Source organism: Paramormyrops kingsleyae, chromosome 21 (assembly GCF_048594095.1).
Source record: "Paramormyrops kingsleyae isolate MSU_618 chromosome 21, PKINGS_0.4, whole genome shotgun sequence".
Taxonomy (NCBI): Eukaryota; Metazoa; Chordata; class Actinopteri; order Osteoglossiformes; family Mormyridae; genus Paramormyrops; species Paramormyrops kingsleyae.
Genome location: NC_132817.1, coordinates 18,442,016 through 18,668,264, shown reverse-complemented (window position 1 = coordinate 18,668,264; position 226,249 = coordinate 18,442,016). Strand labels below are relative to the sequence as shown.

At 46.5% G+C, this 226,249-nt stretch overlaps 13 protein-coding genes and 1 long non-coding RNA gene across 19 annotated transcripts; 6 read left to right on the top strand and 8 right to left on the bottom strand.

Annotated features, from left to right (window-relative positions):
• The first annotated feature begins 4,356 nt into the window (after positions 1-4,356).
• On the top strand, positions 4,357-5,794 carry ncbp2 (nuclear cap binding protein subunit 2). Its single transcript, XM_023840876.2, has 4 exons — positions 4,357-4,553; positions 4,697-4,878; positions 5,111-5,249; positions 5,438-5,794. The coding sequence occupies exons 1-4, from the start codon at positions 4,479-4,481 to the stop codon at positions 5,534-5,536; spliced, it is 495 nt and encodes a 164-aa protein (XP_023696644.1). The 5' UTR covers positions 4,357-4,478; the 3' UTR covers positions 5,537-5,794.
• Positions 5,795-6,667: 873 nt separating this feature from the next.
• LOC111840626 (uncharacterized) lies at positions 6,668-28,710 on the bottom strand. The gene is made up of 10 exons (XM_072704337.1): positions 28,601-28,710; positions 26,785-27,988; positions 26,589-26,694; positions 25,704-25,851; positions 25,505-25,552; positions 24,816-24,893; positions 24,441-24,578; positions 24,218-24,301; positions 23,917-23,967; positions 6,668-8,121 (listed from the first exon to the last, which is right to left on the bottom strand). Exons 1-10 carry the CDS (start codon positions 28,601-28,603, stop codon positions 8,011-8,013), a joined length of 1,971 nt encoding a protein of 656 aa, XP_072560438.1. The 5' UTR covers positions 28,604-28,710; the 3' UTR covers positions 6,668-8,010.
• Positions 28,711-29,342: 632 nt separating this feature from the next.
• LOC111840627 (anosmin-1-like) lies at positions 29,343-57,121 on the bottom strand. Its single transcript, XM_023805625.2, has 14 exons — positions 56,795-57,121; positions 50,913-50,960; positions 42,901-42,963; positions 40,995-41,202; positions 40,278-40,462; positions 39,110-39,239; positions 36,210-36,412; positions 35,442-35,577; positions 34,009-34,170; positions 32,945-33,039; positions 31,944-32,103; positions 31,074-31,300; positions 30,840-30,981; positions 29,343-30,178 (listed from the first exon to the last, which is right to left on the bottom strand). The coding sequence occupies exons 1-13, from the start codon at positions 56,963-56,965 to the stop codon at positions 30,841-30,843; spliced, it is 1,929 nt and encodes a 642-aa protein (XP_023661393.2). The 5' UTR covers positions 56,966-57,121; the 3' UTR covers positions 29,343-30,178; position 30,840.
• Positions 40,480-68,254, top strand: ahsg2 (alpha-2-HS-glycoprotein 2). 2 transcript variants are annotated; one of them, XM_023805628.2, is made up of 10 exons: positions 40,480-40,499; positions 40,874-41,023; positions 44,072-44,232; positions 63,198-63,379; positions 64,235-64,345; positions 66,349-66,433; positions 66,672-66,838; positions 67,052-67,159; positions 67,372-67,440; positions 67,868-68,254. In XM_023805628.2, exons 3-10 carry the CDS (start codon positions 44,208-44,210, stop codon positions 68,102-68,104), a joined length of 984 nt encoding a protein of 327 aa, XP_023661396.1. In that variant the 5' UTR covers positions 40,480-40,499; positions 40,874-41,023; positions 44,072-44,207; the 3' UTR covers positions 68,105-68,254. The 2 variants fall into 2 exon arrangements, with proteins under 2 accessions (XP_023661396.1, XP_072560520.1); XM_072704419.1 differs by lacking the exons at positions 40,480-40,499; positions 40,874-41,023; positions 44,072-44,232 and adding an exon at positions 62,362-62,454.
• Positions 68,255-69,433: 1,179 nt separating this feature from the next.
• tm4sf18 (transmembrane 4 L six family member 18) lies at positions 69,434-71,842 on the bottom strand. The gene is made up of 4 exons (XM_023805632.2): positions 71,608-71,842; positions 70,616-70,699; positions 70,053-70,195; positions 69,434-69,958 (listed from the first exon to the last, which is right to left on the bottom strand). Exons 1-4 carry the CDS (start codon positions 71,785-71,787, stop codon positions 69,760-69,762), a joined length of 606 nt encoding a protein of 201 aa, XP_023661400.1. The 5' UTR covers positions 71,788-71,842; the 3' UTR covers positions 69,434-69,759.
• Positions 71,843-78,187: 6,345 nt separating this feature from the next.
• Positions 78,188-81,176, top strand: tm4sf4 (transmembrane 4 L six family member 4). The gene is made up of 5 exons (XM_023805633.2): positions 78,188-78,418; positions 79,260-79,349; positions 79,505-79,641; positions 80,335-80,509; positions 80,938-81,176. Exons 1-5 carry the CDS (start codon positions 78,245-78,247, stop codon positions 80,947-80,949), a joined length of 588 nt encoding a protein of 195 aa, XP_023661401.1. The 5' UTR covers positions 78,188-78,244; the 3' UTR covers positions 80,950-81,176.
• A 1,538-nt stretch (positions 81,177-82,714) lies between these two features.
• LOC111840630 (uncharacterized) lies at positions 82,715-86,865 on the bottom strand. The gene is made up of 7 exons (XM_023805630.2): positions 85,551-86,865; positions 85,303-85,470; positions 85,084-85,202; positions 84,830-84,992; positions 84,466-84,581; positions 82,893-84,243; positions 82,715-82,816 (listed from the first exon to the last, which is right to left on the bottom strand). The coding sequence occupies exons 1-6, from the start codon at positions 85,924-85,926 to the stop codon at positions 82,915-82,917; spliced, it is 2,271 nt and encodes a 756-aa protein (XP_023661398.2). The 5' UTR covers positions 85,927-86,865; the 3' UTR covers positions 82,715-82,816; positions 82,893-82,914.
• Positions 86,866-87,028: 163 nt separating this feature from the next.
• wwtr1 (WW domain containing transcription regulator 1) lies at positions 87,029-118,313 on the bottom strand. The gene is made up of 6 exons (XM_072704051.1): positions 117,557-118,313; positions 98,852-99,000; positions 93,281-93,567; positions 91,024-91,151; positions 90,393-90,505; positions 87,029-89,859 (listed from the first exon to the last, which is right to left on the bottom strand). Exons 1-6 carry the CDS (start codon positions 117,961-117,963, stop codon positions 89,678-89,680), a joined length of 1,266 nt encoding a protein of 421 aa, XP_072560152.1. The 5' UTR covers positions 117,964-118,313; the 3' UTR covers positions 87,029-89,677.
• A 4,697-nt stretch (positions 118,314-123,010) lies between these two features.
• On the top strand, positions 123,011-146,443 carry LOC111853553 (E3 ubiquitin-protein ligase RNF13-like). The gene is made up of 10 exons (XM_023830556.2): positions 123,011-123,184; positions 126,060-126,224; positions 126,478-126,558; positions 132,825-132,950; positions 136,910-136,997; positions 137,480-137,570; positions 139,014-139,119; positions 139,216-139,309; positions 144,464-144,544; positions 145,140-146,443. The coding sequence occupies exons 2-10, from the start codon at positions 126,111-126,113 to the stop codon at positions 145,502-145,504; spliced, it is 1,146 nt and encodes a 381-aa protein (XP_023686324.1). The 5' UTR covers positions 123,011-123,184; positions 126,060-126,110; the 3' UTR covers positions 145,505-146,443.
• An 828-nt stretch (positions 146,444-147,271) lies between these two features.
• On the bottom strand, positions 147,272-153,569 carry pfn2a (profilin 2a). 2 transcript variants are annotated; one of them, XM_023830558.2, is made up of 3 exons: positions 153,177-153,569; positions 151,264-151,456; positions 147,272-149,534 (listed from the first exon to the last, which is right to left on the bottom strand). In XM_023830558.2, exons 1-3 carry the CDS (start codon positions 153,303-153,305, stop codon positions 149,437-149,439), a joined length of 420 nt encoding a protein of 139 aa, XP_023686326.1. In that variant the 5' UTR covers positions 153,306-153,569; the 3' UTR covers positions 147,272-149,436. The 2 variants fall into 2 exon arrangements, with proteins under 2 accessions (XP_023686326.1, XP_023686327.1); XM_023830559.2 differs by having other exon boundaries at positions 147,272-149,203; positions 153,177-153,566.
• Positions 153,570-175,511: 21,942 nt separating this feature from the next.
• LOC111853572 (uncharacterized) lies at positions 175,512-178,419 on the bottom strand. Of its 2 annotated transcripts, none has more exons than XR_011984519.1 (3): positions 178,161-178,419; positions 176,504-176,605; positions 175,512-175,875 (listed from the first exon to the last, which is right to left on the bottom strand). It is a non-coding gene; the product is annotated as an uncharacterized lncRNA (long non-coding RNA). The 2 variants fall into 2 exon arrangements; XR_002840484.2 differs by having other exon boundaries at positions 178,277-178,419.
• On the top strand, positions 177,434-200,742 carry LOC111853571 (TSC22 domain family protein 2-like). The gene is made up of 4 exons (XM_023830595.2): positions 177,434-177,488; positions 179,009-180,484; positions 198,399-198,450; positions 198,713-200,742. Exons 2-4 carry the CDS (start codon positions 179,049-179,051, stop codon positions 198,989-198,991), a joined length of 1,767 nt encoding a protein of 588 aa, XP_023686363.2. The 5' UTR covers positions 177,434-177,488; positions 179,009-179,048; the 3' UTR covers positions 198,992-200,742.
• Positions 200,743-203,426: 2,684 nt separating this feature from the next.
• On the bottom strand, positions 203,427-208,169 carry LOC111853555 (UAP56-interacting factor-like). The gene is made up of 9 exons (XM_023830560.2): positions 207,810-208,169; positions 207,225-207,353; positions 206,586-206,746; positions 205,460-205,593; positions 205,202-205,274; positions 205,032-205,087; positions 204,693-204,767; positions 204,425-204,563; positions 203,427-204,148 (listed from the first exon to the last, which is right to left on the bottom strand). Exons 1-9 carry the CDS (start codon positions 208,024-208,026, stop codon positions 204,053-204,055), a joined length of 1,080 nt encoding a protein of 359 aa, XP_023686328.1. The 5' UTR covers positions 208,027-208,169; the 3' UTR covers positions 203,427-204,052.
• Positions 208,170-208,734: 565 nt separating this feature from the next.
• rubcn (rubicon autophagy regulator) lies at positions 208,735-225,863 on the top strand. 3 transcript variants are annotated; one of them, XM_023830596.2, is made up of 22 exons: positions 208,735-209,079; positions 212,245-212,398; positions 213,052-213,135; positions 213,578-213,737; positions 214,004-214,110; positions 214,201-214,345; positions 215,192-215,599; positions 215,811-215,858; positions 218,681-218,782; positions 219,076-219,191; positions 219,365-219,566; positions 219,944-220,045; positions 221,106-221,180; positions 221,634-221,709; positions 222,365-222,497; positions 222,715-222,860; positions 222,941-223,005; positions 223,535-223,773; positions 224,793-224,854; positions 225,012-225,165; positions 225,251-225,344; positions 225,465-225,863. In XM_023830596.2, the coding sequence occupies exons 1-22, from the start codon at positions 208,841-208,843 to the stop codon at positions 225,596-225,598; spliced, it is 3,045 nt and encodes a 1,014-aa protein (XP_023686364.2). In that variant the 5' UTR covers positions 208,735-208,840; the 3' UTR covers positions 225,599-225,863. The 3 variants fall into 3 exon arrangements, with proteins under 3 accessions (XP_023686364.2, XP_023686366.2, XP_023686365.2); XM_023830598.2 differs by lacking the exon at positions 221,106-221,180; XM_023830597.2 differs by lacking the exon at positions 215,811-215,858 and having other exon boundaries at positions 208,736-209,079.
• The last annotated feature ends 386 nt before the right edge of the window (positions 225,864-226,249 follow it).

Sequence of the window (226,249 nt, the reverse complement as noted above, 5' to 3'; positions counted from 1 at the left end):
AAAGCATATTAAAATGGTGAACAGACAATGGAGTATAGATTACGTGGATTATGGATTCACGTGCACGTGTGATCCCTCTGCACCAATTAATAGGTGAGGATGTGAGAGTATATTGTGAAACGGGGATTAAACTGCAGGTGTGTGCACGGATGGGCCGCTGCCATGTTGGGGAGAACGAAGGGATTGATCAACCAGGGCAAGGAGGAAAACCCCGCTGTACTGAAAACGCATTGCTTTTTGCATCAGGAGGCTTTCATGGCTAAGACGTTACCAAAATAGCTGTCTGATGCGCTGCACGATGGGCTGCACACTGTCAACTTCATTATAGCAAGACCTTTGAAAAGCTACATGTTCGCTCTCTTATAGGAGGAGGTGGGCGCACCTTTAGTTCTCCCATGGCAAAGTTTTGTCTCGCGTCTATGAAATGATCGAGTAATCGCGACATTTCTTAGCCACGGAAAAGCCCAACTAGGCTTGTTTGATGATGGAGAGTGATGTGAAAAGCTGGCGTACATGGCCGACGTCTTCCAGCATCTGAATGAGTTAAACGTGCACATGCAAGGACTGAAACACCCTAACCAGCACAGACAAACTCCGAGAATTTCATTCCAAACTCGGCCTTTGCGCAGGGGACAGTGGAAATGTTTCCTCTCGTTCACACAGGACAAGCCACCAGTGGGCCTCCAGCTGGCATGTGTCATGTCATCTCAACATTTAAAAACACTTGAAGAGAAATTCGCCTTCTGTTTCCCCTCAGCCTTAACCGAAGACTTTGACTGGATCCGTGACCCGATTAAAGAATTTAACAGGAAACTTATCTTTGCAAATTTAACAACAGCTCGTTGAAATGAGGGAGGACCGTACTATGAAAATACTCTTAAATGACGGCCCCTTGGAAAGTGGTTGGTTAAGCGCAGCTAAGGCGTATCCATTAATCTCAGACGGAGATTGGAACAGACTGGGATGAGAATTCCTCCTACCTACTCGTGCGGGCTCAAATTTTCAGGCTTTCTGCTCATCAAAAGCAAAAAGAGAGAAATTGAGAGCCGTGGATGAGGAGCCCCGGGTTTGCCTCTCAGTACCAGAGAGAATCCCTTCATTGTGCAACCAAACAAGCCCACGTTTCACATTGAAGTAAGTAGCCTATAGGCAAATGCCCAATAAACAGCAAAACATGCTATTTTGGACTTGTGTATGGTTAATGACGTGTGCCGCGAGAGAAAAAAGTTTGCGAAACACTGTCTTAAAAAAAACATTTCTAAGACAGCAGCACAAGAATAAGGTGAAGCAGGAGACACTGGGAATGACCAGAAACCAGCCAGGTAAAGGGCGGAAGCGATATTCTAATGCCAGAGATGACCGTCAACTTATCCGACAGTTTCTCATGAATCGGATGATGACACCAAGTGACCTTAAAAAGGATTTCAAAATCAACTTTCCACTGTTACCATCTGAAATTTCTTTATAGACATTGCGGTTTTCTTTTATTGAATCTCCATTCCAAACCAGTACGAATTTTCTATTAAGTAACAATGTTTTAATAGCATCAACACTATTGTCCCTGAAATTATACACAAAAGGGAACGAGATTCATCTAAGTGTATTACAATTAAAAGTAATAATTCATCCTCATAACCAAACAAAAGCATACGTATTTAAATCATTTCTCCGTTTCTTCACTTTTTCGATATGGATTTTTTTAAGTGCAACATTTACTTTTCGCCACAAGGTGGCACTGTGCTTACACAGATAGCATGCCCTGCTATACATAATCAACATTTAGGCTAAAATTGCATTCAGTGAGTGTATTTATACTGTTCAAATTTGATATTTGTAAGGGGCAGTGTAAATTGACTAATTATTAAAATAATGAAAACTGTTTCTCTAGCATTCTACTACATAAAGAAAGTACGGATTAGAAAGGAAACTGTTTTAAACTGGTCCATGAATTGGCCTTTCACAATTCAAAAGATTGGGGGCTTATTTAAATTGTGCTAGCATAATGGAATGTACCTATAACAGCAGCAGGTTTTTAGCCTAATATCTCCCATGTCATCACTGTAATCATTGTATCGAGTCCACGATAAAGGTTATCTGCCAGTTTTGTAGATCAGACTAATGTGTCATTTCACTAACATTGCCCCATACCTATTCACATCTTTTATGCATTTTCTCGGGATGCAGGTAGATATATACACTCACCTAAAGGATTATTAGGAACACCTGTTCAATTTCTCATTAATGCAATTATCTAATCAACCAATCACATGGCAGTTGCTTCAATGCATTTAGGGGTGTGGTCCTGGTCAAGACAATCTCCTGAACTCCAAACTGAATGTCAGAATGGGAAAGAAAGGTGATTTAAGCAATTTTGAGTGTGGCATGGTTGTTGGTGCCAGACGGGCCGGTCTGAGTATTTCACAATCTGCTCAGTTACTGGGATTTTCACGCACAACCATTTCTAGGGTTTACAAAGAATGGTGTGCAAAGGGAAAAACATCCAGTATGCGGCAGTCCTGTGGGCGAAAATGCCTTGTTGATGCTAGAGGTCAGAGGAGAATGGGCCGACTGATTCAAGCTGATAGAAGAGCAACTTTGACTGAAATAACCACTCGTTACAACCGAGGTATGCAGCAAAGCATTTGTGAAGCCACAACACGCACAACCTTGAGGCGGATGGGCTACAACAGCAGAAGACCCCACCGGGTACCACTCATCTCCACTACAAATAGGAAAAAGAGGCTACAATTTGCACGAGCTCACCAAAATTGGACAGTTGAAGACTGGAAAAATGTTGCCTGGTCTGATGAGTCTCGATTTCTGTTGAGACATTCAAATGGTAGAGTCAGAATTTGGCATAAACAGAATGAGAACATGGATCCATCATGCCTTGTTACCACTGTGCAGGCTGGTGGTGGTGGTGTAATGGTGTGGGGGATGTTTTCTTGGCACACTTTAGGCCCCTTAGTGCCAATTGGGCATCGTTTAAATGCCACGGCCTACCTGAGCATTGTTTCTGACCATGTCCATCCCTTTATGACCACCATGTACCCATCCTCTGATGGCTACTTCCAGCAGGATAATGCACCATGTCACAAAGCTCGAATCATTTCAAATTGGTTTCTTGAACATGACAATGAGTTCACTGTACTAAAATGGCCCCCACAGTCACCAGATCTCAACCAAATAGAGCATCTTTGGGATGTGGTGGAACGGGAGCTTCGTGCCCTGGATATGCATCCCACAAATCTCCATCAACTGCAAGATGCTATCCTATCAATATGGGCCAACATTTCTGAAGAATGCTTTCAGCACCTTGTTGAATCAATGCCACGTAGAATTAAGGCAGTTCTGAAGGCGAAAGGGGGTCAAACACCGTATTAGTATGGTGTTCCTAATAATCCTTTAGGTGAGTGTATATATTCACCGCAATTCCTTGTAAAAAATCTTGTGCCGGGTTCTGCGCCAAGTGGCGCCCATCACTTCCGGCACGGAAAGATCCAACCCATACTAGCAAATTTATTTTATGTATTTTATTGCTGTTCACGAAACAGGCAGATGGGTACATATCCATGAAAGCACACACCTTGACAACTAGTATGTTTTATTAATATTGACTTTTCAGAGTGCATTTGGTATTATTTCTCCTTGTTTTTTATCTGCTTGGAGGCGTCCCTCATTCCTTCTTTAACCTCGTTCACGAAAGTCCTTCGAAGTCTTTCGACTCTCCGTCCCATCTCGCCCAGGTCTTTCGGTATATCCCCACTTGTCTCCTGGCGGATCCGGCGCAGCGTGTCCGATCGCAGGAGTTTTGCCGTCGCATCCTTGCCAGCGATACGTGCTTTTGTGACGGCAAAGACCGTAATCTGCGCCGCTCGTCTAATCGGACGTGACTCCGACAGTTTCTCGATCACTTGAGCGTTATTCAGCAAAGTAAACAGAAGGCGCTTTAATACCATGTTTAATCGATCTGTTGAGAGCATAAAAGTATCAGTAACCGGAACAAGAAGTAATATTTAAAATGTCCAACATATAATTCAGCACAACGCTAGTTACAAAATTACCTCTAATCCAATGTCCTCAGTCGAAGATTATGTTGCTGCCACAGCATATAACCACCGTCAGTGATTTTAAAGGAATACCAAATATTTACCCATATGATGCTTTCAGGACACCTGAGTCACATTGTATTTTGCGATACACTCATATAAATTACACATTCGTTAGTTTTATCAGTGTAAGTACAATTATGCATTAACCACCAATTTAAAGTGACCCCAAAAATTCCATTCGCTGCGTTGTTTGTTTCCCACCGGTCTCATTTACTGACCGGACTGCATATCCCCGGAAATAGTCATAACCATATCCGGTAATCAGGAATAAATGTTTATGCAGCGCATGCTTGGTCAACCCCGAGGGAAGTGTTTGGGTTTTATTTTGGATACGTTCATTTGGAATATCAGTGCTTGGTGAACAATATGTCTGCGCAGTTGAACGCTTTACACAGCGATTCTTACATCGACGTAAGTCAGTATAGAGATCAGCATTTTAAGGTGAGTGTGTTTTCTTAATGTCTTCGGAATACTGAATACAAGATCTGATTTCGGGGTAACGTGCATGTCAGTGTATATGTTTAGTGCTTCATGAAACAGATTAAGCGACGGCGGCAATTTTATCTGCTTCTTTTACTTGCCAGGGGAATCGCTACGAGCAGGAGAAACTGTTGAAGCAAAGCAGCACGTTGTACGTGGGAAATTTGTCCTTTTACACAACAGAAGAGCAGGTGTACGAGTTGTTCGCCAAAAGTGGTGATGTGAAAAGGATCATTATTGGTCTGGATAAAGTGAAGAAAACGGCATGTGGATTCTGCTTCGTTGAGTATCCTGAATGTGATCGCGCATAAATTATTGGTCAAAGCGAAGTATCGTACGTCTTTAAATGTGTTTTCACTCTTGGTTGTGAATTGTATGCAGTTTGGTTGAAAAAGACTCGATTCCCAAAACATTGTCCTTAGGGCCTTCGAGTTTTACGCTGATTTACTATCATATTAACGCGGTTCTGGAATGATCGCCGTTTCAATGTGCCCGACATGCCTTAACCCTGCGGAAAGATACTACACCAGGGTGGACGCGGAGAATGCCATGAGGTTCCTTAATGGCACCAGATTGGATGACAGGATCATCCGGACAGACTGGGACGCGGGTTTCAAAGAAGGGAGGCAGTATGGACGGGGCAAGTCAGGAGGGCAGGTAAGTTGACCTCGTTTGCAGGATGTCAGCCTTTATGCATCGTGACGCTGACAGGTCGTTGTTCTTCAGTTGATCAGTAATCACAAACTAAGAGCAGTAGCTGTTAGACTCTGGAGATAAATCGCATTAAGTTAATAAACCCATTCAGTCAAGTGTGCCGAAAACGAACAACTGCCTTTCTCCTTCAGGTCAGAGACGAATACAGGCAAGATTATGACCCTGCTCGGGGTGGATACGGGAAACTTACTCAGCTTCAAAGAGCACCAGAAGGAAGACACAAATTTTAATCTGGTTTACTTTCAGTTAGACTTATTTCCGTACCGTTTTGGCATCGCTTGCCTTTTTATCTGTATATCTGGTACCGAACTGTGGTCCAGTAGCCTGTTTTTTTTATCATTATTGTGATGTTGGACAGTAGGCCCATTGATCTTGAAGGCAGCTTTTCTCCAAACATTATTTACGAATTTGATATTTCCATTGATTGTGTTGCAACATTGTGCACCCCACCCCCACACCAAATAAACATTTTTAGTATTTTCCCAAAATCTTCTCTTTATTTAAAAAATTCATGTGGATCTAGGGTTTGTACCTGATCGTGATTCATGGGTCCAGGTTCAGGAGTCTGACCCAGCATTAGAACTGTGGCTGGCAGTCTGCTTTAATGATGGTGATACTTTATCGATCCCCATGGGGACGTTCCTTTCGCCTACCCCATCTTGCTCTCCATGACATACATGTAGGTGAAAGTAAGCTTTGAGGGGCAGCCACCTGCAGTGGTGTCCATGGATCTGGGGGTTAAGGGCCTCGCTCAAGGGCCCACAGATATGAGCCAGATATCCCACTTATGGCTAGATAAGGGTCGTCGTGGGCCTGTCATCCATGTGGTGTTCACAGTGAAATGCAGTAGCATAAAACTGTTGTTATACAGGTGTGTGATGAGAACAACTGGAAATACGCTGTTGGGAGGCAAATCGTTCTTATCTTGGGTCTTAGTAACGCCACAGCTCATTTAAAAACTGATCATAAAATATATAGATGTAGAATCTGTAGTGTGATTTTTGTCACCAAGTGAATTATTTAGAATTGGATAATCTGTGGTCGTTGTTGACACCACAGCATACAGTGGACAAATGTGTACTCTGCATTTAACACATATGTGACATAGCAGGGGGCAGCTAATTTGGCACGCGGGGAGCAGTGCTTGGGGGCGGTACCGTGCTCAGGGTACCTCAGTGGTGCCTCGCTGGTCGGGGATTCGAACCAGTATTTCGATTACAAGTGCGCTTCCCTTAAACATTAAGACACTACTGCCCACAGCCTATGGGACTGGCCCACCTGATTCCCCCCCCCCCCCCCCGCTATGATTTCTGCCCCCCACTATTGTTCAGCACTATTGCAGTCAAGTAATGCCAAGGGAGTCTGACTTGAGGACACTTTATTGTAATACAGCTAACGTTTGAAATGCTTGTACAAACTGATCACACACTGCAAACTGTTTTATTAGCTAACAGATGGAATGAAATGGTCAGTCACCTTAAATGGATGTTTGCCTTTTTCATACAGGGTGGGTGGGGTTACTTGGTCACTGCCTCCTTAACTGGGAAATAGGTTAATGAAGCCTAACAGACAGCACATTACAACTCCACCAACTCTGGGCTTCAGTGCAACACGCTGCATTGATTAAATATTTATGGCATCTTTTACCAGCCTTCATTCCTAAGGATCGGTCCTTCCAACGTGTTGCCTCACAGACCAAGCATGCTGGGATCATGGTGTTTGGTATAAGCTTGTGGAGAGATTCACTTTAGACACCAGGAAGTCTGTTAAGCCACAGTGGTATGCACTTAGGCAGACTGTGGAAGGGAAAACTGCAAAAGTCACATCTGAGGGTGCAACATTGCACTTTGTGTAATGCTTCACAAGGCAGGCAAGCATCTGACCTGAAACGGTTTAAGACGAGCTCAAGTAAAATATAAATTTAAATACAGATGTACTTAAAAATAGCTAGGAAAGGCTTATACATCAGCACAGTGGTCCATTTCTGAACTATCTTCTGGGGCGGTATATATTAACCGCTCACAGGATTTTTTTCAGTGTAAATTAATAAAATCTATGCCTTCCATGTCTAACACAGTTAATTTTGCCCACATTTAAGAAGTAGAACTTTCAAGTTTTTAATAAAGTAAGTAATGACCGTACTGTTAGCGATCTCCTACTTACCAGCGCGTAACTCCTGCCTAAACTCATGGAGACTCATCGCTGGGTGAGAACCGGCTGTGGATGTTTGAATGGAGTCAGAGGGGAGGCGACAGCGCTGATGCTGCTACACGGTTTGCTCTTGGGAAATCAGCACGACGGCTCCTAATGGCACCAATCTGACGACGTCGGCTGTCGCCATCAGGGATGTGATCATTGTAACGAGCAGCTGGCAGCAGGTTCTAACTTTCCCGTCAGCAGATTGGGGGGGGGGGGGCGCAGTGGTTAGCACTGGGCCTTGCACCTAAAGGACCAGCGTTCAAATCCCTGCCAAGGTCCTGTGTGGAGTTTGCATGTTCTCCCTGTGTCAGTGTGGGGTTTCCTCAAGGTATGCCAGTTCGTCAACCACCCCCCCATGTATGAGTGCAAAAAATATAAAATAAAAAAATAATAATAATGAAAAAAATTGTGGCAACCCTGCTTTCATCCCATGGACTCTGGACCCCCCCCCCCACAACAAATGATTTCAGGAGATAGATGGGTGGCTGTAGGCATCACTATACTCTCAGTCAATAAGTTTGCATTCACAGAGCTCCTTGTAGATCCGCTTGCGGATTCTGGGCATGTCTGCCTGCGAGAACTGCAGTGGCCTATCCAGGGCCAGACGCTTGCAGTACTGGGGGGGGAACAGAGCAAGTAAAGTGACATAAAATGAAAGTAGTTAGTGTCATTGTACTAACTAACTAGATGGAAAGTAGTTAATTAGTGTCATTGTAGATACATTGGATAGCACCAGGATCTTCACAGACCAACAACCCAACTCCAACCACTGGCCAGACACAGTCCTGCTTAGCTTCACACAGACTACCCATTCCAAACTACAGGCACCACAGTTACTGACAACTTAGAACACTGATCACTGAGAATATGAGCTGGAGCCTAAAGAAAGCAAATACATCAGTTACCGACAGGGGACAATAGGAGGGGGGTGGCTGGATAGCACAGAGATCAGCACTGCTGCCTCACAACCCAGGGACCCAGGTTCAAATCCCCCATAACTCCCTGTGTGTGGAGCCTGCACAGTCAGGTAGTCTGCACACTGCATGTGGACTCCCAGGCACCCTCGCCGCACACAGGGCCCCCCCCCCCCCCCCCCCCCAGTAGCCTAAGAAAACAGATGGCCACTACTTTTTCCAAAAGATACCAGCCAACACTTAATGAGACTTTACAGTAAAGCACCAGGATCATCACAGACCAACAACCCAACTGGGCTCCCATCCAACCACTGGCCAGACACAGTCCTGCTTAGCTTCACACAGACTACCCAGTCCAAACTGCAGGCACCACAGTTACTGACAACTTAGAACACTGATCACTGAGAATATGAGCTGGAGCCTAAAGAAAGCAAATACATCAGTTACCGACAGGGGACAATAGGAGTGGGGTGGCCGGATAGCACAGAGATCAGCACTGCTGCCTCACAACCCAGGGACCCAGGTTCAAATCCCCCATAGCTCCCTGTGTGTGGAGCCTGCACAGTCAGGTAGTCTGCACACTGCATGTGGACTCCCAGGCACCCTCACCGCACACAGGGCCCCCCCCCCAGTAGCCTAAGAAAACAGATGGCCACTACTTTTTCCAAAAGATACCAGCCAACACTTAATGAGACTTTACAGTAAAGCACCCGGATCATCACAGACCAACAACCCAACTGGGCTCCCATCCAACCACTGGCCAGACACAGTCCTGCTTAGCTTCACACAGACTACCCAGTCCAAACTGCAGGCACCACAGTTACTGACAACTTAGAACACTGATCACTGAGAATATGAGCTGGAGCCTAAAGAAAGCAAATACATCAGTTACCGACAGGGGACAATAGGAGGGGGGTGGCCGGATAGCACAGAGATCAGCACTGCTGCCTCACAACCCAGGGACCCAGGTTCAAATCCCCCATAGCTCCCTGTGTGTGGAGCCTGCACAGTCAGGTAGTCTGCACACTGCATGTGGACTCCCAGGCACCCTCACCGCACACAGGGCCCCCCCCCCAGTAGCCTAAGAAAACAGATGGCCACTACTTTTTCCAAAAGATACCAGCCAACACTTAATGAGACTTTACAGTAAAGCACCAGGATCATCACAGACCAACAACCCAACTGGGCTCCCATCCAACCACTGGCCAGACACAGTCCTGCTTAGCTTCACACAGACTACCCAGTCCAAACTACAGGCACCACAGTTACTGACAACTTAGAACACTGATCACTGAGAATATGAGCTGGAGCCTAAAGAAAGCAAATACATCAGTTACCGACAGGGGACAATAAGAGGGGGGTGGCTGGATAGCACAGAGATCAGCACTGCTGCCTCACAACCCAGGGACCCAGGTTCAAATCCCCCATAACTCCCTGTGTGTGGAGCCTGCACAGTCAGGTAGTCTGCACACTGCATGTGGACTCCCAGGCACCCTCACCGCACACAGGGCCCCCCCCCAGTAGCCTAAGAAAACAGATGGCTGCTACTTTTTCCAAAAGATACCAGCCAACACTTAATGAGACTTTACAGTAAAGCACCAGGATCATCACAGACCAACAACCCAACTGGGCTCCCATCCAACCACTGGCCAGACACAGTCCTGTTTAGCTTCACACAAACTACCCAGTCCAAACTGCAGGCACCACAGTTACTGACAACTTAGAACACTGATCACTGAGAATATGAGCTGGAGCCTAAAGAAAGCAAATACATCAGTTACCGACAGGGGACAATAGGAGGGGGGTGGCCGGATAGCACAGAGATCAGCACTGCTGCCTCACAACCCAGGGACCCAGGTTCAAATCCCCCATAGCTCCCTGTGTGTGGAGCCTGCACAGTCAGGTAGTCTGCAGTAGCCTGAGAAAACAGATGGCCACTACTTTTTCCAAAAGATACCAACCAACCCTTAATGAGACTTTACAGTAAAGCACCAGGATCATCACAGACCAACAACACAACTGGGCTCCCATCCAACCACTGGCCAGACACAGTCCTGCTTAGCTTCACACAGACTACCCAGTCCAAACTGCAGGCACCACAGTTACTGACAACTTAGAACACTGATCACTGAGAATATGAGCTGGAGCCTAAAGAAAGCGAATACATCAGTTACCGACAGGGGACAATAGGAGGGGGGTGGCCGGATAGTCTGTGTGTGGAGCCTGCACAGTCAGGTAGTCTGCACACTGCATGTGGACTCCCAGGCACCCTCGCCGCACACAGGGCCCCCCCCCCCAGTAGCCTAAGAAAACAGATGGCCACTACTTTTTCCAAAAGATACCAGCCAACACTTAATGAGACTTTACAGTAAAGCACCAGGATCATCACAGACCAACAACCCAACTGGGCTCCCATCCAACCACTGGCCAGACACAGTCCTGCTTAGCTTCACACAAACTACCCAGTCCAAACTGCAGGCACCACAGTTACTGACAACTTAGAACACTGATCACTGAGAATATGAGCTGGAGCCTAAAGAAAGCAAATACATCAGTTACCGACAGGGGACAATAGGAGGGGGGTGGCTGGATAGCACAGAGATCAGCACTGCTGCCTCACAACCCAGGGACCCAGGTTCAAATCTCCCATAGCTCCCTGTGTGTGGAGCCTGCACAGTCAGGTAGTCTGCACACTGCATGTGGACTCCCAGGCACCCTCACCACACACAGGGCCCCCCCCCCCACCCAGTAGCCTAAGAAAACAGATGGCCACTACTTTTTCCAAAAGATACCAGCCAACACTTAATGAGACTTTACAGTAAAGCACCAGGATCATCACAGACCAACAACACAACTGGGCTCCCATCCAACCACTGGCCAGACACAGTCCTGCTTAGCTTCACACAGACTACCCAGTCCAAACTGCAGGCACCACAGTTACTGACAACTTAGAACACTGATCACTGAGAATATGAGCTGGAGCCTAAAGAAAGCAAATACATCAGTTACCGACAGGGGACAATAGGATGGGGGTGGCCGGATAGCACAGAGATCAGCACTGCTGCCTCACAACCCAGGGACCCAGGTTCAAATCCCCCATAGCTCCCTGTGTGTGGAGCCTGCACAGTCAGGTAGTCTGCACACTGCATGTGGACTCCCAGGCACCCTCACCGCACACAGGGCCCCCCCCCCCCCCCAGTAGCCTAAGAAAACAGATGGCCACTACTTTTTCCAAAAGATACCAGCCAACACTTAATGAGACTTTACAGTAAAGCACCAGGATCATCACAGACCAACAACCCAACTAACCACTGGCCAGACACAGTCCTGCTTAGCTTCACACAGACTACCCAGTCCAAACTACAGGCACCACAGTTACTGACAACTTAGAACACTGATCACTGAGAATATGAGCTGGAGCCTAAAGAAAGCAAATACATCAGTTACCGACAGGGGACAATAGGAGGGGGGTGGCCGGATAGCACAGAGATCAGCACTGCTGCCTCACAACCCAGGGACCCAGGTTCAAATCCCCCATAGCTCCCTGTGTGTGGAGCCTGCACAGTCAGGTAGTCTGCACACTGCATGTGGACTCCCAGGCACCCTCGCCGCACACAGGGCCCCCCCCCAAGTAGCCTGAGAAAACAGATGGCCACTACTTTTTCCAAAAGATACCAACCAACCCTTAATGAGACTTTACAGTAAAGCACCAGGATCATCACAGACCAACAACACAACTGGGCTCCCATCCAACCACTGGCCAGACACAGTCCTGCTTAGCTTCACACAGACTACCCAGTCCAAACTGCAGGCACCACAGTTACTGACAACTTAGAACACTGATCACTGAGAATATGAGCTGGAGCCTAAAGAAAGCGAATACATCAGTTACCGACAGGGGACAATAGGAGGGGGGTGGCCGGATAGTCTGTGTGTGGAGCCTGCACAGTCAGGTAGTCTGCACACTGCATGTGGACTCCCAGGCACCCTCGCCGCACACAGGGCCCCCCCCCCCCAGTAGCCTAAGAAAACAGATGGCCACTACTTTTTCCAAAAGATACCAGCCAACACTTAATGAGACTTTACAGTAAAGCACCAGGATCATCACAGACCAACAACCCAACTGGGCTCCCATCCAACCACTGGCCAGACACAGTCCTGCTTAGCTTCACACAAACTACCCAGTCCAAACTACAGGCACCACAGTTACTGACAACTTAGAACACTGATCACTGAGAATATGAGCTGGAGCCTAAAGAAAGCAAATACATCAGTTACCGACAGGGGACAATAGGAGGGGGGTGGCTGGATAGCACAGAGATCAGCACTGCTGCCTCACAACCCAGGGACCCAGGTTCAAATCTCCCATAGCTCCCTGTGTGTGGAGCCTGCACAGTCAGGTAGTCTGCACACTGCATGTGGACTCCCAGGCACCCTCACCACACACAGGGCCCCCCCCCCCCCCCAGTAGCCTAAGAAAACAGATGGCCACTACTTTTTCCAAAAGATACCAGCCAACACTTAATGAGACTTTACAGTAAAGCACCAGGATCATCACAGACCAACAACCCAACTGGGCTCCCATCCAACCACTGGCCAGACACAGTCCTGTTTAGCTTCACACAAACTACCCAGTCCAAACTGCAGGCACCACAGTTACTGACAACTTAGAACACTGATCACTGAGAATATGAGCTGGAGCCTAAAGAAAGCAAATACATCAGTTACCGACAGGGGACAATAGGAGGGGGGTGGCCGGATAGCACAGAGATCAGCACTGCTGCCTCACAACCCAGGGACCCAGGTTCAAATCCCCCATAGCTCCCTGTGTGTGGAGCCTGCACAGTCAGGTAGTCTGCACACTGCATGTGGACTCCCAGGCACCCTCGCCGCACACAGGGCCCCCCCCCCCCCCCCCCCCAGTAGCCTAAGAAAACAGATGGCTGCTACTTTTTCCAAAAGATACCAACCAACACTTAATGAGACTTTACAGTAAAGCACCAGGATCATCACAGACCAACAACCCAACTGGGCTCCCATCCAACCACTGGCCAGACACAGTCCTGCTTAGCTTCACACAGACTACCCATTCCAAACTACAGGCACCACAGTTACTGACAACTTAGAACACTGATCACTGAGAATATGAGCTGGAGCCTAAAGAAAGCAAATACATCAGTTACCGACAGGGGACAATAGGAGGGGGGTGGCTGGATAGCACAGAGATCAGCACTGCTGCCTCACAACCCAGGGACCCAGGTTCAAATCCCCCATAACTCCCTGTGTGTGGAGCCTGCACAGTCAGGTAGTCTGCACACTGCATGTGGACTCCCAGGCACCCTCACCGCACACAGGGCCCCCCCCCCCAGTAGCCTAAGAAAACAGATGGCTGCTACTTTTTCCAAAAGATACCAACCAACCCTTAATGAGACTTTACAGTAAAGCACCAGGATCATCACAGACCAACAACCCAACTGGGCTCCCATCCAACCACTGGCCAGACACAGTCCTGTTTAGCTTCACACAAACTACCCAGTCCAAACTGCAGGCACCACAGTTACTGACAACTTAGAACACTGATCACTGAGAATATGAGCTGGAGCCTAAAGAAAGCAAATACATCAGTTACCGACAGGGGACAATAGGAGGGGGGTGGCCGGATAGCACAGAGATCAGCACTGCTGCCTCACAACCCAGGGACCCAGGTTCAAATCCCCCATAGCTCCCTGTGTGTGGAGCCTGCACAGTCAGGTAGTCTGCACACTGCATGTGGACTCCCAGGCACCCTCGCCGCACACAGGGCCCCCCCCCCCCCCCCCCCCCAGTAGCCTAAGAAAACAGATGGCTGCTACTTTTTCCAAAAGATACCAACCAACACTTAATGAGACTTTACAGTAAAGCACCAGGATCATCACAGACCAACAACCCAACTGGGCTCCCATCCAACCACTGGCCAGACACAGTCCTGCTTAGCTTCACACAGACTACCCATTCCAAACTACAGGCACCACAGTTACTGACAACTTAGAACACTGATCACTGAGAATATGAGCTGGAGCCTAAAGAAAGCAAATACATCAGTTACCGACAGGGGACAATAGGAGGGGGGTGGCTGGATAGCACAGAGATCAGCACTGCTGCCTCACAACCCAGGGACCCAGGTTCAAATCCCCCATAACTCCCTGTGTGTGGAGCCTGCACAGTCAGGTAGTCTGCACACTGCATGTGGACTCCCAGGCACCCTCACCGCACACAGGGCCCCCCCCCCCAGTAGCCTAAGAAAACAGATGGCTGCTACTTTTTCCAAAAGATACCAACCAACCCTTAATGAGACTTTACAGTAAAGCACCAGGATCATCACAGACCAACAACCCAACTGGGCTCCCATCCAACCACTGGCCAGACACAGTCCTGCTTAGCTTCACACAGACTACCCAGTCCAAACTGCAGGCACCACAGTTACTGACAACTTAGAACACTGATCACTGAGAATATGAGCTGGAGCCTAAAGAAAGCAAATACATCAGTTACCTACAGGGGACAATAGGAGGGGGGTGGCCGGATAGCACAGAGATCAGCACTGCTGCCTCACAACCCAGGGACCCAGGTTCAAATCCCCCATAGCTCCCTGTGTGTGGAGCCTGCACAGTCAGGTAGTCTGCACACTGCATGTGTACTCCCAGACACCCTCACCGCACACAGGGCCCCCCCCCCAGTAGCCTAAGAAAACAGATGGCCGCTACTTTTTCCAAAAGATACCAACCAACCCTTAATGAGACCCTACAGTAAAGCACCAGGATCTTCACTGACCAACAACCCTACTGTGCTCCCATCCAACCACTGGCCAGACACAGTCCTGCTTAGCTTCACACAGGCTACCCAGTCCAAACTGCAGGTACCACAGTTGCTCACAGCTTAAAAGACTGATCACTAAGAATATGAGCTGGAGCCTAAAGAACGCAAATACATCAGTTACCTACAGGGGACAATAGGAGGGGGGTGGCCGGATAGCACAGTTGCCTCACAACCCAGGGACCCGGGTTCAAATCCCTCATAGCTCCCTGTGTGTGGAGCCTGCACAGTCAGGTAGTCTGCACACTGCATGTGGACTCCCAGACACCCTCGCCACACACAGGGCCCCCCCCCCAGTAGCCTAAGAAAACAGATGGCCGCTACTTTTTCCAAAAGATACCAACCAACCATTAATGAGACCCTACAGTAAAGCACCAGGATCTTCACTGACCAACAACCCAACTGGGCTCCCATCCAACCACTGGCCAGGCACAGTCCTGCTTAGCTTCACACAGACTACCCAGTCCAAACTACATGCACCACAGTTGCTCACAGTTTAAAAGACTGATCATTAAGAATATGAGCTGGAGCCTAAAGAAAGCAAATACATCAGTTGCCAACAGGGGACAATAGGAGGGGGGTGGCCGGATAGCACAGTGATCAGCACTGCTGCCTCACAACCCAGGGACCCAGGTTCAAATCCCTCATAGCTCCCTGTGTGTGGAGCCTGCACAGTCAGGTAGTCTGCACACTGCATGTGGACTCCCAGACGCACACAGGGCCCCCCCCCCAGTAGCCTAAGAAAACAGATGGCTGCTACTTTTTCCAAAAGATACCAACCAACCCTTAATGAGACCTTACAGTAAAGCACCAGGATCTTCACTGACCAACAACCCACCTGGGCTCCCATCCAACCACTGGCCAGACACAGTCCTGCTTAGCTTCACACAGGCTACCCAGTCCAAACTGCAAGTACCACAGTTGTTCACAGCTTAAAAGACTGATCACTAAGAATATGAGCTGGAGCCTAAAGAAAGCAAATACATCAGTTGCCAACAGGGGACAACAGAAGGGGGGTGGCCGGATAGCACAGTGATCAGCACTGCTGCCTCACAACCCAGGGACCCGGGTTCAAATCCCTCATAGCTCCCTGTGTGTGGAGCCTGCACAGTCAGGTAGTCTGCACACTGCATGTGGACTCCCAGACACCCTCGCCGCACACAGGCCCCCCCCCCCCCCCCCAGTAGCCTAAGAAAACAGATGGCCGCTACTTTTTCCAAAAGATACCAACCAACCCTTAATGAGACCTTACAGTAAAGCACCAGGATCTTCACTGACCAACAACCCAACTGGGCTCCCATCCAACCACTGGCCAGACACAGTCCTGCTTAGCTTCACACAGACTACCCAGTCCAAACTGCAGGCACCACAGTTACTGACAACTTAGAACACTGATCACTGAGAATATGAGCTGGAGCCTAAAGAAAGCAAATACATCAGTTACCGACAGGGGACAATAGGATGGGGGTGGCCGGATAGCACAGAGATCAGCACTGCTGCCTCACAACCCAGGGACCCAGGTTCAAATCCCCCATAGCTCCCTGTGTGTGGAGCCTGCACAGTCAGGTAGTCTGCACACTGCATGTGGACTCCCAGGCACCCTCACCGCACACAGGGCCCCCCCCCCCCCCCCCCAGTAGCCTAAGAAAACAGATGGCCACTACTTTTTCCAAAAGATACCAACCAACCCTTAATGAGACTTTACAGTAAAGCACCAGGATCATCACAGACCAACAATCCAACTGGGCTCCCATCCAACCACTGGCCAGACACAGTCCTGCTTAGCTTCACACAGACTACCCAGTCCAAACTGCAGGCACCACAGTTACTGACAACTTAGAACACTGATCACTGAGAATATGAGCTGGAGCCTAAAGAAAGCAAATACATCAGTTACCTACAGGGGACAATAGGAGGGGGGTGGCCGGATAGCACAGAGATCAGCACTGCTGCCTCACAACCCAGGGACCCAGGTTCAAATCCCCCATAGCTCCCTGTGTGTGGAGCCTGCACAGTCAGGTAGTCTGCACACTGCATGTGGACTCCCAGGCACCCTCGCCACACACAGGGGGCCCCCCCCCCCCCCAGTAGCCTAAGAAAACAGATGGCTGCTACTTTTTCCAAAAGATACCAACCAACACTTAATGAGACTTTACAGTAAAGCACCAGGATCATCACAGACCAACAATCCAACTGGGCTCCCATCCAACCACTGGCCAGACACAGTCCTGCTTAGCTTCACACAGACTACCCAGTCCAAACTGCAGGCACCACAGTTACTGACAACTTAGAACACTGATCACTGAGAATATGAGCTGGAGCCTAAAGAAAGCAAATACATCAGTTACCTACAGGGGACAATAGGAGGGGGGTGGCCAGATAGCACAGAGATCAGCACTGCTGCCTCACAACCCAGGGACCCAGGTTCAAATCCCCCATAGCTCCCTGTGTGTGGAGCCTGCACAGTCAGGTAGTCTGCACACTGCATGTGGACTCCCAGGCACCCTCGCCGCACACAGGGGGGCCCCCCCCCCCCCAGTAGCCTAAGAAAACAGATGGCTGCTACTTTTTCCAAAAGATACCAACCAACACTTAATGAGACTTTACAGTAAAGCACCAGGATCATTACAGACCAACAACCCAACTGGGCTCCCATCCAACCACTGGCCAGACACAGTCCTGCTTAGCTTCACACAGACTACCCAGTCCAAACTGCAGGCACCACAGTTACTGACAACTTAGAACACTGATCACTGAGAATATGAGCTGGAGCCTAAAGAAAGCAAATACATCAGTTACCGACAGGGGACAATAGGATGGGGGTGGCCGGATAGCACAGAGATCAGCACTGCTGCCTCACAACCCAGGGACCCAGGTTCAAATCCCCCATAGCTCCCTGTGTGTGGAGCCTGCACAGTCAGGTAGTCTGCACACTGCATGTGGACTCCCAGGCACCCTCACCGCACACAGGGCCCCCCCCCCCCCCCCCAGTAGCCTAAGAAAACAGATGGCCACTACTTTTTCCAAAAGATACCAACCAACCCTTAATGAGACTTTACAGTAAAGCACCAGGATCATCACAGACCAACAATCCAACTGGGCTCCCATCCAACCACTGGCCAGACACAGTCCTGCTTAGCTTCACACAGACTACCCAGTCCAAACTGCAGGCACCACAGTTACTGACAACTTAGAACACTGATCACTGAGAATATGAGCTGGAGCCTAAAGAAAGCAAATACATCAGTTACCTACAGGGGACAATAGGAGGGGGGTGGCCGGATAGCACAGAGATCAGCACTGCTGCCTCACAACCCAGGGACCCAGGTTCAAATCCCCCATAGCTCCCTGTGTGTGGAGCCTGCACAGTCAGGTAGTCTGCACACTGCATGTGGACTCCCAGGCACCCTCGCCGCACACAGGGGGCCCCCCCCCCCCCCAGTAGCCTAAGAAAACAGATGGCTGCTACTTTTTCCAAAAGATACCAACCAACACTTAATGAGACTTTACAGTAAAGCACCAGGATCATTACAGACCAACAACCCAACTGGGCTCCCATCCAACCACTGGCCAGACACAGTCCTGCTTAGCTTCACACAGACTACCCAGTCCAAACTGCAGGCACCACAGTTACTGACAACTTAGAACACTGATCACTGAGAATATGAGCTGGAGCCTAAAGAAAGCAAATACATCAGTTACCGACAGGGGACAATAGGATGGGGGTGGCCGGATAGCACAGAGATCAGCACTGCTGCCTCACAACCCAGGGACCCAGGTTCAAATCCCCCATAGCTCCCTGTGTGTGGAGCCTGCACAGTCAGGTAGTCTGCACACTGCATGTGGACTCCCAGGCACCCTCGCCGCACACAGGGCCCCCCCCCAGTAGCCTGAGAAAACAGATGGCCACTACTTTTTCCAAAAGATACCAACCAACCCTTAATGAGACTTTACAGTAAAGCACCAGGATCATCACAGACCAACAACACAACTGGGCTCCCATCCAACCACTGGCCAGACACAGTCCTACTTAGCTTCACACAGACTACCCAGTCCAAACTGCAGGCACCACAGTTACTGACAACTTAGAACACTGATCACTGAGAATATGAGCTGGAGCCTAAAGAAAGCGAATACATCAGTTACCGACAGGGGACAATAGGAGGGGGGTGGCCGGATAGTCTGTGTGTGGAGCCTGCACAGTCAGGTAGTCTGCACACTGCATGTGGACTCCCAGGCACCCTCGCCGCACACAGGGCCCCCCCCCCCAGTAGCCTAAGAAAACAGATGGCCACTACTTTTTCCAAAAGATACCAGCCAACACTTAATGAGACTTTACAGTAAAGCACCAGGATCATCACAGACCAACAACCCAACTGGGCTCCCATCCAACCACTGGCCAGACACAGTCCTGCTTAGCTTCACACAAACTACCCAGTCCAAACTGCAGGCACCACAGTTACTGACAACTTAGAACACTGATCACTGAGAATATGAGCTGGAGCCTAAAGAAAGCAAATACATCAGTTACCGACAGGGGACAATAGGAGGGGGGTGGCCGGATAGCACAGAGATCAGCACTGCTGCCTCACAACCCAGGGACCCAGGTTCAAATCCCCCATAGCTCCCTGTGTGTGGAGCCTGCACAGTCAGGTAGTCTGCACACTGCATGTGGAGTCCCAGGCACCCTCGCCGCACACAGGGCCCCCCCCCAGTAGCCTGAGAAAACAGATGGCCACTACTTTTTCCAAAAGATACCAACCAACCCTTAATGAGACTTTACAGTAAAGCACCAGGATCATCACAGACCAACAACACAACTGGGCTCCCATCCAACCACTGGCCAGACACAGTCCTGCTTAGCTTCACACAGACTACCCAGTCCAAACTGCAGGCACCACAGTTACTGACAACTTAGAACACTGATCACTGAGAATATGAGCTGGAGCCTAAAGAAAGCGAATACATCAGTTACCGACAGGGGACAATAGGAGGGGGGTGGCCGGATAGTCTGTGTGTGGAGCCTGCACAGTCAGGTAGTCTGCACACTGCATGTGGACTCCCAGGCACCCTCGCCGCACACAGGGCCCCCCCCCCCAGTAGCCTAAGAAAACAGATGGCCACTACTTTTTCCAAAAGATACCAGCCAACACTTAATGAGACTTTACAGTAAAGCACCAGGATCATCACAGACCAACAACCCAACTGGGCTCCCATCCAACCACTGGCCAGACACAGTCCTGCTTAGCTTCACACAAACTACCCAGTCCAAACTGCAGGCACCACAGTTACTGACAACTTAGAACACTGATCACTGAGAATATGAGCTGGAGCCTAAAGAAAGCAAATACATCAGTTACCGACAGGGGACAATAGGAGGGGGGTGGCCGGATAGCACAGAGATCAGCACTGCTGCCTCACAACCCAGGGACCCAGGTTCAAATCCCCCATAGCTCCCTGTGTGTGGAGCCTGCACAGTCAGGTAGTCTGCACACTGCATGTGGACTCCCAGGCACCCTCACCACACACAGGGCCCCCCCCCCCCCCCCCCCCCCCCCCCCCCAGTAGCCTAAGAAAACAGATGGCCACTACTTTTTCCAAAAGATACCAGCCAACACTTAATGAGACTTTACAGTAAAGCACCAGGATCATCACAGACCAACAACCCAACTGGGCTCCCATCCAACCACTGGCCAGACACAGTCCTGCTTAGCTTCACACAGACTACCCAGTCCAAACTACAGGCACCACAGTTACTGACAACTTAGAACACTGATCACTGAGAATATGAGCTGGAGCCTAAAGAAAGCAAATACATCAGTTACCTACAGGGGACAATAGGAGGGGGGTGGCCGGATAGCACAGAGATCAGCACTGCTGCCTCACAACCCAGGGACCCAGGTTCAAATCCCCCATAGCTCCCTGTGTGTGGAGCCTGCACAGTCAGGTAGTCTGCACACTGCATGTGGACTCCCAGGCACCCTCGCCGCACACAGGGGGCCCCCCCCCCCAGTAGCCTAAGAAAACAGATGGCTGCTACTTTTTCCAAAAGATACCAACCAACACTTAATGAGACTTTACAGTAAAGCACCAGGATCATTACAGACCAACAATCCAACTGGGCTCCCATCCAACCACTGGCCAGACACAGTCCTGCTTAGCTTCACACAAACTACCCAGTCCAAACTGCAGGCACCACAGTTACTGACAACTTAGAACACTGATCACTGAGAATATGAGCTGGAGCCTAAAGAAAGCAAATACATCAGTTACCGACAGGGGACAATAGGAGGGGGGTGGCCGGATAGCACAGAGATCAGCACTGCTGCCTCACAACCCAGGGACCCAGGTTCAAATCCCCCATAGCTCCCTGTGTGTGGAGCCTGCACAGTCAGGTAGTCTGCACACTGCATGTGGACTCCCAGGCACCCTCACCGCACACAGGGCCCCCCCCCAGTAGCCTGAGAAAACAGATGGCCACTACTTTTTCCAAAAGATACCAACCAACCCTTAATGAGACTTTACAGTAAAGCACCAGGATCATCACAGACCAACAACACAACTGGGCTCCCATCCAACCACTGGCCAGACACAGTCCTGCTTAGCTTCACACAGACTACCCAGTCCAAACTGCAGGCACCACAGTTACTGACAACTTAGAACACTGATCACTGAGAATATGAGCTGGAGCCTAAAGAAAGCGAATACATCAGTTACCGACAGGGGACAATAGGAGGGGGGTGGCCGGATAGTCTGTGTGTGGAGCCTGCACAGTCAGGTAGTCTGCACACTGCATGTGGACTCCCAGGCACCCTCGCCGCACACAGGGCCCCCCCCCCCCCAGTAGCCTAAGAAAACAGATGGCCGCTACTTTTTCCAAAAGATACCAGCCAACACTTAATGAGACTTTACAGTAAAGCACCAGGATCATCACAGACCAACAACCCAACTGGGCTCCCATCCAACCACTGGCCAGACACAGTCCTGCTTAGCTTCACACAAACTACCCAGTCCAAACTGCAGGCACCACAGTTACTGACAACTTAGAACACTGATCACTGAGAATATGAGCTGGAGCCTAAAGAAAGCAAATACATCAGTTACCGACAGGGGACAATAGGAGGGGGGTGGCCGGATAGCACAGAGATCAGCACTGCTGCCTCACAACCCAGGGACCCAGGTTCAAATCCCCCATAGCTCCCTGTGTGTGGAGCCTGCACAGTCAGGTAGTCTGCACACTGCATGTGGACTCCCAGGCACCCTCACCACACACAGGGCCCCCCCCCCCCCAGTAGCCTAAGAAAACAGATGGCCACTACTTTTTCCAAAAGATACCAGCCAACACTTAATGAGACTTTACAGTAAAGCACCAGGATCATCACAGACCAACAACCCAACTGGGCTCCCATCCAACCACTGGCCAGACACAGTCCTGCTTAGCTTCACACAGACTACCCAGTCCAAACTACAGGCACCACAGTTACTGACAACTTAGAACACTGATCACTGAGAATATGAGCTGGAGCCTAAAGAAAGCAAATACATCAGTTACCTACAGGGGACAATAGGAGGGGGGTGGCCGGATAGCACAGAGATCAGCACTGCTGCCTCACAACCCAGGGACCCAGGTTCAAATCCCCCATAGCTCCCTGTGTGTGGAGCCTGCACAGTCAGGTAGTCTGCACACTGCATGTGGACTCCCAGGCACCCTCGCCGCACACAGGGGGCCCCCCCCCCCAGTAGCCTAAGAAAACAGATGGCTGCTACTTTTTCCAAAAGATACCAACCAACACTTAATGAGACTTTACAGTAAAGCACCAGGATCATTACAGACCAACAATCCAACTGGGCTCCCATCCAACCACTGGCCAGACACAGTCCTGCTTAGCTTCACACAGACTACCCAGTCCAAACTGCAGGCACCACAGTTACTGACAACTTAGAACACTGATCACTGAGAATATGAGCTGGAGCCTAAAGAAAGCAAATACATCAGTTACCGACAGGGGACAATAGGAGGGGGGTGGCTGGATAGCACAGAGATCAGCACTGCTGCCTCACAAACCAGGGACCCAGGTTCAAATCCCCCATAGCTCCCTGTGTGTGGAGCCTGCACAGTCAGGTAGTCTGCACACTGCATGTGGACTCCCAGGCACCCTCACCGCACACAGGGCCCCCCCCCCCCCCCCCCCCCCAGTAGCCTAAGAAAACAGATGGCCGCTACTTTTTCCAAAAGATACCAGCCAACACTTAATGAGACTTTACAGTAAAGCACCAGGATCATCACAGACCAACAACCCAACTGGGCTCCCATCCAACCACTGGCCAGACACAGTCCTGCTTAGCTTCACACAGACTACCCAGTCCAAACTACAGGTACCAGTTACTGACAACTTAAAACACTGATCACTACAATGACACTAATTAACTACTTTAACTATCTACTTTAAAAACTAATTAATTTAAACTGCGACATGGCACCTTGATCAGGATACTTCAGTGGTACCTTGTCAGCCAGGGACTAGAACTAGCAACCTTTCGGTCACAAGCTCACTTCCCTAACCATTAGACCACCACTGCCCCCGCGCAAGTGAGGATGGGATGAGGAAATGAAACCGAATGGACAGTGAAGAGACGATCCTTACCTCTAGAACGAAAACGCCACAGTCATTGTCATTCTTCTGTTGTGGAATCCGCTGTGAGAAAGATTAATGAGAGAGAGAAGCCTGGATGGTTTATGCACTTTTACCATGGTACATGGAGACACTAACCTGTACTTACACAGGGCCTTGTAGCTGCAGCTAATGTGTACAATTCCAGCTCCACATAAAGCTGTTCTTGGAGAAGCTTGTATGGTCTTTAATGCAAAAAGCTACATTTAGAACTGGCTGAGGTCACTCCCGCCCCCTTGTGTTGGGAGGGAATACTGCGCCTTGAGTGTCTCACCTTGTTCACCACCGTCTTCCAGCCCCTCTGGAAGGCTGTGCATTGCTTCTCTCTCGCTTCAGTAACTATGTATCTCAGGATGTTCTACAAAGAGACGGAGAAGCGGCATGTTTGGCCGGATCGGCTGGCAGGGGGGGGGGGGGTTCACGTGGGCCGCCAGGCTCCCGACGGAAAACAGACCATAAACCCAGACCGCCGGGACATTCCAGCATCTGCACGTTACCTCAATCACGTGCTTGAAGGTGATGCCTTGGGAGTCATAGAAACGGATGTTCTGTTCAGCCACTTCCACGGCGATCAGACTCCAGTGGATCTCCAGGTGGATGGGGACCAGAAGGAGGCACTTTGAAAAGAGATCCACCTGCAGACGCGCAGCCAATCAGATGCTTCATTCATGCAGAGCCAATCAGACGCTTCATTCATGCAGTTACTTACCCCTCTCATACCCTCTGTGCAATTTGGGAAGCATAAGGCTTTATAATGACACTAGCAGAGGGTGGGACTACTGTGTCGGCGATGTCAGACTCCCTATTGGGTAAATTGGACAGTGATTGACAGTAATTCCTCCCACTGAGAGTTAGAGTCTCACTTCCCTTACCTTTTTAGTCCAGCGTTTCACTCCTTCGTATCCTTTGGTTATCAGCTGTTTGTGAAAGAAGCTGTTGAAAAAATGAACCTGTGAAAAAGAATGTGAGCTCTGCTTATTTACGATGACGACGCCAGACATCCCTGCCGAGCAAAACGCTGCGTAGTGCAATTCTGTTCATGGCCATCACTGACCATTCTTTCTACAAAACACTGCATTTGTGACCAATTTCACTCAGCAAAAAAAAACAAAAAAACATGCATTTTTAAATTCGATGTCTAAATTATCAATGTCATAAAATAAGAACTACTGCTTACGTTGTCATGGAAACAGCACATAAATATGGCCTAGTGAGAAAGTGCATTTGAATTACTTTGCATGATTATCACCATCCCAGCATAATTAGCTCTGCTTCCCATAAAGATGACGGCCTTCCTCTGTGGACACTGGGACATCTGTTTATTGAGCATGTGCATTAAACCTCAGATCAGTCTTAGGGGGAACACAAGCTATATTTAATGACTTTAAATGTCCCATAATGATTGATTATTGGACTCTACTGAATTATTACCCCTCTCATACCTCCTGTGCAATTTGTGAAGCATAAGGCTTTATAATGGTAATACAGTGAATTTATAAAAACATCACAAAAAATACACTGTTGGCCAGTGCATCACCAAAGTACAGCGATACAAGCCTACCTTGTGTGGGGCAGCCTCCATAATCAATTCTCCATACATATTGATTACCTAATGGAACAAAGCACACACAGGGTTAGTTCCCGGGCATGTGAACAAAACCACGTCCACCAAAATTTTGGCCAATGGCTGCTTTTATGGGTCACAGGGGAGGCGGTGCTAACACTGAGAGAAGCAGCCAATCGAAACGCAGAGATCGCACCTGGTCGTTGACCCAGTTCTGGTTGTCCAGCGTAGACAGGTCCTCCAGGGTCAGTGTGTGCCTGTTGTGGGCCACTTTGAAGAAGTGCATGGGGGCGGCGGCCAAGCCGGCCTGGTATCGGGCCACCTCACTGTAGATGAAAGACTTCCTGAGAGGAGAGAAGCGGCCGGCGTGAGGACCGTGACAGGAACAGGCGGTTCACGGAAGAATCACAGGGCGAACCTCAGCTGATCCCACCATGAACGACTAGCTGAGACTGACGTGTTAGCCACAGGCTACATTATAACTCCGCAACCAATCAACTGCAATCATGCATAATTATATGACAAATAGGTGGATACCAAAAAAACCATGATGCTAACAGTCAAGTGCCATCACATTTGGGCAGCGTGTGGCTCGGCATCTAGGCCTCCGTACCTGTTATTGTTCTTAGGGATGCACCGATACTGCTCTCATATACTCATACTCGGACTCATAATGATTCTCAGATACCAAGAACTGATATCGCTCAACTGCAATATTACGTTAAAACTCAAACCCAGGACATTTTTGCTGCCCTACCAGATTTTGGCATCTAGCGAGAGATTTGTCAACCGTATTGGTCTGATTTGCCAGGATGAGTATTGGTCTGGTTAGACCATGTTAGGTCATTCTTTGTATTTTTGATGGTATTAATACTGCCTTAAGTACTTGTATTGGTACTCCGTATCGGCAAGTACACAAATGTAAGTACTCCTACTCGGTCTGAAAAACAAATGGTAACTGCAATAATTTATTTTCCTATTATTTTAGGTTGTACTGAATGAAATATCCCAAGCATGCAGGATGAAAACATTAACCCACAGTCTACCCCACTGATAAGTGTCAGGACAGGACCTAACTTACTTGTCAGTGAGATCAGCATTCAGCTTCTTGTTGAGGTGCTGGAGAACATCGCTTTTACTTAATGGAATGAAGCTTCCATATTTCTCATAGAAGGTTTCCAGGAATTCTTGGGGGGAGAGGAGCAGGGGGCAAATATCACATATTATTTCACACAAACACACACCACATGAACATATCAGTGTCTGCTGGTCCATACCATGGATGAGCTCAGTGATTCCTTCCCTGCCAGTCTGAGGGCTCAGCAGCTGGTCGTTTGCTCCCACGTTTCCCGTCTCGGGCACCATGTCACCGGTGCTCTTGCAGTACCGGTGGTCTCTCAGTGGATTTGTACAGCAGCCGGAGCAGGATGGAGGCTCCGCCCCTGTGTGGGCGTCACCCTCAGGGCCCTCAGTCTCACTGGCCATTAGCTCCGCCCCTATGTCACACCTTTCCCTGCCTTTATCTCCATCTCCTGCTCTGCTCGCTCCAGGGAGGCCCGGAGAGTCTCCCCGGTCCCAGAGGCCTTTCCCGAGGCTGGGGAATCTGGAGGCTTCCCCCGCGACCCGGCTAACCTGCACCAGTCCCTCCTCTGGCCAGCTGCATCCTGCCGGCCCCTTGCCATTTCGCCACTGCCAGCCATTCACCTCCCCTAAGGATGCGGCGATTTCCGTCCTCGGGGGGGACGGGCGGCTGATCACTGATCCCCTTCGGCTCCTGCCCCCATGTATAGGAACCCTGTAAGGACGCCTGCAGTACAGCAGGCGTCTCCTGGAGCGAGCCAGCTTGTAGAGATTAAACCTGGACAAGGTCCTGTATCGCACCAGCAAGTAAGGCGCCTTCTGCTGCTGGCTGACTGGCAGTTTCGCTCGCTTCCTTAGGGACTGCCTGACAGCGTGACTCGGTGGCCTCTGAACTCCCCCTGCCACTATGGGAGAGGCATCTGCCGGCAGTCTGGCAGCTTTTACCATAGTGAGGCTGGCCTGGGACGGAGCAGGCTGCACAGACCCATCGGAGCAGTCATCAGTGTCCAGGTGAGGGTCAGTAGGTCTGGGCAGATTGGCTCCTGAAGCAAAACTGATTCGTGACTCATCTTCTCCACTTTCTGTGCTTACACTGGCTGCCACAACCCGAGAGAGCCTTTGAGAATCAGACCCGGCGTCCTCACTGTCCGACCTGACATCCGATTTCTCCAGTAAGGGTCTGGGCCTTTTCCTCTTGACTGTGGGAGTCCGGCTGCCCTGCCTCCTTCTCTCGGGTGGCATGAATGTCCTCAGGAGCCACCAGCGCTTCTGCAGTGATATGGGGAGGTGGCCCCTCAGCCTGGCGCGGTGAAGCGTGCCCAGAATCCTGGGCCTCACATTCACAGATCGGAGAAGTTTCTGGTTCCGGAGTCTATTCAACATTATGATCCAGAGAAAGTGCTACAAGAAAGGGAGAAGATACTCACGCAAATATTCGGCAAATATAAACTATATTGCGGGAGTTACACTTCCCGTTTCCCTTATTAAATACACCTAATATAAATAAAGTTTGCGAGTGTGTCCAAGTTGTCTCTCATTAGTTTTGCCTAAATGTTATCTTCGTAGATAATGATCTGATATGAGGATTCTTAAGTGCGGAGATTAAATCTATCGACAGTGAGTAGGTATTTTAAATTTATATTTTATGGAAATATACTCACATGTGGCGATCGAATGCAAAATTAAGAGATTCTGCAAATGAAAATGTAAGACAAACGACCCCTGTACCCTATTATAGCAGATGCATGCTTCTTTTCTAAATGCAATTAAAGAAAAGGAGCAAGGTAAAAAGTGCAATACGTCAATTTTGCCCGTTCGATACATCTCGGTATAACAGTAACCCTGAGAGCCGGATGATCAACATTTCAATCTAAACGATTAGTTTCTACCCGTTTCTCATTTTCCTAAAGGTGCAGCTAGCTAACCGGAAAACATGAAAAATGCATGGAATTTCCGAATGCAAAACACTGACACGCCCTATTACAGTGCAGCAAATGAATAAATATACGTTACCATGAGACTGTCATAATTGAAAGGAAAAGTTCCATCACTATACTTAATAGGCTTTCGCCGAGACACGCTCCAGCTGACGACATGTATGCACCCACTTCGCTCGTCGTAAGCCCCGTCGCTCTCGAATGACGTTGCATGAATAGATCGATCAAGTAGCCAATCGCGACAAGGGCCTTGGGAAAGTGTCCCCGCCTACTGGTGAAAGAACGCAAGAGCGCTTTTATGTCACTTACAGAAACTTATAGAAAAAGAACATGAAAAAATAGTACCTAAAAACTGACTTTTTCTTAATAAACACAAAACTAAACTAGGCGATATAATATTGTCTGAGATTATTACTGTTTTGTATAATTCAGTCGTTTCTTAGTTAATTTTATTCCTTAGTGCTTTCTTTGATACTGTAGTTCTTAACAGCAGGATTTATGAAGATTAACAATACTGTGGTAATAATGCATGATATGCAGGTGATAGTAAAATACTAAATTTTATATATATAATATATATATATATATATATATACACACACACATACATACATACATACATACATACACACACGCACTACAATTCTAAATATGTCCTTTAAAATGACAACATGTACAATTTAGTTAATCAATCATTACTTATTTGTAGTCACATAACTGAAGGTATTATGGAAGTTGTATTCAGCACACTTATAATGCCAATCAACCGACATACATTAATTTTTATTTAGCAAAATTAGGCTCCATACACAGTTGAATATTGTTTGTTTGAGATTTTATTTCTGCTGATGCAGGTCAGTATAAAAAAGAATACAATATTCACATTAATGAAATTAACTGCTTGTCTACATCATACAGGGGGCACCATGAACAAGTAGTTAACAAGACAGTACTCTCGCAGTTCAGGAACTGGGCTTCTGACCATAGAGTTCCAGGCAGGAGCCCCGCTGTTTGTGGGCAGGTCAATCGTAAACTCGGTCATAAAATAATATCAATTCTACAAGGAAAACACTGACTGGCAGCAAAATTCTCTAAATAAGAAACATGTGTTTGGTTTTTTTGATAGCTGTCGCAATGGTAGTGAGGTGACCTGCAAGAATCCGAAAGCTAACAGTTTACGTATGCGTGCCGTGCGATTTTAACTAAAAACCACCAACCGTATGCTAATTGACAGGATAATAGCGATTAATAAATAGCTAACAGAGTTTACACCCTTATTAACATTAAATAATTTATAGGAAATATCTTGTTTAAAAAAGACAAAGATTGCATGAATGAGAAAAGGAAATTGACTTTGCCTACAAGAGCTCACAATTCCAGATGAACAATAGCAACACAAAAATACACAAAACACCGAAAGTGACTGCAGATTCTCTTGGGCAGCACAGTTACTTTATTCAATATTCAGCTACTGAAATGTACCTCTGCATATATACATGCTTGATTTCCTGCTATTTTGGCGCACTGTGAGATGCACATAAGCAGCCTTCATAAAAGTCACATGTGGGATCTTTGCTTCATAATAAAAGTCAGATGAGGCCTTTTGGGCTCAGACAGGGTGAATGGTGAGCACTGGAAGCAGCACTGGGAACATCTGGAATGGATGGAGGAAAGTGTTACAAATATTAACCATTTACATTTTATGCACTCAGCTTTGCTTGTCTCCAGAGTGATATGAAGGACCAGAATGACTATAAATGGATTAAACCGGTTAAGTAAACTTACATAAATAACAGCATAGCTACAGTTCACTTGGGTAACACTTTATCTTGCAGCATTTTTATTTCATCGGGCATAATGAACTTCCAAAAGTTCCAAAAATTGATTCACAAAGGTCTAGAAATATTGTAAAGCAGAACAGAATGGGCTTTGTATGTAATCTCTTTCATATATTTCCAGTTGTTCTGAATGAAGCAAAACAGACTTCCTCTGAAAATTTCACAACACGCCCATCCCAAAGCAGAACCAAAATGTCAATTCATTCATCTGGAGTGATATAGTTGTCTGCAAGCATGCAGATATGACTTTGAAGCAATGTGTGTCACCCAGCTGGTTTTCAGCACATGAAGAATCGGTTCATTACACTTCTGTGAAAATCACCACAGTTTAAAATCTCCAAGAATGCAGAAGTGAAGAAAAGATCAAAGGACCATTTCATCCTTTGTTGATCAAAACTGTACACCAGTATGCCTGGACACCTTCCCAGTGCGTGAGAGGACGTGTGTGTGTGTGTGTGTAGGAAGGAGCAGCTATACCTCATATGTGAATATTGTCTAGCTGGGGGGTGCGTATGGTCTTCACCAGGGATGGACCACTGCCCCCTGCTGAGCGCACCTGGATTTGCACCTTGTAAACACTCTCAGGCTTTAGGGACTCCACAGTTACGGAGTTCTGATCCTGAAACACAGAAACGCTCCAGAGATTCGCTGCCATGTATCTGAGAGCTTGTTTGTAGGTGGTGCTGGAGACAGGGTGGATGGGGGACTCACTGAGGCAAGGATCTGGGTTTGAGCATTCAGGGCACCAGGTATGGTGTCAGTATCAGCATCCGACAGCTGCACCAGAGAGAACTGGACTGCGGAGATGGGGCCCAGATCAGGGCCAGCCTGGGACCATCGCCAGCCGAACTCCCCCCGCAGTGAGCCGTTTACTGTCCAGAAGGTAGCAGCCAGCTTCTCTGGTCGCAGTAGCACCTTCTGGGCCAGCAGGTGGCACTCTGGGACAGGCCAGGCAGACATTGTTGGCATCCAGTGACAATTACTGAGAAAGTTTCATGGAAGAGGTCTAATATAGAACATGATGTATTACAGCGGACGGATAAACTGTCAATCTCTTATCATTTTTGCATGTAACAATGTGATGAATTTTAATGTCTTTGCAGACATTTACAGTATGTACCTTAACCAGGGATCGTCAACACGGATAAACTATGCAGGCAATGTTTTTAATACAATGTGCATGGTTAAAAACTATATTTTGCTCACAGTGTCCATCAGAATTTACCATGGTGTTGACTGTTGGCCTTAACTTATTCAAATCACTTTACATGTCTGCTAAGTTTGCAAAAATAGTTTGTGCATCTCTGCTCTTCTGAAAGCTTCAGAGATGTTTTTCGCTGTGATGGAAAATCTGGGCAGCACCTATCACACCCAGTCCCGCACTGTAACGTACTGGTTCCTGTAGGCTGTGTGTAGGAGGCCATGCTCAGATTAGATTAGATAAACATCATTGATCCCAGATGGAAATCCTTCTGCATGCATCAGCAAGGCACACAGGGCGAACATACATACAGTGCAAAACAAACAATGTGCAAAGACAGTTACACGCAGAACAAACAAGGAAACGCAGTGCAAACACACCCTGTCTAAGCTGCAAAGACCTCACCGCGTCGCCCGCCAGTGTACTGCATGGTGGTGTCATCACCGAGGTCACGGCCTCTGACCTCTGACCTGAGAGCTGTACTACTGCTACCTTGTACTTGCAGCCGAAGAGCAGGTCAGTGATGACATAATGCGTTCCCTGGTGGTTAAAAAAAACAGACAACAGACAGAAATGGTCATGGATGAAGCTAAGGATGACAAATGTGACATCATGTCCTCTGCATTTTATATCAAAAGTATAATGGAGGCAAATATAATCCATCCATCCCACCACTAATCCTGAGTAGGGTTTTGGGGGGGGGGGGGGGGAGTTAACCTTATCTCAGGCAGCATAGGGCACAAGGCTGAGGTACACCCAGGGAGGATGTCAGTCCATCAATGCAGAGATGCCACTTAGCCTAACTGCATGTGGGGGGGGGGGACTGGCCAAAAGTATTTAATTGTGTTATCAGTTAACTGATCAATATGGTAACACTTTACTTAAGGACATGTTTTTAGCAGTTTATAGACACGTTCATAATGCATTATCATGCATTCATAAAGCATTATAAACATGGCTAGAAATATCTAGAAAAAGGCATAATACATTATAGGCATGTTTATTATGCATTATGAATGCTTTATGAAACTCTCATCTATAATGCACTATGGATACCATTTTAATGCGGTTATAAATTATCCTTAACGCTTATACGGACCATCATAATGTATTTATAAATTCTTTATGATGTGTGAACAATGCTTTATGAATGAATTATAATGCATTATGACTGTGCTTATAAATTACAAGATACCCTTAAGTAAAGTGTTTCTATCAATATTTCCTCCATCAAGTTATATGAGTAAAAACAATCCAACATTGTCACTCTAAGGGACAGTTTTGACTAGCTTCCTTAATAAAGAAAATCCCTCTTCGTTAAATCAGGAAGGGTAATAAAGTAGCTGAAGGTGCGCGACAGCGCAGATGGATGAGGCGTTACCGACACCGTGGCTGCCTTCTCTGTCCGGGTGACGTTGTGGGAGCAGACGTCTGGGTGCCACCTCAGCAGGTGGGTAGCTGCTTCATTCCCACTTTCTATTTAGGACAAAATAGCTGGGAACCGTGGCACATTTACAGCCCGCAGACAGCCACACATTATATATACATATATCTGTGAAGCAGCATTACTTCACTGACTCATCTTCGGACCGATGTGAACGGTTATCAGCCTTAAAGCTGACACATGCCATATTCTGTAAAAACATCACACATGCTCTCCTCCACTCTGAGTCAAGGCTTGAAGACAGCTTTTTTTCCCCACCTGTCTGTACCTACACATAGATAAACATGTCTTTCACATGTTCCCATGTCACCGGCTGTTTTCATATTAATAAATCTGTCCTACTGCGTTGTGCCAAAAGCGCTCGCGGTTATTTACACAGCCTCTGTTCTCACCGGCTGTGTGTTTCTGCTAGTGTTTGGGCGGGCGAATGAGGGATCGCTGACAATAAAACTTTTTCAAAATACAACTCCTTGTTTCTCCGCAAGTCAATAAATTAATGTATGTATCAGAAATTATGCTTTATTCATAGTTTCTGTCACACTGAAGAATGACAGTGCAGAAGTGAGAATGGCAAAAGAACAGACTTGTGGGAAGTAGTGTCAGGAAAAAAGATGTTCTGATATCCGCGGAAGGGGGAATTACCACATCAATAAAGCACCCAATGGGAAGTGGAGTAATCCCAGATCCCATGAGGTGAGAGCTCATCGGAGTTTTGCTTACACAAAAATGTTCTGAGGGCAGAAGGAAAAATGATTGGTTCAGAGAGATAACCAATCAGATTGTGGAGGAGGTGGAACCAAAACATCTGATTGGTTGGTCCCGCCTCCTCTAGTAGCTTGGACCCACCTCCTCTACAATATGATTGGTCCTTGCTCTGAGCCAATCATTGTTCCTTCTGCCCTCAGAACATTTTTGTGTAAAAAAAAAAGAAATCCAGAGGTTCATATGAAGCCTTACTGAGACCTATCCTCCACCCCCACCTGTGCTCCCCAGGGACTTGCCTGAGGGGAGAGTCCTCCAGAAGACCTTGACCTGGAGCTGGTGACTGTGGTAGTGGGGGGCGGCGGCCTCCAGCCTGAGGGAGGGGCTGTGGGCGTGGTTGGAGGATGGTAGCTCATTGGTTGCCTGGCCAGTGGCCTTGTTGCCTTCAATAGGGGACTTTGCTGCAGGCAAGAACATAAACAACTTCCAGCTGGTTTATAGTTTAATAAGCAACATTTCTGCTTCAACAGCTACCTGAAGTGCGTAGGCTTTTATTTTTGATAAGTATATTTTTTTGGTGAGCTGGTACTGAAATAACTTTATGGGAACAATCATATACTAAGAATATTAATGCAGACTCTGAATATGTAGCTCAAGAAGGAGAGCATTGTGCTAACTAATGCAAACATCATGGGTTCAAATCCCAGGCAGCTCATGTAACATTGTAGCCCTTCCCTGTACTGGAAGCTGCTTCGGATCAATGTGTTAAATACATGAGTGCTACAATTTAAAGTTGTCACTAATTCTGGTTGCAACTAAATGGACATTCACCTGAATGCAGGAAAAGAATGCAAGGTCATTATGAAGGAGACAAAGCACAGAGCACGGTGTGACTTACTAGATACAGAGAAGCTGGAAAACAAAAAAAACGATACAATTCACAACAATCAGCACTAAATTTAGCTCAGTCTCTCCAAAATTCAGGGCACAGTCACAGCCCAGGGAGGTCCCTGGGCTGGAAAATATGTGCATGGCAGCAATTTTCATACATTTATTTAGCAATTTATTCTCTTTCCTTAATAAGAAACAGAACTGACAAGAGCCCAAAACCACCCCACGCATAAAAGATTCTGGCATGGCTTGGAATGAATCAGATAGGAAAGGTTAACGTAGAATGGATCAGGAATTTCATCAGGGATTCCGGTTCCTCAGTGTCTCCCTTTGGAGGTGGAAGCTTAACTGAAACCAGTCAGCAGCTGGTCACTGACTACATGTAGGAGACAAGAGGCAAGACTCTGGACAGAATATCCATTAACGTCTACCTGCAAAGAGAGACCACTCACTGCGTCACACAGCACATTACTGTCTATCTGCAAAGAGAGACCACTCACTGCGTCACACAGCACATTACTGTCTATCTGCAAAGAGAGACCACTCACTGCATCACATAACACATTACTGTCTATCTGCAAAGAGAGACAGCTCACTGTATAACTTCATATATTAACGTTTACTTGCAAAGAGAGACGGCTCACTGTATCACTTAGCATTGCTATGTCAAACATGCTGCATTTTCACAGTAGTTTTGATTTAAGACTTTTAACCTTGTTTTTATCACCTGTATAAATTAGGCACGTGCAGAAGGAGAGTGTGCTGTGGTTCCTCTGGCCCTGGACTGGCACAGGCCAGCCAGAGCCAAAGCTGAGAGATGGATGGAAGGCGAGAGCTTCACCTGCGGGCCCCGTGCTGAAGGTCAGCTGGGATCTGCCACTCCGCAGGCGCTTCTGTCCCCAGTAGGCGACGGCCTGCACCTGCGCTCGGTAGGCCGAGTTTGGCTGCAGGCCCTGCAGCTCCAGTTCCCGCATGGCCTGCCGGGCGGCGCAGTGAGCGCAAAGCTCCAGTTAGACATATTATGGGGGGTGTCCAGTGTCTACACCAGAGATGCCCAGTTCCAGTGCAGAAGGGCCAGATTTCCCTGCTCGCATACATCTAAATAATCTAACTACCAGGTTTACTAGGTGAGTTTGAGCAGGGAAATCTGGAAACTGTCTTGGATTTTGGGTAACACTGGTCACTACACACAATGTAAGTCACTAAATTAAGCCATTAAACTCAACTTGTTTCAGGATAAGGAGATGGAACAAAACATTTTACTATTTGACCATTTATCATCTTAGGTTGGTACTTCTTTTCTCATCTGGAGAGATTTCTTTCATCTGAATATTTTAATAACTGAAGAGCAAATTTCCAAAACTCATTGACCTAAAGTCAAGGTTCCTCAAGAACCTATACTAACTCTGTCCTTCATGTAAATCGATGAAGCACTTCTGTTAAATTGTCAAAACTCACTAAATCCTCAGAAATTTTCTTGAAAATGGTTCCCGTGGGCCGAGTTTTGGAAATTTGCTTCAATTGCTTGAAGCTTACTGAGGCGTAAGTGGTCAGTGTGACTCAGTGGAAAGGCCCATGTGTCTCTCTGTTGTGTGTGTCTGTCACATACCCCCTCGGTCACCCTCGTGCTCTCCCTCCTGTCCCGGCCCGTGGGGCGGACACCGGAGGCCCTCCATGACACTTTATAGTGGTGCACCTCCAGATCTTCTTCCTCGGGGGGGTCCCAGAGGAGCAGCACGCTCACGGTCCCGTCCGGTCGCTCCCTCACTGCCCCCTTCCGTAAGCTCCGGGGAGTCGCCGGGGGCAACGGCTCTGGAGCAAGATGGCAGGGGTGTCTCTATAGTACCGCCCAACTGGTACAGCGCTTACAGGGAAATGTTCATTTTAATACCGTGAGACCGTCATACCCAGGTCATAAGCGGGTCATAATATGTTATGACGCTTGTCATGACCTGGTATAACCATGAGGACTAGGTATAAGCTAAAAGCTACATGTGATATTCCGGTGACATGTTATAGATTATATTTCTATAATGTAACTACAGTGAAGATCCTGCAGAAATAATATGATCCAAGCCACATGTTTTATCTTCTGTGTATGTTGAAAACGATATATAAAACTCCCACTACTCCACTCAATTTTTTATTCCTTCGCATAACCACTAAAGTTTTCTCATTCAGCTGCATGTAACCACAACAATGTGCAGCATGTGACCTCCTAATGACATCAGCGTTGTATCTAATACGAGAGCCCCAAGATGAAGAGCTTTTCATACATCTGGTCAATATGTGTCTTTTCTGGCTGTTATTTTATAGGATCTGTGCTTTGAACAAAGAAAAATACAGAAAAACCAGGGGAGCGGAGAGCTTCCTGAAAGATGATACCCTCTCTGGACAGTGAGATCGCTCCACAGAACAGACGGGGAAACTGCGGCATGGGTCTGGGGGCCGTTCAGTCAAATCCGTTGGTGGAAATGAGAGCCAAGGGCCCAGACCAGCTGCCTGCCCCCTTATGCCCATTCCCTAAACCAGTGCTTTACAATCCGGTCCTTGGAGACAGTCCATGTTTTTGCTCCCTCCGGTAGGGAGCAAAAACGTGAACTGGCTGGGGGTCCCCGAGAACCAGACTGGGAAACACTGACCTGAGAAACTCCACGTTATATATTTGGAGCTGTCGACAAGTTAATGCTTCTTTCAGGGACGGTCACCTTTCCAAGGCCTGAGGGAAGAACCTTCTATGACTGGTCTCTTTGTAAATTCAACTTGCCAGGAGGCAGAAAGCAAAAGACCTGTTAAATAAACCATGTCTCTAATGTGCCACAGCAGTTAAACAGTTTATGACTATTGTGGATTTAAGGTCTCAGTGTTAATTCAAAATATTTTACAATGTTCCACATCCCAAACTTCCTAAGAGCTGCTAGCTGGAGTTATTCTGGTTGAAGTAGGTCAACCTTTTTCAATTCTTTTAAAACGAAAAAAGCTGTCGACAGCCAAATTAAGGAGTCGGCTGTCGACGTTTGAAAGGTTCACACTTCAGCAGTCGTGTGAGAATCCTCGCTGCCCTCATTTGTTGTACAAGATGAAAGAACCTGGGCTTGATTAGAGAGACGCGAAAGCCGGCGACTCCGTGGACGAATGGAAAGGGCAGCAGGGCGTTACAGGGGAGACGGGAACTAGCAAACCTGCTCCGCGGACATCTGACTCATCTCCACAAAAGGAAAAACCGCCAGATGCTGTCTTTCCACCTTTCCTTTGACGGATGTGGAGAAAAAAATCAGAACGCCCTGCTCTTATGAGTTTGAGAGCAACAAAACAAAGAATGAAAAGAAAAAATATCCTCGCAAATATGCTTTCCATTCCACTTCTGACCATGATGTCTATATTCATGCTGCCTGCAAATAATTATATTCTGTGTTCCTTTTGTGATGGTAGAGCGGGAAGTAGGGGCAGGAATGGCAGTAGGGGGGGGGACAACGTCTTTGTGGCCACAAGCTGCAAGAACCACGTCCTCCGATAACGTGGCGTGAACCGATCTAATTCAGTTGTCTTTGGTCCGTAAACCTAGGCGAACCAATCCAGCAAATTACAGCTCTCTGGGGGAGAGGCCGGGGGAGGGAGACAGGGGGCTGTGGTTGCATCCCGCACGTGTTTACTGGGATGGGGGGGGGGGCAGGGGGTGACCCTGAGTGGCGGCACACGCTGCGTTACATCTCACATTCACCACTGACGGGAGGCTGTGTAAAGCCCCCTAGGAACGTCAGTCACAGCACAAACTAGGCACCCATGCGTTTGAAAATCACAAAATGTATAATTATCTGTGATGGACTGGCGTCCCATCCAGAGCGTAGCCCTGTGCTCCATGAGGGGCTCCAGGACGTCCATCTACCGCCTAATCAGATAGAAGGCAAACCAATCGTCCAATTAAATAATTATACCTTCGTCACCATCCGCTAATTTATGCATTCTTTGCCAGGAAGATGTGGAAACACACACCAGTGTGTCACAGGAACAGATGGATTTCCCAAAGCAGTTTTAGTTCGAACACAAGAACTCGTGGCCATAGGTGGAGAACATTTTCAACTTGATTTGAGGAAGCACTTCTTTACATAGCGTGTAGTTAGAGTATGGAATAGTCTCCCTGTTAGAGCAATTAGGGCTAATTAATTTAGAGGGACAAGCTAAAACCCTGGGTTCCTTTAAATCAGAGCTAGATAAGATTTTAACAACTTTGAGCTATTAGTCGAGTTCTCCCCAAACGAGCTTGATGGGCCGAATGGCCTCCTCTCGTTCTTATGTTCTAGCAGACCCAGAAAAGACAAACCCTGCAGCTCAGAGTTACCCATGAATGACACTTTGAGGGTGTCGCAGTTTAGCCATCAGTTTGTGAGCAGAGCGGGGAAGTGAGGTCCCGGCCTGTCGGTGAGGCTGTTTTGACTGACAGCTGAATGAGCCAGTGAGAGCCAGGTGCAGCTGTGGCCCAGTCCGGGATTGTTGTGGGCGGGGCCTTACCTCGCGAGGACAGGAAGTGCCGACTGGGGGCGGTGAAGCCACGGGTGCCCTGGCTGTTGACCGCGCTCACCCTGAACTGGTACCATCTGTGGGGCCGCACGTCCTTCAGCGCCACCCGCTGGCCCATAGTCTGCAGGGTCAAGGAACAGGTGGCGGGGTAGCGGGGGGGGGGGGGGTTAGGAAAACAAACTCTAACATTCATTCACCTGCCCAGGGCACATAATGGCTGCCTGAACGACAAATCCTGCATGGGTCTGTGGAGGGTCAGCAAGACTCTGACCCTCCAGCCTCGATCCATCAACCTACGCTCCGGCAGGCGTCGATTTGGGAAATTTCCCGTGGGCTGGTCCAATGGGGGCCGGTCGGCAGTACAATGTACCGAGGGGGCAAATTATCAAATTGGGGCTGCAGATTCCCAAGCTGCTAGATTTTGCCAGTCTGCCCCCGGCTTTAGGTGTCCAACTACAGATTACCGTTCATTTACCTTTTATTATATATTTCACAGACGTCATTATGAAAAGTGATGTACAGTTGGGATAGCTAGTTCCCCGAGCAAACGGCGTCTCACTCAAGGTCCCAAAGGTGAAATATCTCAGCCAGCAACCTTCCGATCACAGCTGCCTATTCCCGAGCCACTCTGTCCCCATACAGTCAGCGGTCAGGATTAAATGAACCGCAGAACCACAGTGCTGAGTGGTGGGACCGCCTGGTGAATCACGACAGCAGACGACCCCCCCGCCCCCCCGCCCCCTTTACGGGAACCCCGCCATTTTCAGCCCGCCGGTCAGAAATAGGGGCTGCCATGATTCCGCAGCTGAGGAACCAGCTCTTGGCACAGAAAGCGAGTCGCGCAAGCGGCTGTAATTACGGGACTGCGGGTGATTGCTTCCAGACCCCGGCCAGTGCGAGCGGCAGGGCCAGCGATCAAGGGGAAAAGCGAAAAGGCCGAAAAGGGGAGCCCCTCTCCCCCCGAATTAGCTAGCAAATTACCTCCTTCATGTTTATTAAGTTTGTCTTAAGTCAGTCTCACTTAACCAACCACGGGCTATAGGTTACAGAAGTTAACGTTCCCACCGTAGCTTGTGAGGAGCGCGCACACGAATTTACACGAGTAATATCTCTTGGGAGAATCTTTATGCCATTACTGCGAGGGATCGGCCTCTCTCACCATGGCGACGGTCTGCCAGCGGGTGGCGTCATCCTCGCTGGGGTGGATGCCCTGATTCCAGCGCCTCTGCAGGACATAGAGCACCGGCTCCATGGAAACATTGAACCTGGACGTCCAGAGCACCTCCAGCCGGCCCCGCGAGTCTTCCAGAAAGGTCATGTCCTGCCGGGGACGCAGCGGAACACCTGGCAGCCAGGAGACGGCCGAAAGCAGAACCACACCGTAAGCCACTCATGTCCATCACAGACGCACCAATCCATCTGTAGAGGTTTTATGGCTTATTAACGGATATCGCAGATTTGGCTAGTATTAATACGCCAGTGCAAATATAACCTATCAGCACCGACTGAAAGGCCCTGGCTGTATTGACGGATATTCCATATCTGTCCATTTCATTTTCAGATTCCATTATTTTCACTGGAATTCCAGTGCTGTGAATGTAACATTTAGACTCATATTGGCAAACATGCATTGGCCATATGCATTTTAAAGACGGATGGATGGATGGATGGATAGATGGATGGATGATACATGATTTTTGCACGTCCTTGCCGTCTTTACAATCCCCCCCCCATCACGAGGTATTTAATGTGGAGAAACCAGAAGGAGCCGCACTGATGTTCAGGTTCAGTATCACGGCCTGGGGAGCTTCCGGCAGCAGCTGATTTGGGAGCGGAAGCTGAAGCGAAACGCCTCTCCGGCACACGGACGGCTCACCCTTGTAGAGGTCCGCCGGCGCCTGGCAGGTGTGTCCGCAGTCGTTGGGACAGCACTTCCTGTGGGCGGGGCAGTCGCGGTCCGCGCTGCAGCTCTCCACACATGCGGCGGCGAAGCCCGAGGCCCTCTGCGGGGCGGGGCAATCCCCTTGCTTGTGCGCCTGCAGGGACAGCAGGAACGCCCAGCTGGCTGCGCATTCGTGATGCTTCTGTTAGGGTGACCGCAAGGCATTATGGGTAACCAGGTACTGACTCCAATCAAAAGTTAACATTGACTCGTTCGCCCTTTTTTATTTTGAAAAATATTCTGAATCATTCACTTACTCAGGTATTTCTCAACCCCAGGCTTCATTTCATCATAACTACTTTTAAATTAGCTTTTAATGACTTATTGGAAGAATCAATTTATTCAAATCACACAGACTGCTGTAAATGAGCTCACTGTAATTTAAACTAAACTAGTGCTCATCACTGGTAAAAGTCTCTAACAACTGCTACTGGTGGGTTTGTGCAAACGAAACATTCTCTTTATTTGGCCAAACGAAATACATTCCATTTGAACTAATACTGAATTTAGATCATGCGCAAGCTAAATAATTCAGCTGTCAGTAATGATTTCTGGAAACAGGGTCCTGTGAATTTTAATAAGCGAAATTTTTTTGAAAGAGAAACATCCTGTTTACCGAACACTTACAGCGAGGCTCCAGATTATTCCTTGGCTGCGGCAAATCTGGGAATCAAATGACTGAAAATTACAGCGGGTCTTCATTTCCTGCATTTGGCACTGAGCGTTGAAGTGGATTCATTCAATCAACAGTTCAGTAAGGGCTAATTAATTTAGAGGGACAAAAACTACATCCAAGGAAGTCTCAGACTGAGAAACCTCTCGATGTAGCCTGAGCTTTTACCAGAGATCTTGCAAGATTTCGCTTACTTTTATCGGAGATCTCTGAGTCACACACCTTTCTCAGTGGTCCAGCATCAATGGCTGAGGTTCTGACTGACAACAGTTGGGTCTCAAACCAGACCTTTATCTTACAGCCAATCTGCTCCTTTGCCTCATTACAGAGCAGAATGGCAGTGATATTCCCCAGATAGCATCAACGGTTTATGGAAAAATAACAAAGTGTGGCTACAGGTTATGAGCAGAGTGGGTCTAGTTGGAGCTTCGAGAATCCCCTCGACTGTTAAACATCCCGATTCATTACTGCAGCCGGTGCCTTTCAGACTTTATGTAAACAAAAGGGTCCCTTCGTTTGAATAGCCACAAAGGAATAAACAGAACGACTTTCGTCCGCTGTTAGTAATGCTGACATGCTGTAATTACACATTAGCTTATTCATCATCCGAGTCAAAGACGATTCACGCTCCAGCATTACAGACTGCGAGTGGAGCCACTGAGGGTGTTTCGGTGACGTCGAACTCTAAGATGAGGGTAAAATTTCACCAGACCACCTATTTTCCATTTCTAATTAGACATAACCAAAAAAAAACATATGCTGACTTCATTTGATCATCCGAACAGGTTTACAATGAGATGACAAAATGCAGATATCTTTATCTGGGAGGGGGCTTTTCCCCACCTATTATTACAAGTGTGGCCATTTCCTGGATCAACTCTCCACACGCACCCCAAAAAATCTTTTTTCTTTAGTATTATTTTTGTTGGAAGAGCTCATTGCCTCTTTACATTAATATTTCAACATTTTTGATTGGGCTAAACTTCGCTGTAATAAAAATACTTGCAGCTATGTTTTCCTTGGTTCACAGCGGGTGTCTTAATTAGGATCAACAGCCTGATAGGATCTTTCTGTCCTTGGCTTTACAGCCTTCGACTGGTCCAGAATCAACCCAAAGTTAACTCCCCCCCCCTCCCCCATCACCACGGACCCCCAAGTTAAACTTACTTCACATCCTTTCGGAGATGGGCTTTCCTTGGCTTCCCACAATTCTTTGCATGGCTGCAAGCACTATGGGTAAAAAAAAACACACACACACTGGAACATAAGAAACACTTCGAAGATGACCCAAGATAATCAGAAGTTCTTGGAAGTTCCCGGAACATGTCAAACGTTAGAGGTGTTAATATGGATGCTGTCGGTCCTTTAGGCCCCTGGTCATCTCCCTGGACAGACCCCACACCCCAGTCAAACTCCAAAAGAGCTGGTTTCATGACAGCTTTAAGGCTGTACAGCCTGAACTGCACATGGCAGTAACCTATGGTTAAACTCATATCCTTTTTCGATATTAAAATAATTGGACCTGCGGTCAGCTCAGAAAAGGACACCAGCTCCACTCACACCAGGAAGCCTAGCAACTATCCTCACATGACACACCTACGGTACCTGATTATAATATGTTTGCTCGCTTTGCGTGACAAAAACAGAGAACTGTACTGGGCCGACGAGTCCGCCACATCTGCACGAGGTTCAAGGTCGTCCGGGTTTTACAGAAGCATGTTGTTTCAGTCGTGTTTTTTTTTTTCCTCTTCGTTTTCGTTAAATCAATTTTAAATTGCCCGTTGCCTTTCACAATGAGCTGGAAAATTAGGCAAAAGAAAACTCGAGAATTCACGCAAACAAGTTAAGGAGACGAAGACAGGAGAGTAGTTCTTATGGCGGGCTGATGACGCCGCTGAGAAAGCCTTGCTCCGAGGAACTGCTGGCACGGTGCCGTCTGATCGAGCTCAGAGCTGCACCGGGATTAAGCTGTCCGCAACATGGCAACCCGACACTGCACTTGGTCTGCAACATGGCAACCCGACACTGCACTCGGCCATGACCTTCAGCTGACAGCAACGTGTCAACATTTATCAAACGCGCCTCTCTCTCGGATCGCCTTTTTACTCCCCATGTGTAGGGGGGCGGCGTATATAAATTTCTCTCAAATGAGCCAGGAAACATCTGTTATGTCTTAATAGGAAGCATCTTTCCAACATCTGCCAACATCTATTACACTTACAGCCTCATATCTGAACGTCTTGGTGCCCCGTCTGTGACGGCAAAGTGACGGACTGCGGCTTTCTGTCGTTACGGAAACATAACGCGGCTCCTTTCGCTTGCTGCGTTTTGCCCGTAGATGCTTCATGAGGAAGACCGTGTCACAACAAACGAACGCTCAAGTTCCTCCTCCGCAGATGTACTGCAAACCTCGGTGGAGCCAAACTCCTGGTATATGCCTCCTTGCAAGACCAGCTGGAGAACATTCTTAGGCCATGCACCCTTGTTTCTACATAGAAGGTAGGTGACACGGTTGGATCCATCTATCCAATTTCAACAGCCACTTACCTAGTCTGGAAGACAGTTATCTAGGGTGTTAAGCATGAGGCAGGAGGCACTGTAAACGCCAGCCAGAACGACTCAGCCACCAATTAACCCATCATGTGGGAAAAAAACAATGGAGGAATTGTGGTGAAACTCCAAACTCAGAAGCTGTGACGTAACAATATTACTCAGTGAAACAATCTGCTGCCCTCTTTAAGGATATGATCAGGATACTGTATATACGAGGAACTGAACAAATGGAGGATGAAAATGTACAATTAAACCGGTTTCATGAAAGTGAACAGGGAGGTGGACTCTTTGAGTGAGTGTGTGTGTGCGTGGGTGTGTGTGTGTGTGTGTGTGCGCGTGTGTGTGTGTGCGAGTGGGTTTACCTATCCTTATGGATAATGTCCCCATAACGTGATAAATGTCCGTTTTTTTTCCCTTATGGGGACCGGTTTCCTGGACATGGAATGAATTTGACTTCAACTGTTGACATTTGTATACATGATTGCGTGAGGACATTTTCATCTTGAAATATGGGAACATCACGGAGTTTTCGCAGCACTGGGCATACCTGGTCCTGTAAAATGACCTCATTTTCCTTGGTCAGTATAGTTATTCAAACACATTATTGAACCTAATGACTGCCATAAAACTGCCGATATCATCATCATCATCATGCCAACAGACATTGTCAGTTTAGGCATCTCTTAGCTTTTCCCAAACACAGACCCTTCCAGATGCAGATAGAAGGTAAAACGTGACCACATAACTTTTTCCATTGTTCATAATCATTTTTCATTGTTGCCCAGCAATAAAATTCAACTTTGTGATGCTCAGATCAGACGCTGACTCACTGTCCATGTTGGTGAGCGTCTAGTTGTTACTGCTGCTCTTCTATGCTGGTGTAGTTTATCTATGCTTGATATACACTGTCATAATTTCTGAGTTGGATCCTCTGGACACATTAAATAATGTCGCACAGACTATCGGCATCTTTGGAGCTCTGTAATTTGCCTCATATTCCTGGTTGTTAAGTCTTATTTTATAGTGGCATTCAATCTAATACAACGCAGTTTTGTAGCTGTGCTGCTAATTGAAATTAAATTCCTTCTAAGGTAAAGTCCTTTCCCTCGCAATGTTCACCTTATTTTGTCCACCCCCTCTATATGTTTTACAGCTCAGATACGAAGTTCACTTCCAGTAAGACAGAAATAACATGCAAAGTGTTTTTAACCACGGAAACATGTGAAGTCTCTCTGGCAGCTTTGCAAGGTTGTACTGGCTCCTGTTCAATGTCAGAGGTCATGTGTTCTGTGGATTAATACAATCCGGTAACGTAAAACCATATTTGGCTCCGGTGAAGCTGGATCATCGCAACAACTTGCACTTCCTGTTTGGCTCCCATCGAGCTGCTCATAAACGGCCTATCTGGAATATTCTTCTTTGGGATAATGGGAACCATGACAATGACACGTCTGGGATGCCTGGCTTTGGGCTTAGAGGTTTGAGGAAGTGACCCCAAGAACTCAAAGAATTACATCAGGAATTACAGCACCGAAGGAACCAGGGTGCATTCCACAGCATTCTTATTAAAAATACCCTAGTGATCCTGCCATATCTCCCCACGAGCGTTTAAAATCAGCAGATCCTCCGAGATAACAAAACAGTATAACAGCAAAAATAGAGGCATTTTCACATTTAAAAATTTGTTTTTCAGCTCCCATGATCGTGGTAAACGATCCAAGAAGCACACAGAATGTAGGATGCATGAAGTCCCCCAGTAAGGACCTAATGTAGCCATTTAAGCACAGCCTGTATCCTCCTGCGTCTTTTCAGTATCCCAGTGCTCTTCCCAGTAATGCTCGATTCACAGAAATGCATTGTGGGGAGGCTTGTGCCAGCAGGCCTACCTTCAGAACCTCTGTATGTCTGTCCTCGCCTTCATGCCATTGGTACAAAAACAGGTGTTGGGGTGAATATGTTGGGGGGGGGGGCGGGGGGCACAGCACAAAGCAGAGGATTTCCCTATGCTCTTGTTGGTGGCTGTCTTTGGCAGCATTCAGTACTTGTATGTAAAATTCCAATCAGCCAATATAATTATATGGAATCTCGGGTATATTTTGTGTTTCATGCAGGCAGGAAACACCAAGACACACTATTGGAATTCAGTGCTTTCCGTAATGTATCCAATTCAGACAAGGAGTACAGCTGGAGATGAAGTCCTCTGAAAGGAGCTTCACTCATGAGGTCGACTTCACATTTCACTCTTATCAGCAGTGCACCATTTCGCTGAGGTGCTGAAGTGAAACTCCAAGCCCACAAGCTCCACAGACAGCCTGACCGAAGTCTGAACCCTTTGCTACGTGCAGCTGAATTTGTTTATCCCTCCCATGCTTGTTTAGCAGACATAAACATCCACCATTCTGTTTCTCTCCTTGTCTGGGACGCCTTCCTCCTTCTGTGAGACTTCAGATGCAACAGGCTGCTCCTGTGGCCAGGGACCAATGCAGCTTGCAGCTGCACATGCATGCAGAACGATCTCACAGGTGGCCATGCCTAAGACTCCAATACAGGGGAAAAGAATTACTGGAATTTGAATGTCGGATATCAATAGGAGAAAAGAAAATGGCTGGAAATTGAATGCTGGTTATCCAATAGGAGAAAAGAGAACGGCTGGAAATGGAATGTGGGTTATCCTATAGGAGAAAAGAGAACAGCTAGAAATGGAATGCAGGTTATCCAATAGGAGAAAAGAAAATGGCTAGAAATGGAATGCTGCTATCCAATAGGAGAAAAGAAATTGGCTGGAAATGGAATGCTGCTATCCAATAGGAGAAAAGAAAACGGCTAGAAATGGAATGTGGGTTATCCTATAGGAGAAAAGAGAACAGCTAGAAATGGAATGCTGGTTATCCAATAGGAGAAAAGAAAATGGCTAGAAATGGAATGCTGCTATCCAATAGGAGAAAAGAAATTGACTGGAAATGGAATGCTGCTATCCAATAGGAGAAAAGAAAACGGCTAGAAATGGAATGTGGGTTATCCTATAGGAGAAAAGAGAACAGCTAGAAATGGAATGCTGGTTATCCAACCAAGGCTAACAATATAACTGGAAGTGCAATTCCCGTTATCCAAAAAAGTAGTTTTCCATGCATATTCCACACAGCACACCGGTGTGTAACTGATCCTGATTCCATTTCATTAGCATGTTAGAGATTCTTCGTGTTGCACCAGACGCTCAGTGATAGAGAGGCGTTTATCGTAGCTGAGAGGATGACCTGGTGGATCAGGCCCAACAATGTGGGCCCACAGCACACGGACATGCGGAAGACACTCCTACTGCGGAGTTCTGCCAAAACGTCCATGGAATTCATTGTCAATAGGCTGCTGATTTATGCTCGGCATGTCCTCTACCGCCTTATGTGTTTATATCCTGTATCCGACTGGACAAATTGGCAGGACGGATTGGGCGCCCTGATTTACAGTGTCACACTGACTTTAGTGAATTCAAATCCAGGAAAGGAGCACAAGTACACGTTCATTTCCTTCAGTGTATCCTCTATTAGTGCTGCCTCTGAGAGCCAGTCAGTGTGGAGTCCTAATTCCCCATCATTTATGTGATATATGTCCATATGCTGGCCACACGAGCGCTTGGATGGACGCATGACTGTGTATATTTACAGATGTCAGCATGTGGTAGAATTACCTGTGTAATGAATGCTAAGAATGTGGTTCAAGTCAAGTACGACAAAAAAACCCCACCCAAATAAATCGCCGCCACTGAAACATACCAAAGGCTAAAAAGTTGATAAATCTTATTTAAAAAGAAGTAAAAGAATGACTCCTGCCATTATAGGAAAACACATAAAGTAGGTGCAGAGTAGGTGCTCATTTGCTTAGTATTTCAGGGTTTTTTTCCAGAATCCTGCTTTTCCACGATGTAATACTGGGTGCACAGAAAAAACACAATGATTTATGAAACTGTGAAAATGTAAAAAAAAAAATGCAGTAGCATTCATTAGCTACCTATGGTATGTAACAATAAAAGAATTTACCTCACAGAGATTAAACCTGATGCTTCTCAAAGCCTTAAACGGCTTCAAATGCCTCAAATGAATTTGTCACAATAAAGATTTTATAAGCTGCTAAAGGTTAAAGGCATTGGTTCATCCAACCAGAACTCAGAACCAGCACCAGAATCTTTACAGGATTCGCACCAAGCCGGGTACGATATCCGGGTACATTAATTCATGCATGATCTGACTCCAGCAACAACTGCTAAACCGTCTCTTTTAACAGTGACGAATTGCACTCTGTGGTGAGACACTAGCAATAAGAGTAAGAAATATTGAATGGGAAGGCTATAAAAACATTCTCTTTCATTTCGATGGGACCGTTTTTATAGCCTTCCCAAGGGGACCTTGGTGAATAGACTTGGAAACAACATTACGAGAAAAAAAGCTTGTTAAAAAGAAAAAGTGAATGAGTGGGAATGGCCCAAGTTTTCCATTATACAGAAACTTCCACTAAAATAAAATGTCCCTCGTTTTGCTGCGGCCAACTGCCCCTTGGGCTGATATCCCAGGTAGAAATGAAAACTGTGGTTTAACTCACAGATTTCTTCAATACCTTCCACACTTCCATTGTGCCAGTGTGTTAATGTTGAGGTCGACTAATATTGCTGCATGTAATTACTTATATCTCAGTTTGCTCTCTTTGTGCAGCTTGGCACTAGAGGAGGCCTAGTTAAGTAATAAAAAACCAAATGCAGCTTTTCTTGGGCATGGTGAAATGGGGGCAAATGTTGTATCAATAAAAGCTGAGCTAAGTTCCCTAATCCTAGTGGAGAGGCCTACTGTTAGAGGCCTACTATTAGGGCTGGGACAGCCTGAAGCCGCCAGTGCTTAACGCAGTGATCGCTCTACTCACTGGGGTACTCTGTTCTGCCATTAGCTCAATGGCCAGCCAGCAGATCAAAAGTCAAAGCCTGTCACTTCAAGGACAGAGAGCAGTTGGTATGGGCCAGGCAAAGGCAAAGCCAGTCAGCTCAATGGCTGGCCAGTGGGTCAAAGCCCATCGCTTGACGGACAGAGGGCAGCTGGTATGGCAAAGGCGAAGCCAATCAGGGCTTGTGAACGTCGAAGCGCCGAGCAGAATAGGGGCTAGACGAAAACCGTTCCTTCTTCAGGCACTACGAAGGAGCCGGCTGGAAAATCTCCTAAATCACCCTGAACAGGAAGAACACTAATGTCTTGTAAGAACATCAAGGTGCTCTTGTTGAGTCAGAATATCAGAGCCATACCGCAATGGTTGTGCTCCAGTTCCTCTTCAAGCAGGAGATTCAGGATAACTAAAGCCTCCAACTTCATCTCCCACGGGGAAGACCAGAGACCTGTCTCCTTCTGCTATACATCCCTGACCACGCCTAGTCACGCTGGAATAAGTATATGAGCTAAATGAGTATATGAGCACAGGGGATAAACTGCCCATCGACAACGGGATGTTAAAAGCAATTTTTCAGCATGGTGCCCAAAGAGGGCAGTATGACGGCGATAAAATTTAAACAATGAATTAACATGTGGTCAAAACAAACATTTTTTAATCTGCCTCTTGACGTGGCTTTTAAGGAGCGCTTGATTTCTGGAAGCTTTGAGGAATGTGCTTTCATTCAGGATGATGTTAAATGGCTGTTGTTATTTTTACGAGAAACACACTGTGTACTTTACCTGCTACTGAGGGGAGAGCAGGAGAACAGCGTCCATCTGAAAGCTGTTAGGCCAGCTGGTGAGGCCTTCACGCGGGGAAGCGGTACCTTTCGGAGATATGCTAACCCCCCCCCCCCATCACAGAAGCCAAGAAGGGAACAAGGCAGACTAAAAAAATTATTCTTAATCACCTTTTAAAGAGCCAACAGTGTTTTCTAGGATAATTAATGAGCTATTATTGTACTGTGTAGTGTGATTAGTCTTCTTGTGACAAATACCACCTGTGCTTCATAAGGTCTTGCAAACGGTGAAGGAGAAAAGAAGTGACAGAACAACCTCGTATGCCGTCCGGTCTGGACACCCACATCCTCGAGGTCCGCCTAAGCTGACCCAGTAATCCTGTGGTTCTGATCTCTCTCCGAAAGCACATTCACGGCCGATGGTTCAACACCACAGCGCCCTGTTGTGTTCGGCACGTCCGACCACTCGCTTCCCGAAATTCTGCTTTTATTGCCCCTTAAGATGACCAATTACAAAAAGCCCCGACCTGCATTTTCTCACGTGCCTCGTAAAAGTGCTCGAAGAGCAAACACACGGGGTCTAAGTTGCCCGTCGACGCTACGGCGATTTTAAAAGCTGTTTTTTTGGCGTGGTACCCAAAGAGTGTGAAGAGAAAAGAAACAATCCAGGTCCATTTATAAAAAGAATACTACATTACAAAAAAAAACCAAAAACATTTAAGATGTTAAATTTAATGGTGGCAGTAATTATGTTGCAAAACACATTACCATGGGACCATATTCACAGGGAAAACAAGGCCTAACAATGCAACAAAACTTTCCTAAAATTTGTCATGCTAACCAGGCAACTCGATACAAAATGAAAGCATTTCACGGAATGAATGGAAGACGAATGAGGAGAGATCAGGGGCGACGGCTGCCTCACCTGGAAGCACCTCCTGTGTTTCTCGCACCAGTCCAGGACATCATCAGTCTGCTGGAGAACAGACCAGAATGAGCAAAACAAGCCTAATTAAACTCATTCCCGTCGCCATTTCCACGGTTACTGCGGTCGTCCCCAGCAGAACAGCCAAGCGGACGTCCAAATAAAGCACACATCCATTTACACATATAATTACCAGGTTGATTTTAGGAATATTGCATATTATATACATTACAGAGCACATATACATGTTATATATACTGTGTTCTTCAGGCAGCTGGTCCAAAGAGGTAGAGGAGGTCGTACCGTCCCTAAGAAGAATAAATTATGAAACTTTGAAATAAGTAATTTTATTACTTAAAAATGCATTCTCTCTCTTCTTTGGAAAAATTTTCTATTATAATGTTGCAAAATGTATTATTTTCTTATCGCCTCAGATTTCTTTGTCACCAGCCTCCATTGCTGTGCACCTAAACATATGATCTATATCAGGGGTGGCCAATCTTCTTATTAGCCGCTGTTCTCACTGCAACTCCCTAATTAGATTATTAATTAGGGGACTGATTGGCTGAAGAGTCCTCGCACCTGGGTTTGAACAGCAGACCTAAAGGTTGTTCCATGAAACCTGCACACACACTGGCCCTTTGTGGAGAAGATCCCTGATCCATATGTACATATATGTACAGCTTTACACAAGGTTACAGTAGCTGCGCTATTGGCCGACACCTCCAGGGTTGAAGGTTCGAATCCAATCTCTGCTCTGTGTCTGTGATTTTGCATATTCTCCTGGTGTCATGACGCTTTCCAATCATTACACCAGATTCTTTCCACAGTCATACAAGTGCATGTATGTGCCCTGTGGTGGACTGGCATCCCATCCAGGGTGTACCCCAGCCCTGTGCCCTGTGGTGGACTGGCATCCCATCCAGGGTGTACCCCAGCCCTGTGCCCTGTGGTGGACTGGCATCCCATCCAGGGTGTACCCCAGCCCTGTGCCCTGTGGTGGACTGGCATCCCATCCAGGGTGTACCCCAGCCCTGTGCCCTGTGGTGGACTGGCATCCCATCCAGGGTGTAGCCCAGCCCTGTGCCCTGTGGTGGACTGGCATCCCATCCAGGGTGTACCCCAGCCCTGTGCCCTGTGGTGGACTGGCATCCCATCCAGGGTGTACCCCAGCCCTGTGCCCTGTGGTGGACTGGCATCCCATCCAGGGTGTACCCCAGCCCTGTGCCCTGTGGTGGACTGGCATCCCATCCAGGGTGTACCCCAGCCCTGTGCCCTGTGGTGGACTGGCATCCCATCCAGGGTGTACCCCAGCCCTGTGCCCTGTGGTGGACTGGCATCCCATCCATGGAGCCCCTCTGCTGACTGGGATGGGCTCCACGCCGCTCCAAGCCAGACCAAGATAAGTAGATTTAAGATGGATGGATTTACAACAATAGACAAAAGGAAAAGAACCGCTGAGACAGAAAAACTAAAATGCTCATAATGATAATTCTACAAGCCTGTGCCATACGATGAAAAACACCAATTAAAAAAATGACAGGGAATGGTTAGTGTATAAACTTTAAGCTGCCATAAGTGCGCCCAAACACACCCTTTTGTGAAGCCAATAGTTATGTGAAACATACTCATCTAATGCCACTGCCAGCCAAATGAGGTCTAAAGCAGCAGGGGCGGAGGTGGGGTCCTAGGGGACCCCAGACAGTCCATGTTTTTGCTCCCTCCCAGCTCCCTGCCAGACAGTCCATGTTTTTGCTCCCTCCCAGCTCCCTGCCAGACAGTCCGTGTTTTTGCTCCCTCCCAGCTCCCTGCCAGACAGTCCGTGTTTTTGCTCCCTCCCAGCTCCCTGCCAGACAGTCCGTGTTTTTGCTCCCTCCCAGCTCCCTGCCAGACAGTCCGTGTTTTTGCTCCCTCCCAGCTCCCTGCCAGACAGTCCATGTTTTTGCTCCCTCTCAGCTCCCTGCCAGACAGTCCGTGTTTTTGCTCCCTGCCAGACAGTCCGTGTTTTTGCTCCCTCCCAGCTCCCTGCCAGACAGTCCGTGTTTTTGCTCCCTCTCAGCTCCCTGCCAGACAGTCCATGTTTTTGCTCCCTCCCAGCTCCCTGCCAGACAGCCCGTGTTTTTGCTCCCTCCCAGCTCCCTGCCAGACAGTCCGTGTTTTTGCTCCCTCCCAGCTCCCTGCCAGACAGTCCATGTTTTTGCTCCCTCCCAGCTCCCTGCCAGACAGTCCGTGTTTTTGCTCCCTCCCAGCTCCCTGCCAGACAGTCCGTGTTTTTGCTCCCTCCCAGCTCCCTGCCAGACAGTCCGTGTTTTTGCTCCCTCCCAGCTCCCTGCCAGACAGCCCGTGTTTTTGCTCCCTCCCAGCTCCCTGCCAGACAGTCCGTGTTTTTGCTCCCTCCCAGCTCCCTGCCAGACAGTCCGTGTTTTTGCTCCCTCCCAGCTCCCTGCCAGACAGTCCGTGTTTTTGCTCCCTCCGAGCTCCCTGCCAGACAGTCCGTGTTTTTGCTCCCTCCCAGCTCCCGGGACGAGCAAAAACGTGTATCGTCTAGGGTTCCGCGAGGACCGGATTGAGAAACGCTGCTCAAAATGATGTAATACAGCCTGGGAACAGGATGAGTTGTTTTGCATGAAGGGATGTCAGATTCTAGCCAAAACCTAAATTACCACAAGGTGCTACCAAAACTCTACCCCGAAGAAAATCAGCATGGGAAAAGTGAATCACAAAAACGATCAGATAAGGAAAGGATCGATCTTTAGCCTTTAGTTACTTCAGTCAAGGAATCCATCCATTGTGTTTGTCTCACAGTCCATCTTGTGGCTGTGCATTAACATATGATAAGTGATTTCCCAGCACTTCTGCTTGTCACCTCAAGCCCAGAAATGACAATGACATAAATCAAATGCCTTGACTTCAGGATAACGTGGTTAGTACTGTTAATAGTAACTCTCAGCAGGTATTAGCAGTTTTACTCAGACAACTACCTCAGTCAATAAATGATCAGTCCTGCCATTAATCCTAAGAAAATGATTAAAGGTGTGCGGGGTGCCTCAATCTCTTAGTCACAGCCCTGCTGACCCAATAGGTACGTTGAAGGAAGGAGTTTGTCCAAATTAATTGTACATTTAAAATGATATCAAAACAAACATAACTGAAGACTCAAATATTTCAGCCATGTTTACTGCATTTATATTTGATGAAAAATTATGGTACTGTTTGTCTCTGATATAACCCATCATTTGAATTATTCAAAGATTAAAAAATGAATATGTCAGATCTAGGCAATCTTTCACGTATTTTACATAAACCACCTGAAACCAACCAAAACACAATTGGAAATTACTGCCAGTTTTGTTTAATGGCTGATTCATGATTCATGTCCAATTGACAAATCATTTAATCAAGGCTGGTACATTATGGAGATAAACGGTGGGTCACCAGCACAAAAAGAGAGAAAGCTGGCTGTAACTAAGCGTGCGATGGTTGAAGGACATCTTAACGGCCTTAGCCCGTACAAGGAGGGTGGAGCTAGGAGTATGTAAACAGGAATCTGCTATGGCATGCAGAAGAAGCCCTATTTAATTGCCTGGTTAAAACAAACACCCTACATCAAATTTAGCCATAATTCTATTTAATTGCACTAACACAGAAGCTGTCAGAATTTTTCAATATGGTGCTTTGATGGGCATGGAAAGGGCAAAAATTAATCACTTTCTGCATGGAACGTGCGGACAGCTGATGACAGCCGGGCTCCTGGGAGAAGCTCTATGCACAGACTGAAACCCTCATGATCAGAGACCCAAGGGTGCGTCTATCACTAGGTCCTGAAGTGATTCTGAAGTCGTGCACATGCTGCTAAAGGAGTCAGATCAAGGGTCTAATGATGGAGGTAGTGCTTCCAAAACTCCACAGTCCCCCCAAGACATGTCATCGCTGAGCACTTCTGTTTTCGTGAGCCTTTCACCGCGTCGCAGCCCCAAAAATGCCGTAATGAGGTTTTATCACCTGCCTACGCCATCCCACTCAAAGCTTGTTATGAAAGCAAAGGACAGCTTTTCAAAGGGTATAGTGGCCAATTAGTGTAATTTGTGGCAACCCTGTAACTTGTATAACGTACATTTCGACATCATGGTCCCCGTTTTAATTGACTGCCTGTTTCGGTAACTAAAACATTTATTGCAATGAAAAACATCCTTTTCCAGTGGGGCTTGACTGTAGAATTCATGACCAGTATTAAGTAAAAAATGTCTAACTCATACTGTATTTACTGTAGCATAGATTCTTCAAAAGCATGTTCGGTAATACATTTTGTTAGTGCCTGTTTTTTTTTTTGAACTTCTGTGCGTGGTGTTTCTACTGTGTACTACAAATCAATGCACGACTCAAACTGAATTACGTAAGCATTTCAGGTCTTAGATGCAGTACAGTCATTTATATTATAATGCAAAAGATACACAAGATTTCACGTTATGTAAATGCCTAAAATAAAAATGACACACCCCACGGAAAAGTAGGGCTGTTGTTAGACCAGTCTAAACATAACCTTTAACCACTGCATTCAAAAATCTTGATATTATTAAGCCGTTTTTTTAAGTATTAGAGGCCTCTTTTACTAGTAAGCCTACTTTTTAAAAGCACTTGCTTTTTGACACCTGATTTCAACGTGGAACCTTGCGTTACGGTGTCACTCTGCCATGTAACACATAAAATCGTCGAGGGAACGAACCAATGCGAGATTTGCATTAAAGTGACGTAATCCCCCCAACTTACCAATTGCGTTTGAGGAAATTCGCGTTTTAGTAGCGCGCGTTATTGCAGTGCAGGCGCCACAAACCAAAATAATGTATTATTTCCAGCTTCTTTATGATTCTTTCATCCGTAACTAGTAGCCTACATGTATGGGCAGCAAAAAAAAATGCATAATGGTGCCGACTACACTAGCAATCAGTTGTAAGTATTATGCAAATACAGTGAATGAAATTGAACAATATAATTACGTCCCCTATGCAGATTTGTATGTGGAGTTGACAACATGGACAGTCTGTATTTGTAAGTCTTTTACTTGAATCAGTAGCTTCGTCAAGATAACTAGTTTTGAGTAATGGAACACGCAGGTGGAACAGGAGACTTGTAAAATAAAGGTTTTCCTTCACGAGCGCCTCACTTGTAATCTCTGAATCCAACAGCAGCCACATACTGAATACAAGACATTTCTCACTGTCATGGACTCAACAGACGCAGGAAAAGCAAGTCAACAGGCAAGCGTTCAAAAGCCCCATAGGCTCAAGGAATACTAGATTAATTCAATACTAGATAACTTTCACAAGGCAAGGAAATAGGTTATACTCTGAAACACAAGAATTGACGATGCAACTTTTAAGAAACCACAGTTACACCTAGATAGCAGCCTGACGGCCAGATGCTGTATATTGGCATCAGCCCCCAGCATCTGCATCACCCGCAGTCTGAAAGCTATTCATATGCATATCGGTACTGTTTCAGTGAGGGGACATTCTGATCTGAAAATCCGTCTCCACAGAGTACTACGGATCCAGAAGAGTTATATATATATATATTTAACATAAAGTATATTTTAATCGGGACGACATTCTAAATAATTTTCAACTAACTGAATGTATGTGTTTACCTAAAGCAACATTCTTGAAGTGAAAATTGATAATATAATGAAATGTTAAAGTCACGTCTTCATTAATAAAAAAAATCATTAGCCTATTCCATTTTTTCGCAACACTACATAGGACACTTACCATTGTTTTGGGTCTCTTTTAATCACATTAATGAAGTGAGCTGGCGCGCACATTTAAACGTAGTTTGTTAAAAAAAATCTGAAATGCACAGTTAAAATTAAGCATGATGAACTTCACCTGAAGATGTCGGAAATAGGCAGCGAGCTGCGTTATGTGGAGAGCGAGGCAGCGCGAGCTGCATCTCGCGCTGTGAATCTTCTCGCGCGCCTCCGCGTCCTCAGCATTAGGTCTCCGAGCCACGGCGGCCCCAAGCGCGCACCATACGATCAACAGGCTCATCCCGTCCATTCCCGTTATTCCCCGTTTTCTTCAGCGCCTTTCTCTATGTGGCACCCCGGAATTAAGGAGCTGCAGATCTATATGCACCATGCACAGCTCCCCGGACACTCCCGTTACGCCTCCTCACCACTTTCTACAAACGGGCACTTGGCGGAGCATCCTTTTTTTCTGATGATTGCAAATGATTATTTGACAGTTTTTAATGCCTAAAATGTTGCTGATTTAAAAATTACCCCTTTTATTACGGTAACAACAATTTCCTGCTGTTTTCGGATTCTCTTTGACGGGCAGCACACTGTTTTAATAAAACGGAGAATTTATTGCAGGTCTTAAAGTTTTAACTACCTGAAATAAAGAGTCTGATCGAGGTGTAATTTGCGAAATAAATACTGCGCATTAATGCGCCCACGTTTTTCGAAAAGTCTGGCAAGACTGGCGTAACTCCGGTTAATCAAAGATTATAACGACGATTTCTTGATTTAAAACTTATTGATAGTTATTTAGCGGTAACACCTGACAGCTGTTTCAAAAGTATCACCACCAGATCATATATATTTAATTTTAATTTGAAATATGACTTAGAACTTAGACTATAATTCCACCATTCCCTTAATTTTAAGCTTGGATGTCACATCTCCAGGACTGAATTCCGCTCCCTCGGCTCTGTTTGTGTGGTGTGTACATTTTCCTCCTATGTTTCTGTGCTTTCCACTCACAGTCCAAAAATGTCAATTCGTTGTGACTAGTGTCCTGGCACTGGTGCCCCACAACTCTGCAGGAAAACATATTAAAAAAGGAGCACACAACAACTTCACTAAGAACATTCTTTCCAAATTCCTACATTTGAAAAAAAGAATTATGGCGCCCTCTACTGGACGATGAGGAATGCTGCAATATTTGACAAGGTACCACAGTGTTTGTACTGGAATGTCGTGTTTAAATAAAGGTTAAAGATCCAATTAGTTAATATTTGGCAGTACCTGTTGTTCGTCTGTCTCTATTTGGCATGCCCTAATTTTATTCAAACTTCTCAGGATTAATTGACACAAGTTTTAAATCACAACGATCTGGATGAATTTATCAGACTATATAAAAAGGAGGTGACTGGGTTTTCGCATGTATAATCAATGTAGGTGTGGGGGTCGTTTTGGGACCGACATTAAGACGGCAACCTTCCAAAAAAACTGGATAAATGGAAATGTGTGCGTTTTCATCACTGAGTATCAACTGTCTGTATTAGTCAAAGATTGACGTAACAGCTTTCTTATCTGCTTAACATATATAGGATTTGACCTTTCAAAGTGAAGATCGCCACTTTCAATTGAAATTTTATCGCTTTAATTTTCACAGACAAAAATATGGTAACTGAAGCCCCCCTATAAAGGGTCTAGAATCACCTATGGTTGATGAACTGAAGTAACTCCACTTTGGAACCCAAGAAAGTCCCCCCCCAAGTTGGGGCAGTTATCTGTGGCCTTTTGGCGCTGAGAGGAAGCCACAGTTACGGATGGCTTGCATGGTGCTGATTACCCCTCGCTAGTTATGGGAGATTTACGGTGCACCGTTGCATCACACTTGTTTGATGTTATTATTGATTATTATTATTTTATTTTAGGTGGCAAACAGTTATATGAATATATGATTATGAGTCACAACGCTGGGTCTTGTTCAGACTTCCTCTGCTGCCCCCTGGAGGATGGGCTCCCCCTTTGGGTCTGGTTAGGGTTAGGGCTTCCTCTGCTGCCCCCTGGAGGACGGGCTCCCCCTTTGGGTCTGGTTAGGGTTAGGGCTTCCTCTGCTGCCCCCTGGAGGACGGGCTCCCCCTTTGGGTCTGGTTAGGGTTAGGGCTTCCTCTGCTGCCCCCTGGAGGACGGGCTCCCCCTTTGAGTCTGGTTAGGGTTAGGGCTTCCTCTGCTGCCCCCTGGAGGACGGGCTCCCCCTTTGGGTCTGGTTAGGGTTAGGGCTTCCTCTGCTGCCCCCTGGAGGACGGGCTCCCCCTTTGGGTCTGGTTCCTCCCAAGGTTTCTTCCTTCTAGGGAGTTTTTCCTTGCCACTGTCACCTCTGGCTTGCTCACTTGGGGCTTTGGGCAGGGGTAATGTAATGCGCTACACAAAATTGAATTGAATTGCATTGAATCAGCAGTTCCTCCATTTTGCCTGTCATTATTAACTACCTGTGAAATACTCTTTTGATACTGTGGCACTGAACTGAGTATTACATACAATATTTACACTCTGTGTGTCATTAAGTCAGTTGCTGCCACTTTAGTTCCTTCCTGTAACCTGTAACTGACCTGGTTCCAAAAGCTCTGGATGGGCACCTTTGGAAGTCTGAGGCTTGGAGATAAGCCTGTCAAGGTTCAACAAACCTCATCTTTATCTGCCAATTGTTTGTCAAAAAATGTGATTCTGAGGTACCTTTGTTGTTTAAGTTCAAAGTTTAGGATGTTTGTCAAATTGGCAATGCAAAAAGACAGTAATAATAGCTTTATGCATTGTTGAAGACCACATATATTAAACAACACACAAATATTGCAATGAACACCAGAAGAGTAAAACTCTGTAATATTTTAAATCATTTAATTATTGCATATGCTATCTGTATTCAAATCTGGTAACAACATGCTCATTTTTAGAATATAAAAATGCATTGTTTTCCCAAAAGCTAAATTAAACACAAAATCAACTGAAGTGAATCTTAGACCATAATAATTTATTACGATTCATTTTACATTGCCTGTTGTGGCGTCTACATAATAGCAAATCTGAGATGTCCTATCTTTCTGCCAGCTTATGGTCAGTGGACAATATATGTTGTTTATCATTTCAAGACCAGTAGAGTGCTTGAACTAAATGGGCAAATTAACAAATTCAAAGTGTTTTAAAGGTGGCGAGTATGATGTGCAAAATATCCCTTAGTTACCCTGTCAATAAAGAAAAAAACCTGGGTAAATATTTAAAGGGCAAAGACTTGTGTGGTTTTTAAAGGGTCAAAAAATTTTGCATTACCCAAAATGCCCCATCTGTCAAAAGACAAAACCCTGTGCAGTTCAAATGTAAAAGCATCAGCGACATAATCGGTTCAGGCAGCTCTCACATGTTGATCTCAAGCCAGACTTTATATATTAAATTATGGAATAAAATTTTTATCACATAACCTACTGCAACAGCTGCTTCCGTACCAAGTCCCAGCTCAATAAAGAACAATACACTCCGTTTCAATCAGGTGGTTAAAAATAGCAGAATACATTTCAGACGATTCCGTTGTTTTTTGGATGAAGACCAGGACAAAGGTGTAGGTTTCGTGTCTTTTCTTGTAGCGAGGAGAAGCAGTGTTGAGAAGATGAGATAGAGTTGGGGTTGAGGGTGTGGAAGCTTCGCTTGGTGCTGGGCTCTGCTCCTTTGGCAAGTTGAGACTTTGAATGATTTTAAAGGCTTCAGTAGGGAGCCTGTTCCGGAACATTAAAGACAGCATTGTTATGGATGACGGGACAGACTCAGGTTTATGAGCACAGTCAATGGTGCATTGCTCCGTCAAATTAATAATGTGCACCCTCAGGTGGAAGCAGATCAGTCCATAATGCGACATGTTGCAGGGATCGAACCCCTACATTAATTTCAGATGCACCCATATTGGTTTTGTTCTATACTCCACTGTGTGACGTGGATCGGCGTGATGGCACAAGTAGGCAGTGCAGCCATGCCTATCCTGACCCAACAGCTTGGTAAACAGAATTTTAGGATGAGGAATGATTCTTGGAAGACCTTAGAGGAAGAACCAGCAGTCACAGATAATGTACTGGGAAACATTGATATTATCTTTGAGTGCAAAGCCAGAATTCTTGTTGATTCCTAATGACAGCACAATCACATGGTTGTCCAGAGTGTCAAAGAGTTCACTGTGGAGTTTCAGACAAGAATATGGGGTGTCTGTGCTCTGGACAGATTAGGTCTCACATGGTAATCAGTCACCTAGACAGGATCTTCTCATATCTGCTCTGGGTTTTGAAGATAGGTGACGCTTATGTCTGCTTGGAGTGGTAGAGGGGAAAGGAAGTTTTTGTTGTCTGCGAATTGTGTCTAACTACACTTGGAAATGAAATACCAAATATTATCTTAAGGTACTCCGGGGGGGTTCAGCAAAGTAGAAGGCCAAAAGAGTAGGGGAACAGAAAATGTAAGGCTTTGTTTAGGTATGTTTGGCTCTAGGCCATAGATTTACATGATGGGATGGCATGAGTAACAATCTAGTTCTTAGAAAGATGAACGGAACTGACCATGAGCCACAACAGTGCAGGTTGTTGCGAAGACCAGGCCTGTCTATTTGCTCATGTGGAGGTTAAATGAGATCCAGACGAGGCCAAATGAGTACAGTGTGGAAGCGATCCGGGGGAGTGTCAATAAAGAGTCAAAGTCAGGAAAGAATGAGCTTGATACTTCAGCACAAACAAGGGAATCCCTGCTTTGCGTCTTATTCTGCTTGGGATAGTCAACAGGCCTCCGCATAGCACTGTACTGGAAGACCAGATAGATGGATGGATGGATGGATGGATGGGTGGGTGGATACATGGATGGATGGATGGTAAAGGTGACAGAGTGAGTAATGCTTAGGTCTCACTTCCATCGTTCGGACACCAAGGTCTGTGGTTTTGGGTAGTTTGCACATTTTTCCTCATATTTGCGTGGGTTTCCTCCCGTGGTAACTTCCTCCAGAGTGTGTCCCCTGTATCCTATCCAGGGCATCTCCTACTCTGAGCTTCCTGGGAATGACCCCAGGTTCACAGTACCCTGTAATGTCCAAGAGGTTACAGAAGATGAGTGTCAAACGTTCCTCAGTGGGCACCAATAATACTCGTTATACTTGCAGGGAGCTGAGCTCTATATATCCCAACCATCTTGGGTTCAAGGCTGGTTGGAGACCAGCCTAAACCATACTGGACACTTGAATTTGCCCCCTGTTTATCTTCATGAATTTTGTATTGTTCCTGTTAGGTGTCTTTGCGTTTAGTTATCCCTGCTGGTCTTTAGGTTTGTGGTTGTCTTACCTGTGTTCCTAGTCTCTCCTTGTGTCTGAAGTTCTTGGTGATTATTCATGACCCTCAGCTGTTCCCTGTAGCTCATAGATCTTTATCTGTAATTGGTAATTACCCACACCTGTTCCTTATTATTCCTAGTTCCTAGAGCAGTGTTTCTCAAGCCAGTCCTCGGGGACCCCAAGACGTTCCCCGTTTTTGCTCCCTCCCAGCTCTCAAACCTCAACCATCGGGGGTCCCTGAGGGCTGGTGTTGGGAAACACTGTCCTAGAGTTTGGTTGTCAATAGCCTGCACCTGTTTCTTGTCTAGTCTTCATTACCTGTAGTTTTATGTGTCCGCCCTTGCCCTGTTCCTTTGCCGGTCATTGTGACTGTTGTTAGTGTTGTGTGTTTGTAGCCTGGGAGTAGATGTTCATTCCTTGTTGTAAATTCTGCTTCTAGTCCATGGACTCCCCTGTGTTTCCTCGTATGTCTGCTCACCCTTGGTTTTACCCCTCGTTGTTCCTTTTGTGTTTTCCAAGTTCAGTTTATAATAACGTACCTTGTGTTTGTCAGCTGCACTTGGATCGTCCTTCTGTCATCTTGACAATTAATTATCTGTGGGAAAAAAGGGTGGGTATGAAACAGTACCCAATTATACAAATATTAAACCCGAATTAAACCAAGTGGAAGATCAACATATCATGAGATGATGCTCTATTTGTTATTCACATTCGCACTTGTTTTCTTCACCAGTTTCTCAATAAATTGCACTATTGCAAATCATTTTAATGTCATTAAAGTCTGTTACAATTGTTCTGATATGATATTGTTCAAAATAATATACAGAAGTTTCTTTTAATGCTTCTTATTTCTTTTTATGCCAATGATTTTAGTTAGTTGAAGGAATATTTTTTACATTTATGTAGCTATTATAGTTTAAATCAAAGCTTTGTGTCTATTTAAATTACGGACTGCTCAGCCCTGCCTACCACCAGCGCCACCTTCTGGCCATCACCAATATCACCAACAACTCTCAAAATTTCAGTGCATGTTGGTGGAGATCCAGTAAACAAACCGCCTAACACACGTCAGGAGTCAAGGTCACTGTATCTGGGCTGCATGATGGTGATGTAAGTCCACACTATAAATAAGGCTGAGGACGTTAGTCTAGTTGTGCTTTGCTGTTCCTCTGGAAAACATCTGCCATGAGACTGTTGGTTGCCATAGTGATTTCGGGGGTCCTGGCCAGCGCAAAGGTGCCGGACCCCGCCAACGTCCACTACCCATCCTGTGACTCCACGGAGGCAGAGGAGGCCGCCATCTTAGCCCAGGACTACATCAACGCCCACCACACCCGGGGCTACAAGTATGCCCTCAACCAGATTGACGAATTCAAAATCATCGATAAGGTGGGTCTGAGGCATCCATTGCGGTGCCACGTGGTAAAATTTCCTTCTACTGATCATACTGATTAAGCAGAAAATGTATCTTGTTGATAAATATCATGCTGTGTAATATTTACATAAATCCTTTTCCTCTATATTGCTTTTAAAATCCAGCCCTATGCTATAACCGTTTTTCGAATTCGGTACAAAATACCCGCCTCGTCCACGGTACCAGTTTTTATGCCAGTGGAAAACCAACACCACGAAGTACCATGCTTTTGGAATTTTCTGGAAGTATGGTACCTGGTGCAGTGGAAAAATGCCCAAAGATGTTGCCACTAAATAAAATATTATTTAATATTAGTCAAATTTTATACAGATGCCGGTTAATGCATTTCTATCCCTGTACTTGTAATATGCCTTAAATTAATAACTTTTGACCGAAACAATCATTGTTTCGGATTTATTTGCACTGGATGTGATTTGACTGATTAGCACTAGCATTATGAGAACAACATCAGCTCCTTAACCATTCCGCCCCCTGCTGTTTTGCAAAGAAATTACACTGCAGAACAAGTGTGATATGTGGGATTAAAGTTCAGTTGCACAATGTGAAAACATCAATGAAATCTAGAACATGTTTCTGGGACACTTGAATTACAGGTTTGACTCTTGCACATATTTAAAGACAACCTGTATAAATGTGAAAAAGGCCACCAATTCTTAGACTACAGCATAATGTGGAACAGGGAGTACATGTTAAAACTCTCAATATTTAAATGCAGCGTAAAAGACTACATTCCACCAATGAGGTATCTGTGCATGTGATTATTTTGCTGCATTTTCCTGCTCAGTGACACACACTTGTCTCCTCTTTAGCCCGATGGCCAGAAAACCTATTTGATGGAGCTGGATCTGCTTGATACCACGTGCCACGTCCTGAACCCAACACCCGTGGCCAACTGCACCGTCAGGCCAAAGTATGAAACGGTAAAACGGGACCCTTCTCTTCCCCCCCCCCCCCCCCCCCCGTTTCTCTCACCGCTTCTCCGCTAGAGACGACGTGAATTACGCCTGCGTTAACATAGCAGCATGACGAACATCAGGAATCAAAGCTTTAAACTGGGAATGGAAAGTCAGCAGCTTCCAGAATCCTGAAAAAAAGCCAGTATTGGTTCATAAGGCTGGCAATACTAGGCTAAATCTAGCATGCTGCTAATGGCTAGAGCTACAATATCAACAAGTAGCTATACTTAATGTTAGCTTGAGGCTAACATTCCCAACAATGGCCTGAGGCCAGTGTAATACTGAATATTAATGAATTTTAGTTATATCTTAAATAACACATTGAATTTTTAAGCATCCTGCTTCACCAGTCCAGGGTCATAGTGCATTATGAAGACAATCATCCCTCTATGTCCAATTGTACTTTGACTCTATTTGAAAGAGCTGCTAGTATATCCTGCTCCTCAAACAAATTTGCCAAACAAGCCAGTTCAAAGGTCACACGGTGCCCCCTTCACCATGAGCTCCATGAGGCACCACAGTGACATTTCAGCAAACAAGGTACTAGTTGAGGCTGATCAGATCTGTACACCGATATACAGCAGGGGGCCGCGTGTGGCTCCGTGGGCTCAGGCTCTGTGCCTGTGATCAGATCCGTACACCGATATACAGCAGGGGGCCGCGTGTGGCTCAGTGGGCTCAGCCTCTGTGCCTGTGATCAGATCCGTACACCGATATACAGCAGGGGGCCGCGTGTGGCTCCGTGGGCTCAGGCTCTGTGCCTGTGATCAGATCCGTACACCGATATACAGCAGGGGGCCGCGTGTGGCTCCGTGGGCTCAGGTTCTGTGCCTGTGATCAGATCCGTACACCGATATACAGCAGGGGGCCGCGTGTGGCTCCGTGGGCTCAGCCTCTGTGCCTGTGATCAGATCCGTACACCGATATACAGCAGGGGGCCGCGTGTGGCTCCGTGGGCTCAGCCTCTGTGCCTGTGATCAGATCCGTACACCGATATACAGCAGGGGGCCGCGTGTGGCTCAGTGGGCTCAGCCTCTGTGCCTGTGATCAGATCCGTACACCGATATACAGCAGGGGGCCGCGTGTGGCTCCGTGGGCTCAGGCTCTGTGCCTGTGATCAGATCCGTACACCGATATACAGCAGGGGGCCGCGTGTGGCTCCGTGGGCTCAGGTTCTGTGCCTGTGATCAGATCCGTACACCGATATACAGCAGGGGGCCGCGTGTGGCTCCGTGGGCTCAGCCTCTGTGCCTGTGATCAGATCCGTACACCGATATACAGCAGGGGGCCGCGTGTGGCTCAGTGGGCTCAGCCTCTGTGCCTGTGATCAGATCCGTACACCGATATACAGCAGGGGGCCGCGTGTGGCTCAGTGGGCTCAGGCTCTGTGCCTGTGAGCAGATGGTTGCTGGTTCGAGCTGACCTCACCACATCAGTACATCCTTCCATAAGGCCCTTAACCCCCAGCTCCCTGGGTGCTGAATCAGGCAGCTGCCCTTCACAGCCAGCTTACTCTCACCTACAGAAAGCAAGCTGCAGGAGGCACAGAGACAAAGTCCCCACAGGGATCATTAAAGTATCAACTATTTTTATTTATATAACTTTTTGGCTTTTGACAGCTGAAATTCACAGAGGTGGACATTTCAGGATTTTTACTTTCTGGACCTGAAACGCTCAACTCTGAAACAGCTGTACAGATACTGTAAAAGCAGGGGTGATAAATGCATATTTAATTTGCCTTAATTCATCCGCTCTATAAACAAACATTTGCCTATAAAATTATAATGTCCCCCTAATATCAAACTGTCTTACACCCATGCCTGAAGCTGAGGTTGCTTCCTAAATGTTTCTCTGTGATTCTGCTGCGATTTGTTTTTGGTTCGGATTCCTTTACTGTTCTGCAGGACCTCTTTATCAGTGATGTTTATTGACTGTAACTGCACTGCATTTTTTGTGTGTAAATGTAGAACATCGAAGCAGACTGTGATGTGGTGTTGAACTGGGACAAAGGAGTGCTAACAGTTCAAGCCTTCAAGTGCAAGTCCAAGCCAGGTGAACATCTTACATGCTTTGAATGTCCAGCACAATAGATTCATTTGGATGATCCACAAAATCAGTGGCGTTTAGCCAGTGGCGGCTGGTGAAACATATTTTAGGTGGGACACACACTTAAAAATAAGTGATTGTTGTTTATTTAAAAATATACATATATTTTAGAAAACAAAGCCCTAGCGCCCCCTATTGACCAGTCATCACTGCATTTAACTTTGTCACCTTGTGTCTCATGCAGAGTCACGTGAATTCCCATGTGGGGGTTGCGTTGAGCTTTTGCCCCTTAATGACACTTCTGGTCTGGAGCTTGTCAAGGTTTCAGTGGCTGCTGTCAACGATAAATCAACACTTCCTCCTGAAAGAGCCTACTTTGACCTGCTGGAAGTAGGAAGGTTGTCCTCACAGGTGAGTGCTGCCCTGTCACTTTAAACTCAGGTCCAGAAAACAAAGTTAGTGGGCTATCAGTGTAACCACATACTTCTGTGTGTTTGTGTGTGTGAAGCTCACATATTCTCATGTTCAGCCTGTCTGTGGAAGAGTGATTTTGGAAAAGGCATGGATTTCGCAAACAGTGGAAGTGAATTCTTGCGTGCAATGTTTCATACTTAATACTTGCAGATCGTAGGAGGCGGGCCAAAGATTTTGGCTGAGTTTGTTGTTGTTGAGACCAACTGCACTATCAGCGATCATGACGACAGCTGTGCCCACGGCGATCACGCGACTGCTGTGAGTACACGAGAGGAGATGTGGCTATGGGAGGACGTCTGAGCTACTGGGGGTCCTTCTGGTAACGGGGGGGGGGAACCATTAAATTAGTCTCCAGCTTATCTGGGAGTAACTCACCTGTGCTGTGCCACTGCTCCTGCCTCAGACCCATCATGTGACATAACATGGTGCTGCTCGCTTGTTTTTAACGTAAAACTCGCTATGCTCCACAGAGCAAAATATTCTGCACATCTGTGCAGCTCCCCAATGAAGCTGCCACCGTCGAGTGCAAAGACATCGTGGTAAGGCTCTTTTTAATTGTTGGTGTGAGTCGTAAACCGCGGGCCGAATGGCTTCATGCCTCGTTATGATGGCCCCAGCGAGCCTGTGCATCGGGGCGGAATATCGCACGGGCAATGCTAGGCTATAGCTAAGAGCCCCAGGGTCCAAGCAACTATGGTGTGACCAACCAATCAGATACCTAGGGCCCCCCGGGTTTATTGATCTGCCCCTACTGTGCATTTAACCTTGAGAGGTGTGGATTTGCTGCTCCAGCTGAAGCTGATAGTTTTAAAAAAAACGGCCAGAGCACAATAGGCCAAGATGTCGGCTGTCAGAGAGCAGCAGAGCCTTTTTCTGGAGCCATGCGTGTCTGCATGCAGGACGCCTTGCAAAACGGCCGCCGGCGTGTGTAACCATAGGGCCGTGCGTGTTTCTCATTTCTACCAGACTGCAGATGTGGCCGGCCTTCCGCAACACCATCACCACCACGATCACCAGCCCCACCTCAAGCACCACAAGATGATAGCCCTGCACGACCCCCACAACACCAGCCTGCTGTCAGAGTCCGGGGAGTCGGCTGAGGTGCCAAAAGTGAGGCGTGAGGCCGTATTAATGCTGCCGCTCTTCCCTGCGGCCACCCGCGGTCCAGCGCCCGTCTGCCCCGGAAAAGTCCGCTTTTTCTGAGACGCTTCCTCTACAGACAGTTTTCTCCCAGTTTCCGTAGTCGATGACCCTGATTGTGCTGAAGTACAAATCGTAAACAAATATAGCAGCTACCTGAGAGACAAGATGCATCACGATTCATTAATGATGCTAATAAACATGATCAGTATTTCACTTGTGTTATTCATTACTTTTTCCTTCAGTAGTTCCTTCAGTCGTTCACAATAGTTTACAGAATGAACTGATATAGTAACAAATATAGTAACTGCTTCCGATAAAACATAAAACATGCATCACGATTTAATGATGAACGAACATGAGATCTGTAGGCAACTGAGACTTAGTTTGTGGTTAATTAATGCATAAGTAATAGCATAATACTACATTATTTGTGTCCCCTCAAGTAAAGTGTTAGAGACCATTAATGCTGCAGAGCGTACTCTTCCTGGGGTGGGCTGCACCTTGAGGGAGGTGCTTTGAATCCCACCCCTGTCTCGGGGGGGTTTTGAGTTTGTGAGTTCTCTCCTTTTGCACTGGTTACCTGGTAGCGCTGTTGCCTCACACCTCTGAGGCTGGTGGGTGTGTGGAGTCTGTATGTTCTCCCCGTGTAACACAGTCCAGAGGTGTGCAGTTAAGATAACTGGCATCTCTAAATTACCTCTATTCTGTACATCTAGAGCTTACAGACAGTTCGACTTTATTATATTGCTATATTAATGTCTGTAATCTCTCAAGGGAGAGGAAGTAATGGAAACATGCATAACTGAGCCATGTAGCCATAAACGTGCTGGTAAAATCTCAGGGGACCTGCTGTTGTACCCTTCAGTAAACTCTCAGCAGAGCTCCAATAAAACATGCAGCTGTGAAAATTGTAGCTTACAGTTAGACCTACTGGCAGAAGCTTCCAGTGGTGATTAATTAAAGGGCCCTTTCCATATTTCGAGGACTCGTTTGCTGTCTCAGCTCAGGCCGTGGCACAGTACTCAGCCAGGGGCTCCAGTGAATAACAGATCACGTCTGCTTCCTCTTACCACATCTGTCCAGTGCTGTCGTGTTTAACTGCCTGGCTGCGCTCCATCACTGTGTCCTACGCCTGACTCACTGTAACACTGTAACACAGTTCAGCGATTATGACTGATCCCTGCTAACAAATGCTATTAATCTCTGTCAAAAGCCATACCTTAGGTCACCTGAACGTTGGTCAAGGAAAACACCCTTAATTAAGAATTACCTTAATCTCAAACTCTTTTGAGTTTTGATTTTGACTGATGCATTTCTCATTCACTAGTGCATAGCATTCATTAAAAAAAGAGACGCTTCGATGGACAGTGACATAAATGATAAGAATGCTCATTTTCAGTTTTTTTTTTTTATTAAAGAAAGCACAAACGTTATAAAAATATAAAATGCAGTTTTAAAATTCACAATACAGAGTGACATGTACATTCGTTTTCAAAAATGACAGAAGTTCAGTTTAGTTTTACATAAATATAATAAATGCATAAAACAGACACAAAGGAATACTGTCAGGTGGTTCATGAAAGGATGCAGGGATGATCCTGAGAACGTTTAGTGAAGGGATCTGTTTTCTGCTCAGGGGAGCGGAGGAATTGCAACCCCAGTAGGCCATTCCTGTTCAGGGTCAGTTCTAGCAGTAGTAGGATTGGGGGGGGGGCTCAGGCATTCAGTGTGTAGTGGCTCCGGTGACACCAGCCCCTACACAACCCCCCCAACAGGCTGGCGATGGCCTGAACAGCACAGATGAGAGCCTCTATGCCGCTGAGAACCAGGAGGATGGAGAAGAGAGTCACATTCCACTCCACCACACCTTTTGGCTCCTTGCACATCTCCCACAAGGTGTGGTTCATCAGGTACCTGCGTGCAGACACGGAAATCACAGACGCTGCCTTTAACGCACTGTCTCCGATACAAGAACCTGCATTTCGGTCCTCGACGTGCGGCCACTTACTGCCCGCCCTGGTTCTCAAACGGGTACGTCCATTCCGTGTCGGTCAAGCATGGGGGCCCCTCCATCAGCGCCATGGCCGAGATGACGAAGCAGTACCCAGAGCCCGCCAGACCAATCAGGGCGGCCGCCACAGAACCAAACAGCTAAATGGGCAGCAGATTAGTTAATCAGAAACCTGGCCAGTTCCAAACTTGTGCTAAAGCTTCATTTAATAGCTAAATTGGGCATCAACTTCAGTCAACGTTAGAATCAAGCCAATCCAGCTAACATATTATTGTGTTGGGGGAGCTGTTTTAAATGTTGAAAGGTCAAATTTTTGTCAAAGTCATTCTAATCATAGATGGCCCAGTCTCTTCACAGTCAACCTCACTGCCAGAGCAGGCCAACTAAGAAAAAATGTGATTAATCAATTTGTCATCTTCCTTCCCACTATGACAGGCTGATCGGATGACGATGCCTCCTGGTGGCCACTGGGTGCTAAGCAGCCTCTTTGCTCTCTTATGCTTTGGTTACTGCCCCCAGACCCCACTGCGGCAACCTCCGAGGTCACTGCCCCGACTCACTGCGCAGCTTGTTCCGCAGCTGCGGTGGTTACCGCGGCGTCTGCAGTCGTCCAGGTTCATGAACACTGCAGCGGAGAGAAATATCTGCAGGCAGAGACAGGGAGATATCTGTCAGACCACTGCTGCAGTCTGTATACTTCCTACAGGGAGTCCGGTCTCCTCAATCTGGGTAAACGACCCACAGTGTCACACTTATTCAACACAATTACTACCTGCATCCCACAATGCATCTTAAAGGGCGGCCCATACTATTGTTGTTAAAGGCCATGGATTTTTAATATAAAGATTGTGACCTCATCTCCCAGGAAGCACAGGCCATTTTTTTCTCCCAGGGTGGTGTAAGGTGAGAGAGCCCCCACCAGTCATTCATCCAGATAAATACATTTGTAAAAAAAAAAATAGCAATAATTTTATCGAACTTCATATGTTCAACAGCATTTCCATCTGACCAGTAGGGGGTGCAATTGCACCCCGGCACCCCTGGTAAAATTGCTTATGTCAGGAAGAACCCTGCAGTACCTCCCTTGAGCTTTATAAGCAGACAAAATGAATAATTAGCCCTGGATGACAGCATCAGCCACTTAAATGTAAACATTTGATTCATATTTGCAGGAAGGCAATACTTTGACTCCTGCATTACATGGGAATGTCATTTTCTTTGTTCCTTTAAAAAAGTGATTGTTCTCCAATTTTAGTATGCAGTTCTACCAAGTAACACTTTGTTTGTAGACATTATTCTCAAGTTATCCTGCAAACACACTCAAGTTCCTTAATATAATACTGTAGTTGAGTATTTTAATGTTTTTATGGTGTCTATTTCCATATAGTATTTAGTGTAGTTTAAGTGGGATCCTTATGGGAGCCCTTAAATATCTCAAAGTAACTTTCTGTGGCTTCTGATCAGCTGTGTCTGACCCTGCAGCTTACTGGGTCGGGAAACCCTGGGTCATCCGCGGAGTGCCGGTGCATCTGGAACCGGAGCGCGTACTCACCACCAGCCCGCCGCCCGAGATCCCCGCAAAGTTCCACACATATTTGCTGAGGTGGTTCTCCTCCCTGGCATAGTTGGCCTTCCAGTTGGGGAAATAGAGCAGCGTGTTTGCCAACATGCAGCAGATCGCCAGCACAAAAAGGGCGACACCCAGGCGCCAGGCGAAAGTCCGGGAGCTCATCGTGGACCTCCAAGGCTCTGTGTGGCTCTGCGTCGGGGGCCCAGAGTGGGCGCAGCATTTGTATGGGAACACCCCCCCTCATCCTGGTGCGGGGAAAAAAAACAGTGACCCAAAGACGGGATGTGGAGCCTCGGCGTGGGCGTCCCCTTCAACTGGGGACGTGATGAAACAAAGAATTGGGAAATGGAGGCCACAGGCAGGGTGTCCCTGCTTTTGCAGCTGAGCTACGCTTCTCTAGAACATTCCCCAAGCCCTCTGACACATAAACATCTCGAGTGAGTTCGGAATGATTACATTCTCCAACCTTTTCTCCCTATTCTGAAATCTCGCACCTCTGTACGCTAGGTCACAATAGGTCATTCCGAAACAATTGTCTTTATGTGCTTCGTGCATTCCAGTGTCCTCAAGCTCACCGTGGTGAGTGACGCGCTTGATGACATGTGAGAGGGCCTATCCTTAATCAATAGCAGCCATCCGGTGACCTCATACCAGGTCCGGTTTGGAGGGCGTTGCGTGTCCTTAGCTCCCGCAGACCACACCCCCTTCTTGACAGGAAACGGCACGCCCAGCCCTATTGCCCTTTGAATGACATTTCACCGTGTCACACTGCTCATTGGATGCTGTGATTTTAGCATCATTAAAAGTATTGATCTACAACCGTACACTCTTTCCCTGAAGATATGGCAGTACCTCAGATTGATGCATAAGGACATTCACAATATAATGGATATACTTAAACATTTAAAGGAATGCAAAAAAAAACACATACTAAATGCATTTTGCTAAGAAAAACACAACACAAGAACCTACTGCATACAGAGTGACTGTAAGTAATCTCTACATGGGTGTAAATTACAGTGGGGATTCACAATAATTCACAATAATTCACAACCAGCCAATACAACCCCCCCAATAATCATGTTTCCCCCTAAATGGGTGGAGACTTCAACCCCCCCCCCCCAATGTTCAAACCAAACTGACACCCTTGAGTCTCTATAATCTATTATAATACTATGTAGCAACTATGTTTCATTTAAAAACTGCAGGTGGTCAACAGCTCAGTAACTCCATCATTATATTACTTACTTACAGTGACACATCACTGCGGTTTGCAGTATATTTGTTTTACATGCATAATGCAATACAAAGCGATGCTTGTTGCATTTCTGTGACTAAATAATCGCCCTGCGATTGCGGGCAGAATCAACCATCTCCGTACTGGATTCTGGGGCTGTCAGGGTTGCGTGTGCATCTCTGCTAATCCACCCGGAGGTGTCACATGAAACAGGCAGCCACAGGCTGGATGAGACTGTGTTACCCGAATTCTATAGGCTGAACTGCGAACAGAAACCAAAGAACCACACTAGCATTCCCTAGAGAAAAAAAACACATAAATCAAGTGTCAGTTACTGCCCGTTCTTCGGAAATCAGATAATACTCAAATTACACATATTAGAAATGAAAAACAAAAATAGATAACAAATCCATTGTCTTGATTGAATGTTGTAGTTATGCTTGTCCTACAATTTGCTGAACTTTATATATATATATATATATATATATTTTATATATATATATATCCCCCCTTTTCACTATTAATGAGGAACACCCCCTCCCCCCAATTTTTATCAAGAGTACCTATTTTTGATCACCAATGATCATGCGAAATTTTGAACAGACCCCCCCCCCCCCACCCCACCCCGTAGCACCTGCCCCTCAAACAGTCTCTGCACAGCCCTGATGTTAGATAACATGCTACCCAGCACTATACGTTATCAGATGCAATGCGTTTGCACATCCAAGCCGTAGAAACTAATGTCAAAATATCTTCAACTTGAGGCACCTAAGCAACATGGAGTTATGATGAAATGTGAAGCTACTGGATAAAGGGAGCAGGTAAAGAGGATCTTACTGCTTAGGATTCAAAGATCAGTTGTTAAAGTATGTGGGAGATGCCACATTCAGGATGGATACCATGGTGATAGACCTGAGAAAGCACTGGTTTAGCAAAAAATATCCCTTCACACAGCTGCGTGAATGGGCGACTGCGAGCAGAGCACTTCGTATTGGACACGACGGCCTGTTTAGCAAATATATAAAGCTGTGGTGGGTGGGGTGAGAGCACAGCTGAGGATGTTCCAGACAGTAGGAGCTGGCCTCTGGGGGAGAGGGGGGGAGGTGACAGCCATCATCCAGAGAGGAGCATGACTCCTCTGCCTTTCACCAAAGCAGCGGCGAAGAGGGCGCAGCGCAGGAGTGACCCTTTTATTTTCTAAAACAGGAAATGACTCCATGGTATAATTCTCTCAGCGCTTTAAACAATGAAGCTATTTCCTGGTCCACCCTTAAAATCCGTGGTCCACTTAGGCAAATATTTCTGGTAAAATAACAAGCTTAAATTATTTATATACACAGTATTTCTTTTATTTGTACAAAATATGTGCGTGTGAATTAGGTTTATATTACATTGTGGGGACCAAATAAGAGTTTTCACTCCACTTACATATACACTCAGATGGCAGCCCAAAATATAGAAGTAATTTATCTTATTCAATTATCACCATTGCCTCTTCGAGGACTAATCCATCTTAATTGAAGTCGCAGAGGAAATTGGATAGCTATGTGCATATTTGTAAGTAAGTAAATAAATAAATAAATAAGTTCAAACAGTTTGGGGAAAATATAGGGTGGCAAATGTGGAGCAGGAAGAGTACACTAATGCCTTAAAACACTGCAAACACAAGTCGATTCCTGAAAAGATTCCTTTGCATGTGTTTGCATCTTTATGAAATTTGGAGTTCCGTGTTTAACTGCAGATGAATGTAATGATTCTGTCAATAGAATCCATTGCATAAATAGCACAAATGACATATAAAGAGTGCTTCACTATGGAGCTCAGAAGTAAGTGCAAGATTCATGGACAAATTCCTCCTACAGTTTGAGTAATTATCAGTTCTGCATATTCGTGGTAGTGAAATGAAGACTTAGGCATGGAAAACCGTCGCCGTTGGATATCAGTCACAGATAAGTTTAGCTCACTCCCCATTGGGTGAAACCAGTGTCACAGGGCACAAGGCAGGGAACAACCCAGGATGGGGTGCCAACCCATCGCAGGGCACAAGGCAGGGAACAACCCAGGATGGGGCGCCAACCCATCGCAGGGCACAAGGCAGGGAACAACCCAGGATGGGGCGCCAACCCATCGCAGGGCACAAGGCAGGGAACAACCCAGGATGGGGCGCCAACCCATCGCAGGGCACAAGGCAGGGAATAACCCGGGATGGGGTGCCAACCCATCGCAGGGCACAAGGCAGGGAACAACCCAGGATGGGGTGCCAACCCATCACAGGGCACAAGGCAGGGAACAACCCAGGATGGGGCGCCAACCCATCGCAGGGCACAAGGCAGGGAATAACCCGGGATGGGGTGCCAACCCATCGCAGGGCACAAGGCAGGGAACAACCCAGGATGGGGTGCCAACCCATCGCAGGGCACAAGGCAGGGAACAACCCAGGATGGGGTGCCAACCCATCGCAGGGCACAAGGCAGGGAACAACCCAGGATGGGGTGCCAACCCATCGCAGGTCATTGTTTAATGGCTTTAATTTAAGGAGACTTACTGAGCCCATTCATGCTCATTATTAGTGCTTTAAATTCTGAACTCAGGCAAATAAGCATTCAGCTGATGGCACCATCAGCTTAACATTTGCTTCTGAATACTGTGGAGGAACTTAATATTAGCACAAGATGATTTATAGTTTAATTTACTACTGCATTTTCAAAAAGGAAAGGAACTTCAGCCAACCGCCGCTCGCTTATCAACCAGTCTAAAGTCCAGACCTGAAATGCTGTGTTACTCTTGTGTGGGGTGAGGAGAAGGGCATTTTTTGGGAGGGAGATGGCACACGAGGAAGTAAACGGGTTTATCTAAGGCAAGCGGAGCCTGACTGTCACGGCCGGGTACAGCACCTGAGGGGACTGTGCATAGGACCCGTCACTGGCTGTTTGCCGGCACGCAGACAAAGGAGACGTCATTCCCACAGCGATCGCATCCACCATCCACCTGCTTCCCCAAAGCCCTAAGAAACCACTTAGAACCATTGATGGAAGTATCCAAATTTAATCTGGCGGTGACAAGGTGGTAAAGAATGGGGCTTTACTGAATATAACACTGTGTTATTCTCTAAGCTCTCCTCAAAGTAAACAAAATAAATATGACTTTCATACACAAAATCCAGGACATATTTCCCAAGGTCCCAGTGAGACTGCTGGCCACGGTGACTAATTCATCGCCTGCTTCCCCCTGGGCCAGAAAATTAAATATTTGGCAATGGAAATTTTGTTTTCATAAAATGACCCTGCCTTGGAACATAAAATTAATGACTGACTCAACAGGCTATCGATATCATTGAGAAGCACCGTATTTGAGAATCAAGCAACTCCATGTTGTTTGTAGATGACCAAGGTCTCCAATCTCTTTTCAGTTAACCAACAAAATTCTAAAGCAACCAGACAAACGTGAAGGGGGAGTTGCACGAACGTTAATTTGTCAGCGTTTCAGTATGGAACTAAAAGGGAGAAAATGCAGGGAAGGAATAGTGTCAAGGATACTGAGCACGTATTTCTGGCACAATGACATGGGAAGGGACTTCCTGAGGCAGAGGGGGAAACCGGTGCACTGATAAAAATACATTCTTTTATTGTTTACATTCAATCCTACACTTTCAAACACACACATACACATACACACACACACACACACACACACACACGGGGATTTCCCTTTGACTCTCCTTTTAATGTAACAATCCTTATCCCCAACCAACAAAAGTCAAACACAAGTGAAAACTGATACATTGATACATTTATAATGCAGCCAAATAAAAACACAGTGTTTGTTTTGTGGGGAAGTTCCCACGATGTCTGATTTTCAGCTTGATTTTCAGCTTGTTTGTGGGACTTAAACCTCCGCAAAAATGTGTAGAAAATACATTCACACACTTAAATTACTAACCTTTTTAAAGTGATCGTCACATTTCATGCAGGGGTGCTGTAAAGGAGGGGAAAGGTGGGATGATTTCAAGGGTCTTTGAGTGACAATATGATATAATGCTTTCATGGGGCCAAAAATCTCTAGCAGCCCCTTAATCACATCACACCATGCCTTTAGAAACAGGAGTCATGGTGAGATTTTGACTTAACACCACTTTAAGTGAGTCATATCACAAAGGTGCGAAAGGGATCCTGAACACAGGAGGGTTCATGCAGGCAGCTGGGCTTTAAGGGCCTTTTTCAGGGGCCCATAGACATGTTATTATTCTGTCGAGGCTGGGCCTCAAACCAGCAACCTCCTGATTACAGGCACAGAGGGATAGCCCACCAAGTCACTGTACAGGTGCAGAAAAGCAGCAGCAGACTAATAAGACTGAAGCCAAGCATAATATCCAGTCTCTCCCCCACAGACTACTGGGTGGATCTTGGTAAAAACACCATAGTGGATATGAGTCAGTTTATCTCAGCCAGACTGTTGGAAAAAAAAACATTTTCCAAATCAGGAAGCTCTTATTCAGGAGACATAATCTCAGGATGTTAGACACACATTAAAACACATTTAAACATACAACAGCAGTTACCAAATTCAGGCACATTGAAATTCACGAATTGCACCTCCCATTGTGTGTGTATTAGGCATTTTTAAGTCAACAATTCATAAATATTCAGGAGACATCATCCATGACATCACCCTAACTTTTGTTTGTAAAACAATACTGATTAGCAAGGAATACTCTACTTAGTCTATTCTGTTTCTTAGCAATATATGTGGTATACTACATACAGCTCTGGATTCGACAGCTTACAACTGATAAACACATTAAAGAACAAACTAATAAGTAAATAGATAGATAGATAGATAGATAGATAGATAAAATAAAACAGATTTTCAGCGTAGAACTGCTGCGATGGTTCAAGGCAAGACATTTATCCATTTACGTAAATATGCAAGATGGAGAAATAGGATTGTCGTATATTTAAATATTAAAATACAGGAAGATTTCCGGTTTCTGCAGGGCCAGTGTAGCAAGTCTTCATCAAACAAACGAAGTGTTTTGTTAATGTGATTGGTTCAGCTAACAGAAAACTGTGATACTATGATTTTTAAACAAGCTATAAGTCAAAAGCATCCTATTGGGCTCCACGCAGGGATTTTGCAACCAAGCTCTGGGGATTCCAGCTTTTTGGTATTGTGAATATTAACCATACAATGGCTTGACAGATGCAACAAACTTAGTAGAAGATTAACCAAGATAACTAGCCACCTGCCACAGAGGGAGACTGGGTTGATCATTAAGATTGAATGAACGACATCACATGACTGTGGCTTTATAAGGCCCATCCTGCCCAGGTGACCATCCCCAGAACATCCTGGCTTCGCGAGCAGCGCAGGACTCGTCGAACCATGTGCACCGGCGGCTTTGCCAAATGCCTTGGGATCAGCCTCATCCCGCTGGCTGTCCTCTGCATCCTCTGCAACATCCTGCTCTTCTTTCCCGGCGGCGTACCTGCCGACGACAGCACACACATCACCGATGAGGTCTTTTACTTAGGCGGCATTATTGGCTCAGGATTTCTGGTGAGCAGATCACTTGCGAGCATCCTGTGAAACTACTTTTCTTTGGTTTGATTAAATCTTTTCTAAAACTATTCAGTAACACTTCACTTAAAGCAGTAAAGCACTTTACTTAAAGCGCTAATGTATAATGCATTATAGATACCTTCATAATGCATTATAATGCATTCATAAAGTATTATAGAAATGGCTATAACTATTTATGAAAAGGCATAACACATTATAGGCATGTTTATTATGCATTGTGAATGCTTCATGAAGCCGTCATATATAATTCACTATAGATACCTTCATTATGCATTATAATTGCTTATACTGACCTTTATAATGCATTATGAAGGTATCTGTAGTGCATTATAGATAAGAGCTTCATAGAGCAGTTATAATACATAATAGATGTAGTTACGAAGGTATTGTGCATTGTGATTACTGCTTCAAGTAAAGTGTTACCAACTATTCTAACCAGTAACAGACTCATCTTTTGTGGTATCAGTGCATTTTGTACAATATATAAAGAATATATAATTATAAATATTATACACGGTCATCAGTGACTAATAATCATTCAGTTTGTTATATAGGTGAACATATTAATGATAGCTGCAATTATTTATTTGGACAATTGACCTGAACTACTTCTAGATTGCTTTTTGACTTCCATTGATGCCAGCGTGGTCGGGCCAATATTTAGGGAAATTGAAATGATGGGGAAATTAAAAGAGGAACGATCGTGGTATTTGGCCTTGACGGCTCGGAGCCTGTGACGTTTCTGAGTGATAAGCAGGCCGTGTCACACGGGAGCCGGTTTGGAACGCGGTGACCCACTCGAGCTCCACTCTTCCAGATGATCTTCCCAGCCCTCGTCTTCCTGGGCCTGAAGAACAACGACTGCTGCGGTTGCTGTGGCAACGAGAGCTGCGGGAAGCGCTTTGCGGTAAGCCGCGCGTATGCTGGCGTTACTGTGGAAAGTTCCGGAATGAATAAATCAGTCCTGTAGAATAGAGGCGTTGCAGGGGTCCCTGCAGTTGACCTTCTCAGTGACCTTATTTCTTGTATATTTTCCTCCCACCCCCTCTTCACCTCCTGTAGATGTTTACTTCCATCATCTTTGCTGCGGTGGGCATCCTAGGGGCGGGGTACTCTGTAATAGTCTCCTCTGTGGCCATAAACCAAGGGCCGAAATGTGCCACAGCATCACACAACTGGACCTACCCGTTCAGCAATGGGTAAGGGACCCTGCGTCCATTTCCCTCCATGCCATTGATTTTTATGTTAAACAAGACTTGGCAGTAATAGAAAACGGCCCCATTCTCTTTTGTTCACGATATGCTTGGTGCCTCGCTGATTCTTTATTTTATTTTTTTTATCGCAGTCTTGTTTAAAATATACAAAAATATAAATATAAAACCTGGCAGCCAGCCACACGTTTCTTTACTTTTTATGATTAACAAAGAAATCATAAGCAAATGTTAATAAGCTGTAACATAATGTGACGGTAATGATTCTGGCTACGTCTGATAACGATTCCGGCTGCGTGGTGATTTGCATGCGCTGCTTAGCCAGGCGGTGACTTTTACTGCCCAGAAAGTTAATAAAGGGTTATAAACGTTATCAAAACGCAGCTTATTCTGCAGGTGTTTACCTTCAGCTGATATTTGGTATCCCGGTACACACCATTCTGTCAGGAGAGTAAAGAAAGTTTTACATATCGTTTGGGCTTTTATAGAGATGGATATTTACTCAACCTTGGACTGGGTTTCACCCAACTTTTTCCACTCATCCATCTTTCCTTTCTCGGAGTTTAATCAGGCAATGTGTGCCGTTTTGCGTGAGGATGCACTAGTCCGACCCCTCACTGAACTGCCCCCTTTACTCCTTCATGCTGCTCTCTGCTCCGCACGTGTCACCCCCCCCCACAGCAACTACCTGAGTAACCACTCGTCATGGGACTCGTGCGAGAGTCCAGACGGCATCGTGTCCTGGCACCTCACCCTGTTCTCCCTGCTGCTGGTGACGGGCATCGTGCAGGTGGCGCTGTGTGCAATGCAGACCATCAACGGCCTCATCGGAACCATCTGTGGAGACTGCTGCGGGGTGAGGGCCCCTCACCAGCAGGGGGTGCTGTAGAGGGACCACAAATGACAAGGGCTACCCACCAATCACCTATATACTTTTGAGTGTGGCCAAATCACATTCTCTCCCATTCTGACAAGTTGATCCGACAGGGGGCCCCCTGGTGGCCAGTGGCTGCTTAATTTATATGACGCCTTAGGCCGGCCCTGAGCGTGACACACTCAGTGCTAGAAAGATAGGCCTTTTTTTTATTGGGGGTGGGGGTGTCATTTGAGACTTAAGATGAATTAAAAGCAGTACGCTAGCCAGACATGTACAAGACCTCCATTTGGAAAGGAAATCTTGCAGATGTTCCTCTCATCACTGCCTTAAAGATGACTGCCATTTTTGGCCCTTGTGTTCAATTATGGCTTGGCATAAAACTAACTGCTTTTTTTTCTTGCCCCTAGGGATCTGGCTGATGAACATCTTTAGAGAGACACTACAAGTTGGCTTATTGTACCAGCACAATCACAGAGGGTTTAAGTTTTTTGATAGCGAATATATATATATATATACACACATTTACAGAGTATTTTCTTATTTTCATTTAGAGGTATAAATATTGAGTTTCAGTTAATACTCAGCCCTGAAACACTGCTTACCTGCACTAATTACCAAAAACGCTTCTAATCCATAAATAAACCTCTACCTTTTCAAAACCAAATGGCTTCATGCCTCTAATGTTTTTGGTATAACACCCTACCCAACATCTGACATGGCGCAAACCTAACCCAGAAAAATCGCATGACAGCCAAATGATTCATGAAAGCTCTATTCATATGCTCATACAGAGAAAAACCATTAATAATATTCAAAAGGGCTATTAAAGAGCTGATTCAAAGAAAGCAAATTTATGTATAAACTCATAATCTAACAGAACAGCTTAGAGAAGGTATATAAAGATGTTCTACAAGATATAGTTTGGATTAATAAAGGCAATGTACATTAGGTATACAAGTGGGGTTGTCATACAATCCACGGGGGGGGGGGGGGGGGGGGGTTACAGTGTTATGAGAAAAAGTCCCCCCCCCCCACTACAAGGGGGGTTTCATGTATGGGGGTTTGTGCAAATGGAATGGTGAATGACAGGAGGCTGAACACACTGCAGACAACAGCCTGTCTGACTAACATGCAATGCATATACAGGACATTTTAAATACATGACAGAAACATGAAATGAGACAATGTAGGATTTCACCAAATCATACAGGAGCAGGAAGGTGCTTAAAGTGACCAGAGTGGGAGGGTTACAACATCCTTCAGGTTTAGACAGGTGGGCAGGAACCAATAGGAGGCCCTGACAGGCTTGGGGAAGATACACAGCCTGGGTCAGACATTCCTGTAGCTTTTGCCAGATAGGAAGGGGCAGAGTCCATGGCAAGGACAGGAGGGATCCCCTACAATGTTGGAGGTACATTCCACCGCCCCAATGGTCAGTTTGGCCCAGTAAGGAGACCCTTAACATCTGATGGGCAAAGTTCACAATGCATTAGAGCAGGGGTAGCCAATCTTATCCGCAAAGGGCCGGTGTGTATGTGGGTTTTTGGGATAACCTGCAGGTCAGCTGTTCAAACCCAGGTGTAAGGACTCAGCCAATCAGTCCTCTAATTAGTGATCTAATTAGGGAGTTGCAGTGAAAACCCATATACACTGGCCCTTTGCGGATAAGATTGGCTACCCCTGCATTAGAGTAATGAAACACTGAATTGTTAAAAAAAAAAATAGCTGATCAAGGGAATAGATCTTACCTAGTTGTTCCCATTCCAATTACATGTAGAGAAGACAGGTCCACTCAACTATGGCAAAACTAACCTCATCTATTTGAAGGTTTGGAACCATTTTGGGGATAGTCAGCACTAAGGCTTTCAATTGGTAGAAGCCAAGGCGGGGGGGGGGGGGGGAACAGATTCAGGCAAGACTTGAACATGTTGCAGCAGAGCTCCATTTACACAGGGGCTACACAGTATGTTGTGTAAACTGGAGTAAATGACACTGTAGGATACACAAGCTGAAACATAGTAGCACTAGTGGTCTAACTAGCCCAATGATTCTGCAAAATCATAACATGCATCCAAGTTTGCCACATTAAATGAGGTGACTCAATCCTTAGAATCTTGTTTTCACAACTGACCCCCCCCCCCCCCCACAAGGGGGAAGGAAAAGTTTAGGACCCTCATTCCCCATTTAAACAACCAAAGCACTTTTTTTTTTTTAAATGTTTATTAGACAAATCACAAGTTGACAATCAAGTTCTACAGGTGAACATGAAGCACTGCATTCCAAGTCCTGCAAAGACAATCACATTAGCCACACAACAGCCCAAAGATTAGGCCCCAGAAGAGCAAAAGCTAAAGCCACTTACCGTGTTAAGTGGCTGTCAAGGATTATCTTGATCCAAGTGAGACAGAAAGACTGGTTGCTGCAGAACGGCTGCCAGAATGCTCATCCAGCACAGGCTCAGAGTTTTGGGGGTAAGAAGTCTGTTTGAGCTCTGGAGGTTTTGGGTGGGCTGGGTTCCAATAGAAACTGGGGTTGTAGGGTTGGGGAGGTGAGCCCTTGTGCTTGGTCTCCATATGGCTTGAGGGTTTAGAGAATGGAACAACTAGGTCCCAAGAATGGAATGGTTGAGAAGCTGGACCATGATTGTCATAATGCCTTCTTGGGGACACTGAGGATTCCTGTAGGTTATGGTGCCTACTGTGATATGGCAACATGAAGTTGGGGAAAGTGGATGGCTTACCTGGGTGTGTCTGAGCACAGTCTATGAAGTGAGAGCCTAGATTGAAGTACATATGGTTGTGGAACACAGGAAGCCAGGGACATGGTGGAAAGATACAAGGAACTGCAGGACCAACAGGTCTAACTGGTGGAGGGACCACAGGAGGCAGAACTGGGGGTTTAGGGAGGGAAGGGTAGAAGAGATCAGTGTGATGGGGATGAGCAGGAGAACCATGGACTGGATGGTGTGCAACTGGTTTAGGGATGGGAGTGTACAGGGGGTCAGAGAGAGGGTGAGGAGTCATTTGTGGAGGAGGCCTGAGGAAAATGGGGATTTGGGGAGTTGGTTTTGGTGGTCTGGGGTAGAAGTGAGGGTGGGAGGGAACAGGAGTTTGAAACAGATTAAAATGCCAGGGTATTTTGTGAGGTGTGTGAGGGAGGCCAGGGAAAGGAGGAGCAAGCTTAGGGACGACAGGAGTAGGGAGGCCAGGAAAAGGAGGAGCAAGCTTAGGGATGACAGGGGCAGGAGTTTTAAGGGCAGATTTTGGAGGAAAGGGGAAAGGGGGATAGACAGGAATGAGGGGATTGTTAGTATTCCAAAGATGTGGGACATGGGGGTGAGCAGCAGGAGGAGTTGGATGTTTATGGGATGGGGGTACAGGCCTAGTGGGTAGGGGCTTATAGACAGTATGAGTAACTGGTTTGGGGGGTACAGGGGCATGAGTGGGCAGATGAGGGCGAGGAACCATAAGGTGCCAGGATACAGGTCTCTGCAACTTAAAGGTCACTGGAGCAGAAGCCGGAGTGACTGTTTGAGGGGGAGGTGTAAAGTAGGGCTCACTGGGAGTCATGATGGCAAGTTTGAGATAAGAGACAGTGGTCTGTGAAGGCTTGGGAGAAGGTGGAGGTGAAACAGAAGGAGAGCCAGTCAGAGGCTGTGAAGGGCAGGAGAGTTTGACTTTTCCTTCCATGAATTCCAGGGTGTACATCCCATCCTGTGAGGGAAGGGGTTTAGTGGGGAGCCATGTCATGAAGTTAGTTCCATAACCTTAAGCATTGCACATGATCATAAGTTTAGTTTAGGAAGCCCAGTGCACCAACACATGTGGATGTAGTTTAGCCAGAATTACCAAGCTAACCTATTTGTAGAGTAATTACATGGCAAGTTAAAGGCTAAAGCAGCAGTCTTGTATATTGGACAAGGAGCACATGCATACCTTGATTTCCCCACATGTTGCAAAAGGGGCAGTGACCACAAGTCCCCCAGAATGAGTCACCACACTATACCCACACTGCACAGACACCCACAGCAAGGGATTCCAGGCTCCTTTATCTGAAAGGAAGACCCCACATGTAAAAGGGGAACACCATTTCTATGTCATAGCTACACAGGAATTAAATGGTTGACATTAGGCACCAACTTGAGGTTCACTGATCATGTTGTCTACCATTAAAAACACCCACCAGGAGTTCACAGGTATGCTAGGGGAATAGATACATCCATCAAAAGCCAGAGGCTTGGCCAAGTGATAAGACTGTGGGTCACCGGTACTACTGGCACCGGTTTAGTTATGAACTTACACATGATCATGAGCTTGCTAGCGTCACCACTGCCAGGAATAGTCACCACCATGCCAGAAGGATGGCAGGAGACAGAGGGGGAAGTAGCAACATGCGGCCGAGCAGGACAGGTCATTTTCAGGGGGGTACCACCCCAACGCAACGGTAGAACATAGTTGTCACCCTAAGGAAAAACCCAATCCATGAGCAACATTAATATCTGGGGGGGGGGGGTGCAGAAGTACAAAGATCAATGCCATTGGCTTCATGAATACCTCTTTTACACCATAGCAACCATCATAGGGTGCCATAAACACGGTGTCCCTCCAGGTGGTCCTCAGAGAGTAGCCACACTGTGGGGGCAGGTTTGACAGGGGTAGGGGGGAAGCTTCCCCTACAGCATACAAGAGGGGCAGCAGCATTCAGAACTGAAGTATACACTTCACCACCAGACTTACCAAGCAGAAGCCCATGACGTGATTAGGCTGACATACCTCGGTCTACTAGGAGATACAGCAGCGAGCCACCTTTGACACGGAGGGTCATGATGTCAGCCCCACACTCCACCATCGGCTTCATCTGAAGCAGTGATTCAACAGCCGGACCACGAGGACCAAAAGAGCTGGAAGCCTCCTCCTGCAGTTTCTCCAAGTGACGCCAATCTAAAACAGGGCATCTTCAACTCAAGCCAGGAAACTAAGCTTCTTGGCTATAGGAGGATTACAGATCAACCATTGCTCACCAAAATCAGACTGATAATCATATTCAGCCACATCAGGAGTCTTTCCATGAAGTCTCTCCCCATTTTGAGTAATATAATCACCATCTTCAGTTGTTCTGGAGTGCTCCAGAATAATTCTTCCATAGGTCACATCACTGCTGGAATCATTGCCTTTAGAAGCTTCAATAGGCTGAAACAAGGGCACAACTCCAGGTTTTCGGACTTCCTCTGCAACCACCAACGTGCACATTATCAAAGCACTTATGGGAACCAGCAACAACATTCCCAGTCTTTCTTCCCATAACATTACAAACAAAAAACTGTTAATGCACTCCAGGCACTCACAGCATGCAGTAGAACGTTCTAAGTGTGTTTTATTTGCAGGCAGTACGCGCATGAAAACCGCACATGGAAACGCGACCAATCACATAACTCTGCGATTACGGGATTCTCACGTGCTCTCCGATTCAACGACTCGCACAATAGATTGTTTCCCAATGTGCGGGAGTGTTTTGAAGAATAATGCTCGTGTTACACACTTCATTCACCGAGTTATGCCCGTCACGTCACACGTAACCTGCTCATGTGGTGTAAGGCTTTTGTTTCAATTCATACGCCTCTGCATGTAAGCATGCAAATATCACGTTGATGCGATCCCTTGCAGTATCGCTGCATGATAATAGGCTAATCATCACATAATGAACATTATGCACGCATGTATTATTAATCCTCTTTTCGCGTGTGAGTTATTGCCACATATATATCTAGTACAGTAATTAAGAATAATTATTACTTATATTAGATCTTACTCAGAGAATGATTAAAGATTCGTTGTAAACATGGATTATCGTTTGAGGTACATATTATTCAATTTTATATGAACTTTAAATGGTATAACACAGGCAGTTAGAAATTGCCACTCAAGTAGTACGCTTCTAATATCCAGATAATAGCTGTCCGGGACTGCGTTTTAAACGCTCCGTTTACAATGATGATGTGCACTTTTAGCTGGGAGGTGTATCTAGTGCTAGCCGCCTGTAGCGATAATGCCAGGATGACTTAAGGAGGAGGCTGCTGTTAAATTCACCTTTGTTTAATCGGTTAAGCACGGCTTTCCTGAATATACACTCAATATTTACTTAGGCCACAGATACAGAAGGGCATACAACTGACATTATACCAAGATGTTTATTATTTCTGTTTGCGATTATAAAACATACAGGTACGTATCCCGTAGGTGCAACCACTGTATATTTACAATTAACTCTGTATATCACTGTTTATTTAGTTATTACTGGAATGTGTTTTTGATTAAAATGATATTCTTTGAAATGTGTTACATGTACAATGAAATATACTACCCACAAACATAATAATAAATATATATATATATATATATATATATATATATATAAGTGAAAGACTATGATTCTACAGGATGTTGATTAAAGATGGATGGATAGATGGGCGGATGGATGGATGGATAAAATAAACAGGCGTGGCACTGAAAGAGTTTTATTAAGGTTTAACAGAAGTTACATGAGCTTAAAAAATCCATTTAGGACTCTGTGAGGTTACATTCTTTTAAGTGAACTTCACTTTGCTTCCAGATTTCCAGTCCCTGTTAACGTGTGAATCACCAGCATACCGTCAACATTCACATACCCAAAGCCGATCCTTGGCACTGTACTCTTTCCATGCAGAGAAACCCCAAAGCCCATTCAGCTTACTCTACAGTCACATCCAAACCAAGTCGCTTCCCACTAGATGCTCACCTTACATCTCCAAAGTGCCTTCTTAATTTATGAGTACTTTGTTTTGGAAACATTTACAAATCGCTCATTTTCAGAAATGTTTCAGTCCCAAAGAAATTTATATTTCACACCTCACTGCATTTCATTTGCTGCTAAGGTCCCTTCACTCTGTTTTAATTGCTTCTCAACAGTTCATTAGTAGAGTAATAAATGCTGGCGATGGGAATGGCATTTAGGCAAACCCTCTCTTGCACCTTAGATGCACATTGCCTCCCTTCATTTCCCAAGGTCACTGATCTGGGATCAGATCGACGGCCGCACCTTTTGCCCCTAGCCCTTTCAGGGCAAGCCTAGCGCTGACCTGGGATCAGAGCTGCTAAGGTTGGCATTTATTTTTGTTTTGGGCAGAACATAGCCTTACAGTGGGTCCTCTACATCGTTCTTCAACCTAATTCAGCTCCCGTTTAGTGTGCCGTTAGGACATCATGAGCATTAAGTCAACCAATAACCAAAGATACACATAACCTACATACATACATACAATCGCTCCTCTTTATATCTACCGTTCATTCCTTTCACAAGACTGCCTTCTTACTCCTTCCATTCTAAAGAAAACTAACGCAGTATGGTCTTGATAAACAAATGGACTAGACCTGGGGCCTGTTTCACAAAGCAGGATTTCTTGCTTAGCCAGATAACTTGCCAGATTTAAGGTAGTCTGGGCTAAATAGACCATATTTTCATCAATTTACATTTAACCCAGACTACCTTAAATCTGGCAAGTTATCTGGCTAAGCAAGTAATCCTGCTTTGTGAAACAGGCCCCTGTAACTAGCAAGTACGTAGTTATCATGCCATAAAAACCAACAGAATTACACGACCGACTCCGACCAACTCTGAACCCACAAGTTAGGAACTTTCCATCTTGAAACTCCAAAAGACTACTTTTACATTTATGCATATTTTCAAAACTGATACAAAATACATTTTTTTTTTCCATATTCCCTGCAAGAAAGATTTATCAGAGGTGCCCGCTTTTGGGTGCTATTTCCCAAACAGACAACAAAAGGTTGAGGTGTGATTTGCCATTATAAAAAACACACGATACATGTTTGGAAAAAAGTGAATTAGGGAGCATTTCCATTTTTAAATCACTACCACGAGCTCAACATGAATATTGGAATAAAAAATATTTCAAAACATTGCTGGTTTGTAGTGCTTTGAAATTCAAATGTATTAAAATTCTATGTTAGAAAAAAAAACAATCATAGCTTGATAAATACTTAAATGCATATTAAAATTAAAAAAGGCTACTAATCAGATTGAATCAATTGGAACAATTGTACAGTATATAAAAATGAATACTGTAGTGTTACATAAAACACAACACAAGATAAATGTTTGTTATCCTGCATAATGGAGGCAAGAACTGTAGCGCTGAAACAGTCAGGTATTTGTGTGTGTTTATAAACCGATAAAACTATTAAAATACTTGCAAAAACTGTAAACGTCAACTGAAAGCTTACAGTTGACTCCGAAGGCGTTCATTTTTGAATCTGTGCACAAAAAGATCATAATTATTTGGCATAACTGTGAAGAAGATGCCACTAAAGTTACTTTTGCTGAAAAATTTGGAAGCTGCTGAAAGGTTCGCGGCTGAAGCTCCAGGAGGTTGTGGGTTAGAGTCCACAGCGAGCGTCAGCCCTCGTAAAACGCGTGAGGCACACAGCTGCCCCCTTAAAGGCCAACGGCTCCGACGCCAGCAGCAAACCCTCACTCATTCTGATCGATGCTGCTGACAGAAGCGCTGGCTCCACCTAGTGGCCAACAGAAATCCACACCTCCATTCTGCGGCTGCCCGGCGCACGGACAGAACCACAGCTGCCCAGACTGGTCATATCCCTCAGAAAAGCGGAGTGCTGATGCTAAAGCAGACGAGAAGCGCTCTCCTGCGAGTGCAAAAAGCTTTGTGCTACCAGCATTCGCTCTGATTCACTGCGTTTTCATCTTTACATACATAATTTATTTTTTGGCTGGTTTTGTTACCTTTGGTTAGTCAATCCGGTCCTCGAAAAACCCAGACAGTGCACGTCTTTGCTGCCTCCCAAAAAAATGTGGACTGTCTGGTACAGAGCCGGGTGGGAGCAAAAACGTGGAACATCTGGCAGTCCCCAAGGGCCCGACTGAGAAAGGTTAGTTGTTCCTTTCAAACACAAAAGGGTTTGTCTGTGACAATGAGGCATCCTGACAAGAACAAGCGATGGCTAAATTAAGAATAAAGAAAGCCAAATGGGAAGTGTGTATATATATATATATATATATATATATATATATATAGTTTTTTTGCTGCCCGACTCCCTGCTCCAGTCCCCCTGCCCCCCGCTACCCACACCCCTACAGCCAAGTCAAGAAGGGCTCATTCTTGTTCAGCACCGACTCCACATCGTTGAGGATGGGGATGAGATCGGCCCCCTCCAGCGTGCCCAGGTCCACGTTTGTGCCGGGCAGTGAGTCCAGGAAGTCGGGGAATCGGGTCTGCTGTGGCACCGCCATGTTGCCTTGGGCCAGGGTCTCTCCTGCAGAGGGCAAATCGACACTTAGACATGGGTCCTATACCCAATAACCAGACTAACACCATGTAACACTATACTGGATAAGCAACTGGAAGATGTGTGAACAGACAATGAATAATACTAATATCCTCATTAAAACAGCAAAAACATTAACAATCTAGCATCCTGGTGTTACAGTCTAATTCCATAATATGCCGTCAGTTGACAATTATATAATATCAACAAGTATACTGTTAGATACAAAGATACATAGGGGTATAGAGCCTCAAGGTGTAAGAGGGGAGCTACTGAGCCCTTAACCGGACCTACAACCCAACTCCAAGTAATATTGCATGCAAGCAGTCGGTTTATGACCATTTAATGTCACAAATTCCTACTCTGCCACACTGTATAATGTAACTCTGCTCTTAAATTGTCCATAGAATGGACCTAGAGACTCAGCTGCACCTCTTACTACTTCCGCTGCAAAGAAACTCACGCGTGTGGAATGGTGCGGTGACACTGGTCACTCTGTGCCCTGGTTAAGGTGGTAGTACCTGTGTCCATTTCCTCCAAGTTGTTGAGGAAGTCCTCTGGGGTGGTGGGCACGCTATAACAGCCGAGGCCTAGTCCGCTGTCCGTGCTCTGCTCCCGGGAGTGATAGGGCCCACTGAAGATCCAGGAACAAACAGCACTTTCCTCAGTTCTCCTTATTTACACAGCACTGTGACATGGTAAGAACCTCACTAACAATAAATCATGCATCAGGCACAACACACACCTAACGCGGGTGGTGCTTAGCTGCCAAAAGCTGATCAACTAATTGTCCAACTAACAAACCCGTTAACTATCCTAGCTCCTCAGTGCGAACATCACGAACAGCCCTCCCCTCCCACACCAACAGGCAAACGTTTCATCTGATGTTAGATTTCCAGAGTTAGATTCGCCAGAGAGGTACTGCAGCCAAAGTATTAATTCGCTTATTACACAAACTGACACTCAGTGTAATTAGCAGGCCTGTATTATAGCTCTGTAGCTTCCAGGAAGCCTTTTAGCTAATAAATGTTTCCCTTCTTAGCATTCAGAGGGAAATTCCCACTCTGAACCTGAAAGTATTCTCATAGTTAACGTGCATTAAACACTAGCAATCTAAAGTTCCGGTGGGAGGAGGAACGAGAAGACTCTTGCCTGTTAAGGAATGGGTCAGAGCCATTGTTGTGCACGGCGGCCTGGTTGATAGGTGCTGTGTTGATGGTGGCTGCTGTCTGGGCCATGTTGTCTGACTCCATGGGGATTTGCCTGCACAGCGCCACCTCCTGGTGGGGGGAATGCATTGGGTTAGCTGGTGGTTTTTTCACAACAAAAGTTATTTTAGGATTGACAAAGGTACAGTATTAGCCCCCTTTAAGCATTGTAATATAATTGCAATAATTATTTTAAATGAGGTATATAAGGGATGACAACAAGGAATCAGGGTTCGAATAGAAAGAATACTGCAGCATAAGGTGAGCAAATACAAGTTGTTACAACATGATTGCTTTTGTTTTGATTCTGTGGAGGCGTAACAGGTATTTATGCGAGGAGCAGGTGGTGAGGCTATTAAGGACACGGCCTTGTAACCTGGAAGCTGACGGTTCCAGTTCTAGGAGTGGCCCTGTCGCCCCGATAAAGTCACTCGACCTGAATCTTGGCAAGTCGCGCCACCAAGTTACTCAACTGTTGGAAAACATCCAGCGAGGTGCAGCAGAGCAAAACTTAGGCTGCTCTGAATGAAAGCATCACCACGTATAAAAATAACCAACAATAACAAGAAGATAATCAGATAATACACAAAGTTGCAGGAGGCAGGACGGCGAGCGGCATCATGGGATAGCGAGGTGCTGTGTGCACCGGTATGTGTGCAGACAAGCTATCCCCTTCAAGTGGAGTTAAAAGCCAATCCAGTGTTCAGTCGTTTCTTAAAATCAACCCACCACTTATTTAGCAGACACTTTTATCCAAAGAGACGTACATTTTGAAAAAGCAGGGACAGCCAGTTGCTGGAGCGATTGGGGGTTAAGGGCCTTGCTCAGGGGACCAGTGGTGACATCACTCAGCCGCTCCTGGGATTTGAACCAACAACCTTCTGGTCGCAGACATGGGATCCTAACCTGCTGAGCTACACTTCTGTTTTAATGTGAGAATAGGACTGACACAGACCTTCCTCCAGTTCATTATGCTCCAGCTGTCAACAACTCAGACTCCAAAGGGTATCTTTGAAGTAATGTTAAACAAGGCTGCACACTGCAACGCCAGCTTTGGGTAGACAGAAAGGCTCATTGCTTCAAACGAGTCACTCGCAACGTCCATCGTTCTTCCGGGCTTGTCTCTGTTAAACACAGCTGTGTGTTTTCGGCCAGCGCGAGCCAAGACGGGACGTCTAAGTTTACTTCTCGGTCGGAGACAGTGCGAGGATAGAGCCGGGCCGTCCTCAAAAGGGCCTTCCGCCAGATTATAACTGATGGCCTGCTCGGCTAAAAGCTACGGATGGGCGTCATGGAGGCAGGACCGGGAGAATCGTGGATAACCTGGTGGGTGTCAGAAAGCAGGAGCGCCGTGGCGAGCTGGGCCGGGCCGGAGAGAGCGGGTCTGAGACACTTCCCCTCTAACGCCAAACCAAGTGTTCCTGCCGAAGATAAACACCTCCCGAGTGAGGTAACTGCTGGACCTCAGCACACTCCCTTCTCTAAACACCAAGGATAACGTCTGTTTGTGAAAGGGGGCTTTGTGGGCCTGCTGCCAGCCACATCGTGCCCACTCCGCCTAAACTGTCCGCTAGTGTGATCTTTCTGCAGACGCCCAGCTGCGTAACTCCCCGAAGGTGCTGCCGCCTCGATGAGGAGCGTTTTCTGGGAGGTGGTCTTGCTTCCTGGCCTTGCCGACATCATTCTGGATGTGATTTTGCCAAGGCTCTGGAAAACGCAGCCGCCTGATTCATCGGCATAAGGAAGAGGAGATGACTAAATGGGTATTTTAATAGCGTGGTGTTCCTGCCATAGGATAAACAAACAAAAAGCACTCTAACAGGACATCTGGGAGCAGAGCTGGGGGCACGGGGCCACAGGCTGAGGGCCACGATAGGAATCACTGTTTTGGAAAATGAACTGGGTAATTTCTAATGGACGTGTCTGTGTGTTTCCGTGTCATGTGTTCATGTCCCACCCCCCATTTCCTGTACCCGGGTGATAAACTGTACACTCCTGATACAAAGGCCCGCTGTCTATGTGTTATCTCCACTGGGCAGGAGAGGAAGCCGATGGCAGAGCCATTGTGAAGAGCAATCACACAATACAGGCTGTGCCATTGCTTCATCGGCACCTCATCAACAGCTCTCGCCTTGGATTGGCTATATGTCTCATCAGCCTTTCAACTGATTGGTTAGTGGCCTATACGGCGGATAAGCTACCTGTCTCATGAGCTCTTCCTGTCTCATCCGTATACGCTTGCGCTCCAACTGGATCCGCTGCAGCCTCATCTTCTGCTGGTGCTGCTGCTGGGTGGTCAGAGGGTTAGGGAGATTGATGAGCCCAACCTGGGCATTCTGCTGCTGGATGCTCTGTGGGGAAACTGGGCTGCTGGAGGCCAAAGTCTGGGCTTGGGCTTGGGCTTGAGCTTGCTGGTGCTGGTGCTGGTGTTGCTGCTGGTGCTGGTGCTGATGTTGATGCTGGTGCTGCTGGTGATGGTGGGACATCACTGTGGATTAAAGCAAAGGTGCAGGATAGAGTTTCAGCTTCACAAATATGCATATCTGCCGTGGAGCTCCTTGGATAAGGTCAAATCCATCAATCCATCAAGGTTCCGGTCCTGGAACGCAGTAAGTGGTAGTCGGCATTTAGAGCATCAATACCGTGACACAAGGTCACGCATGTTCTGCTGCAGCTTCCTCTAGTCTAGAGTCTTTGGCTATTTGATGAAAGTCTTCATCAAAGCAGCGAAGTCGTTTAGTCACAACCGCTGCTCGACGTCCCTCTCACCCGCCTCCAGGAGCCTGCATGTATGTGTCTGCATGCGCCTGCGCAGATCTATACGCATGCATGTGAGCATTCCCACATTTACACCTCCAGGGTTCTGGAGGGTATTCCACAAAGCAGGATTTCTTCATTAGCCAGATAACTTAAGCCAAATGTAAGGATTGTCCAACAGGAGTGTCACTTATCTCTCTTCCCATTGGACAGTTTTCACATTATCCAGCTAACTGGGAAATCCTGCTTTGTTACCCTGCTCTTTAAAACGATCCGTCTCTTTACTGGACCCCTTCAATCATGCTGAATTCAGAGAAGAGTTATTAAATCGGTTATTAAAAAAAATTGTTAAGAATACTGCCCAGGACAAAAAATCTGTGTAACATGAGCATTACAATTTTTTTTTTATTATTTTTTTATTTAACTTTTATTTTTCGAGGCAAGTCACTAACAACAATTTTTATTTACATTGACGGCCTGGCAAATACATTTGTTTTGTATCTTCAATGGTAAGCGATCGCTCCTCATGATTTACGACAAGGACGATAAAGGAACAGATTCAACTGCCTTCACATCCAGCCTCCAAGACACCCTCCCTCCGCCCCCACAGAGGGGTCACATGTTCCCCCCTCGTGCAGGTGGACAACATGCTCTCCCCTTACACACACCCCCGCAACCAAACCCCCACGCAGTAAAGTTATGATTATTTTACCCCAGAGAGGGCAGGCGGCCCAGCTGGCTCCGTGCGAGGTTAGGTCCGTCTCTGCCCCCCCCCCCCCCCCAGCCCCCCCCAGCCTGGGCGGGTTGTCACCCAGGTCGCCGTGATAAGAAACACATGTTCACCAAACCGGCAGAGTGCGGTCCAGCGTTCCCTCGCCCGGGCTTAGTCACGACATGGAGGGAGAATAAACTGGGGGAGGAGGGGAGGGGGCAGCTAGGGAGCAGATAGGGAGGACAGTGAGGAGGGGGGGGGCACGAAAGGGAGAGTGCAAAAGGGACGGCCAAAAGCAGAGGGTTTAACTGCAGCGGCTTTGCCAACAAAAACCTGATTGTTATTTATGTCCCTGAAAACAGCGTCAGCCACCCAATACGGTAACAGAAAGGCCTTCGCCGCCGCCAAAATCTGTTGTGCATTAAAAGGCCGACAGCAAAACCCACTCACAACAACGCTTCCCTCAACCGGGGGAGGGGGACAGCCAAGAACAGCCCACAAGCTATCTCTGGGTGAGCTGCGCGCCCAGACTTCTCACGCACAGGGCCAGTCTGGGGGGGCGTCTCCCAACCCGCGGCTCCAGAGGCCTGGAAATGCTGGAGAATCTGGGACAACTGGGGGCCCGGGGGAGGGGAAGCGGGAAAAGGCAAGGTGTAAGGCAGGCCTTGGGCAGCCCAGGCAGGCCTTGGGCAGCCCAGGCAGGCCTTGGGCAGCCCAGACAGGCCTTGGGTGTGCCACAGAGCTGGTGGGCCACTGCACTAACCAGGACACTGGTGAGAGCCGCCTGACAGTTTGGGACGATTTGCGGTTATTTTTCAGAATCTACCTTGTTTGACGGCGGCAAAAAGTTGCCGTATTAAATCAACACAATAATGGAAAATAATGAACCTCAATCAAACAGAAATCCTTGTATCAGGACTGTTCTGGGTATGATTTACAGGGGGCTCCTGGGGTTAACCAACAGAAGGAAAGATAAAACAGTGAAATATGAAGAAACAGGTGTATGAAGGCGGATATTAAGGTCCAGCTGACAGGGCGGGTGATCTCACACATATTCGATTCATTCTTGCTCATGCTGTACACACTTTCAGCTTTTTTTTCTTCGACAAAGTGCTCTGCAGGAACCATCATCCCATCTGTTTTATTGCCGCCTTCATCGCCTGCTCGCAAAATTCACAGGAACTGTAAAAGTTTGCGAAACCTGTAGATGCACGCAGATGAATTGGTCAGAGGATGAGAGCAGGAGATTGTTTCTGCTGGCAGTGAACTAAGCCGAATGCCAGAAGGCAGCCAGCAGATTAATTCTCCCTGCTGAGTCATCAGAGTGCTGTGCAGGACGGAGCCACTGACCCCCAGGGGCCTGGGTATGTCTCCTCCTAAATCCCAGAACCCTGCGGTCCATATCCATCGCAAGCCTCCCTGCCCAGTCTCTCCCACCACTGTTTTACGCCAGTTGTATAGAGGGATGTGCCCCAAGGTTGATATGACCAAGGTGCCAGCTGGTGCAATACTGTATATGTGAATGGGATGTGGGTTCAAGAGGTCTGTGGGATCCTGCTGACACTGATGGGGGGAGCAGGGTGGCGTCGCCGTGGGACCAAGCTGCAGCTAGTGGGGGCTTGAGTTTGGTGTGAATCGGCCTGGAGCAATTTTGCTTTTGGGAAAGACTCCCCAGGTGGGAGTCTTTCCCAATACTGGAATACTGGTGACGTAAACATGCTTTGAAGACCAAGGCTGACGCTGACATTCTTAAGAGCCCCAAAATTTGATGCGAACATGGTTTGTTGGTGGATGTTTTTTGGATTCGTTTTTGGTGCAGCCCCCGTGTTGAGGTATGGTTTGGGTTATCAGTCTCGACGTGTGTGAAGAGCTTTCTGACCCTTTCAGCTCATGTTAGAGGGCCGATGGAACATAGCGTGACATGTTCGTTCCTGTTGGTCTACCTGATGTCACGTGACCACGTATCGTATACCTCAAACAAAGAGTGACTTAATGTTTCGATGGTCATATGTGAATATGTCCTGAGGTCATGTTCGTCTGTGACTGCACCCTTAAGCAGGGATTGTTCTTAGTCTCACAAACATCTCATTTGATTCATAAAGGCTGCACTGCTGGATTATACACACTAACCGGCAAGCTCTGCACGTCCAGTAAGAAGAAGCCTTTTAAACCAAGGTGGCAGGAGTTATGCAAGGAAATGTGAAACCTAGGTCCTCCGGAGGGATACTGTCCATCAGAACATCTTACATTCTCTCTCTCACCCTATATAACACCCCCTGTTGATTCTGACTGGCAGAACACAGTCTAGTGTAAAAAGTATAGCTTAAATTTATATGGTATAGTAGTTTAGTATGGGTAAAAGTGAATGTGTACATACTTCTGAATTGTCTTAAAACTGTAATGCGTGTCATACGTTCTACTGGAGCATACCCAACAAGACAAATACTTTGTATGTTACATATATTTGGCCGATAAAGATCTTTCTGATTCTGATTTGGATCAGAACATGGTTGGATATAATAAACTGGGGTTTTGGCATAAACATGGGTTGCAGGTCAGATGAAATGAGTAATTTTTCAATATTATTTAAGAAGTGAGAGGTAACCTATTCGCCTATTAACACAGCTGTGGTTCTGATGTCATCCTCAAACATGAACACCTTCATGTGGATCCATTCTTATAATAATGGATTCTATCAGAATCAGCTAAAGGGTTAGTCCCAGCCCATGGGAAAGCCAAAGCTAGAATTACCGGCCCTGTGAGAGTGTCCATCGAGTCTGGCGGAAATCCCAGCGGCCCCAGCTGCCTGCCTGCCCTGTCCTACCATGATGAACCACCCCCCCCCCCCCACCCCACACACACACACACGCTTATGGCACACAGGAAATCTCCCCCCCCCCCCACTGGCTTCCAAAAACATCTGTTTGTCCTTCAGCTGTTTTTGACACAGCACAGGAAGGCACTCCTCACTGGCAGCAGTGTGGTGACACACCTCTTTTCCATTTCGTCATGACGAGCGGCCAGGGCGCATTTGGTACTGATTTGCTGTGCCGGCCGCCGGGAGAACAAACAGCCGGCGCTGTACGGAGGCAGGAAACCTTCGCTCGGGCTCGCCTGCCGAGGTGAGGCAATCCGCAGGGGCGGCGAATCGAAGGCGTGAGGTGAACAGGTTCAACCCGCCAGCGGCCAAGGCCTTTCACTCGGTCCGCTCCCATTGGAGCCGGGAGGGAGCTGCACGCATTGGAGCCTCACGCAAACGCCTGAATCTCCGTAGACGTGCGTGCCGAGCGTCTTACTCTACTGTCGATCCTCTCGCCAGTACCCCTTTCGAATCAGTGCCCGCTCTCAGCAAAGTGATTTGCATCTCCAGGAATGCCGACCTCCGTCACGGTCTGACTGGCAGACGGCTGCGTTTTTATTCACGTTTAGTGTGAAGTGCTTCCACATTAGTGGGGATTTCACTCTTTATTTGGACCCATTTCCCCTATGCCCCGTCCTCCTTGCTCCATTAGCAAATAATCAAGAAAGCTAATTTTATTCAATGCCTTTTAAAAATCAACATATCGAGTTTAGTTGAGTAATCATGTCAATTCTAGGTCACCTCATTACTTAAAGGCACCCTTGTACACCCAGGGCCACCAAGAAATGCCACAGGGCCTCAAAGTGAACTGAAAGGTCAGCCAACAGCCAAACAACAGAGGCAGCAGAGGCTGATCTTCCACCAAAAACACCTCTCTGTCTGCACAGAGGCCAGTCTGATGGGACAAGCATCTGTCCGCAGCTACATCAGAACAGGTCCTAACGGAGAACAAGCCGTCAAACTGGTATTTGTTGCATCCATCAGAAAGAAAAATCCAGGAGATCCCAGCTTCCCTCTGTCTAGAAAAGATCGTAGCTGTAATGATTCAGGTCGATCCCTAGCCGAAAGCCACTCCTGCTATTTAAACCTGCGACGTTTCGCTCACAAGTAAAATACTTCCTTATAAGCTTGGCAAATGGGAATAAGTGTGCAACTTGAACCTGTGGAGCAGGATTTTATTTTTCAATTTTTATAAGTAGACGAGGCCAGGTCATCACCTGCCGTCCCTTAGAGCAGCGGTAATCGTCTGCATAGAGCAGGTTGACGGGAACAATGATGCGCATCTATCACAGCTAGGCAGTTATCTCGGAACAGAAGTAGTATTCTCACCCCAAACAAAAAGTTTTATCGTCTCCCGCACAGGAATGCTACAGACAAATGATTCTTTTCTGTATCCTTAGGAAGAATGAGAGCTCCCCCTAGGGTCTAGGTGGAGGTACTTACCGAGGTTGGGCTGCGATAGGGCCATGGAGCGTTGCTGGGCCACTCCAGGGTTGGGGTTTGCAGGTGTCTGACCATGGAGGCTCATCTGGTGCATGGCAGCCGTCATGGTCTTACGGGGGTCCTGCCATGTGGTGATTTTATCTACATGGCTGTGTGGGAGAGAGAGAAGAGGGGCAGGGACAGAACAAGGGTCAATCTTCCGATCTCCGAGCTAGATTCATTTCTCAAAGGATGCTTTCACTGCCAGGCGTTTTCGCAGCTCGAGCAACCACTACCCCCTCCCTGCCCAACCCAATGTCAATATGGATGGATGGTTTTGGGTGGACAGCAAAGTCCCAATGTGGGTCTGAAACAAGAAGCTCGTTTGAGAAGCTCGGAGACAACAGAGTGCCCTATTATTGTTTATCAAGTGCTTCAAATGGAAACAAATACAATACGAAAATAAATAACCAACACAGGGGCATCATCACCAATCAGCCTCCTCTTCTGTCATTGGCCCCTTACACAGGGGTATCATCACCAATCAGCCTCCTCTTCTGTCATTGGCCCCTTACACAGGTGCATCATCACCAATCAGCCTCCTCTTCTGTCATTGGCCCCTTACACAGGGGCATCATAACCAATCAGCCTCCTCTTCTGTCATTAGCCCCTTACACAGGGGCATCATAACCAATCAGCCTCCTCTTCTGTCATTGGCCCCTTACACAGGGGCATCATAACCAATCAGCCTCCTCTTCTGTCATTGGCCCCTTACACAGGTGATTCATCACCAATCAGCCTCCTCTTCTGTCATTGGCCCCTTACACAGGTGCATCATCACCAATCAGCCTCCTCTTCTGTCATTGGCCCCCTACACAGGTGCATCATCACCAATCAGCCTCCTCTTCTGTCATTGGCCCCCTACACAGGTGCATCATCACCAATCAGCCTCCTCTTCTGTCATTGGCCCCCTACACAGGTGCATCATCACCAATCAGCCTCCTCTTCTGTCATTGGCCCCCTACACAGGTGCATCATCACCAATCAGCTTCCTCTTCTGTCATTGGCCCCCTACACAGGGGCATCATCTCTGGAAGTCTGTGCCACATCAACCTACTATTACACAATACTGGCCTGTGATCAATCAAGCAGCAGGGACTGAGCAAGCACATTTTCATTAAACCAGGAGAATGAGCTTGGGGCCTTGTAGAAGGTAGTGGGGGGACATTGCAATGGTGTGTACCATCTACCTTATGAACAGGGATTGGCCAGAAGCCAAGGTTTATATGCCAGTGACAGGCATGCGGTGTGAAATACAAGCGTCTGAACAGCGCTGGGAAAGATGGGCCGTGGCTGAGCGCGCCTGTAGCTGAGGGAATTAGAGATGGTGTGTTATTTAAATCCCAATGAAATTCCTGCATGCGTGGGTGGCTGGGGTGGGGACGGGGGGGCAGGCGGACTGGCACCCAGTGGGCCTCGTCATGAGGGGGATTGTGGGAGTTTAGGGTTAGCCACACAAAAGGCAACCTGTTGCGATTCTGTCGTCTTTCACTCGTTTACCCTGTTATGCCCACAGTTGTCTCCTCCCCAAAGCGTGGGTGTGGGTGTGTGCGTGGGGGGGGGGGGGGGGTGTGATTACTGGTTAGATTAATTAACTGAAAAAGGATTCAGCTGAAATAACCAACGGTCTTATTTCTGTTTTGTCAGGTCCTATCAGATCCTCCCTCCTCCCCCAGTACACACCCAGGTTCTAACCCGTCACTGAGCTGAGCGTGAAATTCCAGCTAGCCTGCATTTCTCTCAACACAGTCAAATAAATTTTTTTATAAATAAATAATAAAGAGGCCACCATCGTTAAAGCAGCGCTCGGGGTCTAAAGCTCCCCCCACGCGCAGCATGCGAAGAGACCCGGAAAAGAAAGTACAATGAGGAGGGTTCTGCGTTTTGGGACCCATTAGGAAGAGGCCAAAATCACAGGCTTCCTGCTTTAAACAACAGCTAAACTGTGCTTTCTGTGCTAAAAGGTCATTAGATACTATATGCTGCCATTAACTTAAGTGTTTAATAAAATCACAGGCAAAAAAAAAAGAAAAGCCAGCTGCAGCAATGGTGGCAGCCCCAGTTGCAGATTCCGTACGGCCAGGCGATATGGAGGGACGCCTCTCGCTGGTCCTGACTGCCAGATTCTTTTTCAGTGACTCTCACATGTGCACTGACACACTCATACACACGCACGCACACACACAGCCCTGGAATCATATCTTTGTGGGGACCGCTCGTTCATTTCTATGGGGAAAACGCTAATGCTAACCATGACGACCTTAACCCCTACCCAGCCCTAACCTTAACCATCAGTAACCCAACAAAATACAAGAGTTTTGGCATTTTTAGTTTTTTGATTGCAGAGGTCCCTATAAGGTAAAAAAAAATTTGTATTTATCATGTTGTGGGGACATTTGGTCCCCACACACACACACACACACACACACACAGAGTAAAAGCAGGGTGGTTTTCTTTCCATGTTCAGTGAGAAATGTGCCGCCTTTAAGGAGACTGCGGACTCTGCAGTCATAAGGCATATTAAAGATACTCAAAAAGCAAGACATGTTAAATAAACTTAATAAAACTCATTTCCCCCATCCATCCATCCATCCATCCATCCAATCAATCAACATTTATTGAGTACAGTGTCATATGGGGCCTCTTTTAGGGCACAATACCTAAAAATATCAACAAGCAAATATACTAATATGTGGGCAGTGGTGTCTTAATGGTTTGGGACGCGCACTCGTAACTGAAAGATTGCAGGTTCGAATCCCCGACCAGCAAGGCACCACTGAGGTACCCTGAGCAAGGTACCGCCCCCAAGCACTGCTCCCCGGGCGCTGAATTAGCTGCCCCCTGCTATGTCACATTGTCAAATATGGGTTGATTGCAGAGAACACATTTCGTTGCTGTGGTGCGTCAACAATGACAATTAATATGCTAATAAAACTAACATTTTATTGATCTTCCTCTTTATTTTTCCTTAATTTAACTATTCAAGACAATGAAAAGCAGATAACGCCAGTCAATGAAAGCCGTCACCCATGACGCCCATGTGAATTACTTCCTGCTTGCGCCATAAGTGTTGCCGACGAACGTGGCGTCTTTACATGTCCACCGGGTGGCACGCGAGCGGGTGGGGAGCCTCACGTGACTCAGCAGGGCCCGGCGGCCCAGGGTGTCGCCAACTGTATCATCCCACTCGCCGCAAGGCTGCCGTCACACACTCATTTTTGCCTCTTTTATGCAACCAGGATACGTAAGGGCCTCCACGTCTTTGAGCAATAACCCGACTGTTGCAATTCTCCAGTTTGGGTTTCCATACGAACAACAAAAGGTGTGGTGGCTACCATTTCCAACTTTATAACCCCCCCCCCCCCCCTCACGACGACCACGTACCCTGAGAACAACTGCGGTGTAAAAAAACTCTCAGCGGTTTTTCCCGCACAAGCAGAGAGGAACATGGTTGAGTGAGACACAACTACCTTGTGACTTCATTTGCAGGGAGGATTATATGATCCTTCAGAATGAATTGGGGGGGGTCTAGGTCAGTGCCGTGTCTTGGTCAGGGCCGTGTCTAGGTCAGGGCCGTGTCTAGGTCAGGGCCGTGTCTCTGTGGGCTGAGGACGGCCTCCGTTTCAGGGAGGGTGGGTGTCCACCAGCTGTAGAGAGAGTGTCAGATGGGGTTCCCGGCCAGGGACCTGACACAGGTTCCAGGCAGCTGGGATTCCCATGAGCGGAGACTGAATGCAGGGGCCCTTCGGATGACAGAGAACCAAACACGGATGGCTCACTTTCCACCAACAGGGACCTGCAATATGTCCCTACAAACCCTGAGCCTTACCTTGGGCTGTGTGTGTGTGTTTGTATGGGGAGGGGGGGGTGGTAATAAGGAACTGCAGAGCGATCAGAACGGAAAGCCGGGAGGGACAAAAAAGCTGCTCTTTACGTCAATGAGGGCAAGTTATTTTGTTTTCTTGACAAAACACCTTTTGACTCTGTGAGCTTGCTGTACGAGGACAGGTATTGTGTTTTGATGGAATAAGCAATGGAAGAAGAAAAAAAAACAACAATCGGACACGTGAGCCAGCGGGCAGGTCCTCATCGCGTGGTGGTGTTTATGTGGGACGAGCGCGTCGGCACCGTCTGGCCGACTGGGACTGGAACAACACTGGGACTGTCAGGCAGCCAGACGCGCAACGGCTCCTCTGCAGAGGGCTTCCTGTTGGAGCCGTGCAGTGGAAAAACAGCACTTAAGCCTTTGTCAGGGTTCCAGCCCCCTCCCCCCCCAAACCGCCCCCTACACGCACACACAAACATTCACTGAGCTCAGCACGCTTCCTCGTTCGCTTGGCCCATTCCATCGAAGCACTGACCCCCCCCCCCACCACCCGCCGACCCCCACCAGCAACCCCCCCCCTTCTTCCGTTTAGGCGGCCATGTGTGGATCTAGTTTGAAAACAGATCAGGCTTTGCATGTGAAGACTTGCTGGGGAGCAGAACTGGGCAAACAGATGTTTACGGGTCTGTCGAGCCGCGTCCGGGGAAGCGTTTAAATCCCAGTTAACTCAGGATCCCACGATGGGCCCAGAGATCACTCTGCACTCTGGAAGACAAGGCTTCATGCAAGCCCTGCAGCACTAACCGGGTGGGGGGGGGGGGGGGGGGGGGTTGCACGCAGAGAAGGGATTATGGGATTGGTGCGGTCAGCAGAAGATACGGGGGCCGTGTGAAAGCGATGGGAGAGGGCAGGACCTCAGCAGTTGCCAGGCCACAGCCAGCCCCACGTGACCGCGCTTTTCCAGTGATTCCCAGTGTCCTGACACCAGTTAGCCGGGACTGACCAGCTGTCCCCAGTAAAACAGGTTGTCATTTTAAATACGCTCCACACCAGCCTAACAAGGAAGCACCGTCGCTCGTGTAACCCGTGTAGGTTTCGATCCGCTGGTCCGTAATGCACACCGGCAGGCTTATACAAGATGAAACTGAATACCTCAGATCTCCAAAGCAATTTCTGTTAAAGCCTGAGAACACGCTAATCAGGCCCACTTCACTCATTCCAAGCAGCATCATTTACAGGAAACAAAGAACCAGAGGGCCAAGTACGTCGAACCTAATACCTTAAGATGATCTGCCACCAGGTTTCCAATAAGAAAACGGCAGATATTTTTCCATATATGAGAAGCATCTTTGTCAGCAGATTAAACATCGCTGACTGTTTTTCATGCGACAGCGTGGCATTTTTCTGTTGTCTTTCCAAGCAGACGAGTGAATGCAAAGAACGTAAGATTGACAGCTAAAAATAAAGTGCTGTCGAAGACCCAGGTCGGGAAGAATCGCGCAGCTGCCATAGTGCTTAAATGTCCGTGCCTGTTGCTGTTACTACGGCAGGCTACATCCTGTCCCAAAACAGGCAACATCCAGGCACAGGCGGTTACCTGGCAACGAAGGCTCTCGACTCGTGTCCAGTAGGTTGACAGCTTTAACGAGGGATAACTGCTCTTGAATTAGCACACGATGACACTGACAATAAAACTCTTCAGAAAAAACTCCCCACCAGGATACACGAGTAAAAGCAAAACAGGGACAACAGACCTTGTTTCCTTGGTCCACATGAAAGCCGTTACATACAAATATAATTTTGTTACTCACGCTGTCATATACATACTCATGCTGGGAAATGTACATGGAGGAAACCCAAGAATCAAATGCAACTGTGACACTCGCTTGGATTTTTGCATCTTGCATTTAACTTCCCCTTTACCCATTTTTATATGTCCAGTAATAAGAGGTAGACATTTCAGGTCCAGAAAATAAAAATCCAGACCAAGATTTTGTTTGAACCAGTAGTTGAAACTAAAAAGTCACAGAGTACTCAATTGGTTGGTTGAAACAAAATCTTGGTCTGGATTTTTACTTTCTGGACCAGAAATGTCCACCTCTGCCGATAATGTCCAAAATAAAACAGCTTTGCCTATTAATACAGCTGGGTATTCAACTGAGGCAATTCAGATTAAATCCTTCAGCTCAAGGGTATAACAGCAGAGCATCACAGGCACTTGAACCCTTGAGAGTAGGGTTACACGTCCTTAGTCAGCATGCTACCATTGAAGGAGCCCTTGTTCACACTCACGCACATTCACACACACACAGACGTTTAAGAATACCTTTCTTAATACGAGTCCTCAAACTGGACAAAAACCAGCATGGGGGGGGGGGCTGTTTCGTAGTGAGTGTACTAACTGTGAGGGGACTGACATCCTGACCTCATCCGGTGGGGTAGTTAAGAGTGACATACCCTTAAGGTGCCCAGAGAACCAAACTAATGTGGCCAAAAGATCACATGACTCGGCTAAAAGGTCACATGACTCAACCGTTTTGTTTCCCTATTCAATTACATTGTATTAATATGTAATCAGAAGTGTTTTGATATTATGATAGATGCTCTATTACTGATACCCCGAGCAGATACCGGCGCTGTCCAAATGAAGGGTCCAAGGAAGAGAACAGACCAGAGATTCCCACTTGGCAGATTTTTGATACACGTTTCAGAATGGCAGCTGGAAATTTTGGAATCAGAATCATGCAACGCAATTAAGGAATTTAGGGGGAGAGCCCCCCTGGGAAACCAAATGGGGGGTGGGGGCGGTGGGGGGCTGGAGCGCAGGAAACGGAATGTGTTGCTAATAATAGCCAGTTCCATCCGACATCCTGGCAGGTCCCGGGGGAGCATGAAGACGGAGAGGAAGCTGAGAAGGCCTCTTTGCCAGGAGGCTATCAGAGCAATGCTGTGGCCCACTCCCCCCCCCCCATGTAAAACCCATCTCGAGTTGTCATGATGACCACTGTTTTTGGTGACCAGTTTAAGGTGGGATTCTTTACAAGGAGAAGCCAGTTAGCTGAAGACATGACTATGGACAAGACCAGACAAAAATAATAAAGACACAACTTGCGCATCAAAACCAAGATGGCGGCTACATTAATTTCAGTGTAAGCCTTGGATGCTTATTTTATGGGTGGGACATGATATTAGATGGGCCTTTCTTCAGCTGTTGCAAAGCACTATGGGAGACTCCTGTTACCGGTTGAAACAGCTGTGGGAAGAGACGACCAGACCCGGAGCAGCTGCTGGCTAACTATAGTTCTGACACTGATCTCTTGGCCTCACTCATTCATTGGGGAGCCTTGGGAGCCGCTCCAGGTATGAGCTATGCGGGACGTTGGCCCACAGCAGCAAAATCTCTACGCGCTCCAGCCGTTCCGCACCCAAAACCACGCGGCTAGCTAAAGACTAGCTAAAAAGTCTCAATCTGACGTACTTAAATTTACTGCTGAATAAATATTTCAGGGCGAAGAAGCAGAGCGAGCATTCCTGGGTCGGCCAAGAGTCCCCCTTGTCAAATTTCAAAACCCAAAATCATACCACCCACTTGTCAAGGATCCAGCGGGGAGAGTGAGAGAGAGAGAGCACTCCTAGCCTTCTGATTAGCTGTTGTTTTTTTCCGAATTCTTCTTTGTTAAAAAAAAAAGGGACTTTAAAGCCAGCAATCACTCGAGCTCCCGTGGATCATCTTCTGAGAGCCCTCCGCTCGACACCCAGTCCATCCTCAGAGACACGTTACCGGCATTAGCGTCACTATGGTCACGTGCCGGACTCTTGAGGCTCCCCCGGACATCCGCAGAGAGACGTTCTGTGCCCCGGCCCTGCACTGGTGGTCGCGCCGCCCGCTGCATTTATCTGCTAGGCCTTCCAGGGCCGGCCGATCCTCAGGAACAAACAGCCCTTTCAGATACGTTTGATGATATAATGTGCCAAGGCTGGCAGTGAGCCCAGTATGTTAAATAACTCTGAGACTCTGTGACCCCAGAGCGGAGTCAGACAAAGAGAAAATTGTGAGATTGACTCAAGTAATACGCATGAATCCTTCAGTGCCGAGCCGAACATTCTAAACGACCCCCCCCCCAACCCCAACTATTCCTCTTTATGTTCAGCAAAAGCACTCATGAATACCATTCATCCTGAACATTGGCACATTTATGAACCACTGCACCCTACAATGACATCTCAAGTGCATATTTCACATTGCAAGGGTCTTTCCCCCAACCCCCACCTTACCTTAAGTATCAAATTGCATGCAATTCCCCACAATGTCGGGTGGAGAAGACTTGGCCCGCTTCCACCCAGCTCTGTGGCCACAGTGAACAGCTATGATATTTTCTTGGGTGAGCCACAGAATCAAAAGGGGCTTTATAACGAAGATCGACCTATTAAGTCAAGGCTGCGATCACTCTGATAGGGGAGACCTTTCCTGTCTGCAAAACAAAAGAAGACAAAAAGGCCAGCAAGGAATGGGAAGCCCTTGCTTTACTTCTGGGGAGATATGGCGAGGGATGTAGTGACCGGTAGAAAAGAGCTCGAAGGAGCCAAAGGCTCAGCTACCAGGTCAGCACATCCATCAACCGGCTCACGCATGCAATAAACACACAAGTAGCCGCCAAGGTCACCAGTCACTCACGTGACCTTCCTGGGTGGAGATTGGCCTGGTCGAAACAGAAAAGGACCTCCATGGGTGCCCAGACAAAGGGTGGTACGATGCTACCCACATTTTCTCCACTGCCATGGCAACACACTCTTGGGTTCCACTGCGTTTTTGCTTCAAGGATATTTCACCTTCCAGCACAAAACTCAGTTGATGTTTAATGCTGGTGGATTCACGACCACAAAAATCATTTCAAACCACCATAAGATGTTTCTCAGCACACAGCTAATCCTCCACAGGACCTTAGCCAAGCCTAAAGGGTTGAGTTGGCCTAACACTGGAAATTTGAGGGGTCAGCCCCTCATTTATGAATCCCAGTCTTGGTCTTCTTCATCCAGAGATGGGACTGAAACACAAAACCAACGGAACTGAGTTTACCTGAGGCCTGCTAAACGTTCCCGAAAGTGCCTCGATAGGGGTGAGAATATCTAACACCACGGAGGCGTGGCCATGTATCGAAGCCCTTCCACTGGATCACTTTCCTGAAAGGAACTTCCAGACAGTCCCTGTTTGCACAAGGCCGTGAGGAATCGCTCACTCCAGCCATTAAAAACAGCGTCTGGCATAGGGCCTGACAGCCAGACCTCATGGCCTCTTTCCTTCAAGATAAAGACACGGTCTCTGCTGCCTGTTCTGTGACCCCCACCAGGACCGAGGCCCTCCACTACCCCTCCTTTTCCCCTGCAGGAGCACGACAGTCTGGCAGAGAACATGCTGGAGCCCTGGAGTCCTTTCTCCCAGGACCCCTTCTGGGAAGACTAGCGGGCCACGCAGAAGCATAATTCCATGGTCCATCAGCAAGTTTACTTCACACGGGCCCCCCCCCCCCCACACCTCTCAACAAAGCAGAGGGTAATGGGACATGTGTGTTAATCGGTGACACATGTGCAGCGTGCAGATACTGCACAGCTACGGGTTTGCCAGGTTCCTCGGCTGCTCTGTGGTGCTGGTTTCCCTCTTGACGCATTATTACAGGTGGTTCATCCACTCCAGCAGGGTTGGGCAATATTTCCATTTCACACCGAACAGTCATCGAATGAGGCGTCTATTGTTCAATGATATAAATAATAACATTGTAATCATCAAGAGACAGATGTCCTCTGTTGAGCGAAATCCACCCAAAGCGCAAATGATGAAAACCACAGTAGTTATGATGGGACGGCCATCAACATTGCAATTCCAGCCAAATACCCAATCTGTGCTAACCAGGCTCGACGAAATCCATAGAGAAAAATATACAGGCAATACCAGGCAAGCGATTTTAGTGCGTGGAACCTATCAGGGGCAATAACTACTGAGGGGACTTCCTCCATCCAGTCCTCGGTTTAATCATGGTCTGGAATCAGGGGCTCATGGTGCTGTCACAGCTATGCAGTTTTACCGGATCTGGCTACAACCATCACAGAGCGATCTCTACCTTAAGGTCAGGAGTGCATCCGCCATGATAAGGAACTCTAGTCACATGCAGGAGCGACGAAGGAATAATGAGCCCCGCCGTGTTATCGGAAGACAGTTGAATGCAAGGAAGACATGGACTGATACGAAGTTTGTGTTGAGCTGTGGTCTACCTTTGGGGGGGGGGGGGGGACAGAAGCACAGTGTGATGTCACATGGCTACGCAGCTGGGCCGTGAGACTATAGCACTGCAGCTCAGGCCAAGACCTAGAAAAAAGTGGGCAGCACATATAGAGTGATTTCAAAGGCCTTAATCCTTTTAATAATAACTGATGCTTGTTTGGGGTGCAGCAGCGCTACCTCTATCGCTAACCGTGCTGACGATGACCTCAGTCGGATGACATCATCACCACCAGGAGCCGCATCGTGATAGGCTTCGCCCCTGCGCTCCTTCAAGCAGAGCCAGCCAGACCTGCTCGTCTCCCTCAGTCAATAACGTGACGGGAGCCCACGTGGCACCAAGGGAGGCCCGACAACCCCGGCACGTGGCGTGCCACGGTCAGTGCCGGTCCCCCGGGTCCCGATACGAGCAGAGCCTCACGTCGCGTTTTGGGCTGGTGAATGAAATGCCAAAAGGTATAGAGAAACGGCAGGGATGACAAATCCGGCCAGCCGACTGGGAACAATACACCCACACGGCTCGGGCTCGCATTCTGGCTGGGATGAATAGAGCAGGCAGAGAGGAGGCACGCGAGAGTGAGGCCTGTGCCGATGTCCCGCCGCGGGTCGAGTGACAGGACGCGCCCTGGCTGCTCCAGCTCCTTACACATAACGTCCCCATGTGGCACAGATTCACACAGAGGGGCTGAAGTGTCACCATGGAAACAGACTTCCTCCTCCTATTCCAGATGCTCCAGTGGTCTTCCGTCCGACACGCACGCACATGTACTCACGCACGGGCAAGACGTCACACTGCCAGTAACAGCCGCGAGTAAGAGAGATAGTAGAATTTTTTTGCTGCTGAACTATACAAATAGTCCCAATTTTTCTGGAAATCAAACGCGCCGCTGCAGCAGCTGTGGTCCGTGTGGAACTGCAGTCGCGGGACTGGCGTGCGACTCGTTTTCAGGATAATTACGTTCATTTTGACTATGAAACAGCTGTCAAGGACGCTTGCCGTACAAACAATACTTTGTCTCGGGATGACTGTTTTTTTCCCCCCTTTTCTCCCGCCAGGGGCCGAGCAGAGAACAGTCTGCTTTGTTTTTAGTTGTTTATTGTCACTTTGTGAGACGGAGGCGAAAAGGTGATGGATGAAGAGCTGGAAGCAGGTAAACAGTGAGAGCCAGGAGCTCGTGTTTTGTGTGCAGCCGGCCTTCCATAAAACATGCGGTGAGTTTAAGGCCCCAGTGCAGAGAGATTTGTTTAGAGCAAATGGGTTTGGGCTCAGTTATCATTCTCTTCCAGCGAATCCACGGCGGAGCTAAATTCGGCCCCGCATGGCCACGGTCTTTGAAATGTCAGACACCCGGGGCCTGACGGTCAGTCACACAAACAGCCGCACTGCGTTGCTAAGCCGCAGACCGTCAGCCGAATTGGGGGGGGGGGGGTCTAATCGTCATGGACGCCGGCTGCCGGCCCCCATCCTGTTTATCCTCCTTCCTTTTTAAGCTTTCGGCTCCTTTCACGCGGCCCGTTTGAAGTCTGACTCATGTTTATTGTCTCGGCGTTCCGAAGCCCGTGAGCCAGCCCAGAGCCTCACATCAGCCATTATTCCAGCGAAACAAAAGGAAATGACCAGGTCCATATCCTGAGACGGTTTCAGCTGCTTACTGGAACGGCGGGGGGGGGGGGGGGGGGGGGGGGGATGGAAAATACCACTTTGCTGCAGAAAACAAGCGTCCACATAGCCATGTATTACTCCCTGGAAATGGCTTGTAATTTGTCACCGAAAAGCAAAGGACAGGAAGAGAAGAGGTGCCGTCACACAGAGGAGACAGAGAGAGAAGGAAGGAGCCCAGCTTATCCAGAGTTTACATGTGCCCGCATGGGTGATCGAGAGCCAGTTAACACAGCAAGTCATCAATAGACCTCAGAGCATCTATCCTGCCTTCTCAAGCAGCCTAAAGTGAAAAGTCGGCACAGGTATGAAGGCAGGAGCAGATGAGAGCCCCAAGGGAGCCGGGCGGTTATGGAGGTTTGGGATACAGGAACCGAACACTGGGATCCTGTTAGCTGCCTGGTTGCTTAGCCATCTTAAAAATGCAGAACCTTTCAAATAGAATAACTTAAATATCCCAATATCACCCAAATCCTCCTTTAATTATTCAAGTTCTGTAGTTGCTGAGTGTGTATCAATACTGCTTGTTTTCTAAAGTGAAGTGATTGTCATTGATGACACACTACAGCACACAGTACACAATAACCAAATGCGTCCTTTGCATTTAACCCATATGCGACATAGCAGTGGGCAGCTATTATTTAGTGCCTGGGGAGCAGTGTGTGGGGGCGGTAGCTTGCTCAGGGTACCTCAGTGGTACCTTGTTGTTTGGGGATTCGAACCAGTCAATAGTCAGAGTTAGAGCTCTGCTTGTGTTTAGCGTGAACGGGAATGGTGCATTGAAGATTTCAGCACCTCATGTGTGTTTCTGTAGATGAACTTAAGAAGTTTTCTTTTACAAACTGCTTAGAATAAAAGCATCCCCAATATCAGGAGACGTAAAACACTCTGAAGCTTTAGTCTGCAGGTGAACGCCAAGACATACAGTTGCTGATCCCTCATACACCTGCTAAAAATTTTTTTTTTCAGAAATCTGTTCACCATTGGACTCCACATGGGGCAACTAGCCAATGAGAGGCCGAGACGACGGTCAGTGAGGATGCTGAATCAGGACCCCAGAGCTGGCTGCTATGGTTTCAAAAGGTCACGACAAGTCACCCAGGGCCTGGAAGACACAGGTACGTTTGTTGAGATCATAAATAACAAACCACTCCTCTGGACGTAACATCAGTGTGCTGGGTGGCCCACAGCCAGGGATACCCCCCCCCAAATACAATTTATTCAGCTGTCACAGGGTAGGGGGGGCTCCCAGCAGCCAATGTCCTGTAAACACACACAAACAGTGACGCGCAATGCTTCACCTGTGACATTGTTACAGGCCAGACACAACGACGCCGTATAGGTAGGGGTACGAATGATCGCTTCGGCTGGCCGCAAACATTACGGGTAAAGCCGAAGCTTCGAGCGCCGAAAGTCATAATATCCGGACTTGAAATAATGCGGCCTACTGCTGCTCCTGAAGAGGCCCACGAAAGAGCAGGTCCCTGGGAGATCTCACCACTTCCTGCGGCTGATTCCTCCTTAGAGAAGCTCACTTCTTTGATCACAGGGTCAGTCACTCGGTCATCTAGGCCAAGGGAGGCCTGACATTCACCTAAGCAGGAACTCCATGTGTTTATACAGTCCGCAGCTGTTCAATGCTGCTGCTCCCCAAGGCTCATCTTCAGGCCAAAAAGGAGCAGGCCGCAAACCGAAAGGATTTACTCAGCTCACATGACATTTCCTTTAAATGTAATTGCTTCCATATATGTGAGATCGACGAGTCACGCGAGTCTCCCTGAGTGGACTGAAGTGGAGCACCGTGCCGCGCATACAAAGAGGCCCTTGTCCCAAGAGAGGGGTCTACAAACCAGGGCTTGGCCGACGGAGCCAAGGGGGGAACCGGGTTTCCTGTGCTCGTCCAAGTCACATACTGGGCAGACCAATGGACTGGGCCCACGGGCAGATCCATAAAGGATCGGCCGCAAGCCGTCGCGGGGAGGAAGGGAGGGAAACAGACGGAAAACTCCAGACTGGCTGCCGTCTTCGCGAAAACATCTACTAAGGCCGCTTTGCTGATAGGCCTGGCACTGTGGATCCTCGCAGCACCACAGGAAAAAAAGGGAAGAAAAAAAACAGGCCGAGGGGAGACATTGTTTAACGAGTTTACTGGAAAAGGCCGGGCCCGGACGACAATCTCCAGAGGAGGTCAAAGCGGGGAGACATTTTCTAACACGGCGACCATGCCGTGATTCATGCTTTTCAGTGCTTTCGCCTACAACGACAGTAGCTACAAAACACACAGGAACTTAAAAAAAAAAAACATGAAAAGGGTGAAACCAAAACCAAAGAGGGCAGGCAGGAGCTGATGTGTCCATTCGGACAGAAAAATTCCTCCTGTATGAGACAAGATTTAATTAAATGAAAAGTCACCCTTTTGTGCACTGGGGATATAGGGCTTCCAGAATTAAGGAAGATTCATAAACATTTTCTCCTGCTCTTGCACCAAATATAAATACTTGCATGTGGACTAAGTTAATTTTACAAAGCTAAAAGGCAGGTAAAGTCAATTTGTACATTTATTCTCATTTCCTCAGCACTGCCACCAGCAAACAGTAGACATTGAATTGATGTCATAACGCAGAATAAAATAATGGTCAGTCAAGTGTATGAGGCTAAGCAGTGTCATTTTTAAAATGCGTCATTCTGAAGAGTTTACTGTTCGTTTTCGGTTTCATGGGGCAGCTGACCAAACATTACAGGTGTCTCTGCAAGAAGGGGAATAAAAACAAAGTCACCTCTGAGGCATGGTGAATTTAGCCGGTAGTCCATTGAAAATATTATTCTCAGATGCCATTTCATGGCTCCCTGCGACCAGGTTGGGAACATGCCTTTTATTTTGTACACCACAAGTCAGTGTGACACCTGCAAAAGTGATAGCATAGACCTCTCATAGACTGTAATAACGTTACAAACATAAAGAGACAGGGAGTCTCAATTTTCACATCAATGAGCTCGACGGTGATGAGTAACTGATAGTACAGATGGCTGCATGAACTGTCCTTCTTGGGCCAACAGTGCTAGGGTGACAGACAGACAGATAGAGGCAGGCAGACAGGCAAGGAGGCAGACAGACTGACAGACAGAGGCAGACAGACAGAGACAGGCAGGCAGGGGAGCAGAGAGGCAGGCAGGCAGACAGACAGATAGACAGACAGGCACGCAGAGAGGCAGGCAAGCAGGCAGGAAGGGAGGCAGACAGGCAGACAGAGGCAGACAGGCAGACAGACAGAGACAGGCAGGCAGGCAGGGGAGCAGACAGACAGAGGCAGGCAGGCAGACAGGGAGGCAGAGAGGCAGGCAGGGAGGTAGATACAGAAACAGACAGAGAGACAGAGACAGACAGTAGACCTAGAAGTGGTGAGGGCTGTAAAAATAAGTACAAACTATCCTACCAGTTCCAGCACCTGGCCTGCAGCTTCCTCACCCAGAAGGTGAAGGTGGCCAGACAGTTACTGTAAACAGTGGTCGCTTGAGCGGCCTCATTCAGTCAGTCGTGTTTCCAAACTGGTCCGCAAGATATCCATTTGCACACAGGGACACCGTACAGTTCATAAAGAAAGGCTTTATGCTGTGGCCAGAAATTTCCCAGATAAAAACAAAGCAGCCACCCCCACCCTGTCATTAGCAGTAGGCTGACGTGAAAACACAAAGGATGTGAATGATAATTAAATGGAGGGGGCGACACGTTCAAGGCCTGGTTTAATGGGTTCCAGACAACAAGAGTCAGGACGCCTTTGGGAGCTGACAAGGGCATTTAACGACGCTTAATTACAGACTCCGTCGGCTCGCAGGAACAATCAAAAACGAAATTTCAGCCCTTTCCAAGCTGTCCCCGCGTCTTAAGTGCAATCGAGCAAGAGCAGACATTCCCGACAACCCAGAAGTCAGTGCCCCTGGTGGACGGGGAAGGGTGGCGACAGGAGAACCCGGAAACTTGCTGCCCTTCTGCAGCTCCTCAGAAACACGGGGCTAATTTTACTGCCCCCTTCCACGTGCCCGGCGGAGTCCATTTCACCTGCTGAGCGCCGAGACATGTTTGAGTCTCATATCTGTGCCGTCTGCTGACGTCTACGATTCCCCTGCATCAGTTGCTTTCTGGCCTCCAAAACAGACAGACCAACAAGAGCACAGCCCCCGACTTCGAGCGGGAACGGAACAAAACAGGTGATTGGACACGGCTGCCGCCACTGGGGCTTTGAAGAGGTCTGTTTGGGCTGCGCAGGAAAATTTCGTGGCCCAGCTGGGAGGTGTCTGGACATGTTGGCCGAAGTGTGCAAAACAGAGGGGCCTGCGCGCCACATGCACCTTGAATCTGGACCTGCTGTCTAATCACACACAACACAGCTCACCACACTGAGATAAAACCAGTTCCATAAATATTCAACTCTACATTACACAATCCCTTAGTACTATTATCCCATGACAACTTCACCAAAAAACACACTACGTTTTGCTAAAGCACTTAAATGGCGTCTTCTGGGACTCGAACCCACAACATTCTGGTTAAAAAGCTGAGCTGTTGAATCTGTAGTTACTTAATTACAGATCCTCATGCCAGCTGCAGGTGGCATAAGAGCGGACAAGGAGAGAAACCAAGACGTGGGGGTGGACATGCAGGAAATCCCGGCTTTTCACACACGGCGGCAAGCATGAGTGGAAAGGAGCTCAAAGCGAGCCGTGGGAGCGGAGGACCGAGGGGAAGGTAATTGTAGAGACAGGCTGACTTTGTTATCCTGACTGATTAATTGCAGGGTGGGGCAAGCCTCAGCTTTCAGGTTCAGCTCTTAACTTGCCAGCCCTGACTGCTCCAACAGGAGCCAACATGCTCCAGCTCCATGGAAAATGCTACCGGAGACCTAAGCAGACAGACTAGCTCGCTCAACATCCCCCCCCCCCATTCCAGATGCACACACACACACACACACACACACACAAAGACCTGTAATCATATCTTGGTGGGGACTCTCCATTCATTTCAAGGGGGAGAAATGCTAATGCTGACAATGACAACCTTAACCCCTACCTGGCCCTAACCATAACTATAAGTAATCAGACAAAGAGTTTTTGCATTTTTAGTTTTTGGATTGCAGTCACAGATTTTTACAAAACCAGAAGACTGGTCCCCATTAGGTGTAAAAAAATGGATATTCATCACGTTGTTGGGACATTTGGTCCCCACAAGGTAAGTTATATCTGGACCACACTCATACACACACACACACACACACTTGCTGGTTCAACCACCTCCCCAATACTCCTTCAACACAGCTCAGAAAAAGCTATTTTACTCCCACACTGCAGGGGGCAAGTGAATGGAAACATGTGCTTTGACCACCTGTCTTCAGAGCAACCAATAGCAGGCCCCGAAAAAGCCATATGATCCACAGCTATCGTCACATGTTCCTTCTCCAGCACTTTTGCCCTCCCGCAGCTTGCAGCACCTGCTGTGTGCCAATGGAACCCCTTTAGCTATCTACTCTGTGTAAAATCAAAGACAGACCCAATGCATTGTGGGTAAATAAGGCTAAGACTGTATGTGAGAAGTGGACCAGGAGATTTGGGTTTCACACCCCACAGGTGCTGCTGGGGAGCTGAATGCTAGCAACAAAACGGCCACACCAAATGGACACTAATACCCGCACCTGTATGGCACCTATCGAGTGCTTGGGGGGAGGGGGTCATGTTCCACAGCCTGGGACCTGACACCCCAGGTACACGGGGCTTTTCCACAGAAGATAACCTGGTATAGAAATCAGCTTAAAGCCGTCCATTCCGGGGTGAGAACTTCCAGCAGAAACTCAAGTAAAGACTGGTGCTTCTTAATGAACCAACAGGTGTAGATGGACTGTGTGTGACGGCACTGCCCTGGACAGTAACTACACCAGGGATGGCCAAACTTATCCGCAAAGGGCCAGTGTGTCTGCAGGTTTTTGGGATTACCTTTAGGTCAGCTGTTCAAACCCAGGGGTGAGGACCCATTGGCCAATCAGTCCTCTAATTAGTCATTTAATTAGGGAATTGCAGCAAAAATCTGCATACACACCGGCCTATTGCGAATAAGATTGGCCACCCTTGAACTAGACTGTCAGGGACTACATTCTCCTTCACAAATACTCCTGTCCCAATTCTTTTCCTGTTAGCTCCCTCGCTGCTCATCATCCCATAAACACATGCAACATCAGTTACCGCTGAAGGCAACTTCTCAAATGTGACATGCAGTGATTAGAAAGTTAGATGAAATGATTACAGCCTAATCGCTACGGGGTAAATATTAACCGGAAACCAAAAGTGATGCAATCCACAAAAGCAATTGTTTGTACACTAAAATGCTCAACAAATAAAACGTCTGTTAACACAAAAACATATCGTCCTTGGGTATTTTTAAAAGTAGCGGAGACGTGTCCGCCACTATGTGTTTGAACGGGGTGAATAATTGCAAGATCCTCCCAGCAGGGTCTAACAAAGACACAATCTTACTCCATCAAGATGTCTTTTTTTGAAGGGGTCGCACATCTATCATGAAGGGGTCGGAACCTTTTGTTTTCCCTTATGTGACAGTTTTTTTCCCCTCAAATATCACCCTTGGTACTGTGATTTAGTAAGACTGTGGGTTAAAAGTACTTAACGCTTGCGCGCAGCAGATGCAGGTTCGCCCACTTTATTTTAAGATTTGCGCTTCCTGACATTGCCGTATGTAGTTATTATGTTGGATGATGATTAACTCAGAAACATAACCTGGAAGTAGCTGTTCGTACAAAAATACGTCTATTAGTTGAACATGTTCTTAGATGTTGAAGCAATTCAGTCTCCTCGAAGGGCATGAATGGGGTTAGAGTTTGACTCTGGGAACTTGAAGTAACTTACTTGAGAAAGTATCTCTGGCCAGTGGAGGTGAAGGCCATCTCCCATCCCGGCGGCAGCGGCAGCTCGTCGGCGACGTCGAAGGACTGCTGGCGCAGATGCGCGTGGTGAGCCGGAGCCGGGCTCGCGCTGACCGCGGCCCCGAGCTGCAGCGAGGCGGGCGAGGAATGCGAGCGCGCGTGCTGCACCGAGAGCCGCGGCGTGTGGCTGCCCGAGTCGGTGCTCGACTGGCGCGAGTGCGAGCCCAGGTCGGGCTCCTTGAAAAAGGACTCGGGAAGCATCTTCTTCCTCCAAGAGCTTGGCTTCGGGTTCATCACCGAATTGAAGAGCGCCTCAAGGTCCGTGTCAAGGTCCTGTGCGACATGGACAACTTGCTGTCCAGGCAAAGGCTGCAGCGGGTTGTTATTCATTTTCTTAGTAAAACGTTAAAAAGTATATACTAAAAGAATTACAGTAGTTTCTTGCAGCTAAGCGCAAGAAAACTCGAACTTCCCAGTGTGTGGGAATGTTTTTTTCCCCAAAAAAAGTTAGCTAGCTAGCTTTATAACGCCTTTTCACACGGAAAATCATGCGAATGATCTAAAATAAGCATTAAACTTCTTGCAGCCTTATCATCTGTGGTCTGCAGTAGAAGATGTTGCTCTGTCGCCTCCTGACTTCGCGCCGGTCCGTCTCGCGGACGCGTTGACACCCCTCCGCTGGCGCTCCGGCTGGAAGTTTGTAAACTCAACTTTCTGCGGAGTCCGTGTCAGCAGCGCCTCATGAATTATTCATGATCCCTGAAACTTGTTTCGAAAAGTTTCGTTTCGTAACGTGGAAACCTAAAGTAAATCCAAAAAAAAAAAAAAAAAAATCAGTTAAAGTTGAATGACTCTGCAGACGAGAATGCGAAAGTGTCGCGGCACGCCTAACACTTCAACTTTGCGAATATATTTATAAAAGCACCAGGACAAATCACTACTGCTGTTTGTCAGCCGCAGGCGTGTTGACAACAACAATCTGAAATCGCTTTGTAAATAACAACAATTACAATCTCGCTGTCAATGTACAATCTCTATGGATAGAGTGTAGTGTTTCCATCAAGAAACTTACTTAACCTTACTGTTTTTTAAACGCATATTAATTTTACCATATATGGTCCGATGAAAGCTCCCACTTTCCTTCTGTCTCACTGAACAGTATTTCATACAACTATTTACATTTCACATATGTATATTTGCATTGAAAACACCCAGAAACACATAATTCCTTAATAAAATACATACAAATGCAAATTTGACATATATTGCAAATGTTTGGCATTTACATTTTATGCATTACATACTATAATTCCTTTAATTCTATTAATGCTTTTCCGACTTATTGCATTAGACAAAACGTATGTATATGTGTATGAAATAGGGAAAAATAATGACATAAACTGTATCGTTACTTAGCGTTTATGCTTTCCATGCAGTCACAATCGTGTCAACAGCGATAACGACAAAAGTGTAAAGGAAGATAGTTAAATGAAATTATCCTGTCTTTTCTTGCATTGGCCGTAAATAACCCTGGGCTTCTTGACCGTGAAAAACAACCGTTAGCTGAACCAGATACCGAACGGCTCACGGTGATTAATTAGAAAATCGCGCAGTTCTACTTCAAAATCATATATGCATAAAACTAAATCAATGTTGTGATTCGAAAAAAAGCACCAGAAATATAACTAATAAACTTTAATAATAAACTGTCGTGCGTTTTTGTACAAGGATTATGGGACTGCGTTTGGAGCGAGATCGGAAGCCCAAATTTGGTAAAAGGAAACACCAAGAAAAGGCGTTTCCAAGAAAGACACAAAAGGACTTAAGAAGCATAAAGCTTAAGAGTTTTGTCAAATGAAATCCAACAAGGTGACCTGCTGTCCTCTGAGAGATTTTGCTGTTTGTCAGTACAAAGCTTAGTGTTAATATAATCTCACAGCGACAGCACAGGCTAAAAAAAGGGGGGAGTGACGGCTCCCATCAACTGAAGAAAGGGATCTGGTCAGGCTGGTAAATGGAGCCAGTTCACTCACGTCCAAACTCCCCTGGGTCCCAGCAGTGACAGCAGACGATTTATGGCTCCTGGCCCTGGATCTTATGGAGTGTCTACAATCCCCCCCATCATTCATATGTTCCCACACTGAACGGGCCTTGCTGAGTGATAAAATAACTCTTATCCCATCCACCTGCAGACGGCTCGCTCCCTCCGACAGCTGAGACCTGACACCTGGCTCCCACCCCCAGTACCCACCACTGATCTCCCCGTTGTTGAATTATAGTTGCCATTTAGCAACTTTAGATTTCGATGCACAACACTGCAATATAAATGAATATGTCACCAAGTCTTCAATGAGTTCACACCCCAGTTGCAGTGAAATTATTTCTCCAGGGACAGTCTGACCCTGCTTTCTGTAGAAAAGAAAAGAAAAAACATGTCTTTATGGCTGAAATAAATAAACAAGTACATTTACTTTTGGGGAAAATACTATGTATGAATTCTGCCTCCGTTGAAAAAAATAAATGGTCAACATTCCTTATTTCACACACAAACATCCTTTGGTATCACACTTTATGGACGCTATGGTTGCTGTAGTTAAATTGCCCAGTTCAGTTTTTGAGAAGAAATGCCATCTGTCCAAAGGAACAGTTGACTTTGACGTGCATCAGCTCAGGACTTGACTATAGCAGACTTCTGCTTTGTATCCCTCCCTGAGACATTCAACTGTTACCCAGACGGCTCCTCAAGACCAACCTCCAGCACGAACCGCTCTACTACTACTAGCGATGACCATATAATTTGGTCAAAGTATTCTAAAACACTACATCCTTACTTGAGGAACCATCCAATGGATTCAACTTCCTAAATCACCATCTTGGTCCCACCAGCATGATAATCTTGCTGCCCTGCTATACTTCAAGCAGTTGTTGCTGAACGGTGAATTTCACTAATTCTGATTTTTTTTCCTCCCTCCTCATTCCTAACAACTGTGACTCACAAGTTCATAAGAGGCAGAATTATTTCATTTCAACAATGGAAATGAACAAATATCTATTTGCTAAAGGGAAAACAAAGTGAGATTGGATTTATTTTGTTGGTCTGTCTCCTAGTGAAGCGGCTGCCATGTAGAGCTAAGGAGGAGGATGAGAGTTTTCCTGCCCTGGGGACTGAAGGACCAGTTGTCATGGACATACTAGTGAGTGGTTCCCACAGTGAGACAAACGTACGATGAGGTGACCATCGGCAGATGGTCACATACAACCATTGCAGACCCCCAAGACTTTAATGGGGGGGGGGAGCCCCCTGTGCTCCAGCCAGGAAGCATCTGTGTCCGTTCAGTACTGGCCATACTGACAGGGCACATGCCTGTAGGAACTGCCTAGATGTTAGAATTCCTGACAATGGTGAGATTTCTTGAAAAACCTCTTTGAATTAATGAATTAATGTTGAATAATAATTAAGACACCAGATTCTAAAAAGCAACGAAACCCTGAAGTAAATATCTGCTAGATATCTGTGCCAGTGTTTGGATGGTTGCTAATTCGAATCCCGCTGGTAGAGTAATCAAATCACTTAACCCCAAAGACTGCTCCAGGGGTGTTGGGAAAATGGCTGATCCTGCACTCAAACCCCAATCATTGTTCTCACCTGCATATGAGTGTACATGTCATAGGAGAGCAAGATGGGGTTTATGAGAACTATAGAATTCCTATGAACTTGTTCTTGTACAGTTTTGTCATTATAACATGCCAAGAAATGGTTGTTACCATAAAAACCAATACATATACATCCATCCATTTTCTGTAACTGCTTGTCCTAATCATGGTCACAGGGGGATCCAGAGCCTATCCTGGAGGCTACGGGCACAAGGCAGGAAACAACCCAGAATGGGGTACCAACCCATCGCAGGGCACAAAGCAGGGAACAACCCAGAATGGGGTACCAACCCATCGCAGTGCACAAGGCAGGGAACAACCCAGAATGGGGTACCAACCCATCGCAGTGCACAATCACACACCAGTCACTCACACATGCAAATCTACGGGGAATTTAGTAAGTTCTATTCATCTTAGCATATTTTTTAACTATGGGGGGAAACCTACATACCCAGAGGCACCCCCGTGACAACACATGGCGAGAAGATGCAAACTCCATGCAAACAGAGCAGTGGTTGAAGCCTGGTCGTAGAAGTGTGAGGCAATAATGCTAACCACTGTTCCACCCGTGTACCATGTATACAAACGAAAGAACAAAAGAAGTGCATTTACAAGAAAATCATATTTTTGGTGTGATGCCTAAAAATCATTGTGCTTCATGATAATGCCAAACTATTTCAGTAGTACTTATTGACATACCAAAACAAAACCGATTTGTTCTAAATGATTTGTAATCTGTTTAGAAATGATTAAGGGCTTTTTATTCACAACATTCTGTGTTATGGAAAAATACATCCAAATTCTGTTTCAAGTCTTATAAAATGTGGTGCTGAATCCCCAATGTATTATCACTGTTTTGCATAATGCAAACTAGACAATCATACAGTAGTGTATTTATTTCAATTATTGCTGAGAAAAATATTTAACTTTATAATCAGTGATACTGGCAACCCTCCCAGAATGTACCCATATCTTGTGAAACATACATAGGTAGCCTGGGATAGAGTACCAGCAACAAGAAAAGTGGCTGCAAGATTGATAGAAGCATCAAATCGGTGATCCATGGTCGACCAAAATATAAAAGAATGAAAATGCTGCCCTCCAGTGTTCTTAGTTAAGAATTGCAGTAAATACGTCCCCACACGACCATCTGTATTTTTGGTGGGGGACGTGACTGGAAGGTCGAAATGGGGAAGGAGATGGAATGCGACTTCAATGTTTCTAAAACATTAGCACAGTCGATGCTACACGCAATGCATAGCAATAACTCAGCAGCCTTGAAAAAAAATCATTCTTAATTTGTGACCTGCACAATGTTTAATGTGGCTAAATTTTTACTCTTTATAACATTAATATAACATATTTTCTTTACAAAAATATATACCATTTCCTGTCGACGTTAAATCGACGTATAAATCATTCATAATTATAGTGCGTTGACGCTATGCAAGTAAAATAAAACGGCAAATCAAAAGCTCTTGAAATATATTAAAATGATCTCCATCGTTGGTAGATGATTTGTTTCCTACAAGTTCATAACGTCCAGTAAATTACTCCTAAATGCACACTCCACACTCCGATCCGAAATGCCGACGATACACGGTACAAACCGAAAAGAGAGCAGCACACAGCACGTGCTTTTGAGTCTCTGCAGTGGGTTGCGCCTTTGCGGTCACGTGTGAATGTTGTTGGCAAACGGCGACACGCGGAGTGACGGCCGATGGTTGGGAGCTGGCCAATCGGCGGCGGGCACGGGGCGGTGCTCGAGGCGGAGGGCGGTCCGTGTGCGCGGACTTCTGCGTACACTGTTGACATTTTCTCGCACTGCTCCGTGTAATTGTTTGAAGAGCCTCGTAATAGGGGTGATTTGGACCATGCTTCCGAAGACCACATCACTGTAATGCCTTTGTCAGTCACATCTATAGTCAGCAAAGGAATAAACGTGTCGATTGCCCAGGTAATAAACCCGACATTTAGTTTGCATAACATTACTTGGCATAATGCTAGCGTATTAGCTAACACTCCATCTGTAAGCACTAGCAGATTGCGAACTCACCGTGAAGCTAATTCGGCCTCGAAGCGCTACTTAAACGGTCAGGATTCGTGTTGATATGTAGATAGCATGTGCGTTGTTTTCCGGGTTTTATGTCTCTGTCAAATTGTTGAAATGGTTCTGCTTTTAGTAGCCTTATTTATCTAACATGTTAGCCGCAAGATGCTCGCTGGCCTCATGCTTTTCTATGGGCGGACCTTCGAGTTTAAGTTCGTAATGAACTGCAATATTCGTAATCAGCTCGCACGCCTAAGTTTACGAAGCAGGTACTTGAAGTGTATGCGTGGCATTTAAAACGGGAAACGAATCAATGCAACAAATGAGATCTGTGATCTGTGTTATATGCAGTCAGATTTTGTTGTGGCGCTAAATAATCATGACAATTCTCAGTTTGCACAACATGGCCATGGATGGGCGTGAATGTCGTGATGTCGGAAATGGAAATATGTCTTTGGCTAATACGGTTACACAACAACGCGTCTCGTGATTTAACTTCGCCAGTGGATCGTTGGCATGTATTGTGTTGCGAAGTTATCGGTCAACCGTAAAACGTTTCTCTGAAGAGTGATCAGAAACCAGCGTTATGTCCCTTTGCGCCTTCACTCTTAGAATCTAGGTTAGGCGAAAAGAATCACAATGTTAGTAGTTTTCTGCTTAGATCTCAAATTGTATGTGGGGCAGCACAAATCAGAGTTAAGTCGTCGAGTTGAAGGGGCAAAAGCAATCTTTCTGAAATTGGAGGTGACGTCCTATAAATAATAATACAGTCTTTCGGAAATTACAACGGCCACGTTTACATGTAAGAGGAAGAATTTCAGTACCAAGTTTGGCAGCAATAAAATCAGCATTGGAGGTTTCACAGGGAAAGTAGAGCTGCTTTATGTGCATCTTGCATTACTGCAGTTGGTACATTGGCCTTTATCCATCAGTCTTTCAGCCAATATTACCTGTACGAGCCCCACGTGTGTGCCCTTGCCACAAAGCCCGGGGTGTGAATTAACAAGCTCATACTTGCAGCAGATGAAAACCAGTCTGGGCAGAGGAACAGTGCCCATCTGCCCCAAGAAGATTTGGAGTTTTGGGGATTACATTTATATTACATTGTGGGGACCAAATGAGTTTTTTGAAGTTGTGGGGATTATTTTTCAGGTCCCCATAATGATCTGTCAATGCAATCAAAAAACTAAAAATGTCAAAAGTCTCATATTTTCTTTGGTTACTTGTGGTTAAGGTTAGCACTGGGTGGGGGTTAAGGTCGTCATGTTGGGATTAGAGTTTTTTCCCCAGAGAAGTGAATGGAGAGTTCCTAAAAAGATATATTTGCAAGCTTTTCTTTTTTGTGTGTGTGTGTGTGTGTGTGTTTCGGCCACTAGCAAGTGCTGACAGGTTGCCATCTGAACCAAATATCCGAGCCAGAGTATGGGTTTGCATATGGAAGCAGGAGCCTGAGGGGATGTGCCGTCCCAGCTGTCTGAAGTTTCCTGCAGCATCATAAATAAACTGTATTATCTTTCTCTATAATGCCTGTGTGTCTGCATCACAATTTTGAATAGATCAGTGATTCTTTATGTGGTGAATTTCCACAAAGTGTGTATATATGTTTTTTTTATCAAATAAAAATCGCAATTAATTGCAATTTAAATGAGTAACTTTTGGTCATGATGACTGTGTGTCAAGCCTCCTGACTTCTTCTTGACTAAATGCCTGACTGAACTGCCATTCAAGTTTGCAAAGCAAGCTGTTGGTCAAGAAGACACTCTTGGGCCTGCCCTAATTCTGCATAATGCTTCATTGCGTGTTCTGACAGTTTGGGATCAGGTCTCTGTCTTTTGATGTTATTACTCAATAACCTGAATATTTATGCCTATTTCATGCCTGTTTGGTGGGCCAGTGCATGCATGATGGGTAACTATTAATATCCTGTGCAGATGAGGCCTTGCTTTAAGTGTGAATGAGGGAGCCTGAGATGTGAGTCTGTAGTCCTGATCGGTGTGTTTACTCTCACCTCCCAACTGTTCCTTTGGTATTATTTTGCAAAAGGCCTGTGACCTTCATAATTGCAGGCCTCTAAGAGCCATAATACTATCATCCAGAGATGGTGGTGCTCAAGGCCGGAAGTGGGGGGGGTGGGGGGGGGGTGATCCGTGTCAGTTTGCAGGTGACTGGAATATTCCAGAGCAGAGATTAAATCGGTCAACTGGCAAGCTCACAATAGCCGGATCTCTCTGATGCTGCTTGAGCCTTTGGCCTGAAGGGCAGGAGCAGAGCAGAGCAAATAAACAGGAAGGCATTTTGGAGAAAGATCTGCAGGAAATCTCCTTCCACTTTTTAGCTTCCTTGCTTCAAATAAGTCGCTTATAAAACTGGGACTATTAGCTAGTAGTAAATGTTTTTTGTGAACACAGTAGAATTGTATGATATAAGAAATCAACAGTTCTGCTATTTGGTATTTAAATGGTGATATGGCCTAAATGTGGCTAAGGCTTACTGTTCTGATGTAGCTGGCTTTCTTACTGTTCTCATAAATACACGTTTTGCAAAGCCGCTGTTGTGCCTCGCGTCCAAGCCTCGACACGGCCAGTTGTTATTGGTCATGTGGTCTTTCCGGTACGGTCTTCGTCTTTTCCTTTAGTGAGGGAATCGGCAAATGGCGCCTCGCAGGAGGGTCAGGATGGGAACTGCCGGCGGAAGGAGAGACCAGCTCTGGAGGAAGCAGTGATTGTAGCGCTGAGCGGACGGTTCATCTCTCTGAATAACCGGATGTCCCTTTTCCTTGCAGTGGGGTCAAGTTTCCCGGCTGCTGCCACAGTCCACGCAGCTGGAATGAACCATGTTGCTATCCCTGGGGATGCTGATGCTGTCCGCCACCCAGATCTACACGGTCTTCACCGTGCAGCTGTTTGCCTTCCTCAACCTGCTGCCCGTGGAGGCTGACATCTCAGCAGTAAGCTAAGCCCCCCCCCTGTCCGTTTTAACAGTGTGGGGTTGTCTCTGACCACTGGTTGAGGTTATCATCTCAGTTAATGTCTTGACACTTGGCATTTTATCGCGATGTCCTCAAACAGAAGGATCAATGTTTCTTGTGTAGTTAAGCGATAAGGCAGTTAAGTAACAGGATGGACCTCTTGATGAAGCCTGACATTATTCAGCTGATGTGTCTGTGTGTGTGTGTGTTTTTTTTTTTGTGCTTATTTCAGTACTCGTTTGACAATAAGACCCAGACGTTCGATGACCTGCCAGCGCGGTTTGGCTACAGGCTGCCCAGCGAGGGCCTGAAGGTGAGGCCGGTCGCTCTGATACGCTGGTACTGCTGTCTGTCACCAACCAGAGTGGGCGGGGCTTCAGGCTTGCACGACCCCAGGCTGTAATCGGCTCATTTGCTGCCTGTCAAAGGTGGCTCTCGGCCCTAATCCGTACAGCATCCTGTGATGGCTGCCTTTGATTTCCTGCTGATATTCTGTTTAATGATAGTCATGAGTACTGTTAACACTATCTGGCTCTGAACACTTTTCAGGGGTTAAATTTAGTCCTTTTCAATTCCAACTGTAAGAGGTAACAGGCAAGATAAGTGCATATATATAATTTAGCATCCTGAAAAGCACCATGTAAACAAAATGCATTATTATTATTGTTGTTGTTATTTTTATTATTATTATTATTATTATTATTATTATTATTATTATTATTATTATTATTATCATTATTATAGGGCATAGCCTCCTTGTAGGATCTGCTCTGCATCAGAGTGACATGGGTGGATAACAATTTGGTACCCAGTCAGGGATCAAGGTGGTGGGGGGGTTACTGTGTATTATAATCACATGACTTTTCCATGCACATCCAGCCCAGACCCCCCCCCCCCAACATTACTAAAAGACAAAACTATTTTGGGAATAGTCGATTTAATGTCATGCGTAGTTAAGAGTTAAGCTTAATTCCACACATATCCTTTGCTATTCATGGCCTGTGTTATATCAGGGATGCTTTTAATAAGATTTAAACCCAAATAAATGTCCTTGTATCCAGTGCTTATTAATTCGATATATTTGTCGTCTAATAATCTGTTCTTAGTTCGGTCATATGAATATTGTATAAATATATAATCTTACAGTAATCGTTTGATGGATGATATCAGTATTTTATTGATTAGTCCTTCGTACCTCTGCAGTTAAATATGTGAATAATTACTTTGGTTCTTTGTATGTCAGACTGATGAATCTTTGGTTCACTGCTTTCCTGTGGTTTTTACTTGGTAAGAGATGCTGCGTTTGCTTTAGCTTAGTTTAGTGGAAGCAGAAGAGAAGCAGAAGCAGGTACCCTGGCCTTTCTGGGCCTTTCTGGGTTCTCATTCCAAGTTGGGAATTACTGGCAGGACAAATATAGGTCATGCTTAGATATGCACACACACAAATAGCCTGTTCTCCACCACACCAAAAGCAAAGGTTACATTTAACATAGAAGCATACTGAGGGTATATAGCAAAATTTACCATGTCCCTCTCTCTGTCTCTGTTTGTACCCATCTGCCATTCTGTCTCTCTTCATCTCTCCCTCTGTCCCACTGTACCCCTGTCTCTCTCTCTCTGTCTCTCTGTCTTCATCCATCCCTCTCTTTCCCTCTGTCCCTTCTTTATATGTCCTGCTCTCTGTTTGTCCCTCTCTCCCTCTTTCTATCTATCGCTCTCTCTGTCTTCATCCATCCCTTTGTCAGTCCCTCTTTCTGTCTGTCTGAAGATCATAAGAAATTTACAAGCGACAGGAGGCCATTCAGCCCATCAAGCTCATTTGGGGAGAACTTAACCAATAGCTCAGAGCTGTTAAAATCTTATCTAGCTCTGATTTAAAGGAACCCAGGGTTTTAGCTTCCGCTACACTAACAGGAAGACTATTCCGTACTCTAACTACACACTGTGTAAAGAAGTGCTTTCTGAAATGCAGTTTAAAATGTTCTCTTGCTAATTTTCACCTATGGCCACGAGTCCTTGTCCATCGCTTCCTCTTTCTACCTGTCCTGCTCTCTGTCTGTCCCTCTGTTTATCTCTCACTCATCGTCCATCAGTCTGTCTGTCATTCTTTCTTCCTTCTCACGTCACTGTCCACAGCAACCTCAGTACACTGAGGCCTTTTTAAAAATACCCTACTGGTCACATGGTGCCACATGAAACAACTAGGGCAAAGGTGACTCTCCCAGCAGACCAGTAAGAGGCACCAAAGGAAACCACTTTCCGTACCGCATAATATAAACTTAATAAAACATTGACTGTACCCTGAGCCAGATGAGATGCTCTGGACCCTATCTTGTGTCAACACCACCCCCCTCCCCCTGTATACAATTGGTTGACAAGCGTGTCAGAGAGGTTATGAGCAGCTGGCATTGACTGGGACCCTAATGATGTAAAGGGATGTGAAAGGTGTCTGTCCACACTGGCCCTGTGGGGTCACTGGCTGTGGAAAGGGGGCATAAAGTCCGTTGTCTGTTTGCTTTTGAGAAAATCAGATATAACCGTTTGTTATTTGGAGGTAATTCTTTCATGATCGTTCATCACTGCGTTCTCGGTGATGCTCTAAGGCCTGTCTGCAGTGCCCTTCCCCAGTTCTGCGCTGCACAGTGTGGGTCTAGCACAGTAATTGTACTGCACTGTCTACCTCTAGCAGACTAGAGGCTGACTTTAAGGAGCATGTTATCCTGGGCCAACAGCAGCTTCGGAGATCCCCAAATGGCGCGATTCCAGCAGTGTGCCACCGGCAGGCTGGAGACTCTCCGATCCTTTGAATGGCATTACGGTTTGCACACCAGGAAGGAAAGTAGAAGAGCAGCCATTCGGATGTGAGCAGCCAGTATCGTCAGTTCCAAGGTGGCCCCTTTGGGTCTGTACCTGGGTTAGGGTTAGTGGTAAGTCATAGTACTGGGTGCTTGTTAATGTGTGATGGTTTAGCTCTCTCTACCCAGGTACTCGGTACCCAAAGAGGTTGAAGTGAGGTTTTACCTAAACCAGATGATGTCACCACACAGAGCCCCCGGGGGCCTGATATAGCACAGCCCTGATCCACGGTTTTACTCAAGGTGGGTTTTCATTTCCTCTTGAGCTTTTTCCAGCTCAAAGCCAAGACGTCCCATTCACTGCTTCAAAGCATTCCTACATAGTAAGACTTTCCATCAAAATGCATCTCCACTGTAATTACGGATTGGCTGTTGCCGAGCTGCAGACCGCGGAGGTTGTTTTCACCGCGGTGTTCGGACGGGTCGCCGTTCGGCCGGGAGGCTGTGGTCGCCCTCCAGCGCTCCGACGCTTGCTAGAGCTCCATGTCGCTTGTTCTTCTCGGTGTTTTTTTGCCTGCCAGCTGTTCGCATCCTGGCCGAGGAGGGACAGCTGCAGTAGTCTGTGGCACAGAGGATTATTTGAAATGGCGACTGTTGTCATCTTGAGTATCGTGCACAAGTGTGGCCAGTAATGAAGTAGAGGCCGCGGAGTCACCGGGAACATGCCATGCGGTACATTCTCCGAGAGAGTCCAGTGAACTATAAAACATTCTCCGAGAGTCCAGTGAACTATAAAACATTCTCCGAGAGAGTCCAGTGAACTATAAAACATTCTCCGAGAGAGTCCAGTGAACTATAAAACATTCTCCGAGAGTCCAGTGAACTATAAAACATTCTCCGAGAGAGTCCAGTGAACTATAAAACATTCTCCGAGAGAGTCCAGTGAACTATAAAACATTCTCCGAGAGAGTCCAGTGAACTATAAACTTCTTCCACAATCATACCTCCATATTGATATTTATATTTACATATCCGTATTTATACTTATTCTAATTCTTAATATTTATTCTACAAAAGGGTTTGTTCTTTGTCCTGTCACTGAGTGTTTGTCCCGTGTCCAGATACTAATAGTATGTATTTCTGTACAAAGTAGATTTGCTGGTATTTGTACTTCCTCAGTGAGTAACAGTTTTGTGTTTTATGGTGGTTGCATGTTCTCCCCGTGTCGTGCAGATTTCCCATAGTACAATTAGGTGAATTAATTAGACTAATAATCTGTATGTCCCACAGTGCATGTTTGTGTGTGTGTGTATATGTTTGCTTGTTTGTTTTAATCCTCCATACAAAACCTTGCTCAGGATGAGCATTTTGCAATTGATTGGTGGATGTTTGTCAGAATTAAAAATGGCAGTAGAGGGCGCCATTGTGTTTCCTATATGTGCCACATGTAAAATTGTGTCAAATTTCCCATGTAAGGCTGCTTTGTGTCATATGCTTGCTGAGATAGGCTATGGATCATCACAACACAAAGCAGTCTCAGAAAATGCATGAGTGGATGCCGTGGATTTTGTAAGAATTATGAACTGTGAGTCAGCCGCACTTAGAGACAAAACTGGTGCCGGGGAGACGAGTGAGGAATCATTTTCCCACAAATGCCTCCACAGCGATGGGTGATTTAATTACAGAGAGCTGCGGCTTGATCACAGCTGTGTCACGGTAACTGCGAGTGACTGCACGGACCAGCTCCCTTTCCTCACCCTGGCACGATGGTGGCGCTGTTGAGCTTCCGTCCAGGGGCTCATTTAGAGGCTCTCATTCCACTGACTGCTGTAAGACTGTAATGCTGAAATGTGGAGCCCCCCCCTGTGTCGCCCCGATCCCAGCCCCCTTGCCAGAGCCCCCACCCCCATGCACATGGAGTCCATTATTCACACTGACCATACAACCTGCCTGCCTGCAGCAAAGCATTTCTTCTTGCCACTCTCACTTTATTTTGTATGTGTTGCGTTGAGCCACCCCCTGGTGCAGAACTGTGGGCAGAGTCATGGGGCCGTGATCCTTCTGTTTGACTTGACTGACAGCGGCTGGACGAGCAGGACGTGTGACATTCAATCACACAGACAGGCACCTTCAGAGCGCCCCGACTGAATATCACAGGAGGCACAGCAGACAGAAGGAAAAAGAGATAAGAAATGTGAATGTCACAAGTGATCCTTCTCTACACGGAAGGGGAAAAACACCTTTCAGGTGCTGGAAGTGTTAAGGTAGAATCTGTCACATTATCTAGGTTGTATCCAGTGTCCGCCATTTTGTAGGGCTGTCTGTATCCTCGGCAACAAAAATGTAGCGTACCGACAATGTGTGCCGCCATGCATATCCTAATCCAAAGCAAATTCAGATTTCTGTCGTCGACTGACCACTTGTGTTACAAATTATAGCACAAGCAGAGGTGGGATTTGAACCCCTGTCCTTTAGGTGTTGGTGCTGCAAACAAGCAGAGGTGGGATTTGAACCCCCTGTCCTTTAGGTGTTGGTGCTGCAAACAAGCAGAGGTGGGATTTGAACCCCCTGTCCTTTAGGTGTTGGTGCTGCAAACAAGCAGAGGTGGGATTTGAACCCCCTGTCCTTTAGGTGTTGGTGCTGCAAACAAGCAGAGGTGGGATTTGAACCCCCTGTCCTTTAGGTGTTGGTGCTGCAAACAGGGCTACTTACTTGAGTCATCATGCCGCTCGAATTTAATAAAGTAATCAAATAAAAGAATCGTATAAATGACAGGATTATGCATTAATAATGACTATCTTCTCTTTTTTATTTTTGTTGTCACTGGATTTTGCTGTCAGTTGTCAGAGTTTGCTAGGATATCATCATGGAGCATCTGGGAATGTCGTGTCCGAAACCACGGTCTTGTTTGACTGGAGTTCCCCGTATAGGGAACGATATCGATTTTCCTGTATAACGAACAGTGAGTGAATGAGCGAACCTTTTGCAGTGGAGTCCTGTCCTTACAGGCACTGTGCATGTCTGTAGGTGTGCGTGAGCGAGTGATTTATTCAGTCCTGCATGGCGATATTTAAATTTTAGAAGTCAAGCGAGGAAACTGCCTGACACCCTCTATTCAAATAGTTCTGCTTTGTTCACTTTGTCGTTTTGGTTAGTGTCCCCTTTACGATTAATCATGCAGTTTGACAGCCTTCTCTCTCATCTGTCATCTTTACCTCATAGGGGGAGTTTCGTAACTACAAAGGACAGTTTTTTTTCCCCACCTATTCTCTACTTCTTCCTTTTTTCCCCCTAATTGTGTCCCTGCCCAGGATGATTTATTTAAGCGCCGAGGATGCGTGTGAAATCGGAGACGAGGCCCCGTTCCTGTGAGATCTCTGTCAGACGGCCCTTTTGAACACAGTGGTACAACCCGCTTTTAGCGACAGTCATAATATTGTGGTTGGGATTTGGCGCTATGGGGTCCTGCCCCGGGTGGTGATGCTTTTATAGGCTCGTAAAAATGCTTGTTGCTCCTGTTGCCTGGGGAGACCTCTCGCCCAATAGGGAGGCGTCTCGCCCAATAGGGAGGCGTCTCGCCCAATAGGGAGGCGTCTCGCCCAATAGGGAGGCGTCTTTCTGGAATCTCGGCCAGTCGGGACTTTTTTCTCTAACTTACCTGTCAACCGAACCGATAATGATGTGCAAAATGTCTTAATGGCAGGTGCACCGTGGCCGGGATGGGGGTTCTGGGGAACAATCAGGACATAATTGTCACGTGGCTGGCTGCCGTCTCTCCCCCCAGGGTTTTCTGGTGGGGGCGCGGCCGGAGAACGCCTGCATGCCTATCGAGCCCCCCATGCTGAGGGACAACCTGACTGGGGCCTTTATCGTGCTCATCCGCCGCTTTGACTGCAACTTCGACATCAAGGTAACCCCCCCCCCCCTTGCTGAGTACCTTCATCACCGCCGCCCCCTTCAGGATGTGAAGCATTTCCACACTCCATGCAGATGCATATGAATATAAGAAGTGTGTGTTATGTTGTCTTTGTGTGGCCTGTGCAGGGAGCTCTGATTTACCAGCTCTGGTTCTCTTTGGGGGGGAAGAGACATCTGATTGGTTGGTCTCACCTCCTCTAGTTGCTTAGACGTTCTCTGCAATCCGATTGGTTATCTCTCTGAACCAATCATTTTTCCTTCTGCCCTCAGAACATTTTTCTGTAAGTAAAACTCCCATGAGCTAAAGCTGCGTTTCCTGATCATGTTTAGTTTGCCAGCAGGGGTCAGCATCCCACTCCTGTCCTGGGGGAACTCCATTTCAGTCCATTCTGGTTGAATATATACCATCCTCTGCATTTTCCTCAGCAACATCTCCTTACTTCACAGGCACAAGGTCATCACCTTAAAAAGAATCAATGCAAATCGCTAAAACAAGCATGCTAATGGATTAATCACCAGAATGGGTTAGCGCAATTATCTGTATAAGCATTTCACACTGGAGCCTCGGTTTGGCTTAGGGACTGCAGTGAGACTGGGAAAAATGTCCTTTACGCTGAATAACATGTTTAAATGGTCTCTGTCACATCATCTTTCTTTTTACCTGATTTCAATGCTGTGCAGGCAAATCGCCATTTGTTAGTCAAAGTGAAGCAAATGTACAATTTCTCTTGTAAGTTAAAGAAAAAAAATACAAATATCTTGAGTAGTTGTTCCAGTCGCTTAAGAAACCTCTCCGGAGAACCCAGGGCGCCCCCTAATGGAGAGGAGGACCAGGCCCGCACACCAGGTCCGAGGCAGACGAGCACGGAGATACCAGGCGAGACTGTAGGAGGGCTTGGGGCAGCCTTTGTAGATTAAGGACGCAGGGGGGTGACCAGCAGGAATACAGGGAGGGGTGCTGAATCCTCATCAGGGGCCCACAGTGCCCTCTCAGGTTTTGGAGGAGTATAACGGCAGCATAAAACAGAAAGGCCTGAGCTTTGGGAAGGATGGGCAAAGAAGTTGGGGGGGTGGTTCTGTAGGGGACGTGCGCTGACCCCGCTGAGCACCTTTTAGGGGGGTCGGCAACAGGAAACCAGATCCTTCTGAGGCAAGGGGCCTCTAGCTTTATATTACTGTACTGGGGGGGGGGGCTGCATCTGGGGGTCTTTGTCTGCCTATTTCACTCTCAGTCCCCCACACACAGCCACTGGTCCAGGAGCCTTTCTGAAATGCCTGGATATAACACCCCCCAAGTCTCAAAAAAAAACCACTTACAAAAATATTTAGTTGGGATGTAAAGCAGGAAAGCTGGAAGGTTTGGTGGCTGTATTTGCTTATCTCAGCACGTATGTATGTAGATGCGTTTCTCCCCGTGGTGTCGGGTGTGGTGATGGCTTTCTGTCCTGTATTGACTGAGCCCTGGATGAGGCTTCTCCCCTCTGGTTCTCTGCTGGGGTCTGGGCGGGGCATGTAGGCTTAATTGCCCTCTCTTATCTTTTGCAATCTGTTCCTGACTCTGCGGTATCTGACATCTTAAGCCCGAGGGAGCTGCGTTTTGTTTGCTGCAGTGCACACACATGTATACACACACACAAATGCAGTGTGAGCAATCCCATCAGTCACTGCCCAGATAAGTCTCTAAGCCCCACCCTCCGCTGTATTGGAGGGGGGATGAGCTGTTGCTGTCATGGAGTGAGACCGGCGTGGCCAGGGGTGACCTGGCCCAGTGATCTGGGCGATGATGCAGGGTTGCAGTGTTACCATGGAACTGCAGCAAATAGGCTCACTTGTCCTGTAATATCAGTCAATAGGGCTGGGCCTGAAAAAGGCCGGCCACGGTGATGACTTCCAGATGCAGACGTCGTATCTGGTGTGCATCTGCGCAGTACTCGTGACCTGAGGCGATACTGCAGATTAGCGTCAGAGGTCAAAGGTATGAAGCCTGTCAGCATTAATGGGAACATGGCATGGCCCTGCCTCGTTGCCTGTCCCCACTAATAACAGTGCAGTACCTCCTCTGTTATTGGACGATTTGCCAAACGGCCACAAGTAACCCCGGGCACCAGTATTTCAAGTTCAGCTCCCATCCTACCAGCAGGCATTTTCCCATCTCAGATCAAGGCTGATGTTGCAGAATATCAGAACAGCTCCCAGGGATCCAACCCGCCACTGTTAAAAAAGAGTACTAATTCTGTGCCTTACTCTCAGATGCAGTGCCTTACTCCTGAAACTTGTGTCTTAACTGGAACGCAGTACCTTACTCACATGCAATGTCTTACTAAATTAGTGCTGTACTCTCAAATGCAGTGCCTTACTCTCAGATGCAGTGCCTTATTCTCAAATGCAGTGCCTAACTCCTGAAATTAGTGCCGTACTCTCAGACACAGTTCCTCTCTCTCAGACAGAGTGCCTCATTTATAGGCTATTTGCAGTGACTGAATACTTCATCCTGCTGTTCACAGTGAATGTTTTCCTTTGATGAAAGAAAGCTGTGCTTCAGCTCTCGGGTGTCTACTTTTAACTGTAAACTCACAGCAGAGAAACGCATGCAGTGGCCCAATCACACAATCCTTTCTGAAGCCCCACCACGCACACAGACACACAGACACACACACACACACACACAGGCGAGTCGGGAGGGGGGGGGGGGGCTCTCTCCACACACATGGCCAATCAGGGGTGGGCTGCGGGCCCTGGAAGCTGCCTCACTTGCTTGCTGGGGGTCCCCGCCGTACAGAATGCTCCGGAAATGGCGCTGCCGACATACCGGTTGTCCTCGGTGGCCCAGGCAGTAGCTGCTAAGCCTGATCTGCTTCATCCTGCAGCAGGAATAACAGACGGCTGCTCTTTGTTTCTCTGAGCCCGGGAATGTGCAGCTCGTCTTACCGGCTCCTGGCACTAAAGCCCCAGCCGATTTCCCCCGAATTCTTGGGGTAATCTCCAGATGTTTTGCATTTAAGTATGAGTTTTCTACGCTTAAAAAGATAACACAGCTGCATTGACCTGTGTGACTCAACAGAGCACTGATTCTCTTTTGTTGTTGTCCTGCTGGAATCGAAACTGCGATTTTGCAGAGAGGAAACAATCCTGTATGCTCAGACTTCGGAGAGCACCTACATGCTGGGTCAGAGGTCAGCTGCCTGTCTTGTGTAGCCAGGTCAAAGGTCAGCTGCCAATCTCACCAGAAATCATGGGTGAGCCATTGGAGGAGACATTCACTGTCTAGCGGCGACGCCTGTCAGTCCCACTGTGGCCCGTTATGCCGCTTGTTACAGGAGTCCCCACGCCGCCTCGCCGGTCGCCCCGACCCCACGCCGCCAGTATTCAGTTCCAGTGTTTTTATCCACCGTGTTGCACACCCAAATCAGCTGTGTGCTTGTAATGTATTATCTACCTCACTTGTACGTCGCTTTGGACAAAAGCATCCGCTAATTAAATAAATGTAAAATGTAAATGGTCTTCCCGCAGGGAGAAGACTTTAACCCTACATTTCCGGGATAGATTAAGGCCATCTGCTGTGCAGCCAGTCGCCAAGGCCTTTGACTTGTATTATATATGCCCAGCTTGTGTGAGTGGATGGAATAGACCATGCGGAGCCCCTTCACTTACTGCCGGGAAGACTTACAGCCTCATTTCTTGTGTATCGCAGCATGGCAGTAACAGCTGCAGTATTGATTAAGGTCAAAATGCAAAATGACACTAAGAAATGTGGCGAACATGCAGGCTACAAGGCATGCTGGGTAACCGGGGGGAGGTATGTATGTAGGCTTCATTGCGTGTGTGGTCTGCGTGTGGAGCACAGAGGGGCTCTGTATGTCTGTGTCGTCCAGTGCGTCTCATCAGGGTGGGGAGGTGGCTGTGCGTCCGCAACCGTGGGGGTCACTGAACACAACGGTTTTGTCTCCCCAGGTCCTGAATGCGCAGAAGGCTGGGTACAAGGCAGCCATTGTCCACAATGTGGATTCTGATGACTTAATCAGCATGGGATCCAATGACTGTAAGTTTGCTCAAGACCCATGAGTGTGCAGCACTAAGAGCACGAGCTAATTAGCATGGGATCAAATGACTGTAAGTTTGCTCAAGACCCATGAGTGTGCAGCACTAAGAGCACGAGTTAATTGGCATGGGATCCAATGACTGTAAGTTTGCTCAAGACCCTCGACTGCACAGCACTGCATCTTGTTTGCCCCATAGTGGTGTTGTATGGAAGGCTGTTTACCAAGCACCATACCCAAGAGAACCCCTCACTGGCAGGGATATAGAATTACTTAGCTGTCCTGCTACCCATGAAGCCTTTCCCTCAGTGTCATGAAGAATTCTTGGTCTCCATTTCTTTCCGGATTTTGCACCGAAATGGTTTGCAGACCCATTGGGTCGTCTGTCCTCCGTCAGCTTTTAGCCATCTGACCTCACGTTGTGTGGGGCTATGTACATCTCGCATTCTCCCTCTCACTCTCGTGCATCTCCTTTCCTCCGCAGTGGATCTTCTGAAGGAGATAGACATCCCATCTGTGTTCGTCGGGGAAGACACCGCCAACTCCCTAAAAGAGGACTACACCTTTGAGAAAGGGTCAGTCTAGGCCTGTCAGTGACTCTGACATTGTTCGTTTTGTTGCGTCAATATAAGCTATAGACGGGAGAGCTCTATAATAAGTGCCAACCCGATGACATGTAACATAAATCAACATAAAACACATGAATCACGATCTCCAACTTTATATTGTCCTCCACACTCAAAGTCTGCACAGCGTGAATAATAAACACACCCAGATTGTGGGAGGGCTGCCGATTAAACGTCTCGATGACAGCTGGTTTTTCTGTTCTGCCCATAAAATTAGGGATGCCTTTCGTGGGTCAGTTTCCCCTCTCATGGTATCATGGTGACTGATATAATCCCCGCTGCATATCACACGTTGTGAGAATCGCCGCTTTTATGGTTACAGTTTATGTTTGTGGGCAGCTGCAGGTCAGTTACGAGACCTTATAAATGTCTTTAGAAATTCATTGCGGGATATAATGAACAAATCACTGTATTTTTATTTAGTGCCTTTCACAGCAAAATACTACTACTATTGTTATTATTATTATTATTGATTAATGATAATAATAATAATAATTCATTAACGTTAAGAGTGTGCTGGTAGACAAAATTCATAGTTCAGTACATACCTCGTTTTTGCATTAACAGTTCAGTGAAGTTTCAGTACAGTAGGAACAACAGAATTTGTTTTTACATTGGTTATTATTAAAAATGCGAACACAAGTAGAAACTGTTGTAAACCAAACAAAAGACTGCTTCTAGTGATATGTCTATAACAAAACCTGAGAGATGCTTATTTTTACACTGTAAAATAAATAAAAATTAAAAATAAGACCACATCCTAACAATCATACTGAATGAGATCCTGTCTCCATGTTCTCTACTACAGAGAATGGCTGCATACCCGTCATGCTAAACATCCCTTCAGCCTTAGTTATTTTTTAGCCCAGTCTAAAATTCCTGGCAAAAGCACTTTAAATGCCATATTCAAGTTCTGTGTAACAACCAACACACAGGTTGGTCTTATCAACTACTCCCTCTCCAGTGTTGGTGTAATTTACTGGAAATCCAGTATGTTCCCAAACCATGATTTAAGTGACGCAGGAGGGTCTTTGAGCTTGAACTTTGTCGTTATGGCTGACTGTAATCAGCACTAGCTGAAACCAACACACAGCCACAGTTAGCATAATGTTTTCTATGTCCCCCTGTCTCCCTGTCCTCTTGTCTCCCTGTCCTCATGTCCCGCCGGTCCTCATGTCTCCCTGTCCCCGTCCTCATTTCCCCCTGTCCCCAACCTCCTGTCCTCATGTCCCGCCGGTCCTCATGTCTCCCTGTCCCCGTCCTCATTTCCCCCTGTCCCCAACCTCCTGTCCTCATGTCCCGCCGGTCCTCATGTCTCCCTGTCCCCGTCCTCATTTCCCCCTGTCCCCAACCTCCTGTCCTCATGTCCCCCTGCCCCTCCTCGCTCTGCAGTGGCCACGTGGTGCTCATGCCTGATTTCAGCCTGCCGCTTGAATACTACCTGATCCCCTTCCTCATCATCGTGGGCATCTGCCTCATCCTCATCGTCGTCTTCATGGTGAGTGGGCGACTCCTCCCCCCCCCCCCACCCCAACCCCGGCCTCCCCAGGGGGGAGCGTACGGTGGAGAGCGCTGACGCGTCTCCCTCTTCCAGATCACCAAGTGTATGCAGGACAGGCACCGAGCCCGGAGAAGCCGGCTCCGGAAGGAACAGCTGAAGAAGCTTCCGGTTCACAAGTTCAAGAAAGGTAGAGTGCTTATGACCCACGTGTAGGTGTGGGGGAGATGTTCTCCTCCTCGTGGTGCTGTTTATAGGCACCACTTTGCACAGAGATGGTGCTCAGCGAGTCGTACCTAGGGCATGGGGGCGTGGCCTCAGAAATCCTCAGAATAGATGGCAACTCCAGTTTCCCATGTGTGCAGCACAGAGGACGAGGGGCTCCTGCAGCAGCGTCTCGGTAACCTTTGCAGAGTACAGCATTTGAGACTGCTGATTCTGAACAGCGCCCTCTAAAGTAAAGGATGTTTTAAATTACAGAACAAACACAAAAGCATGCAAATGCAGTATAGGACTAAATCGCCTGTCACCTGATTTGTTTTCTTTTCTTAATTTCTCTGAGGGTGTTTTGGTTCCTATACCTGCTCCAGGGACCTTTATCCTGCCTTGATCTTTTATTCTTCCTATCTGTTTCTCCATGGGGGGGTGTATGTTGTTCCATCTTCTGCCCGTGGAGGGCACTGCACAGGGCGTCTGTGTGTCCCCATCAGAGAGATTTATTTGTTGCTCTTTATTGCATAAATAGTTTGCCTGTTGGGGTAGCTTCGTCTGTGTCCTTCCCGCTCTCAAAGCCTGCTTCTTCCTCTACTATGTCTGCCTGAGAATTATTAAAAATGTACTTGCCATGCGCGGTAATTCGCTTGTTTGTTCCTTCCTCTGAGTGATGGCGCTGACGCAGGAAGCGCGCTCCCCCAGCAACGCGGGCCAAGGCGGCTCTGCATCACCCTAGGAGGGTCACATGACCAGATGGCGTGACGGCGCCTTTATCTGCTCCCGAGCGCCGGTCTTATGCACTAATCAGATTAATATGGCACCATTTCCTCCACCTCCAAGCTGATCACAAGATTAGACCTCCCTGATTGTTGTCAGTGGACAGTTTGTTTTTTGTGGCCCATGTTAAACCACACAGGCTTTTAGGGGTCACTGCAGTGTGCTGTCAGCATCGAGTAACTCCATATAATCGATGTATTGCCTTGGTAGAGATGGATGACATCCCCCATCATTATCCAAGTACACACTTGGATACCTGATAATGAGTCTCATTGTGGTTCTGACAGGTGGGATTCTAGGATTTTTTTTAAGGTGGGGGGGGTGGCATAAGAGGGCCATACAGTGGAGAAACAGGCCAGCCTGAGCTTTACTCACAGCGGCCGGCCGCCCGCTTTCGGTATTCCCACTCCACGTTCTCATAGGCGTTGGGGGTTCTTTAGGCCTTTCCCACTGTCATGATGAAGTCACACAGTGGTGAGATGGTAAAGCCTAAAGCCTGTGGGTAGGCGAGACGGCCACACCGGGACATATTCCATCGCTGCCTACAGGGGGCGTAGCTAGAAATCCTGGGCTCCCTGACAAATAGTGAAGAAATATGGGACACTAACCCCCCCCCCCGGAAAATGGAAATGAGTTCTGTTTCGTAATATACGGGACGGATGGAGACTTGACCTCCCCCCCCCCACGTAGTCTGACATATTTATGGGCCCCTGTAGGGTGCTGGGCCCCCTGATTCTGCCAGGGTATCCATGCCCCTACTGTGGCCCCTGTAGGGTGCTGGGCCCCCTGATTCTGCCAGGGCACTCGTGCCCATACTGTGGCCCGTGTAGGGTGCTGGGCCCCCTGATTCTGCCAGGGCACTCGTGCCCATACTGTGGCCCGTGTAGGGTGCTGGGCCCCCTGATTCTGCCAGGGCACTCGTGCCCGTACTGTGGCCCGTGTAGGGTGCTGGGCCCCCTGATTCTGCCAGGGCACTCGTGCCCGTACTGTGGCCCGTGTAGGGTGCTGGGCCCCCTGATTCTGCCAGGGCACTCGTGCCCGTACTGTGGCCCGTGTAGGGTGCTGGGCCCCCTGATTCTGCCAGGGCACTCGTGCCCGTACTGTGGCCCGTGTAGGGTGCTGGGCCCCCTGATTCTGCCAGGGCACTCGTGCCCGTACTGTGGCCCCTGTAGGGTGCTGGGCCCCTGTAGGGTGCTGGGCCCCCTGATTCTCCGTACTGCACCCATTACTGACACACACACATCGCCCTGTCGCCTGCTGCTGCCCTTTGCCTTTGCTCTTGACCGCTGGTGCCACTTACTCGATGACATCATTGCTTGTTTGCTCCCCACCCTGCTGTGAATTGGGTGGGGGGGTCGGGCTTTTGGCAGCACGTCATGAAGTGCCATCACAGTGCCCTTCCAGTCTGAGACATGCCCATTTACTGTGCCCAGGTAGGGGGAGGGGCTCCAATGTGACAGACAGGCGATGTCACATGACCACCGACGTCACATGAACGGCCGTGTCGAGATCGGGTTGCCAGGGGCCCATCAGCACGGTGGTGGAAAGTTCAGGTCCGGAAAGTACAAATCCAGACCAAGGTTTTGTTCCAACCGACCAGTTGAGCATGAAGAGCCACAGTCACAGAATACTCAACTGATTGGTTGGAACAAGACCTTGGTCTGGATTTGTACTTTCCGGACCTGAACTCTCCACCTCTGGTTAAGCGTCCATAGGCAGCTTGTCCACTTCCCACATGCATGTCATGGGATGTGCAGACCCAAAGCGGGGGTCCAGCTCTCGGTATGTCTGGTATACTCTGGTTTTGGCTGAATGTGTATGTACTTTGTACACCTTAACATACTGTGCAGGTGCAAATTCATAGCCCTTTTCCATCATCTGAAAATCCCTGTGTGCTTTGAATCTTTTTTTTAACAAAGCCATACTGTGTCCTCAGTTTCATTCACTTTCATGTTTGAGGCAGTCTGGTTTTTCCATAATGCTTAAATAATTTACACAAGAAATACACTCCTAACGTAAGCAGCATTAAAGGCAAACTGAGTATGGCAGCACACAGGGGAACATGAAAATCAGAAATGTCAAGAAAGAAAAGCAGTAGATGCTTTTATTACGTGTGTTTTGTTCGGAGGACGAGTTTGTCTGCTTCATCTCTGTGCTGCATTTTAATTAATCAGCATGCCTGCTGTATTTCAATGAAACTCATTACAGTGAGGTGGTTCCGGCAAATTCTCCCTGGCAGGGCCTGTGGTGTTTGCCGAGCCGTCTCACACCAGACGGAGGTGCTATTTATGGCGAGTGGGGCCGCGGAGTCGAACGCGTAGCTTATAGGAGGCGTAACGTGTGATTAGCGTGTTCTGTGTTTGCTCTGAATGCACCGAGGCGGCTCGTTGCTCCTCCGCCGTCAGAGAAGCGCCGTTTATCCCCGAGTGCTAATTAGGAAATTGGCAGGAGCGAAGCAGTGGGCGTGCAATGGTGTCAGCTAGCCCCACGCACCAGAGAGCACGCCGCCCGCGTCAACGCACGGCCTCGGAGAATGCCAGTCGGCAGACAGGCGCAAACGCACGGTCGCTGTGTGCCGAGGTGGTGGGGAGTCCGCGTATGTGGGCGTGTGTGTTTGGGTAAAAAATTTATGAAATCTGAGATTCAGAGAAGGGATGTTGGCTTACATACTAGAATATGACTGAAAGGAGCCGGCTGATTGAGCTGTGGGGACTCGGTGTACGTTCTGGAAGGTGCTCCACATGTTTTGAGGAAGCCCTGTGGCATTCAGGCGAACATCAGGCCCAGGTGTGTAACGGTAAATTGTTTGGGTAGCACTTCCAATTTGAAGAAATACAGGCCCGATGGGAAATTCTGAGCCCCAGTATACGCTAGGGTATCCATGCCCCTCTGATGCCCCTGGGCCACACGGGCAGGACCAGGTGCAAGAGTCAATTGTTGTGTACCCCCCCCCCCCCCCAATCTCCTTTAATGCTGGCATTTTGGTAGATGGGGGGGGTGGGGGGTTTGCCCTCCATGACCCATGGGAGCAGAGATGTGGCCGCCGTTACTCTGAAAAGTTCACCTTCATTTACATATATATTTGCATATTCATCAGCAGGGAAAACCAAGGACAGTCTTCGCTGTGGAAATGTCACTAACGAAATCACGGGAGATGGGCATTGGGCAGGCTGCAGGCATTATTACTGCGTGTGGCCTGTTGTGGGGGGGGGGGGGGGGGGGGGGGGGGGGGGGGCGTCGGGGGTGCTGCCCAGATTGGCTACCTGCTGATACCATGGCGGAGAGCAGCTGCAGGCTCCACTGCAGGCAGGGAATTATGTTGAGATGTTAGTCACCGCAAACAATATTTACAGAAAGAGCAGTGTGTGTGTTGACACACGTGACACCAAGCTCATACCAGATATTCCATAAAAGCTGCTTTTTGACAGTAACTCGTTGTCCCATTCTTTGTTTGGCCATTTTAATTGTCACTTTTTTATGTTAAAGTCTTTCCAGATTTATGAGATTTATTTTGAATGTGCACCTTCATGGTTTTTTTATAAGGTCCGAGTTTCTATCTGGACGGAGAAACCTAGGGAATATTTTTCTTTTCTCTGAGAAGGAAAAGTCATAAATATTGCAATGTCAAGTGGAAAACAGCATGCTTTGCTGAATGCAGGGGAATTTTAAGTAAAGGAAGATCACAGCTTCTTTTAATTTTCGCAGCGCGTGTTAGTCAGAGCTAGTTGGGGGTGTGTTTTAGTTGGACTGCTGACTTTGTAAACATTGTCTTCTGGAACCCCGGAGCAGTTCTTTCGAAACAGACCCGGATCAGGCAGGAGCCAGTTACTTGTGGATGGTCCAGATAACACCTCTTCCTTTTACGGTCACAGAAAGCTCTGGCATTCCCAGAAGCAGGAGGAAGAAGGGGGGGGGGGCATATTTCAACTGGCGTAAACACTGGATGCCACTGGGCCGTTACGTTCCTCTAGAAAGGGGTACAAAAAAATATATATGTGGAAAAATGGAAAGAAATGTGCCAGGTGGTGACAGAGCAGGCTGGTTCTGCTCCCTCTGCCTGGGCACGATGAGGATCTATCATCCACTGTTGTCTAGGGTTAAAACGGGGTCAAGACTGCCCCATTGACCATAAATAAGACCATAAATCAGAGTTACAGACTAACAGCCAGCCCCCAGACGTTTTATCATCGTTACAATGTTTCATGAAATGCTCTGGAGAAGGGGCCACTGGCCCTGGACCATGTGGTAGGAGATTTACTTCCACAAAGGGCTCTGTTTGCATGGTGTGATGTTGCACTGCGCCTGGGGGGCCAGGGGGCAGCACGTGGCAAGCCTCACTCGTGTGTCCCGGCAGGAGACGCCTACGACGTCTGTGCCATCTGTCTGGAGGAGTATGAGGAGGGCGAAAAGCTGCGGGTCCTGCCATGTTCACACGGTGCGTACCTCTCCTTGCCCTTCCAATAATTCCACATGTGCTACAATGTCATTGACCCACGTCGCCCCCCCCCCAGACGTCATGAGACACGGTTATGAATAGAAATGAACCAGCTTGTCTTTGGCCTTAATGACCGATTCAGAGAGTTGTGGGAAACGCTCTGTGAATCTTTAGAACAAAGCTGTTTGGTTTTAATCAAAAACCAAAATAGGGGCTGGTAAGTTCTGGTCCAGAAAGTAAAAGTTTAGATCAAGATTTTGTTTCAGTGAACCAATTGAGTACTCTGACTCTCTATATTCAAGTGGTTGGTTGAAACAAAATCTTGGTCTGGACTTTCGATCAGAGGTGGATAAGTCAGGTCCAGAGAACAAAAGTGCGGAGGCCTGTCTAGGTCTAAACCTATTATCTGTGTTCTAGTGCATTCCGAAGATCATCTCCAGATTTCATCTCGGTGTTCTGTCACTGCAATGATCAGCAGTTCCATGTTCTGCAAGCTTAAGTTTCTATCTTTTGTTGGCATGGCCCCCTGACTTTTCATAGGGTATCGTACTATTAAAATGCAAAGAAATGTAACTGCAATCCTTCGATTCGTTAGCATACCACTGTAAATGCGTGGACCCCTGGCTGACCAAGACCAAGAAGAGGTGCCCGGTGTGCAAGCAGAAGGTGGTGCCCTCCCAGGGCGACTCCGAGTCCGAGTCGGACGAGGCGGACAGCGGACATGAGGAGGAGATGGTGTCGGAGAGCACGCCACTGCTGCACTCCCGTACCGCGGCCGGGGGCCCCTCCTTCGGGGCCGCCGCCGCCTCACAGTCCCAGCCTGCACCAGACCAGGAGTCCTCCGACGACGCGTCTGAGAACTGCGACAGTGAAAAGGGAGGGGGGGAGGCGGTTGCCGTGGAGACGGTGGTCGTGCAGCTGCAAGAGAACCACTCGGAAAACAGTGCTCCACATGCTTGATGTATATATATTTTAACCAATTTTCTTGGTGTGAAACAGATTCTGGTGATTGTTTCTCCCTCCACGTTGCAGTGCTTATCACAATGCCTGTGCATATCACAGCCTGATACAACTGTTCTGATAAGGCCCAAGAAGGCCTAGTGCTTTATGGTACCTGCCCTTCAGGGTTTCCATGACAAAACGGGCATCGGGTGTGACACCAGGGGAGAGAATTCATCTGGGTGTTTTCACTGTGAAAGGAGGGCCAGACAGTGCCACTTTTATAATGCGTTAATCTTGCATTTCAGAAAAATGTGGCATGTACATATCTGTACAGATCACAATATAAGCAAACACCAATTTGTATATAAGGGTTCACTTTTTAAACCTATCTAGTACGTCACTTCGCCAGATCAAGGGGAATTCTCAGTTGTGATAAGTGTGGAAATATGACTTCCTGCATTAGTCTTAAAATTCTATGCAGATTTTGTAAAAATGTGAGATTATTTCATATTTGATGTATAAGTAGGATATTAAGAGCCAGGAATCTGATGGAGCCGCTGTTCCTTCAAGGGTTTGCAGAATGAAGTGATCGGGAAAACAGAAGGTTCAGATCCTACAGTGGGTGTGATTGTAGTGTGACATCAGAACCCGGTTATCACTGGGTCAGATCAGATCGTGGATGACAATGCAGTCCCACCCACCACAACTGGAAGTCAACCTCATTTTCAGCCATCAAATAACCTCAGTGGTTACTCTGGAGATTCTAACATCCATCTAAAGATGAACAACTTGACGCAAAGTGCTTTTGATTTTTATCCACGAACCGCAGTACGTTTCCTGTGCATTTAACACACTGGACTGTTAAATTCATACTATATAGTCAGGTGTTATGTTGCCCTTGTTGACCACGTGTAATAACATTTCGCTTAAACCAGTAATAAAAATTTGAAATCTTGATTCTTGAATGAGTTTCCTCAGGATGGCACTGTGACCTCACAACTCCAGGACAGTTTAGTCCCTGCTCCCATTCTGTATGCAGCTTACATGAGTTTTCTTCCATGGTCCCAAGGGGTGGGTTGGGTACATCACAGCCAGGGTGTATCCTGTACCTCCTGGGACAGACACTGGAATCAGTTCTTGGGAAACGAATGCAATTCCGATAAGGAAGTCATGTATACCAGATTCATCTCAACACCAAACGGAAAGAATGCAGAATGACTTGGCTGTGTATAATGTAGAGCAATAAGGAAATGCATGCTGACAAAAACCACATTAACGAACTACATCTCCCAAGTCCTTGAATATTCATCTGTATTTCATAAAGGTCACCTTTCTGTGATGAAACCTCTTGTGGAAGTCATTTTCAAAAGGTCGCTCCTTTCACCAGCAATTGCTTTTGGTCACAGTTCTCTCCCCACTCCATTCTTGTGTTCAATACATGCAGTGCTATTCCTGCCTCTTCACGACAGTAAATATTAAACTGCAGCCAACATTCATGCCAATGACAGTAGAAGCCAATGCCACAGCCATGGATATAATCCAGATATCTCTGGGGAGTCACTACTGATACATTTCCATGCGTCAATTTTTGGGTTATTGCTTTTGTGTTCAGACGACAAATAATGCAAGCAAGTCGTGGAGAAGAGGGATTAGCCCTGGTCTTCCTGTCCAGGCAATGATCTTTGATCCCTCTTTGTTCATTTTGTGTATCAGTGAAGACAAAAGGCAGTAAAAAGGATACAAACACTGCCTTAAAAATTAAAAACTGACACACAAAAAAACGTATCTGGCTGGAATAAATTTATTTGATCTGTCTGTAAACAAGGTGTCATCAATTTATGGCATTTTAATGCATATTGAATCAGACGAGTTAGACTATCCAAGATGTAAGAAAGTGTAGGGAAAGAACATAAATCAACAACAAGTTTTGTTTTAATCTGTACATATTCCACAAGGCCTGAAAATGTTCAGCTTATGCCAAATTACCCCCTAAGGAAGTCTTATTCAAATGACTCCTTGCTGGACAGCAGTTTAAATCCATCTCACAATAGCAACAGATCACCTCTCTACATTATGGCACAAGACAGATTGTGTAGTAAGTTCCCACAAGACAACCAAGTGTTCTTATTCCAACCAATACCATCTCCCATTAAGTGTACACAGTTATACTATTCTGGGCGTTTTCCTTTTTATTGGACATAAACATTTAGTACTGCACTTTGACAGACTGATTCCACATCTTAGTAGATGACTAGAGCACAAGGCAATTTCTTCCACAGTTTTGTTCTCCACAGTGTGGGCTTACAGAACAAAATGCAATTCATTTCAAACATTTTTTCCAACACTTGCTGACAAATAAGGAGACTGTTATTCCATCTGTTTTACTCAAATTGTAGTATCCATTACTGTCTTTTGATTAGAGTATTAAAAGTTAGAGTTCTGTAGACAGCAAAACAGATGAAACTAGTAGTCATCCTTTACACTTAGAGTAATTCTGTAAATCCCACAAGCTGCAAATAAAATTGGTCCTATGAAAAAAATTCAAACTGGACACACTCCAGATGGCTGTGTTGGGATACATCAATTGTCCAAAATGGCAGCCTTTCAACATAAAAAAAAAGTTTATATTACAGAAGCTGGCAAACAAAGGTTAAGTGCCTGAGCTATTATAACGGTGGAATGTCCATGGAGATGTAGTCAGGGATGTAAAGAAAAGGTCACGGGGAGTAAAACACCTGCATCACAGCAATGCTGGTTTGCCGTTACACTCTGAATAACGTGGCAACCTGACAAGTAACTAAGACAATGTTCATCAGCAGAAGCATCCCATGCAGACTACTGCAACTCTGGGTGTGTCTGTATGTGTGTGGTGGGGAGTGGGGGTGTTACTGAAGTAAAGCATCTGATGGAGTGTTGCAAACAGGCAGGAAAACGCTGAAATGACAGAAATTTCAGCTCAGGAGATGGTAGAAGTAGTGTTTGTATGTATGGGGGGGGTTATTGTAGTAAAGTTTATGATGGAGTGTTGCCAACAGGCAGGAAAACACTGCAATGATACAGATTTCAGCTCAGGAGATGGCAGAAGTAGTGTGTGTGTGATGGGGTGTCAAAGGAATGGGGAAAAAAAACTTCAGAAAGCAAACATATGCATGCAGTTTTCCCTCCCAGACAAGTTCTAGAAAAGGAAGACTATATGAGCTTGGTAATCGCTCAAAAGGGATTGATCAGTTTAAGATTGTACTACCAGCACCTTCCCTTGTCAGGTCTGTGTTTACCTAAGAAAGCGCCCAAACTGGTATTTAATCAGATTTTTTTTTTTCTCAGTTTCCCCAAGTTTTTCAATTTTTTTTTTCCAACCCTTTTTATTTTGCAATGTTACAACAACATGCTTATTTTACCACGGTGCAACAGTAGTGCCAGAAAAATGGAGTTGAGTAGGCAGTGTTAATGCGTATCAATGAAGGTGGACACAAGGGAGGAAAGGATGAGGGGAGGGGAGGGGGGGTGTCGCTTAAGAGGAGAAAAAACAAGCATCTACCAACTATGTCTGGTAGTACTGTCAACACAATAGGTGGATGATAATGCGTCGCTAGATGGATGGGGGAAGGGGAGAGGCAGCTTAATATCCAGACTTCCTCAGGTACTCAGCCATGTGAAATGCTTTCTTGTTGAGTTGCCCACCATGGACACCTTGCTTTCCCATGACTAAAACCAACGCTGGAGTACACAAGGGAACAGAAAACAAAAAAAAAGAAAAAAAAATGATCAAAACTGAAAATAAAAACAAGTCTTTCCCCACTAACACAGGGATTAAAAAGGTGACATGAGATCTTACCCCCATCACCCCTTCATTGCTATTAATTTTTCCAAGACGTTAACTGCTTGAAGGGGAAATCTTAACAGCAATCTTTTCTTCTTTTTGTCCCTATATCTACTCAAATCAGACTAAACTAGAACCCTGAATCCCTCAAGTATTTTGCCATTGAGTATGCCTTCTTATTCAATCCGCCTCCGTGGACCCCTTCTTTGCCCATTACAAGAACCAAGACTGGAAGAAAAGAGATAGAAAGAAGAGTTTAGAGAAAATGTGCGCGGTGAAATTAGAGCAAAAAAAAAAGTACCCAGAAGTTAAAGCGGCTGTTCAACCCAAGATGCTGGCAGGATGTGTTAGTTCATTTCAGGCTTAAATCACCAGAGTAGCCCCCACTTCGGCATTCACTTTTCCCCTCCAGTGCATTTATTCCAACACGCTTATGAGTTTCCTACCATAGCGGCCTTGCTGCTAATGACTGGGATAACTGTCAGTATGCCGACACTGCAGGAAAACTTGGTGCCGTGATAAGCAGAGACTGATGACACTATCGTCTGGACCGAGGTATCTGCAGCGAGAGCAGCCCCGCACAAGGAAGCTTCCAAATGTAGAATGCCCTCCGATTTTCAATTCACCAGGAGAAAGAGGGAATGGGGGGAAAATCCCAAGCAGCAAAAGCATATACAGCTACATCCCAAACGCCTGGAGGGGGAGGCAGATTCCCTTGACTTGCTGAATCATTTTGATGTAGAAGAGCCCAGTAACCCAACAAGCAGCAATGGCAAATACAGACCTTGCTAGCTGGCACCGATAGCTCTGTAAAATGTGCTTATCTACAGCAGGCCTCCCACAGCTGCAGAAATTCTAGGTAACTGGTAAGAATCATGCAATAATTATATCCATCTAATTATTTGCCAAATGTGAATTTTCTAGCAATGAGTCACCTACAGGAATAACACCACACAGGAAAGTCATGCCATGAAGTAAAACACTGGGCACTGTTCTTGGGACTGCTGTGCCTCCAGTCTACACTAGAACAACTGCCTGAACGAGCCTATAAAACAACAAATGCCAAGAAGGGAAGCACTTCTGCATATTCAAACTGCACTTCTGCAAATTCCCAATTGAGAAGTGCTTCCTTACACATGAGTTAAAAAGTGAATGCCAAATTTGCCAAAGTGATATTTAACAAGTATATTTGTGCCCCTTTCCTCAATACATGTAACATGACATGTGATATTACAGAATGTAAGCTTTTACAAAGCATCCATAAGAGAAACCAGTTCATTCCTGTGCAGAAAAACGACAGTTAAGCTTCGGTTTTAAACAAAAGAAAAAATGTTAATTGCAACAGCACAAGCATGCCAAGTGTCAAAGCAGAGTTACCCCACCTAGCAAAGAAGGGAATGATTTTAGGGTTGCTTCTGAGGGGAAAGGGAAGAAATCCCATGTCCCATGCACCTCAGAGTGGAATGATATCAAAGACCCCATCATTAACAGATTAAGAAAAATCTTGGCAAACAAACTGGAAACTTGTATTACCACGATGTTCAGAATGGGGACCATACAGGCATAAGATGGTAGGCGTCTGCAATGTTACCATACTTAAATTTCTAGATGGGATGTAAACCAAATCCATTTTGAAACAACTCAATAGCACAAACTGTCACATTTCAGAAAATGACAACTAAGGCAAAATACATTGAGCAGCACAATAATTCCCAATTCTACTTCTGCATGCCGTTAACTTATGTATTTCCTTAAGAGTATCACAAAATGACCTAATAAAGGCATTTGTTAGTGTTTCACAAGGGTATATAGGCACAAAAAAAACATTCATATTCTGATTGAGGAAAGGCTCATAAAGTGCATCAGGATGAATTCAACTACTTTAAAAACCAGACATGTGTCACATGTCATAATACCTGAACCGAACTGATTACTTATTACCTGAGGAAATACATACCTCTGCCAGCTCTGCCTACAGAAACATTGTATGTTGGCTCTCCAGTTTGACTCTTTGTCCTGATGTCCATCGTCCAATCTCCATCAATTAGAAGGCTGTCTCTGATCACGGAGCACTTCTTCTGACCAAGGGTCAAACCGCTGGTGAAGAAACCTTCACGGTCTTTTCCTACTATGACATCAATTTCTTGAGGCTAAAACAGACAAAAAACAGTGAAATGAACTTCACATCTCTATTACATAAATACTGGATGTTTAATCAAGACTTCATACCTTTAAATTTTCAACAAGTCTTTTATAGACCGTTGTACAATTACATTTTTCACATAGCGATTCCGGCTGATAATTTTGTGACCACGTGGGGCTTACTTTAACGCTCTACTAGCTAGATATTTATTCCCGTTATTCATAAACGATGCAGCCAGCTGCTTTCAATATAGAATCGAAACTGTCGCAGTGGACGTGGAAACTACCGGCGAGTTTGTTACATTTCTTTGTCTAGAAATGTAACACACTTTAAGGCGTTGTCCTCAGGAAGAACTGCAGAGTCATAGCAGGCCCCCTTCCATTGGAAGAAATGCAGTGCTTGTAGACATGGGGCTGTGCAATTTTTGCATCGGCAAGATGGTCAACGTTAAATGAAAACGATGACCTACAATTTCCTTTTTAAGGGGCTAGTAAGCTAGGTAATATTGGGCAACATTAACACTGTTCATCGGCTTGTGAAATTGATAGAAATAGCTAATTATTCGCCACATCTGACTAGCTAGACATTCAATCAATCAATATGAGGTTCACAGGTTTCTTTCAAACCATGTGCGTGCCTTACAACAGACCTAATGTCAATGGATAAGATGCCACGTTCCTTTAATTCCGCGCGGGCTTGAGACAATTTAATCCACCGTGTTTAACACTGGTAGCTTCGTCGCCACGTAACGTCGTCTAAGGCGGCAGACAGCAAGCTAACTGCGGCTAACCAGCAACCGTCCTCCCTTATAAAATGGAGGACTGAATTAATTTTCACGCACTAAGATATGACATCCAATACCAATATGCAGATACCCAAAGGGCCCGTGGCGAAGACGATCGAAAGTTTGTGCTAAGGGAAAAATGCGGCTATCCAGTAGCGGTGCAGAAATCTAAAATATCAAGATGAATGCAACCAATGAGGGAAGGCGCCATCTTGGGATACATAAAGGGGGCGGCAGCGACCATGGTATTCTCGAACGCGACTAGGCACCATGAGCTGGTGTATGAAATCATCCACATGCGTTCGTTACGCTACTTGCGTACCGAATAACGGCCGGCCTGATTTTATTCTGTGTTCTCACGGCGTCGTCACCCTTCCAAACCCGCATTGCCGGTCACTGATACAAGTCACCAGCTAAATGGCTAATCACGTATAATACATCAACGGGACTCGTAATAAAAACAGGAGCTAGGTTTTCCTAAATGAAACAGCTCTACGAGGCTGAACACCCGGTATTTCCTGACATTCCTGGGAGCGAGGGGGAAAATCGAGCAGGTGTTTATAACGGTTTTCCCAACACTTACCTCAGGGAGATTAGCACGCGCGGTAGCTAGCTAGCTACATTTTCACCACACGATAAAGGCCGGCCGTGACTCACAACCCAAAACTTTATTTTTCCCCCATAACATCTTGCTAGTCAGTGGAGTTAAACAGCTATAAAAAATATATATTACTTCGTGCACTATACGAAGTCCCTGTCTGAAATGCTGCCAAAGTAACTCAGAATAAAGTCTCAGCATGCGTCTAGCCTAAAAATATTACCAGACTGGACAGCCCCGCTAGGCAAGGCCCCATCTTTTATCTTTAATGACAACCTTTAATTCATTTGCGTTACTGCTCGTTCCAGCATACGACGACGTACAGCTCCCACACAATTCTCTTACCGTTATATTGTTAAAAGTACCGCCGGATTGTGCTGCCCAGACGTATTTGGCGTCAGTGTACCCAACAATGGCGGAATCCTGGCAGCTGCCGTCGGCCATCAGGTTATCCACGTAGCCTTGCCAGGACATATTTACGTTTTTTTTCTTAATTTACAAATTTCTATTTAAAAACCTCAAATTAAGATTACTGGGTTGTAGTGCTGCGGACGATGTAAATATAGCTTAGCTAAACGGACTTAACTATAGTGTTTCTATGTGCAGCCACGGCTATAGCGCGACCCCCGGTTAAATCTTAGCCTGAGCAGCGAAAGAAAGCCGAAGTGATGGGGCAGCGCCTGGATGTAGCCCCAGCCGAATCACTCCGCGCGGCCGTGGTGCGGTTCACGCGCTCATACATACGCGCAGTATTGGCGACGGGGGCGGAGGAATAAACGGTGATAAATCAAAAGAATAATCTGGAGGACGCCTCGTCAGTCTGCGCGACAACTAACTACGATCCACGCTTTTAATTATTATCACTATTTTTTTTTTATTTTAGGACCACATAAAACAGCTCACACGCGCCGATCTTTACCCTAAACATGTTTTGCATATTAATAACTAAGACGTTACTGTCAATATCTGAGTGCTTCATAAAAGCGTGGTTTGACTAACCTAAATGTGTTGCACGGGGTAATGTTTTTTTAAGTTTGTCATCCAATTGAAAATGCAAATAATAATCGGGAAGATGCCGTACTAAATTATGGGCGGTGGCAGCCTGGGAGGGGCGCGTCTACGAAGAATAAATCCTGTTTGCGGATTCACTGAACGACTGGCTGGCAATTTATCACAGACAATGACCAAAAAGTTGACAAATTTTGTATATATATTTCAACTCTGGGAGACTCTGGTCTTCTTTTTTTCTGTCAGTTAGGCTAGATATAACTTTATTGCAAATTAAATTGTGGGTTTGTAAGAGATTATTTAGAGTTGACCGATAATAATAATAATAAAATTATTGAAAATAATAATAAAATAAATCTTAATAATAATCCAGATATCGTGGTCATTCATTAATAATTATGGTCATGGTTATAAATTTATGGTATTGTTAATTATTATTAGGCAGCGTATAAATAAACGTCTGAATAGTTCATTATAAGAATCTTTTTGTGGGTTTATGTTACCTTGGACTACCGACCCGGTAGACTGAGAGGCAGAAATGAGTCAGATATATTTAGTTATATCTCTGGCAGCACCAATGCTGTTTGATGTAACAATAGTACATAAATTTTGTCCAGTTTTGAACGATGGTCTACACATTTATTCTACAAATCTTTGAGATGTTAAATTGAAACACTGGAAACAACCATTACATTGCTGGGCTCAATGTTACGCATAGATCAGTCCCAGGAACAGTTTTTAAGTGGCTAATTAGAATTGTTGTGGTAGTTATTGTAACTATTTGAAGAAAGCATTACCACTTTTATTACCCATCCATTTGTCCTTCCATCCATCATGGAACCACTTATGCCGGTCAGGGTTGTGGAGTCTGTCCCAGGCAGCATAGGGCACAAGGCTGGGGTATGCCAAGGACAGGATGCCAGTCCAGAGGCACCTTGCACCAGAACATGCAAACTCCACACATGCAGAGCAGAGATTCAAACTCCTAACCCTGGAGATATGAGTCACCATGTCATCCTGAGGTATTAAGCAGTAAGGAGTGTGTGCTGATACAGCATGGTGCCATATCCACCACACGGCAATACGCCTCAAAGATGAGAGCTGGAGTGCAGCAGGTGGTACCTCAGCACTACTTCAAATGGATGGAACAGTGTGAAGTTTTTTTCCAGGGGCTGAAGTGCCAATCCTGCCACCAACCCCCAAATTTTCCCTGTAAGTTGGAGGACCTGCTTACAGGGCTGGATGTAGATTAATGTTATATCCAGGGTGGAGCAATAGCAGGTTAAGGACCTTGCTCGGGTGCCCAATGGTGTAGTACTCCTGGCATTCACGGGATTCAAACCAGCAACCTTCTGATTGCTGGGGCAGATCCATAATCTCACCCCCACCACTCTGTCACCCTGCTGTTGTTGTTGTTTTATAACATCACCATAAATTGCATGCATATCTTGACATTACTCTCTTGTACATTCTAAGTAATTACTAGTGCCATTGTAAAAGGGAATAATCCAAAAGAGTCAATAAGAATAACAGTGAAACAATAAAAACAGTGAATGTATTTAAAAAAAAAATACATTTTAAAGGCCATATTTTAACTTTCTTGGCATTTAACTTACAGACAGGCATGTGGTGTATAGGATCCTTTGACCCAGGCAGCAGGGGTGGATCTAAATGGTAGCCCCCCCCCCCCTTAGAAAATATATGGCCGCCCCAGTTGTCACCCCACATCAATAAATGTGGACTGATCTGCCAGCACTGATCCCCAACTTTTCCTGCACCGATTTTGTCCCCCTGCTGGGGTCAGACACTTTTACCACTGGTCACCCCCATAAATAGAACTGCTGTTTAATGGCCACCCCAGTCAAAGCCTTTCTACAGGCACCACTGCCAGGGAGGACAAGACATTGGTACAATGTCCCTGCCACCATAAGGGCTGCCAGTCTGGTCTTGCAAGCATTGCCAGTGGGCACACAGCATGCATGAACGGAAGGGCCCCCTACCCTAAATGTTAAAAACAAGGATATAGTTACCAATCCCACCTTTTATACTCATCACAATAAATACAGCCTGCAGAGACACATCCTGATGTTGGATCTGAGCTCAGTATCTCCTATCAGCTTGCATCCAGTTTCATTAAAGACTGAGGAATGACAGCGAATGGGCCGCGCTGTTCAGATGGGCTTTGTTGAGTCTTCTCACCAGCAGTTACTGGGAGTCAAGACACCTGCTGAATCCATGTACAGCACAGCATCACCCATTATGCTGGACCCAGTCATGTTAAAAATAAAAGCTTTGAATGCAAGAACGTCTACATTTATAGGCTACACCTGCACCTGTTTTAGCCTTCATTCAGCATAATCACAGTCCTCTGCACAGTACTGTGCACTCACCAAGTAAGCCTAGCTGCTTACTATAGCAATTAAGAAAAGGCTGTTTGAGTTCTTCCACTGTTTGATATGTGAAACTGGGAATCTTTCTGGGCATCAAACAAATTTTCCATCATTATACATTTTCAATCAAGCACATTCATGTACCCCAATGCTAGCAACCTTGCACTACACCTGAATATTGAGAATATTGGGATAAGCGGTAAACATAAAAATGTGTTTTTGGTGATGGGAGAACTTCTTTTTTGTTGGGTGATATATTTTGATTGGTAAAAAATAAAAAATAAAATCTTAAAGCAAAAGCTGGATTGATCAAAAAGAATGTCTTTATTCATATTCTGAATTATTTCTAGATATTTACTTAGATATTATGCAATTTTGCTTGATTCCCCGATTCTACAAAGTGTATTTAATAATCAGTCCACCTCATAGGCTTCTTACATGATTTTCTGCGTTTTGAGAACTCAGTTCACATAAATAACACTTCTTGGGATCAGCAAAGATTTTCTGTGGAGAAATGTCTTTAAAAAGAACATTGCTCTTTTGGGTCTGGATAATTTTTCAAGGAAGTTCTACTTCCTTGGATAGTATTAGCAGTCAGGAAAAAAATACTGTTGTTTTATACCATAACCACAATTTGAATTCTCAAAAAGAATGCATTAGCCATGAAAAAAGTTATACTTTTAAAATGCAAATAAAAGCATTTTATCAAAAAAGAAACAGAATCTTACTTTAACTGCAGGACATTTTCATTGCATTGAAATCTTACTTAAGTTTCACGCACGCCCTTCTCAAAAGGCTTCTCATCCAGCTGGTAGCGGAACATTTTCAGCAGGAAACTTTTCGGCTGTGAATTTAACCGCATGGCAGGAAGTGATATGCACTGTGGGGGGAGTATGGTGCCAATCAGGTTCCCCCCCCCACTCTCCCCCACCCTGTTCCTACTACATCATACTTCTAGAGACGCAGCTGCTGACATTGTGAAGGTTCCCTGCCACTAGGGAGAGGTCGTAATCCGGGTCGGCGGTTTAGTTACATCGTTACTTTAGAAGGGGGTCTGCTGAAGACAGATTCTGAAACAAAGGAGGACTTAACTCTCCTGGTCTTCTTTTTCTGTTATCTTAAAACCTTTGGTGCATCAAAAACCTTATCTTTGCTATAAACATTCTTGGGTCATCAAAAAGCAAGGTTATCTGGGGCATTTAGCTGTTAACTCTACTTATCACCTAACTTACATCTATGCCTCCCTGTTGTGTAGCTTCTGTCTTGTATTCATTCTCCGTTTGTTGATTGTTAGTTGTCTATTGTCACGGTGTCTGCAACATTGTGGCAATAAAGGCTCTGATTCGGATGAAACCCTGGGGATTTGGGATGGCTCTCTGTGATGCTGCATGGCATCAGCTTCATCCACGGTCACAAGGCTCATCCGTAGCTCTTCATTGTTTTAATTGCTTAAAAAGTTTCAGGTATATACTGAGTGCTAAGAGGGAAATTTTTCACCGTGTGCTGAAGCAGGCATTTCTTTGCAAGCTTGATACTTCATCAAATTTAAACTTGGTTGGTCAGGAAATGCACTTTTGTAAAACTTTTGGGCTTTTGCCATTTCCCTGCTTCACCAAGTTATGCAACTGGATGTTTTCCTGAAGCCATACAGGTTAAATTCCAGTTAGTCTTCAGAAAAGTTAATCTTCATTCAGAACTGTCTTCAGAACAGGCTCTGCCTGCTTCTCCTTGGAAAGGGCCTGAAGTGAGGCACCAGTGGGTTTGATACATGAAACACCATGAGCTGCTAAGATTTTGCTAATGCTAATTCTATTTTTAAAACCATAGAATAAGCCATACATATGATTTTTCAATGGACAATTACAGGCTACAGCACGACAATCCCCTTTGTCTATATTGCCGTCGGGAAAATAGAACAAGCAAAATGCAGTAGAATTGCCACTCAGACATTAGTGTCTTAAAATGAATGCATTTCGATTAGTGCAACTTAATAATAATGCAATTTATCTGCACAGAGTGCAGCCTTATTTATATGGAATGAAGTTCTTGTTCTTGGAATTGCTAATGGATTCGATGGCAGTGTCTCTTGAAAAGCAGCAATTTGCCTCCTTTTGCTAAAAACTCACAACATCATTATTAACCCCCCCCCCCCCCCCATGTACTCCGAGTACCTGGAATATCAATATATAAATAAGGTTAAGATTAACATCACTCTCCTCTATGCCTAATTGGAAAAAAATGCCAGAATATTCAATGGGAAAATCTATTCATCTTAATTATGGTAATACATTATGTTTTCATGGATACACAAACACAGGCATGTCACCAAAAATCTGACCAGTAAATAAGCTCACATTAAAAGGGATTTATTCTCTGTATATATTAATATCACTATTTGTTTGCCTGGCACGAAGTGGATCATTGCATTTCTGTCTGAAAAATAGAACTATTATGTTGCATATGTCAATATTTGTAAAATTGCCATGAAAAAACAGTCGCAGGTGATTTTTGTCATTGATAAAGCATTGCCTATCATTGTTACAGGACAGTTGATGTTAAGAGTTGAAGCTTGGTGACAAGAATATGTGGATGGACATATTTGCCTCCATGATATTTCCTGTTTGGAATGGGTATAGGGGAGGTGATATTAGGCTGGGTTGCCAGATTTGCTTTGGGTATATAAGGCAAGGGCTTGGACTAGATTGGATTCCTCTTGTATTTCACCTTTAAGGAGCCCTTGTGGTTCTTTGTCAATGTGCTGCCTGTGTGAGTATTTCCTTTCTCCGAATTCCTCAAATAATAGCTAGAAGCAGGACTTTATTCTGTGTGCAGAAACCTCACCTGTGCTGGTCTGCCAAACTTCAAGAGTGCCATTCTATCCCTACCTGCTTTGCATGAACGCAAATAACAGAATTATAAACCACCAGGAATGACGTCGTGCGGCTAAGCCATTCATGGAGTGTCTTACTGCGGTCTGAATGTCACGGTGACAGCGAGAAACCGAGGTCCATTGCAAATCAGCTGTGACGGTGGCTTTTGGAGCAGCGAGGACAGGACTGGCCAGTGAACTCTGACCTCAGCACTGAGAGCTGCTTCACGACTCATTGACGCTCATCCCATGGGCAGCCAGCGTCTCTTTGTTTATCGCTGCCCAAACACCACTGTGTTTACATGAGAGGGATTCCTAAATGGTCCTGACAGTCCATCTGGGGGCTGGGAGGTGTCAGCTCATCACGGACCTTCACTGAGGACCTTACTGCTGAACGCTGGTATGCAGGATCCCAACAATCCACAGGCCGCACTTCTGGACCACCCACGTTGCTTGTTACTTTAAGCAGAGATGGAACTTTCAGTTTCAGAAAGTACAAATCCAAGCCAAGGTTTTGTTCCAACCTACCAGTTGGGTACTCTGTGACTGTGACTCTTTATGTTCAGCTGGTTGGTTGAAATGAAATCTTGGTCTGGATTTGTACTTTATGGACCAGATCTGTCCACCTCTAACTTGAAGTATAACAGAAATGGCATCAGTCCTATACTGGACTGGCTTCCCAGACAGGGTCATGAGCCACGAGCCTCCAGGCTTCCCACAAATCTTTCAAGGCCAAGCAGCTGGAAGATAGATGGGTGGATGGATGGGTGGATGGATGGGTGGGTAGGTGGATGGATGGATGGGTAGGTAGATGGATGATAGATAGATAGATGGATGGATGGATGGATGGATGGGTGGGTGGATGGATGGGTAGGTGGATGGATGGATGGATGGATAGATGGATGGATGGATGGATAGATGGATGGATGGATGGATGGATGACTACAGGCTGGCTCTTCCATTTCAGGTACCCTCAGCAAAGTCCTCTAAGAAAACTGCTGATCATTTCAATGCAGGTGATTTGGGGGCCCTGGGCAGGTGCCTATTATGTATAGCCAGCCCAGGATGGATAAATATGGATGGATAAAATAATCATTAAGTGGTAATTAAGTGGTAATTGCACCCTTTTTCACTCCATGTTCACCAATTAAATGAAGTTTGCTGACTGAGTAGCAGCAAGAAACCTTTTATGGATGGGTACTGAAGCTGTTATCATGGCATCCAGCTGTCCACTTTCAGCAAATGTTCATCCATTTGGGCCCCCGCTGACCCAGGACCTGTGCCAAAAAGGACGGAACGTAGGGCAGAGTACGTCCTGGGCAGGATGCCGGCCTGCGGCAGTGAAGAAATGCTATCAGAAAAAAGAAACAGACACTCATTCTACCCACATGCACAGCTGCTGTCCTGCACGGAAGCATCTTACGTGTCAGCCAGCGGTCAAAAGTTTGACGCTTGAGAATTAGCTCATTGAGTCGCCCGGCTTCTCCGTCTCCTTCTCTGAGCCGTGGTTCGCGGTTCTTCAGCCAACACAGAGCCCTGAATATGGGCATTCTTGGTGTGGCCGCCTGACTATCCTTTCGAGAGGCACTTCGTTCCGGAAAGAGTATTACATTATTTACGATACACTGGATGACGTCTAAATTCACACAAAGACTGAAAATATCCAACATGGTCCACAGAATAAAAAAGAAACATTGTTTCTCATTCCCTTTGACCATTGCTTGACTTACAAGTTACAACATCATTGTACATAGAATACCTCCCAGTGGCAAATCACTGTATTGTTATTATTATTTTTGCTTGTGTAGTTACTATGTTACTTTGGCCTTAATAAACCTGCAGCTAAGGCAAATAAGCTGGTACATGTAACCACTATTCCAGAAGGGAATATCCAAATCAGGAATTCAGTATCACCTGGTTAATCAGCAAGTAACATGGTAATCAAAGAAACAGACTTAGATTCTAGCAGGTTCTCCTCTCTGGTACCTCTCTTCTGAACTGGTGTATTAAACATATGATATAAACATATAAATTACTCATGATTTGTGATAGTGTCTCATCTATGGTGTCCTGTGCCTCGTGCATTTTACTTCATGGGATCGGCTCCTGGCCCCGACCGGGAAAAGTGATTAGTAGATGGATGGATGGACTTCTTTCAGCCAGAGTGTTAGTAATGAAGCAGGCCATCTGAAGAAGGCCGCAATGGAAGAAGAGCAGTGTCTGTCGAGTGCTTAGGGAACGGCACACTCCCGCGTCCCAGGGTGCCTCTCTGAGTTCAGCCGCTCATTTGCATATCGCAGGCCTGAATGAAACGTGCCCATTCATGACGCCTCACAGCTGTTCATTACTCACAGACTGCCGGGTGCTTTGTCGTTCGCAGATTTCGCGCAGCAAAACATCTAGATCAGCTGGTTCGACATCAAAGCTAAGCAGGATGTTATTTCCATGCTGGGAACCCCTGAGTGATAGGACAGAAGGGCTCTGTTTCACATTTATATGGTCTATAAAAAACAACACTCTGTGTCACATATATGCATGTACCACTTTTAATTTTTCCAGAATAATCCTGAGCAATTCCAACGTCGTTAACCTTGAACTATTAACATGTCATGAAGGATTCTGGCAAAGCATGGCTTCTGCATAGGTCAGCAGTGGACTATATATCTCATATTACAAAACTAACCTTAATAAGTCCTTATTAGTAATAAGTCCATATCTCCCTCACCTTGATTGGTTGACCTATTTGCCTGCCATAACTGATGCATGGGGAGAGTTTGGCTCGCAATTCTAGCTGCATCAGGATCCGTCCCATAATCCCTCTGCTATATGTGCAGCTCAATATGGCCAATCAACAGTGCTGTACCATGTTCCCTGCATGTCCAGTAGCTGACCGATAGCCAATAGGAATAGGGAAGACATAAAAAGGACTTGGTAGTTTGACATGAACCTTATAGTAGACTTACTTATTCAACTAATTATATTTTGAAAAGGTGACCATTGGGTTAAACGTATATAATATTAAATGGATATAAAGAGACAGAACTAAAGAAAAGTCAATGAATAAAATACAATGACCCAATAAACTATGACAGCCTTACTCTGTAAGCAACCTTCACAAACATAAATGCTGTTTCTTCAACTGCTGCTACTCGGCCATTGAGGAAATGACTAAGGAGATGTGGGCCTCGTATCGCCAGACAGAAGCCACCGCAGCGGTCTGGGAGCCTGCTGCCACAAAGCACGTACACCCCCCACCGCAGCGGTCTGGGAGCCTGCTGCCACAAAGCACGTACACCCCCCACACAAACAGATGTTAGGCGTCAGGAGTGACACGCACTCTTTGGACTAAGTCATGCTCCGCTTGTGATGTCGCAATGTCTCAGGGCAGAAACGGAACTCTATTGTCCATTGGCTTGCCACAGGTTTGAGAAGAAACAAAGATATTAGCAACACAGAGTGATTGAAGCCCAGCGGTGGAAAGTTCAAGTCCAGAAAGTAAAAATCCAGACCAAGATTTTGTTTCAACCAACCAGTTGAGTATAAAGAGTCACATTCACAGAATGTTCAACTAGTGGGTTGAAAGAAAATCTTGGTCTGGATTTTTACTTTCTTGACCTGAAATTTCTACCTCGGCAGCTTTAAAAAGGTGCAAATCCTCCAAATGATGACCAAACGACACTACTGCTCAATACACCTGGACACTTGGTACACATTGACACTTGGTAGAGTACAGATGAGTGAGATATTTGTACACAAAGTCTCACAAAAGCAGTGACAAAATTATGTAATAAAAACGAATAGTAGAAATGGGAAGTATATCAAAAATTGTATATTATTATAATAACGTAATATCAAATTGTGTGCAGATTAGAATCAATGAATGGCCAAATGAATATGCACATGGATACAGTGGATCTGGATGACAGTGGAGGAGTTTTTACATTAAATTCATTTACATTGTAGATGCTTCTGTCCAAAGTTAACATACATGTGAGGTAGATAGTATATCACAATCACACAGCTGTCAAGGAGCAAACCAGCTAGCTTGTCTGAGCTTCAGATGAACGCCCAGATACAAGCATAATTAGCACTGGATGTTCAGCTATGTGATACCTTCCAAACCATGTAGGTCCATGATATCAGGACTGTGCGTGAATGAAGACCGAGCGAGAGAGAGACACACACGCGGTGCCGTCTGGCCTTGCCTCGGAACAGGTCTGCCCGGCAACGCAGGAATAGACAGGAACATCAAAGTGCTTCTTCTCCCGGATGCCAGGAACAACGGGCGAAGCAGAGAGGAAGCCGATGAAACGAATGCCAGCAAAAATACTGAAGCTGAATAAGGCCGAATTGGGACGGATTTTTTTCCCATTCCGACCCAGAAGCCGAGATAGGGCGAGCATCCAATGAAAAACACCAATAATACAAGAAAGCGGCAGATTTACACTAGATTAAGGAATAGTAGCTGATTTAAAAAAGCCTAATTAGCTCACTACAGTTCTGAAAGCACCAGATCAGGGGTCTCCTGCTCCAGTCCTGGAGATCTCCCGCCCTGCACAGGTTAGTTCCCTTCCTGTTCCACCTCACCTGATCCACCTCACCTGATCCAGCTCACCGGATCCAGCTCAACTAATGGGTGGTAATTAACAGAGAAGTAGAATCAGGTGCATTAAATGAGGTTAAACCCAAAGATGTCCAGGACTGGGGATGGAGACCCCTGCACTAGATGTTGTTGAAATTGGGATCTGGAAAGTAAACAGTGAATAAATGTCTAGTAGCTGTTCATATAGCACCTCCATAAACGGCTAACTTATTAGCAGGTAGCCTTGGTTTGGTCTAAAGCATGGAATAAACGCGTAATTTTGTGTGGCCAGTGCAATAATCAACTTCTGCATTCTCTGGAGAATCACTGACCAGTTCATTCTCTTAATTAGGTGTTCAGGTCCATTTCTCGGAGAAACACAATGGGGTGGCTCCGGTGAGGGCCATTTACCCAGCAGGGGATGCGGCTGGGGGGGGGGGCAGCTACCACTGCCGCCACCGTGATTAAAGAAGTGCTGTCAGATGGCACGCTAACACAAGCTTTAACATCAGCCATGCCTGTCAGCCACTGCAGCATGCACACATCCATGCACACATCCATGTACACATACATGCACACATCCATGTACACATCCATGCACACATCCATACATACATCCATGTACACATCCATGCACACATCCATACATACATCCATGCACACATCCATGCACACATCCATACATACATCCATGCACACATCCATGCATACATCCATGCACACATCCGTGTACACATCCATGCACACATCCATACATACATCCATGCACACATCCATGTACACATCCATGCACACATCCATGCATACATCCATGCGTATACATACATCCATGCAGACATCCATGCAAAACAGATAATTTCCCTTTAGGGATAAGTAAAGCATCTCTGTTCTATAAGGTGAGCAGAAAGGCAGGGGGGAAATCAGAAGAAAGCTCAGATGATAAACTTTACACAAAAGAAACGTAGCTAGGCAGGAGCAAATAAGAAATACTCCGAGACCTTCCATACACACAAACAAGAGTTTCAAGACTGTGCAAACTCAGAAGACACTGCTAGGCTTAAAGAGTCCTCACAAAGCGTAAGTGATTTTCTACATCCGGTAACATTTCCTGTAACACAATGACACAATCTCCTCTGTATTCTGGCAGGATTCCCCCAAGACCGTTGTCTCGTTGGCGTCACCTGCTACTCATGTGAGGGGTGGAACCCCCAGACCTCAACAGGGACATTGTGTTCCCCTTCATCAAACCAACTGACAGGTCTGGTTCTGAATGAAAATTCGAAAATCACAGTCCCATTTTGACAAGCTTGCTCTGAGCCTTAGGAGTACATAATTCATCCAAGGGGGGGATCTTATCTTTAACCCTGTACTTTAACCCTGAACTACTTGCTCATCCTAGTTTAATTAAAGGGGCTGTTACCTCAACCTTTATATGTGTATGATTCTCTTTCTCTGTTGACTTCATTATTAGATGATCTGTGTCGGTCTACTTGCAGTCTGCACTCACCTTACAGTGGCACACTGTAGCATATATTTTATACTGGATTTCTGTACTCCTATGTCATAATAACACATATTTTTTAAGTTCATATAAGCTTATGCATTACATTTCTGGGTTGATATGCTGTTGCTCAAACTACTTAATAGTTGATCTGTATGTCACGTTAAGTGCAAATTCAACACATCCGTGTTACACGTACAAACAGGTTTGCTACTAATCACTGCATACACGCTAATTATTGAAAACTCTATTTCAGTTATTATTTAACTTAAATGTAATTCAGTCGACGGTAGCAGAATTGAGCTCCTCAGCGTTACTGTTATCACCTACGACTTATTTTGTAGAATGCATGTATTCAGTCTGGAGAAGTTGCAGTCCTGTAATAAGATTTATTGGAGGTCAAAACGAGAGATTACTCTCTGAAGACACCCAGTGGACATGTATTGTAACTGCAGCTAATTTTAAGAACGCTTGAATCGTAATTGACATGTAATACAGCTGCTACTAGGAGACTGGAGGCAGCTGGCCAATACAGAATCAATACGATACCGACACGGACACGGTTTGCTTCTGCAAACACGTGGTTACGTAATACCATTTCTATTTGATGCAATAAAAAATAATACATAAAAAACTGCAGCGACAGCGATTGTTTGTTAGTAATTATTATATACACTGAAACCCAAAGCCTCTACTCTTTATGAATGTTGACTCTTGAGTAATTTTGACCAACAGCAATGTCCATATATAAGCATCATTAAATTTGATCGTCTTTTGTAACATTCCCTGGTCCTCGCCTAGCAAAGCAAGCCGATGATCATTTATGAATCTATTTATTAATATACTATGTAACTAAATAATTGTTATTATGTATTTTATGGTTTATTATTATTATTAAATATGGTCTTAAAATTATAAAATTGTTTTCGATTGAAGTGAGTTGTTCCTTCAACTATATAAGATCCTTTCACGGTATCAAAGCATAATTGCTGTTCCCCTTTGATCGCAGGCGTTTCTACGCCGCACCTAGCGATTTCTCCCATGTTTTCGTGTACATTTTGTACCCTTCCCGCACGCCCCTGGCAAATTTAATCACGGGGAACTCGGGGTGGGCGTGAGGTCCCGTTCTTCGGTGGGCTAAATCGCCTTTCTGTTATAATAAATCTCGCAGCCGAATGTTTCTCCATAAATAATATTTTATTGGCAGTAAAGGGGTGTAAATCATTTCGCCTCGCTGCGCATCGACGAGCACCTTTTCCTTCGTTCCATGCGTGTCATTTTCGCACGACTTTGTCACCAAGCCAGCACTGCGCACACTTGGAAACTGGTTGAAGCATGCAGCGCGTTAGTTAAGTAATTGGACTTCGGGCGATTTCTGTCTTAGGTATTTGTGGTTTACTCCCTGTTATCCCCTTGGGAACACAATTCAACGTAGGTAAGCAGCCAGCTGAATAAACAGTTTGATATCCTTTCTGAGCCGTATAATTGTGTCGCCGATTAAATTAACAGTTTGCCCACAATGCCAATGAGAATAACACCACAGGCGCAGTGATGGTGTGACCTACGGTAACAGACATCATCCTTCAACTTGCTTTTCACAGACAATTATAAATATAAATAAATATAAATCCCAAAACCTTTCATAGCGATCGACATTCTTGTGGTACATAAAAATAAAATTTGACAAAATCAGCAATTAATGTCTTTTTCTGTAGTTCCTGTATCTGCTTGTATGTACTGTATGTAGGGCAGATACATTTATTTATTTAATCCGGATGTGTCTTTACAATTAAGAATCTGAGTGCAGGTGTGCATGTTTGAGACCTTGTTATGAAACCTATAACCCTTTTCTTGTTTGTGGAGGCTTATGCAGTGTTTATTTACAGCAAACTTCAGCTCAGGCGGAACTCTTTTTGCTTGATGGCTACCGTATATATGCGACTTCCATTGATTTTCTTAACTTAAGCATGCCTTGTTCAGATAACCTCGAGGCGCTGGCAGTGACATTCACCGATTTATCCAGGACTCTGCCGAGGCATGCGGGTGGGTAGGGATTCCGTGCCTAGTCTTGTTGTCAGCACGGATGCACGTAACTGTTTCCTTGGGAAGCAATAACTTTCACGTGCGCTTAATTCTTGAGGAAGTTCGGCTTGACCACATGCAGCGAAATCGTAAAGTGAACAATATGTAAAATAAAACAACGTAAACAATGGCGCCATATAACCGATTGGCATACCTATGACGGCAAATAGCTGAGATTTTTACTTTAAAAAAATTAAGATGGAGAATAGAGGTGGCAAGGCTACCAACATACAGATAAGGGCTTTATTTAAAACTTGACCAGTGTTTCTCAGACCAGTTCTCAGGGATCCCCCAGACAGTCTATGTTTTTGTCTTCCCCCAGTTTGCTAGGAGTTGGGAGGGAGCAAATACTGGTTTGACTCCAAGCAGGAGCACCAGAGGCCCCCAATAACCACGTCAGACATTCGTGGACCCTCGAGTGCCAGTGTGCTAGCTCTAGCCAGTTCCCCCCTTTGACCCCCGTCAACTGTAGGGGCAAAAATGTCACTCAAAGGCTTTCCAGGATAAGCCATTACAAAATCATGGCACAAAATGCTTCCAACAGACAGACGAGGCAAGTCAAAGAAAACTGAAACTCTTTCCATATGAAAGTATGAAGTGATTAATGTTACTCTTTTAAATGGAGTGCAGCACTTCAGACAACTTTAATGTGAACTACTGTAGGCACTTCCAGTTAAAGTGTAGTTATAACAGAAGGATTTCAGTTTCAGTACTTATGGTAAAAACAGTAGATAATTCCATTTCATAACTACTGTACTGAACAACTATATGCTCCAGTAGGGTTAGGGATCTGTACCCTTGTCCTGAATGTTATGGGTTTAGATCCCTTTGCTGGCGGAGTAATCAGATCACTGTTGGGTCCCGTGATTAACACTCTTAATCCTGGAGCCCCAGGAGCACAGGACTCTGGCTGTCCCTGCACTCTTACCCCAAAGTCTTTAAATGTAGCTTTAAACATCAACCTATAGAATAAGATAGTAGAGCATGACCTGTGTGTAGCATGCGTCTCTGTGGGCTGTCCCTGTGATTGGAAGGTCGCCGGTCCGCGCCTGGCTTCAGCGGAGCAGTTACATTTCCTTGGGACGTGAGCAAGGCCCCCAGCTCCACGGGTGCCACTGTAGGCGGCTGCCCTTCGCTGCGAAGCTGGCTCTCACCTGTCTGTGTGCAATGGAGCACAAGATGGGGTACGCGCAAAGAGAATTTCCCCACAGGGATCAATAAGCTATCATTAAAAATTAACTTCTAATAGGCTTGGACCATATTTCAGTATACCCCAGTATTTAGTATATATACAGTATATATTCAATATGTATCCCAAAGGTATTATTTTTAATACCGTAAAAAATACAGAGGCTCTTCTTTCAATGAAACTGGCATGGAGATGCTGTATTGACGTGATGTACGTATTGTATTACGCATTGTTAGAAGTAAGTGGAGCTCATTTATACCTAAGTTAAATAACGCACATGCGTAGGTTAATGCCACAAAACAAATGTGAATACGCCGTGAAAGCGTCGTCAGTTGTTGGAGCATGCGCGGCATAGGTGACACATAGTGCGCATGCGGCCGCCGGGCGGGCAGTGACGGTGTCGGGTGATGATCATCCTAACTCTTCAGCAAAAGGTGTCCTCGCGTCCGCAGTGACGAGCCCGTTTAGGCTGTCTTTGATTCCGGAGTTTACAGTAACCTAAATGATGTAGGCTTTTTTTAAAAATACCATAGTATATCATAGGCCTATACCGGGATGAAATGTCTAGGAAGTATGACGGTATGAAAAAAACAGATAGCGCCCAAGCCTAATTATTAATAAATTATTAATCTTTCTAGTCACGCAATGTCTTTTTTGTGAGATGACTGAAATGCCTTGAATTTGGTGCATGATTATTTCACTTAATTCATACACTTAGACAGGATGCTCAATGGCACCGAAAATGGAGAACAGGGTCTCCTGTACGTCTTTCTCCTCGTTCTTTCTTAATCATTTGCCTTATTTTACAACAAGCTGTTACATTCCCATCACACGTTTACACCAAGATCGTTGTAATAAAATGTAATTACAGCTTTATCGCATTCTTTAACTGATCAGACGAGATGATAAAGTATTACCGCGTGTCTAAATGTTTATTATAGGGTCAATAACAGTTACTATGCTATTGATTGACGGGTGCGCTTTCTTTACAAGATCCGAGTAAGTAATGCCGTTTTGGCGTCTTGGTATATCTTACGCTATGGGATTGCGTACACTGCGGTCATGACGGACAAGCTGGGCACTGAAGTATCTTCTGGAAAGGAAGCTTTAACAGCACGTCGGTATGATATTGCACAGCGTGAGGCTGATTTGGCTGCTGGTTGCATACCACTCAGGATCGTGAGAAATTGTATGACTCAGAGGAAACAAATACGCGAATGGACAGATAGCGATAGCGGACCGGTATGCAAGTCACGTATTGAACGCAGAAATGGAAATTCAATGTTTATTGTTAGAAAATAAACAAGTGCATGGGATGCTTCCATTCATGCCTAACAGCGTTTACCCGGATATCAGAATCTAGGCATGAGTGATTAGGCTGGCATGTTTTCATGCGATGGTTCTTTAAATTGGACTCAGGATGTAATGAATGCCAGCAGCACCATTTTACAGTTCAGTCCATTTGTCCCCGAGAATCCATTTCTATATTCATTGCTCCTTATTATAACATCTTAGCCGAAACTCCCCCTCACCCTGTTCGCCCCCACAGCCACCACTACCCGGATTAGATCTCTTGGCAAGCAAAGTATTTGTTTTCTCAGAATTTTCAGAGACATGGTTTGATTAGGTCTTGCCAGAACTTTTCCTGGTTGTCTAGTTCGAGTGCTAAATTTGGACCTCCCTCCCATTCTAAAGCCGGGTATTTTTAGTCTAGTATTAGCATCTGGGTTTGTGGTGGAACGAGGTATGTAAACATCATCACAGTTATTCGCCAAAATAAATGTACTGTTTGAACCCTTCCACTGCTTAGATTATTTTTGTACCTCCTGGGAGCTAGGGGGTGCTGTTCTCTAGTTGATTGTTGTACTATGAAAGGTGGTGAAGAAATGTTCTCTCATTTTACACTACGTTTCAAATGTTAAATGTGGTTGAATTAGCTGCTTTCCGGTCACCTTTGGATTACCAGCTTTTTTGGAAAAAATGGTAGTATGAAGAAACCCATCTGTCTTAAATATCAAACTTAAAGACTGATGTATAGGAATCTTGAGGGGAGAAGACAGCAAAACTTCCAGAAACGGACGTTGTGAGGACTCGGCAGGTAGCAATGTTGCATCTCATCTCTCGGGTTTGGGGCTCAACTCCCACCGCCGTTCTGTCCGCGGGGAGGTTGCATATTCTCCCCTGTCCTGTGTCTTTCCTTGATATACTTGGGTTACCTTCCACAGTCCAAAGATGCAGTTGAGCTAATTCATATCTCTAAATCTCCAATAGTGTGAGTATGTATGTGTCCTATAGTGGCCTGACATCCTATCCACGGCGATGGGCCTCAGCCGCATCCCCAGTGCTTCCAGGGATAGACTCCAAACCACACTGTGTCCCAGACTTGGATTAGCAGAATGGAGATTGAGGAATACTTAATCTATGACCTGGAAGTGGGTTGGGAAACAAACATCTCAAAACACATGCAAGTTTAGTTTAAAAATGGCCGCCACTCTAGCAACTCATCCAGTAATTTCCACATGAACAGTGGAGAACATTCTGTAGTGGGTCCAGAACACTGAAGTGATTCCAGAACAAATATGCTGGAGAAGATTCACACAACAAACCACACCTATGACAAAAAAGCGAATCCAAAGTAAACAGGGTAAAATCACAGAGCTGTATCGTCACGACACCCCTGCCAGATATTTGCTCTTTGCCGGATAAAATCCTGATAAGTGGGAAATTAAAAACAGGTTTGGCGCTTCACTCCGGCTTTCGTCTCTTTACAAAAGTCGCAGTTTCTAAACAATGCCCAGAGGATGCTTTTGTTTCATTTGATTTGAAATAAATGCTTTCAGAAGACACTTGTCTTGTGCCAGCCACATTGCTGCAAACACGAAAGAGAAGCTCATCTTTTTTTAATGACTGCTGCGCTGGTGTGGACTGTGGAGCTGACCCCCCCGAGTCAAACGCGTGTCTCTCACGGGTGCTGCTTAACATGGGGGCTAGGTTTAAACCCGATCCCTCCCACTTGACTTTTACCCTCACACTTAAGTAAATACAGGCCAGTTCCCCAGTACAACAATACAAACAATAGATTCCTGCCCTCAACACATCCGCGCCCAGAATTCCACAACATTCGATCTTTGCTTACTCTGTGCCTTTTCCGCCAGAGAACGTCTGTCCTCTTTTAGCCAGCTTACCCACTTGGGGGCTGGGCTACTAAAATCAGAAAGAGAAATGACATATAATTCAGAGGTGGCAAAGAAGGTTCATGTAATTCTTAATCTGTTGCATAATGCAACATTTTACATTCCCAGTCTGTTTGTTTACTTGGCTGCTCCTACCTGCTGCCAGTCACATGAATGGACTTGGGCGCATAAAATGTAGCATGAACTTACTGAATTACTCATTCACTGGTGTAAATGGCAACTGACTCATGCCATAGGGCTTACCAGCAGGTTGTTTGCTCAAGTCCTAATAGTCCATGTTTTTGCCCAGTTTCCAGTAGGCTGCTGGGCGGGAGCAAAAACATGGACTGCCTGGCAGGGAGCTCGAAGGGAGCAAAAATGTGGACCGACCGAGGGTCCCCCAAGGACCGAATAGGGAAACACTGGCTTAGAGCATCCTGGAACGTTTGCCTGTTCATTGTATGGACTCATACACACAAAGGGCAATTTAAAGATGCAGTTTCAACCTTCCACATATTTTTGGATGAGAGAGAGAGGGAAGCGGGATTCATGGCCCTGAAGGTGTGAGGCCATGGAGCTCTAAAATAAATGCACTGTTTGAGCCCACTGAGCCATCTCAGGTTTGGACAGGAAGGTATATTACAAAGCATATGAACCAGATAATAAATATTTAAACTCTGGAGTTCTGAAAGGGCCCGTCCTGACAGTGACGGCTTTCTGTTTTGCCTGCAGATCAGCATTTTTTTGTTCCTTGATGACAAAGATGGAGAGAATTATATTCGCATTGAGTGATGATGCCAGTGAATCCAGGCTTTTTGATAATCAGAACATGGATCCGTCCGGCAGTCCTGATACCTTGCCAGCTGTCTTTCTCCGATTTGTTGTGATATACAAATGGCGTTGCCATGCCCTGCGTTACGTAATCGGACTTTTGTGTTTCCTGCCATCTGTCAACTGCTGTTTTTCTCCGCTTCTCAGCATACTTTGGATCCTGGCCTTTCGCCAAGGAACTTATTGAAAGGCGATTCGCACTGTTTGATCCATTGTCGGAACTGCGTAAACCGTTGTCTGACATTCGGCGCTGCGCATAAGCAGATCCGGTTCTTATAGTTTCCCACTTTAGTGCGGGAACGTTCTCCCACGAACAACTCAAACGTTAAATTACGTCTCTTTGTGTATGCTCTAACAATTACTCCTATTCTGACCTTTACCCCCATGGATAGATGAAGATGAAAAAGCAACGCAGCTGTATTGCACCATGCCTCAAACTAAAACGGAGAGTCCTGAGCCTTGTCTAAGTGCTTGTGAATTAGCCTTTCGAAGCTGAAGCCTTGAATTGCAGTCTTCGGAGAGGGAGAGTCTGTGGGTTAAACTCAGGGCGCTTTATTTATGCTTCTTTCACAGAAGGGCCGGCCAGAGCGTTCTGGAGTAGACTGGATTGAGCTCGGTATCACTGCCTGGGCAAACGGACCCTATTTACACAGCCCCAGAAACGGTGCATACCTGCTGGGCCCACTAGGCGCCTGGAGCTGGACCGAAACAGAACCTCATTCTCCAGGCTCCCAGCAAAAGCCTCCGTAGGGCCACTCGGGCAAACAAACAGAATCAGCTATGAAAACAGCCCGGGCTGTCCTCAGAGAGTCCCGCTCAGTCACACTGGACACTAAGCCCACATAATGAGCTGCACCCCCCCCCCCCTCCGTTTTTCTTTGCCCTTTCTACGCAATATGCAGTCAAAACACACCTGATGGTCCCCTCTGCAAGGATGTCAGCGGCAGAAAGACAAGGATTCAGACGAAGTGATGATGGACTGATAGACGCAGTCTGCAATCTGTGCATGTAAACAACGTTGCCTTCGAAATTTCGCGTAACTTCAAATATATTCCTGCTGTTGTTAACACCATTGCGTTTGGGCCTTTCTTCTCTGATGCATTGCAAATTGTTTCAAATTACAGTATATGATGTGTTCTTACCAATTAAAGGAAACATGAACAGCACAGTTACCAGCATAAGCAGATACCGTGCAGGGTGAAAACAATGTCTGTCACAGATATATAATTATGAATAATACTTTGAAGAATCATATCCTCATTTCCTTTGTCCATGCCCTTCAGTGTTCCTTTGAGAAACTGAGACTTCCTATTTTATTAGAAGAAGGGATCGGAAAGTGTATTAAGGGTTAAAATGGTAAAGTGATATAAATTACATAATACATAACCTAGTTTATGCACCAGTTTGTGAATCTAATATGAATCCCACAAACTGATTTTTTTCCACAATAATCTATCACTGGCATGCATCACATAAATTAGACAGTGCTTCATTTGAGTAAAATATTTCATGGCTAAAATCTGTTCTAGAAACAGGCCTGACTTTCAATGGATGGCCTAGTGCAGTGTTTACCAATGTGGTCCTTGGGGACCCACAGACTGTCCATGTTTTTACTACTGGGAGATGGGAGGAAGCAAAAATGTGGACTGTTTGGCAGGGAGATGAGAGGGAGCAAAAATGTGGACCGGACTGGGAAACACTGGCTTAGTGCAACCCTTTGGATGGAGTCACATGGGCCCCAGATTGTGGCACTTTTTGGATTGGCTGAGAGTGAAACTGCCCACCCCTGGGGGGACCATAAGTCACGACTTAGTGGGACAGCAGAATGCAGACCGGCCACACGTCTGGCGCTGTGCTTTCATCGAGTGACCCATGAACGAATTCCTCTTGGATAAACAGTGAGGCTGTTTCTACCACCAAATGGTCTTAGGGGAGGTGGGATAGAGCTGGAAATATGCGTGTGGGGGTGGCTGACGGGGGCTAGGGAGGTAACTCGATCTTTTTTTGTAATTCTAACCGAGTAGCCAAGTGGCTCCCTGCCATTGGCCTTATGATAATTTCACATGTCTGATGCATCATCACAAATATGTCAGTAATGTATTTTAAGTGTGTTTTTGTTGCTGACTTGTAGGATTTTACAGCCGAGGTTATAAGCTTTCTTAATAGATTTTTATTGACTGTTCTTTCGAGTGATTTACTGAGACTCCTGGAAAGTAGTTTACTTTTCGCAAGAACATTACAAGTCCAAACCACGGTTTTGACCGGTTTGGATTATTTTATAAGAAACAAAGGCTGTCTTTAAGGTTGCCTTTACAAGTTAGCTAATAATAATCAGAAGTTTACATACCGAATTTGACTGCGGTTTCTCTTCAAACATCATTTCTAAGAAGGCAACGCCTGGCTCTTATTTTTCATCTAGTCAGCCAAAGCCTGAAGACAGACACTCATAAAAATGATGTCTATTTAAAAGAAATATGGGTATTTACCTTAATCAAATACACCCAGGGAAATATATTTATGTCTTAGGGCCAAATAATTTATGTAAACTGAGATTAATAAGCATACTTTTGTCACGTTCCCAAGTTACAAATTCACACTCACAATTCTGTCATTTTTACAAGTTGTAAAATTACCGCTTTCATATGAACATATTTTTAAAAAGTTATAAAAATTACTCATAAATGTTTCTCCCAGATCTTTATGTATAGTTAAGGATGTCACTGCGGCCTAACACTTCCAAACCCTAACCTCAGTCCTGCATTGTGTAGAGTTTGCATGTTCTCCCCATGTCATACTACATTCCTCCAGGTACTCCAGTTTCCACCCATAGACCAAAGATATGTGGTGGGTCGACTGACACCTCTAAATTGCTTGTAGTGTATGTGTGGTATGATAGACTGGCATCCTGCCCAGGGTGTACCCCTCCGCTTATGCCCAGTCCTGCCTGGGCAGGCTCCAGGCACCCTTGGGCACCCTGGCCAGAATATGCAGCTACAATGCGAATGGGGAAAAAATTACAAAAAAAGACACATCGATTTTTATACATTTACTCCATTTATAGTGATGTCTGCAAGTTCACAGGTACTATTTAGATGCAGGAAAATCCAAATCACAAATAAAGACGTTACATTCTTATCACAGCTCCTGATTTCAACTAATGAACATAAAGGAATTCTTAAATTAGCCTAATTCTATTTAGAAAGTATTTCTCAGTAATCCATGTTCACGCTAATCAGTTCCAAGGCTGATGCTACTGAGATACAGTGTGCTAGGCATATAGTTCAGACATCACCTTTAGTGACACCGTTACGAATGTCCCTCCGTGGTGGTGGGCGTGGCCACAGAGACCTTGTTGAGGAGCCCCATCACAGGAGATCTTCCGGTCCAGGTTGGCCATCGTCCGGCCATATTGGAATATCCTGAAATGGAGGCGTAGACACAAAGGGTTAATTATCTCTGGCTGTTCTTCTTGGCTAACAATTCTGGAGCCCCATTCCCAGTAAACCCCCACCCCCCAATGGATGAAACGCTCTGAATTTACTGAATATTTTAGGATTTGCATGAATTAGCACTCAGAGCATGAATGGCCTTATAGAAAGATCCCCACAGTGTCTGTGTGTCTGGGGGTGGGGGAGATTCCAGCAGAGTTCATCCTCATTGTGTCTGTACCCATCTGTGTAGTGTGTGTTTGTGTGTGTGTGGGGAGGGGGGTGTGGGGCAACACATAAACTTTATTAATACCATTTTGCTGCTAGTACACAAAACATTTAGAATTCAACTCATGCTGCATGCAGGTAACATAAATCTTTTACAAAAACTATACTAGTTTTGCATCTACACGCGGAGACGGAAATCACACTGACTGATGAATTCATGCGCTTGGCAGCTGTGAGTGAAATTTGGGCTTTAGTTCTGTGTAGCGAACAATTGTACTTGTTCAAGCCTGACATTTAATACTCGTTCAACAAATTCTCATATCCTCATTCAACAATACAGCCTTCTTGGCTCAAGTAATTGGCTAAAAGTTGGACAGAGTACAAATAAAACCTTTTACGGTGTTTTTATAGGGGGTCGCCGCTGGAGGAGATTTCCACGGATGTCTTCCAAGGACTCAGATCACTATTAAAAGTGACTTGAAGCTGGTGACAACTGTGAAACAAAAGTGCAAGGGGGTGTTTGAAAACACTGTGCGTGTAGTTAAATATTTTTACTGTATGAAATTTACTGGATAAATTTAAAAGAAAAAAAATAATTTTTTTCATTATTCCATGCATTTTTCCTAAATACCACATATAGACATGAAATTTGAACTTTGCTGATTTTATCCCCCCAAGAGATATCCTGTAATAATGGTGACCATTCTCATCTCACTGAACCTGACCCATGCAATTTGCCCGATTCGGCGCTTCATCTCTTCCAAGGGTCAAATCTGACCATTTAAGGACACTTCCAGCTGGTAATCAGGAGTGTGGCTTAAGGAGAGAGAAAGAAAACACCGCCTGCAGTATATTTCAGGATCAGATCAAATCAGATGAGCCGCAGGATGACCAGGAATAGCCATGGTGGATGGTGAAAATATACATGGGGAAGAGAAAGCTGGCGCAGAGAAAGGCCAGTCATAAACGGGCGGAATTTGTCAGAGGAGTGATAGCTGATGGAGATAGGGCGAGCTGTGTGCCCCATTCTGCTTGTCATGACCATTAATTCAAGACTGAGATACCAGAAGGTTTAAGTCATTTATGGGATCATCACAGCCGGCAGACTGAAAGATTAAACCAAGTTAAGTAGGTTAGTGAGTGTTTTTGGGCTATTGCAGACTGATCTGCTAATGGACTTTCTTAATTTAATAACAACTGCTACTTAGGAATAAGTATGGCTCCCCATTTATTTAGGAACACTAAGTGCAGATAGTAGTATGGAACAGAAATTGTACTACAGTGTGTACTCACCCCCTTAAGCATGCATTCACACAGATAAGAAAAGACGAGGAGGAAACACGCAGCTCGAGCTCTCGGGTTTGCATGCAGGGCAGGTAAACTAAAGGAGTGCATGATTCATTCAACAACAAATGCTAATGCAAAGCCTGACTGTAAACACAAGTAGAAATTATATTCAGGCCAAATGTAACTAAGAAAACAGCGGGGAGGCAACATTTCACCAGTATTACTCATATTTAAGTCACATATTTTTGCATGATTGTGGCTGCTAGTCATATTTGTGAATGAACATTGCATTCATGGATTTAAATTACATTTAATTATTTTTAACTCTAGGGATGGGCTTGAACAAAAAGGGAAACTTGATTTGTGGATTCCATTGCGCGGATAAAGTTATTAAAGGGATATAAAATGTATCTGCTTGACAATGATACAACGGAAATTAATTACATTAATTTATCCGTACTAACTTGTAGTCAATGATATTGTTTTATGATGCATAAACATTTTAACTGAGGAATGGAATTTGCAATTTATATCGCCATGTCAAATGTGCAAATCCAATAAACTAATACAGACAAATTCAGGAATTTTATGGTCAATAACTTCTTATAAATTTCTTGGATTATATTGTCCAGGCAGAAAATGAAAACAAACAGCGAGAAAAAATTGCTTAACGTTTGTAGTTTGCACATTTAACCTTGAATGGGTGTGTATATATTCAGGCATGCAAATAGTAATGTTCGGTGTTATCAGTAAATACTTGCCTCACGTTTATAATATACGATTGCTAAATCACTAAATAACTGCCAAACCCAGTATCGGCCGCTTTGTTCTGCAAGACGAGCTGGTCAACGTTTGACGTCAGAGAATATACACACACTCAAAAATATGGACACTCTGCGGCGCGAATCCGGAATTTGAAACGTTCTACACCTTCCGTACTCCGTATTCTCTAAATCGTGCGTACTCCATATATCCTACGTACGCCATGGCGCAGGTCTCCCAGAATGCAGTGCGCGCAACATAGCCATCTTGTCGAGTGAGAGAGGGAGGTAGTTGGCAAATTTCGGTTCCCTTGAGTGAGTGGAAGGAGAGGACTCATTCAAGGAAGGCGGTGGTTTGCCGTCTTTTAATAAGTCGACGTTCTGAGAAGAAAAAGACAGACATGTTCTGCAGGATGTCGTATACGCGCGTTCACAGGTAGAAAAAAAAGAGGTGTTAGCTAGCTCGCTAGCTATTGAGTAGTAATTGGTAGTGGGACGGGCCTCCCTCAGTGTGAAGTAGCCGTTACAGCTGAGGAGGTTTATCTGCGACAGCGGTCTGGTGGCAACTCCGGAGCCCGGAACACTTACTACCTGTGCGGGACGGCGCCGGAGCGCGGAGAACCGGGGTCGCGGAGAGCCGAAGTGATATCTGGAAACGCTGCATCGCCAGAGTTGGGAAGGTTTGCTCCTTTTAAGTGGTAAAATGCAACAGGAGGGAAGAGGAAGGAGGGTGACGCACGACCGTCTCGCTAACAGTTAGCTAAAACTGTGAAACTGGGATACTTTAGACCTGTCCAACAGTTTATGTGCCGCTAAGGTAAGAACTTGGCGATACCGGTTTCACACAGGAGGCGACGAAGTGCATAGCGACTAAAGCCGCTTTTCGCGATGTCCAAAATGCCGGCGAAGAAGAAGAGCTGTTTCCAGATAACCAGCGTGACACCGGCCCAGGTGGATGCCAGCATCATCATCGAAGATACCGAGAATCTGGACGACCCGGACGAATCACGGACCGAGGAGGTTTCTTCAGAGATATTCGACGTGTCCCGGACCGATTTCGAACCGGAGGCGTGCGACCGGAGCTCGTCGGAAGAAACGTTGAACAATGTCGGGGAAACTGAGGCCCCCGGCGCGATGCCATCACATATACCTCAAGATGGGCAGCTACCCGCAGCGACGGGTTCCCTGAATGGGGGTATCGGCTTTAGAAGCGTTAGTCAGCAGATTTCTGGGACTCTAGGGCCGGCGGGCCAGCCCCCCGCGCTTCTGCAGCAGCCGGCTTCAGCCCCTGCACCGGGGATTACAAATGTAGCAGCGAGCACATCTCAGCCACTTCCTGCCCCAGCCGTTTCCAGCACAGCATCTACTACTACCACAAGTTGCAGTTCGAGGTTCAGGGTCATCAAGCTCGATCATGGTACGGGGGAGCCCTTCCGAAGGGGCAGGTGGACTTGTGTGGAATACTATGATAAAGATTCCGAGGGCGCCGTTGGTAGGTCCATGGACAGCCTCCGGCATACGAGTGCCTTGGATCACAGCATGGAGAGGGACAGTGGGCTCGGTGCCACTGGTGGGTCTGTGGTGGTATCGGCTGTGTTGTCCGGACCGGGCCACGATTCTAGTGCGGATGGCTCTTTCTCAGCTGCCGTGCAGTTGCACCTGGTAGACCCACCTCAGCAGCCACAGACGTACAGCTTTGGAAGCGTGGCGCATGGTGCATTCCAGTCCCCTCCGTACGCCGCCATCCCACCCCAGAATCTACTCCCCCCAGGGCACAATAGTTCTTCCTTTAATGTGTCCATGCAGCACACCCACAAGTCCCCCAGCATACCTGTCACGCAAGCCTTCACATATGCGGGGCAGCTCCCAAACGCCCATCAACTTCCCGGCCAGCCTGTCGGACAGCCAGAATACAGGCAACCACATCTCCCGCTTCTGCAGGCCGTGGGCGCAGGCGCTTCCTCGCAGGCCCAGGGGCCCCCACAAGTCACACCGTCTAGTGCTCAGCAGGTGGATTCAGCTGGCCTCATGCAGCAACAGCAGCCAAAGCCCACTGGGCCGTACCAGCCCTCTGGGGGCTCACCAGTGGCCTCCAGCACTCCGCTGGCCTTGCCGCCCCAGACACCTCCTTCCGCAGGACAGTCCCGCACCTTGGGTCCTTTCTCCAGCAGCCCGGTGGAGGACTGCCGGAGGAAGTCCGACGTCCTACCTCAGGCTCCTGTCACCCCGGGAAAAGATGTTGTGAAGGCCTCAAACCCAGAAAGCGTGCCCACTGTGAACACTCTGTTTGGAATACCCATCGCCATGGAGGAAGATGAAGATTGGTAAGCCTTTCTTTTAAAACCTCAGTGACAATAAATACATGGCTCCACCTATTCCATCACTGTCTGCAATAGCAACAGCCAGTTTTATAAAACACTTCAAATCTAAGCTTGCTGCCAAGCTTGTCCTAGCTTTTATGAAAGTGTATTTGAGTATGGAAGACCTTGCTATATGGCTGCATGTGCTTTGATGTGCTTGCACTCTGTCTCTATGCCAGCTAAATTCATATAGGTGCTTTTTCCGAATGACACCCGTGCCCGAGTGCAGTAGCAAAGTGCGCATTATGGTAAATGAATGGGCAGAAACACCAGTGGTGACAAAGGGGTGTGTCTTTTGTGCAATTGGCTCGGAAACTGTTGACGGATCAGCGCATCTGTGTAGCGACGACACGTCTAGGGCTGTCAGAAAGGTGTTGTGCAAGGTTAATGCTGGTCCCGAGTGGGCAACAGGCTGTCAGATACAACTGTGTTTTGGAAAGAGAGCGGCAAATAAATTCCTCTTCGTCATAGATTTATACCACCACCAAATATGCCTTGCTGGGTATTTAAATAGTATAAAAGAACCACAGTTGTGTAAGCGAGCAGTTTTTCTGGCCGTGGCTGGGGTGGTAGCTGGAGCTCGGACGGCTGCCGATTGATCTCTGTCACACAGAAAGGAAATAGTGTTTAAAGTGCCTCTCATTGAGACTTAATGCAGGCAGTGAAGCTTGTTCATGGCCCCCGTCTTAATTTTATTTTTAAAGCTGCTTCCCTTATGATTTATTGCCCTCAAAATAGTTTCTTTTTCTCATGCTATTGATCTCGGTCTTGCTGAGTCATGTTGCTTTGCCAGCTCGCTGCTGGTGCCCCTCATCGGAGTTCCTCCAATCAGCAGTGTCCAATGTTTGATGCTTTGGCTGCGAGGGACCTGTCATTAGGGTTGAGATTTATGGTGCAGATGTCATTCTGAAAAGAGCATGCTGAGTAGGGTGGAGTTGATGTCGCCTTAGCAGACGAAAGGGGTGCTTGTGTATTTAGGATCCTCAGGTGTTTTAGATGGCAGTTCTGGGTCCTGCTTGTTTGTTTATTTTTGCTGCCTGATGGTCTTGTAGGTTATGGTCTCTGCAGGCATGTGTTTGGGGGAGTTCTCAGCACAGTTTCTGGTTTACAGTTTGTGTGGATGTCTCCTTGGCTGCTGGCCGGTTTCCCTGGCAGGCAGGACAGTGCTGTGGTTTGCGTCATGTGCAGTCAGTCCCAGGAAACATGCTGGTTCAACTCACTCTATATCTGTCTGTACACATGAGCGCTTTCTATGAATGGGAATGTTTGTGTAACAATGCCCTTTAAAATGGCATGGAGAAACTCCTATTCTGAGACAGTAAATATATTAAAACTGCGGTTCCTTAGTATGTATGGTAACATGCAGTGGGTAATACAGGCTTCTGATTGTGCAGCTGTGAATGTGATCTTTGACTTGTGCATATATTAGTTCTTTTATGAATTGGACAGTTTATGCAGGTCTCATTTTCAGAATAACCTCTCACTCTGACTTTAATGCTCAACATTGGTACATCAGTCTACTCACTGATCTTGATGGTAAGCGGTTTATTTGCCTTGAGATGTCGCTTCTAAGCTTTCGGTTCCTCAGTGGCATGTGCATTGAACTGAATGCCATGTACTACAGGAAATGATACATTTTTGAGCTGCCATAGTGTGTCACGGGTTTGCAGTCAACCTGAGTATGGAGTGGTATGTTGCCGTAGATACGTTTTAAAAGCTTATTTCAGGAAACGGATTTTGGAAATTGAAGAAAGTGTTAACGGTATCCAGCTTGTTTGGGCAAAATAATGTAAGCGTCAGTGTTGTGGTTTTGGTCTGACCAGATATTTTGAAGTAGCTGGGGAAACCTGTCACGTGGAATGCTGCTCTGGTTCCTTGGCCAGTCGGCTCCACTTGTAAGCCAGTGTTCCCGTCGCCAGGGCCTGCTGGATGTCGATGGCTGTGACCTGTGTCCGCTCTCCATGGATCCCGTAGAGCAGGGTTCTTCAACTCTGGACCTCGATTCCAAATCCTGGCCGTGTTTTCAGTTCTCCCAGGTAGTTGTTTAATAATTACTGATTCTGATTGGTCAGAGGCTTCACACCTGACTGACAGGTAAAGGAAGTCTGGAAAGCCAGCAGGGCTCGGACCTCGAGGACCGTGAGTTGAATAACCCTGCCGTAGAGGGACCTGCTGCTGGTGGCTTGGGCACCTGGTTAGTGGGGGCTTTTGGGACTATCTAGTGTTGAACAGTTGAACACTGCCCCCCCCCGAGTGCTTTATTCTCATAGATAAGCTCCCTGTCGCAGGCCCCCGGTGTGTTGATCTGCGACTTCTCTCGCCCCTCTGGGTTCATGCAGTCACGTCTCTGGCGGATCTGCAGCCGAAACTCAGGAAGGAGGCGTTTAAGCAGGATGTGCACCTGTATGCCCATCAGCCACGCCTCCGCATTTGCTGCTCAGCGTCCTCTGTAGTGTGATGCCAGAGGTTTGACAGGCCCCATTGTGTTATATGGTGTCGAATGGAACTCTTAGAGCCTGTGTGCTTAGTAATGGCTTAAGGATTTGCGGGGTCCTCGCGTGCAGTCAGTGAGCGCAGCGCTGGTTGGGCGGGGAGGATCATCCTGCCGCTGGCCCGGTTGAGTGTCTGCGTTTTAATATCTCGGTGAATTGCTGGCAAGGCTGTTGAGGTACGGCCTGCTGGTGCATGGGTGTTATCAACTGTGCCAAGAAGCGCTGTGTGGCTTTGTGACTTCAAAATGGGGAGTGTGGTTGGTGCAAAAAATGCTTACTCAGAACACACTGGCTTTTTTATATAGGTGTAAATCGGGGGGGCGGTTAAGTGTTGCTGTGTCTCTTTTTGTTTTTAGCCTCGCGTATGTTTTTCCTATATAATATGTGTGTGTGTGTGTGTGTGTATGTGTGCGTATATAATATGTATGTGTATATGTTTGTGTGCATGCATGCTATATAGAAATTGCTTTATAGTAGAATGAGTGTATGCATGTGTTTAAAAAAAATCCTATTTCTAGAGATGTGAAACATGTGCACAGTTCCAGAACATCAACCCAGAAGCACAGACACCGTTTGTTCAGTGGGAGTAGATGGCGGCTGCTCTGTGCTCCCCTCCCCCTCAGGGCCGCACTGCCTGCTGGATGTTGACTGGTCGGCAGACCCCCTGCTTGGGGGGGCACGGCAAGGGAAGCCCTCGCTGAATGACTGCCGTTGTTGAGCAGGCATGTGTGCACACGCACACACTTGCCTGCGACCTCAACCCCCCACCCCTGGACACCCCTTAGGACATCATGCTGCCCCCATTCCTGGTTTGAATGCTGAGCATCTTCTGATGACTGTTAATTACAGGAACGACTTCATTCATTTATTCATGTTTCTAACAGGTTTTCAATAATTTGTGCATGTGGGGAGCTTGTTCAGCTCATTTGAGGCTGCTCCTCTCCTGTCTTTTACTGAAAGTTTTCATTTCTATTGCTCCCAGCAGTGGGAATAGGTTAATGGGCTGTCTCGTCCTGTGAGACCTCACAGTAAATGTCCTCTGTGAGTACATAAATGGTTTCTGGGGAGCTGTGGTCTGCCTTTGATTCAGGCTGTTGTTTTATCGCGTGCCGCCAGGGGAGAGCTTGCAGTGGGATCAGATGCACAGATGTGGAAGCCGTGTTTGGGGCTTGAGCAGAAAAGGCAGGGAAAAAATCGAAACGCTTGATATGGAAGCAAAAATGTAACTTGGTGTAGGGGACTGAAAACATCTACGTCCTGGTAATTGATCTTCTGCGTTCGAGCATTAAGCTTTCAAAAGAGTATGGTGTTCCTGAAAGGAAGCAAAACGCATTGTTCAATAATTTAGCCCGGGCTGCCTTCTCTCTTGAAGTTGCACATTGTAATGATTTTCTGTTCTCCTTCTAAATACACAGCTAAAGACTTTTTAAAAAAACACATGGGTAATGGCTCCAAATCCCAAATATATTTTATAGCACATATAGCATATATTTTATTGAAAAATTATCAAATTCTTTGTAAAATGAACAGGAAGAATGTGACCCCTATCAGGCTCTACTCCCTTAAGCTCATAAGAATGTTCAGTTTCGGGGGGAAGTTTTGACATTTTCTTTTTTTGTGTGCGATTTGTTCTGAGGCCTGTCCCCTCCCCACCCCTAGAGCCAAAAGGGGCTGAATGTTGATCTTGTTGCTTGAGCAGCAAAGCTGCTTGATTTTGGAAAGTATATTACAACTTTGACGAGGACCAAATGTTGGCTCCTATTTGCTTGTTTCTGTTGAAGTCGGCCAGGCCAAAGCATGCAGAATTCCCGCTAATGTCAGAGTTTTCTGAGCGATCCATCAGAACTTGCTTTCTTGGCACCTCTGCAGGTTCCCCGCTCCTGCAGGTGATATCGGTGAGATCCGATTCTTTGCTTCAGAAAGCTGGGCACAAGCCCTTCTCGATCTTCATAGTGACAGCTTTGTTTCTGTTTAATGTGTAATCTTATTTTCAGCGAACAACTGGGAAAGAACACAATTTGACTATTTGTAATTTTAAAATGGAGGGCCTAGAAAGGTATTTAGCCCTGGAGTGCAACAGAAGAGTGACAGTATTCTCATTTTCCCCATTAAACTCTGAATGTCTGTTGAGTGGACATACATATCTTCACTTGTGCTCCATTTCCTTGCGCAGTCATACAGAAACAAAAGCACGGAAACTATGAGCCAATGGACTCGGCACTCTGAGATTTGTGATTAAACTTGATAATAACGAAAGCCCTCAGTTCTTCTTGTTGGTTGGGGGAGGATTTCACCGTCTGCCATGTTGATCCTAGGCGCAAGGTGGCGCTCTTAGTGTGGTAGGCATGCGTTTTTTGCATTTGGGGATTCTTTGTCATTAAGGGTCATACAGCACATCCTCTTCCCCAACTGGGTATCAGCTCAAGCGCTGTCACTTTTTGTCTCTGCTAGCCTGCCAAATTAGTCGGACATCTGCTTCTTGGTTTCAGATGAGATACTTTCCATTAAACCTCATGACCATTAACTGTAACATATATCGTGCTTATTTTTAACTTTCAAGGAAGTTATTTGCCCCATCACTCAGTCCTGTTAATTTTTAAATTCGTCTGAAACTTCTAGAGCTTCAGAGAAGTTTGATATCCCCTCTGACAAGTTCAGTCTCTCCTCTTCCAAATGACTTGATGCTGTTCTGCATGTGGTTGGATGTTGAGTTTTGGAGATTCTGGGCAATATCAGAAGTAGGCCTACTGTCGTTTTCTTTAAATTCCTCTGGCAGTCACCTTTCGATGGCTGTTACTAATAGCCATTTCTTGACTGTTAAAACTCCTGGCGCTGTTGGATGATTGATGCAACCCACATACTGACATCTAGTCTTGCTGGTGTGTCACACAGCTGATGGAACATGAGGCATGAAAGAAGTTCTCCAGTGTTCAGTTTGGTGCTGGGAAGGATGACGCATTCAGGCAATGTTGATTGCATTGGAAACAGTAGCTGAATGGAGTTTTTCCATTTTTTTTTTATCCAGGAAATGCCTTAAAATTAGATCTGTAATTCTTGTTTAATTACTTGTTTGAGTTTTAGTCAGAATAAGCCGGCAAACATTAGTCTATTGTTTTAACTAAAATTAAGGAGGATAGATTGACCTGAAATGTGGGCAAATACAATTGCTGTTTCAGTCATATGACTTAACAGAATTTGGTTTGTTCCTTCTCTTTCTGAGGCAGAGCCAATGACCTGTGAAAGAGTTAATTTCTTTAGGCAGCCATGATTTTTGGGAAAAATTAACCTTCGTGTGATTTAGTCCCTTTACCCAAAAAACCCAAGACGTGGTTATGTGTTGGATTACTATACAGCTGGAGATGATTTTCATTTTTACTTTTTTTGAACACCTGTTCTACTTTTGAAGGTGAATGATTGGCGTATTTGGTGGATTTGAAATACATGTTTGCATACAGGAACTAGAAACTTGTTTTTGTGAGTGTTCCTTGTGGTTTTTGTTCTATAAGGGAAGCCTCTGTAGAACCATGCTGAAACGATTTTTTCGTTCACAGGCCTTAAAGGGGCTAAAATCTGGTCAACCTTCACATTTGTTGCTAGATGAACCTTCCATTTAAATTATTATTTTTATGGTATACGCTTCCAAATTCTGGCCCTTGCTGTTAAATGTAGAGTGAATATGGAAGGGTTTGTGAAATGAATTTTTCAAAGCAGAGCTATTTCCTGCCTGCTTAAGGTCACAAATTTGAGCGGCTCTTCCTTTTCCTGCTCTGGGCTGAATGAGCAGTCTGCCGTTTTTCTGCGGTGTTACTGTACACATGTCATCCCCATGCCTATCAAATAGCTATCAAAAAGCAGGAATGTCAAATCTCAACATCAAGCTGCAAGCCAACACAGCTGAACAGTAGCTGCCTATATCCACTCACCTTTGTGTTCAAATTGGTGGCACCCAGCAACAGCAGCGCTGGAGGGAAAACGGTTGATTTGTTTTTTTGTTTTTTTTATTAGGAGGCTCACTTATCTATAAAATGTAAGATTAATTGGCTCATGCAATAGGAGATAAGCTTTGAATTGGATCGCATTGTCAGTCAGTCAAACTCGTATAATCTGCATGACTTCACACAAATTCTGCGTGTGCCAAGGAAGCCAACATGTCCGTTTTTTTACCGTACATCCCAAAGTTGTTCAGCTCCTCAGTCTCAAGTGTCATCAAGCCAGGACAAGTCGGAATGCCATCTCTCAAATTCTGCACCCCTTACCTGCTTCCCTGTTCCCATCATTGCATAGTTTCTATAGAATTTGGACTCCACCAACCTGTATTTCTTGGGCCTACTCATCACTACCTCATGGAAAATAGTCCTTATTGTTTGGGAAGAAAAAGGCATAATGACCCTCCAGGCCTGCTGAATGTAGCTGGTAATAGGTGATTTACAAGGCTTCTTCTGCTGGCACAACATAAAAGGCTTAATTGGGCTGGGCTTTGAGTATCTTTTTCTCTTCTAATACCAGTATGTACAGTTGACTTAAGTTCATTTTAGCAGCCACTTGTGTATACTGTGTGTGCGTGCTAATTTTCTTTAGTGCTGTATGTTTTGTCCCCCCCAACACAAATCCCTCTCTTAAGGGCAAATAGGCGCTGTCCGTTTAATGGGGTGGAAGATATGCTGACTTGTGTACCCCAAACAGGGGTGCTGTAATGCATGGGCCAATCATTCACTCAAAAGGGCCCCACAACTGACCATTTTAAATGTGCCCCCACCCCAACCCCCCAGTCAACAAATATCCCAAGGGCCTCTGATGTTAATGTGCTTCTGCCCCAAAGAGTTACTGGTTGGGAAAGAGAACACTGATGACATTTTTGTGAGGATTGAAGTAGGATTCGGGGAGCCCTGGGTGCTGAGGGACCAGGCCATGGTTCTACAGTCACTTTGGCCTCCCAGCCCTGTAACCTTAGCTAATGTTTGCTTGGGGTTAGATGGGCAGTAGCTGTTGTATAACTGCAACATGTGATTTACATGTGGTGGCTCATCGCTAAGGATTGTGTTCAGTAGCCAGTCAGGTAACTCAAGTTCTCGTCCTTGAGATAAACAGAAAATCCCCCCGAGGCTTGAACCAAGGAAGGCTGGGGTTTTGACCACTGTTACTTACTGGTCTCCTCTTTTTTTTAGGTCTTCTTGAGTGAATGGAAATATGAAAAAGGTGAAATTCACTCCCATCCTCCTAATACTACAAGAAAAGCAGGGAGTGATCTTTGCTTAATAATCTGGGAAACAGGCCCCAGCTCTGTTACTTGCCGTGTCCAGTCTATGTTCCAGGATTTGTGTTGAACACAGCCACAGATGAGAGAACCGCATTTCTGCCAACTTGGTTTTCCCTAATGACATGATGTAGCATTTGGTGCTATTGGGGTGTTGCTTTTATAGACAAAGGAGGCCTGGCCCAACTCCTTTAGGTAAATCCCTTGCGACATACACGGAACACTTAATAGGGCAGGCGAGAATGACTCTGTACAGTATTCGGTCATGAGGTAATGGTCCGCTGTGACAGGGGCTTCGTGCCAGATACTGAAGGAAAAACAGGCCACTCCAAGATGGGGCGTTTAAACGTTCCATAAATCAGCTCTCTCCTTTGGCTTCATGAGCACAGGGTCGAAACTGAATCGACACGTTCTGCTGCTGCAACAAGCACACCTCGCCCTGGAGAACAGTGTGTACTGGCTCTGGGGGGGCTGTGTGTGCATGTGTGTGTGTGGCGGGGGGGAGGTGTGTGGTTGTGCTGTGCTTTAAGGCTCTGGGGATTGGGCCGCTAAGGATCAAGTGAGCGGTTTCCAGTCTTCGTGCAATCCTATACTGTGATGGGTTGGTCAGATACTAGTCTGGGAATGTGATGTTATATGTTGGGAGCCGTGGAAATGCTAAAATACATCAAGACATCAAGTCCTGAGCTACAGGGAACTATGGACTATAATGGAAGTGAGTTTCGGGGGGGGGGGGGGGTTTCAGAATGCACACCTGGATTTAATATTGGTGCCCCCTGTAAATTCAGTAAGCCATTTTCACCACCCAACCCACAAGCTTTTAATGGCAGATGGAGGATGCCGTGTGATTAGTTGGGTTTGTAAAGTGCTGCTTTGTGTCTTGGGATACAGTGTGCCTTCCAGGGAGCTCTTCCTCACTGTTATTTGGCTCCAGCTGACATGGACCTTTTGACTGAGCCCCACTCCCTCTCCATATCAGCGGTTGTGGAACATTCGATTTCTTCTCTCTCGGTGCATCTGCTGTTCCCAGGATGGTTGGGGTAGGCAGGTTTGAGGAGTCGAAGGCTAACTGAATAAGGCCACATTGACCCCAGTAGCTCCCCTTTGGGAGGTGGAGGACCTTGACCCTTTTAACACGGTTAATCTGTTGCACGTTTTGCCAGTCAAAGATTCCGTTAAGGAATTAATCTCATAATAAACAGACTATTTTGTATGAGATTTTTGTTCCTCTCAAGTCCCTGAGGGGTGCAGTGATTCTTCATGATGGATTACTTCGAGTTTATGTTCTATTTTGTCCAGAGCTTTAAAGAAATACTTTCTTTAATTCCCTTTACACTAAGTTATAATTTTATCCACTCTTTGTATGGAACTGCTCAAGGGTACAGCAAAAGCTCCCCATTAAAAACGTGCAGCCTCTTGTTTGCAAGTCTTACCCCCACAATCTGTGCTGCCAGCTTTATTTGCTAATGCTTCCTTAGTCAAAAAACATATTAACAATCAGCACTGCCACGCGTTTAAAAAAAGAAAGGGAACTATATGTAGCTCCTTGCATTTGTAAATGAAGAACAGGATGAATTAACAGGAAATGAAACTGTGCAGAATTGTCAAGCTGACAAACTGCAGCGTGGTCTCTAAGCAGGCAGTGAATGTGAGCATGTGCCGGAGCGCGGAGGATGAGAGGATTGCAAGGCATAGTAGAGTGAGATCTGTTAATAAATGTGTAACATTGACAGGGCTTCCCTCTGAAAAATCATCCCAGCGCTGTCTGTCTCCTGCAGTTTGAAACGGCTGACAGCAGGATCAGTGCAGGGATTTCGGGCAGCGCTGAAACCTGGGTTCAGCATTCACCCGCATATCTGGGTTACATGCTAGCGCAGTAAACAAAGTGCTGCTTGTTAAAGGCCTTGGTAGGGTGGCATAAAGCCTTGGTGCCTTGCCATGTCCATAAAGCTGAAACGCTGACTTAATTGTTTTTTTTTCTCTCTTAACTTTGCTTGAAATTACTTTGCTAGTTTTCTGTTGGTGCATAAGCCTTGATATGTTTCCTGGAACTGAATAGTAATTTCATTTTAGGTGTAGGAGAGAGATTTATTTTGCGCTGCGGTATTGCTGTGGATAACCCGAGCAGCGCCCTCTGCCTGCCCTTTGGGGCCGCTCTCGATTTTGCGGCGGCTCACGTACGTCCTGTGCTTGTGGCTACAGTCTGTGAATCATGCTGAGTCGCAGTTCCCTCCTGCTAAGGCTTGAATCACAGGTGGTTTCCTGCGGGTGCCACTGGTATCTTCCGCATGGCACCGGCTTGACAGGTGTGTGTGATGCGGCCGGCTTCTCGTGAACTTCTGTCAGAGCGTTTCGCTTTGTCATGCTGTTCCCCCTTCATTACTCTGACTGGTGACCAAAATCACACATCTTTGTTTCGGTTCAGGTTAATTTTGTCTGCCTTAAATGCCTAAAATGGTAAAAATGCCTGGTACCTCTGAGTACAAGAAGCGTTTTTGAAATACACTGAACTGTAAACTGGCAACAGGGACTTTAGGTGACTTAAAGCGGGCTGGTGGGGGAGTGGCGGGCACAGATCATATGTATTAAGAACAGCCCTTCCCTGGCAGTGCTTGGGGGTGTGGGCTCAAGTCTTGCAAAGAGTCCTGCTGTAGTACCTTAATACAGTAAATATGTGGCTGTATATATTAACTGGTCACTGTGACCTTCCTGACCTGATCAGCAATTAAGAGCTGATCCTGTGAGGTTCTGGCACAGGTAGAAAAGTGTCCATCTGGGAGAGCTGGAGTTTTGCCAGGGTCACCTGTGCATTCATCGGTACTGTGATTAATAAGCCAACAGGTCTGTATGGTCATGTGACGGCTTGTTACTTCCTGGTAAACAGCCTGGACGTATTAATGTTTCCATTCGTCACCTTTGGCAATCTGGCAGCTTCCTTGTGCCACCTACTAGGATGATTATGAAATGGATGGACCTATTCCTTGGAAAAGTATTTGCATTTTGGACATGAGCACTATTAGGGATGCTGGTAGATCCTTCTGCTGTTTTTGTTGTATGGTAGGTTGAGATGGAGACGCTGCAGTAGATCAGTGGAATACTAATCCTTTCCCTCACAGCCTTGTCATAGTTGGGGCTTTGGGGTCCTTGCCATTTACTGTATGTGTCATTCCATTGCATGTCTTTGTGCTGCACTTAATTTCTCTGCTGTTCTCTGGTTTGATAAGTGTTGCGCAAGCTGAGCGAAGAGCCTTTGCTTTGACGGCTCCTGTTTGATCCTGGTCCAGCTTATATCCAGCACGCATCCCCATGGGCTCAGCCTAACGAGGGCTTTAAGTGAGGCCTTTTACGTGCATTGTGGACTTTGTGGGCCCCCAGAAGTGACTTCTCTAAGTGATTTCGTTTTGAAGTTCTTGGCTCAGCAGGATTTGACTTGTCGGAGGTGGTGTAGTTGACATCCTTGGCTGTAAACAGCCTCGAGTCAGCACCACACAATAGCGGAGGCTGAATGCATTCGTCACTGATTCTCCTTCTGAGTGCTGCCTTCCTCGGGGTGTTTTTGTTCAGCAGTGATTCAGAAATGAGGATAAAGTATCCATTTTTCATAAGAACTTGTTTTGCACCCTATACAGAGGTGCAAAAAAGAAAGCATTTTGAAAGGAAATTTGATGTTTTTTCCTCCATGGAATAATTGGTTTTATAAAGGGTTCTTGCTGTTACTTGGTGATCTAACATGCCCCTGGGACATCTGGACTCAGCTCTCAATGTTTTTATGGCTCAGTGTAATTGTAAACTTAGGGAGATTACTTAATTCTTGATAGTTTAATGATATTAGAGCCCAGGGTTGTCCCTTGATGTAATCGTCCTGGGAAAATTATGTACTGTGTAGTGAATAGAAGTCATTGTTGATATGCAGCTTGGGTCAGGAAGGGGATCCGATAAACCAGAAATGAGGCAGTATATGGCAAAATGGATTAAGGTGTTTAAAATGTGTAATATTGTGGATGTATGTATGTTTCTGAAAACACTGAACTCGAAATAAATTTGCTGTTTTTGTGTTTTAAAGTTGTCCGCTGACACTGTTTGCTGTACTTTAAATAACCTCTGTTATTACACAACATTCTATTACTTGTTTAGTGGATGTTATCCCCTAAAAGAAAAACAAAAAAAGAAAAGCTTGCAAAGTCTGGGCATGAAATACTTCTGCCTCACCTGGAGTTCGGGCCCAATGCTTTGGAAATCATAACGATGTGAGAGTCAATGCGGGCATGAGCACCAACAATCAGATGGAGAATTGGAAACAGATTTTGAGTTTTTTGGGTGAAAGGGCAAAGTAGGGAGAAAAGGGGGTAGACATTCATTCTGTCCACCATAATGGCTGCTACCACTCAAGGCCTGACCACCCAGCCCCTGTCATAGCCTCACATGGTGGATGGAACACAGGGGTGCTCAGGCCCCGTGGCCCCAGATCGACTTCTGCGACGAGTAACCTAAACAGCTCTGTGGGCATTCCCAGGGGTTCTGGCTGTGCCTGAACGAGGGGCCACTCTCATTTCATTTCATGAACGGAAAATGGACCTGCTGCGTGGGTGAAATTTGTCTGTCAGCGGCACCACGCTCCATAGTTCCAGCAGGGCAGGAAGAGACATGAACCGCTTAGTATCCTTTGTAAACATGCGTAAGAATAACACCGGGTTTAAACCTCAGGCACATTCATGTGTGTCGCATTGCTTCCGTGTGGTTCCTATTTATTTTTCTCTGTAATAGGTTGGCGTCCCGTCCTGGGTTATTCCCCTCTTTGCTTCTGTTGCTTTTAGGATAGGCTCCAGAACCCGCAACCCTGCATAGGACTTGTGGATACTGACAATGTACGGAGGTATACTTATTTTTCTGTGAAATCTTCCACCAGGGGGCGCTACACATTGAGTTGTGTGATTCTATTTTTTTCTGTTTTCTGCTTCCCTTCCTATTTTCCCAAAGGAATCAAAGTGCCACTTTGTCCTCTGACATGTTTTAAAGCCCCTTAGTGCTGTATAATGTACATGGTTGGGGAAGATACCGGCGCTGTCGGAGCCTTTGAGGGGGTCTGCAGAACATCAGGCCGAGCTGTGTTTGGACTAGCTTGTGGCATGCCATTGGACTAGCTTGTGGCATGCTTTGGTGCTAACCCCACTCGCTTTCACCTGCTGCAGATATCGGACCCCTCGGCCCGCCTCATGCCCCTCACCTCCATTTCCTCACAGTCAAAAGCTCAGTCCGTTTGTCCTTCAGAGTGCAGAATGATGTCTCTGCTATGTGTCCCTCTGCCTAGTCAGTACCACCTTTTAGCATATGGCCCCCCAGCCTTTGGCAAATCTTCATGTGGGGTGGGGGGTCATCATTCGAGAGCCAGACTGACTGACCTCGAGTTTACAGGCTGAATGCTTGCTTCGTCATGTAACCACGCGGGGCATTAATCAGTGGGCACACGGATCTGTCCGGTAAACGAAGGCGCTGGGCTTCTGCCTGCAGGTCTTTCCCTGAAATGATCCAGGTCGTGGGGGCTGCCCTTCTCAGCACCCCCACATGAATCCCAAAGCTCACGCCAGGCGACCTGGAGCCTCAGGATAGGTCTTCCCAGTCAGTCCTTTTTATTTTTTCTTTTTAAAAAACAACCCCTTCTTGTTCTTCTAGAGGTACAGAACATAGACTCTTCAGTGTAACCTTCTCAAGATGTGAACTTTCCGATCCTACCTCCTTTGCTTGTTGGTTTTAAATACGGAATAAAAACACCAGTGTGATGAATAAACATGCGAGTGCTTGGACAACCCATTGGTCAGTTTGACTTGGGTAATGCAGTTTGAGGCTCAGGTGACATGCAGCACCTGGCTCTGGCCCCTGAGTACATCCCACTGCATTTCTGAACTGCAGTGTCCTCGGGCCATACCCCCCCCCCCCCCCGATGCCAAACTAGGGGCCCTTCTGTGATGACCTGAGAAACTCCCCTAATAACCGTGGACAGGCATCCATGATGAGCTGCTCTTGGATATGCTGGGTTCAACTTCACTATGCCTTCCCTCAAATACTCATGCCAGCCGAAGACCTCCTTCACCAACTCCATTCTGAACCTGTGATTTACCCCCCCCCCCTCCCCCATTCCTTCTATTTTCTCCCCTGAAGTGAGCTTGTGTCCACACTAGTCTGCCCCGTCGATGGCGGAAAACCCAACTTTTCTAATTAAAGGCCATTAGGGTAAATAGGGCCCTCTTGGGTCTGAAGGGGGGAGGGTGTTCTCTGGTACAGCATCTGGGTGAGAAATGTGGACATCTGCACGTCCTCCGAAGAAGGTTTTTCATGTTTAAAACCGTCCATTCTGACCATTTGCCCAACACTCACAGCGCTGTCTGTTATAAGCTTTAATGCTCCTCATTTTCATCAGGGTTTATGAAGATGCTGATTTTATTTCTAATAAACAGGCTTTTGTTTCCCTGCCCTACGGGTACATAACTTATCTCTGCCCAGATGGGTGCAATATGACTTTCTGGTTTGCAGCGTGAAATTAGTATCGCTCTGTTTTTGCGACGTATAAGTGAATCCAACAGTTTGTTCTCTAATGCCACTCTGATTTCGGTCAGATTTCCGGAGTTATTTGCTGAGTCTTTGGAATACTTTCACGAGAACTAAGCTTTAAAGGGCCTTATGTCTGATACCTCATACCTGACACGATTAGTTGTCCATTCCAGAAAACAGTTCAACATGCATCACAAATCCATGGTCGTCTTAATTAGCATTTCTAACATGAGACACTTGGTTCAGGAATCCATGAATGTTGCACACAAGTTTTCTTGCACCTCCTACAACCTTTTTTTCTTTTCTTTTCTTTTATTTTTTATTGCTACAGCCCTGTCCTCTCCCCTGCTGTTGAATATGGCTGAATTCGTGTATACCTTCATTTAAAATGTTAAATATTACTGGGTCACATGTACACAGTAACCATGTAATTTGTAATCATTCTTGTTGGCCTGCTATAGTTTACTTTCAGGTTGGTTGTGAAAGTGTTTTGCATGTAATGGTGCCATTTGATTCAGTAATTTGTCTTGTTAAAGTGTTTTTGTTAAATTGGATTTTCTTTTCAGTGCAGTATTTCTCATCTTGGGCACTGAAATGAAAAGGCCTCGACCCACCCCCACTGTGCAAATAAGACCTGGCAAATGCCGTCTTTTCCATTGACAATGATTAAGTTCCCCTCACCCCTGTTGGTGCCCTTTTTTTGAGACGCTCCTTTTGCTTAGGTGTTTTAGTGTGTTTTGAAAGCCCCCACCCCCCAAGAAGGCTCTGCTGCTCTCTAGAGCGCTGTTGTGGGGGACTCGTGTACTTGTGCTGTCGGCCATAATCGAGAACACATTTGACCAGTGTTCGGCAGCATGTGCTCGGGAAGGCGGTGGCTGGCGTGTCATTGGGCAGGTCTGGCGGCATCTTGCTTTATGATTGGTCCTGCACACTGCCCCTCCCCTTTGAACGAGGAGTGTAACGTTGCAGGGTGCTTATGTAACACCCCATACCCGGAGGTCCATGAACCCACAGCCCCTCTGCCCTCTCTGTTGTCCCAGTGGATCAGATCTCTGCCCCAGACCCACCTTTCCATTGTTTTCAGTCCCCATCAGCAGCTGGATTTGGGGAGGGGGGGGGCGGTATTGTAAATACGTGACATGCAGACGGCACTGGTGTTTCATCACACATTCCACAGAGGCTGAGCCAGGGGGTCGATTGTGATCTGCTTGGAGCCGGATGTGTACGTGAAATGTCCCGAGAACGGAATGTCTCGTTTTAATTTTCAGTCAGGGGAAGTCGCTGTCACTCATCCTCCCCCAGAAATAAATTGGATTCCTTACGATGGAGGCTGAATTTACCTGGGCTGCTGAAGGCGGTGCGCATGCGAGAGAGTGGCTCTTCCGTTTCACACTGGGAAGTGTTGAGATGTGCTGCCTTCGGAGCTGTTGGTAAAAAAAAGACAGCAATTAGTTTGCAGGGATGGGTGTGGGGGGGGAGGGGGGTGATTAAGGGAAAGAATCCAGATGTAGCAAGTGCTACATTTTTATATAACTTTAAAAATCTAGCACTTGCAGCTCAGACTCTTCAGAAATGTCACCCAATTCCATCTCAATGTTTTAAATACCTTTCATAGTGCTATTTAGGGTGAAACACAGATGTTTTTCTCCCCCCAAGTTCAAACCACTTGAAAACGTTGTGAAATGTGATCGTGGTATTCGAAACCAATTCCAGATCATGTCCAACTTGCATTGTCCGCGGTGCCTTCTGAGCTGAGAGACCCAGCACTTTACATCTTAGCGCCAGCGGTGTCATGTAGAGATGGATTTCATTGTTTTTAATTATGAAAGGAAAAACTGGGTCAAGTTAAATTTGCGATGCACAGGCTACGAACGGGAAAATGGATCTTCTCCGATCCGGAGTGGGGGGTGGAGCGTGCGGGAGGAGGCGGTGCTTAGTTCGCGAGCGCGGGGGCGGCCCCTTCGCCAGTATTTATTAAGAAACGCAGCTAGAGTTACCCTCCAGCGACGATACTCGTCAGTACAGTTTCCAGTGTGCGTTCAAGGCTTTGGAACTGGGACATCCTTAAATCATGCGCTGCAAAATGTCCTACCGACTTCCCTGTTCCCCTGGGTCTTCTCCCGGGACCTCTCCCACCTACTCCGGACATCTGTTACCGTGTCGGGTCCGCTGCAGGTAACTGTCACCTACTCGTTTTACTGTGCGTTTTCACTGAAGTTAACGAAACGTGCGCCGATCGTCGGTGGCTCCTGTGTGTTTGCCGTGTGCTGTCGCAGTGTGAATGTTTGCAAACTTCACGTAACCAGGCACGTACCGTTGACTCATTGTCGTTTTGCACGGCAGCCCTTGACTGTTGCAACCTGGTCATTGTTGGAAATCACGTCAGGATTGCTTGTTTATATTCGCAAAACTTCTCTGAACAGAGATGACTGCCGCGATTACTTAGTCTGTCAAATGTTGGACGAGTTTTTACTTGGTAAGAGGTTTTCCTTCAGTCGTTTATTCTGTATACACCAGTCGGTCGGAGTTAACACTCTTTTGAAACGTATGTCCCTTCAAGGGTCGGTCAAGCGCCGTTTGCTGTGCCGGTCAGTTTAAATTTCGTCTGTGGTAAATTATATATAACCAACAGCGATTTGGAACAGCAGTATAAAACCAGTATTGACACGGCCGACAACATTATGGGCGGCCCGCTGCAGACGCACCGCTTTAGCGGCCCTTCGGCACTCGCCTGTATGTCACGTCCTCCGTGTCCTTAGTCTGCGGTGCGCGGGTCTGCTGCCGCTCCTGCACGAGTCACAGCACGATCAAGCGAACCTTCTAGGATGATTTGGAAACTCTGACAGGTTCGTGCATCGAACACCGTGGACTGCCGATCGTATTAAGGATATTTTGTTTAAACGTTTGCAGCTCGGTATGCGTTTATCAGTGACATCTCATGCTGTAGTGGGAAGATGATCGAAGATGCAGGCGATGATCTGGAAGAAAATCAGTGCTTGACTACACTTAACCGTTAACTTAATCTTTTAGGGAATTTCTCTTTTCCCGACTGTAGTGACATGTTCCGGGTCGCAGAAATTCCTGCTGTAATAATAAGCTTAGGTACACATTTCCGTTTGACGGTAATCGTGTGCATACAGGTGATTTTTATGGTTGTGTTTTGAAGGTTAGGTCAGCATGTTTTTTTGGAAAGAATGTAATGCCTTCGGATGTACGTCAGTAAAGCTGAGCGCTTTTCCGCTGTCATGTTAACGTCATTGTCTCTTCAGGTATAGACATTCAGCGACCGCGCCTTTGCGCTTTCATCGGACAACAGATCGTTAATTGAATATTACGGGGACTTTTGTTTACTGTTGTAAACTTGCTTTGTCCAAATTATCGATTCAGTTCCAGTTACCTAATTCAGTCTCGTAGGGGGCGCCAAAGCACCTTGTTAAACTGTCTTATAACCATCATTGAGCTTGATATGCTCAGTATGGGGAGTCTGGTCTGAAACTCTGAGCCAGCTGCTTGTCGGATGGGTGAGCGGATAAATTTGGATGTGATTTCTGTGATCCCTAAAGCTGTTCTTTTTTTCCCCCTTTAGTGCTTCTGGGGCAAGTGTTGTGGCAATCGACAATAAAATAGAACAGGCTATGGTAAGTTTTTAAATTACTGACAAAGATTACAGCCTCTCTCATGTCGTTTTTCGGAGACATTCTACTGCTTTAAAAAAAAAACCAAAAAACTAACTTTTAATGGCTCCAAAAGAACAGTAGAACAATGTGTTGCATTTCAATCTGAATGGAAGCTCATTTGAATGTGTCTGGTTTTGGGGTAATTGTGGTGTTCGCACTGGTGGTATAAATATGGTCTGTTTTTGTTGAGATCACTGGCAAGTATCCTCTACCTCCCATCCAGGATCTGGTGAAAAGCCATCTGATGTATGCGGTGCGTGAGGAGGTGGAGGTGCTGAAGGAGCAGATCAAGGAGCTGTTCGAGAGGAACTCTGTGCTGGAGCGGGAGAATGCCGTGCTCAAGTCACTGGCCAATAACGACCAGCTGTCCCAGCTCTCGCAGACCGCTGGTGGCAGTGGGACCCCCACGCAACAACAGCAGCATCCCGCGGTCCAGGCCGCCCCCCCGCCTCAGGAGGCCGGCCAGCTCCTGCCCCCTCAGCACAACACATCCTCCGCGTGAAGCATTATGCTGTCCCCCCTGGACTGGGGCAAGGGCTGGCAGAAGTGGGAGGGGTGGGAATGGAGAGTGGGAGAATACAAACCCTCTTGAGAATTTAAGATCTTAAAGTTAATTGAGTCTTTTACCTTGTTCACCCCAAGCTTCAAAAAATGTGACGAGGCGCGTGGGGTGTGTGCGCGCCGTTGGGCCCCTCCCGGTGTCGGGCGGCCCGGACCCAGGTGGCCGGGTAGATGCGAGAAGCTGCCAGCCAGTGGAGTGGCGTGGCGTGGCGTGGTGTGACCGGGTGGGGAGGGGGCATCGCTCACTGGGTAGAGAGGATATGGCTTTCTGAGTGGAAACAGTGGGGAAAGGTGAAAACGGTGTCCTGCCCTAGATGGGATGGGGTGGGGGGACGCTTTGGCCTGTTCCCTTTCATGTCAGAAGTGAGGGATGCTGGGATATCTACCCATACTTCAACATGAAATCAGTTCATCAGTTCACTTCCACTGTTTGTGTTTATTTATTACTGGGCTGCTATTTTCATATCGTCAATGAACAATGAACATAAATGTCACAGAATCAGTAAAAACCTTTTTTAAGTTCGAAATGTAAAAGTTTCGCACAGCAGGTGGGTGATGTATTATGTCAACTAGTTAAATATATAGGCAATAAAAATCCTGGCATAGCTATAACACTAATGGCAATTTTACTTTGGGATTGTTTATTTACGTTAGTTACGATCCAGTTTGAATGTACATTTTGTATAGAGTGTAAAGTATTATAAACATAGCAAGTTTGTACAGGTAAACACCAGTTTTTGTGAAACGGAATCTTAATTGAAATCTTTGGTGGGCTATTTTGATGAAGAAGACTGTTCACTTCTGTTTCTGGTTGCTTTGTCTAAGAACAGAAAGGTGATTGCCATACTTCCCCCTACCTTTGGAGAAAAAAGTTGTCTTGTGCATAAATATAAATATATATTTTTTGTTGGGTGGGGAAAAAAAAAGCTGTGAAATTGTTCAACCTACTTTGTAACCAAAGATGCGAAGCTGTGTAATTCAGTTGTTTTGTAAGGCACACTTTATGTATTTTTAGTTTTTTTTCCTTTCTCCTTCACAACAAAATATTTTGTTGGTCTTTAGCATGTTCTGCATGATTTATAATCTTCGAACCACTTTCTTACCTCATGTTTTTAATCAGCACTCTTATTGCGTCAGTCTGCGAACAATTAAAACAAAATATACGGCGAGATGCTGACATTGGAGATTCAAAAGAAGAAATGCAGACCGTGGGGTCTTCACTGACTGCATAGACTGACCTGAATGCATCTTCGCTTTACATTGTGTTTAGAATCTCCTGTGCAGACCATTTTCTTACATTGACGATTTTCAATCTTTAGCCATGACTTTCATATTCTCGAATGTAGTGTACACCGTTTCAATTTGAGAAGGTGAAACTATATCTGCCCATTTTCAAAATCTGATTTGGACCCAGCAAATTGCGTATGGAGAAGTCCGGTATGTCCTTTCTGTGTTTTTTCCCCCCCTCATTGTGCCGCCCCACCCCGTGCACCTTGACTCTGAAAACGGCGATGTCATTGTTGCTGACTGGGCTCGCTTTCCGGTTGCCCATTTGTGTGACTGGTTACCGTGGTGAGAGTCTACAACTGCAATATTGTCATTTAGTTTCTGTTTTTGTCTGAAGGAATTGCAAAGTGTTCTGTATGAGCTTTATCACTGAGCCTTGGAAAAATATATTTTTACTTGAGCAAATCCTGTGGCGTCTCATTTACTCACCATTATTTTAATCCAAGCAGTTTGCCGTCTGTTTTATGTGTTTTATCTGTCTTCATGCTGCTGAAACCAAATGAGATTCAATGTGCGGAAGAGGAGCCAGAAAACCTGCAGAGATCCCCACCTGAGGCTATTCAGTCACAAATCAAGTTCTTGCAGCTACTTCACTGAACCGCCATCACCGCTCTGCCCTCCCTCCCCAAAAAAGAATAAATTAGTCAATTTTGGAGGGGGTGGACTGTCAGTTAAAATCCTGAGCTTGTCATGACCCTAAAGGTCCCTGGACCTTTTGCAGAGACTCAAAATGACAAGATCCCCCAGATTCTGAATTTAATGGGAATTGGAAAAATGGTCACGCTTATCAGATTGGCGCATTTTCTTCACGTCGATTATGTGGAATTTTGGTTGAAGTTGATCGCTATCATGCCTGCTGGCACAGTGAGACACCTGCAGGCTCCCTCACCCCCCCCCCCCCCTTGCAGTCATGCAATACACTGGAAAATAAATGTCAGGTTCTCCGGAAGATGTAAACAATGTTCCACGCTTCGTTGGCCTGGTCCTGGAGTAGATTCCAAATAAAATTGGGTGTACTTGGCAATATAATCTTTGTGCTACTGTGCACAAAGGTAATGTGAAATAGCAGGGGCCATGACGCCAGAGTTCTTTTGAAACACTCTGTTTTCCTTTACTTTGGGGCCTGACAAAGGAAGGACAATAAACAGTGGGTTATGCAATGCGTGCTCGACAGGTCCCACATGTGATCAACCTGTCATTTGAACAATGACCATTTTCGTCGGCCACAAACACCACCGGTGACGTGCAGAGCATGCTGATTGGAGATGTTGCCTCATGCCCCGATCGTCTGGAGAGAATTCTCCGTGAGTCACTCGCCTCTGGGCGATGGGGAGAAAACGAAAAGGCTGCACAGTGAAGGACAAGCCCGGGGCCTTCAACTGCACAAAGCACCTCCCCGAGTGTGGGGGCAGGGGGTGGACAGGTGATAATTAAACAGTGAGTCACCTGCTGCTGTCACCCACCTAATGTGGTCTAGGTTCTCTATCTTAGATGTGATCCAAAGGCCTTTGTTTAAGCATGCCCAGATAACAGATGACGTGTGGTCTGTCCCCACAAAGTGGGGTATCTCAAACTTAGGCCTTGCGATGCTGCAGATTAATTTTATTTTATGCTTTTCAATTACTTATATTTACCAGCAGCCCCACACTGTGTGGACAGCACAGTCTCTCTGTCCCACCAAGGCTTTTAGCTCAAACCTGGTCATACCTCAAGCTTTCCTATAAATATAGGGTGGTGGTGGTATGGGGCTCAGAGGATTAAGATGTTGTGAGCAGAACATTGCTGGTTCAAATCCCAGGGTGGGCAAAGAATTTAGGCCCTTGAGCGAGGCCCTTAACCCGTCGCTCCAGGAACAAAAACATCACAAACAAAAATATATCATTTTGTAAAAAAGTGTCTGCTAATGAAATAAAAATGGTCATGCTAATGAATCATTTTAAAATTTCAATGGAGGGACAAAAGTTTACAGAACTGACATGTATTCGTATAGGGTGTATGTGCACAGATGTTTTTTTTTTTGCTTGTCCTTGACATAACATCTCGCATTATATTACAGAAGAACACCCTCATGAGACCAGCATGGGATCTTTGCATAGAACAGCACATAATGTGCTTGCAGAGAGAGAAACGGGAGGCCATGGAGATGGGGTCCAGCAAACCTGCTCTGTCCTGCTGAGGGCAGTATTTAAGGTCTCCGGAAGCCTTGGCCTTTCGTGTCGTGCTTTCACCGAACCTCGCACTACTGCGGCCTTACCAGCCCCGTCTTCACTTCGGAAGCGGAGCGTCGACTCCAGACTTCCGAAAAACCACCCGCCATAAACCAAAACGTCCGGTGACATGTGCACGGCCGTACCGCAAAACCGACTAACGCGAGTCAATGCAGCAGGAGACCAAGAATGCAGCGTTGAGAGGTGTGTGTTTGTTGTCGGGAAACCCTTGGTAACTCATTGTGCAACATCTCAGGAGTGCTGAGGCCTCTGGTGACAGTGTGTTGCAGAAAACATCAAGTTCCCACAGGTCCAACTGACAGCGCTCGTCTCGAAGACTTTCCTCATCCCGCAATACCGAATGGCACGTACACGCGGTTCACAGAACACCAGAAAGGAAACGCTGCATTGCACCCAATTCTAAACTCGTTCAGACAAGCTTACAGGAAAATACTATTACAGAGGCTAATTACATTTAGCTTGAAGACCGGCTAATTTCATATGCATGAATATTTCTATCCATTCATCTTTCATCCACTTATCAGGTATCAGGGTTTGGGGGTGGGAGCCTATCACAGGCAGCGTAGGACACAAGGAAGGGGAAACACCCCCGAGGGGGTCCTAGTCCGTTCCAGCACAATCGCACAATGGGAGGCACCCAAAGTACATGTCTTTGGACTGCAGGAGAAAACTCACGCAACACAGGGAGAACACGTGATCTCCATGCATTGAGCTACACTGAGAAAACATGCCATAGACTGATTAAAAAAAAAGCACCTTGCCTGAAACAAGAATTTGTAGAGTGACGCTAACGGATTGCCATAGGTAGTCTCAATGTCACATTTAAGCAGGATATAGGATGTCAAAAAATAAGCCAGCAAGTACAATGTGGCACATTTATTTGAAACATTCTTATAAAACAGACAAAATAGTTTTTTTGTTTTTAAAATGGTTTTGTAAAGGACGCCAAGTAACGGAAATCATTTTCTGGTGCATACTGCTAACACTGCTCCCTGGCACCAAATGAAGCTCAATGGAAACTGCGGTCAATGTAATGGCCCCCACATTCTAAAATAAAATACAATAACATAAAAAGTAACATTAGCCCTGACGAATGTAGAGGATGTTCCCAAAGAACTAAAAAACTGAAACGCAGTAACAATGCTCATATCATCAGGAAAATAAACATTTTAAAAATTGAAACAAAAATATATCATTTGCGAGGAACATGAACTCCGGATATCTGCTGATTTTAAAGGGATGTGCAGTCTGTTCTTGTTCCTTGCCTTGTCCTCTTACGATGGCCACCTGGAAAATGACTGGGTTGAATAAAATGCTGGTCGTCAACAACCTCTCCGACTCGTCCCTGTGGCCCAGGTCAGGTGTGTGTGGGTGATGTCGGCACGGGAGGGGGCCGCGTCTGCCCGCTCGCCCCCCCCCCCCCCCCCCCCCCCCCGAACGCTCCTCCGCTCTCCCTCTCGCGGACGTCCACGCCGGGGGAGGACGGGCTAACCCACGGTGACGAAGCGCCCGCCCTTGCTGTCCCGGACGGCTGTGCGCCGCTCCTTCAGGATGCGGAAGCGCTCGTTCAGGGTCATCGTGGTCTGGTGGCACCGGGACACGGCATGTAGGAAGCGGGAAAAACCGACAGTTCAAACAAAATAAAAAGAGCGTAGACTGAAACCATGTCCTTACGGCACTTAAAGAAAAAAACATTTGGAAAAAATTAACTAAACTAATACTGTGAAATGACAGATTTTTAAAAAAAAATAAAAATACTACTGAAATTGAATAAAATAAATTCTCTTCACCTCCCCCCCCCTGGAGGTCAGTGTATGGAGGTGACTGGCCTGGAAACACTTAAGATGTGGAAAAGTCACCTGCTTGCCCACGCTGTTAATGTCGAACTGGAGCGGCACCCCCTTGGGGGGCTTCCTCTCCACCTCCCCCTCCTCCTCTTCCTCCTTTAGAGGACCGGGGGCTGGAATGTGGGGGTGCAATGTCCATGATCGGGGGGGCCTGTGGATCAGAGTAGAACATTCTATATTAAACACCCTGCAGGCTGCTTAGTTAAGAGGCAGAGATAAAAAAAAAATCTATTTGGACTTCGATTAACACAGCTAGGCTAATCGCCTGTGTGAAACGCACTCCGGCTGCGTTCTGGCTGTTGGGTTGTCGATGGACACCGTCAAAATTCCAGTGTTGGTTGTCGAGGTGCGCCACCTAGTGGATAGAGGGAGAAAAATCTCAAACTGCAAGCCCCCCCTCAAAAAAAACTTCACGCTCGATTCTTTAAGAGGGAAGGAAATAATTTTCTACCCCCCCCCCCCCAACATAAATAGTAAAGTCAAGACATTTTCAAACATAAATGATAAAATACCCATTTATAAAGCATATAATTAAACAATGAATGGAAATTATTTTCTCTCTAATACTGGGGGCACTCAATGATTTTTACAAATTAAATGGGGGGGGGGGGGTACTTACGGGCGCGTCCTTTGTGTGGCTGGGGGTGCAGGGGGGCTTTGCACTTGGGTGCAGACCTAAGAATTGAGAAATGGGGGGGGGGGCAAGGAAGGGAGAGAGTGTTTATATCCAAGACAGACATGGGGCAGCGGATAGGAGAGGCTGCAGCCGGCATGGTGTGGGGTCGATACCTTGAGGCCCCTCCGGTAGAGGAAGGTGGCTTGCCGGGCGTCCCTCTGGGTCTGGTGGATTGGAGCTGGGGTCCTAAACAAAAAGCGAAGGGTGGGGGTAGCTATCAAGACCCATTGTGATGCGTTTCACCCATGTGAGCCACTTGTGTGAGGAACACGTGCGGCGAGATCCAGAAACTGTCACAGGCACCTGTGCCCCGTTAAATGATTTCCCTGTTCTAACTTAACATTAGAAGCAGACTGCACATGCTCACTCACCACCTGCGCAGCTGGATGGGTCTGCGCAGACCTGCGGCAGCTGCCCTCTGTGCATCCGTCTGCCGGGGCGCCCGTCTATGGATGTCTGTCTGCCTGTTTGGCGTTGGACGATGCTTAACGAGGGTCCGGGGTCTCTGAGATTTATTTATACATTTTTTTTTTGGGGGGGGGGGGGGGGGCGGCATAGGAGAGAGAAGAGAGACGTGAGGTAAGACAGAAGGTAAGACCAGGGCATGATAGGGTTAAATCATCACCATTGCAATGCAAATGCCACCCCCCACCCCCCCCCCCCAAGAAAAATATGTTGATGTTCTGATTCCAGGTCAAAGTAAGAGCACAGCACAGAGACTGGAAGGTCTTATCTACTGTTTACCGTCGACTCGGATCACACGGCCCCAATCCATATAAATCAGCAGACTGCACATGGGTGTCCACACGTGGAGAGTGCCATCGATGATGAGGTCACCTGACATGGGGTGATTCGGGGACGCCCGTGACTCCAGGGCCCTACAGTTGGTGTCATCAGGCTACCTGCTACATAACTGACCCACTTCTCTGCCCTAGTGGCAACATAACCTGAATTAGCCCCATAAACTAGCCAGCAGTACAAATGGATTTTTACGCGACTGCTACAGATTAAACAAAATAGGAACAACTTTCAGTTCAAAACAACCACACACATAATAATATACAATAACAAATGCAGCCCTTATTATTTGTTTGTTTGACTTTTAGTTTTTCTTATTATTATTTTGTCTTTTAAATGTGATTTTAATGTCTTATTTAAATATGTCATTCTGCCTTTGTAAAGCACTTTGAATTGCCTTGTGTCTAAATCATCCTATTAAAATAAACTTGCCTTGCTAGAGGAAAATATTTGAACAAATTAAGTTAAGCTACATTTGTGTGTAACTTTAATGTGGCTTGGGTTAGTCATTTCAAAGAATAATAATATACTGTCAATGTGTTTACATTTTTTTTACAGGTGTATCTGGATGAATGACTGGTTGGACTCTCTCATCTTGCACCCCTTGGCAGAAAAGCCTGGAGTCGCCTATGAGCCAGCAGAGGGACTCTAATGAAACTGAACGTCATACAGACAACGTGACTCTACTGTTTGCCATACCTGAGTCAGTGCCGGTCGGTTAAACGGACTGATCCCTTTGCGGAGTGCGGCACTTCGCCGAGCCGCTAATCCTGTGATGACCCCTTGTCCCCGGCGCCGTCCAACAACAGCGGCGATTTTTCGCCCTCGTGATCCTAGCCGTGCTGAACCTGAACCTGCTCCTGCAGAACAAGACGGCGTTAAGAGCCTGGGAATCAATGATCTGTGCGTATATCTTTCCTTTCAGTGATAAACAAGGACAAGAATACAACCATTTCTTAAACAGCTAAGAAATATATGCCTTAAAAATGCACGGCCCAGCAAGGTCAATTTATTCAGGCTTTCAGAACAACCTTTGCTTTTACCCTTTGACAAATATGGGTATCACTTATAACAGAACCAGACAATTACAGCCCATTGGTCAACATGACTATTGCGCTGAAAGTATTTGATTGATAAATAATACTTAACATGGATGATATATCAACCGGAATTGTCCTTCCTGCTAAAAAAAAAAAAGATTTAATCTTGTGTTGTGCATGTAGTTTCGCCTTTAAAGGTCTTAAATCTGACTGCTGTGATTTGCCCAGTTTACAAAAAGGCATGGATGGGCCATTGTGTGTGGACCGGACAGAAACGTCCCAGAAAAGGTTTCAGTACCTCTCTGTGCAGCTCCTCCAGGCCAGGATCCGACTCTCCTTCCCTGCTGAAAATGGCCATTTGCCCAGAGCTTGTGGTTTCCTTCTCTAATGGTCTTCTGCTCTTTCCTGTTCAGCTTAATTATATCATCTGCAGATGACAGCAGAGCGAGTTTGACTTACTAGATATGAACTGAACAGCAAGCAGGCAATACGGACACTGTGATATTTCATATGTGCCATAAATCACATATTGCAATTCAGTAACACTGATATAGAACACAATTTGATTTATTAAATCCCCGCACAACAGGCTGCTTAAAAAGTAACATACGGTAAAGTGGGTTAAAAACGCGTTAATGACAAAATGCTCGATCCAATGAACGTGTCTTTTTTGAAGGTAAATTTCTTGCTAACGTACTCATTTACTGTGAAGGACGCGGCGTGGTAAGGTCTTCTTAACCCTTGTAATAAATCACCTGCACCACTGAAACAAATAATCGCGCATGTTTTACTTCCTCTAACGAGCTGCTTATCCATTCATATCCATAATGCGCCGGGCACCGCTGCCCCTGCCCATTACCCACTACAGACTGCGTGGCCTTACCCAGAGACATGTCGATTTTGTCGACACCCTCCGAGCTCTCTCCTAGCCCCAATCCGGCTCTCAGCCCGGAGCTCCCACCGGAGTTGAACCCAACGCCACTCATGCTGTTTTGTGACAGTTCCTGATTATTTTTTTTCGATCTCAAAAGACTCAGACTAATATACGCTTCTGCTCCATTCACTATTAAACCTCCATCCATTAATATCAGAGAACGCATGCGCACTCTGCGCCAGCTCTTCTTCTGTCGGTTCTGGGTGCTTGGTATCCAAGTTGTTGCGTTGGCGCCCTCTTCTGTACGGTTGGCAATTACCTTTTTCAGACGCTACGACGTCTATCATGGGCTATGGATCAGGTTTCTCACCTCCTATACACTCATATATAGTTATACAATAAACTAGATACTGTCAGTTAATCCCGTCCTCCTCGGGTACTCTATGACCACCTTGCTCCCAGAAATAGTTGAAAGTAGTTCTTTCAAACTCGTATGATTTATTTCCATTTCTTTGCACTTGTTGACTTGATATTGCCTATCCTGTGAATATCTACTACAGTAAAATAAAACATGCTCAACAGTTTCCGGTGTCTGACGTTAATGTGTGTATGTCTCGTACGATTAATTGTCTGTATAACGTTCATCTTCTCTCTTTTGGGGGGTATGCGACTTACATTACAGACTGAACAGGTAGAGGAGAAGCATTGGTTAAATAATCTTTACCAATAACGGCTTCGTTTTCAAAACAAATATCTATTAGCGTATATGATTTTTATACTCAGTTTTATGAGAAAAGTAAGTTCTAAGCAATAGAACTTCCGCTACGAATATCGGCCGAGGTGCATTGTGGGTAACGTAGTCATGACTTTCGCATGCATGAACATAGACGGTGGTGCATTGTGGGTAACGTAGTCCTGACTCCTGCATCTGCTAGAAAGAGGAAATTGGAGGGAGGAGCAGCGTGAGTGTAGGCGGTGGCGCATTCCAGACTTTGACAGCTACTGAGAGTCGGCGAGGCGATGGAGTAGCGCGGACGCCGATGTCCAGCAGAAAGCGCCTCACCATCGCCGTGACGAAGTGCCCGGCGCCGACCGACCAGCCTATTTTAAAAGTGGACCGGCGGGCGGCTTTGACAGCACAATTTGCTTCTGAGTGGGAGGTGAAGGAAGTCGGAGGTGATATTCATCCCCCCCCCACCCCACCCCACCCCACCAAGTGCCGATCGCGGCACACAGATGCAATCATGGAGATTACAGATGTAGAGGCCGGCGAACACAGGTAGGTGCATCTCTGATCCGTGCAGCTGCGGCCAGACAGGAGTTTCCATAATGCCGCCTAATCGGCCGGCGCTGCACCCCCCCGGTCACCCCGAAGCTAATGGTTCAATGACCCGAGCTGGGCGGCGATGTTCATCGACGTACCGGCGAGTAAGCCGCCTACTTCCTGGCTGCTGGGTCTCGGCGAGGTTATTTTTGTCTGGGAAGTTCTAAAAAGCCTGCATCCCACCCCCTGCCTGTCGATCCCTGATAGCGGTTTTTGGGCTAGGCTTCAGCACATGACCGGCTAGCCTGCTAGCCTGCTAGCTCTTCGGGTTACCCGATACAGCTGACTGTGGTGGGCGCACCGGACCGCCGTGCAGCCGTGTGCAGGTCCGCGCGTCTGCGGGGGCTTCTTTTTATACTATATTAACAGGCAGATGTGCACTCAGCGGCCGCTTTATTAAGTGCACTTGGCTAGCATCGGCTCAGACTGACTTTTGCCTGCCCTGAAGGGTAGATATACACATCGGAGCCTTTCTGCTCACCACTGTTAGACCGAGGTGTTGCTTCGACACTTGCGGTCTTCCTGTTAGCTGTAACGTCTGTGCTTAACATGGTGCATCACTGTAACGTGGAAATTTAAGGAAAGTGAGTGTTTCTGCGAGGCTGGATACACCATGTCCAGCACCAGCAATCACACATTTAATGTTGCGTAGATTAAATATGTTAACCATTCCAATGCATGGCCATCTATTACCTGATCCCTTGGACCAGGGGTGTCAGACTCCAGTCTTGGGGGGTCAGAGCCCTGCACAGTTTTTGGTTCATCCTTGTTTAACACACCTAATTCAACTGCTTGTGCTAATTAGCACACAGCTCTGGAGCTGAATCATTTGTGGTAGAACAGAGAAAGAACTAAGCTACACAGGGCTCCGGCCCCCGAGGAGTGGGGTTTGACACCCCTGCCCTAGACCTTGATTTTATGCTTTACGTATTTACTTTCGGCGATATGAATCACCGTCGGTAATACAGGCTGGTTGCATTAACAAGCAGATGTACCTAATAAATTGACCGCTGTTTGTCTGGGCTGCCGCTGAATTGCATCCGAAGGTGGACCGGTGGCGTTTTGTATGATCAGGTTGTTTTACTTTAATTTTTATAATCGCAGTAAAAACACAGACGTAATTCGGCCCGTACACGGCAGTAAAACATGTACGTGTTACACAATTTCCAGACTGTATCCTTTATGAAGGAAAAAAAATGGTCCGTTTATCAGCCAGGTTATGATTGTAATGTTGACTTGTGGTGCTCGGGGTTAAGATGTGTTTTAAAACTGCATTTTTATGAAGATAAGGTCTGCAGTGTAATACGTACAGGGCAATAGCACGGTTGAGTTAAACCTACGTCTCCAGCGTCTGCTGCTGCGCATCGACACACACGTTAGATTCTGTTTGTAGTAATTTCATTCTAATTGCAAGTTTTATATTCATAAGTGTAGATTTTTTTATTGCTTTTGAAAATGACTCTTTAGAGTGTCCTAGAAAGTGCATGGCAGTAATAAGAAATTGTGTACGAAATTGATTTCTTTTCCAGATGGATAATCCCCCCTCTGTCTTTAGTTTATATATATTTATTTTTATATAGATGGATGCTTTATTGTCATTGTAAGTACAATGAGATTTAGTTTGGAACACGCCAACAGATGTACAGTATATTTACAATGAAATAGATTCGAGGCATAAATTGAATGGGAGAGTACTATAAACTATATATGTACAAGATACCTATACAATAAGGTTCTTGTAAGTTCGCAGAAGTAGAGTTTTCTAGACTAAATGCACATAAATATGGAAATTGCACATTTTTTAATTTGTTACAGTTGCTGCTTGGTTATGTGCAGAATGTTAAATTGCTGTGTTTGTTCAACAAGCATAAATAACAAAAAAAAAAAAAAACCGATTCTGTGCGCGCGCGTTTCCGCTGCCCTTTAACTCGAAATGTGCCCTTAATCCTTATGAGATCCGTGCTTGTGTGACTCCCCCCTCCGGCATAACGCCATGGCTGATATTACTGCCGCTTCTCGGGCCCCAGCAAACACAGCTGTCCCTGCAGAAGGGAAGGGGGGGTCTGTGCCTCAGGTTTGCGCTCAGGTTTGACAGATCCGAATGCCCTTTACACCCGTGACAGCCTGTAGGTGTGTGGGCCTCTATAAGTTATGAGTGAAAACATTGTTTGGCCTCTCACCGCATTTCTTGTTCTGCAATTAGGCCGAAAAGGTTCGTTCTCCGCCGCTTGCAAACCACGGGGTATCAGGCTGCCAGGCGCAGTTTTATTTGTTGCTCATGTGGCGCATGATTCTTTTTCACAGGCATTTTTAGCTTGACTGGTTTCAGGTTCGTCTTAAAACGGCTTGTCTGTTTTCTGGAGGCCCATTCGCTAATGGGTGCTGCTTCAGCCCGTCCAAGTACATAACTGAGGACTGTTACCAAATGCTGACTCGAGGAACATAAAGAAAAGTGATTTTTCTTCAAATTTTTTTTTATCACCAACAGTGCTTAATTTAACCTCTGCCTGTTTTTGACTGCGTTCCAGCACATATTTGCGCGGATCAGGTAGCTCTGTTGAAATTATATAGTGGGAAATATATATATATGTATATAAGAAGACGACAATGCAGACCTTCAGAGAGCAAGTTGGAGGGGGTGTAAGGAGAATTTCCCCATGGGGATCAGTAAAGAATCAAATTTCATTATAAGTATTTTAATGTATATATAGTTTTCGCCTCTGTCCTTTATTAATCTAGATTTATTCTTAAAGATGCCCAGTATGTTTTCAGCACCATGTGTTGGTGCCTGTGCCCCCCCCCCCCATCGCTGTCATGTTACTTGAGTGTTTCAGCACCTTCTGATTACCACTGATTACCACTGATTTCCAGGTCCTGTGTCCTTTCTGATAAGTGCTGGCAACTGCCAGAAAATAAGCATCTGGTCTGTCGGTGTACATTTCACCTCCTATATAATGAACATATTTACCGTGAATTTAATTTACCAGACATCTCCTTCCAACGTACCTCAGCAACATCTACTATTATGTAGACAAGCTTTTGTAAGAATTATGTAAATATGGGTTGTTGTGGTTGAGTTCTGGGTTTTTACGGCTGCTGTCCTTCTGTCGTCCCGGACAGGCGAGAGCGCTGGAAGCTACTCTCCAGCCTGAAGACCACGGTGGAGGGCCTGCTGTCCACCAACAACCCCAACGTGTGGTCCCGCTACGGCGGCCTGCAGCGGCTCCATAAGGACTTCAGCAACATTCTGAGCCATGGCCTCAAGCAGGAGCAGGTAAGGAGGACCAGGGGTCTGGGACGGTGCTGGGGTTGGGCAGTGAGGCGGCACCTTGCTGATGGTTGGTAGGTAGATCCTGAAAGTCCTGATGTATCACTCTCAGGTTTATGGGTCAAAGTCAAAGCTTAAGGGCATGGAGACCACAAGGCTGAACTATAAGCTGTATGAGTTGATATCTCAAGCAAATGTATAAATACACCATCAATATTGCTCGCAAAAGGAATCCATTACAGACAAAGTTGGAAAGTTCAGGTCTGGAAAGTAGAAATCCAGACCAAGGTTTTGTTTCAACTAACTGGTTGAGTTTAAAGAGTTACAGTCACACAAAGTGTCAACAAAGCACGAATGCTTTGTTGACAGTTTGATGCGTTGTGATTGAATTTACATACAGATGTTTTATTTTACTGTGTTGAAGACAATGAAAATCTTGTCACATTATAGGTAACACAGGAATGTTCTCATACGTTGTGTATTTTTTCCTTCGTAAACACTAACTTGTCATTCAGTGTTTTTCCCGTTTGTTGCGATATGTAACCTGTTGAGAGTAGCAGGCTGGCAGTAGCTGCAGATGCAGGAATTGCGCTCTGATTGTGACAGTGAAGTGTGGCTGCAGCTTCAAAGCGACGACGCAGAGTGTTTCTCTGTCGCAGGTTTACAGTAAACAGAAGGATTTCTGGCGGTTTGTTTGGTGCATCCGTCAGGTCAGCCCCCACCTGGCTGTTCACGTCGAGCAGGTAAGAGGCCCCCTGACTCCCCCTGACTCCCCCTGCCCGCTTAAATCCCTACGCCGCCCTGCTGGCTGCCAGGAAATACTTCCAGAGGCAGTTTTTTTTCTTTTCTTTTTTTTCTCTCCTGGTTTGCATGTGGAATCCGATGATAACTGGAACGCGGAATTAGGGCATAGGGAACGACGACGGCTCGCTTCAGTGGAGATCACTTGCGAATTCCTCAGTGAAGTGGTTATTAATACCACAGGTGTGACAATGCAGGGTTCGTTTTCGGAATGCAGTTTTGGTTGCATAGTGCTGCGTTTTTAGTCGTAATTCGCCCGCGACTTGACGTAATGAACCCGGCTTCCGTGACTGCGTGTCGCTCGAGGCCCTTGTCGGACACGGGGGTGCCGTGGCTCTGCTCCAGCCTCCCACCTGAGCGCTTGTACCCGTGTCGCCCCCGCAGTTCAGCCAGCTGGAGCCGGTGCTGGGTAGCGGGGCCGTGGGCGTGGGGGAGGCGCACAAGGCAGAGCGCTGGCTGCTTCACAGTCTGCAGGTCCACTGTCTGTCCGGCCAGCTGCGGCCGCTGCTGAAATGCGCCGCCAACACACGCAAGTTCTACAACGGTGAGAAGCAACACCCTGTCCCCGTGTCTTTAAAAAAAAATAAAATAGTCATTTTCGAGGTGGCCACATGATTTAAGGCTGTTTTGGTCTCCTGTCAGGAACAAATTCTTCGTTTGTGTGTTTCTGTATCACACATTCCAGTGACCATGTGAAGCAAGGGTCAGGAATGTACCATTTAAATGAATAGGGGAGACGTGCTTAAGTCATGAGCTGAAGGTATGGCGACAATGTGTCCAAATGAGTAAATTGGACTCCCCCTGTCTCAGATGAGGCCTTCCTATTGAGCGAGCCCCATGTGGCAGCCATGTTCCAGTGCCTGGAGGCCGTGGAGCAGAATGACCCCCGGCTGCTGGCCCTCGTGGACACGGGCATGGTTAGCCCCGCCTCCCAAACATGCACCACCCATTATATTCCCTGATTGGCTACCGCCTGCACTGCTGACCCCGCCCATCTTTATCTTCAGTTGTCGTCCCTAAGGGAGCCGCTGCCCGGCCTGCCAAAGAGTCACAGCCTCTGCATGTTGCCTTTGGCCGGTGGGGGGGGGCTGGGGGGGCTACCACCACGGTGCCTCACTGTCTCCCAGTCGTCCCTGCAGGACGACCACGCAGGTATGACAACAGCGTCCATACAGAATGTGTCCCTCTAGGGGTTGCTGTGAACTCTGTACTGCTTGTTTGAATTTAGTGAAATAATGTATTTCATAGTATTCATTAATAATACAGTGGTGCCTGCGGTTCACGAATGCTGTGGTCTACGAACGATTTGGTTTGCGACCAAAAATTTCGGGGAAAAAATGCATTGGTTCACGTACAAAATTTGGTCGACGAACAGATTCCTCGACCAGATTCCTGTCCCAGCATGCCCTGCGTGCAATCGTAAGTAGAATGACCACAACAGGCACCCAACGAGCACCGAACCCAAATACACAGACAACACAAGGTTGTCAGACGCCGAACCGCAAGATGCACACACGGTGGAAGATTTATACATGCTAAATACATGCGAGTATCGGACCGGGTACACACAAGACACGGGCAAACACACGCGCGACAATATGGAAACGCAACCATTAACATTAACAACGATACAAGGGTTAAGGACGGTTAATAAAGAACGTGATTTCCCCGGCGAGCAAGTCTCCATGTCGCTCTCTGCTCCCGCGATGCCTCGGTCCGCCCGTCGCCACACTATACTGTGTTACTCTTTTTTTTTTCTATAAAAAAACAAAATAAATTGATTAAAAAGTGAACAAATTAATTGAATTTCAATGCTTTCTTATGGGAAGAATTGCCTTGGTTCACGACCACTTTCCTGGAATGGATTGTGTTTGTGACCCGCAGGTGCCGCTGTGTTGTGATTTGCTGTGTCTGCCCTTTGTCATCATATCCAACAGAACGGGCTGTGGAAGGGTCCACATGTAGGCTTTATTGGGGGGGATATTCTCTGTTCCTTAGGGTCCCTTCTGTCCGACGCTTCCTCTGGGGCGCCCTGGGCATGCAGATCTGGCCAGCGAGGACCTCCTGATTGGACCAGCTCCCCACCAGAGCCCCAGATCTCTGTGACGGAGCCGGGCCCGACTCAGCCGGGAGACGTTACGGACTCGGCGGACGGGGACCTGGACGACGGACCCGAGTACCTGGCGATAGGGAACCTCGGCCGGCGGAGGTGGCGGTGTGACTCTGCCGGCTCCGCCTCGGGCGTGGCGGGGGAGGGACCAGCGACCCGGTCTACCTCGGCCACCCTGGCCCCACCGCCGGTCCGCCGCTCCTCGTTCACGGAGGGCCAGGGGACATCTGTCCGCAGCGGCCGGGGACACAGCCGGTCCCTTTCCGACACCGGGGTGGCCCTGAAGCACAGTCAAGGTGAGGATAAAGAGCAGGCAGCTGCGATGACCTCTGGGACCTGTAGGGGGCGACCATGATCACATGATGAAAACCACAAAGAACGACTCTCCTGATATCGCTTCCGGTTACCCTCAGCTGAGCACATCTTGAGTTTCCTCCCTGCTGGTCTTCCTGCAACTGCTGTCACCCTAACCCTTCTCTTTCTCCCCTTCTGTCTGGCTGTATGGAGGAGGGAGACACAGGAACATCACCGTTATAGTAGAGGATCCTATAGCAGGTTGGCTGTGTCTTGCTGCTGCACATTCCCTGTCTTTCCACATCCCCTTCAGCATGACCCTCCTTCAGCTGGCATTTCACATCTCTGTTCTTCATTCTTTTTTTTTTTTAAATGATCCTTTGGGTTGTCTTGACATCATTCCGTTGACATTCTGTGTATGCTCATGATGGCCTCACTAGGATGTGGCCTCGGTCAGGTTGGACGTTTCTGTCGGAGCATTGAATGAGAGGGAAGAAGTGGCAGCATAGGGCAAGGGAAGACCCCCCCCCCACCCCCCCCACTAGATCCAGTCCACAGGCCACCGGGACCCAGTTTCAGTCACAATTTTGATTGGCAATTTTCAGTCACAATTTTGTGGTTAAGTACTTTTGTGAATGAGACGACATTTCTAGTATCGATGGGAAAGTGCAGTCAGATGTCACATTTTGGTGTCTCTCTGTTAGGGCTGGGCGATATGACTGAAAACTGTATCACGATATGAGTGTTTCATATCGGTCGATATCGATAATTATTGACATTTTTTATGACCCATTTAAAATAAAGACCAGGAGAAAAATATATTACATTTAAACATTTTTATTTTAAACATGTCAACAACCATGGAAAATAAAGTGTTTTTAAAATATGTGCAGTGTTTTGTAAACATAAATAAAACTGACGTAGACTGAGATACAGTACATCTGTAATATAAAAAAACAAACCTGATACAGTACAGTAACATTGTTTGAAATATAAAACCTGCAGAAATATGAAAAAGTAACTCTTCAAGTTATTCTTACTCTAATCATACTTGAAGTTGAACTATTCAAGTATATTTTCAGTCCAGGTTTTGTGCTAGGAAAAGACACACATGCAAACACTAACGAGGAAGACGCGATACGTAGGGAGCCGGAACCCGGAAGTGCGCCGTAAACAGAGAGGAAAGAGAGAAGGGGAAACAAAAGACACGGCAGACTCGAAACGAAACACGGGATACGCGAAAAACCGGACAACATGACACATACAAACCGAAAGGATACAGACCTATAACTTAATATTCAGGAGACGGGGGGCGAGCGGCGTTAGGGAAGGGCGAGGCGACCGTCACAGTGATTCACAAAAAACCGGCAGAACTTCCATAAAGCAGTTGTTTTGCTGTGCTACGACCATTTATGACAGCTGCGTTTCCGGTGTTCCGGGCAATTCAGTTTCCCTATGTTTCCCCTGTCGCGCGCTGATTTGTACACGGTTTCGCTGTTGTTTTCATGTCTTTTTACGAAGCTCTTGAGGTAAACAAGCCACATATTTTAAAACATCACATGTTTTTTGTTTTTACTGATAATAAATGAAAGTATTTAATTCGCTGGATAGAGATATTTCTTGATGAAAACGGTATAGTATTTCTTATAAGACTATATTATGCGTGACGAACTACTGTATTCGCATGTAATACTGTACCTGAGTGATTTTCAGACATCCCACATACATATTTGCCTAAATATTAGGAGAAACATTATTTCCTGACATCCAGGATATTTGGTTCCCCCCTGTTAAAACAGGTATACAGCAACTCTGGGCCTCGGTACTAATAACAATACAGTATTCACATGTAATAATGTACTTGAGTGATTTTCAGACATTTCACATACCTCTTTGATTTAATATTAGGGGAAACATTATTTCCCGATAGACAGGGGAAACATAGGGAAACCGAATTGCCCGGAACACCTGTTCGGATCCAAACTAGCTTCGCAACCTCTGTTTTCTTCCGACGAAGAATAAAAAATATCGAACGTTTTATCGAACACATTTTTTATTGATATCGATCACGTGTCTATCGCGATACATATCGTAATCGTTTTATCGCCCAGCCCTACTCTCTGTTGGCCTTTTGTGTAAGTTGCTTCTGAAGCGTCTGAACGCAAAAGTAGCCTGAAGTTGCTGAAAGTCCCGCAGCGCAGTCTGCCCCAGATACACCATGTTTTTTTGTCGCTGTACGGTGTTGTATTAAAATGGATGAGAGAGGGATATAGGGCCCTTTCAGTCCTGGCAGGAGACCAACGCGTGAGTCCCGAGAAAGTGCCGGGCGATGCGCTCTATCCCACGGCTGAGCTCCGGTCAGTACTGAGTTTCCCCCCTTCTCATACTAAATTGGGCACTGCGTGCGGGCAGGGGACAAGCTGGCCAGGCTCACCCCCTCCCCCAGGCACTGCGTTCCGCAATTCCCACTTCCGTCTGGGTAATGCTGCTTGCTTAATGCCTTCCCGACCCTGCTAAACAAGATTAGGTCCTCTGTTTCCTAAAGACAAGATAAGTGTCCCGCAACCGATCCTCCCCTTTCCTTGAGGACGAGATAAGCATCTTGCCAGTGCAACATATGGAATCATTTATTCTGCCCCTCAGGAAGAAGCCCTTAGAGAATCACAAGGTAACAGCTTAAGCATCCCATAAGTTAGAAACAACAGGATAAGTGTCTTTAAACAGAATAAGTTTTCCAGGACAGGAATTTTTATGACTATCAGAGCATACTGGCCCCTTTTATAAGAAACAAGTTACTCATGAAAAATAAGTTATACAAATAATCAGTAAAAAAACACATTTATACAGTTCAACCTTGGCCCAATAATATTATGGGTGAATCATGGACGATGTATCTGAATTTTATGTAATCAGTTCATCTAAGCTATTTACATGCTACGTGAGAGACGTAATCATCCACGAGTTCATCCTAATACAGGTGTACATGTGTGTCTGTCCTTACATTGACACGTATGTTGGCGTCGGCAGGGCCTGCCTGCTAATGCTGCAGCGTGACGCTGGACGTTTGTGTATTTACGTGACAGAGTCGTCTTCCTCCTCGAATGGACGTGCGGCGAAAGAGCGCGGCTCCTTCTCGGCCTCGAGCAGTGACGCCGGCACCCTTGGCTCCCTCTACATGGAGTCCGGTAAGTACAGGGTATCTGGCGCCGGTCTCAGTGGTCCAATCAGGCTGGTACGACCAGATCTCATTCCGTGCTGGTTTCCCCTCTGACTTCTGATTGGTTTGCTGCACTGCCCTTTTTTGGACAATAAGTCCCGCCCCCTTTTCAGGTACAGATAAGGTGCTAAGGGGGTTTGGAGCTGCCCTCCAGCCCTGAATGCCAGGTTCAGTTTGCTGGGCCCGTGACTTTGGCCTGTTGGTCACTCTGAGCTCTGCCCTCCGCGGAGTCTGGTGACCTTTCTGTTTGTTTGCCGGCAGAGGGCTCCCAGTACAGCGGCACTTCGGACAGCATGTTCCGACGGCCCTCCAAAGGTCAGAGCCTCATCAGCTACCTCTCAGAGCAGGACTTCGGCAGCTGCGCCGACCTTGAGAAGGTTAGACCCCTCCCCCCTCGAAGCTGATTGGCCGGGAGGCGGTGCCGACAGCGGGCAGGAGAGCCTTGCGGATGGCTGACATACGAATTCGGTAAATTCACTGTAAGAGACCTGTGGGTGACCCCACCCACCCTGCACCCTGGCTCTCTTCCCCCCCCCCCCCCCCCCCCCAGGAAAATGCCCATTTCAGCATATCGGAGTCGCTGATCGCCGCCATCGAGCTGATGAAATGTAACCTGCGCCGCCGGCCGCGGGCGGGGGAGGAGGAGGAGGAGGAGGAGGGCGACAGCGACTGCGAGATCCAGCAGCTGAAGCAGAAGATCCGTCTGCGCAGGCAGCAGATCCGCAGCAAGCGCGACGTGCGGTCGCAGAGAGGTGGGCTGGCTGCCCCCTCATTCTCCCCCCCCCCGGTGTTATCACACTGGTGTGGAACGTTCATGTCGCTTCATGGAGATTTTGTCCCCCCAAAACGTCAGGGATATATTTTATGTGCTACACTGAAAAGCAGGTTAACCAATTAACCAAGAGGCAGCTTACCATGTATCACGCTGGTTTGTGTTGTATGTGAAATATTTACAATGTAAATGCACATGGTCAGCTCTGAAGACCAGGGTTACAGTTTGCATGTCCTCTCTGTGTGGGTATGAGGTTCCCTCCAGATTCTCCATTTTCCTCTGCCTGTAATCTGCCTGAGGGGCATTATGGGTAAGAAGGGTAGGCCGTGACTAATCCCTACCTCCTCGCCCCGTCAGCCTTCACCTCCACGGACAGTGCCTCAGGCCACAGCTCCCAGAATTCTGTGCACCTGTCTGAGTCCAACTCCAGCGAGGACGTCGAGGAGTGCGAGCTGAAAGGTACGAAGTGGGGGCACGTGCCCCTGCCCCCCTGCCAAGAGACACGCAGTGCCATCGCTGTACCCGATCATCCCACTCTGCCCCCCTCCCCACCCTCCCCATTCACACATTTTTAATTTTTTTATGTTCACCCATCTGGCGGCTCACTCATCGCGGTGATAGTGCAAGATGACAAAGCAGAGAGAGAAATCCCCCCCAGACGCAGGTGGCGGGTTCGACGAGCCGGAAGTTTCCGCCGTAGCTGCTAGACGGCTGGGGGCTGGGGTGGGGGAGGGGGATTTGCACGTCTGCGTGTCCGTGGCTCTCGCACCCTCTTCGTGCGATTCGATGGGCTGCTGTTGCTTCCAGTCGTACAAGAAGAGTAGAGCAGGAAGGTAAAGGGGTCACCTTACGTTTCATTTGGCTCAGTTACGCCGAAAAAACTGTCCCTTTTCTAGGGCTGCAGGGATCTCGTTATTGGTCAGTAGACAAAAAAACATGAAATTTTCAGGCTTGTTAGACGACATATTTAACTCGACACTGTGTAGATAACTCCACTCTAATGTTACTAATTATCAGTACAAATGCTCAAGACTTTCTAAGAAAGATCATGATGGATAAAAGCATGAACGTGTGTGGGCTTGATGCACATAAGTGTTCAATGCACTTTGCATTTTGTTGCTGAATTTTTTATGTTTTTCTAGCGTTCCAGCTGGAACCAGAATGGCAGGTAATCTGGGGCCAGTGTGGAGAGACGCCAGGCTATACACTGATGTAAAATGAAGCGTTTTTGTGGAGTGACTCCATAGCCTCACGGCCAGAGTCAAACCTGCCTCAGCAAGTTCCTGTAGCGTCTGTGCTTGGATGGATGCGGCTTACGGGCTGCCGTAATCTGCTTTCAGAAGTTCTGCTTTGGTCTGCTGTGGAGATGCCATCGTCACTCACGGGGTTTATGAGGACGCGGCGAATGTTTCCCGTTACGGGTGAAATGCGGGTGGATGTTGGGTGACAGCTGGGGTCTGGGTCGGCACCCCGGTTTCTGTGACGTGGAGGAGTGCTCAGTGTGCTCTCTGTCCCTCAGATGACAGCGAGGGCGGTTCCCTGCTGGTGGTGTCCCGGAACGGGCTTTCTCTGTCACTCGCCTCTCTATTCTCAGGTATCTGGGCGGGTGGAGTCACTGAGGGGGTGGAGTCACTGAGGGGGTGGAGTCAAGGAGGGGGTAGAGTCACTGAGGGGGCGGGGATGGATGTAATGTGGGTGGGGCACCTAGGGGGCGGGGCCTGACGTTTTTGTGTGTGGTGGCAGCTTCTGTGCTTGTAGCTTTTAGCTTAGTGGTAGGAGCGTGTGCTTTGGGGGCGGCGGTGTGGCAAGTGGGCGTCTCGCTGGATGAGTGTGAGCGTGCGGGCAAGCCTGCTTTTCCCTGTGTTGGCCTGGGGGTGGCGCTCACTCAAAGGCTCATTTTCATCTGTAGCCATAACCTTCCACCTGCTTGGTGCTGATCCACCCACACCCCCCACCCCTGCTAACCCTAACCCGCTCTGTCTCCTCTCTCCCTCTGTCCCCTCGTCCGCCTTCGTCTGCTCACTCTCGCTCCGTTTCCCTCCGTCAGACGCCGACGTCAGGCGGGGAGTGGCCTGCACCTCTGCCACCAGCAGCGGCAGATCGTTCCTGAGCTCTGAGTCCATGTGAGTCCTTGGGGTTTGTCTGCGGCCCAGATAGACTGAATCCCCCCCCCCCCCCCCCCCCGACACCCACGCTGCTGACGTCTTTCGCTTTTATGGGTCGCTAACGTTTTTAGAATACCAAAACCAATAGGTCGTCACAATTTATTTTAAAACACGGGAATATATGTGTGTGTAAGCCATCTGCCGTTAGCATAGCTTGCAAATGGTTTTCTCGTGTAAAGCGTTACTGCTGATGGAATTTTAAATTTTTTTTTTTAACCGGGTGTCAGTATTTTTTTATGCTACCACAGTTCCTGTTTCACGTCTCTCAGCTGGTCAAATCCAGCGGTTGGTACGAGCCGCCCAGTTATCTTTCTTAGAAGGGGGGGGGGGGGGGGGAAATGCAGTAGTGCTGAGAATGGGAGGCTGCTTCCACATCACTGCGTGAACTTATGAACCATTATCTCTTGTGAAATCCTAACCCCCCACTTCCTAAAATATATTTATATGTATTTATAGTGTGTGAAAGTGACAGATTTCCACTTTCCTTTGAAGTGTGTGTGTGTGTGTGTGTGTGTGTGTGTGTGTGTGTGTGTATATATTATACACACACACACACACACATAATAAGAGAGGCGGTGGCCCCTGAGTCATGTCTGCTGACCCCCCCCCGCAGTTCGCCCTCCCTCCTGCAGTCCAACTCGGCCGAGTCCGTGGCCATGGGTTTGCTGCGTCAGTTCGAGGGGATGCAGCTGCCGGCCGCCTCCGAATTCGAATGGCTGGTTCCGGAGCATGATGCCCCTCAGAAGGTAGGGGGCGCCACTGTACAGCAACCAGAAGCCTCAAACACAAATGACCAGATCGTTAAAGAATTAATCGCTTCCATAGACCCCCGTGTTTATAGCTTATGGCTCATACAGCTGCATGTATAGAAAGGTTCAATGCTTATCTACACAGAGTGTAGTGGGAGTGCCTTATGTCCTCCCAGCCAATGGCTGACCTCCGTCTATCCCCTCCTCCTCCCAGCTGCTGCCCCTCCCCAAATCCCTGCCCATCTCTCCCGACGACGGGGAGCACGCTGACATCTATAAACTGCGGATCCGGGTGCGAGGGAACCTGGAATGGGCTCCTCCCAGGCCTCAAATCATCTTCAACATCCACCCTGCGCCTAAGTGGGTCTGCTGCGGGGCTGTGGGGGGGGGTTAGCCAGCCGTGCTGCAGCGTAACCTCACCGACTCGCCCCTCTCCTCAGGAGGAAGGTGGTAGTGGCCAGGCAGAACTACCGGTGCGCCGGCTGTGGGACCCGCGTCGACCCAGGTGAGGCTCGCTGAGTGGATGGGCATGTAAAAGCTGGCACGGGCAAACGTTGGTTTTTAAAGTCTCATTCCCTCTGGCCATGGTTACACAACAGAACTGACTCTTAAGAGCGTCTAGGTCGTCTCCCAGCCGCGATCCGTATGAGGCGTCGTCCTGCGACGCTCGGAATTGTCCACAGTCGTCGGATTTGTCTTCACGAAGTGCAGTGTGCGTGTGGCTCTGTGGCTTGGGACTTTTCTTGTGATCAGAAGGTTGCTGGTTCATATCTTGTGGTCGGCAGAGTGGATTTACCATTGAGCCCCTGAGCGTGGCCCTTATCCCCCCAGTTGCTGTAGGGACTGCTTGACCGTTCTTAGTTGCCACTTTGGATAAAAGTTTCTGCTAATTTAAATGTGATTTTTTCCCCCAATGAAGGTATCACTTTAGCAGATTATTAATGAGAGCTGGATCGCGACAGACTGGCAGCACTGGGATGGTATCGTTCCTGTGTGTGTTGTGCGTCACATGACCGGTCCTTCCCTTTGTGAAGATTTCATTAAGAGGCTGCGCTACTGCGAGTACCTGGGCCGCTACTTCTGTCAGTGTTGCCACGACAACGCCCAAGCCGTGGTGCCCGGCCGGGTGCTGAAGAAGTGGGACTTCGGCAAGTACCCCGTCAGCAACTTCGCCAGGGACCTGCTGGGCAAGATCGCCAACGACCCGCTCTTCAACCCCAACGACGTCAACGGCGGCCTCTACAAGAAGGTCAAGGCGCTTGAAAGCGTGCGGGTGAGCGGACGTCTGTTTTGGCCGCTCGGCCTTGTAGACGCGCGCAGGCCTTCTTAAACCTGACGCCTGCTTTCGGCTTCGCTGTTGATGTTGCCTAGAAACCGGAAGGTACTGTAGGCCTGGCTCCATCGCTAAAGGTGCGGTCACACTGGAGTGAAAAATATCCAACGTCTCCGCCGATTTCAAGCAAAAATGGACATGACCAGAGTATATCTTATACCGCGGTAGTTTACTGCGGTATTTTCATTCAGTGAATGAGTAGTGTTCTTTTTGAAAATACTGTATGGCAGTGAGAAGCATGCTAACTAGTGGGATTGACGTAACTGGCGTGCATTAGTGGTATACATGGTTCAGTGCGGCTGTAATTTGTTGTAACGGCACAAACGCTTTTTAAAAATTTATTTAAAAACTTCCTTGTCATAACAATGCAAATGTGCATAAAATAAATATCCCGCTCCACTGCACTGCTGTGACGTTAAGGGGTCCAACCTCACCCATGCTGCGCCGGATCGAAGTCGAAGTGAAAACCACCCGCAAATTCACTTCGATCCTGGAAGCGAATGGGACCATCTCCTAAGATGTAGAGTGGGGGCCACAGGAATATCTGAGGGGGGGCTTAGGAAGTGTTTTTGAGAGTACTGAAGATTTTTACAAATTGCCTTCCTGTTGAACCTATCTGTGATTGGTTGGTATTTTCCCATGGTGCCCACCCCTGGCTTATGATTGGTGGGCCCACCCCTGGCTTATAATTGGTGGGCCCACCCCTGGCTTATAATTGGTGGGCTCACCCCTGGCTTATGATTGGTGGGCCCACCCCTGGCTTATGATTGGTGGGCCCACCCTGGCTCTCCTTGGCTCCGGGCTCCTGCTTTCACAGCGACCCGTGTATGTTGACCGAACGCCTTTGCTTGGAAGTATGAATTGACTGCGGATCCGATCCCCATATCCCTTCGCTTTGTGCCTGAACCCTGTGGCCTTTCCTGTAAACGCTGGATCCGATCTCCTGTCTCCGCTCTCAGCTCCTGAGGCTGCAGCTGTCCCACATGAAGGTTCTTCTGAAGACGTGCCGCTTCGCTACAAAGTAAGCGAGCTCCCCGGCCAGTGCGAGAGACTGGGCTGCCCGGCCAGTGCGAGAGACTGGGCTGCCCGGCCAGTGCGAGAGACTGGGCTGCCCGGCCAGTGCGAGAGACTGGGCGCCCAGCTGCCTTCTCAGTGCCCGCCTCCATGTCTCCCGCCAGGCTGCTGGATCAGTTCGACGCCATCCCCTGCCACCTGACCGAGGACCTGCACCTCTTCTCTCTCAACGACCTCAAGGGCGTCCGCAAAGGCGAGCTGGGCCCACGGCTGCAGGAGCTGCTCCGCCAGGGCACGGCGCACGTGGCGGACTGCGTGGTGAGTGGGCGGCATGCCCGCACACGCGGCCGGCAGCTGGGCAGAGGCGGCCCCGCGCTCACCTTTCTGTCACGCCTATCCGCAGCTCTGCCAGGCTAAGGGCTTCGTCTGCGAGTTCTGCGGCAACGACCAGGACATCATCTTCCCCTTCGAGCTCAGCAAGTGCAGAGCATGCGAAGGTGAGCCCTCTACTGGCTAGAATGCAGCATAGCAGCTCATTTTGACCTGTATTATGCAGTGTGCCTCATAGAATATGAGCGCACATCGGTACCGACTGCCTGTTTGCCTGGTCCTTCCAGAGTGCCACGCCTGCTACCACCGGGCCTGCTTCCGGGTCGGCCTGGGCTGCCCCCGGTGCCGGCGATTCGCGGAGAGGAGGGAGAAGCTGGCCAGGCGGAACATGGAGGACCAGGAGGACGAGGGCGGGGGATAGGAGGCGTGAGGAGAGGAGGCGCGCAGAAGGACGCTGGCGTGACGTGGACTCGTAGCCATGCCGTGGGACGGCCCTCCACCCCTGGCCCTTTGACTCTAACCTTTATCTTTCCAAACGGACACTCAGAAGTGCGCCCCCTAGCTGCAACAAGTTATTTTTAACTGATTTGTCTTGGCTTCTGGGGCCTTTCTCTGCCTGTGGTAGAAATTACACATCAAGAGGAACCTGCTCAATATTTTAGTATTCCTGAATTTTAAGAGGAAAAAAAAAATTATATATATATATATATATATATTTAGATGCAGTTTATTCAGATATTATATATTTGTCTGTAGAAATGCTTTACCAACCTGAAAGTGTGAGGTTTGCTCTCACTGAAGGTTATTGATGTGCTGAGTGACCTTGAAGCCCATGATGATGGGTGGTGGTGGTGGTGGGGGGCGGGGGGAGGGGGGTGGTTATTGTAGGTTGACTTTTTGACTTCAGCCTTTTCTGCTTGGGTCAGTCACCGGCACTGGGTTTTGAGGACCGAGTCCTCCCACCACTAGAGGGAGCCTCTTCCTTAATGCTGAGCTGATTTAGCTTTGCAGAGATCCAAAGTAGAGGGGAGGACGGTGATGGGATGGTGGATAAACTGGGAGTAAGATGCTG

Bases quoted from the DNA above. Each gene is read 5' to 3' on its own strand.
- ncbp2 (XM_023840876.2), top strand. From the start codon at position 4,479: ATGTCTGCGCAGTTGAACGCTTTACACAGCGATTCTTACATCGACGTA. The intron at 4,554-4,696 runs GTGAGTGTGTTT...TTTACTTGCCAG, and splicing joins ATAGAGATCAGCATTTTAAG to GGGAATCGCTACGAGCAGGA. The intron at 5,250-5,437 runs GTAAGTTGACCT...TTTCTCCTTCAG, and splicing joins GGGGCAAGTCAGGAGGGCAG to GTCAGAGACGAATACAGGCA.
- LOC111840626 (XM_072704337.1), bottom strand. The intron at 25,553-25,703 runs GTGCGATCTCTG...TTGTTCCATTAG, and splicing joins AGAACTGGGTCAACGACCAG to GTAATCAATATGTATGGAGA. The intron at 8,122-23,916 runs GTAAGGATCGTC...TTCCCCCCCCAG, and splicing joins GTGGCGTTTTCGTTCTAGAG to TACTGCAAGCGTCTGGCCCT.
- ahsg2 (XM_023805628.2), top strand. From the start codon at position 44,208: ATGCACCCTTGTTTCTACATAGAAG. The intron at 63,380-64,234 runs GTGGGTCTGAGG...TCTCCTCTTTAG, and splicing joins AATTCAAAATCATCGATAAG to CCCGATGGCCAGAAAACCTA. The intron at 66,434-66,671 runs GTGAACATCTTA...TGTCTCATGCAG, and splicing joins CAAGTGCAAGTCCAAGCCAG to AGTCACGTGAATTCCCATGT.
- LOC111840627 (XM_023805625.2), bottom strand. From the start codon at position 56,965: ATGGACGGGATGAGCCTGTTGATCGTATGGTGCGCGCTTGGGGCCGCC. The intron at 39,240-40,277 runs GTGAGAGAGGCC...TTGACCCTGCAG, and splicing joins GCTGGCAGACCGTCGCCATG to ACTATGGGCCAGCGGGTGGC. The intron at 35,578-36,209 runs GTATGTGACAGA...GCCGCCCGGCAG, and splicing joins GCACGAGGGTGACCGAGGGG to GCCATGCGGGAACTGGAGCT.
- tm4sf18 (XM_023805632.2), bottom strand. From the start codon at position 71,787: ATGAGCTCCCGGACTTTCGCCTGGCGCCTGGGTGTCGCCCTTTTTGTG. The intron at 70,700-71,607 runs GTGAGTACGCGC...CTCTGCCTGCAG, and splicing joins TCTCGGGCGGCGGGCTGGTG to ATATTTCTCTCCGCTGCAGT. The intron at 70,196-70,615 runs GTGAGTCGGGGC...CTGCCCATTTAG, and splicing joins GCTGCGGAACAAGCTGCGCA to CTGTTTGGTTCTGTGGCGGC.
- tm4sf4 (XM_023805633.2), top strand. From the start codon at position 78,245: ATGTGCACCGGCGGCTTTGCCAAATGCCTTGGGATCAGCCTCATCCCG. The intron at 79,350-79,504 runs GTAAGCCGCGCG...CACCTCCTGTAG, and splicing joins GCTGCGGGAAGCGCTTTGCG to ATGTTTACTTCCATCATCTT. The intron at 79,642-80,334 runs GTAAGGGACCCT...CCCCCCCCACAG, and splicing joins ACCTACCCGTTCAGCAATGG to CAACTACCTGAGTAACCACT.
- LOC111840630 (XM_023805630.2), bottom strand. From the start codon at position 85,926: ATGCGCGTACTGCCTGCAAATAAAACACACTTAGAACGTTCTACTGCA. The intron at 84,993-85,083 runs GTATTCATGAAG...GTTTTTCCTTAG, and splicing joins GTTGCTATGGTGTAAAAGAG to GGTGACAACTATGTTCTACC. The intron at 84,244-84,465 runs GTATGCATGTGC...CTTCCCTCACAG, and splicing joins CAACATGTGGGGAAATCAAG to GATGGGATGTACACCCTGGA.
- wwtr1 (XM_072704051.1), bottom strand. From the start codon at position 117,963: ATGAATAACAACCCGCTGCAGCCTTTGCCTGGACAGCAAGTTGTCCAT. The intron at 93,568-98,851 runs GTAAGTACCTCC...TTTAATCCACAG, and splicing joins CCTATCGCAGCCCAACCTCG to TGATGTCCCACCATCACCAG. The intron at 90,506-91,023 runs GCAAGAGTCTTC...CTGGATCTTCAG, and splicing joins TCTGACCCATTCCTTAACAG to TGGGCCCTATCACTCCCGGG.
- LOC111853553 (XM_023830556.2), top strand. From the start codon at position 126,111: ATGTTGCTATCCCTGGGGATGCTGATGCTGTCCGCCACCCAGATCTAC. The intron at 137,571-139,013 runs GTCAGTCTAGGC...CTCGCTCTGCAG, and splicing joins GACTACACCTTTGAGAAAGG to TGGCCACGTGGTGCTCATGC. The intron at 139,310-144,463 runs GTAGAGTGCTTA...GTGTCCCGGCAG, and splicing joins GGTTCACAAGTTCAAGAAAG to GAGACGCCTACGACGTCTGT.
- pfn2a (XM_023830558.2), bottom strand. From the start codon at position 153,305: ATGTCCTGGCAAGGCTACGTGGATAACCTGATGGCCGACGGCAGCTGC. The intron at 151,457-153,176 runs GTAAGAGAATTG...TGTCTGTTTTAG, and splicing joins GTACTTTTAACAATATAACG to CCTCAAGAAATTGATGTCAT. The intron at 149,535-151,263 runs GTATGTATTTCC...CTTTTCTTCCAG, and splicing joins TGTAGGCAGAGCTGGCAGAG to TCTTGGTTCTTGTAATGGGC.
- LOC111853571 (XM_023830595.2), top strand. From the start codon at position 179,049: ATGTCCAAAATGCCGGCGAAGAAGAAGAGCTGTTTCCAGATAACCAGC. The intron at 180,485-198,398 runs GTAAGCCTTTCT...TTCCCCCTTTAG, and splicing joins ATGGAGGAAGATGAAGATTG to TGCTTCTGGGGCAAGTGTTG. The intron at 198,451-198,712 runs GTAAGTTTTTAA...CCTCCCATCCAG, and splicing joins ATAAAATAGAACAGGCTATG to GATCTGGTGAAAAGCCATCT.
- LOC111853555 (XM_023830560.2), bottom strand. From the start codon at position 208,026: ATGCGTTCTCTGATATTAATGGATGGAGGTTTAATAGTGAATGGAGCA. The intron at 205,594-206,585 runs GTATGGCAAACA...AATAAATCTCAG, and splicing joins ACCGACCGGCACTGACTCAG to AGACCCCGGACCCTCGTTAA. The intron at 205,275-205,459 runs GTGAGTGAGCAT...CTTTTTGTTTAG, and splicing joins CCCATCCAGCTGCGCAGGTG to GACCCCAGCTCCAATCCACC.
- rubcn (XM_023830596.2), top strand. From the start codon at position 208,841: ATGTCCAGCAGAAAGCGCCTCACCATCGCCGTGACGAAGTGCCCGGCG. The intron at 222,498-222,714 runs GTAGGGGGCGCC...TCCTCCTCCCAG, and splicing joins AGCATGATGCCCCTCAGAAG to CTGCTGCCCCTCCCCAAATC. The intron at 224,855-225,011 runs GTAAGCGAGCTC...GTCTCCCGCCAG, and splicing joins ACGTGCCGCTTCGCTACAAA to GCTGCTGGATCAGTTCGACG.